Source organism: Lupinus angustifolius, chromosome LG04 (genome assembly GCF_001865875.1).
Source record: "Lupinus angustifolius cultivar Tanjil chromosome LG04, LupAngTanjil_v1.0, whole genome shotgun sequence".
Classification (NCBI taxonomy): Eukaryota; Viridiplantae; Streptophyta; class Magnoliopsida; order Fabales; family Fabaceae; genus Lupinus; species Lupinus angustifolius.
In genome coordinates this window covers 7,733,970-8,011,713 of record NC_032012.1, presented here as the reverse complement: position 1 = coordinate 8,011,713, position 277,744 = coordinate 7,733,970, and the positions used below count along the sequence as shown (strand labels likewise).

The window sequence follows — 277,744 nt, the reverse complement described above, 5'->3', positions numbered from 1 at the left end:
CAAAGAGGTCTTTCAAAATATTGTGGATATTGACCTATATGCTTACCTGAAGAGCTTGCTTGCCAGAAGTTCGGAAATGTGTTTGTATCTGCCTAGCCATTGTAGCTTCAAGCTTAGAACTAACTGATTTTTCTAGTTGATGCAGTCCCTTCTCTCCTACTCCCTTCTGCATAATTTATAGCATAACCTGAGTCAGAAATATTGAAACAAAATATGCCTTCCCTGTAGCAGCGCGTACATAACAAACAAACCTTAGTCCCACAAGGTGGGGTGCACTAAATGAGTAAATGGATTGAATGACGCCAAAATTCTCTATTATAGAACAAAAAACTCAAGTATCATGTTACCATATAGAACAAAAAATCATGCCTGTTTGTTAACCATAATTGGCACACATATTTCTGATATAAAACATTTAAGTTTGCCATGACTTTTTATATATTAGAAGTTTGTCATGAGTCATGGTACCCAACTACTTTATATAGTACTCTTTGAAGGATCATAATTTGTCATGTGATGGCACCATTTGGAATGAGGGTTCCTCCGAGCAAATTAACACCCAAAAAAAAGCTAAAAACTAACCACGCTTCAACTCTGTTTGAACAGTAGAACTTTCAAATTTTGAATTTAATCTAACCTGGAATGATTCCACGATAGCAGATGATACTGTTTTCTCTACAATTTGACTAACTGAAGAAGCAACAGTTGATCCAATTGAAGATATTTCCTTCTTAATGATTTTCTCGAGTACAGTAGTCATATCCTTGTTTACATAATTGGAAATCAAGTTTGTTATTTGCTGTGTACAGTCTTGCTCTAACTTCTCTTGCTTTGAATTTTCTTCTTGCACGCGAGCCCACAAAGCATCGCTGTTAGCCTTAACAACTTTCTCCATGCTCCGACCTAAGGATCCTTCTAATCTTCTACTTTCCTTGGTAACTGGGACAGAAACCATCACAGTCATCTGCTTCTGCATTTCTTTCTGCATGCTTAATAACTGCAAAAAAAAGGAAATTAAAGAAGAGATAAAAAAAAACAAAAATATATATAAAAAAAGAACGTAATTGAATGACGTGAGTATAGAAGAGTAAGAAAACCAGATAACTCAACAAAAGATGCCTTCTTAGGAAAGACTAGTTTTCGTAAGAGTTATTCTGGATGGATGCAGGGAAAGTGGCATCATGATAAGACTAAACGTTAAAAAAAAAATATCAACCTCATGGCACTATTAAATAATGTAACCATAAAACCATGGTGTCGATACATAAGAGAAATGTTGCTTATCTATGTTTCAGAATAACAGAAAAGGAATAAAGGCGAGAGAGATACATAAGAAAGACATGGAAGTAAAGGATCAGGTTTCATCACAGGACAGGTCTATTCCAGTTTCAAGCTGCGTATGCAACACATTGTATTTTTACCTCCAAATGAAAAAAATCTAGACACTCTATCGGCACTACATACCTATAGAAACTTCCATAAAGTTTTTCAGAGAAACAAGCCTTCTGCCTCAAATTTGATCATAATGAAGATATTAAATAAAAACCAATTTTAACAAGGTTACTTAGCAGCAAACTCTTCATCTAGATAACAAAAAATTATGTTCTACTTGTAGCATGTCGAACCCATAATACAATACAAAAATACACATCAAGACAGAAAAGAATAGCACTACCAGAATCAGGGGTTATTTTATAAATGTTAAATATATGCAAGGTACACAACATGTTAAAATGAAGCCGACAAAAAGAGAACTTCAAATGTAAATTAATAACCTGGCTCAGCATCTCATGCATAGTGGATAACTGGGGTAAAGCAGCTTCCTTGGACAAGCCACCTGAAATGCCACCTTGGTTGTTTGACGAATCGGTTGAGTCAAAAGGACTGGTAGAAGATCTACCAGGCACTTGAAAACCATTGCCTTTCTGTCTTTTACCTTTCAAGGCAGGTAGTGGAGACTGAAAATTAACAGCCACAATTTCTGATTCACTAATGCTTACAGGCGCATCCTTACTCGTGTCCTGAACTTCTTCCTCAATAGCGTTAGATCTTTGATCAGGAACATCAATAGTCTTAATATTATCAGCATGGCGAACCTCATCGGTGGTATAGGCCTCTCTGGCCATCTGAATGCCAAGATCAGATGCCTGAGAATAGAATAGCTTATCTTTCTTCTCAGCGACATCAGTATTAGAGTCCCTGTCTCTGTCATACTCATTATTCTCTTGATTGGAACCTGTCTCGCCTACAACTTTAACCTCTACTTCAGAGTTTTCTGAATCACCATGAGCAGCCACATCTTGAGCATTCATATCTTGAGAAATTTGGGGATTCTCAGAAGATAAACTAGCTTTGGAGAATATCTCAGATGGAGTTATCAAATGTGTTGGTTGTTTAAATGTTGCAGGGGAATTAGAAACCATAGAGACATCATTTTGTATAAATCCATCATTCTTCCTCAAACTGTCACCTGGTGCAGCCACATCAGTCGTATTATCTTTTTCAGACTCAACTTTCCGTTCAGCTGAAGACTCAAGATTGGTCTGCTCGCTGTTGTGATCAGCATTTGCTGAATTAGTCTCTAAATTATTCGATGAACCTTTCAAATCAGATAACTTATGGGACAATCTTGGACTCGGAGGATGGGGAGGAAGAGAAGATTGGATATGTTCAAAACCATTATGAGAAGGCAAATCATTTGGCTTAGTTTCTATATCGGAAGTAGAAGCTTCAGGCAAACCAAAAATATCTGAAGTAGACAAATTTACAGGAAGGCTTACAACAGGGGCACTTTCAGAGTTGCTAGAATGAACTTGTGGCATATTTTTGGTTTCCAGATTAGAAGATTCATACAAAGCATTAGAGGAACAAGATAGATTGAGTTCTGGTTTTTCTAGGTCGGCATTGTCCAGGGGTGGAGGCAAACATTGTGACAAATTGAGTGCATATTGTTGAATAGCTTGTGTTTGAACACAATATATCTGTACAATATTCTCTCCATCCGGTAAACTGTCACTTGTACCAGTAAGACTTAATATAGGCATTGTGACTGTGAACTCGGAAATGTAATCCATGCGAGTGGCAGTAGGATTTGATCCATACTCTATGTGCACAGAATATATTGTATTTTTCTTGGCATTTGCTAACAGAAACAAACCAGCATGGGGGAGTTCTACAACTTGATTAAAGAACGCATCCTCAGGGTTGGCTTCTGAAGAACTTCTTATTTCTAAAGTCTGAATTACAATTTGACTAACTGAAGAAGCAACAGTTGATCCAATTGAAGATATTTCCTTCTTAATGATTTTCTCGAGTACAGTAGTCATATCCTTGTTTACATAATTGGAAATCAAGTTTGTTATTTGCTGTGTACAGTCTTGCTCTAACTTCTCTTGCTTTGAATTTTCTTCTTGCACGCGAGCCCACAAAGCATCGCTGTTAGCCTTAACAACTTTCTCCATGCTCCGACCTAAGGATCCTTCTAATCTTCTACTTTCCTTGGTAACTGGGACAGAAACCATCACAGTCATCTGCTTCTGCATTTCTTTCTGCATGCTTAATAACTGCAAAAAAAAGGAAATTAAAGAAGAGATAAAAAAAAACAAAAATATATATAAAAAAAGAACGTAATTGAATGACGTGAGTATAGAAGAGTAAGAAAACCAGATAACTCAACAAAAGATGCCTTCTTAGGAAAGACTAGTTTTCGTAAGAGTTATTCTGGATGGATGCAGGGAAAGTGGCATCATGATAAGACTAAACGTTAAAAAAAAAATATCAACCTCATGGCACTATTAAATAATGTAACCATAAAACCATGGTGTCGATACATAAGAGAAATGTTGCTTATCTATGTTTCAGAATAACAGAAAAGGAATAAAGGCGAGAGAGATACATAAGAAAGACATGGAAGTAAAGGATCAGGTTTCATCACAGGACAGGTCTATTCCAGTTTCAAGCTGCGTATGCAACACATTGTATTTTTACCTCCAAATGAAAAAAATCTAGACACTCTATCGGCACTACATACCTATAGAAACTTCCATAAAGTTTTTCAGAGAAACAAGCCTTCTGCCTCAAATTTGATCATAATGAAGATATTAAATAAAAACCAATTTTAACAAGGTTACTTAGCAGCAAACTCTTCATCTAGATAACAAAAAATTATGTTCTACTTGTAGCATGTCGAACCCATAATACAATACAAAAATACACATCAAGACAGAAAAGAATAGCACTACCAGAATCAGGGGTTATTTTATAAATGTTAAATATATGCAAGGTACACAACATGTTAAAATGAAGCCGACAAAAAGAGAACTTCAAATGTAAATTAATAACCTGGCTCAGCATCTCATGCATAGTGGATAACTGGGGTAAAGCAGCTTCCTTGGACAAGCCACCTGAAATGCCACCTTGGTTGTTTGACGAATCGGTTGAGTCAAAAGGACTGGTAGAAGATCTACCAGGCACTTGAAAACCATTGCCTTTCTGTCTTTTACCTTTCAAGGCAGGTAGTGGAGACTGAAAATTAACAGCCACAATTTCTGATTCACTAATGCTTACAGGCGCATCCTTACTCGTGTCCTGAACTTCTTCCTCAATAGCGTTAGATCTTTGATCAGGAACATCAATAGTCTTAATATTATCAGCATGGCGAACCTCATCGGTGGTATAGGCCTCTCTGGCCATCTGAATGCCAAGATCAGATGCCTGAGAATAGAATAGCTTATCTTTCTTCTCAGCGACATCAGTATTAGAGTCCCTGTCTCTGTCATACTCATTATTCTCTTGATTGGAACCTGTCTCGCCTACAACTTTAACCTCTACTTCAGAGTTTTCTGAATCACCATGAGCAGCCACATCTTGAGCATTCATATCTTGAGAAATTTGGGGATTCTCAGAAGATAAACTAGCTTTGGAGAATATCTCAGATGGAGTTATCAAATGTGTTGGTTGTTTAAATGTTGCAGGGGAATTAGAAACCATAGAGACATCATTTTGTATAAATCCATCATTCTTCCTCAAACTGTCACCTGGTGCAGCCACATCAGTCGTATTATCTTTTTCAGACTCAACTTTCCGTTCAGCTGAAGACTCAAGATTGGTCTGCTCGCTGTTGTGATCAGCATTTGCTGAATTAGTCTCTAAATTATTCGATGAACCTTTCAAATCAGATAACTTATGGGACAATCTTGGACTCGGAGGATGGGGAGGAAGAGAAGATTGGATATGTTCAAAACCATTATGAGAAGGCAAATCATTTGGCTTAGTTTCTATATCGGAAGTAGAAGCTTCAGGCAAACCAAAAATATCTGAAGTAGACAAATTTACAGGAAGGCTTACAACAGGGGCACTTTCAGAGTTGCTAGAATGAACTTGTGGCATATTTTTGGTTTCCAGATTAGAAGATTCATACAAAGCATTAGAGGAACAAGATAGATTGAGTTCTGGTTTTTCTAGGTCGGCATTGTCCAGGGGTGGAGGCAAACATTGTGACAAATTGAGTGCATATTGTTGAATAGCTTGTGTTTGAACACAATATATCTGTACAATATTCTCTCCATCCGGTAAACTGTCACTTGTACCAGTAAGACTTAATATAGGCATTGTGACTGTGAACTCGGAAATGTAATCCATGCGAGTGGCAGTAGGATTTGATCCATACTCTATGTGCACAGAATATATTGTATTTTTCTTGGCATTTGCTAACAGAAACAAACCAGCATGGGGGAGTTCTACAACTTGATTAAAGAACGCATCCTCAGGGTTGGCTTCTGAAGAACTTCTTATTTCTAAAGTCTGAATACAACTCCATGACTCGGAATCACTAGGCAATAACCAGCCTTCCTCATTGTCAGAGACCCATATCTTCACTTCCTGATTTAGTGGGCCCTGCAGTAAAGGAAAATACATAAAAAGAGATTAGTTTATGAATGGCACAAAGGGGTCATGGATACCACTTTGAGCAGACATGACTAATGGTCAAGCTGCATAAAATATAGTCCAAAAGCAAATCATATACCGTGTTTCCAATAATGAGAAGGACTAGGAGCATGTACCGCTGTGATAAGAACGATGTGATCAGCGCGGTGAGGAGCAGTCAAGAATGTAACGAAATTAACAGGTTTGCCATCATGTGGTCTGATAACAGCAAGTGGCGTTGCATTACGTTCTTCCCATATCTTCACCTGTTGACAAAACTAGTTTAGAAGTAGAACAGAATGAACATAAATCTTTTCTTCATATTAAAAACTCCAAGATGTAATACAAAGACTTGAACCATTGCCCCCCTCCAACCATATATAAAATATGGAGTCAAGAACATATTAATTGTTTCACAGATAACACTAGTGTAAAATTGGAAGACAAAAAATATACAAAGCAACAGATCAAGGCAATGAGAGAGTCAAATGCAGACCGTGCCATCTTCTGACGCTGAAGCTAATCGACTCTTCATCCATTGGCACATTGACAACTCAGTGACATTTCCGTCATGTTTACCAACAAGGTGCACCCCATCAATCAACTTATCGATGGAACATTTAAGAGGCTCCTCTGCAGAAAAAGTTTCACCTTTTCCAGCTTTCATAGTGTCAACTTTGAGGATACGATTTCCAATAGCAACCAATAAAATCTCCTGTTGGTCAATTCGAAACTGGTAAGCTAAGAGTTTATAGGGGTTAACGCAAATTGAAAGATAATAAACTTAAGGAAAGTTGCTCTTACTTGCTTATGGGGATGCCAGCATACTCGCGGATGAACTGGTTCACTCTCTCCTAATATTTGAATGGCTGTAATAACTTTTCCACCAATTTGAGGCTTATCTTCATCATCAGGGTCCTCATTGATCTTCCATACAAAAATTCTCCCATCAGTGCTGGCACTGTGAACACACAAGAAAATTCAAGATGGAAAATAATTAATAAACATAAGTGTACCACAAGAAAAAAGTTAAATAAGAAATAAAAATTGGATATTTACCTAGCCAACAGGTGAAGATCTTCAGCAAAGAAGGCCATGTCTGTTACTTTCTGATAAAAAAGGGTGATATATATAAATGTAATGGGGATATAGATTGGAAATTGAATGAAGGGAAGAAAATATCAAATCTAGAACGTGAATAACGGTAGACTCATACGAGGTAGAGCAAGCTTTGCATGTATAAAGGAAGTTGCGATTATAAGATATGAGCAACGTGGAGAACAGCTACCAAGATAAACCATATGGCGGTTAAAAAAAAGTTTAAACAGTCACATATTACTCTAAAATTTTAGGATCGTGGTATCAATAACTAAATAAACCATACCAATTAAAGGAAAGGACAAACTAAATGTGAAGGAAAGAACAACAGAAACAAGTCAAATACAATCGCTTCCAAACATCAATAAACAATCATAGCATCATTTGTCTATACTATATCTTAACTTACTGCAGCCAACTACTGAAACTCAGGATGATAAACTTAAATTGAGATGAGGCAAAGGTATGAAACAGAATAAACAAACATAACCTAATAGTCCCATATTATTTTACCCTTTTCCTTGGTGCAAATTCCTCATGAATTTATACGGAAAAGGGTAAAATCCTGTGCCTTTCTTATGGTCTCATGGCAACAGACAACAACGGCAGCGTGTGTGAGTAGTGATTAGTGCGAAAATAATACAATTGTGTCGTAGGAAACTGAAGTCCATATCACACTGGAACTGGAAGTATTGCCTCACACAAGCAGAGGGTACTAAAACACATCAAGCTGACACAATGTTAATGGAAAATGTCAAACATTAAAATGAGTTATATAACTACCCTAGCACCCTTAATCACCAAGGCAATGAATCAACCACTCATGGCACCAAGAAGCCATGCCTGACTAAACAAGCAAATTTCTATACAGAAAAAATGATCCTCCACCTAGACTACTACATTCTAGCCATTACTGCAAAGTGCAAAGGCATGAAAATTGATTTCACAGTCAAATGCAGGCCAAAAGCAACACAACAAAAGAAAACACTAGTGTGAAAAAAAGCCCACCTGAGTATGACCTCTCAGCAAATATCTCAATGCAGTATTAATATTCAGCACCCGGATAGCGCCAAGTTTGAGTCCATAGCAAATATAAGTCCTATTCACCGCAATTTGGCGACCAAGCATGAGGCCAGGGTCAGATGCATATTTGGTGATAGGAGTGACTTCAAGCTGAGGCTGCACCTCACTTGGCAGCTTAAAATCAATGTCATAAACTACATTCTCTCCAATCAAACGCCGCCCCCTCGGGAACTTGGTGCTCAGTATCCTAGCTGGTGCAGCCGAAGTCAAGGGCAACACTGCAGGGCTTGTAGGTACTGAAAATTCATTTGATGAAGGTGCTGCTTGATACATAACAGGTGAATCAGGATTGGAGGGAGGGTTTTGGGTGTTCATCATGGCCATGAGCCTTGCACTACTTGTAGTGTTGGGGTTTGGGGATGAAGAGGGTTGAAAGATTGGTCTTTGTGTTGCATTCATTTCATGAAGGTGCTGTTGCTGAAGGTTTGGATAAGGAAAATAGTGAGGGTTTTGAAAAGGGTATGTGGCAGTGGGTGGAGGGTAAGAAGAAGAAGGGATTGGAAATGAAGAAGGTGGAGGAGTGGAAGGAGAAGGAGAAGGGAATGAAGGGGAAGTATTCAAATTTGTTGAATTTGAAGGTAAAGGGTTATTTGTTGTTGTTGTTGTTGGATTGAAAACCTTATTCAAATCAAAATGGGGTTTTTGTGTTTGTAAATATTGTTGGTGTTGATTTGGATTTCCTTGAAAAGCCATAAACTTTGATGCAGAATCACATGCAAAATTGAAACTTTGGAATCAATAATCAGAAAGATGAAGATGGGGTGGTACTAAATAAGAGATTCAGTTTATGCTGATTTTATGAGATCTGAAAAATTGAATTTTTAGTGTTGAACTGCTACTTCGTAGTTCGTACTATGTTCTTTCTTTCATCTTAGTGTGTTTGGCAATCCCAGAAAAATATAAAATTATTAAAAAATTGTAAACATAATAATTATTACTGGTTTTCCCCTTCTCTTGGTATCCTCTGTTAGGACAGTAATATAAAAGAGACAGTTAGTGAAAATTCATGTAAAAATAAGGGTTATTCAGCAATTGAGGATTTTTGCATATTTTCCCAAATGATGGGAACTTTTAGAGTGATGGACATATCATAAACCCTACAACATAGTAGAATATGGATTTCCTAAATAAGAAAGAAAAAATATCATTTACTCTTATATGTGAATAATAGATGATATATGTACTGCATAGAAAGTTTTATCATGACCATGTATATTAATTTCAAACTCTTGGTGTACAAAGTTTTATAAAAATAAGCTCCTTTAGAACCTTTATTTACTAAATCATATGATATAGGGTATATATAAATGGAAAAAGTTCATTATTTGTAATTCTGTAATCTTTTCATATTCATTAACAATAGAATATAAATAATATTAATATCAGTATTTGGGCTATACAATCACTCACAGATTGAATATAAATTGTTATTTCCTTTGTTTTAAAACTCTCATTTTTAAAAATAAAATAGTTTAATTAAACTTAAGACTATAATTTCTTAAAAATAGAACATATTACATAGAATTTAAGATAATACATTTACACAACATATTAACTTATTTATTATTAATATCACTGTTATTGTTATCAATTGTCATTATTATTTAAGATAAAAGAATTAAGATAGAGTTCCCCAACCTAATTACAAATTTAATGTTTAGAGATCCAATTATAAATTTTACAAGTTCAGGGACTCAATTACAAATTTGTAAAGTTTGGGAACCTGTATAAAAATTCCAAAATGGTTCAAGGAACTGGAGAATGATTTGACCATAGTTAAATTCAGGCAATGAAAAAAGGTCACACCTTACATTTCAACCATAGAAAAATTCTATTATAAACAAGAAGAGTGAAACAAATATGAATTAGTTATACACACAATAAATACAGACAAATAATCAGTTTGAGTAAAAAAAAAATACAAATTCAAGATCATACAGAAAACATTATACAATTATCTGTTTTTCTTTATCAATGAACATAGATGGTATATATCTTCAAATCCAGACCCAAACAACATTGAAGCAAATAGTTTGCAATATCTTCACTTCAACTGCAACAGCCTCCACCTGCAGCAGCAGGGCCATCCCTACCTCCTGATGGTCCTGGAATTCCACCATATCCTACTTTTATTCCATAAGACTGCAACCATATAAAATTTATCAGTCAATGGCTTAAAAGTTGATCCTTGAATAATGAATACACTGAAATAATATATCCCACATATCCTCTATATTCTTATATAATGTGACATTTCCATTTTCATATAAGTGATAAAAACAGATTAGGTGAAGTATGACACAAAGCTAAAAAGAAAGAAAGAAACCTCATTGGATACATCAAAAACTCCATCCTGAATCTTTTTGTATATGGTTGCAGCTGTTTTTATGAATGCCTGCAAAAGGGTAGCATTATGTTAAACTTCCATATAGATAATACTCCAAGATTTCAACCTAAGAACCTAGAAAAGTTGGGAATTTGCTACGTATAGAGGGAGTGGGAGTGGGAGAATAGATGAATAAAATTGAAGGTAATTTTATATGATGTGGCTTGTGACCTCTTCAACATTCTGAGCAGTTTTAGCTGAGGCCTCCATGAAGATCAAGCCATGCTCCTTTGCAAACTGCTCGCCTTCCTCCGTGCTTACAGCACGTCTGTGAGCAAGATCACACTTGTTGCCAATCAGCATAATTGTCATATTTGCATTTGCATGTTGCCTTGCATCTTCCAACCAGCTGGCCAAGTGATTAAATGTCTCCCTCCTATTTGTAAACACAGGTCAGCATAATTCCCATTGCCTTGTATTAAATAAACACCATAATTCTCATAAACACACATAAGCCAAAAAAAATTACACATTATTCTGTAGCCCCCCAAACAGAATAGGAACAAAACATGCATCTCATAAGCCAAAAAACTCATAAAATGATGTTTTCTATCAATATCCTTTTCGACATATCAATATTCATTATATAGAAGAGCAAGACATACCTTCCCTAAAAAATTCAAGAAGTAATTCATTTGACATACCAAAATTTAAGATTTACTTATATTGTGTTAAACAACTTATTTATAGAAATAACAAATTCACTTGGATTGAAATGATCTACAAAACATGTTTGAAGTGATGAAATAGAGTGATAGACTACTCTTATAATGTTATATACAGTATGATTTGTAAATAAGATGGAATCTTCAAAAGAAATTTTCTTTAAAAATGAAATTGAATATTTTTTATTAGGATTTCAAACAGAATACAAGTTCAAATTTGAGGATACCTGGTTATATCATAGACAAGTAGTGCACCAGCAGCCCCTCTGTAGTAAGACCTTGTAATAGATCTGAAGGATTCTTGACCAGCCTGAAATATTACAAGGAAATCCGTGACTTACTATTTGGAACTTCACAATTCATATAACCCAAGCTTAATAAGAAAAAATTCCATCCCCGAAAAATCTAGATAATAAATCCAAGCTGAACATGTAAAAATGAAACCCAAATTTTAAACTAGCTAGATTGTTACAATGGGTAATCCAAAACTGTGATTTATAGACAATAGTGACTAGCCATCTGAAAAGAAAAAACGTGTCTTATGGAGTCACCAAAGCCCATATCTTAATTCTTCACCCACCATCCTCTCTAGAAGCTAAATGTTTTGACTCCATGTCTCCTAACCACTTGAGAAAAACTATCCAACCTCTCCAAAGCCAAAAAATATACTCATGCATATATTCATTTTTCGGACAAATTCATGAATACAACACGGCTATATAACCACAACTGGTTAATTTTTCAACAATGGTTTGAGTCTACACTGAGCTTGGCATGAAATTCTTCGGAACAAAGTGATATCAAGTTATAGCGGCAATTATGATAAGGCAAAGGCATCAGCATTTGCCCTATTACCCCAATATGAATCCTACCAGCATAACTCTGAAAATCAGCCAGTGATTCAACATAGGAAAGTAGTATGGTATTATATTATCAGATTCAACCATATAAAATACTTCAGGGTGGATATACAACCTAAACTCCTAAAGGGTGAAAGTGAATCCAAAATATCCTCATTTAAAATGATCACCACAACTAATAACCAGTTCTTAGAAATAAAAGACAACAAAATATGTTAAACAGATATCTAGATTTGAATTAGCTGGGTTTATGACCAAGTCTAGGATAGGGTAAACAAACCGTATCCCATATTTGCAACTTGATAGGCTTATTATCAATAGTGATCATCCTTGCCCCGAATTCAACACCAATGGTCAAGTCATGGACGGGTTGAAAGCGCTTGTCAGTGAATTGAAGTAGAAGACATGACTTTCCAACTCCTACATAAGAAAAAGCAACAAGACTCAATCCTCTCCGAATAGCATGGTTGAATTATAGTTCTAAAACTAATAGTTTAACTCAATTGGCAAACAACTTTTCCCCTTCATTTCCACTCAAATCATGGCTTAAACATAAAACCCAAAATCATGTACACAACCCGTAATCATGTGCAAACTATATTACAAACATGCTATTAGCCTATTAGACTACATGTATTAAGAAAAGATAAGTCATGATGAAGAATCTATTATAACTACAATGTTTTCCCCAAAAAATAAAACCTAATACCAATTCAATTAAAATCATTCTTCAAACATTCTCAACAAAAAACTAAACAACAAAATACAAATCCAATCAGAACCGAAGCTGGGCAAGCTCCATAGGAATCAAGGGACAAATTTGCAGAATTATTCATATATCTAGTAATAATTGTGAGGAATCAATGAAGATTAACAAAACCCAAATAACAAAAAAAATGCAAATTGTTGAAATTACCGGTGTCTCCGATGATGATGTATTTGAAGAGGTAAGCATATGACATTGTATATGAATTTTGGTTGATATGGGCACGGTCCAAACGATGTAAAGTTAAAATCTTTTGAATCAGTTATGAGAATTGTTATGATGAAGAAATAGTGAAGGAAATCTATAGAAAGAGAAAATGGAAATGAATGATTAAACTATAAACACTTCTTTCCAGCGAGGACAATACCGTTCTCACTCTCTTCTCTATTTCCTAACTATGTACCATACCGACATGCATAAAGCCCATACCCCACGTCATTCTAAGGACGGGACCTACATGGACTCAAACGCAAATCGATTTGATATTCGTTTAAAACTCGGTTAAAAATTAAGTTTATTAAATAAACAAATCAAACTTAAGGCAGATACAATTTGTTTCATTAATTTTATGATATGGTTCGATATATATTTATATATAAATTAATTTTGTTGTGCTTATTATTATATGATGAATCATGTATTATATTATATTTATTATTATTATATATACCAGCGTGTCGGAAAACACAAAAGTGACTGCTGACTGACACTTTTACTTTTTAGTATTGAATATTTCTTCTAGAGAATTGTATTATTTTTTTTGTATAAGATATTATAATTTTTTGATAAAAATGAATTGTGATATTATTCAAAAAATGTATTGGTAATTTGATATATTTAGTGGATGTAACTTCCTCTAACCTTCATTTATATTTTTTATTGTATGAAAAATATTATAATAATTATTAATTATAAGAGCAAAATAGGTAAATGAAAACTATACCATATAAATAGTTATAATATGTTTTGGTATATGTAGGATAGAATAGATAAAAATGTTATGTGTGTATATTTAATTTTTTGTAATACTTTTTAAAAATAAATTAAGTTGGGATAAACTTTAACATTACGTTTCTACATAAACATACATACAAAGTTTAGGTACTTATTGGCGGTTAATTTATAGGCTTTTACATTGAAATAGTCACTATATTACCCAAAAAAGTATCAACTCCTTGTACCTTATTTTTGTTTAACCTTGTACATTTCTTATGTTATACAAAGATTTCTTTTGTTCAAATCAAGGGTGGGATCAAACCAGATTAAATGTTAGATTTTTAGGAGGGACACTTACATATCCTGAAAGAGATTAATTATATACTTAAAGTGATGAAGGATACTCTTGGTAGTACCAAAAAATCAAGGGTGGTGCCTCGAGTGGAATTTCTTTGGTAAACTGATTATTGAACTAGTAATCTTAGAGATTTAATGATACAAAGGTGATGAGAGAACACCCATAGTGGTTCTGATTTAGCCAGGTAATAACATAATCTTCAACTACAATTAACTAACTTAGAGAAATGTGATGAAATTGTATGATCATATCCATATATGAATTCAACTGCATTTATGCAATGACCTCTTTGATAATGATAAATACAACTCTTTTTAAGAGAAACAGAAAGTACAAAAGATCATACATTGCTTACATTTTATGACACATGTAAAAATAAATAAGAATTGAGATTACAAATTACACATATAGCAATGCTGAGATTTTCTCTGAATTCTTCAAAGATTATTGTTACTATTATCATCTCTCTATATGCATAGCCATGTTTTCATTTACTACTTCTTACCCTTTGTATGATTTTCTTTCTTAGGATCCAAGTTACTTTCTTCTTTGGTTCCTCTAATAACCATCTTTGTTTCTAACTCCAATGCCAACTTTTCCTCTGATCTTTTAGTTTTGTGTGTACCCTTTTCTCTACTTTCATTAAGAGAGGTTCTTCTTGTGAGTACTTTTCCTTCTCTATTGAGTTCTTCTTTGTCTATGCCCGAAGATTGCTTACCATGACTATCTCTTGTTGCTGGTCTCTTTTTAACTAGCTCATGTGGTTTTTGCAGCTTGCAACTAGTGGTTGTTACCTTAGAGCCTTTCTCTTGTTCAAAGTAGAGGAGCTGCACCACTGTTCTTAATGGAAGAAGATCATTTTTTACTGCATGTGCACGCGCTTCTGCCGACAGTCTTCGGCAGTCTAGAATATGACACAAGCGCTTCTTGTCAGCCTTGCTAAGGTCAGGATGCACCTGTTTATGCATTAGGCTTAAACCACATCATGAAACATGTAATGTAAAAAACTAAAATAGCTTAGGAATAGAAGTTGACCCCTAAAGTGCTTATAATGTAGTTTAGGTAATTTTATTGTGTGTTTTGATGTGAACACTGTTTGAAGTTTATTATGTTAGAATCTCAAGGTACTCAAGAAGTGCTGAGATTCTTATGTTTAATGTACATTTGTCCGGTTTCCGAGATAGAGACTAATGAAAATTTCAACAAGTTTAGATTTTCATAAACTGCCACTCCAAAAGTTTAAATTGTTTGGTGAAGACAACTCTAAACCATTTGATCAAAGAGACTCCGATATTATATCATGACTCGAACCATCTCTCCGAAGATATTGAGCTTTTAAGTAAGGGCTTATGAATGATTTTCATATTTCTAACATAAGCAAAGTTTAAGACAATGCATGTATTGTATAATTCACCTTAAGATAGATGTTAATTGCCTGGTACAGATCATCATGCTCTAATCGACCGATTGCTGGTACAGTTTCCGAAAGAGCTACAAACTTTGACACTGGCATGTTATCATCCCTTGCAACCACTTGAAGATAGGAATCAATGAGCTTGCCAACATTTGTAATTGATCTTAAAAAGTTCCTGTTATCCACGGCACCGGAGAACATCCTTTTCCAAAGCTTCAAGAAACTTTCCAATACAGCTACAACTAACTCTACATAAAAATTCTGGTCATAAAGCAAGTCACTCACTGTTGCCTCATCAAACTGTATGCTGGCTCTCTTTATTAGTTCACTTTTCGTCACCGGAGAGACTCCAAGATGGCTTGAAATGCCGAGAAGTCTTAACAAGAAGCCAACTGAAACTGACCCTCTGTCTTCAGGAATCATGCTTACAATTGTTTCAAGAATTTTTCTATTTTTCTCAGATTCTTCTGTTTGTGATGATGCTAAAGTGCCCGAACTTTTAACCATTGTGATGCCAGGTAGCATCTTATAGGTATAGACATGCAAAGCTTCACCAATAAGCTGTGATGGAAGCACATATGTTGATCTAATAGCCATTATGATGCACCGGAAAAGATCGATGTTAAGATCACACACATCCTCAGTCCACCAATCCTTTGGCACAGAATGACACTGTTTTCTGCTATAACCAGGCCTAGTGTAGGTGTAGGACCATCTAACCTGCACCGAAAAAATATACTATAATCAAAATTATGAAAATATCCTAAAGTAATAATCTTTGAAATTTGTGGAAGTTTGATATAGTCTCGAGTTCTTGACCTGTGATGGGGGTGTAATAACTTTCTCAACAATTGAATCAATGCACTTTCTTGTTATGCCAAGATTCTCAGACCATTCTGGTAACTTAACAGTTGTCTGCAGTGTCACAATGGAGTCCTTCCAACCTTCAAGAATGCATGAACTGAAGAAAGCCTCGAGTTTCCCTACAAAGTTTCCTTTCTCAGTGAACTCATTCATTTGGAGGAACTTAGCGGCACAGAGCGCGGATACAATGTTATGAGCACTAATGTTGATTGAAAATCCATAGCAGAACTTTGCACAGAGTTCAAAAGCATCTGCCCCTCCAGGCAAATCATCAAGCTCTATAGAAACATTCTCAGAATCATTTGAATCATAGCACAACTTTTGTAGAAGGCCACATTTTCGATTAAGCGGAGACTGCAGCTAACAAAGCAGAATTATAGATGAACCAAGATTTATTTTTTTATTTTATTTTAAGATACATTGCACTCAATATAATTCCAATACCTTGTGTAGCAGATAAGTAGTAACATTGTTTTTTATCACAAGGTCTACAGGTAAATCTGAAACCATAGTTCTGCATTTATGATAGTACTGTTAATTTGTGATACATATAATATGGGGAAATTAAGCTGTATACTGTTTTTTGACCAATGAATCCATATGAATACCTGGTAGCTTGTTCAGTGAAGAAAGTATCTGGCCTTGTACCAAGTTTCATGAACTTCATATCTTTTGTTGTAATCTTTAACCCACTGATCAAGAAAAGCTTCTACTTCAAAGCCTGCATAATTTCTTAAGACTGCAACTTCAATGATACTACAGATACTATAAAGTCAAGGCTTTCATTCTATGTACCCTATTACAGGTAAATCAAAAGGGTTATCCAGATATTGATGAGCATACTCAGATTAATTATAGCATGGTGTTGGACCCGTCCGTGACCGTGAAGCCTCCAACCATCGGAAAGTCCCATTGTTACCGGGTATGGGAAGAGTGAAGAGTCATAAATAAGACAACAAATCTTGAACTAAAACCTTAAGGCAATGGTTTCACGTGTCTTTACACTTATAAACTCTTCAACTCATTCTTTCATATCTAATGTGAGACTTCAAACTCTCGAATATACCAAATACATGGTTCATGACCATGCGCAACACAAAAAATGGCTGCAATAACATAATCTTCAAGAAAAGAAAAATAGAGGGGGAGGAAAAGAAATCACAACACCATGTCATGTCCTCTTCATGCTTATTATAGTTATATGAAAAATTCCAGTAAATAAAGGAGAAAATAGGAACATAAATCTGCAACAAAGCCATACCTTTACTCTCTAGAACATAGGATCCTGAAACCTTATTGATTTGCATATAACTCTGAAAGCCTTTTAAATTCATAGGAGAAAAGAAAAACAATAAATTCGAGTTTCTGCCATCATGCACTGAGAAAGAATCTGCAGAATAGTAACTAACTGCTTAGAGAGTAATGCTAAATGCCATGCAATAATGTAAATTTGTCTCTACTCTAGTACCTTTTGGAAGTTAGTTCAAACTTCAAAGATGACTTAAGTTGGTGAAGCTAATTGAAATTATGTGAATGCAGCTTTATATCACTAGCTTATATCAGAACTAATGAGTGATGATACAATACTCATATATTGGTTTGTTACAATTTTTGAGAAAGTAAAACAAAAGTTAGAAAAGGACAATGGAACTGAAAATGGAGAATGCTAATATCAATATCCTTATACCATATTTTATCAAAAACAATATATCCTTAACTAAGAAATTTTCTGGTCATAAGCTTTTTTACTATACTCTATTGTCAATAAATATATTTCTTTTATGGATAAAGCAGAAGAATGAGTTGAACAGGACATACACTTTTGCATGGATTAGCATCTTTTTGCTACTCCCAATTTCTTCAATGTTGTTTGGCCAAAAACAAAAAAAATAAAAACATCAAAAACTGCTCTAAAGTATATTGCATCAAACAGCAAATAGTTGCATACTTAAACATACAAGATCTACCTTGACTAATGTGTTTGGATAAAGAATAGATTGTGAAGAACATATATTATGTGTTTGGAAGTTGAAAATTAACAATTAGATAAGACAGAAAAAACTATTGGAGCTTTTATAATAACTCACAGTTGGACGAAATATGTTGGTAATGAAAGACACATAAACCCAACTTTAGTGGCTGCTTGAGAAAAATAAGGCTTCAGAACCCTTTTCCAAGTGTGTTTTATGGTTCCCTAGCCTTCCCTTTCACTCTATTCTACTCAGAAACCAACTCACGAACAGATTTTAATATATGGTGTCAAATTCTTATAATCTTATGCATTTTTTTGTTATCCATTTTTTCATAAGATACTTATAATTCCATATATATAAGGATAAGGATAAGGATAAGGATACATGAATTTGTTAAGGAAATGATATGGAAATCTGAGAGAAATGCACTAAGCAAACAACTAGTTTGTGACCAAAAGCTTCCTAATGAAGGCAAATATCATTAAAAAGTTTGTGAGGTTACTTTGTTTAGTCACTTTCTCTGTGTTCAATGAACTTTGATATATAAACTTTTTTCAATTGAAACTTATAATTAGCCAACAGTGTTCCTATCCTGAAGTATAGAGTATAGTCTTCTCAAGCATCACACACTCCATCAAAAACAGGAAAAATGGAGGCCAACTTTTTCACCCTTCTTCCTTTGTTTCTCTTTTCCTTCCCAATTTTATTCATGTAATTATTGACATAGCTCCACATTAGTCTCATAAAAGCAACATATTAGAAATGTTGTATATAAGAATAGTTTCAAACCTATTATGTACCATTCATTTGCTGAAATCTGACATGCAGCTTGGTCTGTGCTTTCACAGACAAATATAGATGATAAAGCAAAAAACAGTGCTTGTGGCACATGATCTATTGTTTTCAATAAGACATAAGAAAAGCCCTTCATGGTTTTTCTCCAAAATAAGATAGATAGCATCACAGGCCTTACAAGGCACTTTTTTCTCATAGGCAACTACTCTCACAGATCCCAATACCATGATCATAACCAAAATTTGGAAAGTGTATAGTTAATATCAGCTAGCTTTGTCTATAGAGAATCATTAACATCCCTATTTAATTCTTGGATAGCATTAACTAAGGTATTTAGCCAATGAAATGAACACACTCTTCAAGATTTGATAAAGTTCTATACTAGTTACCCTTATCTCAAAGGTGTTAGTTATTATTTTCCCTTTGTCACTTTTCTCTTGGATTTTTTATAAGCAGAACCTTCAATATGCTCCTTTTCTCACAATTGTTTTTTATATATCTGACAAAAAGTGCTATTCATCTTTTATAACAGAATGAAAAAAGCACTTTAAGCTTTAATTAGTTGTAGAGTGGTAAGTCAAAAAGACTACTTTACTCAAATTTATCCCTAGTCTATAGTCCCTAGTTTTCTCCCTATGCTAGTAGAATTAGGCCTTTCATCAAAGATCAAACACCTAAGAAATGCATTGGAAATTTCTAAAGAGTTTAAAAAGGTAAACTAAGTAGAAAACATACCAGTGAAATATTATTGATGCTACTTAGGAAGCAGAAAAGTATTCACAAGTGAAAAAAGCTGCTTAGTTTTGAAGTAACTGTACAAACTGAAAAAAGTGGATGAAGCAGAAGCACCAAAGTTTCAAGTGAAGCCAGATATATGGTGGCCTAAAATCAGATGCATGCATATATATGCATCAACATTTGAAGCTGGAAAATGAATACTTTAGTAGTTTCATGCAAAAAAATTCTCTGAGTTGTAAAGTTCTTGTTGGGATTAGTCAACATAGTAATGTATTAGAAACATGCTATGATAAACTTGTTTGAATAATAAAGTCTTTTGTACAATCACATTTGGACATCATTTGATGTCCCTTTATGTTTCTTATACTTTTGAAACACATGTATATAAGAAATAAAAAGTAACAGATAAAAAATTTATAATAAAGGAATGCTAATGAGTGCTCTAAGAGCAAATTTAAGAAATCCAAGATAGAAATATTATATTGGAAAATTGTGTATTCAAATGTGCTTAGAATTTAAAAAACCATTATTTGAAATACAAAGTTTCTTATTTTTCAACATGTGCCTTATGATACACATTACCAAAACTGTTATATATCTTATCAAATAAGATGTTGAAATTCTGATATTAAACTTACTGAGACTATACTTTGAACAGAAAATATAATGTAACAGAAGATGAAAAATGAAAAAGGAGTGTTCACCCCAACAACTTGAAATTTGATGTTGTAGGATTAAATCACAAAAAGCTTGCAATGCAAGTGAGTTTTGGCATTGTAGTGGTCCTATAGTAATTGAAAAGAAGCTAGTGTGTGGGGCTAAATCTCATGTACAGATACACTGTGCATTGGTCATCATGGTTCCCCCCACTAAACTTTGGGATATTCTTATTCTATTTAGCCCTATGGTTGCCCAAGTTTCCTTCCCTATGCCGTTTGTTACATAACCCTGATGTGATTTTTCTGTCTTCTAACTATAAGACATGTCAAAGTTGATGAAACTACCACTTTTGTATTTGATTTTACATGTGTGAAGTAACTCATTCCTTCCCACTTTTGTATTCGTTGACAAAAGTTATCCGGGTTAGTTTCTTAAATCTTATTTACAATATTCACTTTAATCTCTGTTGCGGACTAAAGTGAATAACTTTTGTCAATTGTATGGATGATTGTGTAATTTCGATAATATCATTTGTGAAAATAACGATCATATGCAGAGGAAGAGGATAATAGTAGTAGTTTATTCTATAAAAATTCATTCATGGCACTTATGTTTTTAGAGAAATAATTCAAGATGTCATATTGGAGCTTTAATCCTTGCTTTTCTGATAAAAAGTTATACTCATGCATAAGGTATGTAGACAAGGGACCCCCTACAATCCCTTCAGCTGAAAGAGGATATTCTAACTATTAACTAAAGAGACTTTTGTACTAAGCAACAAGAAGGTGTGTAAAAGAATAGTTTGTTTTTTATGTCAATCTTTGATAGCTAGAACAAAATGTATATACATAAGCTTAGACCAATTTCCTTGACTACTTTTTTGGTATAAGTTCATCTCAAATGATGTTGTGACAAGAATATGATGAAGGTGAAGATGAGCATCATGATCTTAATAACATGATCATGATGATCAATTTCTTTTGAGCTTTATAAATGAGATCTTATTATTATTATGCAGTGTCAAGTTAATCTTTGAACTGACCATGTGCCTTTTTCATGAAGATAGTTAATCATTCTTCTGTGAATCCAAATATTTAACCAATTTGTTTATTCTGCATGCAGCACTTTAATTTTATATACAACAATGAAGTCTTAATCTCACTTAGTGAAGGGGCTACAACACTTTAATTTTATATGTAAGGAAATATTTTCATATATAATTTGATTCAGAATCATATTAAGTTATGACATATTGACATAGAAGCATTATATTAATTTTCAGGAGATGAGTCATATACTCATTACTTGAGTACTCAATTCATTAGTTTATTTGTGGCTTTATGGTCAGAAAGCAGCAGAATATATTCCTCAAAACTGGTTTTAAAATTTGTCTATTATCATATATAATCTGCATTGAGTTTGAGGCAGTGGATTTATCTCTAGAGTGCAGAGTCTGGACATACTGTAAACTCACTCAAATGTCTAAAGTATAATTATCCTATGTTGGACTGAAAACAATACATTATAATAATATAACAATAATCAAATCTAAGTTTCACTAATTAAAACGACACACGATTTTTAATTAACCTTATCTTTGTTGTTAACCTACCTACTTAGTGTGCTGAATTAATTTCAAATTAGTTGAGGGGTTTCTGATACTTAGTTATGGATCATTATCATCTTAGGTGTTTGATCATGAAAAGAAAATAACTTGTAAGTTCATACGAGTTCATCTAAGTCTGAGTTTGTATATGATTTGACACGACTCTACCACTTAAATGCCAAAAAAAAACATAAGAGGTTCATGCTCAAATTTCCTTTTTGTTTTGTGCACAATGGTGCTCAAATTGATCTGCATGTCAAACCCCATTTCCAAAAAAATCATGTAGAAAATAATGTTTTCTAGAAATTTTATGATTCATGCTCTTTCCTCTTTCATTGAGCAAGTGACTGGAATACAGTTTGAATAAGGCTTACAACATTTGGAACCTTGGATTTGTTTGAATAATGTTATATCTGAATTAAGCTTCTAAACATAACTGGAGCAGACCCCTCACATAAATGCCAGACAGGGTTACAAACAAATAAACTAAAAAACCCTTCACTAGTAAGGGTTAGAAACCATTGGTAAATTTGCTGAACATATGCAATCATCAACAGCTTACATCTTCTACAAGATCCTATAAAGTTAATTTGGCATGATGCTTCTTATTTCCAGAATGCGTGTACAGCAACATAATTAACTGGCAGCATTTCAATTTGATTTCAACTCCCTATGATTTTAAGAACTACCACAAATCTATTCCATAATCCCGTGATCTGCAGGGGTTCAAATAGTCAGCCAAACAAATCATCATCATCGTCTCCATCAACATTGCTTGGCTTACTATCCGGTTTTCCACTTAATGCATTCCCTTCTCCATCCTCCTTAGCCAGAGGAGCCCGTTCACCGGTACTGACTGGTGAATATGCCCAGGAAGATCCGACTTTGACAGGTACAGATTCTCCATAAAGGTCATCATAAATCCCAGTTTTCGGTTGGGTTTTGACCTTTTTTAAGACTTCTTGTAGTTTATCGGTCACACCTCTATGGGGAAAATCTGACTCCTTAACAGTGGGCTGCTCTTTTCCTTTTGGTATAACAGTAATTTGTACAAGAGACTCATATTTACCGACAAGACTTCCTTCTTTAACACCGACTGGACCAGGTTCTGTTTCTACGTCAGCACCATCTGAAATTCCAACAACCTCAACTAACTCTCCCCCAACTTGATCCTTGAAGGCAACTCTTGCCTTCCTAATTCTCTTAGCAGCTCTTTCTGAATGGTTATCCTTATCTTTGCCACTTTCTGAGCTACCAGACTCACTAGATTTGGAGACTAGATCAGACTTGTTGATGCCATAACGATTTAGAAGTGTATTATAAGCAACAACAGCTTCTTCATCAGATGGGTCAGGGGGTGGTGGGAAATTTATCCCCGTGGGCAGCGAAGGACGAGGGAAAAGAGCAGCCTCGTTCTTTCTTAATACGTATGATCTTGTTGATGCAGCAAACCGCAAAGATTGCCCCACTTCAAGCTCAACTGGTGAATCCTTAGTCAACCGCTCATTTGCAACAAATGTACCATGTGCAGATCCCAAATCAATTACGTATACACTGTAAAAAAATCATTAGTGACAGTAAATCACAATTCCCAAGGGGGTTACCAAGTTCCAGAAGACAAACAAAATAACAAGACATATCCATCTATGCACTCCAGGACATAGCATGTCTCTGTCATTCAATCATGAAAGATAATTGGTTATTTACTCATTTTTCCGTCAAAGTCCCCTTGTGCCTAGTTGAATCATCGATGTCTAATTTTCATATTAGAAATTATATTTATTTTTAATATCTAAAAAACGCATATGAAGCTCCTGAGTTATCTGGGAATCATCTTTATCAGAGGATGATTAACAGAAACTAACACATTGGAATATATTCATTTTTAGGCAAGTTAATCAGAGAATAAAGTTCATGCAAAAATTTCAGTATAATTATATAGAAAGCAGTGAATCCATTCTAGTAATATCAAAGATGATAGGGATTAGGGAAAAGTATTAACCTCCCGTTCTTGTGAGGAATGACAGCAGCATGTTGACGAGAGACAGATTGATGATCAAGCACAAAATCACATGTCTGGACTTGCCTCCCAAAGAGATTCCTCCGTCTGTCCAGATTAATCCGATCCAACACCACGCCATCCTTCAAAACTTCCAAGTAAAAAACACCAAGCCGTGGTTCAATAGCCCAATCCGGCGGGTGCCATGTTGATTGCCCTCCTCCAACCTGTGTTGCAGGCTGATTCTGCCCCAACAACGGGGCCGCTTCCACTCCTACCGCTTTCTGAGAAGCATGTTGCTGCGGCGGTTGTAAGGATTGGTGGAGAGAATTTGGAGATTGTGGCGGCCAAGCAGAGGCATTACCAACTAGTTTACTAGAGGGATGTGGACCACTAGTAGTTCTTGAAGATGAATTGACAGAAGACACAGAGAACGGTTCCAAAGTCTGAGCTTTCTTAAACCTATCAAGACCCGATGATGCTCTTCCATACATTCTCTCTTCAAATAGCCCTACTGAATGAGCCCCCTCTTACAGTATGAGCTCACTAACAAGTTGAATCACAATGCCACCATCACATCAAAAGAAACAACTAAACAAGCAATGTTCACAAAACCCTTTTGTTCCAAACAAAGATCATGCACAAAATCACTCTGTGAAGAAACCCTAAAATTTCAGGTCCAAAAAAAACACTAATATGGCTTGTAAATAAAGGGACCAATATATCACAACAGAGATTTATTCAAAACAAAATAAAAAGCACATGATAATTAGAAAACAAATGGGTAATCAAAAATAAAAAAACACATGATTCATTCTACCCTAGAAAAATAACATGGTATCAAATTGGGGACAAATCTAGTGGGGAATATAGATATAACCGAAACAGTTTAAAGTAAAATTGAAGTGCAGTTAGCAAGTGATGATTAGAAAATGAGACAAATTTAATTTGATTGATAGAGTTATTGGTAGAAATCGGAAGTTAGGGAATCGAACCAGTTAGGGTTTTGGAACGCTGCGTCTTTGAGAAGCGAAGAGAGGTAGAGAGAGAAAGCTGCAAATTTTATTATCTTTGATTAATATAATATTTACATGTGTGTATTACTAATTTCTCCCTCAGTTTAAAACGTATTTCCAATCTTATCCGTCCATGGGATAAAAATTAAAAAACCTTTTTGGAGAGTATCACAATTTTCTATAATTTTAATATCTAACATATGAGGTAATAATTTCTTATTTTGTTATTAAGATATTGGTTTAGTTGTGTACGATTTTATAATATTGGTAGGATTACTAAATTGTTAAAGGTTCAATCATTTGAAATAATATTTGAAGAAGTGATAATCATGCAACACAAAAAGATTTGCTACCTAAAAAAGATGAGATGATACTCTATTATCATTGATTATTAAAAATATATATTATTTTTTGCATTAATAATAAGTGATATAATGGCTATTTTAAAAAACTTTATACTATATATATATATATTAAATTGGGTATCTATTTTATTTACCTTTTTCATTACTCTCTTTATATTATATTGATTCTTTTTAATGATATAAAGGGAAGGATTATAATTATATACCAAGATATTAAATTCAGTATCTAATTGATTGATTTATTATGTTTAGTTTTTAACTTATGAAATTATTCTTTAGTGATATTGAAAACTTCAGCAAAAATTTTGAAAATGTGGAACCACAAAAATTATTAATTAAAATTATATTTTATATTATGATACATAATGTTAAGTCCTCTGTATCATAATTCATACCTAATTTCCTTTTATAACCATTAGATTAATTTAAAATATTGAAAACGTAATAAGAAAAAATAAAATTAAAATGACAAGTCAACCCCTTTATCGCGTTCTATCGTAACTTCTACCTGCCATCATCTTTGCCACCACTAGCTCCACCACCAATTTTGATGTCATATCTAAACCTTACCGCCGCCACTAGCTCCACCACCAACTTTGATGTCATATCTAAACCTCACCACCATAGCCGCCCACTAAATTTTCTTAAGGCGGTAGAACATACTTTCAAAGTTTTGAACTTAGTCGGACTCGCACTTTATGCTCTACCAACTGAACTGACTCTTAGGAACAAACTTTACATAATCGGTCTCGAACCAGAATAGTACAGGGATGCTATGTTAGATAATTATTATGAATATGTTGGATTCCATTGTTACAACTTTTAAAAATTAGAAGCAATATTTTGTTGCCATTCAATGATAACAAGTATTGATGCAAAATTTGGACTGTGCCACAGTCAAAGGAGTCCATTTACAAAGGTTTGGTTTGAAGAACATATTTTGGTAGGAACCAAGCAACCAAAGATTAGAATAAAAGCAATATCCACCAAGTTCTGAAGCATGTTCAACTAACATTCAATGAAGTTAGGATTAGCATGCAAACCAACCCTTATAATCATATCTGATGCATCATATGTTCTATTCCAGGCCCATGATTCTGATGGAATATCAGCTACTTCTGATACCTTTTGTGCAAGGTCAAAACCAGGATTATTTATATGCTATTTTGGTAAAAGCTCCTTTTCAGCTATACTGAAGGTTAACTTTAAACGTCCTTGTATCTTTTGGAGGATGTTCTTTGTAATCCTTTTCTGAAGTTTTGTGCTTTTCAGCCATTCAACTCCGAAGAATACCTGCACTTTACATCCTTTTGCTTTCGGGGGTAAATCTTCAACTTGGTAGCGGAGGTGTATCTGCGTTATAAAGGGTTCTCTTATTCGGTGGTGCAGGATTTGAGAACAAATACAAGGATGACAAGAGCATGTAAATTATAGAAATAAAAAGATGTGATAAATTCACTCACATTGAAATAGTCACCAAGAGGAACTCCATGAAGGTTCATAACCTCTTCCAAAAGCCAACCCTTTCCGTTCAGAAGGGGAGATCTTTGCTGTGTACTTGTCATTTCGCCTCTATATTGTGAAATATGCTTCTCAAATATGTAATACACTGCCCTCTCGGAGATATCACTGTTCTCTGATACCCAAGGGGTATAAGAATAATTATGACAACCAGATTTTTCCATGACCTGACGGTCCAATTCCCCACCGCTAAATATCTCCATGAAGAAATTGGCCTACATTAATTAAAGAAAAAGAACTATTAACAAGTAGGAAAAGGAACCAAATATTTGCGGTTATGGAAATAATGCACAACATGAACAGACTTGTAGATTTGTGTGTTAAGAGAGATAGAAAGATTACGGGGATGGGAAGAGTATATGAATAAATCTCTGACATGCTAACATCATCCAGGCCGAGAAATGACCCACTATCATCAGTAATAAGACTTTTGGATTCATCGGAATCTTCTTCAACGAGCTGGACCTTCTGTTCAGGACTCAAGGATCTAGCCTTCCAGAGAGCCATGATAGTCCTATATCAGCACATAAATAGTTTCTGAGTAACATATGGATATATCTTTTTAGAAGTACGAATATATATCGTTTCATACCACACCAGCACAAGAAATGGCTACTAAGACTAGGGAAATAATTTAGGCAACCACAAAATATTCAGACAAAAACCTGTGTGGAAAGTAGTGGCAGCTAAACAACTATGGTTCTGTGAAAAATGAAAATTAAGGGGAAGGGACGATTATGAATTGCCAATGACTCAATGGTGACACCTTTAACATAATGGATCATTGGAACATCCTCAAAGGACTAAATTTAAATCACACAAGAAAACATATCAAACAAAACGAAAGTTAACTGACGTTGCTATAGACAGAGAATAGGAAAGACAAGAAGATTTCCACAAAAGTTGTGGTTAAGAACATATAGAAATATGTCTGTCAAATATCTTAAAATGCCCTTAGTTTACCTTTGTGCAACATTATAAGACACAAAAGACTGGAAATGGAACTTTAGTCTGCCTTGTTCGTCTTGAGTTTTTGCGCCATGCCTTGCATCCACACCTCTTCCTGGCCGAAGAGTTATGACAATTATTGGACTTCCCATTGATGAAAATGTAGGAGGAACAACCTGGATGTCTTCAATATCCTCCCAAAGCAAAAAGAAATGTGTCTTGTTTCCAAACAAATTTGCATGAAATCCAATTATTCTTGCAGATAGAAACAAGCGGCCCTGCAGAGAAACAACGGCAACTTGATGAGATAATACTAAAGAAGCATGTATCAGTTAACACCAAGATAGAGCATTTGATCATGACTTTAAAGTTCACATATCAGACTATGAATACCTGCATGGGCATTTTTCTTTTCAAGTGACATGTAAAGTCATTGATGAGAAATTCCTCAGATGGAAGCCCAAAGAGTTTCTGAAAGGCTGAATTTGTTTGAGGAGACCGCAAATTGATCTACAAGTTTTTCAAATACAAAATAAGCCAGAAAGATGGGTGACAAAACAGGAGTAAAACACAAAAAAAGATGAAACTGTGTTTTACATACCTTCTTCCCCACCTCTTTCTCCATTTTACTCAAATAGTGTTTTGCAACATTGACGCCTCTGGTATTGTCCAAGAAAATTCTTAGGTGTAGCTTAGTCTGACAAGCCATGGCAAGCTTTCCTTCAAGAGGAACCCATATATCAGCAAGATCAGAGATGTTCACTTTTAGAAAATTGATTTCAGCATGTCCTAGAGATACTGCTTCATCGAAAGGTCCATCGTAATCATAAACTTCCACATCCAACACAGAAGGAGGATCATCCATTGCATCAAATTCAAATATTTCTGCAAAGATAGACAATGTTCTTAGCAAAATAAATCAATTAATCGCACAACAATCCAGGTCACATGTCGCGGAAACGAGCTCCGTATTAGATCACCAAATTCAGAGGTTTCAATTTATGCTATAAGCACAGAAAATGATTTACAAAATGATATTCACCATTCCATAAAGGATCAGATTTCTGGAACTTGATTGAGCTGGTTCTTGTTTTCCCATTGCAAGTAAACACCACATATGGATCAGAGAATCCAGTGGAATTAACAGAAGCTAAATTGTTTCCTTCAATTAAAGCAACAGTTAGCAACCACCCATCTCCTTGTGCTTTAATTCCATGATCACTACCTAATATTTGAAAGCCACAAAAGATCTAAATAAGTAAAGTTTTTTTAGAACAAATTAAGCACATAAGCACCAAACATTTAAGAGACGTGAGGGAAACAAACTTGTGACCACTTCTTTAAAGCAACACCAGGTTGATATAAAGGAAACCCAGTTTGATGAAAAGAAAGTATCTGAATTTGTTCAGTGTGAAATTACCCCTTTTAGCCCTGGCCTGAAAGAAGCGTGAGATTAAACCCAGCATGCGTTCAGCTTGAAGAACCAGGACAGCACAAACAACAAGTTCACCAATTGAATCTGGCAAGTCAATCCCAGCAAACTCGAGTCCTCGAATTGAGCCAGGTGCAGCCAGCCAAATGTGGACAAGCACATACAAACCAATGAAAACTGTTGAGACTACTGTGAAGTTAGCAAAATACTGAACTGCCAGCTTCCAATCTGACTGGGGCTCGGCGTGTAACAATGCCAAAGCTTGTTCCTTAGTGGAATTAAGGTCCTTTGTATCAACAAGTTTCACACTCTCAGATAACAAAGTGGCATATTGATCAAAGCTATCCTTCATACCTTGCCGCGCCCCATTTTCTATCATTCCTTTCATCATGGTGCTCTGTAAAAAATTCATTCGCCATGAAATAACCAGATGTGAACACTGTTCTCCTGATGGAAGCTCTGGTCCAGGTGTGATCATGAAAAGTATTTCTGTCCTGAAGGTGTTTCCATAAATAACATCAGGAGTGCTGACACTGGCTAGAATAGCAAAGTTCTTCCCATCAGCTTTTACGTAGGTGTTTTCCTCATAGGCTTTAAGGGCCTTAATTAATTTAGTGGCAGCCTTGGTGCATGTAATTAATCTCTTTAAACTCTCCCCACCGTTCTCAAACTTCCAAGGTCCTATTTCCAGTTCCGTAGTACCTTGTACTTCTGCTAGTGACTTGAGAAAATTTGAGTCAGGTGAAAATAGGAAAATGTTCAACTCTTCTGGTGCAATAAGATAATGTTGATCTAGAAGCACCCCTCCTGGTAAATTGCTAGGAACTTCACTGCCTTGATCTGCAGACTGAATTTTTCTAATGGCTTCTTCAAAAGTTTCATTAGAGGACTGATCCTCAATCTCAACCTCACTAATTTCCTCTTTATTAATTTCAGATTGGTCTAAGTCATTGCCTCTACGGGATGGGGTGGACAATATATCAGAACCTTTATTAAATATTTGAGCAATTCTGTTTGTGAGCCTTTTTTGTGCACCACCTTTCTCATCCTTAGAAGATGGAGTTTCTTCCGTTGCAGGAGAAGAAGAGCCTGACCGAGTACTAGACCACGAAAGTGATTCATTACTTGTATGTGTATGTTTTTTTGGATGTAATAATTGATCGCCAATACCATTAGAATCCACAGACCCACTCTTCTCTAAAAAATATATGCTCAAACTAACCTCACCTGCCAAGAAAAACAAAATAAATGCCATAACTTCAGCAGCAAAATCACATATATTCATGTTCACTGTTAGTGAGCATGTTATTTCCAAGAAGACTAAACGCAAATAGCCCTTTGAGATGTAATATCCAAAGTCTCAAATCAGACATGATGCTATACACACCATGTTATCAGTCATATAATTAAGGATAAGACGCCTCTAAGACGAGCCTAAGTATAAACCGAGAATGTAACAATTATATTCATCATCAATTAGTTAAAGTGCATCAAGATCATAACACATTAAATTATCTAAAGATGGATATCCAACTACTTTCTCACATTACACCCAAGTTCATTACATAGAGCCTTTTTCTATAATAAAATACCTAATCAATATAACATCAGCATAATTTTCACTACAAAACACAAACAAACTGACAAGGAAGAAGTAAAAGGAACAATAAATAAAACTTTGCCACACAAATACTAGGTAAGCACTAAACAATTACATAAATACATGAAAGTTAAGCTTAGTAGCATAAACACACCAGATTCCTTGTTCTTAAACTTCTTGCTTTTGGTTTGCAAAGCATACCAAGCAGTGCCAATGGATTTGGTCTCTTTATCAAAAACAAGTGACATGGGGACCTCAAATTGACCCACTAATTCATCAAATAGCTTATCTTCATCCATGACTGTAACAACAAGCTCTTCATTAGGATCATCTACACTAAAACTAAACTCTTCATCCCATTTTGGATTCAAACACTTCTTGATCACTTTTGTCCTGAACCTCTGCTTCCCAATCTGTAACCTCACATATGGGTCACTGAATCCATTATGATCCATTGGTGGCAAATTCTTTGCCTCAATCACACGAACCACAACCTTCATTATCAGAAACTGGAGCAAAAAAATTGAACTTTTTTCTCACCCCAGAATTATTTTCAAAAGGGTAATGCAGTATGCATAAAGAGGGGAAAATGGGTATGAAAAATTTTATAGGACTCTGAAAAAATAGCAAAAAAATTTGATCTAAGCGAAAAAAATAAAAACAATCTTCACTATGCTAGAACAAGTTGTGGAAGTCGCTGACCTAAGCCAAAAATGAAGTCAAAATTGAATTTTTATTTGTGGGTACAAAATTGATCATGAACAGTTGAAACAATGGATAAAGAAGCAGAATTTTTTTGTCCACAAGTGAGGCAAGAAGAAGAACTTGAGAAATGGGATAATCAGACAGATATTGATGAAATAAGAGTCAAAGTAATTCAATAAATCATTGATTTTGAGGGTACAAAAGAGAATTTGAATATAAGTAATAAATGGAAATTTTGGGTATGGAAAAATGGAAAAGGATGTGCAATTAAAAAAATAAGTAAAGTTTGTAAATTGGAAAAGTAAATTTACTTTTTTTCTTCTTCTTAATTTTGACTACCACAATTCCAAGCAATCATCTTTATTCTACTATTTTACTTTACCTTAATTAATTTACTTTTATTGTTTATCTTTTTTTATTAATAGTTCAATTTCTGGAAATAATATTTATTAGAAGTTATAGTCGTAACTAGAAAGAAATTATTTTCTTGATATTAAAAAATCTTCTTTATCATTTTCTTATTAACCATTTATTTTCTATTGTAGTTTGTATTCTTCTAATTTTCTAAACTTTTTATTCTTTTTGTGTGTCCAGACGTTTATATTATGACTGATATTAAATTTGAATGCCGACTTTTTTCATGACATTCATGAACTTATTATTATTGTAGGTCTATTAGTTTTATTTTTTAAAATAAGCAATAGGTTTCATCCTTCTACTAGTTGGATATTAAGAAAGTAAAATAAAATTGAGATTTTATTATTTTTCCATTTCAAAAGAACTTATATTTGGGATTTTTTTCCCGTTATATTAATTTTTATTTTCGTTTTTCTTCATATGTATTTTTAAATATTCGATACGAAAATTTAGTCAATAGATATTTAATAATTTATTAAAAATACATTTTTTTAATGAAAATGGTCTTTTAACCGTAAATATGCTAAATACCTTATGTTAAAGTGCCAGCATCTAAGTGCAAAAAATGATATTTTTTTTATATAAAGTACAACACTCAGTAGAGTAATCCACAAGATTATATAAAGGCATGCTTCTATGCAAATGGCACCATAAGGGTCCAATTTTGAGGCAAGTTACAATTTTTTTTATGTGAAGGCATTACTATTTAATTTATTTCAATATAACAATGCTTCTCATATTGGCTGTTCTGTATAAGCAAAGGTTTAAGTTTGAGATTGGTGTCAGGATCATTTTTTTTTATCTAAATTGTACTTTTTTTTCTCCTTGGTCTGAAAATTCAGTAAAAGTTGTTTTTTTCTTCTCCAAATTATGCTAACGAATTTTTAAAAATACAAAAGCAGTGAATAAAACAAATTATGGAAGCTATGATATACATTTGAATTGTCTTAATTTAGATGGAATTTTCTATCCATATGTTGTCTCTTTTATTTCATGAATGATGTTGTATTGCATGTCACACTTTGATGTTTATCATATCAAGAATTTCAGGAAAGGGGTCCAGTCAACCTTAATTGAAAATGAGTGATTATTGTGAAATTATTATACGTATGAATGTAACATTTGCTTAATGTTTTCGGGATGTGTGATTATATATCCCAACAAGCATAACTCTCAGAAATCGAATTTTTCACCTTTTAATCGATGTCACCTGCTTAATTTGTTGGTTATTTTCTTTGACAATCTTGACTTGCCAATGTCCCTGTCCAAGTCAACATTTGAGTTATGCAACTATAATGATGAAACCACACATGAAGTATCTAATTGTGGAATGTCCTTTAACAACATTGAAATGGCTATTGCCTTCTTTGAAAAGGAGTTTACACCTCCAACTTTGAAAGGATGCACAAAATCAAACTCACTTGAACTATATAGTGATGTTGTGATAGTGTTTTTTTTTTCAACCTCATGTACCCTCCACAAGAAGCAATCAGGTTTGAATTGAAAATATCCACAACAAAATAGAGATAACTTTCTGAGTATAGAATTTAAGACAGGAGATTGAAAATGAGCAAATTTCATATTAAGATCCATTGAAGTATAAAAGTGTAGGTGAGATTTGATCAAATGTATTATGATCTTAGAGAAGCTAAATCTCAATTCTTACCCATGTATCCAAGATGGTCTTTTTCCTTTCTTCCTATTGGTTAATATATGAAATTTGGAGTTTTGGACATTCTGTCCTCAACATGAGCAAAAATCCTTTATATATTTGTTTCACTGGCAAATATTAGTCCCTGAACCCTAAATACTAATAAAGACCCAAAAGATTCCAAGAAAATAGTTACTATAATAGCCAAACAGGTATCACAAGAAAGTTTACAAGATAAAATACAACATCCTATCACCCAAAAGTAATAAGAAAAACAATACAACAAGACCAATATTTGTATATAAAAAAAACAGCTCTAGATAGAAATCAGGGCTCTAGATTCTAAGGAATCTTCAACCATTTTGGTCTTTACCTTAAAGTTACTCTATTTCTGCCTCTTGTAAATTTTACCCAAAAAGGACTTCAATACAGCTTGAACTGCTTTGCTAGGATGAGCTTCAATGGAGGTTACAAGCTTCTCATAGCTCTTGCTCTCATACTCCGCAAATACACCCTATCATTTCCGATAGTCAGTAAATAATCCGAATTAAATTGACAATATTATCATGATGAGTATATGCTTTGTATTTGTTTGCATGATTTTTCTCACAATGTGTGGAAATGTCATTTTATTTTAGCATCTTAATTTTTTTCTCTACTTTTTGTTCCGCTAATAGGCCATCTTGGTATGTTGATATTGCAAAGAATCATCATAAGGGTTGTGTTTTCGAATAAATTATTAATGAGAGCTGGATATAAATGAGCTTCAAACCTGAAGATTAAGCTCGTCATACAGCGCCTTCACTTTAGCAACATTTGCTGGATCAGGTTTCCCATAGTTATCCTGAAAACCACGAAACCAAATGAGTAAGTAACTTATCTGAGTTTAATCATAGGAGAAAGACACTAAAGAAGATATAGGAAACAATAACATGAGTACTTACATATAAAACTTTCTTTTGTTCATCATTGCTAAGTTCCAATGCTTTCACGACCAACCAAGAGCACTTAAAATCTTCAATATCTGTACCTATCTGGTTTCATAGATAACTAGAATGAGATAAAAAACCAAAAGTATGCTTACAGTAAGTCAGTAACCATTATCTACTTAGTATGCTCACCTTTCCAATTGTTTCAGGAGCACCAAAGCAATCCAAATAATCATCCTAAAATGAAAGAGGGAAATCAACAACAAAAGATAGGTTACAGTACAGCTTTTGAAAGAAAAATCAAGCTGATAGTGACATCTAGCATTCTGGAGTCTATGCGGTCCTAAAGAAAGACGAGGAAAAAGCTAAGCGAACAAAAGATTACCTGTACTTGAAAGTATGTTCCCATATCAACAAGAATGTTTTTCACATCAACATGGTTATCAAGATTTTCACCCACCATGAGTAACGCACATGCCACCTATGAAAAGTAGATAATAAGAAGTAAATAACAGATCATATATTCAAGTATCAATCTTCTAAACATAAAGGTGATGATGAGATAGCATTACTGAAGCAGAATCGCATAGAAAGTATACATATAACATCTTTTTAGTTAAGATTCATTAGAAACATATGATACTTGCTATTAAAAGAAAGGAACGATAAAGGGGGGAAATGTGCCTTCAAACTGAAGAACACATTACATGTGTTCCATTAACTCTTTTCTTGTTGCACCAGAAAATATATGATTCTAGCATCATAAAATATAGTGACTAAAGAACTGATTGTCATTAATATCTCACAGAAAAAGGAGAAGGGAAGAAACCTAAATTACAGAGGCAAGACAAAATGTGAGAAGATACTACACTTACTGGGAGGTAAAACGAATAATAAGCGGTCTTGTACTGAACAATACGGCGGTGCCTGAAGGACATGTCAATATGTTAGTTATTGATATTGGTTTCCAAGACCAGAAAAATACAATGAACAAGCAATTGAAGCGGTATATATAAAATTGCATTGAAACTTGGCATATTGCTAGCTAGCTAGAGAGGAAGGAACTGGTGACATACATATTTCACATATATTCTTCAGCATGCCAACCCAAAAAGAACTCGGCATAGTTCATTTGGAAATATCAAGGGGCGCTGACACAAAAAATTGCCGTGATATACCAGAATCACAGGGCATCCCTCATTTTCTGGCATAAAGATTGGCAGGTATGTATCTTATGGGGGAAAACCTAACCCTCTAGTCTCTTCTGATGTTCCAGCAAATTTTTAACATACTGTTGATGATATTGCTATCTAGCAGAAAAAGTTTCTGCACATTTATTGATTTATTATAGTCATATCACATTCACAAATGACCCAGCATTTTATGATTGTCTGAAAAGAGGTTCATCAATAATAGCTTCTGGTAAATTGTTTTCTTTTTCGACCTCAATACTCACAGTGATAATGTGTATTTAGACAGGTCTTTTTCTCCTTCCAGTGTAGTGATCAGATCTATCATCTGCCCTGAAGCAGTCTGAAACTCAACCTAATAAATACAACATGGTCAAGTTTTAGCATATTAGCAAGATGAAATCCACTTAATTCAAACCTTGATATTTGTACAACCTCATTAAACAGATCAAGAAGATCAGCATAATATGGCTTTCCCCTGAAGTGTTTCTTAAGGATACGAGGAATATGGTTTCGTAGCAGCACCCCGTCATTTGCTGCAATCATTCCAACCTTCATCATACAGTAGGTAGAGGTTATTTATTTGATCACAGCAGCATTAAAATGATAAGATGATGACACGTGTTTACTTCTGCTTCATACCTTGGGCACTCTAAACCAGCATGGCTGACCACGCCGTGTGTGAGAGTTATCCATAATGTCATCAAGAACTAGGAAATATGCCTGAAGCTGTAAAGTTCATCAACAGAAGATTGTAAAATTCCTCAATAACAACACAGCAAACTTTTGAAGTGAATAGAACTAGTCTCATCCTTCAAATTAGAAAGGTTAAGGCTTTTTATTGGCATACCCATTCAATACACCAACCAAGAGCACTAGCAAGAAAAATTTCATCATCATTTAATTCATGTCCATCTTTCAACAATCTGTAGCTGTCAATAACTGACAGTCCACGGTTTAGCTTTCCTGCAATGGAAGTTATAATCCATCTTTTAGTCAATAAGCTTTATCTCTTTTTTTAATAGAAAGCTTTGTCTCTTTTTAAAATGCTTTCTGAATAACTCTCCTTGCTTTCCTAGAGAGGAGTATTTAGAACTTAGAATAAGATTGAATACATAACACGGTAAGTGACAGAACACAAGCTTAAAATAAATTCTCAAGCCCCACCTCCAGGCACATTGTAGTCCAGCATCTGTAATAAGATATACAAAACAAAGTAAGTGGCAGAACAAAATACATGTGTATAGTCCAATGAAATGACAACCAGATGTGCATGACTTCATGTGTGCAGTGCAGACAAGTGCACACATGTGCAATGCACACACCTCAGGAAAGTGGTAGTAATGTGATTAATAACTCATGAGAATAAAAATGAGCATTGAAGATCAGAAGTTCAGAACTGTGTGAAAGTTTCCACAAGAAACAAAACTATTTGTTGAGCATGCTGCGTAGATTGCACAAAACTTTACTCAATAGTTGGAATAAGTTTTGATCAGTAGTGCAAAAAAGTTACGGGTCAATATTTTCGCAGACTCACTGTACATCGGTTTCCTTTCAAAGTCCCTAACATAATTTAGATAGGATGCTTAAATTCAGAACAAATGCCAGATGAGCCCTCGAATAACTAAACATAAATTTAATTATTATATTTCAGTGATTATTACAAATTAAACATTGTCTTTGCAAGGGTAAAGATAAGAATTTCACACTGCAGCAATATCATGGGCCTATTTGTTTAAGCGTTTTTTTGACTTGAAAACAAAAATCACTTCGGAGATTGACATGCTTGTTTGATTGACCTTTTACAAAAAAAAATGATTACCTGAATAAAAATAAAGAAAATAAAAACTGGAATTAAGGTTTCAGGAAAAGGTGGATTTTTCAGTTTTGAAAGTACGAGAGTTACATGATTCTGTCATGACTTATGATGCATACAGAATGACATAAACATTGAGAGATGAGAATGAAACAATATATGATTTTGTTTATACAAACACATAGAGAGCATTGATGAAAAGTTAAAAGAGAAATGAGGAATGGATACCCGATCGAGCCATTGACGAGAATCAAGGGAGAATTCAAAAGCTGGATCATGAAGGAGCTCAGATTTGAGAACGGAATAGACATTCAAGAAAGTAGACCTGAGATCTGCCATTGATATAAAAATGCGCAGAGAAAGAGAGAGAGATGAGAATGAACGTTAACAACACAAACAAATATGGTTCTTTATGTATTATATATATATAGAGAGAGAGAGGGGGGAAAGAGAATGAAGGGTACAGGAGGGATATCTGCTTACTACTACTCTCTCTCTCTCTACAAGGACCCCAACATTATTTTTGTCTTTCACACTAGTATTTTTTTTTGTTTCCAACATGTATTGTCGCACCGGAGTCGATCCGATCTGAGTCGGGACCATCCACAGATACGTGAGACTAACTCTCTTAGCTGCATTTTGTCTTTATCACTCGGGTATTTGATATGATTAATAACATACATATTACTCGTGCACTTGTATATTATTAATCCCATTATTTGCCTATTAAGATAGATAAGAAAAAAATGACAATTTCAATTTTATAATGAAAATAGAAACTAGAATATGCTACTATGTGATTTTTTAAAAAAAATATATAGAAAATGATGGTTTTTTCAATTTCAAATTTGATCTTTTTAATGAAAATAGAGAAATCAAAACGTGATACGAGTCTTTTTTATTAAAATATTTAAAATATATAAAAAAAACTTCAATTTCAAACTTGATTTTTTTAATTATTATTATATTCCTTGCATTTTAGATTTTTTTATTAATTATAACAGATATATTATTGTATGACATGAGGAAATGGAATAGTATTTGAAATTCAAGTTATATTTGAACAATTGTCACACATATAGACTTTGTAGAAGAAAATGAGATGAAAGAAGATAAAAAGAAAGAGTATGAGAAGAAAGAAAGAAATGAGAAAATGAGTTTACTGTAAGAGTTGTTTGGTAGGAAATAAATATAAAAGAATTAGAAAGGAGATAAAATGTATTTTTACGAAAAAAACAATTTTACCCTTCAAATAATAATGAGTATATGATAAAGTTGAGGGTATTGTTGTAAATGCCAAAAAAACCTTTTTCATTGACCATTTTTTCTCACATTAGAGAAGAAACTAAAAGTTGGTGGGTCTCACCACTTTTATTTTCTTTCTCTCCATATTCTCTCCTACCAAGTGAGGGAAAGTTACTTAATTTGAATTGTACAATCCACAAAACCAACACCAATATTTAAAAAACCACGACATACAAATAAATAAAAGTTACTTAATTTGAATTGTACAATCCACAAAATAAATAGTACATAAATTATACAATGAGCAATCCAAGGAAAAAAAAACAATGCTAATTTGATGAAAGTGTTGTTGAAATTTGATGGGTAAAATGTAAAATGAAATTTCAAATTGATTAGGAAAAATAAGCAACCAAGCAAAAAACTGTTTTTCATGAATAAAATATGAGTTTATATGTATCTTTTAATCGACTAAAGATGAGTTTATAATTTAAGCGAGTTATCAAACTTACTTGTATTGCAACTTTGAGCTCATTTTAAAAAAACAAGTAAAAATTACAAATTTTCATCTATACAAAATAAATACATATTGTACATATAATTTCCACAAGTTTGGACCAAAGTTAAAGAGCCATGTTCACTTTCCATGTTAGTTGAGAAAGATATGACACGAGAAACAAAAGTTATGAACAATTCATCCCTATAGTGTCAAATATAACATTCTAAACTTGACATGTAACCCCTTTCTAGTACCCATAACCTTAGAGATAGGCTTTGTTGTTTGTGGTCATATATGTATAATGAATATTTAATCATATGTAACAAAATTTTAAGAATTTAATACATGTGAATAAAGTATCTTCTTGTATAAATTTTCGGGAAAAAAAACTTATCTTTCTTTATGCTTATAATCTCAACTTAATTTCGTTTTATAAAGGAAAAAAGTTGTAAGCAGAGTGAGTAGCTGCAACATGAGTTCGCAACCTCTCTCTGCTCATAATTTCAAACAACTTTTCCATTCTGTTGAAGCTTTTCTCTTCGATTGTGATGGTACGTAACTATTTACTTCAAAATTCTCATTTTATTATCATCATCTTCAATTCAATCAACTTTTCTACATGAAATTGATTCATAGGTGTGATTTGGAAGGGTGATGAACTTATTGAAGGTGTTTCCCAAACTCTTCAAATGCTTCGTTCTAATGGTAAGAAACTCGTCTTTGTTACCAACAATTCCTCCAAGTCTAGGGCTCAATACGCTCTCAAGTTCCAATCTTTAGGAATCCCTGTTTCACAGGTCAATAACCTCAATTTCAATTTGCTTTTCTATTCTTTTTATTTTTTACTTTGTGAATTATATATATATATATATACCCTTTTGTGTTATTTGCAGGATGAGATATTCTCTTCATCTTTTGCAGCTGCTATGTACTTGAAAGTGAACAATTTTCCACCACAAAACAAGGTACTTGATTTTATGTCAAAATGCCCTGTAACTAAATGATCTAATGTATATGATTGTTGGGAAATAGGAGTCTAATACAACCCAATTGTGATGGACGCCTTTTATAGATGTGAGCGGAAGAGTGCACAAAATTAGTGAAGAAGAATAGAAAATAGAGCATGTTGATAGGACTTGGAAATCGAGGCTCACTTGTCATTATTTGTGTCAAAGGAAATAATTAAATAAAGCGGACATCGAATTTAACATGGTAAACTCCGTTTAACAATGAGGGAAAAATCGTGAGACAATATCCAAAAATAATCTACTATATCAAAGGGATTGCTGAATGAATAGATTCTATAAGGTAAAAATTACAATCCCGTTACCCCATTGAATGATTAAAATTACAATCCCGTTACTTTTATATGCTGCTACAATCTATAGATTCTATAAGGTAAACTGTCTAATGTGTTTCATGCATGTTTCATGAATCATGAGTGAGTGGAAGTAGTTAGTCCACTTAGTTGTGCTCTATTCTTACAGAATTCAATAGACAATGATGGATTGCTGAATGAATATTTTTATGGTACTTTTTCCTTAATTCAATAGTAATCTCAACTATTGATTAAGAGTACTATCCTCCTTCAACTTATATTCTTTTATGCTTTCTACTCATATGTGATGATATATATATATATATAGAGATATAGATATATGTTGATATTAGCTGTACTAACAATACTATAAATCTCATTTTTCTTCTCTTAGAGTGTCCTATCTGTTAATTGCTGAAGCTTATAGGTTGATTTCAATTTCAAAGAATAATTTCATATGTATTTCTACATGTATAATTTGTTATATTATCCTCCAGTTTTTATTATTTTCATTGTATATACCATTTACAATCTCGTGCAAAGCACAAGTGATTACACTAGTGATTAGTAAACGTCGAATCAGTATATAATGTCTGCTATATTAGTCCTTGAAATTGAATGATAACAGTTATGTTTTGAAGTCTCTAAAAGTTCCTTTTGTCATTCAAAGTAATCCATCGTGCTCATCATTTGAGGACATATTTGAATAACATAATACACATTCAAGGTTGGAAATAATTTCCATCATTCAGAGACTAGTAAGAAGGACATTGTGTTAAGATCTAATTTGACCATTTACTCATTATCATATTGGACATGATAAATGTTATGCTGTGTCATGACTTGGTCATTACATTTTTAGTTGCCAGTGGTCTAATTTTCAATTTCCTTTTGTACTTATGTTCTTCTTCTCAATGTTCAGGTTTATGTAATTGGTGGGGAAGGTATATTGGAGGAGTTGCAACTTGCTGGCTTCACAGGTGTGGGTGGTCCAGTAAGTTTTTTCCTCCTTTTCTTCATTCTTAATTGAAATTGTTGTTCATATTGTCCACTGAGCTATATGGGAGCCTTGTCCTATTGTCTATCAAATTAGATTTTCAGGTTTGTTATCTTTTGCTAGCAAATTTTGTTGTTTTGATGATTATTCACCTTCATTGAGTAGGAATCATTTTGGGGTTAGCATCATGTTTCCGTGCATGTCTTGTTTCAAAGGAAACCCTTACACTAACAGTTTAACTCAAGTCATAACTCATTTTCTTAATGGCCATGCATGTTCCACACAACACAGATGGATTAGAATTACAAGATTGTCACTGGAGTTATCCTAACATAAACGTCCAACGATTGCAGGGAGATGCGAATAAAACAATAGACTTCAAGCAGAACAAGTTTTTTGAACATGATAAGAGTGTAATTAACCTTGTCCATTGTTACTTTGAGTATCTTCATTGAGATCAGTGCCTTGAAGTTAACTGATGAGGTCACTCTCGCAGGTTGGAGCTGTAGTGGTTGGTCTAGATCCAAACATTAACTATTATAAACTTCAGTAAGAAAATCCTTTCCCTTATGCTTTTCTTCAGCACTTTACCTTCTGCTTTATGTTGCTGCAGACTTGTGCCTCCAAATTTCAAGTTCAAAACCTTCAATGATTTATAAATATATGGAGTCCAAAAGAGTATTGATACTAAAGAAAATATATTCCAGTAGCTAGCATGATCTGAAGTATCCATATTGTATATTATTTCGAGCAAGCTGAGAAAATGATCATAGTTTGGTCTCATATGTCCGTCAACGTATAAATCTTCTTTCAAGTATTTGTTTCCATATATATTCTTATGGAATACTCTAGTGAATAGTCAAATGTTCCCCCATTGTTACACAATAGGTGGATATGAACTATGAAGAGTCATATATTTATATAAGCCAACATCCTCTCGAATTATAGTGAAGACAAATAGCTGTTTTGATAATTCCATCCACATTTATGCAATTACTTGCTTTCACTTGTTTGACATGATGCTATTTTAAATTCCATCTAATAGGTATGGAACCCTTTGCATACGGGAAAATCCAGGATGCCTTTTCATTGCCACCAACCGTGACTCAGTTGGAAATATGACTTCTTTGCAAGAATGGCCTGGTCCTTTCTACAATTCCATTCTATTCTTAAACAGTTAAATCACATGCAACATGATTGTATAGCCTTATAATGAATAAAATCCGGTTTTCAGGCGCGGGGTGTATGGTTGCTGCCATATGTGGGTCAACCCAAAAGGAGCCTATTGTAGTTGGGAAACCATCAACTTTCATGATGGACTTTTTACTTAAGAAGTAAGAGAATTAAATGGATAAATATTTTTATTTTCTCTGCAACGACTTTTGAGTTTTATTTTATATTTATTCTCAGTATATAACTCAATCTTTTAAGCAGATTCAATGTGAGTTGCTCCAAGATGTGCATGGTGGGTGATAGACTAGATACTGATATATTGTTTGGACAGAATGCTGGCTGCAAAACTCTTCTTGTATTTTCAGGTAAAGGTCTTTTATTCCACTGTTTACCTTATCTTACTACACAGGTCATTCATAAGATGTTGAGATTACTTTGATGTGTGAACAGGTGTTACAACTCAGTCAGCTCTAGAAGACCCTTCTAATAATATTCAACCAGACTACTATACAAGCAAAATTTCTGATATTCTTGACTTAACAGAAGCATAAATTTGGTAACTTCCCAATTCAGACATTCCTTTCAGGCCCATTGAGACTATAATAGTTGTTCTCCAATGTGGACTACAATCATTTTTATAGGATGTTGTAATGTTTTTACAAAAACTTGCATTCCATAAAATTACTCTGTAGTTGGAGTTTTCTGTAACATTAGTCATAAGGAGGATTGAAGTTATTCTTTCTACCATTCCATGATGGTACCACTATTACATAAAGGAGGCAATGTAAGTTGTGTTGTTAGCTTAAAGAATTGCTTACAATACATGGACCAGTTTCTGTGTGATATAGGCCCAATATACAATTGGATGCTGTGATTAGTCTCTGGTTAAAGACTCTTACAATTTTCTCATAATTTGTCCCAATTGAGGAATATTCTCATGATATAATAACTAATTTTCATATGGTTTGTACAATACAATTAATTACCTAGTTGACATGGTGTCACCATATTGTACATAGTAAAAAATAATTAGCTTATTGATATTTGATAACTAAACATTGCAAAACCTGCATGAATCTTCTATTACTCCCTAGCTGTTAAAATCACATAATTTCAATGTAGTAATCCACATCAAAGTTGGTTCAAAATTTCTTTTTTCTTCCTTACCAGACAGTTTACAAGTCAAATAGGATGGAGATAATGATAAGTGTGAGAAAAAGGACATCAAAGAATAAAGGTATGGACTATGTAGCCATGCCAAATCTATGACTTGTTCCTTGTTCACAATCAAAATTTTATTCAACCACTTTTACCAAAGCCAAAAAATTTACACTTTCTTTAGTGGTACTATGGTAAAGATTTTGACATAAAAAGAAGCTAAAAAGTGAAGCAAAAGTGAAGCTAGAAGCCAAATCTCACATCAAAGCTTTCTCAAAAGCTTTTTTTCCCCTGCTAGGTGAGGTTATCAACCTCTGAAGCTTCAGACTCTCCCTCTTGAAGGAATATATTCCCTTGTACCAGTAAAACAAAAACAGATTCAAATTTTGTAGAGACCCAAAGTGAGCAACAAAATATAAATTTATGTAAATAATGTTTAGGGTAAGGGTTGCTTGCCGTATGACATAGAAATACGAGTTCAAATCCTGAAAACATCATTTTTACTTATAAAAATAAACTATGTATATATACTCTTCACATACCTCACTAAGTGGAAGTCTCATATACCGAGTTATACCATTTTTTAATGTTTAGGGACCAGAGCCTCACACGTCAAAATATAATTTCACTGCTTCTAACTACTATTGGTTGTTGTGATATTTATATCATGAATATTTAATCATATAGTAACAGTAGTAGTGAGTTTAATATGAAAGAATGGGAGAGGACCACTGCATAAAACTGCTAGTTTTGATTCCAAAAAACAATTAGAGATGCATGTGGGTATGAGTGTAATTAAGTAGCTCAAACCTCTATGCATGAAACTGTGTAGATCTACTTTCCTCTTATCTTAATACACATAATTTGCCCTTTGAATTCTTTAAGCCTTTGTTTACTGTTCCTATATCGTTGAATGTGCTTCATTGTCTCAAGTGATAAGTGGCATCATATGCAAAAGCTTGCAAGCTCAACTTGCATGAGTTTAGAAGGCCACAATATTATTCTTAAAAGCTCAAAAAGGGTTTTTTTTATCACTTATTATTATTAATTAGCATGATGTCTCTCATGCATTGTACCAAAACTTTAAAATCTGTGTCCTTTTTCTAAGATTGTGGTCCATTTTCTTAAGGGCTGATTATCAATTCTCATCATTTGACAGATATCCTAGGTGTTTAATTTATATATGTAGGTTCAAGACACACAAGTCATAAATCATAATAATCCTTGTATCATGAAAATAAGTTATCTCCTTCGGCCAGTAAAAGTATGACATATCTACTGTTTTGTTTAGTTTTAGAAATATTTTTATAAAAAATGATTAAACATGACACCTGTTATGATTTTAGTGGCCGTAGGAAATAATTTATCTTCTAATATCAGGAGATATTTTATTCTCAAAAGTTAAATTAATAATGTTCTCTCTTATTGGACAGATAATTGAAGTTCCCCACCCCTTTTAAATTAAGATGTTACTTTTAAAGTCAAAATGATTCTTACTACAAAATTCACTATATTCACAAATAAATCATTATAATAAAATTCTTGTTAAGCTTGTATTATTACATTCTTGAATAATAGGTTATAGATAAGTTATTATAGCTTAATAATATAACTTTGAATGTGAAATAGATAAAGGAATACCAATAAAAAATTAAAAGTAAAATATAAATACCAAACAGATTAGTGCCACTTTTAAAAGAAATAATTCTCAAAGTATTGAGAAAAAACTCATTATACAAAAGCAAAAGGTATTTTTGTATTTTTTTAGTATTACCAATGATATCTTCTCACATTTTTTGGTAAGAAACTAATACATTTTGGGGTTCGTAGCTGCCCTTCCAATAAGTGTCACTCTCAAGAATCGAACCTTTGATCTTGAGGATCCAGTAAAACCTTACATTACTAGATCGTGTTAGTAGAATGTACTTTTGTATTTGATAAAAGATAACTTAGTTTGGTTCTACTCACTCTCAAGACATCAAATGCATGAAACCCAGGAAAAAAGGCAAAGAAAAATGTTATCATCCTTCAACATTTTCTGATAATGAAAAGAGGCTGTATATAAAATGATAAATTTGACCCAAAAAAACTTTCCTTTGTATTTGAAAAGGGTGGGGGCCTATAAAGAGAAGAAAACAACTAGATAAACAAAGTGTCAATTTTAGAGGACAAAAGAAGAGTGAAGTGGCCAACTTTAATTGCTTTTAGTTTTGGGACCAAAGTTGAGTACTATATTTCTGAGTCAAATCCAAAACCACTAGTCCTAATGTTAATCCTTTAAGTTGAAGGTCACAACCCTTCATTTCATTGCTCCATGTGGCTATTGCTACATGACCCTAGACAATGACAAGAAGCAAGAAAGTTGTCCATAACACATGAGCAATCAAACAAAACTTTTTTGTAAAATAAAGTCATAATCCAAAGTTGATTTATTGTCGTTTATAAGACACTTGGATTCTGAATTAGGTATTAGCTAGTATGATTAGTTGTTCATATGACAAACATAATCCAAAGTCATAATCCAAAGTTGTAAAAAAATGTGATTGTGGAATATGTTAGGGTTAGTTATGTGGATACTTTCTAGAACCAAGATTAAGAATTTGGGATGGATTACAATTGAGATAGTTTTCACTTTTCACCATGTACCAAAAACAATAATATTCACCTGTTGCTTTTTATTATCAAAAAAGCAATTATCAACATTACTTATTTTCTAAAAAAAGTCGATAAATAAAAACAAATCTGATTTTGTAAGATACACTTAAAAGGAATTAGGTAGTATTTTCTATTTTCATTCAAGAAAATTAGAAAAACTGCTTTTACCTTTGACTCCTCTCTCTCTCTCTCTTCATTTCTCTCTCTTCATCTCTCTCTCTCTGCATAGTCCAACACCACAAGCAGAGGCATAGTCACTGTAACTCTCTCCTTCTCTCTCTCTCTCTCTCTCTCTCTCTCTCTCACAGTCCAAACCACCATATACCATTACCAGGATCTCTCTATCTGCAGTGCTTCTCTCTCTCTCTCTCTCTCTCTCTCTCTCTCTCTCCTTGAGTTGTGGAACTGATCATTCTTCAAATTAGGTATATTTTGGGTTCATCTTACTTTCTCTTTTAAGCTTTTACATTTCTTCTAATGCCTCCTTAACCTTCCAAGTTTTAATTTTTCGCATCTGGGTCTCTATCTTCTTTTTGATCTGCTTTAGATTCAACTCATAACCATAATTCCTTCATCAAGATTCATTTTTTGTTCAATTCAATCATCACCACTTTCATGTACCTTGTTACCATATTTTTTTTCCATTTCATATCCCCAAATTGCCCTTGTCTCTCTTCAACACCTGCATTTTTTACTCATACCATGGTCTTCTATTGGTCCTCCAAGTCCAACCCCTTTTTTCTGTTTTGTGAAATTTAATTAATTTTTGTTGATTTTTTTAATTTAAAGAGAGAAAAAATTGATTTTTATGTTGCTGGTTACTCATCACTGTTGAGCTTTACTATTTTGATCATGGTATACATGCAAATCCACTTTTTAGGGATATATGTTACTTCATTTACTAACTGGGCCTTAGGTTCTGTTACTTTTGTTGTTCATGAATTTTAATGTGTGGATTTCACTATGAAGGAGTCTAAGGTCTTGGTTATAGCTATTTTTCTTATTATACTTTAACTATGTTAGGATGCACATGTGTTCATTTTTATGTATTAGTGGTAGGAACTGTTTCATTGATTACTGGATCTTTTGCCTCTTGTTGAATATGAGCTTATTGTTTTATATTTGACAATTTTACGGATGCTCAAGTTTTTCTCCTTTAATAGATTGGTAGATTACTTTCGACTCACATATTTTCTTAAACAAAGCATGTTTTTTATGTTGTATAGTGTAGTGAAATTGATGACAAGTTCTTTGTTGATGTTGATGCATTTGATAGGTTGTTTCTTATTTTTGAAGACATAATAAATGGATGCTCAGCCATGGATTTTTCCAATCTGATCTCAATTTAAACTCTTTAGCATATCCGATGGACTCGAAGACTAGTGCTAGAGCTCTTCCAAAACAGCAGCAGAAGACGGCTGGGATTGAACCCCTTGAGGCAAAAGGCATCAGGCATCCTTCAGTGCTGGTTTTGAAGGCAGGTAGACCTGAGCCCGATGCCTGTGAAGATAAATCGAAGACTGTGCAAAATTCGTCAAGGCAGAATACTGTGGAAATTCCTGACATCAACAAGTTAGAAATTTCAGCCCAAAAGGGGTCTGCTTCCTCATCCGTCCTCGACAAAGAAGTGGTTCGAACTGTCATCGAGAACACAGGCTCACAGGAAAAATCTATTGACCAGGACAAAAAGACACTGGGATATGGAAGCGTGAAGAATAGTTCTGTTTCCGCTAAAGTTAGTGATGGGGCCAGCAGTCTTGCAAAGACAAGTGGAAGTGCTAAGATCAGTGACCGAGCTGATTTTGTTGAGAGTGGCAAGAGCAGTATTTGCAGAGGAAGTACAAGCAGTGATGTGAGTGATGAGAGTACATGTAGTAGCTTTAGTAGCAGCATAAACAAGCCTCACAAGGCAAATGACATGAGATGGGAAGCTATCCAAGTTGTTCGAACAAGAGATGGGATGCTGGGTTTAGGTCACTTTAGACTGCTGAAGAGGTTGGGCTGTGGAGATATCGGCAGTGTATATCTCTCTGAGTTGAGTGGAACTAAATGTTACTTTGCAATAAAGGTGATGGACAAAGGGTCCCTAGCAAGTCGCAAAAAGCTACTTCGTGCTCAGACAGAAAGAGAAATTCTGCAGTTACTTGACCACCCCTTTCTTCCAACTTTGTATACCCATTTTGAGACAGAGAAATTCTCATGCTTGGTAATGGAATTCTGCCCTGGTGGAGACCTCCATACTCTTAGGCAGAAGCAATCAGGGAAGCATTTTCCCGAGCAGGCAGTGAAGTATGTCTGAATTAAAACTCAACTTTAGTTCATTCATGCTGGTTATTATTATATTTCTGTGATTTTCCCTCATTAGTACTCCCCTCCCTTGATTTACATCAGTTCCAATTTAATTCTCTGTCACATGAAAGTAAGTGATTCTACAGTTTAAATTTTCGAAGTTTCATATATTGCTTAAAAAAGTGTTTTTGAATTTATTGCGGCATGATGCAGCCACATTATTTTGATTCATTGTCTCACCGCAATTGTAGGGTGATGCGATTGCGACGGTTACCGCAACCGCAATATTGCACCCGCATCAGGTGATGCGGTCCACAATTTGATACAATGAAATAGAATATCTAAAAAAATGTTGCAATGTACCCTGCATATCCTATAATGATATTTGGAAAAATTCTATATTGGATTCATGTACACTCGGTGGAAATCTTCGATCTAGAGATGTTTGAGAACTTAGTTATCTGGCTTTCATCATTAACTGCTCTAATTGCTGTATTTTATCAAAATAACTGGATTCTAATGCTTGGATTACTTCATGCAGATCTTGTTTACAATTATGCAGACATCTAAAACTAATTAGTAATTACTTAATCATATATAATGAACATTGACTTTTAAGCCTGGGATCCTCCCATGTCATTCATGCATGAAGAGTTCAGGTGAAGCTTAGACATGGGCTTCTTTTATCCGGTTTGCATTTGTGCATGTCTAACTATTCATTTGTTAATCATGCCTCTGGTTGCTTATTTGTGGAAAGATAGGTCAAGTGGAATCCTTCATTGTCATTAGTATTGAAACAGCTCTAGAGTAGCTGTTGTTTCTTTTATTGATATAATTCCCTCAGTGCAGACGACTTTTGATCAAGCACAAATTCCTCAAACTCTTCTATTTCTGATAAAATCTGTCAGCTGGAGTTAGATGTCTGATACTCCTTAAGCCCAGTCATGATTTCTTTTCGCGTTTTTTCATTTCTTTGGATTTTCCATAATTTTATCATGATGTTAATTCGGTTTGATAGTAACAACCGCTAATTTACTTGTAATTTGCAGGTTTTATGTGGCAGAGGTCCTACTGGCTATGGAGTACCTCCACATGCTTGGAATTGTCTACCGTGATCTGAAGCCCGAAAATGTCCTTGTTAGAGATGATGGACATATTATGCTCTCTGACTTTGACCTTTCCCTCCGTTGTGCGGTTAGCCCAACCCTGGTAAAAAGCACAGCCATGGATTCAGAGACTTTAAGAAAGAATACAGCATATTGTGCCCAGCCTGCATGTATTCAGCCACCTTCCTGTATCCAGCCATCGTGTGTTGCTCCTACCACATGCTTTTCACCACGTCTCTTCTCTAGCAAATCAAAGAAAGACCGCAAGCCCAAAAATGAAATCGGCAACCAAGTGAGTCCATTACCTGAGCTCGTCGCTGAGCCTACCGATGCTCGGTCAATGTCATTTGTTGGAACTCATGAATACTTGGCACCTGAGATCATTAAGGGTGAAGGTCATGGGAGTGCAGTTGATTGGTGGACGTTTGGAATCTTTCTATATGAGCTGTTGTTCGGTAAGACTCCTTTTAAAGGATCTGGAAACCGAGCAACGTTGTTCAATGTTGTAGGTCAGCCGCTGCGATTTCCAGAAGCACCTGTTGTCAGTTTTGCAGCAAGGGATCTTATAAGGGGGTTGCTTGTAAAGGAACCTCAGCACAGATTGGCATATAAAAGAGGTGCTACTGAAATTAAGCAACATCCCTTTTTTGAAGGTGTGAATTGGGCATTGATCCGTTGTGCTACGCCACCCGAGATCCCAAAGCATGTAGAGTTTGAGAAGATACCTTCCGCAGCATCACCAGCTGTTGAAAAAGCTGTTAATCCTAAGTCGATAGCTAAGAATCAGAAAGGTTCTGATAATTATCTGGAGTTTGATTTCTTCTAGTGATAGATAATATTGATTGAAATGCAAATGGTTTCTATTAGTGGGAAGGAACTGTTTTTTCAATGTTTGAGGAACAGATATGATGAGGAATTGTATGGTTGTTTTTGTTGCCTTTCAAATTTGTTGTATTGCATAGTTTAATGCATGGCTTCTCTGTCATCTATCTCAAAGGCTTAAAAGAACATTTTTCCAATGCATTAGGAATTTGAGTTGGCTAATGGTGGTGATGATGCTCTTAAGGACTCAGTGATAAGTATGAAATTTTGGAAACTGAAGCACATGTGCATCCAGCATAGTACACTGTCTGTAGACTTAAGAATCAACAAATTTGAATATTTTTATTTTCTTTGATGGCACTGTCATCATGTCATGATTAAAAAACACAATTACCTATGCCAGTATTTCTCTGGTAACATGCATGATGACACTGCCATGCTCTTAAACAAAAGAGTACACTAAGTCCAAAATCAACTAAAAATGCAAAATGGTTAGTTTTGTCTTTTTCATGATGGCAAAATGGTTAATGATATTCCTCTTTCCATGAGCATTGCCCTTGAAAGCTGGGTTACTTATGGTTTGCATGAGTTGCATCAGAGTGGTGGACCTGGTTTCTACAATGTGACAAGTAATAGTTGTTGCACACCTGGAATGTTATACTTAGTTGAACATTTTGTGTCCTCTCTTCACAAAAAAAGAAAAGTTCCAACTAGAGACTAATGCAATGCAACAAGGCATTGCAACCTTAATTAGCACATTTTTTTACAGTAAAGGTCTCAACCCAAATAAGACATTCCCCAATGAGAGTAGATTTTAAGATAAGTGGACATTCAGTTTAAGAATAATGTCATTACAAGCATTATTTCATTTTGGTGGTCTTGTTTGTCTGTATGTTTAGTTTTATTTATGATTAATGCATTGTATGGTGAAATTTATCATGTTGACCTGTATATGCCAAGTTTTAAGAACTGATTTATCATTGATTTATAATCCTAAATTTTGCATACAACACTTTAAAATGTACATTATTTGATAATACACTTATCAAAGGCATGTGCATATGGTTATGACTAAGACAATTAGCATATAGGCATAAAGCAAGGCTTCTTATTATACATATTCAATCTACTCTATCTTCACAAATAATGTAGGTATTATTTTCACCAATCATCATTACAGAAAGGAAAATATTTCTTAACTCACATGGAAATGTGAATGAATTGGATTACAAATGAACTACCCTGATATTAAATTCAAGTTTGCACCAATAAATGAGATTACTTCTATTTGTACTAATCAGATGCAATATTTAGTCTAGGATCTTTGGACAGGCTTATATTAAAATCAATCTCACACCAATGAATGAAATTACTCTAGAAGTGGCACTAAATTGGTTTTCCTTGTAGAACTTTGATGTTATTTTTTCACAGTGAATCTATACAATTACAGGTTTACACCAACAACAAAACTTTCTGGCAGTGATAATTTGTAGTCATAGTTAAATACATAAGTTAGTGTTATGCCTTTTGAGAATCAAATATGATATGGCAGTGATAATTTACATGGTATGCAGTATTGGTTTAGCTACACCATATGTTGTTTGTCGTTACTTTTTATGTTATTATTACAAAACTTCCTTTATGATGAACCCGATATGTGGCAAGTTGAATTCAATACGCAGTACGTAAGGCAAATGAGTTAACCATATAAATGTCGTATACATGTTACTTACAAAGACCTGTTATCTATACTATAGAAGCAAAAAGTGACAATGTTTTATAGGTAATCAAATACATATGATTCGTTTAGCATTGTATGCATGTAAATAATGAAACCTGATAAACTGCTATATCTAAATGATTTCCCTCAAATGTGGTAAAACTATAAGCTTTTCTGTTAAGGGCCAAGAGAAAATCAACTCAAGAAACCTGGATGTTGAAAATGAGCATAAGCTCAATATTTTCTGATAGATGAAAACTTTGACATGTTTTTCAGTGCATAAATGATCATGTAGTGCAAGGAGCATTCCAAAATGCATATAGCCAATACAATATGGTTTTGTTTGAGACTTAGATTTCATTTTCATATGCGCAAAGAGATCGGTCTTGGAGAATTCTCCGAGTGATCCAAACTGGATTCCATATTTTGTTCTTCATGATGCCATCTCTTTAATTCACCTTCAACTGCAAGTTTTGCAGAATCTGCCATTTCTGCATTCCTTAAAGCCATATCTGTTGCAGCTTTGATTTCTTCAATTGCTTTTAAGTTAGCTTCTACCTTTTTGTCTACTTCAATTTTCCTTGTGTTGATTGCTTCCACCTGAATTATTGCAGCTGCTTCTGCCCTTTCAATCATATCTTCAGATTCCTTTATCTTTTCACTCAGAGCTGCAAACTCTTGAACTGTCAAAATGATCTTGCCATTGGTCTCAGCATTTGTGACTCTCCCTTGCATGTCATTCAAAATCTTCATCTCCTCAATTGCTCTTTTTTCTTCAGCTTTTGCTTCTTCAGCTTGCTTCAGGACAAGCTCTAGTTTTTTCTCCAACTCTTCAGCCACGGCGCGGGATTTTTCAGCCTCTTGCTTCAGCTCTTCAGCTTTTGTTTTCATCTCTTCTGCTTCTCCTTTTGCATTTTCTGTCTCCAGTGATAGCTGCTCCATTTTCATATTTGTCTCCTCATTTAAATTTTCAGCTTCCTCTACAAAACCACTCTCAGCTTCGGGTCCTGCACCTTCTTTGGTACTTTGTAGTTCATCTGTTAGGATAGCAGCAAGAGCTTCTGCTGCTTTCTCTTTCTCCATTGCTTCCTTTTGCTCAATCTTCACTTGTTCTAATTCTGTTCTAAGGGAATCCACTAGGTTTCTCAGTGAACTTTCTTCCGAAGCAACTTCCTGCAGTATCTTTGTGGCTTCTTTGATCTCCAAAGTTATTGCTCTCACAGAATTCATCTCAGAAGCATGAGCCTGTTTCATCTGCTCTTGAAGATCCTGAATTTCTGCACTTGTTTCAGCAAGTTTGGCCTCTAGACTTTGAGTTAGTTCCGGGTCGTATTCAGTCTTTAAAGCCGCCAATTTCATCTGCGCTTCTTCCTTGGCACCTTGGTAATAACTTAGTTGTGCTTCTCTATCTCCCATGACCTTTGCCTGTTCTTCTTGTGCTTGCTCAGATGCAAGCTTCATTTGCTCAATTGATGCTTTCATGGTTGCAATTTCCTTTGAGAGTTCATTGATCTTTTCTAAATTCATTTTCGCTGAACGCTGAGCTTCTCCTGCTGCTTGGAATGCAGCCAATTTTGCCTCCAAAGCTGCATCAAAATCCTGCCTGATCTTGTTTAGTTCTTGCTTCGAAGCATCGAGTTCGGTAACAGTTGTCGTGTACTCCTTTCTTGCATGCTCTAGTTCTTCTTTCCAAGATTGATATCCTATGGCTCTTTGGGACAGTGCCATTTCAAGTTCTTTTCCTTGGCTCTTCACTGCTTCAGCTGCTTCCATTGCTGATTTCTTAGATTCTCTCACACTGGTGAGCTTCTTTGTCAATTCACTAAGTGTCACATTAGCCTTATCAAGCTCAGAATGCGCTTTAGATTTTGTAGTCTCAGATTTTTCCAGCAGCTTCTTTATCTTGTTTAATTCTCTTTGAGCCAAGAGAAGCTGTGTCTCCTTTTCCAGTACATTCTACAACTTACAAAAATTAGTAATTCCGGAACACAGCTACATCAAAAAATGACATTATTGTCGAATCCCAAAAAATTGCAAATAAAAAGGCCAATCGAAGTTACTAGTAATGTGGCGTGGATACAAGTATGTCGTTCATTTCGGAACGCAGTTCATCACCCTTTATATTATTATTATTATCATTGCCAAATTTTCCTTAAGGTGAATGTGGTACACAACAAATCTGTTATGTAGTATGCAAAGTTAATAAGTGAACCTAGTAACTATGGGTCCAATTACAATTAGATGCTAAAAAAGTGTGCAAATATGATGTGATGCATGTATAAATTTGTGTTAGTAGCATTGTTGAATTTGTTGAAGTTGTGCATGCCATGCCATAACAAAGAGAACTCATGTATTTGGCAATCATATGGGTCATGCAAAGTATAAAAAAATGGGAATTTTCTTAAACTATGTTCTGAAACCTGATCCTAGGATTTTTTTTTGATGAAAAGTTACATTTGATGCTTACCTCTGATGATTTTCTCTTGATAGAATTAGAACGTTTTTCCTTGGAGACAGCAACTTCACCAAATAAACTAACAGCAGCTTTGACAGATTGAAATGGTGCTCTTGTGTCAATCTCTCCAATCTCCCTTGGAGAGATTATATCCTTTGGTTGATCCCTGATTCTGAAGCTCATTATATTCTCCCTTTTTTACTTGAAAAAGCCTTAATCTGCATGATAAATAACTAAGCATTCTGAAGACAACTTTTTATATATGAAACTATACAATAAAAATGTTGGACCAGACTACGACCGGGGGATCCGTGGGTAACAGACCCAACGGATATCTGCACGGGTCTGGGTCCGTGAAAATGAAGCAACGGGGCAGGTCTAGGTAATGCACTACCCGGACCCATCCAACCCCATTGCTATCCCTGCTCCAACCATCGGGGAGTTCCATTGTTACCGAGGTATGGGAGGAGTGGAAAGCTAGTTTTCAGTGCATAAATGATCATGTAGTGCAAGGAGCATTCCAAAATGCATATAGCCAATACAATATGGTTTTGTTTGAGACTTAGATTTCATTTTCATATGCGCAAAGAGATCGGTCTTGGAGAATTCTCCGAGTGATCCAAACTGGATTCCATATTTTGTTCTTCATGATGCCATCTCTTTAATTCACCTTCAACTGCAAGTTTTGCAGAATCTGCCATTTCTGCATTCCTTAAAGCCATATCTGTTGCAGCTTTGATTTCTTCAATTGCTTTTAAGTTAGCTTCTACCTTTTTGTCTACTTCAATTTTCCTTGTGTTGATTGCTTCCACCTGAATTATTGCAGCTGCTTCTGCCCTTTCAATCATATCTTCAGATTCCTTTATCTTTTCACTCAGAGCTGCAAACTCTTGAACTGTCAAAATGATCTTGCCATTGGTCTCAGCATTTGTGACTCTCCCTTGCATGTCATTCAAAATCTTCATCTCCTCAATTGCTCTTTTTTCTTCAGCTTTTGCTTCTTCAGCTTGCTTCAGGACAAGCTCTAGTTTTTTCTCCAACTCTTCAGCCACGGCGCGGGATTTTTCAGCCTCTTGCTTCAGCTCTTCAGCTTTTGTTTTCATCTCTTCTGCTTCTCCTTTTGCATTTTCTGTCTCCAGTGATAGCTGCTCCATTTTCATATTTGTCTCCTCATTTAAATTTTCAGCTTCCTCTACAAAACCACTCTCAGCTTCGGGTCCTGCACCTTCTTTGGTACTTTGTAGTTCATCTGTTAGGATAGCAGCAAGAGCTTCTGCTGCTTTCTCTTTCTCCATTGCTTCCTTTTGCTCAATCTTCACTTGTTCTAATTCTGTTCTAAGGGAATCCACTAGGTTTCTCAGTGAACTTTCTTCCGAAGCAACTTCCTGCAGTATCTTTGTGGCTTCTTTGATCTCCAAAGTTATTGCTCTCACAGAATTCATCTCAGAAGCATGAGCCTGTTTCATCTGCTCTTGAAGATCCTGAATTTCTGCACTTGTTTCAGCAAGTTTGGCCTCTAGACTTTGAGTTAGTTCCGGGTCGTATTCAGTCTTTAAAGCCGCCAATTTCATCTGCGCTTCTTCCTTGGCACCTTGGTAATAACTTAGTTGTGCTTCTCTATCTCCCATGACCTTTGCCTGTTCTTCTTGTGCTTGCTCAGATGCAAGCTTCATTTGCTCAATTGATGCTTTCATGGTTGCAATTTCCTTTGAGAGTTCATTGATCTTTTCTAAATTCATTTTCGCTGAACGCTGAGCTTCTCCTGCTGCTTGGAATGCAGCCAATTTTGCCTCCAAAGCTGCATCAAAATCCTGCCTGATCTTGTTTAGTTCTTGCTTCGAAGCATCGAGTTCGGTAACAGTTGTCGTGTACTCCTTTCTTGCATGCTCTAGTTCTTCTTTCCAAGATTGATATCCTATGGCTCTTTGGGACAGTGCCATTTCAAGTTCTTTTCCTTGGCTCTTCACTGCTTCAGCTGCTTCCATTGCTGATTTCTTAGATTCTCTCACACTGGTGAGCTTCTTTGTCAATTCACTAAGTGTCACATTAGCCTTATCAAGCTCAGAATGCGCTTTAGATTTTGTAGTCTCAGATTTTTCCAGCAGCTTCTTTATCTTGTTTAATTCTCTTTGAGCCAAGAGAAGCTGTGTCTCCTTTTCCAGTACATTCTACAACTTACAAAAATTAGTAATTCCGGAACACAGCTACATCAAAAAATGACATTATTGTCGAATCCCAAAAAATTGCAAATAAAAAGGCCAATCGAAGTTACTAGTAATGTGGCGTGGATACAAGTATGTCGTTCATTTCGGAACGCAGTTCATCACCCTTTATATTATTATTATTATCATTGCCAAATTTTCCTTAAGGTGAATGTGGTACACAACAAATCTGTTATGTAGTATGCAAAGTTAATAAGTGAACCTAGTAACTATGGGTCCAATTACAATTAGATGCTAAAAAAGTGTGCAAATATGATGTGATGCATGTATAAATTTGTGTTAGTAGCATTGTTGAATTTGTTGAAGTTGTGCATGCCATGCCATAACAAAGAGAACTCATGTATTTGGCAATCATATGGGTCATGCAAAGTATAAAAAAATGGGAATTTTCTTAAACTATGTTCTGAAACCTGATCCTAGGATTTTTTTTTGATGAAAAGTTACATTTGATGCTTACCTCTGATGATTTTCTCTTGATAGAATTAGAACGTTTTTCCTTGGAGACAGCAACTTCACCAAATAAACTAACAGCAGCTTTGACAGATTGAAATGGTGCTCTTGTGTCAATCTCTCCAATCTCCCTTGGAGAGATTATATCCTTTGGTTGATCCCTGATTCTGAAGCTCATTATATTCTCCCTTTTTTACTTGAAAAAGCCTTAATCTGCATGATAAATAACTAAGCATTCTGAAGACAACTTTTTATATATGAAACTATACAATAAAAATGTTGGACCAGACTACGACCGGGGGATCCGTGGGTAACAGACCCAACGGATATCTGCACGGGTCTGGGTCCGTGAAAATGAAGCAACGGGGCAGGTCTAGGTAATGCACTACCCGGACCCATCCAACCCCATTGCTATCCCTGCTCCAACCATCGGGGAGTTCCATTGTTACCGAGGTATGGGAGGAGTGGAAAGCTAGAAGTGAGACACCATGTCTTGAACCAAAACCTTAAGACATTAGTTCCAATGTGGGACTTCACACTTCAATAAGCCCAACAAAAAAAATACATAGCAATAAGCTCATAATGTGATTTTTGCACTACATTTAACATATGCTGCATTAGACATGCAATAATGATGTTTACCTTAATGTTTGATGATGTTACAAGAAAGGCCCTGAAATGCTATATCCTTAAGTAAATGAAACAAATATGAAGCCTGAAGAGTTCTTGTTTTACTTGATCAGATAGAACCTTAATAAATAAATGGTGTTTGAACTCAAAAAGAATCAAGATGAAAATATATGTTCCTTTTAAGTCCAACTCTTATTTACCCTTCTTGACCATTGAAAAGTCCTAAAATATAGCTTGCTAAATTTGGTTTAATGTAGAATTAGCTATATACTATTTTGAGCTTGAGGATCTGAGAGGTTTATGGTGGTGCTAATAGTAAATGTCATTCATATAAGGTTGTCAAATACATAAATAGCTTTTCCTCTCTGGACCATAGTTACAAGGTAAGGTTTGACAATTATCTTGTTATTATAGGATTTGTTTTTCTTTAAAGTGTATATGATATGATAGATTCAATACATAGTTAATAATAAAAACTAGATAACTATGCTATAGAGTATAGACATTTCACAAAAAAATGTAACTTACCAAAGGGTCAACATGGTACATATGAACCTCATTTGCCACCATATCCTATATGGTATGTTGATGCATCATGATGAAAGGTGGCAACTTATTCCTATTTTTAGGATTCTAAATTTGGGGTATGTCCTAATTTTGAGTGACCCTTATAGATCTTTACCTATTATACTTTTAATGCAAGTAAATGGACAACAGTAATTGGTTTAATCTAATTGAAACAATTACTCATTTAATGCTTTAACCACCAGTGTGGTTGAAGAGGTTTTTGTCTTGAAAAATGATAGAAACTATTGTTCAGCTCAAACATGATTAGATTAGAATTCAGAACTTTCTAATGGATTAATATGCTCAAATTATTGATCTCATTAGATAAAATGATTATATATATATATAAGGCTAATTTTCTAGCATTGATGTCACACAAGGTAAACAAATGCAACACACCATAAAGACCAATGAAGCTATAAACAACAACTTCATTTGGAATATGAAGATCTACTTAGGAATCAATGAAAAGTAAAACTCAACTACACATAACATTGTGTCAACTATGATCTTGTTGCAATTTGTGCACTACTTTGAGGGAGTGTGATCAGCTTGACTATCAACTCTACCTCCCCGGACTCAACTCCGCGAAGCCGTAACCAAACATTCTGCACAACTTCGCCATTTACGCAATTGATGCTGCTTTCGCGGACTAGACAATTGTCACTTTCCGGAATGACCTTCCTTAATGTAGTTTCACCAGAGGAGACTCTTAAAATATCCCTTAATCTTGCTGCTGAAACCAATGGTTGAAGGTTTAGGAAAGCATTTCCCATCTTATCATCTGCCTTCAAAAGATCTTTATCAAATACTTCCTACACAACAATCAATTCAGTTAATAAATAGTATCTTCAACTAATGTTATAAAAAATTCACAAGAAGAACTATTTATGTAATTCATAATCAACATATAATCTAAATAACTAAACTACATACTAGTTCAATAAGTGCTTATTATATGATAGCTAATGAGCTTCCTATAAGCTCATTTTATCTTATTTCATAAGCTTTTTTAGTGAAATTAGCTAAAGCTATTATTCACAAAGCACAAGGTTCAGCCAAAAATAACAAAATGACAGAAAAGTTGAGATTAGAAACACATCATGCTAAAGCTGCAAAACCAAGGTCCCTGCTTGAATCAGAAGTTGATCAATTATTCATGTGGGGGATAGTTATGAGACAAAGAATGTGACCTGACTCACAAAGTTGTCAGCTACCTACAGATAGAAGATAGAACATGTGAGTTACTTGTACCCTTATGGATTATTATTTTGCTTTTCTTTTTAGGCCATCTTAAGAGGGGTTTTTTTCCCATTCAATCAAGAAATTATTGAAATGTCTGAAATCTGAGGTTTCAATTAGTTCAATATATTCAAGAACAAAGTACAAAAACAAACCATTAGAAGTTTGGAACTGCATGCAAAGTTTGAAATTTTACAAATTCCAACATTAGGAAACTCACCAAATTCAGAACTACCAAGGGTTCTGTTGGTGTGAAATTCATCTCCTCATTCCAAACAGGATTCAAACAGCTATTAATGACTTTGGTTTTTGCTGTCTGGTACAAGTTTAATGCATTATTTCAACACTTATACAATGTTGATGTCAAGATTCAAGAGAAGTAAGGTACAAAATGAAATTGAAATATAAAAATCATAGTTACCTGATTTCCTACTTTGAGCCCAACATAAGGATCACTGCTCTTGAAATCTCTGATAACTAACCTCTTCCCTTGTACAACTGTGACTTTAAGCAATCCCAATTGTTCATCCATTATGCAGATAAAAATACTACAAATCTACAACACCAAATATGCAGATAAAAATACCAGAAAAACAAAGCAATGAAGAGAGTAGGAAACTAAGACTAAGAAAAGAGGATAATGGAATAAACCATGAGCAATAGAAATGTTTATATGTATAGAGATAACTAAAGTGAATTACTTTGTGGTTATGTTGTTTAGAATGAGGAAAGAGCAATGAACATCAACTACTACATGTGAAGAGGAATATCTTAAGTTGCATTGTTTTATAAAGACAAAGACATCATGCAACAGACACGTGTCAGTGAAGAGAATCATTGTTCATTATACATGATGACATTGACCATTCTTGGTCTTTGTTTTACCACTAATAATAATCCACTATTCATATTCCATATCATTATCAAAGTGTGTCAGCTTTTTCTGACTCACTTCAAATATTAACTTAATAGACTCAATATTTAAATATTCTGATTTGTAACCACTAAAATATGTCAAAATTGAGTTGTAATAAAATATAATTAATTTGATTTATATTTAATATATTCTTAGCGATTACGTTTTTTCATTTTTTTAAGAAATCAGTTTAAGGTTGTTACTTTATAATAAAAAAAGGTTAGTTAGTTTGAAAAACAGCAAATCATGTATATTATTTTTGACCACGTGCTTTTACTTCCCTTCATGATCATGGCCTATTGTTTTGCCTATAATTTTATTTAAACTCTTAAAGTAGTACTCTTTTTGGTATAATTAAAAATATCTCTTTATCTTTGAATAAATAATTAATTATTTTTAATGTGTGTGATGTAAGATAGAGCAAGTAATTAAAATTTGGAATTTGGGTTCAAAAGTTTCCACATTCATATTCTTGGGTTTTATTATGTTGTTTTTCTTCATTTCTTTGTCACTTACTTAACACAAAAATAATTGAAGCTTGAATAATGTGAGATAATTCGTATAGATGTATTGTATGTCTTGGAAACAATTCAAACAACTCACTTAAACATATTATACTTTAGGTCTATGAGAATATAAACCATATTTTTTTTGGTAAGATGTCATTAGTCTATAAACTATCTTCTTAAGCTAATTTTAGTTAATTATAGAGTTATTTTCTAGTGAGTCGCTTCACTAATTATATACAATATACTTTTAAGTGGTTGAGTAATTATTTTAGTCTCTAGCTAATACCTTCTTAGATTAATTGTCATTTATTAAACGATTGAAGTGTGTACACGGATTCTTTCAAATATATATATATTTTTCCAACAAAGTAGTAAGTTTATTTAAAAGGAATATAATCAAAATGGCATATCATGGCAATGACAAAATTCTAAACACTTGAGGACACATGGGACGTGACTATGGTTAATGAGTTCACAAGGGTATCTTTCTAATATAATAATCTTACATAAAAAAAAATGTATACATTGACATTATAAAAAATTTATATTTATTTTTAATCATTATTAATTCTTCAAAAAAGTAATACAAATAAATAATAAATAATACACTAACTGTGTATAAATGAATATTTATATCGGCAGATATTACATTCCTAATCTTATCAAGACTGCAGGTGTGTACACTGGGACTGGCTTTATTGCTTTTGACATCATTGGTTTAAATGAGTTAAGAAAAGTTACGAAATAGATTCAGCAACAGAAAAAGTGGTCAAAAGCGTATGCAAAAAGAATGTGCAAGTAATAATATTGTTCAGAAATATATAGTTTTTTCTATTGTGGATCCTGGAAATATTTTAACTTGCTCGAGAATCTGTATGTAGATCTTAACACACTCATAAGAAAAACATGCTATCTTTTTATTATATAATAACAGCATTTAGAACTTGTTTTTTCTGTAAATAAATCGATCAAATCCTTCTCTCATATTCCCCATTAATGAAGCCTCATACTAGGTTTATAATATGAAAAATGATAATTCCTTTTATAAAATTAGCATATAAATCTCCCTTCCCTATACACTTATGATGCGTACAAAGTGATACTTATCAATTATTAGTATACAAGTGATATCACCTTATGTTGGAAGCAATGTCATACCAATATCTAAGGGCATCAACAATTACAATCAATATTTCCATTCTTATTTGGATCTCACACATTATTTTATAATTTATTACAACTCTCCATGAAATAAGATATGTTTTTCCCCACAATAGCAAACATCAATCTTATTCTTATTTGGTCCACAATATCTACCTTTTTCCTCACTTTCCCTTGCATAAAACAACCAAGAATAATTCTTATTTAAGAACAAACAACATAAGATAAGAATGACACAGTAAAGAACAAAACAAAAATGTTCTTATTTCATCAATAACAACCACATGGTTGTTGTAATAGAGTTAAGCCAACCCTACCCCACAAATGGATTGTGGATCTTATTTCAGTCCATAAAATCAAAAACCGCAGGTTTATAATGTACAACACAACATGATGGTGTTGATGGTAAGGTCATAAGGTATAAAAACAGATACAAACAGAGATACAAATACAATCATCCCCCACATATAGCTCTACATATTTCATCAGTCAACAAAAATTAATTATTTTGGAAGGATGAACCAGTCCTCATGAATCATATGCTAAACCTATCATTTAGCATAACAACCCTAAATCACTTTTTGCTAAAAGCGGATTATTTTGCATTCTACAGGCTACAAGACATGCAAAGCACATTTATAAGTGTATCAATGAATGGCACTGATACCTTTACTTGCACTGAAAGATACTAAAATGCTGCCACAGCACCACTTATGTTGAAATCTTCAGAAATTTGTGATACATCAGCCAAATTGCTCACTTTTTTTTCCCTGAGGGAAGATTCCATTTGATCTGCATCAACCATTCTCAGTGATTAGCTTATATATGGTTAATATATTTTTTTCAAACAAAAAAAGTAAATAGAATCGGCACTACAATTCTTCAAGGTCGAGTTATTTACCAGCGGCTCATCGTCAGAAACCTCAGCAATTCTGGCACTATCAGGACTTGTTAACTCTTTAAGATATTTTTTCACTTTTCTAGGACTACTTTCATCATCACTGTTACTTTGATTCCCTTCAGAACCTGATTCTTCTCCATTAACATTTTCTCTCGAAGACCCACCTGATTCATCATCACTGTCACTTTGAACTCCTTGTGGGACACTCTCACTTTCTTCAGAATGACTCATACCATAATCATGCTTCTCTTCATCTGATTCCTGCCTATACCTCAAGCTCGTCTTCTTCTTAGCCCCCTTTCCTCGTGAAACTGATTTTGCTTTCTTGTTATATATCTTCTCCTTGGTTATGATTTTATCAGGCTCTCCACCCTGTTCCCCTTCAGAACCATCTACAATAGAAAGCCAATTAAAAACTACAGTCTCACGTAATAATGAAGCAGACAAAAATGAAGCAAGTAATGAGGAACAACAAAAATATCACTAGAATCAATTATATTGATGAGACTTTAGGAATAATATTCACACACAATTTAGCAAATGAAAGAACTAAATAAAAGTGATTTGCGAAAAAATTCGAAAAAATCAGAATCTTTTCCCAAGCTTAAATGATTTAGCAAATGAAAGAACTGAATAAAAGTTGAGAAATTTTCAGTTGAGGATGGATTTATTCATGGATCTAAACTATTAATATGTTACTGTAAAAAGAAGCACATGGCCAGGTTCACAGTTCCTGAAACATTAAATCTAGTATACAAATTTGCTTGATACACACAACCAACCATTATCACATGCCATCATTCGGAAAACATAAATGATAATCATTTGTATTTTAAGATGATTACCTGAGTTCATCTCAGCATCAGATATCATGGTCTCTTTCTCTTCACGGTCTGATATGCCAGAACTCTCTTCGACATCCTCTTGATGGAAAATACTTTTTGATGCACCTTTTGGTCCATTTTTAATATGCTTATTAGGAGATTTTTTACCATTAACTCTACATCACAAAATGGTACAAGTTATTAGGACTGAACATAGAACAAATTTATGAATGCACCATAAGGATCTCATATTTTTCCACTAACATTTTTCTTGTCCTTTTACTCGCTGAACCACTTGAACCTTTCTGTTTCTTCCCAGTAGACCTACAAAACAAGAAAATCAACCCACAAAAAGAAGGCGCATTCAGAATGGAATGCAACATCATGTCAATTAAGCTAGCGGAAATACACCTCACATATCACTTAAACAAATGAAAATGTATCCAACGTTTCCAAAGATATTGAGATTTTTTTAATATATACATATATAGTGAAACATATATATCCAAATACAAATAAAATAAAAACTAAATTGTAAAGAGAATACTTACGCTTCACGGGGAGAGAGTGTTTTTGTCAGTTTTATCTTCTGTTTAAGATAATGTAAAAAAATAAGAATCAAACATCAATGATGATACTTGACATCTTTTAGTAGAGATAGAAAAAGTAGAGCTGCTTCTGAAAAATAAAGAACACTAATGAAGAATCAAAGACCTTAGTAGGTTTATGGCTGCTGTCAATAAGCTCCCAGCGCTCCTTCTCCAAACGGAGTGTCTCAACTTCTCCATCATCATAAAATATCTTCCATGAGACATGCCACAGTAAAATTGTATTAGAAGGGAAATAGTTATCTAGAATAATAAATTAACATCAATTCAGAGTGTGAGCTTACCACATGCTTCCTTTTTACAGGATCATAAGACTTAACAGTGCCTTCATAAAATCTGCAGAGCATCAATATAGCAACATGAGAACTTCAAAGAAGGCATACAGAAAGTACACTACAGTGTAGAAAGTCAGATGCTAATGATTAATCCAGTAGTAGACAGATATTAACATCAGTTAATCGATGCAATGCTTCTAGAACTTTTCTCTTTAGATTTATCATAAGCACTTACTGCTTATCCAAAGGCCACCAAACTTTAACTCTGCAGCCAATTAGATCTTCAGCATCATTTTCACCTTCCTTTGCTGTGCACTATAGATAGTATATAAAAGGAAACTCAAATCAAATTATTATCCAAGGGACTTTCTGGAACACAAACATTGCAACATATTGAATTCTTTTTTGGGTGTTTGAGAGGAGGTGAAATATCCACTACAACATTGATTATAAAAGGTGCAGACAGATTTACCTTCACCAATCCCCCAATACTTTTTCTTTTTGCCTTTTTAGTAGACCCCGTGGATGACTTGAAATTGCCACTTTGAGTATTATCAGTTCGATTTAAATTATCAGGACTCTGCAACTGAGGCAGTAAATAAGCACAAGTCTACAGCATTGATTAATTCTACTCTAAGATCCTATGATAGTAATCTACTGGACAGTAAGATTCACCTGCAGATCATGCTCATCAGATTTGTCAGCCTCATCATTGCGATTGATTTCAGAGACCTTAGCTTTTGGTTTTAATGAGTGGTCATTGCCTCTGACTATTTTTCTCGGCATAGCTTTGATATCTGTATCCAGGTTAATTTCTGCATCCACCAGTGATTTCACTCCAGAGGATTCTTCCCCAGAAAATCTTTGAGAATCCTTTGAAGTACTACTTAATCTAAATTTTCCACGAGTAACATCAGATCGCTTACGTTTAGGCACTGGAGAGGGTGTTTCTTCACCACCTCTTCTGTTTTTATTTGCTGCACACACTGGATCCTTTTGCAGCTTCTTACTCAATGAATGATTGTGACCATTACTTGATTCAAAATTAGTTGACACCCCCAGATTATCCATATTAATTTCTCTGACCATATTTAAGATGTCAATATCATTTTCAGTCTGTCTTGTTTCAGCTGGTACAGACTTGTTCTTTTTCACTTTTTTGCCCTTGGTTCCCTGAGATTTTATGTTCTTTATAATTTTTCCCAAGGGCATTTCATTTTCACTGTCCTTTAAAGCATCATCCTCAGCTAATTGAGATGGAACCTGAAATATGGAAGAAACATTATCACACGGATCAAGATTTATGATGCACCAAAAGTGGCTATTTGACTTTATCCATTGCATCAGACGTACCATTTCTAATTTAAGTGATTCAAGGTGAGCTAAGACACTTTCATCAGCCAACCAGGTTTTCCCCTCTCTTACCTGCCGGATGAAATAAATAGAATTAATAAGGATTTCCTAATTAGATGTGATACAGGATCTTACAAATCTTAAAAATATGTTTCAATAAAGATGAAAAAAAATCCATCTCAACTCTATGTTCAGATTAAATCCTAAACAAAACCAACCCAATCACATATAGTCAAACAATAAGAAGCAATCACAATTTAAGCGTAGGGGAATGTCTTCCTGTAACTAAATTACGCAAATGGCTATATTAGAGCTATAGCATCGAAACAAATTAATCAATTAAAAGGGTCGGCAAACATATGTTGAGCCAAAGTAACAACAAATTCTATAACTTAAAACAGAGACATCCACAATGTTCAAATAAAATTAAAATCTAATAAAAGTAATATGATGGAAGCAATAGCAATGCTACAAATTGATAATGAAAGGTATCTTAAGAATTAGCAACTATTTCGAAGGCATATTTCCCTGTTGTGAAGGAAGCTTGGCATACTAGAAGGAGACTTAAGGGTATGACAAGAAAGGAGAATACCACAGTGTCATTGTCCTTCTCACATGCTTTGTATAGTATCGGAGGTAGGGAAACTGAAGAAGACAATCCTTGCAAATCAATGTCCTTCTGTACTAGTCGCTTGGTGATTGCTAACCCGAAGTCACATATGGCATGAGAATTCTGGTCATTCATTGATCACAAATGTAAGATTACAGTCTTTTATCATTTTGACATTATCAAAATTTATCTGTCACAAATAAGTAAATAAAATTGTCCTCAACCTTTGTCTTTGATGCATCAACTATATCTTCAGAGTGCTTGATACTTTGAAAGATAATGGTGATGGTAGACAGGACTTCTTTTTCTTTGGTAGTGTCTACTTCTGAGTTGGCATCTTCATCTTTATGCAGTAGCAGCGATAATATCAAGTGCAACTGCCTAAAAACTCAGGACAAAATGAAAATTCCACAAGAATGAGAGTTGTCAACATTCCTTACTAGAAGAAGTGAATCAATAGTTATCAGCACAAGATGCACTCCACATTCATATTAAAAAACATCACCTATTCGTAACATGTGTGGAGTACAATAAATCAGTAAAACATATACATTCAAGTGTTACTGCCAAACAAAAAATCTATATGAACATAAAGACCCTAATTGTTTTTGGGCAGGAAGATCGCCTAGGCTTTAACAAGAAACCCTTAGAAACAAAAGTCTGTATTACACATACATAGATATGTGGACTTCAAAGTTACTCCAAAGTAAGACTCTATATAAGCTTTCCATACACGGTGCAGCTCAGCATACATAAAAGCAATCTAAAAAAAGCATGCGGCACACAATATGTCCTCTGCCATGCCGACAACCATTGGTAAGAATTATGCATGCTAATATAAACTATAAAATCCCCGGATGGTTAAAATAACAAACTGAAGCCCCCTCCCCCCCGCCCCTCTTGTTTACTGTTATGTCTCTTTTCAACCCATTTTAGAAGAATATGTAAATAAGCAACAAGCATACAGCTGTCTTGTATGGGTAAACATATAGTACCTGTATACATCATTGTATGCTTTAACATCCTTGCATTCATCAATATTAGGACATGATATGTTAGCAAGTGCATGAACTAGGTATGGAAGGATGTGTTCAGGGTAAGCGGTCAAGGAATTTGCATCTAATCGCACAGAAAGGTGTCGTTCCTTTACTTGTTGATGCATTTGAACAATTTCAGTTAGGTTCTGCTTATCCTACATTAACAACACAAGTCATCATAAAGAAACACAATTGATGTCAAAGGTAGAAAATTGTGCAATTCCAAAAAGGTTTAAACAGATAATTTATAAGTTACCTCAGCAAATTCCTCCGGCTTGGACTCAAATATGTTGAATACAAAAGCACAAGCATACTTGGCATCCAAAAGGCCTTCTTTTATATATTGATGAACTTTGTTCAAGAAAACCTTCTTAGCTTGAGGGAAGCTAATCTATAGGCCCAAAAGAAGACAATGACAAGCAGTTATTTTTACATTGAAATGAAAACTTTGACAAATTAATAACTGCTAACACATTTGAAAAGAGTAGTCTTCATACTAATGTGGTAAAAAAAATCAAGTGCTCAAGAAGAAATTAAGTAAACAAAAGGAGGAGCCTACCTCTGGTGTCCTTAAAGCTAAGTGGAAAATATCAGCAGGTATCTTATGATCCCAGAGCCTTGACAAACGAAGAACTGCCTTCGCAGAAGCAAGCCTCAAATGGGCCTTATCAACCAAACTACAAGAGGGGATAAATGAGTACATATGATTTGAAACCACAAATCCAATTTGACATGAAAAGGAGAAAAAGTGATAATTTCCAGATAAACTAATTAAAAACTGTAGTTATGTAAAGCCGGCATACCTTGACTGTAGGTCCTTTGATATTTCACCATAAGATAGCATGTTTCGAAGGATATCCAGAAGACCATCAATACTAGGACGAATATGAGCATCTTTGATTGGCATGTAGCTCTTCACCAAGGTTTTAATGCCATATATCTGCAGCAAAGAAAGAAAGAAAGAGATGGAGCACAAAAATAGAGAATAAATAGCACTTTACAAGGTGCTATCTATCTAAACAAATAGAATAGACTATTCTTTCTACCTACCTTTAACATACAAATATCACTTTTATCATCCCAAGATGCTCTTGTTTGATCTTCTTTCTGGAGCAAAGAAACAAGCATGTAAATAAATAAAAATTACTTGCTTATCTCATAAACGAGCAAGTCGTTAAAGGAACTTGAGAGTTGAGAGGCTTACACTATCACTTTTAAGAATCTTGTTTATTATAAATCCTTCAATCTCACTTTCTCTAGTTTCAAAAACAGGCATTGAAGTCTGTGCAATACACCCTAGAGACTGCAGTACTGCAGGCAGGTGGATTTTCTCCTCCAGCATATCTACAAGCCTCTGCATATAAGGTGAGAACATCAGCATAAAAATATTTGAGAAAACTATACTATACGAATTAATAGTATAAAACCTTGTATAGAACAGAGAGAGACTTGAGGCCATCATCCTTTGTTATTGCAGCCAGTGCATGCACAGCATACTTGGCATGTGTCCGGCTGCCTTCTAAACAAAACCTCTCCAACATAAGGTCAACAGAACTGCATAAACTAGGAGATAATAAGAATACTATACAAGGAAATGGATGTTCAAGAGTTAACAAATTTAATAGTGGCACCTTGATGTAACTGAAAGTTGTTCACGGATAGTACTACCAGCCTTTGCTAAAACATTCAAAACACCCTCTTTAATCATATCATTGTTATCCATTAGGAAATTCACCAACTCCTCCTCACTGCCAATAAGAAGAAATGGACAGAAACGAGCAATTATCTGCATTAATGACAAGTGAAGTTCACCAGAAAGTTAGAAAAGGTGGTCCAATGTCTGTAATTTTCATGTCCTAGAGGACCAAAACAAATGAAAATATACAACAACCAATGCTAAGTCTACATGGATCAACGACACCATAATGATCTATCATAAATCAAGTTCATTAACAAAGCATGCAACAACATGATAAAATTGCAAAAGCATATGAAACCATTAAGAAGACTCCATGACATGGTATCAATGCCTTGGACCATATTAGAGACAGAGTTGAAGAGAATAGTAGAGATAGAGATGAAGAGATTAGTCAAGTTTCAAGAGGGTGTAGTAGAATAAAGGGCTAAAATGTTAATCACTGTAATTCTGTTACAATGTATTTGTGTTAGTATATGTTAGTGTAGGAGATTAGTTAGTTAAAATAATAGCTTCCTTGAGAAGTTATCTCACCTTCTATAAATAGAGGTGTTCCTAATGTAATTCTAACTAACTAATTCATTCAATAAAAATATCAAAAAGAGCAGTTACTCTCTTCCTCTCTTTCTCTCTATTCTTCATCTTCCTCTATCTTCTCTCTGATTTGTTCTCTTACAGACCAAAGCATAGTCCTCACCACCACATACTCTAAATTAAATTAAATTTCAACCCAGAGCACTGGTGGAACTGTGCTTGCTACACACATTGAACTTAAAAAAGGTTTTCACAGAACATGAGTTAGAAATACCAACAAAATCATCCATTGGCTTTCTCCTAATAACTTATTTTTTTGGGAATAATTATTATTCTACAGACATTCCCCTGAAGCCCGAAGATACAAATTAATCAAAAGGAAGTGAAGACAAGAGAATGCTTAGCAATTAGGAACCCTCCTGCTTTTCTTTGGAAAGAACTTAAAACTGGATATTGTCCATTTTAGACAATACATAATACAAATGTTAAGGAACCAAGCAGGATAATGCAATACTATTGAAATGTCATGTTCTTACCACCAATATATTCATGCAAGATTGCAGGCGCTGGTAATCCTCTGCAGATTTATGTACAACAATCTCTGAAAGAACAGCTTTTACATGTTCCTTGTTGAAAAGCAATAGGGCGCACTTGACATAAAAGGTATTGAGAAACTCATAGAGCTGATGTTTCTCACCAAGTGTTTTAAGCAAATCATCCTGAAGACAAAAAAGTAAACAAATAACCAAACAGTAAATAGCAAACTACAAAATATAGTCCCACTCTTTCCTTACTTTCAAAGAAACATAAGAGTTAATCTGAATCATAACAAGACTGTATACTTTAGATTACCCAATACTACATATAGACTCCTCAACAATAATAACAAAGCCTTAGTCCCACTAGGTGGGGTCGGCTACATGAATCGAATGACAACATAATGTGCTATCATAAATTGTGTCCATTGACAAAACATTGATTTCTAAACACTTCCTAATTGTTTCACTTATGGTTTGTCTTGGCCTCCCTCTCCTCTAGAAATTGGATTAATATCTATTTGATCCACTCTCCTTACCGGAGCTTGTAATGGTCTCCTCCACACATGTCCAAACCACCTAAGGTGCGATTCTACCATCTTTTCTACGATAGGAGCTATCGCAACTTTCTCCATAATGCATTCACTCCTAATTCTATTTTGTCTAGTGTGTCCACTCGTCCAATCAACGCAACATTTTCATATCTGCTTGAGTTTATTCTCTTGTTGACATTTTACGCCAAACGTTCAGTCCCATATAACATTATGAGTCTTATAGTTGTGCAGTAAAATTTCCCTAAAGCTTTATTGGTTCATTCTATTGATAGTTTGATACCTTGGAAAAAGTTAATTTGGCAACAGCAAAGCAAATCCAGAGACACGTTGGAGTATGGTGTACTATGCTAATGTAGGTTAGAAAGGTATATTCAAGGTTCAATTACTTATATAGAATGTTCTAGATTCTATGCATAAATAATTGACACTGTAGCTACTGTGGTTCAGTTAATTCAGTCAGCAAACCAGATTTTCAGATTTTATCTTTCTCCCATTTTCTCAGATTCTCACATTTTCTAGATCCCTAGAACTCTGAAACATATGTATAACATATTAGCAACAAATTATTAAGATTAGTAATACATCATAGAGGAATTGACTTGAGTACCAACAAAGATTTAGTTCCCATATTTTCAAGCCAAAGATTAATTCCCAGCATTTTGTAACAATGATTACCCAAATAAGTGTACTCAAAATTCAAAACCATGTCTATCAGTTTCTGAATATATTACCCGGCATAAACGAGTTTCATGAAAGGAAGTATTCGGATCAACAAGATTCGTCAAACTTTTCCAGATAGTATCATCTTTTAATTGATCAAGGATCTGGAAACTCTCCTCAGCCTTTGTTGGGTCAGCAAATGACCGGGACATTACTCGTAAACAGAACGCGATCTTTTTTTGGATTTCAGGATTGTCTTTATCCTGCAATAAAATGAGATTGATACCTTTTTCTCATGCAATTTACTTTGAAAAGTTCATCTTTATATCTTCCATGGTCACATACCTGACTCATCTGCCTCAGAGCCATATACTTTTGCATCTCTTGCTGTAACCTGCAACAAAGTCATCCCATGAAAACTGAAAAAACAGAGATGCCAGGAGGTGTATAAGCCATAACAAAAGTCAACCAAGCTTACCTTTGTTTTTGTTCCATTATCTTTTCAAGAGCCTTGAACTCCACTTTATCAAAGCCAGAGAAAATATCAACCCAATGTTTAACCATATAATTGACTGAAAACTCTGATGGAAATAGTGACCCACATAGAACAGATTCAATTATATCTGGTCTGCAGAATGAAGTGAATACAATGTCAATAATAAGAAAAGACCCGAGGGAAAAAAAGAATATAAGTACTCAAACGAAATCATTATTCTATTCCTAAAACAATCTTCACCGTTAAGACGACCAACTATTTCCACAATGTACCGGTGAAGTATAGGAAAAGTGGAAGGAGTTACAGAAGCAACAAAAAACACACAAAAAAGAAGCAAAAGGCAACAAGCTTAGTACAGCAAGGATCTTTCAGAAACACAGATTTTATAAATGAATCCCTATGTAGCTTCAAAAGGATTGTGTTTGTTTAGTGATAATAGAAGCAATTTCTTACACAGAGCTTTCAATTTACAACAATATTATAATATTCATAACAATACTAATTATCTGTAAATAAATTATCAGTCCTTATTTTATCATCGCAAATCAACAAAGTTTTGTGTCTTCTCTTCAAATAATACATGGAAAACAAAAATAAAAAAAATCCATAACCTAGAAATAAAGACCATGATGTAAATAATGGTAAATATGATGACATAATGTCTACTCATGCAGCATCAGTTTTTCACCTGAAATCTTTGTCATAGAAACATCTAAGGATCTTCCGAGGAATCCAGTCATATTCATTGGGTTTAACTGTATCCGAGCTATTCTCACAAAAAGCTCTATATATCTCAGCTAACCGCTCCATGGTATACTTTTTAACAAGCAGCTGGAAATGCAGAGCAAAACACCGACTTGAGATACAGAGAGTTGAAATCATGAGTTAAGAAAAAATATAATTCAGAATTTGGTTGTATACATACAGATTTGTCATGAAGCCGTTCTGCAACATTTTTCACAGTTTCAAGAGGAACTGCATTTAAGGAATGACATGCTACATCACAGATAACAGCCACAACTTGCTTTCGAACATTTTCATCAGAATCCAGAAGCCGGTCACAGAGGGCAGCTAAAATATTGTCCCCAAACAAAATTAGGAGATATAGTAAAAATATAAAAGCTGGGACTGAATGTGTGCATGTGTTTAATACTTCGATTCACTTACAAATGATTTGAGGAGCTTCAGCCATAAAAGGATTTGATAGTAGACCGCTCTTTACATGATCAAGGACCGACATGCGAACCTGGAGATCTCTATCGGTGAACTTCTTTAAAAATTCTGAAAATATAGTCTGGGACACTTTGGGAATGGAAAATCCAGGAAGAGAAATTATATCGCCAACCAAGTTCACTGCTTTCAAACGTGTTTCCAGCTGGTCAGCCTGCAAGTTCCAAATTACAAATGAGAAATGAGAATCCAGTGATCAACATTGAATGATAATCAAGAGTACAATTTTCTAAACAATAGATCTGAATCCTCCTAACTGATTACCATAATAATTCTCCTAATTACGAAATAAAGTATTGAATGCCTTCTATATTCCTAAAACATTGAATGTATTTACTTTTTCAATTAGTACTTTCTTTATTTATAATAAGAAGATTTTTTAAGAGGATATAGCGAAACTCCTTTTTTTTGTACTACCAAGGATATCTCCTCACCCTATGGGTAAGGAACTAATCTCTTTCGGGGTGTGTAGCTGCCCCTCCCAACAAGTGTCACTCCTAGGAATCGAACCTTTAACACTTTGGTCTTTCTTGGGATCCAGCGGGGCCTTACACCACTAGGCCATCACATTGTTGGTATTGCGAAACTCCTTTGCTAAACTTGTAAAATGAGTTTGATGTGGAATAAAAAAATACCAAAGTGACTCTTTGTAACTATGATATTAGAACTTCATAAATTCTAGAGGTCAGAAACTCCACAAAGAATAAAAGAAAATTTACACATTGAAACATCTTTTTTTGCAGCAACAAGTTCAACTTAATGGGAATAAATAATACTCATAGAAACCACATAGAGCATCAGGAAAGGCAAAAAATCACTAATCACCAGTAGCTCTCCTGTGACATAAGGGAGAACTCCAGATAAGACCTGAGGAGCACAGGAATAGAGATCGTAGATAACTTCATGGTAAATAACTTGACTGTCCACTGGCTTGCTATCTCCTGACATTAACGATAACAAGAATTGTTTAATGTCGGGCTCAATTTTTCCTATGCATTGATGTATGACATTCATACAAAGCTTCCTCGCAGCTGCAGTAACATCCTGGAATCAAAAATTACAGACACCATGTTTCTTGTATAACATTAGAGATAAGATAACACCATAATAAGAAGAAGAATCATTCTCCAAGAGAATCAGTTATCTAACTATAACAAGAAATTTGCAAGTACTTACTCGTTTCTCACGACCTAACATAGACAGCAGAATAGATAAAAGATCCTCACGAACATCGTCACCCTCTTCTAAGAGAACCACCATTATAGTTTGCATGGATGACAGGACACTTTCTGGATGATCATCTCTGAGCATGAAACAAAATTGACAAGCACCAGTCATTAATCCAAAGAAAAATTTCAATCGAAGAATGGACTGTAAAAAATTTGACATTCAAGGAAATGACTACGAGATATCTGCCTAACTCTCAACTCAGTGACTAACGGGTCAATGTGTTTACCAATAAAAAACAAAAAACAAAAAACAAACTAAGAGTTGAATCATATAGAACTACTACTTACATGATTAATGCTTCAAAAGTGGTATCACACACAAGTACTACTTAATACATGTGATTGATAAATCAAAATTAGACACTACAAACAACTGGCAAAATAATAAGGAAATAATTTTGAAGTGGTCAATCGATCAAGAGGCCATCAACCTGAGCACACAAAACCTTGTGCTATGCCTAGCACAGTTGCATGTACTATAATATGCCGATCATCACACAGTATCCAAAATGTAATTAAAAAAAAGGACAAAATAGGTAGGAAAGATAGAATGAGAGAGCGGTTTCACTGTTTTTACAGAATTACAGCACTACCCTCTCTATTCTAAGTACATAAAGATGTATAGTTTCTGTTTATCTAATTATTTTTAATTCATTTTATAATATTATGTATCCAGCAAAAAGAATATAGTCTCCGAACCCAATACTACTTACAAACCAATGAAATATAAAGTTTGTAATCTTGGAAGCAAATAGCAGCAGCTCTTAGAGAAACAATATTACTCATAACATGAGCACAAGCCTACACTAACGAACTAAAATATTTTATAATAAACTAACCGTGCAACAGTGAAGAAAGTATGGAACATGTCATTCACCATTTCATCACATTCAAGATCCAACATTACAACACAAGATCTATATTTTGCAAGAGTCTCCAGTATAGCAACTCTCTGGCCAAAGGATGGACTACCGGTATCACTCAGACCACTAAAAGTGCTCACAATCAACTGAAAGATGTCCTGCAAAGCGATCGAAAAACTATCAGTATGAAGGACATTATGTTACCAACTGAATTTCTCTTTTGGTTTGGATGAAAATAAAATGAATTTCTTTTACCATTTAAGCTATAAATAAGGAGACAAGTTAAGTTATATAATCAGACAACTTGAGCAAATAAAGGCACCTTTAGAACATCATCACTGTAAGGCGCTTCAGGTGCAGTTATCCGAGTTATCTCACAAAGAGATGTTGCAACTAGAAGTTTGACATCCCCGTCTTCATGCTTCACCAATTCTGGCTTAACAATTGTGTCAAAAAACGGTTTCATTGAAGTCAATATTGAAGCTTCTGGCGATTGATACAACTCGCCAAGGCATGCTGTTGCTTGCTGCAGACAAAGAAACATTTTATGTGTGTGTACGATGGATGACTAAATTAGCAGTAGCCAATAAAAAATCACATTGCACTTTAAATGAAAATTTGTATGCTGTAGTGTAAAGCAGTAGCATAAATATAAAGAAATGGCTATTTAACATTAAACAACATTATAGCACACATTTGGCTTCAAGCATTATATTCTAGTGTCAACTTGTTTTTCGTTATTTAGCCATACCACATTCATTTTGCAGCAGGAAAACCTATAACCGGGAAATCCTATGTACTACTGTAAAGTCCATTCTTGTCAACCCCTAATAGTGAGTTTGGGCAGAAAGAAAGAATTTTCAACAAAAGCTTAAACAAAATTAGTACCTTTTGTTATGCTGACTATTAGATAGTCCACTCATAATTAAAAGACCCAGCAGCTATAAAGCAAACAACTGTTGTAATACTATATTAGTATGTCCACTTAACCAACTTAAACAGTAGTATGTTAACCTTAAACAAAGCCCTCATTCACAATCCAATATATGTTTCTCAACTTGCTCCCCTCGTAATGCTGGTTGCTTAATCAACAATTGTCTAATTATAGACTTGCGTCACAAGTATAAAACCAGTTCATCAAGGCATCCTCAACAGGGTCCGCAATTTTTTTCCCAAGAGGATAAGCATTAAGGCTGAAAGAAATAGAGATGTAAAAACCACCCTAAGAGAAAATGGCATTTATTATTTCATCGCATGGATATCATGCTTGATCAAGAAACCAGGTAATATGCTTGGTATAGTATAACTAGGTAGTCAATCCCGGACAGCAAAGCATACTGGTCACCCTCCAAAACAATATATCGGAATAGCGGCTACAACGCCATTTAGGAATTTAAATAATTTATAATACAAGTATATAAATGTTGAAAAATAATAATAATAATAAAGTACACAGAATTAAAGACATTCATGATTAATAATTTAAAGAGTTTCTTAAAAGTAATTAAGTAAAAAGTGTTTGCAAGAGGTTGAAGAAACAAAAACAGAGAAGATGAAAACCCAATGAACATTTATATATAGTTTCGGAAGAACCCATAATATATGAAGTTTTAAAAAGTGCATCACATACGACAAAAGTGATAGCAAGACGCATGTAACAAAACCAACTGCGTAAAATGCACAAGACAAAATCAAAACGCAAACATAAAAAGACAAAACACACCACAGCCCATTAATAACACTATAAAAGTAATATAAAACAAATCATTTAAAGTGAATTTAATATAAAAACATGGAAGGCCATTTCATGCTAGGTTGCGCGGGACCCAATTCGGTGGCGCAATAGCTTAAGGTTTTTGAATGGGTCGAGGAGCTGCGCTTTCATGCCGTCGCGGAAGAATCTTGCTGTGAAACCTCATATGGCAGCTGCAATAATGGCCCGCAGCGGCCAGTGGATAAATGCAACACTCCTATAATAGTGTTCAGTGACCCCCAAAACACACTGTGATCCTGAGATCATCAGCTATAGTGGTGTGATTGACGACCATATCCGTAGTATACATCAACACCATTTGATTTTAAGAGCAATGCAAAAAAGCTGACCAAGCATTCAGCAGGTACGATCCCAAATCTTCCTATTTAAGTTTTTCGGAATACAACTTTGTTTGTCAACTAATCTTACAATACAACTAAAGTAATCAACCTTTTCAACCTTAAATGCATTTTGAAATTGAAAGGGGAGCTTAATTCATCTACACATGCCACTTTCACAGGTAAGTAATAATGCCATAATATGTGACTCAACAAATTCTAGGGTTCGTTAAAGTGAGGTATTCAGTCATTCAATAATCACCCAATAGAATAAAAGCAAGCAGCTGCAGCTACTAATTTCTCCCTCACTACTTTTAATTCCACTATCCACTCCCTTCTCTCCATTCTCATGCACAGTAGCATACCCTTTTTCCACTCAGTTTTCTCCATATCGAAAACAAAGACATTATATTGAGTTTAACTACAACTCAAGTCACAAAATAACACTAACATGACACAGTATTCAAACTAAAGCATCTTCACGACAAATTCCTTCACAAATGAACCTAACTATAAAGATTCTTCACAAACTTGGTTCAAATTAGCTACAGTTTCACATCAAACAGAGTAATTCTGCTAGTTTTTTTTTTCTCCATTCAAACCTCGAATTCTCAATTACAAACCACAAAGACTCAGAAGCCCGGAACAAATGCCCATAAACCCTACTAGAATACCTAATTGACACATTTTCAGCTAAATTTACTTATTGCGTGAGACAAATCAGCTTAAAATAGAAAAATTAACGTCGTTTAACTAAAACAAACAAAACTAAAAATGCAGAAAAAAAGTTGAAATTATTGAAAAAGGCAAACAAACCGTTAAGATGCTGATGAGTTCATCTTTGGAAGATGGAAGAGTATCGAGCTTGGATCCTAGCTCATGGAGTTGAAGGTAAGGTTCCTGAGCCATGTTGAGAGAAAACGAAACGGTGCCGTTTTCAGTGTTGCGCGTGCATGAGTTCCTAACAGATTTGGTTTTGAGTTGAAATGAAGTGAAAGTGAACAAGTAAGAAAAGAAAAAGAGATGAGAGATTTTGGTTTTCTAACACCGAAAACTCACGTGCTCACTTTTGTTTTTTTGCAGCCATGTCCACTCCTATTTTCTATTCTTTCCCTTTTGGATTTCACGTTTCTTCCATTTTGCACCCTTCTCACTCTGAATCACGATCTCTCCGGTAATAAAGAGTCAAGTTCTTGTTTTTAGCCGAAGATAAAAATATTATACAATTATATTTAAAGGATAAAAGTGTTTTATCAGTATGTTTTTCCATGTTGGGTGAAAGCATAATGCAGAGACAAATATTAGGTTTCAGCATTTTTTTAAATGAGATATAAACATAATGGCTCTTTAGAATTAGTTTGGAGTTAAATTTTTCACAATTGTTGTTAAGTACAGTTACTATTTGCTACATTCCATTTCCAACACAAGAAGAATTTCATGTTAATTTTGTGTTGATGAAGTGCAACCATGACCCTAACTTATAAGCTTTCATTATATAAGTTAGGAGTATAAAACAACACGGAGAAAGATTCTCTCCATTAATAGAGAAACAAATATCACATAATAACACACAAAAGACAATATATAATAACATTTTTATCCTTTTATTTACCATAAAATTACATTTTTATCAAATAAAAACAATCATTTACCCACTTGTTTATCCAATTCAATTAGCTAGTTTATCACTCATAAGTTTTCAACCCTTAACTTTAAACTTTTAAGTGAAGTGCTGACTTTTAGCATTTTGCTTAAATTTTAGCCTCTAATTGACATTTTAATTAATTGTGTCAAACATAGCTTATTTGTATTTGGCAAGTAATGGAAATAAGTTATCACCAAGTCAGCAAGCTTAGTTGACTACAAACTCCATACTCATGTTTGGTTACATGAAATTTATATAAAAACTTCAAGTTTTTAATCTTTAGTTTTGATAAGTCACTTGAAGTGAGTTATGTTTCATTATTTTGTCTTCAACATGAACTTAACTCTAAATTTGAAGACTAACATGATTATAAATATGGAAAATGCTAATTTTTTAACCTAAATTTGGTCTTAGACTCAATTAAATTTAATGTATATTATTTTCAGATAAAATGTTCTTAATATTACATATTATTATTGATATGTAGCTTCACATATGAAATGATGATATATATAAATATTTTATTAATCATTTATATATACAATATATAATAAAAATTATGTTATGAGTGATATATGAAATGATATACACATTGCAATAAATCATTTGTATGATAATGTCTTCAATAACTAGCAAAAATAATTTAAAATATATGACTAAAAATATGAAATTATGTTAATAAATAAGTTTTTACAACAAAATGCATTATTTATTTTAAATCAAATAGATTTTATTATTTTTTACATAATTGAATATATACGTATAAACATGACTAATGAATAATCATAGGATAGGTCTAGTTAGACCATGATTGTTTTTTACACTATCTTAAATACTGTTTCTATCTAATATTTTAATATGAACTTAGCCACAGACTTAATAATCATATCTCGATCCTGTGATAATCAAATCGGATGAGCGAGTAAGATTGACATTGATCACTCATTCTCTTTTTTATCCCACTTCACTATTTTCAACCGCTTGGTCAAGTAATTTTAATAAACACATTAGTAATTTATTAATGATTAACAATCATGGTTCCCTATGCCTTATTTTTCTGTTTTATGTTTCTTAACATTATAGATGAACTATCCTCCTGAAACTAAAGGCTAAAGTATTTATTTTGTATTTTATCCTATTTTTATGTTTTAATTTAAAAAATAAAACATCAAATTACTTTTTTATTTTATTTCCAGGCTTCAATTTAGTCTTGTAATAAGATAAAGCGTTAATTTAACTCATTGTTTTTTAATGTTTGTTAATTTCGTCACTATAACGTTTATTAGATATTATCCAAAAGATATATGACTAAGTATACATTTTATGTTGATAGATAAACAAATTAAAATATATAATATGATATAAATATATGACTAATTAATTAATAGTTTATTCTACTAGATGACCAAATTAAAACCTAAAAATAAAATAAATGATCCAAATTTAGCCTAAAATCAATAATATTGAGGTGGTGAAGCAATTATGAATTCAGTGTATCATCATTATAGTATAATGGTTCATACTTTCAACCCATAGACAAATATTAAGTAAGTGAATGTTTAGTTATTAGTGATACTCTTTAGAAAAAATAGAAATAAAAAGTGAATAATATCGATGATGTATAAATCTTTATAGTAACAATACATAAACATTACACTTTTTAATTAATTAATTTCCTTTTTTACATATTATATTTTCTTTTTTCCAAGTATGATATTTTGGACTGGATCACGTATATTACCAACGAAGAGTTTGTCTAGTAGTATAAAGTTCTATTAGATATGAGGGAATGATGACGATATTTGTTGGAAGATGCAATTACATACCCCATAAAAACTTAGTTTCTTATCCAATAAAGTGAGAATACACCTTTGGTAATACAAAAAAAATAATATCACATGTATATGATTTTCCTTCCTATGTATTTTCTTTAAAGTTTTGGCAAATTCTTGCATAATTTTCTTCTATAATATGAATTTTCCTCTAAAAATAAAATAATACAATATAATATACATGAATTTGCTTTATCCATTCCATGTAGATGTCAGACTTGCTAACATAAATTAGACTATTGTATGAATTTTTAATTATGATGATTTATTAATTTATAATGATTTTAAAAGTATGATATATATTAACCATCAACATGACTCAATACAATTTGATAGATTATTAGTTTTCTTAAATATCATATTAAATGTTCGATCTTTATCAAGGAACAAGGATCCTCTCCATTAATGGAGAGATACATGATTGTTTTAGTCACATTTTTAATGATAAAAAGGTAATATTATGGTAAAGTTGTTATTACATGTTGCATTTTGTCTGTTAATATGTGTTATTTGTTTCTCCATTAATTGAGAATATCTTTATTCTTTATCAAAGTGTATAGAAAAAACTTAATTGATAGAAGTAAAACTTATTTCACTAATTCCATCACTCAAAAGAAAATATTTTCGCCTAAACAAAAAAATATGTTAACAAATTGTAATATACATGCATCTTAAAGTATTGTCTAACGATTTTCCATTTCCATAAATAATCAAGTTTTAATTTCACTTAAAAATTAAAACTTTTTAAAAACTTAGCAATGAACTTTGCATCTATTATTAAAAGTTGTAACTTTTAAACTTAGCAATGGTAAAAAAAACTCAATATATATACAAAAAAACAAACAAACTTTTATGTGCAACAAACATCTAACTATTTTTATGGTACTAGGGATTTTCTCATCCTGTTGGATAAGAAATTAATTTCTTTTGAATTTCGTTACTACATTTTTCAACAAGTATTACTCACATGAATGATTTTGCTCCTTTTAGATATAATGATACTAATCTAAACTACTAGATCAACACATTCTTGGTAAATATTTAACTATTATTTTTAATTCAACATATATCCTTATTGGATTAGTCAAACCTAAAAAATGAGCACGTTTATTTCCCTTTCATTTGTAGATGAATGCATGCATGCACCTTTTTTCTTATCTTCCTTATTTTTGGGTAATAATTGCACCCACCTTGCTCATTTCTTTTACTTGATTATTACTATAACCATTCCCTAACTACCAAATCAAAATGATCTGAGACTTAAGACCAATCAAAATGATGTGAGAATTTAGTGTTGCCAAAACTGCTTCCTTAGGGAATAACATTATGATGACAATAACTTATTATGTGAATTAAATTCTCATACATCCAATCCAACCCAAATAGAACAATAATGTTTTTCAGTGAATTTCAATTTAGATTATTATTCCTTAACTGAAAATTAATGGTTCTCATTCTCACCATTATTCTATTAAATGACTCTCTCTTTTTTTGGTGCCAAATCTGCATCAAAAAAATCTGTATATCTACTCTTCAAATTCCTTATTAAAGAATGAAACACATTGTTACATATAGAACATAGAAGAGTGGGAAGAGATTTGTGTATAAGATAGAATAATGTCTGATTTGAGGAACAAAACTTTGGCAACATTGCTTATGGGATTACTTATAATATCATCTGTTGTGATATTCCCTTATTTTATGAGCCCAGAACCACCCATTTTCTTGCTTCTATGCTTATGCATTATCCCTATGTTTGTCTTATTGTATTTCATTTTTCTTGCAGTTTTCTTTTGGTGAAAACAATGATCCTGCATTCCAATCATAGAGGCTGAGCAAGAAATCATGTTTTGTATGGAATTAACAAATAATACAGATAGGGTTTTTCTGATCTCTTTTTTCCACCTTTATCTTATATATTTATGTGATATTCATATATCTGTTTATTTAATAGGTAGGATATTTTGTTTTATTTATCCATGTTTCATTGGTTAATAAAAAATGTGAATAGATATGTGAGAGTGTAAATGTAGATAGTTTTCTCTTTAATTTATTTAATTCTTATAACCCCTTTCAATTATTTTTTAAAAGTAAATCTCCATATAAACTTAACAATGAAAATGGAGGAGAAAATATATATACGTAAAATAGATTATTTTTATCAGTCTTCATCATCTATGTTTTAATTTTGTTTCAGTAAGAGATTCTTATCCTTTGTTTTTTTATTGCACATATTCACATACTATACTCACTCTTCAAGAGGTAGACCAGAAAAACTAGACCTAGCCATTTTAGACCAATTTCTAAAATCATGGATATAAAAAGAGATGAAAACAAAAAGCATGTTGTAACGGAAAAACATTAATTTGAAGGGCTGATTTGAATTATTTGATTTATATTAGTAAGATTTTGAGTAATAGGAAAAGCCTATGAATATACTGACGATTAGGGGTAAGCAAACTGGTTCCAACGAGTTAAGGCCTCTCCTTACCCGACCTTAAATATTAGTCGGGTCACTTTTTTGAACCCGGTCTTAGACCTGGAGCTAATCCGACCCTAAATAATAACCGGGTCAGCCTTTAAACCCGACCCGACTCTAGATCCGATTAAATATAATGCATACTCATTTTAGTTAAAGACTTCTCAATATTATTTATTATTATGACTATTTAGTTTGATATATAAAATGTTATATGTATATATATATTATTAATCATGTATATATTATGTAAAAATTAAAGAATAAACGACATTTTCGATGAAAATGATATCATTACTCTATATACATGTGAGTAGAAACACATACAAACATGATGAGTGAGTTACCATGGAGTCATGTTTGGTCCCTACTCGACCCTAAATATTGGCCGAGCCTATTTTTTTAACCCAAACCTGGTCCTAGACCCGACCATATTCGGACCCGATCATGATCGGGCCGTGCCAGGTGAACAGGTAGGGTCGGGTCCTGCTCACCTCTAATACCAACTATAACAAAGATCTCTTGAAAAAACAAAAGCATAAATGTTTTTTGCAATTGGTGGGTGCAATTGTAACTTAAAAATTGAATGCATGAATTTGTAACATCAAAAACATTTTGATAAGTGCATGATGTATTAAAAGACTTTGTTAGGGCGGGGAAATATAGTTTATTAATTAAATAGATAAAGCGATTACAAGAGATAATTATATAACTAAGATAAAAATACAATGAGATAAATTCAAACTAAATCCTATAACAAGATTATGTTCTATCACCATCTTGAAACTTGTTAAATGTAAGTAGAGAACCATAACTATCATGTTCAATGTAAGTAGAGAACCATGTCCATGACCAGATTTTTGAATAAGATTAAAAAAACCCATTAGAATTAAATGTGTAATCATTGATAAGCTTATCATAAACCCATAAATAATAATTTTAACTAATTTTTGTGTTATTAATGAAGCACTAATTTTAAAGAGTATTCGAAAAGTATAAAATGATGAAACACTTTACATGAGTCTCTATCATGCTCACACCCCAAACCATAAAACCACACTTCCCTTGTGCATTCCTTGTGTCTAAACCAATTCACCATCTTCCCTTCTCTTTATATAACCATGTATAGAGTGCTTTTTCCTATACTCAAACTCAACTTCAACCACTTATCTTGTACCTTTCATTTCTTTCTCTACTAAACAACAATGTCATTGGATGAGTATGGTCCAACAATTTGCATGGAAGGGGATGATGATGATGGTGGTTATGACTATGCTCCTGCAGCATAAACTCTAACATGTTTTGGTCACTAGTTAATACAACTACACAGCTAAGAGTGATTAACATAGATATCTGGTTCACTTTGTAGTTTGTTGTACCCAATGGAAAATGATTAAGCTAGTTTCAACTTAGAAAAAACTATAGGATAATTAACGGATAGAGATCACTTATTTCAAAGGATATCTCATTCCATGTTTCGAGCCATTGAGAATGTTATTTTCTGTTTTTAAAAATTTGACAATATATGATTGACTCGAGACAAGAAATGAGACACAACCGGGGATAGGTGATCATCTCTGTCCTATGTAATACTTTCATGCTTTTGTAGACATTCACCATGAGTCAAATGAGATATGGTTAACTATGTATTAATGAAAAATGTAGTTGACTAATTTATGTCACCCACCATGACTTGCTTCATCATTTGGGGACTAATGATGTCATTGCTTGTCTTCTTCTTCAAATAAAACAACCAAGATGTCATAAATTACTTTATTTCACTTCACCTTTAGCATGCACTTTTCATGAGTTTTATGTCATTTTTCTTTGGGCTAATTGAAAAACTAAAATGATGATGATTTTGATGTTTATATATTGACTCATAACCTTTTCTTATTAGGATATGTCGGCTTAGATAGACCAAACCAATAACCACTTAAGCCCAAATACATTTTTTGATATTGCAAACAATTGAAATGTTTTGATTCTGAATGGAGGATACGAGAGCTAAATTACTAGACTTTTCTTGTGTTCTACCCTTTTCATAATCTCCTCACCCTTCCTTGCAAGTTTTGTTGATAGGAACTTGGATTAAAACACCACCAATCAACTTCTAACTAATTATAAATCACATTGAAAGAGAAACAAAATTAAGTATTGGTGAATTCTTTTAGATTTGAAAACCAACTTTAAATTTGAACAAGTGATGTAAATATTTCTAAACATTTAAAAAAAAGAGTTTAAAATTTATACACTGATAGTGTAAAATTTTTTATATTACTTTTGTTTGAGAGTCAATGATGGTTAACAAATCAAATCAATGATGGATAAATTGCTGATAGTGTAAAAAACCCTTACACTGTCAATATATATTAAATCCTTAAAAAAATACCAATAAGGGAATGGTCAAATTTAAACTTTTAAAAAGTGAAGGAAAAACTATTTAATAAATAAATGAAGAATTTATAAGATACATTATAAAAATATAATTATGCCCCTCTCAATAATATCATTATCAAGAATCTAAAAATCTAATTCTTCACGTCTTAGTCTATCCGAAGATCCAATAGAATTTTATATTGGATACATGTATTTGTTAATTTTTAGTTTTATTTATATTGGTGAGAATATTCTAGCTAAATCTATGATTACTATACCAAAAGTATCAATTAAAATTTTACTGGGTAAACAATAAAGGAAAAATATTTCTTGAACGAAAAAATGAAATTTTGGAAATAAGATGAAAGAAAATAATGTATATTGTATTGTATGTAGGCTTGTAGCATTAGATTCTGAGACAATAAGAAGATGCTGCTGAGATCATTGCCAAAGCTCTCACTTCTCTTCTCTTCAACAACAAAGAATCCTTTTCATCTTCCAAAAACTCACCGTTTCATATCTTCATGGAAAACAACAATAAAAGCACCACCTTCACCAGGTACTCAATCCAATTTCTTAACCTTTTTCTACATGCCCTTTATTCTACTATGTCCTTTTTCTACGATTCATGAACACCTTGTTTCAAATTTTGTGTCTTTTTGTTTTTGGGTATCGTTTTTAACTCTCAAAATTAACCCTTTTTCATTTGCTCCTATATGGGTCTGCATTTTCTGTATAGATAGATATCCCAAAAAATAGAGTGGAACTGAAAAATAAGAAAATAAAATGGAGATTGAAGTTAAATTTAGTTTGAAATGAGTAATTCATGCATCCATATGGTAAAACTAGGCTATAATTCTTTGTTGATCAATTAAGAAAATTGAGCTATGAGGACTTTTTAGCCTTTGTATACACTTGATATTTCCCCTTTTATTGGGAATGGTTAACAATTCTGTTCAGTTTTGTTTTGTTTACAACTAGTAATATTAAACTAGTCTTTTGTATGGTCTTATGTTTCTTTTTTTCCATTTTTTTCTTGATAGTCAAGATTGGAGTGAAAACCCGAGTTCCTATTCGTTCCATATCAACCTCAAAATTTTCGCAGCTGAGTGCGGAGGAAATGACTGCAGGAGATCAAGTTCAACAGGTTAAACTACTAACATCAACCAATGATGACCATGGTGGTGTTATTGTGGAAATGGATCAGCCTATGGATTCTACAACATTTGTTTCAATCCTCAGAGCTTCAATTTCACACTGGAAGCAGCTGGTAGTCTTTTTGTATCACTTACTTATTGTAATTAATATCATCCTATTCGATTTTATTTATTTCATGGAAGCATACGAGAAAAAATGTATATCAGGCACAAGGTTTTTCCATTTAAAACTATGCATGATTTGATATGTACTATATTTGTTTCTTGCAATGCTTGTCAGGAAGCATAACAACCACACAAATTGAGTTCTTTGTTGTTATAACATACACAGATATTAGTAGTATCATTTTGATGGATGCATATTGGTGTAACTCTTGACCAGACACATATAGTACTTACCCATGTATAGTTTATGCATTGGTTTAGGTATTCTTTGTTCTTCATTTTACAAATGTGACAGTCAGAAGACAATAATATACAAGCAGATAAATCTGGTCACCCCCTGTTTCTCAGTGTCATATGGCAATAACGGTTATTCTTCACCGATGAATTCACACGCATAAATGTAGTTCTAAATTTTTTAAGTCTAGGTGACTATAGTTTCTTCTCTGTCATTCCCATTCAGTTTTGGCAATGTGGAAGTTTTCTGAGTAAAAGATGTCATTATATTAGATTACCCTCGTAATTTTAGTTTAGCAATTATGACCAACTGGAACAATGCAAACTTGAATCCTGATTAACTTTTCTTATTTAAACAAGGGCTATAAGCACATTTCCAATCTATTGTAGTTTGTAGTTTATAAAAGTGGTTCTGTTTCAGATGAATTTTTAAGGAAGTGTTAAAAACAAGTTAATAAACTTATCATTTATGTGCAACAAAACTTGGGTCATAGTAGAGAATCTAGAACCTGTCTTACTTTAATCCTCAATGCATGTATTGGGAATCTAGAGTCTTTCACTTTCTCTGTTTAGGTTAATGAATCATCATTTTCGTGCAGGGCAAGAAGGGCGTTTGGATAAAATTGCCTATTCATCTCGTCAGTCTTGTTGAAGCCCTAGTGAAGGTGACTTTGTTGCTTACCATGTTGATAATGGTTACACTTGAGAAGATTGGCTATGAAAATTGGATTTCTGTTAATAGCATTATTATGTATCAACTTTATGCACTAAACATTTTTCATGACACTTCTATGCAGGAAGGTTTTTGGTACCATCACGCAGAACCAAAATATTTAATGCTTGTATATTGGATTCCTGAAACTCCAAATACTATTCCCGCAAATGCCACACACAGGGTGGGTGTTGGCGCATTTGTCATAAATGAAAAACAAGAGGTGTTTCTCGCAGGCCATTCCCACGTCTTGATAAAATGATAATCTCATCAATTAATATGAAAAAGAACCTGTATATGTTGCACTGCATTCCAAAGAGTAACTCGTATATTTTTCATCATTTACCTTGCTTCTCATTCATTATAGAAATAACATTGATGAATGACCTCTACTTTCGTTGTTTATTTCAACTCATATCTTCATTATCTCCCCCATTGATCCCACCTATTTTAATTCCTACCAGTTTCTGTCTGATTCATTAACAGTATTCTCATTGGAAAAAGAGTAATGTGTCACTACAAAAAAATCCTTCAGAATTTAGTTCTTTAGTACCTTGATATAACATCTCATTTTGTAGTTATTCAATGATCTTAGGTTCTAGTTGTTCAAGAAAACAGTGGACACTTTCAGGGGACCGGAGTCTGGAAATTCCCTACTGGAGTTGTTGATCCGGTAAATGTGTTGATATCTTTCTCGTTGTAGTATAACAAGCTATGCTGCAGGCACATAATCTACTCTTTTAACCTATACAGGGAGAAGATATTTGTGTAGCGGCAGTAAGAGAGGTCAAAGAAGAAACTGGAGTAAGTAACCTTGTTTTGTACCAATTTAATGTAGGATAGTACTGAAATCGGCAATTTCGTCAAGTGTCAACTGAACTTACCCTTATTCTAAGTTTGCTAATACTGGATTCTCACAATTTTCAGGTTGATTCAGAATTTTTGGAAGTATTAGCATTCAGGTAGCATGTTTACATGAAAATATATGATGAATTCATATGCTTGACCAGAGGTTCTAATAGTTGAACATGGAGACTTTAAAATGGAGGTAGAAGGTTCAAATCTCATTGGTATCTAATGTAGGTCTTAAGTGTCAATCAAAATTGTTCAAACTTGCCTATGTTGACAGATCCCTTTTTACCGTTATAACGATCCACGGGAGAATGTGTGCTTGGGATATGAATATATTTCTCTTTTTATTGTTACTGGTTAATAAATTTGGAGCTCTTTTTCCTTTCAAGTATCATGGTTCCTGTCATCTGGATAGATTACAATTTACATGACTAAGCATTCTTTTTTTCTTTCGGCTGCATGTTTGATTAATAGACAAAGTCATATTTCATTCTTCGAGAAGTCGGATCTATTCTTCGTGTGCATGTTGCAGCCCCTTTCTTCCGACATCCAACTGCAGAAATTAGAGATAGAGGCTGCACAGGTACTTAAACTGGTTTGATTTCCACATGCCATTTAAAATGTTGAATGCTTATATATAGGATCTAAAAATATCATCATTTCTCTTACACCTAGCACTGTTATGCAATCATTTAATATTTTGAGGATGTTAAATAAATGTAAAATCATTATAGCAAAAAGCAGATACCAATTCTTCATGTTATTTTCTGATGCAGTGGATGCCATTTGAGGAATATGCAGCGCAGCCATTCGCGCAAAAGCATGGTCTTTTGAGGTACATAAATGATATATGTTTGGCAAAGATTGGTGGAGGATATTCTGGATATGCTCCTGTATCTACATCATCAAATTTCTCAGACCAGAAGAGTTATTTGTATTTGGATGTTGAGGCCTTGAAGAGATCCAAGTTATAAGTTATAAGGAACCTTAAAAGGTTACACTACTAGAAAAGATATTCAATCATAGTTACTTTGTATTATTTGATTCATCATGTGAACAATGCAGGTCTTACCATAAGATGAATGAACATAATTCATAATAATTGAATAACTAGGCTTTGTCACTTTAAGAGAATTGTAGTGATAATCAAATTTAGTTTCAATTAATCATGGTTTCAGATGAGTTATACAAATGCCATTTTCTGTTAATACATACCATTTTTTTGTACCACCAAGGGTATCATTCTCCCTTTTTGGTAAGAAATTAATCTCTTTCGGGGTGTGTGATTATCCCTTCCAACAAATGTTGCTCTTAGGAATTGAATTCTTGACTTTTTTTGGATCTATTTTTATAATTATGCACTGTTTTTTTTTTGGGGAAATAAAAAAACTCCCAATAACATATGTATCTCTCATTCTTTGTATTATTACTATGAAGCACGAATACAGATATGTGTGTCGGATACGATATGTATCTGATATGTCGACACACATTTTTTCTAAAATACAGGATACGATATGTTCAGAAATACGCGTATAAAATAATAAAAACACGTAAAATATGATAAAATTATAAGTGTAAATCAAAATATACAAAGTAAAAATATAATGGAAATTGAAAATGGTTGTCCTCCATAACAAATCTATCTTATCCTATTTTAATGAAAACAAATCTATTTTATCCTATTTTATTAAAAACGAATTTATATATCCTATATTTTACTGAAAACGAATCCATATATCATATATTTTATTGAAAACGAATCGGATATGTGTCTTGATATTTTTTTTTATTTTTTTTTATTTTTTAGATACTCTACGGATATGTATCCTTCGCGAATCCAAGCATATCCGTGTCAGACACCAACACATAAGGATGTTTGACGAATCCGTACTTCATTTCAGATATTAGGACAACTTGCTTGAAAGTCAAAAGGCTTTTACCTCATTTGCTCCATCATGCAACTTAGTCTTTGATGTTTAAATGTGAATATGTGATACAGATCCAACGTTAAAAAGATAATACCTACACTAAATTATGCATTACTAATATAAGAATTTTATATTTTATTATTGCATAATTCACTATTTATATTTAATCATCATCAATTCTTTAGAAAAAATGTAATATAAATAAATAACGAATGATGCAATCATTTTAGATAAATCTTTATAACAAGAGTACATACATATTATATTTCACTAATAATAGGATAACTTTATTTATCCACTTGTTGAATAATACTTTTATATCAGCACCCTCAAACAAATCTTCTAGAGTAATACTTTTTTAATTAATGAGTGTGAGTTTCGATGCAACAATGAAGTTAATATTTAGTGACCAAAATGTCTGAAGTTCAAATCCTAAAAATAATAGTTTAACTTTTACTTACGGATAAATTAAGATTACATATATCTATTATTCCTACAATCTATATGTTGAGAATCTCGTGCATTATATCATTTATATTAGAATACTAATTTGACTAATAACAAGAATGAATGATCATTTATTGGGAGATGGTGGAGATCCAAAATAAGTTGGACTTTTATGTGGCTGCCTTCACATTGAGTTGAAGAGTCAATAGAAAAAGCCACAAAACAAAGTCTTATCCTTCAATGAGAAGAAAAGTAATCCACAACCCATAGGAATCTTGTAATGATTTTGGTTCAGTTTTTTACTTAGTTACTGTTAATTTACACATGAATCTAGCCCAACATAGTGGCCACTAGCCAAGACCTTTCAGGACCATATGTTCATTCCATTGACCAAAGACAATCACTAGTATGATTATGAAAGGTTCACCTTTGAGCATTTGTATTACTTTTGTATTAAACATCGACAATAAATCATACAATGATAATGTATAAAACTCATATGCATATAGGTGTATGCAACAAAATATATATAAGCTTTATTTGACACAACTTTACTAGTTGAATGTTGAAAAAGTAAAAGCTAAAAACTATGGTAGATAAGTGAATTGATTGGATAGGAGTGTTTAATAAAACTAACTAATCAACTAGTTGATGTTCATATTTTGTTTCAGTGGCACACTTCACACCAAGTCACACTCCTCTATAGATAGCTATATATATAGTTTCACTATTAAGCTTATTAAATACTTAAGCAATGGAGTAGTTTGAGGTATTCTATCCCCATATAGCTGTTGGAAATGAAGAGTATGGTAAATTAATTGGACAAAATCAAATATCCAGCAATAAGGCGTTGATCTAGTGGTATAAGGCGTCACTAGATCTCTAGGATGATCAAAAGGTCAAGAGTTCGATTTCTAAGAGCGACACTTGTTGGCAATCATGAACCCCGAAAGAGATTAGTTCCTTAACATAAGAGGATGAGATAACCCTTAGTAGTATAAAAAAAATCAAATATTCCATTTCATGTTTCATTCTATTTGTGCAAATTTATGATTCCTGAGAGCGACACTTGTTAGAATGAGCAATCAAGAACCCGAAAGAGGTTAATTTATTACTTTAAGATGATGAGATAATCCTTAGTAGTACAAAAAAAAACAGATATTCCATTTCATGTGTCATTCTATTTGTGGCAAATTTATGATTGGTGAATAAATTATTTTCTTCTAAATTCTCAAATAAGTTTTTTTTATGTTTTCATCAATCACAAAATTGTGGTTTATAAAATGAAATCAAACAATAGGTTTGATCCCTTAATTAATAATAAGAGTTGTATCTGAAATGAAAAAACATGTATTGCTTTCAAAGCAACTTTTGAAAGACTTTAATGATCATCCAATAGCTTAACACATTAAATTATAAAATTTGTACACTTAAAGCTAAAAGCTATACACAATTTAAATGCTATAATGATATTTTTTTTTCTAAACCACAAGTCTCATTCACTAATTGGATACAATTTTTCGTCCTAAGATGAACCATTATTCAAAAATCTCCTTACAAAACACACATGCATTCCCAAAGACTAAAAGTTGATAACTTTATTTAAGTTGGAACAACTTTTCACCCATTAATCTAGGTGCTTGTTGGTTGCTAATTAATAATATCTTTAAAGCAAGTGAGAACATTATTAACAATTTCCCAAAACCTTAATGGGTTGGGTGAAGCAAAAATGAATGATTTTATATATCCATACCTCATATAACAGTATGTTAAAAAGTAAGTACAAAATCTGTGTGCATTATTAACAAATCACCATGCAAAATGTTCACATTCAATTCCCAAAACAAAATTACAAACAACACACTAGTGTACTATATAATCAAACACAAACATATATATTAGTATAACTATATAATTATATATCAAATCTGAAACAAATGGCATATATATATATATATAAACCTGCTATCTATTTCTTGTAGAAGAAGGTGATCCACTAGTACCAGATCCATACATGTGTCCTTGATGGTGATTCCCCATAGTCATCATGATAGGGTATGATATCATACTACCTTGACCTTGACCATAACTTCCACCACCTTCACTTTGCTCCCTCCCACTCCCACCCATCAAGCCACTCTTGTCCCCTTCCATATCCCTATACTTTTGCAAGTATCCCTTCAGTGGGTCCACATACCCTTCAAAACCAAGGGTAGTCATGGCCCACAACAAATCATCACCATTGATTGTCTTTCTCTTCTCTTTCTGACACTTATCTGAAGCTTCTCCTGTTATGAAGCTAATGAACTCTGATACACATTCTTGCACTGTTTCTTTTGCTTCCTTTGAGATCTTTGCGTTGGCTGGTAAGGACTTCTTCATGATCCTGCTAACGTTGGCTATTGGAAGGTACCTATCTTGTTCTCTGCACCCTCTCAATTCATTGCTTCCACTTCTATTATTACCTGAAACTTTACCTCCTCCTGATTCATTGTCTGAGTCACCCATAGAGCCTCAAGAGTGATATATATATATACCTTATTATATATATATATGCTTAGACTTGTATCAATGTACTTATGATATATCATAAACTATGAACACTAATAATTCATCACTAGCTAGTGAAAAGAGTACATATATAATGAATAAGGTTAGTGAGTAGTAATCTGTTTCTTCCAAGTTACCTTAAACTTTGTAATAAAAAACTAGATTCTGGGTATTCTTGGATTCAACAAGACATGAAGTGATAGTTTTGTTTGGTTTTTTTTGTTAGTAACAAGTGAGTATAATATATATATAGTGAGTGATTAGAGTTAAAGAGGGGATTAGGGTTTAAGAATAATGGAGAAAAGTGATGAGGAAGGTAGGAAAATGGCAGGTAGGAGTGGAGAAGTGGGTAAGTGGGGTTTGGGTGTTTATCATTAATATTGTATTCATGATTTTGATTGGAGAATTAGGTTAATTAAGAAGGTTTGAATTGTTTTCAGGTTTAACTTTGTTAAACTATTATTTAAAAAATTGATCTTCTATAGTGGTGTAAGACTCTACTAGATCTCTAAGATGACCAAAATGTTAATGATTTGATCCTTGAGAATAACATTTGTTGGGAGAGACAGTCACTCACCCCAAAAATGATTATAATTCTGAAGATACCATTAATAGTACAAAAAAAATTGCTTATTGCTTGATGCATGTGTATACATTATGTCTCATATATTATATATGGGTTTGATCGTAGAATTAGGTTAATTAAAAAGGTTTGAATTGTTTGAGGTTTAATTTTGTTTAATTATTAATTTGACCTATGCTTAGGAGACAAGTGGGAAGTTTAGGATCATTGGCGTGTGTAATAGGTTATTGACGTGTGTGCTAGCTTGATGTAAAACGTATAAATTTATAATATAATCAATCAATCGTTTGTGACTAATTAACAATACTTTGTCTTTGAATCATAATGAATTTTGTTTCTAGAGACAAAGTTTTTTCATACGTATAATAAGAATTAAACCTATAACATTATACTTAAAAAAATCTGACTCATTGTTTTATCTAACTTATGTGGAAAAAAATAAAAAATAAAAAATAAATTGCATGTGATCAAAGCAGATGTAGTTTATTTATCATGTTATAAATTATTCTAAAATATCTAAATAAAATTAATGTTATACTAAGTTCACTTTTCTAAAAAAATATATAATACTATTATACCAAGTTTGATAGGGTATCAATAACCTTTTAAAAAAACAAAGGTATATGGAAGGAATTTCTCTGAAAATATATTAAAATCAAATTCATCATTAGAGTTTGATTCATCATTATTAGTAGTATAAAATATAGTTATTATCACTTAATCATATCTTATTAATTATCAAGTGAAATTAACGATTTCACCCCAAAAAAATGTAATTAACTATAACAAATTATAAAAATTAATTATAATTAAATAAATCTCCTTAGTGTGGGGAGTAATAAGGTGGTCGATGGTGAAGAGGGCGATCATAAGGAATGGAGTGTAGGATGTTGTGGGTTCGAATCCCACCATCAACAAAAATGGGAGTTTATAAGGGTGGTTTGATGGATAGGGTGTAGGAGGTTGAGGTGGAGTCTCACCCTCATTAGTGTGATCTTTAGGGGGTTAAATATATATATATATATGCCCTGTGATGTAAATGTTTTAATAATAAAAATGGTATATGTGGCAGCTTATGAACCATGATTATGAGCTTTGACTCTCGTCATGATTACGATATATGTATAATTTTTGTTGATGATTCATTAGACAAATCCTATGACACTATATATGAATGTATTGATTCATTAATTTGGATGGTCCTAGTGTCAAAACATGACTCGTAGTTACAACCACATATTCAACCATCCTCATCCATCTCTCAAATTGATCATCATCTATGGGTCCATATTATTATTTTTTAAGGTAAGTGTAGTTGATGACAGCTTATTTAATTAGAGTACTTGATTAGACATTGATTTATAATTAGTTAGATGCTAATTGGTGGTGTTTTAATGTTCCATTACAAATCAACTATTGCCTTAGTTTCTCATCAACTAAATTTTTTAAATGATATTATTGCACACCAAATAGAAATGAAAAAGATAAATATTTGATGATAACAAGTGAAGGATCCAATGGTTAGAGGAGTTATTGAAATCAAATTTAAAATGGATGAGTTCTTTTAGTCGGGTAGAGATTTTGAGTCCAATGGACAATTTAGCCTAGCTTGTGATTACAACAATTTGAATGAGTTTGTATATTAATTCATTATGTTTATTGTTAATGGTTTACTGTGATTCTTTTGACTAAACATTCTTTTAGATCAGTTAATTTATGCTCATTACCTGTGGGTAGTAGACTTACACTTGGAGACCAGTGTTTTTATTGTATGATGATTATACGAAGATCATATGTTTTCAACGTTGTCTCATTTCCTATCTCAAAAAGTAATAAAAAATAACACTATAATTTGTTTGATACATAGAGTAAGATAATGTTCGAGATAGATGATCTCTATCCATTATATGGAGCATATTCAGTTTGACGTTGAGTTCTGCTGTGACAACATTGGTTAATTGTAATTGGGTATATAATGAAAAGAAATAAAAATTTGTTCTTTTTCCCATTTAAAAAAGTTCACTTTGAGACATATTGCATAATATAAGGTCTTCATATTTGTGGAAGCCAAATATAATATTGGAGTATTGGACCTAGTTTAATTTACTATCTTATCTTGTACAAGTTCTCATGTTAGATTGCCAAACTCCACAGAACATATATTATTACTTTGTAGAAAATGTTAGATTGTTTTAGGCAAATGGGGAAGTTTACCTAAAACAAAACAAACAAACAAATGATTTTCTGCCACTCAAAACTAAATCTCTATGTTTAATCTTCATAACTCGTTTGGTATTACTAAAGGTTTAAAAGTTGTAAAAAATATTATGATTTATTGTGGTGTGGTCATTATGGATTATTAGAAATGAAGTCATATTTGGGGAGAAGGAAATGAGCTATATTCAGTTAATGAACTTGATTTATTCAAAAAATTATATTCATCTAACTTCTTAAAAAGATCAATATTTGATCTTCTCTTTATATTAGGAGAGCACCCCTTAAGGTTTGTTTGAAAGTTAGATTTTGGAGGAGAACGAAGGCTCGAGAGCCATCTCACAAGTGTATTTCATGGCTCACAAATCTTCCATTTTCTTTCTCCTCTAAAATCCAACTCTCAAACTAACCCTTATACTCCGAGTAATACAATTTTTTCTTATAAAAAAAAGCTTCATTCTCCCTTTTTTGAGGATGGGAAGTTGGGGTTGGGAATGACTATAGGAAAGTAGTTGGAGAAGAATAGTGGTTGCTGATGAAAGATATAGTTGGGACAGGCTTGAAAAAAAATAAACCCCACACACACACATATATATATCTATATGTAAAAGATGTGTCTTATTTTTTTCGAGAGTTATTAGAAAATTTGGGTTTAACTATGTTGCAAAAGCTTATCCATTTCTAAATTATTATAAATACTTCTAACAGCAGTATGAGACTTTGATATAATTTATTTGATAAAAAATGAGCAAAATGCCAATAATTGTCCGGTTCTATCCCAAACAGTTCAAGTTCTAACAACTCTCCAAGATCGACTAATATCCGGATTCAACTAGACATTTTAAATATCGATAACCTCTCATCGACCCATAAAAACAACATGCATATAATTATTAATGTTGGAGAAAAAATGAACGCCTGAAATTCAATAAAGTCTTTAGTTCACATCACCATTTTTTTCTAATTTCCCCCCTTTTACCTGTATAGTCTAGTTTTGTTCCAACTAATAATAATGTAACTTGTAGTTTCTCTAATAACTTGGCTTATCTTATAACATATAGTTGGATTGTCAAAAAGCTTATGATATCACATATTGATCATAGGAAATTTGTAACTTCCACGCATAGATATGTGATTAATTCATAACATGTATTAAAATCAAAGATACAAAAGTCAAGAAAACGTTAACCTATAAAGGCAAAATTGTAATTTGAGAAAAAGGGTTGTCTTATAAAGTGTGTATGTATATATAGCTAATGCCTTTCTCTTGAGTTAGCTAGTTTCAATACATGTCACGTAAATAAGCCAAAGTTGATAAACAAACACAACACAACACAAAACAAAACACAAGAAGTAGTGCAAAGAAAATGAGGTATTTTCATAGCTTCAAAACCCTTTTCTGCTTTGTTTTTTTGCTTGAATCTTTAGTGGTTGGACAATACAATCACAACCCTTTGTTGGAGTTACCAAGCAGAGATGAAGTGGTAGAAATGGCTGGTTATGGAGAGGAGAAGCTATCTACTGTTCTTGTAACAGGGTCAGTTAATTGTGAGGTCACTACTTTCCATAGTGGAGGAGCTATTCAACCTCGTGCATGGCCAATACAAGGTATATATTTGAGTTATATTTTTTTGGAACTACCGAGGGTATTTGCTCACCCTTTTTGGGTAAGGAACTAATCCCTTTCGGGGTGTGTGTTTGTCACTCCCAATAAGTGTTGCTCACAGTAATCGAACTCTTGACCTTTTGGTCATCCCGGGAATCTAACAGACCTTACACTACTAGACTAACACCTTGTTGGTATATTTGAGTTATATTTGATGAACTAGTACGTGACTTTAATCTAGTTTGTTTAGGTACTGTGTAAATATTGGAGATTATATAAGTTTTCTGATTCTCCATAGCAGGACATGGTTTTCAAGAAGAAGAAAACAATGTGATATCAACCAGTGTCACTAATGATATGTTATCCCATAATATCATGGATAATTACACATTCCTGAACACATAAAATATGGGTTATTACAGCTATTAAAATAATAAAGATTCATGATCAAGTTCATGCAAGACACATGCACCCATCTAACATTTAAGGTGGCATCAAAGGTATATATGTAGCAAATATATAATCAGGTGACTGATCCAGAAAACATAGGGACAAAATATATAGAAAAACACATGCAGCAAATACTTTTCCCATATTCTTTTTTATAAAATATACATGCATATATAACTAATTTTATAAAATATATTGAAAGGAGGGTGTGTGGATATGATATAAAAGTTCAAACTCTTCTTCAATTTTTAAATTCAGTGAAATTTCATATGCCTGCAAATTTGCTTAATTATTATATTTATGCAGGAGTTTTGGTTTCTGTCAACTGCCACAGTCATTCAACCAAGAGGAGAAGCAAATCAATGGTAGCACAAGGTGTTACTGATGAATTTGGAGATTTCATTGTGGACATCCCTTCCCACCTTCATGCTATTCCAAACTTGGAGAAAATATGCAGAGTGAAAATTCTTCGGATTCCAAAGGGATCGCTGTGTCAGCAAGCTCATGTCAAGCGACAAAAGGGACTCAGGCTGGAATCCTTTGGAAATGGTATCCGCACTTACAGTGCTGGAAACATACGGTTCAAGCATTCAATGTAGATCGGGTAATGGAATAGAGAAGAAGAGATTAGACACCAAGTTCATAAGAATATATAGATTTCATAGTTATATTAGTAAGTGGACCATGGCTCATTTAGATGGCGCTTTTAGTCACACCACATCATTGAGTTGCATGGGTTGTAAACCCCCTCCAAAAAAATACAGAACTATGATTGGTTTGTATAATATGAATGATACAGAAGAGTTGTATGAGATTGTTAGATATGTGATGTGCACATATAAAATACTACTAGCAATTGGTTATATAGAAAGCTAAGAATAATCCCAAAAAATTTCAATGAAGATTATCATAGACAAGATTCACCAAGAACAGAATTGAGATATTGAGAAAGAAAAGAGCAAAGTGTATCGACTAATTGAATAGAAACTGAACAGAACAAGGAGAGATATCCTCCAAGGTTTTCCCCTTTTTTCAAAATACAATCTTTATGCATTGTGCCAAAGACTAACTCATTGAAGCAACCTACAGAAAAACTAATATTGATACTTGAAAGTTGCTACTAAGTTGACTCAATAGATATCTATAGAGCAGCACAACTACAGAAACTTGAATGGCATATCCCAAGAATAACAGTGAGAAAGTCATGGCTTTTCCACATTTTTCTGGTTAGTTTCAGAGGCAATATATTTTGCAACATCGGCACAGCAAGTAAGCTTATCTGCTTTGTCGTCAGGAATTTCAACTGAAAACTCTTCTTCAAGAGCCATAATGAGTTCGACCCGGTCCAAGCTGTCCAGGTTCAAGTCCTTTTGAAAATCAGCTGTTTCAGTAACCTACACATAGAACTGTAGAAGTAAGGACATCTTTCTCCCAGTGTTACACCTTAACACAAATGAAAATCAACTAACATTTGAATTCATATATGAATAGTTAAGAGGAAAAAAACACAGAAATGAATTGTCCAACACTAAAAAATAGACATATAAAAATGAAAAATCTCATATTGATCATTAGATTGATACCTTTGAGGCATCAACTTTGTCATATTTCTTGGCCAATGCAATTACTTGGTCCAGTATCAGATCAGAACTAGCACTTGTTGATGAGCACCAACATCTCAATTCCCTATGCACACTCTTATTTGCAGCAAAGAACCATCTTTCAGTACAAGTCCTCAAATTCAAATGAGACAATATAGTTTTCCTTAAGCTTTGCATATTCAAGAAATCTGCAAATTATCTCAATAAAAACAACAACCAAACCTTAATCTCACTAGGTGAAAATCACCCGAAAAGAAAAAAGTAACGGGTTCGTTTCAGAGCATATAAAATGTATCATCAGAACAATGTCCTGATTGCCTAATACTTTCTCACAATAAGTTATTCAAAGAAGTTGAAGCTAAGATTCAACTTTAAGATATGGTCTATATATATAGTCTATAAGCAATAGGAACCAAGTTAAAAATATAAGTGGACATAATTAAGACAAGAAATGAGTAAAATGGAAACACTACTTCAAGTAAGTAAGGTAAGAACCTACAAAAGATGTTGTCTTGTATGTGAAATGTGATATATAATGTTTCAATATTGTGAATAAGAATAGTTGCATTAACAAAGGGAATTGGTAAAACAGAAGAGATATAGTATGCATAGCATGAAATAGGAACATACAATTAATGGAAGAAGTAGGGTACTGAAGAGATTTGATGGAGCTCCTAGGAATTGGTAAGTTACACACAAACAAATGAACCAGTTGGCTAGGTGTTTGATATAATGCCTAGCCTATGAGTAGCAGAGAGTTAAAAATCCCTCAAAGCCACTTCTTTTTTTTCTACCTCACTCTTAATGGGTCTCCACTAGGTTTATTTATTTGTCCCCCAACTAATATCACTTACAAGAATTGAAACCTTGCACTTGTATGAAGATAAAGGAATATATTTTCAAAAAAATTGTTCAAAAATAAAATGTGGGACCCATAAAGCATATCTCATTCAAATTTTGGTATTGATTTAGTTATTAAAAACAATAATTTATTAAAAACATATACTTAGTATATTAAGAGTGTAATATCTATACACTAATAGTGTAAAATTTTTTACACAGTCAATACATTATCTATCATATATTTATACTACTTTTATTTAAGAGTCAACGGTGATTAAAAATAAATGGTAAATGATATAATAATAGTGTAAAACACTTATATTGTTAATGCATACATCATTTTCTCATATATTAATCACTCAAAAATTATAATTTTGAAGGAGAAATGCCTAAAAAGGTATAAAATTTTCAATTTCTTAACCAGACAATGGACACATTTGCAATCCAACACTGTGAAAACAAAATTTTTTTGTCTCTCACTCATATTCTCGCATTTGAGACAATCATAACATCCATAAACATATGGAACTAATTCTCCAAACAAATATTTTTCCATCTATAAGATTCGAACCCGAGACAAAAAAATCAAACATATACTACTCTTGAACCAACATCTCTTGATACATATACCATTGTGAAAACAGATTAAGAACACAAATGTACGACCTACATTAACTAATACAATAAAATTTGAAGAAAAATAGAGACCATCATTCTAAATTATTTTGATTTGTCCGGTTTATTCTAACCACTCAGAAGAAGAAAAAAACATGAGAATGAGAAGTGAATTGAGAAATGCAAAGACAAAATAAAATGAGAAGTGACATTTGTTGAGAGGACACCCTTCAATTCCAAAAAAATTTTTATAGATAAAAAATATTATATTGGTACTACAAAAAAAACAAAAATGGTGACATAAACATCAGTTATCATTGTTCAAAGTGCAAGGTAACCTTGTGAATCAATAAAATGATGACGTCACCACCATTCCCCACTCTCCACTACACTTCACTGTACCCCATAAAGTTTCCAACTTTCATCTCATTTTTCTATTTCACCAACTGGGTTTCTCTCTCTCTCTCTCTCCATTTTTCTCTGTAACAAACCATGGGGAATGTTAATGACAGAGAAGAAGATTTCAATGTTACTCCTCCTACACAACCTCAACAAAATGAAGAACAAGAAGAATGTGAGAGTGTTGTGCTTTCTGAGTTGATGGGTCAAGATCCACCACCTAGCCCTAGAGCTACCCATTCTCCATTCATCTTCACCCCTCAAGTAATTTCTATTTCTCTTTCACATTTTTACAATTCAATTGTAAATGGGTTTTCTCTATTTTCATTGTTTTCACTACCCATTGTAAAAAGTTTCTTTTTTTTTTGTTTCCCCCTTTTTTCATGAATGATGTGCCTAAATTAATAACCAAAAGTCAAACCAAATATTCACTTAGATTTTGTTCTGGATTACACAAGTCTTAGCACCTATGAGGTTACACTGCATTCAATTTGGAATCTGAATCTGTGGGCTCAGGCTCCGATTTTTAATTTTTCTTGAGAAGTTTTTGGACCAAAGCTGTTTAATGCACAAGTTACACTGCATTCATTTTTAGCTTGCCTTTTTATCTTGAGGTCATGGCTTCAAATCTTAGAAACAACTGATTCGCGTAGGAGGATAAGACTGTGTACATCTACCGTCCCCTGCAGTTCTATCACTTGCATGCTTTCAAATTGTGATGTGAATGGGAACCTAATTTAGTGTTGTTATAATAGGGAAGCAAGTTGCTTCTTGTATTAGTATTATTTGAAAGGAACTATATTAGCATCTTTCTAGATTCTTGTCTAAATCTAGAGTCTATCATAGTAGATGTGATGTGCCTATTATTTGGTCTCTATTATGCTTGATTCTGAGTTTTGTAACTTTGTTTATGTCATTGGCTGTGGAATCTTTATTTTGATCACTTTTCAGTCATTCCATTTTCTTTGCCCTGTGTTTTAGGTACCAGTGGTTCCACTACAAAGACCTGATGAGATGCATGTTCCAAGTCCTTCCTGGATGCAAACTAGTTCAGGGTATGAAGATATGTACAATGAACTAGGAATTCCAACAATGATTACTTGGAGTTATGGAGGGAAAGAAGTAGCTGTGGAGGGATCATGGGATCATTGGAAAACAAGGTTAGTGTCTTCTTTATTTGTCTTCAAAGCTTGATATAATTGTTGTATAGATTGTAATACTCTTGTTCATCAGAATACTCTTGCAAAGATCGGGGAAGGACTTCACAATAATGAAGGTACTGCCATCTGGTGTTTACCAGTTCAGATTCATCATTGATGGACAGTGGAGGTACGCACCTGACTTGCCCTGGGCCCAAGACGAGGCTGGGAATGCTTACAACATTCTGGACCTACAGGTACCCTTTATGGTTGACATATTCTTATGTTATCAAAATTGATATATATATGTTGGCGATTATATGCATCTCTAAACTTTATTTAAGTTGGGGAAAAAAGATGATGCTGTCAATAGCTAACTTATTTTTTCCCAGAAGTATTAATTTTGCAACTTGATAAGGGCCTTGTGCACAAAATGAACCATGTATGACTCAATTGTAAAGGATCTTATTCCTTTGTAGTTTGTAGCAACTTGGGATTGATTTTTCACTTATCTCCTTTTTCGGTATCAAATTCTTTTTTTTTTTGCTTTACTCTCTTTTCCTCAGTGTAACTTTTTTTTGCTTGATCGTGCTTCTTCATACTAATATATTAAATCGTAATATTTGTCTATCTAACCTGTGCATAGTGGGAACATCTCCTTTTCTAGATGTCACTGGTATACAACTGGGCTCACTGGAATGAGGGTATATTGTTGATACAAGTATTAGACTAAATTTTGCTTATATTCGGATGTCTGTTTATTTTCCATTTATACATAACAATCACTGTATTTGCATGGAACTCATTACAAATTCGAGTTCCGATCTCTCTAGGCTCAAATGCGGTGCAGACTTGATGGGTCACAGTTTCCTTGGGGTAAGGGGATTTCAGTTTAAGATGAAAAATAAGTGCTTGAAGAAAATTATATACTTAAATGTTTATGCTGCTGCGCAAACAGTATTCTTTAGCTGAGAGAGGAGTAGAATATGGTTAGTTGTCCAATATACATGTGACTTTGTAAGTGTTTTAATTTTTGGATTTTCACTCTTATTGTGCATGAATTTGACTTTGTAGCACTTGGTACAGAATAGTTATCCAGTTTTTCATCAATTAATTTCCATCTAGCTTCATATATATGAAGTTTCTCCTGGTACTCTAGTAAAACATATATGATCTGTAAAACTCGCAATTCATGGACATGGAAAGGGAGAATTATTGTGAAGTTGATTTCATTGCATATCTAAAAGTAATGTATGCGTTATCTTTTGCTCCGCTAGAAGGCGTTGACATCTAAATTGGCACTAAGGATTTTATATATTATATGCAGGATTCTGTTCCTGAAGATATTGGAAGCATTTCTAGTTTTGAACCTCCTAAATCACCAGAGTCTAGTTATAACAACCTACAACTCAGTTCTGAAGATTATGCAAAGGAGCCACCATTGGTTCCTCCATACTTGCAAATGACACTTCTTAATGTTCCTTCAACAAATATGGAAATCCAGCCTCCTATATCAAGACCACAGCATGTAATGCTCAATCATCTCTACATGCAGAAAGAAAAGGGTAGCCCTTCAGTCGTTGCACTCGGTACAACGCATCGGTTCTTAGCCAAATACGTCACTGTGGTGCTGTACAAGTCTTTGCAGAGGTAAACATAAATGACATGGACCGTGTAACATTCAATGCCTTTTTATTAGTTAATGTAGCTTCAAGTAGTAGAGTTAAAAGAAAGACCTTAAGGATCATTGCATGAAAGTCAAGATTCTGTTATATATAATGTAATTGCTTGATGGCCATTCCTCTGACTGTAGTCTCAATTCCTAAATCATTTGATGATGTAATTCTCTAGGAATATTAATTGAGCCACTAGAATTAGGGGGGGGGGAGGCTATTCACTTGCCGGCAATGTATTCGGACTTAAGCACATGAGTAGAGTTCAACCCAAAAAGACCAGTTTATTAGGGTGGGACTGTGAGAGAGCCTCATGACTTAAGTACCATATTAAGTTTGTTATGCTACTCAATTTGAGATTCCTAACATTGCCACCCTTTAAGGGCTGACGTCCACGGTGACTTTCACTCTATCAACATTAACCTGATGGTAGTTTTTTTTTTTGTGGTTTCATTCACCTGTCAGTATTCGATAGTATACCTTAGTGCAACCTATAGGTAGTCTTTTTTGTCGCACAACTCTCAATGAAAACACCAGTTGTTAGGATTTAAGCACATAAGGATAGTCCAACCTAGTTTATTAGATGGGACAGTCTCATGATTTAAGTATCACGTTGAGTTTGATATGTTATGCAATGGGAAACTCGTAACATAATAGTTATTTGCATAGCTTACAACTTTTTGCATCATGTATGTTGTAATGGCTATTCATGGAAAGCTTAAATATAAAAAAGAAGTTAGGTTCATATTTTCAAAGATGCTTAAATTACACTATTTTCTTTTCTATACTGAAAGATGCTTTGACATATGCTTGGAATTCAAGTATGTGTCAAGTGTATGTGTGAAAAGTCTAGTATTGGAAAAGAATGGATAGAGTGAGGACTAGACACATAAATCTATTAGCTTCTTTATGTTGAAGTGAAAATTTTCCTGTAAATATTTTTCATAACATCAAGTACTTATAGGTACTTATACATACCCTGAAAGGGATTAGTTCCTTATCCAAAAAGTGAGCAGATATCACAAAAAAAAACACTTATAGGTACAGAAATTGTAGGCATACATTGATTGTACATTTCAACACTTACTAGCATAAGTTTTGTAGCCACCCTTTGGCATGAAAATACATTTAATCCTCATAAACATAAGAAATAGTCACCACTATTTTAGGACCAGCTCTAACCTCAGCACAGAAAATTGCTTCAGCTTATGAGCTACTAAAATGTAAAAGCAGTACAAATTACTGGTCATACAACAGATCAAGCATTTGGATTCTGATCACTGAAAATCTGAGTAGCATAGGCATAATCAAAGTAGTTTCTTGATGTCAGTTTTATTATCATGTCCCTTGTTTTCTTTTTACTATGACTTGATCATTTCCAAACTCTGTTTCCATTGATTCTACTCCTACACATACAATTTGTAAGTCACATTAATTAGCATGACATTATTAAATTGCTCACCAATTATTAATTATAGATTAAGTGCCATGCAATAATAAAAATGGACTCAATATAAAGATAAAAATTTAGACATTATGTAAGATCAATGCAAAAGCAAATGTTATAATGGTGAAGTAGCACTATATAACGACTTTGCTTAAGGAATCAAGCACAGTGTATTAAACAAAGTAAAGCATTCGATGCTTTATAAACATAAAGATAATTTAATTTTTAACCTCTCTTATCATTTTTCTCTATGTGATTATGAGATAGACATAAGGATCATGAATGGAACTTCACATATCTTATATAGAGAAAAAAATACACATAAGATCCTAATCCTTTCTTAATACTCAATAACAATAAATATATATATATATATAGTTTTAATGCAACTTAATAAGTGACTAATTTCTTATTATCGAAATTAAGACCACACTCTCAAAGCAATTAAACACACAGAGACAAAGAAGTAAACAAACCTCAAACGTTAAAAATACAAACAAACATGTCTGTCATTATGAAATTTGATGCTATGATTAATGAAATATCTTTAAAAACAAACATATATCACTTAATAAATTAGTTGAATTAAATATGTTATGACAAATTTTATGGCACACATTTTTCAATAACATCCAAAGAAATTTAATCCAATATCATAGGATCTAATATTATATTCTGTGGGGGTCTTACTTACACATGTATGGTCGGCATGTGGTAGTGCATGATCATAATTGCTCATTACCAAATTCATAAAACACATAAATACAAATATAATTAAAAATGATGATGATAAATAGTTTAAGTCAAAAATTATTTGATATTTAATTAATCAATATAAATGCTTATATAGGGATTCATGAACATGCATAGAGTCAATAAGGTGAGGTGTTCCATTCAAAGCCAGCCCATGTGTGGATAGATGCTTTGGGTTGAAAACTTGAAATTGTATAGTTTTCAATAAGGACAAAAAGATATATGCATCGTTAGTATATGAGTTTTACACATTATTGTTGTATTAGTCATTTAATTATCATTGACTTTTTAAAAAATGTAGTTTAAATGAATAGTAGATAATATAATAACATCTAAATCTTTACACCGATAATGCATAGATATTAAAATCTTTCTATAAATCCTTTAGCACACTATTATTGAAGCACACACCACCCACCATTTCCTATTTTCCTACTTGCTTCTTACTCCACCTTCATGAAACTACAACCTTGTATCACTATGTGTTAGTATTTAATTGGTTGGTGTGTTGTGCTCATTCCTTCTTAAGTTTCCTCTCCATTCTTTCTCTTGTTACTTTCTCATCACTCTTGTTCTCATTTTCTTTCACTCTCATCTAAGCCTTATATCTAAGCTCTGATTTGTGACCATGGCTGAAAAGGTAGGTGTATGCATGTTAATATTTGTTGTCTTTGAATCATATCTCACTTACTCATATAAAAAACTAAAATATACATAACCCTTTTGGATAAATGTTTAATTTTTATGATCCTTGTTTAGTTTACAACATGAAAAATATGATTTTCATTTTTATCTTAGCTTCTTCTTGTTGAAAATTTCTAACATACCCATAATGATGCTGATCATTTTAGGTGACATTCATGAAGCTCAAGGTTGACCTTGAATGTGGAAAATGCTGCAAGAAGGTTAAGAAACTTCTCAGCAAGTACCCTCGTGAGTCCTTAACCACTTTCTTATTATTATTATTATTACAATCATAGTTAAAACTTTGGATATATTATTCTATACCAAAAATGAAAGGATATAAAATTGAGTTAATTTTTTATGTTGAAATTTTGTGAACAAGAGAAATTCGAGACCAAAAATTCGACGAGAAGCAAAATATTGTGACCATCACTGTGGTTTGTTGTAGTCCTGAGAAGATTAGAGATAAGCTTTGTTGCAAAAGTGGAGGCTCAATCAAGAGCATTGAAATTGTAGAACCACCTAAGCCCGAGAAGAAGAAAGAAGAAGAGAAGCCCAAGCCCAAGCCCGTTGAGTCCGAAAAGAAAACGGAGGCGGAGAAGCCGAAATCAGAAGCTCCTAAGAAGGATAGCGCCAAGCCCAAAGAAAAGCCCGTTGAGTCCGAAAAGAAAACGGAGGCGGAGAAGCCGAAATCAGAAGCTCCTAAGAAGGACGGTGATAAGCCCAAAGAAAAGCCCGCTGAGCCCAAGCCCGCACTCGCTCCGATGCCAAGGATTTTCGATCATGTCTCAGCATACCCACAATTCCCACCACCGATGGCGGTTCCGGTTGGGATGTACTGTGTGCCAGCCTATGAAGGCAGGCCCGTTGGGCCCTACGGCAATGAATATGGTGGGCCAGCACCATGCTATGATGGGTATTATGGAAGGCCCGTTTATGATAGTTATGGTGGTGGTGGTGGTGGAGCCTATTATTCAAGTCGTCGTGATCAATATTTGAGTGAAGAAAATGAGCAAGGGTGCACAATAATGTGATCACTATGTTCCAACCAAATTCATTTGATATGTAAATGGTGTCATTCAAATCAACCTCATCATGATCCAAGGGGAACTATTTCATTGCTTTTGTTATTGAAATTTATTATGAAGAAGAAAAAATCAAAGGGTTACAATTATTGGGTTTAATGTTCCTATGATGTTTTTCCAAGGCCACTATGATGTTTTGTTTTATTGTTGATTAAGTTAATTGATAAAGTTTCTTGTAAAAATTGGAAGCAATATTTTAAATTGCACGTTTGGTTCACTTAAAGATGAAAAGTAGCACTCTTTTGAACTTTTTTTGTCATCTTAACATGACACTTTTCATAATTTTGCGTGTATTGATTATTTTTTATTTTACAAAATATCATTATTAATTGACTAAAAGAGGAAGAGAATAAGTCCACAAAATTATTAATAAATTTAATATTATTAATTATATTAAACCACTTCCGTAATTCATAAAAGTACAAAAGGGAATATTAAATTGATAATCTCAAAGGAAATTGTTTCTATGGGGACTTGGGATGATGTGTGCATTACCTATTAAGCAAAACTAATAAAATACTTTCACCAAATTAAAAGTAGTTATTGTATGAATTTTGTTAAACTTTTCTATGGTCACTTTAATTACAATGTGCCACCTCTTTTTTTTAATTTGATTTTGTTGAAACTACTTAACTTTCCAACCAACATTTTTATTAGGTCAATGAGGGCTCATAATTTCTTTACCCAACAAAGTTATTTTCTTATAATTAAAAATATTATATTATTTATAAGTAATGAATTAATCTTTTTCAAATATATAATTCTTCCGTTCAACATGTATCGTTCTTTGAAATATTTTATGGATGTTAGAGTTGTTTAGCTTGTATGATTCTATTATGGGAATATTGTGTGTATATTGATGATGTTTTAGTATGACAAATTTGAATAAGTGTTACCCACTCATGCTTTAGTGGTTATTGATCAAATATTCAAATGACCTCATTAGACAATGTCAAGTTGACAACTATGTTCCTTTTTCATGATTGCCATAACAATATAATTGCCATTATTCAGTTAAATTAGATCATAGCAATAAGGACTCAGTTTAATTTTTCAGTGTTATGAAATTTGGTTTATTTAGGATGGTTTAATTAATTGGTCTCAATATATAAAATAATTATACTGGTCATATAATTCTATCGATTAAAATTGATCAAACTGATCATATCACAATTAAATCGTACTAGTTATACTGGTTAATTTCATTTATATTTATTTTTTAATGAAATCATTTACGAAAATGTTAGTATGAATGGTCAAACATATAACTACTATATTTTTTTTATACTTTTAAAACATGGTCTACCATAAAGTGATAATTTTTTTGCTTTAACAAATATTATAATTATTTTTTATTATTTTTTTAAGTATGTATATCTAACTCCATTAATATACAGTTTAATCAATAAACAATAAGTTGAATCAATATATAATTATATCATTACCTGATCAATATAATAACCGTTATCATATTAATAACAATGATTTAAATGTTAAGTTTTCTTATGGCAGAAAGGGATTTGGAGAATGGAAGTAAAAATATATAAAAGTTGCTTTCAACTAAACATTATGTTTAGTCCACGTTATTAGTTATATTAGAAAAAATGATGCATTTCAACCAACCATTCATGGTTAGCTACCAAACTTTATGAAATTTGGTTTATATATTCTTTCTTAATTTTTTTGGTACTGTGTCAAATGTATCTTCCTAACCTATAAGTAAGAAATTTTGGGTATGTGATTGCCTATTTAACAAGTATCGTTTTCAAAAATCGATCACTTTAACATTTTGATAATTCTAAAGATCTAACAGAATCATTCTTCCTTAATTAGAGGCCAACTTTTATATTTTTCTTAGATATCTGAATATGTTTCAACAAAAAAGATAGCATTTTGATAAATGGGTTAAGAAAAATGGGGTAGTTGAATTAGTTGTATGAATTATACATGATGATGAGGCCAATTATATGATTATTATTAATATAAATAATGATAGTGGTTGCAGCCACCATAAGGAAACAAAACTCAATTATATGGGTCATCTAACTTCTTAACATCATCATTGGAAAATTCTATGAAGTCACCAATGCCACCAAATTTTTGTCATCTTTTTCTACATGCATCACAATATCACATGCTTTTGTTAAATAAATTAATTAATGTTGTATTTATTTAATGAAATTTCTTGTGCTCTGCGTCATAAACAGCTAAGCCTACGTATGCATAGTCAAGAATTGTGTCGGCACCTTTCTTTTAAGATTCATCTGTCCTGAATCGTGTCTTATTTTATGTCAAAAATCAATTAAAATGTGGTTTTTTGTTATTTTTTGTTTTTAGAATTTTTCTTTTATTCATGTGACAAAATATGATATATTTGAGACAGAGAATGAGACAAAGTTGGAGACATGTGATCCTTATCCATAGTACTACATGCCTTATATTTAACTTTTTCTAATAAATATAATTAATGTATTTATTTATATTAAAATTTATGTAATGTTCTATTATTTTTTTCCTTTATCTTTCTAGAATAATTTGGTCATTTGTTTTTATTTACTATACCTTTTAAATTTTAATAGTTAGATATTTCTAAAAATGTATAATAAGTATTAATACTATTTCAATTTTCTAAAGAGACTGATAATTTAGTATATTTTTTAGATAAATACTAAAATATGAACTAAATTAGTAGTATAATTACTGAATTATTCTCTTCCTTTGTTCTTTTCTCACTACTCCCTTACATCAAGAAAACACTTAATAACAAATATAATAAGTGTTTCTATTATAAAATTTATTGTATGTTATGGTAACATATCCTTTATCTTTTATTAATTTTTATAAGGTTAATGTTTATTAATATTTATTAATGCTATCTTTAACTGTTAAATTAAATAATAAATAAAAAAATAATAATTTTGAAACACCATAGACAAATAAAAATAGATAAAATATTCTACTTTATTCTCTCTTGTGTTAATTATAAGACGCTTTTAAGATTTTAATTTTAATCATTTTTATAAAGTTTATTAAAAACTATGTATATTAATTGAATTTATTATCAAAAGATCCTTATATAAATTGATTGGAAAAATAAAATCATTAATTAATTTAGTGCAAATATAAAACGAACGAGACCTTATTAATAAATAATACATTTGGATACTACATGTAATTAATGTCAAATATAATGATACTAAAAATATTATCTATGTGAAATTATCCAAAAAGGTCTTAAAAAGGAAAATATTATTATTTTAGATGTCATCAAGTTAATAGGTTTGTTCACTAGTCAATTCTAACACATAGGATCACAAATAAATTAAAATAATGTTATAAAGTACCACATCTCTACACATATTCTATATGACAATATTTATGCTCCAACACTTACCCAACTCATTTTTAATATTTAGTAAGCACTCTAAATTGATTTGTATGCTTGTCTTAATTTTTTAATTAAACCTTTAAAAGTGTAAAAAAATTAATTAAGAGATAAACTAAAATGTGAGAATAACATGAGATAAACTCACATCACTTAATTTTGAAGTTGTTAATTTAATAAGTTTAAACTAGATGTTATTTGTAATCATACACATGTTTATTATAAATTTATTGTATGTTATACTAACATGTCATTTATAATTTTTATAATGATATATTAGATAAGCGTAAGTAGTATTCTCTTGAAGTTTTAAATAAATAATAAGTAAAAACAAAAAAATGTGTTGATAAATAGAAATATTATATTTCAATCCTTTCTAGATCCTTTTTATGAAGATTTTAAAAGTTTTATGTAAATCAATTCAATTTCTCACGAAAATATTATTACATTAATTGATTAAAAAGAGGGAAAATATTAATTAGTTGAGTGGAAAGATAAAACGAATGAGCCTCATTAACTAATAGAAAATTTGGAAATTACATTTAATCATTGAAAATTTAATGATACTAATAATATTAATTATTATTTCCCTTAATTCATCTATGAATATGTAAAGAGATGTTAGAAATAGAATGAGGTGTATCATTTTAGATGTTTAGTGGTGTAATGTCCTGTTGTATTCCTAGAAAAACCAAAACTACGATAATTCGATTTTTGGAAGTAACACTTATTAGGATGACAGTCATTCACTCCAAAAGAGATTTTTAAAAACGTAAAAGATACCATTGGAAGTATCAATTTTTTTATTGGCTTAGACACTTAGTTTACATATCTCAGACAAATTGCTCATAGTGCTCGAAGTTTGCGATGAGAGATTGCAAGACTTGTCATGGAAGTGGAATACTTCACCATACTTCACATCTTTTTATGATAAAAGCATAAAAGTTGATAAAACAATCAATTTATGGTGATTTTTTTCAAAACGATTAATAGAACATCCATAATAAAACAAAACATTGTTCTTATGAATCATCTTATATACCAAAATTTATGAAAGGCAAAGGAAAATGCATTAAATTATCAAAAGAACATAGGTACATTGTTCCCTGAACTGAAACAACACTGGTTAAGAGGCTTTTACTGGAACAACTGAACCATGGAGCTCAAAGCATAAGTTTAAGTTTTTGAGTTGAACCCCAAGATTGCAGCCATGACTTGGCTTCTACATCGGTTGTCACAAGCCACCCAGCATTATCAGAAGCCTCATGAAATGGTGCATTGAGTTCCTTCAAATGTAATTCAAATACAGTAGCTAAACCTTTATCAGACTTGTGATTCCCAATCCCAGTATTAATTCCAACTAGAGGTGGAAGTTCTTCCCCTGATTCCACAGCTTTAGACAAATCATTTATCCAAACATGTAAAGCAATTCTAGCAGCTCCATGTGAGAGTCTCTTTATATACAAAGACCATTGCCTTTCTGATCTAGATTGTATAGTTCTATATATCCTAAGTGTCAGCCCAAGATGCAACAGATCACATGCTCTATCAGACATATTCAAGTTAACACAAAGATCAATTAGAGAGTTGCATAGAGATTTCTTTACATCGGCATCGACTGAATTAAGAAGTTGTGATGCTTCCTTTCTAAGATATCCGGCACCCTTTCGCTTTTCCACCAAAAATCTTACCACAGACCCAAGCCTTGGATTAGCCTTCTGAACACAATTTGTTATCTTACCGAGTCCTTCTTTCGGTGTTTGAGTCATAACGTACAGAAGACAACCGCAGAAGCGATCATCGGGAATGAAGCCTGAAACCATGAGTTGATTGAATATCTTCACAACATCATCAGTTCGCTTGGCCTTTCCGTAGCAATGGATAAGTGATGTCATAACAAAAATATTAGGCTCAAATCCATGGGCGATCATTTCATTCAACATTGCTTCTGCCTCTGAAACTTTCACAGCGCGGGAGTACATGTTAATCATCGATGAGAATGAAATGATGTCAGGCTGACAAGTCCTACAATTTTTCATGTCTTCAAAAATTTCAACAGCTTCATCTATGTAGCCAACATCAGCACACATATCTAATAGCATGTTATAGAGAAATGCATTCAAATCCATTCCCTTGTCCTTCATTTCATTATAAATACCGAGAGCATCTTCACCAAATCGCGCTCTAGAATAAGCTTGTAAAAGAGCTGCATAGGTTGCCCAATTTGGTGAAAATCCGTTATTTATCATATCTTCATATATAGCTTTGGATTCCCAGGACCACTTAGCTCTCCCCATGGCATACAACAAAGTGTTATAGGTTACCATATTCGGTTTCACACCATGAAGCTTCATATCTTTGTAAACACTCAAGCATCCATCATAATTCGCTGACATCCCAAACATCTTAATCAATGCTGAGAACGCGACAGTCTCAATGTGCCAGTTCTCTCTTTTGGCACGATCATACAGCTTCAACGCCACATCACTATTACCAGTACGTGCATAAGCATAAATCATAGCCGAGGATAGGTTTTCATCCGGTTCAATACCAAGGCGTGGCATCTTCTCAAACAACGCCACAGCCTTAAGTGACAAAGAACACATTGCAGCACAGCTAATAAGAGTTGAAAATGTAATGACATTAGGTTTTACTCCTCTCTGAAGCATTTCATCAAACAGTTTCTCAGCACTTTCAAAATCCTTACTTTCCCTAAACAGCTTAAGGGTCACATTGTAAAGAACAACGCGTCTCGCAGGTTCGATCTTGTGCTGAAAGTATTCAAGAGCAAGCAATGCAGTTTCAGGATTCACCATGTTATCTAGAATAAACACAGCATCTCGTACTAAAATTTTGTCCCCTAAAAGATTCAAAATTTCAGAGACATGTTGCGTACTTGGGTTACAAGAATCCAATGACTTTGCCACTTTGAGAAGAGAAAGCCTTGAATTCTCATGAACTTCCTTGGCTCTAATTCTTTTGGGATTGACCCAGATGTTAGTTTTTGATAAAGATGAGGACTTTGCATCTGGGTCTTGTAAATTTGCGTCTTCTGAAAAATGGGCATGTTCTGTTAACGAGGCGTGTTGAGATAAGACTTTGTAATTTGGAAGTTTGAGATTGCGTGAAGTGGAAGAGATAGAGATGAAGAAAGAACGATGATCATGGAAGATAAGGGAAGGGGAAGTGCAAAGATTGTAAGCATGAGCCATTCTATCTCTCACAATGTGATAGTGTGTGAGGCACAAAGTAGCACTACTTTAATTCACAACTAGGGGTGAGGAACTCAACTAAGGTCTTATTGCACCACAAATGAAAGAAACTTAGGATGATACACAAGGAAAGCATTATTCTTTTATTTACTAGGTCATTATTTCTACTTGTACCCAGATAGAATATGTATCAAGAAGGCCTTGGTCTAGTGATGTAAGGTCCACTAGATCTCCAGGATCAAATAATGGATTCCTGAGAGCGACACTTGTTGGGAGGAGCAGTCACGGACTCCAAAAGAGATTAGTTCCGTGCCCAAAACATATTAGGAGATACTCTTGTTAGTACAAAAAAGAAAATAGCATATGTTATATTTTTCATTGAGTGAAATCTTCCGGTGTTTAGTGTTAAATATGATTTTCCCTCATCATTAATTAAGAACATTTAGGCTTACTTGGAGACAAACAAGAAAGTGATAAATTTCATCCCAGACAAATTAACAAGGCAAGTACGTTAAACTAGACATACAAGCCAGCTATGAAGTATTAAGCATGATTTTTCCCTCAGCCATTTAGAGTGTTTTCCACATTAAACATTATACTTCAATTCCTCTATTCTCAGCTCTAATCTAGTTGCATGAGACTGTTTAAATAACTCGGGTAATCAACATAACAGTCGACTAATACAATTTTTTTGAAAAGGAATATGAAAATGCATGGAAATTACATGGTAAGTACAAAATTATCAATGATGAAGAGCCATTGCAGGAACACCTAAATCCATAGAGCTCGAAGCAGAAATTGGTTCGGTTGAACTCCTAGACTCCAGCCATGACTTGGCTGCAGCCTTTGTCATTAAAAACCAACCAGCCTGCTCCGGAGCCTCATGGAATGGAGCATTGAGTTCCTTTAAGTATGATTCAAGCACACTAGCCAAACCCTTGTCTGAATACTTGTGTTTCCCCTGCCCAGTATTAATTCCAAGTAGAGGTGGAAGGTCCTCCCCTGATGCCAAAGCCTTCGACAAGTCACCTATCCAAACCTGTAATGCGGTGAGAGCAGCTCCAAGTGAGAGTTTCTTTAGATGCAAAAACCACTGAGTCTGAGATTTGGATTGTATATCTGTATATATCTCAAGCATCAGACCCAAGTCCAGAAGGTCTTGTGCTTTTTTGGGTGCATTCAGGTTGACACAAAGATCAATAAGACAATTGCAAAAGGGCTGCTTTACTTCAGCATCGACTGAACTGAAAAGTTCCGATGCTTCCTTTCTAAAATCTCCATCACCCTCTCGCTCCTCCACCAAGTCTCGTACCATAGAGCCAAGCTTTGAATTAGCCTTTTCGATGCAATCAATTAGCTTAAACAGCTCTTCTTTTGGTGTTTGAGCCATAACAGTCAGAAGACAACACCAAAAGCGATCATCCGGAGTGGTGCCCAAATTCAAGACTTGCTTAAAAATCTTCACAACATTATCAGTTTGCTTGGCTTTTCCATAGCACTGGACAAGTGATGTTAGAACAAAAAGATTAGGCTCAAATCCAGATTCTATCATTTCATTCAACACAGCTTCAGCCTCCGAAACTTTCCCACTGCAGGAGTATATTGTAATCAAAGATGAGAATGTCCAACTATCAGGCTGACAGGTCCCAGCATTTTTCATGTCTTCATAAATTTCAATTGCTTCATCAGTGCAGCCTACATCACCACACATAGATAAAAGTACATTATAAAGAACAGTACTCATTTCCATTCCATTCTCCTTCATTTCCTTATAAACACCGAGAGCATCTTCCTTAAATTGTGCTGCGACATAGACTCGTAAAAGAGCTGCATAGGTTATCAAATCCGGTGAAATTCCATTATCTGTCATTTCTTTATATATAACCTTCGCTTGATGCGCCCTCTTAGCTCTCAACATGGCATTCAACAGAGTGTTATACATCGCCACATTAGGCTTCACACCAAGGGCCTTCATGTCTTCATAGACACTTAAGCATCCATCATAATTTCTTGACATCCCATACATTCTTATCAATGTCGAGAACGTTACCGTATCAAGACGCCATTTCTCCGCTTTAGCGCGTTCATAAAGCTTCAAAGCCATCTCAACATTGTTAACACGTGCATAAGTATAGACCATAGCTGAACACGTGATGTCATCCGGTTCGCAACCATAGCGGGGCATCTTCTCGAACCACTCCACAGCCTTACCGGGTGCACCACACATCCTTGCACAGTTAATTATAGTCGAAAACGTAATATTATCAGGCTTGGCCCCTCTCTGAAGCATTTCATCAAACAGCTTCCCTGCTCCTTCAATATCCTTACATTTCCTAAACACCTTGAGTGTCACATTGTAAAGAATCACTTCTTTGTCTTTACTTGGATTAATATTGTTCAAAAAGAGATTAAGAACAATAGGTGCATTGTTTGAATTCACCATCTTATTGAGAATAAACACAGCATCTCGTTCTAAAAATTTGTCCCCTAAAGCATTCTTCAGAATGATAGAGACTTCATTCTCAGTTCGACAAGAGTCTAAAGATTCAGTTACTTTAACAAGAGGGTTGTTGTTATACCTGGAAGAAGACGATTTCTTAAGGAGCTGTTTGACCCTGGGGCTTTTGGGATTGACCCAGATTTTGTTTTTGGATAAAGATAACGAATTTGCATCTGGGTCATGAGAATTTGCATGGGTTATGGAATGAGACGTTGGCGTTGGAGAAGGGTAGTTTGGGAATTTGAAGTTGCGAGAAGAAGAAGAGAGAGAAGTGGGTTTGCGACCATTGAAGAAGAGAGAAGGATGTGAAGAGAAAAGACGATAAGCCATTTTCGTTGTATCTGTTATGATTCAGCAACTGTGATGTTTTATGCTACTGCAATTGTTGTTGGAGTCTCTTACATTCAAACACTATCCATATTCATGTTCAATCATTCTACATCAAGAACAACAAAATATACAATTTAAGCTCCTTCACTTTCTCACTATTTCACTTTTACCCTTTTGTTTTTGTTTTGTTGGTAGAGTCAAGGGTTTATATCTTTATTGCTGTGTGATTGTCTTTTCCAACGAGCGTTATTCCAAATAATTGAATCTTTGACCTTATACGATTCTTGATGCTCAATGATCAAGTGATATCTTACTCTACCAGACAACATATTATTGAAAAGTTGATAATCTCATGTATTATACCCTTACTAACAAATACAATTTATATTATCTACCTCACTACTACCACATGAAAATTAAATAGAAAAGGCTAAATTGTACATTTATCATCCTCTATACATGGTGCATTTGATATAGGAGTAGAGTCTCTACTAGAGTTATGAAGACTCCTTAGGTATCATACTTGATTGTTCCACTATAATACTCATGCATAGTTATTAAGTGTTTGGAAGGGTATGACTTTTCGTATCACAACTGTTCATCTTAATGCTATAACATTGGATAGTAAATATCCACTTTGCATTTTCCAAGTGTTTGTAATATGTATTTGAAGGATAACTTCAACAGGTTGGTGAAGATAAGACTAAAGTAGATCTTGATTTTGTTTGAACTTTGAAGGTACTCAATGCATTACATTGGTAGTAGACTCATTATGCCACTATCTATAAATTTGTTTGAATGTTTTATTAGCAGATTAATCAAACAAATGATATAGATTTGGATCTAGTATCTGTACTTTTCTTCACTTGAATATAGTAATTGTGTGTGATACAATATTACGTACGACAAGTGTTGTTTTGATAGCAAAACATGTATTGCTAGTAATGTTGTTTCTGCCAGGTTTTATATACTCAAGTGTGACACATGGAAAGCACATTTTAACTTTTAAGCACAGTCATATGTTGAACACAGCGCTGAGTTTACAATTACAGTCTCAAACATTGTACTTTGTTTAGATTAAAATCAGTTTTTCTCTTTTGTTATCCGATTTGGTTGGTATTTAGAGTTCAAAAGCTCTTAAAATGGGGAAAACGTGATTCTTTCGCTGCAGAAAGAACACCTAAATGGGCACATGCCAAGTGTGCTTTTGAGTAATAAGAAGGATGCAAACAATAACAATTAATGGGTTATTGCATCAATCATACATGTGATTAATGTTTTTAATTCGTAAAAGTTTAATCCCTTCGTGTGATTTTGTTGCTGTAGAGCTATATGCAGTGGTGTGAGTGAAGAAAGTGCAGTGATGGTTATGAAGTAAAAGCAATATTAGTCCCACATTGGTGAAGCTTGGAAAGAGCAAGGGAGAGATACAATATAAAAAGCAAGATCGACATCTATAATTTTCATACCTTTCTCGGCCTTTTGGCTAAGATCAAGTGTAGTATCTGTTCTTATCAGTTTAATATCTGATATGTGGGCCAATGGCCCACACGATATTAAATTACTTTTTTAAAGGGGAGAGTCCATCACAGTAGCTTGCTATTGGGTCTCTCATGTGTCGCCCAAGCGTTGCACTATAGCTTGGGCTTGGCGCACCCTCCAATTTTAGTTGAAATATTAAAAAAGGAAATTCAAATTTCTGCCAGTGTGAAATTTTTGTTTATCAAAAGTTTCTTGTAACCAAGAAAATGTCACATATTAAACATTTTAATGTTCAGTGTAGACAACACATCTTGAGAGTAAATTCGATTCAAAGAAAGATACCGATATTGTTAAATGAACACTGATAGTAAAGGAGCTGAAACACTGAATTTTCTACTATACTGGGGATGTTGTTACTCGAAAACTAATATAACGAGTTGCTCAATTGATGATAAGAGAGCTTAAATTGCAACATCCTACGATTTAATGGTTCTATATAGTTGGCAAGAACAGCTATTCTAGTTTCGATTTGTCACTTGTTTGCTCCACTTAGCAGCAGTTTCAATTGTTCTGTAGTAACCACACACTTCACATTCTTTGTCCTCACCCTTTTGTTGTCAGTTGTTAGCTTAACAGATTGCCACAGGAATGGTGCAAGGTGGTGAACCTCCTCATTCTGTACCTTCCAAGTGAGCACTATGTAACTTGTACATGAAGCATGGTTCATGTTTTCAACTAACGGAGTTATGGTTTGCTTCTTGACAAGTCATACAGTTCTCCATTATGGATGATCCAATAGAGCAAAGTTTCTCTCAACTGCAACTATTATATAAAGCTTTGGTCAATTTTAAGTTGAGGGAAATTTGAACGTGCAAGCCATATCAATACTCTCATTTTTATATGGCTTAAACCTTAAATATGTATTTCATTGAAAGTTAACTTTTAGTCCCAACATAAATATTTAGGCACAGAAAAGTGATGAACATTGACAAGACCAAGTCCAATGCTATGAACCAAGTGTAGTATTACTCTTAAATTATTCCAGCCTTCAATTGTCTAGAGCGTGGGAAACAAACTATATCAACACCATAAGTAGTGTAAGTGAGTATAAAAATGTCTTACTTTAATGTAAAAGAAATGTGCCATTGTGAATATGAGTATACAAATATCTTTTGCAAACAATAAAATTGAAAAGAAACAAGTGCAGACATCACTGAGGTTGACCTTTTTATCAACATAATGGTTGACATTTTTGCTGTTACTTTTTTATTATGTAGGGTTAAATTTGAGTATATGCTTTTGACAAAAAGAATATAAAATGAAGGCTAAATGGGGTTCTGACTTTTTTAAGCACAATATTTTAGAAGAGATGGAGTTCAAGCCTGCAAAGCCTATATGTTTGTGATGGCTTGCACGTTCAAATTTCCTCAAACTTGAAACTTTACCAAAACTTCTATATATAATGGTGAGGTTTGAGAGTTTTTGTTCATTCCATCATCCACAATGGGAAACTGCATTTGTCACTCACAACAGAATATAGATGGAAGAGTAATAGAGATTGATCAAAGAGAAATGGATGTTGATGGAAGTTACATAGTAATAAGTAGGAAGCTGCATAATGGGGAGGTTTACAACCTTGAACCACCATTGCTGAGGCAATCTGTAAAGGCAACAAGTGACAACAGAAACCTGAAGACAAGGAGTTTGAAGATTGTGATGACTATGGAACAGTTGAAACTGTTGTTAAGTGGATCAAACAAGTTACATATCAAGACAAAAGTTGCACATATCAGAAGGAAATGGTTACCTTCTTTACCAACTATTCTTGAGGAGCAGAATGATTAAATGGTAGAGTTGTTTCAGTTTAAGCTCTACATACTGTCATACATCAGTTGAGAAACTAATTTTATATAGTTATTGAGAAATTTCCTGAAAGACTCTAGGAATTGTTCACCTGCTCATTTTGTGACAGCAGGGAGAAGAAGAAAAGATGAAAGAAGGTCTCACAATTGCAAATTTGCAGATTTTTTAGTTTCTTAGCCAATACCGTAGGCGAAAAGATCCTTTCCAGAATTGGAGAGAGAAGTTATTGTTTTACTTTTGTTTTTAAGGATAAAAATGTCATCTCATTGTAAATATTTACCAAGTTAATATATGCTTATTGTTCATATTTCTTGGACTAACCAATGAAAATATGATATTTGTCAATTTCAATGCTAAAAATTATATTTCTGGTAAAAAAAATTCATCCTTGCTATAAATTAGTGTTGAATCAGCTTGAGCTCACTGTTTTCAGATGTATTCTTTAAAAATTATAATCAACACTGGTAGATATCCTTCATACTCAATGATACAACTTAAGCAAGTGTAGTATTTTCTATGACCATCTTCGCTAATATACATAATTTGGACATGTAATTCAATTATTTTCCAAGTATTTGTAACATTTTATTTCCCTGCTGATGCACTTGGCTGACTTGGCTTATAATCAGTAACTTGCCTTAGTGGAACTTTCTTCACTAAATTTGTTTTGCATTTGCAAGATGTCAGAAGATGCTATTGATAAATAAACTGTCTTCAACTCTCTAAATAAAGAATATCAACGTCTAAAATAAAAAACTCAATAAATTGAAACTTCGGTTAAGAAGATGCTATTAATAAATAAACTGTCTTCAACTTTCACTGAGCATTATTACCATAAAAACTTGAGTTAAGAGACATTAAATAGAAATTTCTCTTTTGGTATAACACCCACATAATAAATGCAGTTAATGTTGCTTATATCTATAACAAGAAATCTTTTTTTCTTCTAATTATTATCCTAAACCTTTGTTTTGATTGTCATTAGTAGTCTACATCAGATTTGTTCATTTTCTACATACTTAACAAATCTGTGTAATTTTATGAACTATAATGTTGGAAATTAGAGTTTTTGAATAAGCATGGACATAAATTAAGAAGTGAATTATACAAGTGGAATCTTAAATCACTATGTTAAGAAATGTATAGTATCTTATAGTTTCACACCTAAATCTATGAGACACTAGAAGGAGGACCACTCTAAAGTCTGCACAAAAGCACAATCTCTCCTACTTTCTATTTGTCTAAAGAAAGATTAGAACAAGCCAAAGCATTCTTCAATGAAGGATTTGAAGAAATTGGCAAGTAACATGTGTAAATCAGCCAACCAGTGAGATACCCTTGGCTTCAATAGAACAATCTAATCCCACCATTTCAATATACAAACAACAACAGAAACTTTAATCTTGTAATGAGTTTTTCACTTACCATCTTACTGATCTTCATCCATGGAAGGAAACAAGTTTGAACAGATTGATTCCATGTTCATAATCCTACCATTCAATCTTGACCTATACTTCCTCAATGGTGCATTTGGAGCTTTAATTTCCTCAAACTCATTTGAGGAATCTACATCAATGGGAATATGAAAAGCAGCAAAAGTTTTCTTCTTTGGTGTACTATACTCAAAATGCAATCTTTTAGCAATTTCAGCCTGCAACAACAAAACAAACCAATAGTTACCAAATTAGAAACACTGGTTGAAATATAAATACAAATCACAATAAACAACAACAATACTCTAATACTCACTGCTTCTTTAATAATCTTAGAGACATGAAAAAGCTGCTCCAAATCTTCATGCTCAACACCACACAATACCTTTATCTGCAATTAAACCAAAAATAAATAGCACAAATTTCAGAAACTTCAAAATACCCATTACACAATAAATAAGTAAACAAACAATAAAAACCATTGTTGGTGAAAAATTAAGGTTGAAATTGTTATACTCACCAGTATATCAAAAGGAAGGGCTTCAAGGGAAGACCTTTCAGAAATGGAACTGAATGTGCCACTGCACACTCTCTTCAATGAACTATTCATTGGATTTGAAGCTTCCACATTGTTGGAAACCACAACCCTTTTTCTTCCCAATGCACGTGCATAACAATTATCAAACCCTAATGCCATGTCTTCGCTAAACCCAAAATACCAGCAAACTCAAAAACAATCAGAGCTTTCAACACTTTTTTCTTCAATCTGCAAAAACCACAGAATGAATCAAATTTTTAACAATTTTTTAAAAAAGGAAACTTTGAAGGGGGATATCATGAAATAATAGAAATTGAGACAGAAAAACAAACCTATATTTACGATACTTTCTGTTTTGGGGTATGTTTGTTGCAGAGAGAAAACCAGAAAATGAAAATGGTAACAGAATCCAAATTGGTTCTAAGATTTTAATGTGCTTTATATATGAAGGTGAGATAAAAGTTTATAATTTGAAATTAGTAATTGTTACCCGAACGAAGATTAAGCAGTAACAAAAAAAAAACGGTTTGAGGAAAGTACTGAAAAATTGGAGAAAAAATATCTTGTCTTACTTTCTCTCTCTTCTAAGAAATGGCGGTTAAATAATGGAGAAAGAGAGAACCAAAAACTAGCCGTTGGAGGGACGCACGTGTGGCGTGACGTGGTGTTTGGTCGGTTGCTTATGGAACACACGTGCTCTAAGGGCTAGTTATTTTATAAGAAGTAGTGTATAACATGAACAGATCTTTCTATTTAATGCATTCTTATTAATATTTGTATTAAAATGATATTATAGTAATTCAACTGATAATTTATTAATTAAATTATATAGTGGTATATATATATTATACTAATGTTAACTTGAAAAAATAATTTATTTTTATTTTCATTAAAAAAATAAATTTAAATAAAAATTAGTCGGTTCAACCAGTACGGTTTAATGAGAATCGGTCAATATGACCAGTTTTAATTGAATTTGACTAGTATAATTGTATAATTAGTACAACTGTTGTATCGTATCTATATTCGAACCCGTTTATCAATTGAACTGATCAGTACAAACCAATTTTTACAATACTAATTAATATATTTAGTTAATCACATTTTACATGTAATATAAAAATGTTATTTTTTTTCATTTTTTTGTTGCAATTAGAAGGGAGCTTTTGTTGAATGAAAAGCTAAAAAGAACTCCATCAAGGAATTTAAAACTTTGACTTATGTTTAGTTGTTGATTGACTTTATATCCTCTTTTATATCTTTCATTTGATTGAATATTACCTCTTACCTCGAAATGAGTTACAATTTTCATCTCCACTATGAGATTGAAGGATAAGCCTTACCTCAAAGTGAGAGACACATCATGAATGCCTTTACAATCTAAAGTCACAAGCATGGTTTTTATTTTGTTGAAGAACATTAATTAAAAATCTCATGTCAAATAATTGTATCTCTTATAAATTTGAATATCACCCTTCTTATAAAAAAAATGACATTCTAATTTTAACTTCATTTAATGGATTTTAACTATGCTTGCATTTCCCTTTATTTTATTCCATAAATTCTACTAACTATGCAATTGTTATAAAAGTAGCACTGCGTGCACACATATATTTTCCAACAGTTTGTGTCACTCCATGTGTCATGGACTTATGGCTGGTCAGAAAAAATATTTAAATTAAAATTTAATTACCGGGTATTTTTTTAACCAATCATAAGCTCATAGTACATAGAGTGATACAAACTGTAGAACAACATATGTGCTCTCCTCTAAGGTTAGGTTTTCAAGTAAATATTAAATTAATATAACTATTCCACCAAAATTGACTCAACCTTATTTTTCTTCTCTAAATAATGATTTAAGGGCCTAAAACTCATGTGGGGGTACCTTAAATCTAAAGGAAGAACAAAACTTATCTAAATGACTCTTAATTGTGCATTGAATAATCTATGATATCTTCTTTTTACCCATGACCATAAAGAAGAATAAGAAGTTATGCCTTTCCTCTAGTGGAGACTAAATCTTCATTACAATTTTCCAATTAAAAAGCACCCACTTCCAAAAAGTACACACCGCAAACCGACCAATCAGGAATTTGACAAAGAATCTATGCCAAAGACATAATATCAACTTGTTTTAATTACTAATATGCCATTTAATATTGGCCCAAAGAACAATTATTGAAAGCCTTATCCCTTGCCGTCCATAAGAACCTTCAGTGTCACTAATTATAATGCAAATGAAATTATGTTAATATATAAATCTTCTTTCTTATCTCATTTGAAAGGTGGTCTTTTACTTAGATTATCAATTATTGTTGTATATAGATTTTTAAGTAGATTGAGCAGTGAAATAATTAACATACCCATTTCTTTTAGTTAAAGTATCAAGTGAATTTCACAAATTCTGTCACAATCTTGGGTTATGGATTTTGATTATTCAATTGTTTTGAATATAAAACAATATATAATTTGATGTAGTTTACTAATTATAATTCATGATACATGGTTTGTACTATACTTTGTATGACTTTAGAGCATGTTACCAATAAAAGACATAAGTCATATATTCATCAGGTAATATATAAATTTCTTAAAATTATATACTTTCTATTGTAAGTAAACTTAGTTACCCAATTAACAAGAGTACACTTTAGGAACATATATGTCTTTTAAAAAGTGTGATATAATTAAAAAAAGACATGCTATATTATTCGGTGAGATGTAATTGACTTGAGACATGAAGAGAAAATTTTTTTGAAGATGTGAGACTTGTTCTTTATCAAATAAGTGGCAGGTGGGCCAAGAAAACTTTGAAAGTCATCTAAGACCATCCTTTCCAGTATAGAATCTATTCATATATACAACACTTTTTATGAACTCACATATATAACACTAAACTCTTTGAACAAGAAATAACCATATTCTTTCCATCTTCCTTTTTTCCATTCCCTTTTGGAGTAAAAGTACTAATTGAAGAGGCCATGGATGTATCACAAAAGCTTCTAAAATATAGATACTATATCATCATAGCAATAGCAGTTTCACTAACATTGTCTTTGGTGTTATATGCAGCCCCTAGAATTCTAACCATTCTGGCCTATTTTTGGCCCTTGTTTGCTTCCACTACTGTTTTCTTGGTTGCAATTATAGCCTTTGGAGGTGTTTCAATATTCTCAACAGAAGAAGTTCATGATGAAAAAGTTGGTGAAGGACTCTTGGATTATGTAGCAGGGAAGCCAGAACAATACTGAAGAAGAAGAAGAAGATCAAAACTATGATCAATGGTATCATGTTCTGTATGATCAAAATCATGCTCAAAAGAGATTTGTATCAATCAAATGTGTATAAGAAATTTCACGGCAATATATACAAAAATCAATAATAAAGTTTAGAACTTTCTGCAGTTTGATCTATTTGGTTTTTGGATAATATAAACCATGAACTTATATAGTATGAGGTTGCCACACAACTCAATTCAGAGTCATTACTTTTTTGAAGAATCAATGATGAATAAACATGAATGATGAATGATATAATAAAAAATTCATAGATTGTACATTTCTTCTTCTTATTATTATAGTATTTACCTTATCAAGACTGGTAGAAAACCTGATTATATTAAAATTTTACTTCCCCTTGAACACTTTATGGACTTGAGTCTTAGTTTATTTACTACCCCCTACTTCTGGGTCGCATAAAGTTCGAAACTTTGAGTGATTTCAAGACTCCTTTCAAGTTGAACAATGCCCTTGTGGAGATTGGAAGTGTTATATCACATATGAGGGTGATGCTGAAGAGGGTTCATCAGAACCAGAGTTGGTGAAGACATAGAAACCATCATCTGGAGCATTGATCACCCCCTATGTTGGAATGGTGTTTAAGAGTGATGATGATGCTTTTGAGTATTATAGCAATTTTGCTTTTGAGTGTTAAAGGGTACCAGTTCGCGAAAGAGCCACGAATTAGTACGGGAGAACCAATTCAATGTGGGCAACTGCCTTTCTTGGAAAGGGATGTGAGGAACTTTGTTCAAAACCATAAGAAGGTTGTTCAAGAGAATGAGGCCTTGCTAAGTGAGAAAAGAGAAAATGATGTATTGGAACTTCTTGAGGCATGCAAAGCCATGAAAGAAGCAGATGGTGGCTTTGTTTATGATTTTAGTGTGGATGAGAATGATAAGGTTGAAAATGTAGCTTGGTCATATGGTGACTCCATAAATGCAAATGCTATGTTTGCTGATGTAGTTTATTTTGACATTACTTATCAATCAATTGTTGGAAAGTAAGTCTACATCGCTAACCTTGGGAATGATTTAAATACTTGTTGGGCTACTCCTCTCATTGCTAATTGGTTTTCAGATGGAACCTTAGCATGGTATCAGAGTCAGAGTTCAACTTTTTTTTTTGGTTTCATGAGCCAAAATATGCCCTTCAGTTATAGGTCAAAGGTAACTCTTCATCTGGTCCAACAAGCTTATATGGAGGGTGCATCTTGAAAAGTGAGTCTCGCATCGAACCTTAACATCAATCACTTATGAATTGCTTTTTGGAGCATGGTTTGACATTGATAGCTATGGTAGAACCAACTTTTTTGGACCCTTCAGTTATAGGTCAAAGGTAACTCTTCGTCTGGTCCAACAGACTTATATGGAGGGGGCATGTTGGAAAGTGAGTCTCACATCGAACCTTAACATCAATCACTTATGGATTGCTTTTTGAAGCATGGTTTGGCATTGATAGCTATGGTAGAATCAACTTTTTTGGTTGCATTTTATTGCAGGATGAAACACCTCAATCCTTTTCATGGGCTATTCAGGTTTAATACTAGCATCCTCTATATAAGATTTTACTCATACCTTAATAAATGTCCTCTTATGAGAATACAGAGGCATTTGAAATTTGGTGGAGCCACATGGTTTCTGTGTTTGGACTTAGTTCAGATAAACATATTGATTTTCTTCCCTCTTGTGGATATTAATGCAGGTTGGTATTTCTACAAAATTTCAACATCAAGCATGTCATGAAACTCAATATATACATCCGAAAACGAGCATGCCAATTGAAGATCAAGCACGGAGCACTCTCACGCTGTTCGCTTTTAATGCTTTTCAGCAGGAACTTTTGCTTACAACGCAATATGCTATAACTGAAATGGCCAATGGATCATATATTGTGCAGCACTTCAAAAGGATGGATGCAGAACGGCTCGTAATATGGTCGGCTGAAGAGGAACAGATACACTGCTCGTGCAAGGAATTTGAATCATCAGGAAAATTATGCAGACACGCTCTTCGCGTATTTGTAGCGAAGAATTACTTTCATCTGCCTGAAAAGTTCTATTTAAGTAGATGGAGACAGGAATGCTCTTTACTCATTGCTGACCAGAATAATCAAAGAATTGCTAGGGAGTTGTTCCAAGAATATCAGTCCATGACTGAAACTTTGTTTTCGGAATCATCAATTACAAAGGAGCGATCTGACTATGTTTGTAGAGAACTGACAAAGGAACTTATAGGATTCTTAATGAGGTTAGAAATCTCCCTGAGAGTGATGGAGTATGCATTAACATTACTCGTTCGCCGACAAGTTAATAAGAAGTGTCCTGCTGTATAGATGTTATGAAATGCAAGTTTGCAACCACTGAACTCATCATATGATAATAGAATGGAAAGAAATGACAAAGTAAATAGTGCCTTTTGAATGTTCCTCCATCTAGAGACAGAGTCCTTGTCCATGATACTTGGTCACAAGATATTTGAAAATAAAAGGTTGCTAATGAATACCTTCTTAGCCACACTAGTGTAGAAGATGACAGAAAAGGGGAACATAATGTTCCAATGATCTATGACTAAGTGAATATATTTGTATAATAGAGAAAGATAGAAACTTTTCTATGTAGACATTGTTTATTTATTACTACTACTTTAGCATAAATTAAAAGAAGCTTCTTCCTGAGTTTTGCAATGCGTGTCCTACTTGTCCTTCAATTATGGATGTTGTCAATGCATCCCCTCATTAGAAGCAACACAACCATAAAACCAAACATTTGACCCTTAAGTCCTTGTTTCATGCTCAATGATTGGTTAGCTAACCTACCTTTCTTGTCTTTAGAAATTTAACACAATGAAAGCATCCAAGGAAAATGTCTTTCTTGTATGAAAAGTCTATATACAGCTATGTGAATCCTTTTTCTATTTATTTTGACTTTTGACATAATAACCAATAACCCTTAAGAGTCTATTTGTGAGCTCAGTTTTGGAAAGAAAAGAAATGGAAAACTTGACAACTACCAAATACACGAGATAACTTTGAAGTCTTCCTTTTCTTTTACTCCAAAACTCAACACAGAACAAATCCTAAGCATTTTTATTATTGACTTATTTCCATGAAGTTTTGTATGACTGGGCATACCCTGCGTCAACAAGAACAAGCTAGCCACATAAACATTGCTTTCAGTGGCAAACTATCAATAATAATCAATGTCATGCAACTCTGCTTTATATGGAAACTTTACTATCTATGATACATATAGAAGAACAATTACAAGTACAAGCACACTCATATATGATACCACAACGATAAGGGTAACCCATGTATGAGATTTGGGTAGGATAAATGTATATTAACTTATTCGATAACCTTTAAGTTACAGGGTAGCAATCTTATCCTTGCGCCGAGACTCGTACACACAACCATCATAAAATACAAAACTTAAAATACATTTACTAGCATATATCATATAGGCATATAATTTGTTAAAACTCGTTTAATATTGGTCAGGCCACAAGAATGCTCCCATTGCAAAAGCTCTCTTTTCATCAAGGGTACCCTTGAAACTTAATCCATATTCCTGAAGAAGCAACTCCACCTTCCAATCCTCCATTCTCTCATAGTCATCTTTGGTGTAACGTGGATAGTGAAGAGGCATTTGAAAACCTGAAGAAGGGTACTCAACCTTTTCTACTTCTCCATTTGAATCACTAACAATCTGGTTGCACTGTTTTTCTATGTTGTCCTTGTCTATGGTGTGGCCCAAAACATGGCATGCTGAATTAAGAACCAATCTAGGAGCCATATTAAAGGTGGAAAGTTTACTTATATTTGAACCAAATACATAACATATAGAACCACTATATATATATATATATGAGTAAATTAACTAAGCAAATTAGAAATCCGTGAAAGACAAGGAATTGCATAATGCATACATTAATTAAGGAAATTAACAATCCCCTACGATATGTATATGAATTTAATATGTGTATATTTTATATATGAGTGTTACTTGTGGTGAAAGGTATCCTATAGTATATATAATATGTGGTTGGTTGGATTGTTCCTTGGAGTGTTTTTATTCACATTTTCAATACTATATCATATAAATGACTGAGCTGTCATTTGCGTGTATAAGTGTTGAGATGAAACCTATGCCATGACCCTTCATACTAACTACATTATATATGACAATCACTCTAGGATGACTATTTTGTCTTGAAGGATTTAGTGGATGGTTAATATATTTCGGGGACCAACTTAATGATAACAATAAGACAATTGCTAATTATAAAAATAATAATTTGAGGGTATCATAATAAAGTCATAGTTTTTCCATAGTTTACCCATATCTCATGAACATAAATATGAAGTGTGACTTATTGTTTAAGCAAAAAAACAATTACATTTTGTTTGCATTTGGTCCTGGCTCATACTAAGTGAGGTCAAAGAGAATGACAGAATAGGAAAACATGGATACATATGGTATGAATGTTATAATAGAGCTAAGTAGGAAATGACACATACAGCACCTTAATATAATGGAAATCACATCTCCTAATCCAGTTAAAAATTGTCATGTAATTAAAAAGAATAATTATAAAAATATAAAATTAACTTTGCATGTTATTTATTGAAATGTGATTAAGTTTGAGACATGAAGATATGAACTTTTTGGGACAGTTGATGCTTGTTCCATATGAATATTCTCCTCTCACAATAACATTGGAACCCCCTCTATGCCCCTCTTCTCTCTCTCTCTGTTTTTCTCTTGAATTTCCACGTTCATCACATATTCACATGGCAGTGCAACTTGTGAGAACTCAACACTTGTGCAGCTCCTCATACCACTAACCCTTTCTCATATATTCTCTCTCTCTCTTCATTACCCTTTTCCCCTCTCCTTATAAAGTTCTCTTTTTTAACCTCTATTTCTCTCTCCCACCCCATTCCATTCAACCCCCACTTCCTACAACTTCGTTTTTGTTTCATACTAACAACTTGTTCTGTTTCACCCCACAAAAACTGTTTTTTTAATACTTTTAGGTGGAGGCATAAGGGCATAGTTAATCTTTTACTTCACTTTTAGCCTTTTGGAACATACTTTATCTCCTTTCAATTCTTCGCCATTTTACCTTATTACGCTTATCTGGGGTTGTTCTATGTGTTGGGTATGTTTTGGACTTTTGGGGTTTTATTTCAATGATTCAAGTTTGGGAACTGTGTTTTTGTATTAGGGTTTCCCTTATCCCAATCTGGGGTTTGAGGAACAACCCATCATTGATTTTGTTTTGTTGATGTTGTAAAAAGGGGATTTTTTTTTTACTATTGTTGCTGCTGGTGAAAATGTCTGAGGATATTGCACCTGTTTTTGTGGACTGGGAAGAGCAAGTGATATGTCCTGAGCGTGGGAACCGTGCAACTCATTTTTACTTGAAAGATGCATTTGGGAATTCGGTGCTTGCTGTTGTTGGGACTGAGAGAAGTGTGAGGCACATGATGTATATTGTACCTGACAATTTTATGAAGGTTTATGGATCCAATGAGTCTATCAATGCATTTAAATGGAGGGCGAGGAGGGAGGTTGTCAACTGGCTCACTTGTTTGATTTCGCAGAATCATTCACAACGTGCGGGTAAGTTGGTTTCAGTTTTTGCAGTTTGATGTGCTTCAAGTTTGGAATGCTTTGTGTTTTAGAAATATGAATAATTATGGATTCATTTGCTGAATCGGATTACACGATCCACGGTTTTTGGCTCCTCGAATTGTATCATTCAAAATAATTGTAGTGGTATTAGCATTGGTTGTTGTTGCTGTGCTTGTTGGTATTGTTGGTTGGTCACCAAGCATTGTCAAAATCAGAGTCAGTGCAGTGTGACTTATTGTGGTTAATCATCTAAGTGCCTTCCTATGAGTTAAATTCAAGCATTTTTGTCAAGTCTGTAGTGTATAAGTTCACATAGTTTGTCATTTTTGTCTAAGAACTATTTTTTTCTATGATTCTTGAATCTTGACTGCGTACCTGAAAGTTGTGCCATGTGTATTTTTTATTTTTGAGGTGCTTTCTTTGTACTTTCACATTGACCACTCACAATGAGGGATAAAAAATTCAGAACTTTGTCATGGTTGGATTGGATAGAGCAAATTGGTGCAGCTACCACAAATGTTTTATTTATGATTTTTAACTGCAACTGTATGGCATTTATATGCTATCTACTTAAATTTAAGAATGTAGTTATGCGTATTAATAATTTGCATGTTAGCATTGGTTCTTTGGTAATTTTATTTGTGTGAAGTGAATAAATGTGAAAGTGGTCATGATTAGTTTTGTTATTCCCATTTTTGCACTTCATTTTATATGCAATATATTAAACCTTGCATTTTTTTTAGTAATCAATTATTCATTACTTTTCCTTTATTAGTGCGCTAGCCACATACAATTTCAAAGAAGCAAAGGCATCTAGCTTGAATTGAAAACAAAAGCCGGTAAAAAGAACTTGTTAAACAAATTATCTTGTGACACTTCCTGGGAGGGGCAACCACGTACCCCATAAGGAATTAGTTCCTTACCCATAGAGTGAGGGATATCCTTGCTTATACAAAAAAAATTATCTAGTGACACTTCTATGGTTTAGGCTTTTGGGGGTAAATATACGTAGAAGGACCTAGGTGAGGAAGGTAGATAGGTGTCTAGTGGAGGATCAAACTTTTGGCACAGTCATAACACATCAATCTAAAAGTGAGGCTGGTGCTAGTTGAGCAACCACTTAACAACTAACATGTAATTTGGTGCGATTTAATTTGTTTTCTGAACTGTTTCAAAGTAACACATCATTGACTAACAAAAAAGTGTACAAGTGTTAAAATTGTAGTTTCCATGTGCCAAAAGTCTTCTATTTTGTTCAGAAAGGGAGTAGGAAGTTATACCGAGTTATCGTCAACTTTTGCAAGTAAATATATGAAATTGCAGATTTTGGGCAGATATTATGGTGAGGAACTTTTTTAGTCATGCAAGCACCTCAGCATGAAGAAGCATCTACAGTGATGAATGGATCATTGCTTTTTTCCTTTCTATGGCAATTTTAATGTGAATTCCTATTAAGTATTTATGTAATTGGCACAAGAGTATAGTGACTAGTGGGAGAGTTTAGATAGGACCCATATTCTTTGGGATGAGATTCATAATAAATTAACAAGCCTAGTGCAAATAGGGTTACATATCGAGGTAGTATTAATAGGATTAGGGTTCTAGGGTTAAGAAACTACCCAGGTCTACAATGTTTATCATATGATAAATGAATACAAGTCCCGAGGACTATTTATGATAGGCTTATTAGTTAATTACTATGTCCATCCCAAAGAATACAAGTCCTTCCTAAATTTTGCATAATGTTCACTATAGTTCATGTTTCATGTACATGAATACTTAATGGGAATACATGTTGAAGGGGGGAAATGATTCATTCACGACTTCGGTTGCGAGTTGCTTTCGTGTCATAAAAATTCCGCACTACAATATAAGAATTACTATCTAAAATATGCAACTTGATATAGTTACGTATAAAGCTACTTTCTACCCCTTTCTAAACAAAATACAAGACATTTTGCTGTGTGGAAAACACTATTCTTTCACTTGCGTGTTTTTTTGTTAGCCAAATGTGTGTTACTTTGAAATGGTTGTGAAAGCAAATTAAATTTCACTAAATTATATGTTTTGTGGTTCTCATCCGACACCCTCACATTTTGACTGAGGTGTTATGATTGTGTCAAAATTTTGATCCTCCACTAGACACCTATCTACTTTCCTCACCTGGGTATTCCTGCCTACATTTACCCCCAAAACCATAGAAGTGTCACAAAATAATTTGTTTGGCAAGTTCTTTTTACAAGCTTTTGTTTTCATTTTATGCTATATGTCTTTGCTTCTTTGAAATCGCATGTGGCTGGTGCATTGATAAAGGATGACAAGCGCTGAGCTAAAGATGTTTATTTGGTATCCTATGGTCATATTTGTGCTCCATAGAGAAATGGGTACTGTTTGATTAGTTTCCATCTGCGTTTGGTTGCGTGATCTGTTCTCTTTTACATTCATAAGTTCTGAATTCATATCTGTCATTCTTCATTCCACTCTATTTTGTTTAAGACTAAATGTTAAGCTTTAACATGGTGCTATCATGTTACACCAATTGTTTAACAACTTGCCATTGAACATGGTGCTTTTGTTTAAGATTTGCTGGTTTTTTCTTGATGAATCCATTTTTCATCATGTGGTCTTCTAGATATTTTTATTGTTTGTCTTGCCCCATATTTTACTACGACTTGATCTATCAATCCTCTTTGCACAGTTTCTTTTCCTCTAGATGTGGATAGTATTCTGAGCAACCCCCATATTTCTGTCACAGGTGTTCAGCTGAATGATTCAGAACAAGCTGCAGAATCTCTCGAGCTATTAAAAGCTGGAATCCATGCTAAGAAAAAGCTTTTGCCTGATAAATTGGTATAAGAATGCCAACTAATTAAGTTCATGTCTCTTTATTCTCCATTTTATCTTTATTTGATTAGTTCCCCTGCATACATTTCTAAACTGCAGATTTCAAGGAAATTGGAACTTCAAAGGTCAAATATTGAGTGGTTGGGCATTGCTTGGTTTTGTCATAAACAGCTGAAGCACTACCCAGGGTTTTGCAGAAATAGGACAATCATAAATGTAAGAGAATTATATGATTTTTCATTATATATAAATTATTTCCGATATTCTTGATATCATAGGCATTTTCTTCTGATTTCTAGGTTCATTCGTTTGTATATATCATGGCTCAAGAAGAAAGAAACTATCTTGGTTATGTGGAAGATATGTATGAAAACAAGAAGAGCCAGAAAAAGGTGAAGGTACGGTGGTTTCACCATGGTCAGGAAGTTAAGCATGTGATTCCAGAGCTGAATCCACAAGAGGGAGAAGTTTTCATCACGCCTCATGTTCAGGTGATCAGTGCAGAGTGTGTCAGCGGTCCTGCAACAGTTTTGAATCCCAAGCATTATGAGAAATACCTGGCTGATGTGCCACACATCTCTTTATCTGAGGTCCATGTATGCTCTAGGCAGTTCAAAAACAACAAGCTTAAACCCTTCTCACTTACTAAGTTGCGTGGATATAGTAACCAACCTGTGCCTTCTTGTTTGTATAGTCCTATTTTGTCCAAGAGAAAGACCAATTGTCTTAAATCAAACATGGAAGATGATGAGGACTTCACTCAAGATGATCCTTTAATGTCCAGCAGTAAGAGGAAGAGGAGTTCTAAGGGGAATCAAGTGCTTGAAAATGGTTCTTATGATCTGAAAAACTCTGCTCCTTTGAATGAGATGACAAAATGTGAACCGAAATACCCAAGTTTGAAATTGAAACTATCAAAAACAACAATGGGTATTAAGGTTATTGGACCCAAGCCTCAGTGTGAACTGTCTTTTATGGTAGATGAAAAAGTAGAGGTTCTCTGTCAAGATAGTAGCATTAGAGGATGCTGGTTTCGGTGTAAAATCTTGACTGCAACTCAGAAGCGACTGAAGGTCCAATATGATGACGTGCTGGATGTAGATGGACCCGAGAAGCTAGAGGTATGCAATGGCTTTATTTCTTTTCCCCGACTCCAGAGACACAGTCACACACATTCACACTCCTCTTGGCTGGTTAATTTTCTAATCTGGTAGAAATAATGAATTACTGATCCTGGTGATTTTTGGGCTTAGAAGTCTGAGCATCTCACTGGCTGAGCTCATTAATTTCATGAATTTATGTGGAGATCGGAAAAGTGTACAATTTTTAGCACAACTGTTAACATGTGTAGGAATGGATCCCTGCATCTAAAGTGGCAGCTCCTGACAAACTGGGTATGCGATGTTCAGGCCGATTAGCAGTACGACCATGCCCTCCTGAAAATACTACAGATGATACTTTTGAGATTGGAGCAGCAGTGGATGCCTGGTGGAGTGATGGATGGTGGGAAGGTGTTGTAACTGCTGTCAATTTTTGTGGAGTTGGAATCCTGCAGGTTTATTCTCCTGGTAGGATATAATATTCATGTAATTTTTTCAAAACTATTTTGTGCATAGTTCACTGTTCATGGATAAACAGTCCATGAGTTTACGAATTATGTTTTGTTTGCGTTAGGCATCTGATGGTTGTTATATGGTAATATTATTTTTCTCTAGGTGAAGACAAGTTCCTAACAGTTGAGAAGAGGAACGTTCGGATTTCGCGAGATTGGGTTGGTAAGAAGTGGGTTGACATACCGGGAAAGCCTAACATTTGCAGCTATATATCTCTAAATGTCAGTTCCAGCATCAGACTGACAGCTGATTCTGCAGTGGTAGATGGATCCATATCTGATTTAGAAAGTAAACCATCATCAGTTCCCAAAGTTGAAGTTGCTCAAAAGATTGAGCCTGAATTGTCTGTTTCGGAAGCACCTGATGACCCGGTAGAAACTATGAAGGGAATGACCTTGAGGAAGCCACTCCATGCCATTCATGAAGGCATAGATTATAACTGTGATGGTGGCTGTGATGGTGACGACGACATTGTTGATGCTGATATGAAGCTACTCTGTGCCATTGATGTAGACAAGGATAATAACTCTGGTGGTGGCAGTGCAAGTGACACTGGCATTGATGATGGTCGTGGTGGTGATGACGCTCAAGAGACAAGTGAGGGAATTTTGAAGGAGGAAAATTTTGATTCTGCTGAACCAAAACTTGATGCAGCAGAAGCAATACAGGTTGCATGATTATATGGTAGAGCTAAATGAAGAATTTTTTGGTCTCCAACTGATATTACCTGAAGGTGGATTCACCTTGTATATAAAACGAAATGAAGCCGGGGAGTAATAGTATATGCAGAGGATAATGATTGTCAGGTACTGAAGTTTCTGATTTAAGGATAATGGTGGTGTATAGCCTATGCTTTTAGGTAGAGTCGTTCATTAGATCAAACATCATAGACGATTATTATATATTTTAGCCACATGTTTAAGGCATGTGGTTGTTAAGATGCACATATCAATTGCAACTGCATACCACATATTTAGCCTTGAGCAGCAAAGTTTGTAGTTGTAGATTTTATGTTCTTTTAACCATGAATCTTTCAAGGTTTCATCTAGGAAATTTTACGATATCTTGTTCGCATCTTATGATTGTAACTGAGTCTTGAGATTCGTCTATTTCAAATTACTAGCGGAATTTAAATGATTATGTAACATCCACAGGCTCTACTAGATGAGAGCCTCGTGCATTGGACATTCCTTTTAATTTAAATGATTATGTACATCTTTCTACGAGACATTATTGGATAGGCATTTCGTACCATATCATTTTTTGGGCACACCTATTTAATTACTGACAGCTTAAATCCACTGCTGACTGGTGCTTTCTTGACATGATTCCACAACTTTGGACATGTTTAATAGTGATGAAGTGTTTATAGTAGGAACTCTTCAACCAGATAGCAGTCTTTTTTTGTTAGCAGGTAAAAATTCTAGTGGTCTTCATAAATTGTTTCCTGAAAGGTGCATAAGATTACCAACTAAAGTGCCTTCTATAGTTTGTACCCTTCCAAATCCTTGGCATCAATTTTTCTTGCTTTGTTGTATTCTACCTTAGAGTTTTTCATTTGGCCTTTTCTAAGTTGTGTAGAAATTACTGAAGCATTGTTTAGATACTCTTAGTGGTTAGTTATGTATGCTTGCCCCCAAGGGAAGGATATCATGCTAGCAGCAGAGTTATTTGGCAATAAAAAGTGGCATAACTTTTATTGGGAGATGGATTGAAGAGAAGTTGAGCCCCTATGAAATGGATTTTCTTGATGATTAGTTAATCACATATGTAGTGGTGATTACTGACACTGGGGGATAAGCTCATGAAAGTGTGATTCAGTAGTCCATTTCAAGGTTTCACCCATTCTATGGCCAAGTATAAATGAATGCATCATCTGTCATGACTCAAGTACATGAAAAAAATTCAATCCAAAAGACAGGTCTATTTGATAGTAGCTTATGTACTAAATTGAGCCTTTATTCACTTAATATGAGACTCATAAATAAAGGACTATTTCCATGAAAGATGATTTGAGTAGTATACTTTTTATACTTCATATTTATTGTAGGAAAGTGCAACCAATAAATATCAAGAATACTGCTACCTAAAAGAAAACAACTTGGGTACAGTAGCAACTCTAAATGGAAAAGTTTGAACAAATTTTCACAGTTTGCACAGTAAATAACCTAAATTTTTAAAAATTTCTATAACATCTGATAGCAAAAGCCTGCTACGAGTCTTCAATTTCCCTATGAAATCCTAGTACACAACAGACCATATTTCTCCTTCCAGGACAACAATATGCAACCTGATTCGCGGAGCTTGGTGAGGGGAAGGGCATGGCGAATGTTCTATAATCTGTAATACTGATTATCTAACTCTACTCATTACTAAAGCTTATACAGTGCTTCAAAATTTCTAGAAATGTAGCCTACAGAATAAAATCATACAACATCTATTTATTTCTCTATCATGGGAGACTACATTCTTAAATATCAAACCAGAAGACGCACCATACATATCTCAAGGGGAACCAATTCCCTTTTTTATGAGCATATCATAGACCCTATCGATTTTGATGGTATCCATCTTGAATAATCGATGAGCATCCGATTTTGTAGAGACAGTGCCGCTAAGTATTTCTACAGACAGTCGCTCTTGCATCTTCAAATATACCGCTGGAGGCAACCTTAGCTCACAGCATAAACGTTTCTCCTGCCAAGTAAATTCAAGATTATCATTTTAGAAAAGAAATACAGAAATGATGAACTAGTTAAAAATGCAAATTTGGTTAAGACAACACATAACATATTATAAAACAAAACATTACTTTTCATTCTATAAATAGGGAAATGATCGATTTACATCGGTGTAAAACCTAACATTCACACCGCCCAATAACTTACCATGGAATGATTTTTATTGATTGCTAAGTTTCTGTAATCTCACTCCCACCCCAACATGAAAAACAAACGAACACATTGTAACATCAGAATCACAATTCCTACCATCATCAAGGGATGTACTTCAAAAAAATATTACATGGATTTCATTAGTCATCCAGATTTACCACTGATGTCAAAAACAATCTTCCTCAACCACACACAAGCACAATGGCTGTCACCAAGAACCTAGATAATGAAATTCATAACACTTGGAGCAAGCCTATTGTTAATAATACCGAACCAATAGCATGGAGCAATGACTTATAAATGAAACTTAATTACAGAATCACCTACGTTAAGAAAGGTCAAAACTAATAGATAGCTGGTAGAAATGGAGAGAGACAACATGCTTACAGGTTCAGAAAGCAAATCTGCCCCATAGTATCCTGTTACATCCATTTCATTGACAGAGCTTGAGGTAGCAGGCCCTGCTGCTCTTGTATTCAAATCTTTGCCAGCAGAGTCTGGAGACATTAGTGCATTGGGAACCCCCTGAGTGATTGGGCCAACCTGAGCAGTTTCTTTAGCCCTACGGGCAGTTTCTTGTGCTACCCTTCTTCTCTTTTGTACCAGATATCTATCTGCTTCAGCTGCATTGCGGCAACCAGCAGCCTGAGCTTCCTGAAGTATCATGTATTACAAATGTAAGAGTTAATGTCATTTGTTTGATTTCTGCATGGACTATGCCTATTGCATAATCAATACCGGCATTATCATCACAAATATAAATCTACACAGACTTGAAATGTGAGTACTAGGATTGGTAACTGGGATGCTTCAATCTAGGTACTTGTAGGACACCTCTAAAACAGTATAACCAGACTTCACAGTAAAATTTGATAATCCATACAAGGAGTAACATGCCCGTATCTAGAAGTTTGCACCTACACTCAAACAAAGGATAACATTCTAGAATATGATGATCACAAAACTGTTCTAAACAACCTTCAATTTTACAAAGAGAGTAAAAAGGTAAATGTACATAATAACTTAGTCGACCAATGTCTCAAACCTTAAGCTCTTGGAGTCTTTTAAGAGTTCTATGCTCAAAGATAACTGTTCTGAGCAATTCCTCATGCTCTTCTTTGGAATGAAAGCGCATGAATATGTCACATTTCCGACATATTGCCTTCTCCTCGGGTGTTAAATCCCTCTCAAATGGATTTGGGTATAACAAATTTCTATCAAGTATGAAATCCTTTCTACGCTTTCTTTCATCAAGCCTGCAACATATAACAATTCAAAAATGGGAGTGTGAGCAATAGTCTGTTAAGACAACCCTAATAACATCAACGCTGTTAATGGTTAAGTATATATGATCCATGGAAAGAATATTATATTAAAAAGATTGTTTACCTTTTTCCATAGATACGCAATACACGTAGTTTCAGCTCTCGATCTTCCTCTGTGTCAGTAGTTTCTGATTTAAGGATAATGGTGGTGTATAGCCTATGCTTTTAGGTAGAGTCGTTCATTAGATCAAACATCATAGACGATTATTATATATTTTAGCCACATGTTTAAGGCATGTGGTTGTTAAGATGCACATATCAATTGCAACTGCATACCACATATTTAGCCTTGAGCAGCAAAGTTTGTAGTTGTAGATTTTATGTTCTTTTAACCATGAATCTTTCAAGGTTTCATCTAGGAAATTTTACGATATCTTGTTCGCATCTTATGATTGTAACTGAGTCTTGAGATTCGTCTATTTCAAATTACTAGCGGAATTTAAATGATTATGTAACATCCACAGGCTCTACTAGATGAGAGCCTCGTGCATTGGACATTCCTTTTAATTTAAATGATTATGTACATCTTTCTACGAGACATTATTGGATAGGCATTTCGTACCATATCATTTTTTGGGCACACCTATTTAATTACTGACAGCTTAAATCCACTGCTGACTGGTGCTTTCTTGACATGATTCCACAACTTTGGACATGTTTAATAGTGATGAAGTGTTTATAGTAGGAACTCTTCAACCAGATAGCAGTCTTTTTTTGTTAGCAGGTAAAAATTCTAGTGGTCTTCATAAATTGTTTCCTGAAAGGTGCATAAGATTACCAACTAAAGTGCCTTCTATAGTTTGTACCCTTCCAAATCCTTGGCATCAATTTTTCTTGCTTTGTTGTATTCTACCTTAGAGTTTTTCATTTGGCCTTTTCTAAGTTGTGTAGAAATTACTGAAGCATTGTTTAGATACTCTTAGTGGTTAGTTATGTATGCTTGCCCCCAAGGGAAGGATATCATGCTAGCAGCAGAGTTATTTGGCAATAAAAAGTGGCATAACTTTTATTGGGAGATGGATTGAAGAGAAGTTGAGCCCCTATGAAATGGATTTTCTTGATGATTAGTTAATCACATATGTAGTGGTGATTACTGACACTGGGGGATAAGCTCATGAAAGTGTGATTCAGTAGTCCATTTCAAGGTTTCACCCATTCTATGGCCAAGTATAAATGAATGCATCATCTGTCATGACTCAAGTACATGAAAAAAATTCAATCCAAAAGACAGGTCTATTTGATAGTAGCTTATGTACTAAATTGAGCCTTTATTCACTTAATATGAGACTCATAAATAAAGGACTATTTCCATGAAAGATGATTTGAGTAGTATACTTTTTATACTTCATATTTATTGTAGGAAAGTGCAACCAATAAATATCAAGAATACTGCTACCTAAAAGAAAACAACTTGGGTACAGTAGCAACTCTAAATGGAAAAGTTTGAACAAATTTTCACAGTTTGCACAGTAAATAACCTAAATTTTTAAAAATTTCTATAACATCTGATAGCAAAAGCCTGCTACGAGTCTTCAATTTCCCTATGAAATCCTAGTACACAACAGACCATATTTCTCCTTCCAGGACAACAATATGCAACCTGATTCGCGGAGCTTGGTGAGGGGAAGGGCATGGCGAATGTTCTATAATCTGTAATACTGATTATCTAACTCTACTCATTACTAAAGCTTATACAGTGCTTCAAAATTTCTAGAAATGTAGCCTACAGAATAAAATCATACAACATCTATTTATTTCTCTATCATGGGAGACTACATTCTTAAATATCAAACCAGAAGACGCACCATACATATCTCAAGGGGAACCAATTCCCTTTTTTATGAGCATATCATAGACCCTATCGATTTTGATGGTATCCATCTTGAATAATCGATGAGCATCCGATTTTGTAGAGACAGTGCCGCTAAGTATTTCTACAGACAGTCGCTCTTGCATCTTCAAATATACCGCTGGAGGCAACCTTAGCTCACAGCATAAACGTTTCTCCTGCCAAGTAAATTCAAGATTATCATTTTAGAAAAGAAATACAGAAATGATGAACTAGTTAAAAATGCAAATTTGGTTAAGACAACACATAACATATTATAAAACAAAACATTACTTTTCATTCTATAAATAGGGAAATGATCGATTTACATCGGTGTAAAACCTAACATTCACACCGCCCAATAACTTACCATGGAATGATTTTTATTGATTGCTAAGTTTCTGTAATCTCACTCCCACCCCAACATGAAAAACAAACGAACACATTGTAACATCAGAATCACAATTCCTACCATCATCAAGGGATGTACTTCAAAAAAATATTACATGGATTTCATTAGTCATCCAGATTTACCACTGATGTCAAAAACAATCTTCCTCAACCACACACAAGCACAATGGCTGTCACCAAGAACCTAGATAATGAAATTCATAACACTTGGAGCAAGCCTATTGTTAATAATACCGAACCAATAGCATGGAGCAATGACTTATAAATGAAACTTAATTACAGAATCACCTACGTTAAGAAAGGTCAAAACTAATAGATAGCTGGTAGAAATGGAGAGAGACAACATGCTTACAGGTTCAGAAAGCAAATCTGCCCCATAGTATCCTGTTACATCCATTTCATTGACAGAGCTTGAGGTAGCAGGCCCTGCTGCTCTTGTATTCAAATCTTTGCCAGCAGAGTCTGGAGACATTAGTGCATTGGGAACCCCCTGAGTGATTGGGCCAACCTGAGCAGTTTCTTTAGCCCTACGGGCAGTTTCTTGTGCTACCCTTCTTCTCTTTTGTACCAGATATCTATCTGCTTCAGCTGCATTGCGGCAACCAGCAGCCTGAGCTTCCTGAAGTATCATGTATTACAAATGTAAGAGTTAATGTCATTTGTTTGATTTCTGCATGGACTATGCCTATTGCATAATCAATACCGGCATTATCATCACAAATATAAATCTACACAGACTTGAAATGTGAGTACTAGGATTGGTAACTGGGATGCTTCAATCTAGGTACTTGTAGGACACCTCTAAAACAGTATAACCAGACTTCACAGTAAAATTTGATAATCCATACAAGGAGTAACATGCCCGTATCTAGAAGTTTGCACCTACACTCAAACAAAGGATAACATTCTAGAATATGATGATCACAAAACTGTTCTAAACAACCTTCAATTTTACAAAGAGAGTAAAAAGGTAAATGTACATAATAACTTAGTCGACCAATGTCTCAAACCTTAAGCTCTTGGAGTCTTTTAAGAGTTCTATGCTCAAAGATAACTGTTCTGAGCAATTCCTCATGCTCTTCTTTGGAATGAAAGCGCATGAATATGTCACATTTCCGACATATTGCCTTCTCCTCGGGTGTTAAATCCCTCTCAAATGGATTTGGGTATAACAAATTTCTATCAAGTATGAAATCCTTTCTACGCTTTCTTTCATCAAGCCTGCAACATATAACAATTCAAAAATGGGAGTGTGAGCAATAGTCTGTTAAGACAACCCTAATAACATCAACGCTGTTAATGGTTAAGTATATATGATCCATGGAAAGAATATTATATTAAAAAGATTGTTTACCTTTTTCCATAGATACGCAATACACGTAGTTTCAGCTCTCGATCTTCCTCTGTGTCAGTGTCCTTAAATTCCATTTCAGCAAGTAGTTGTTCAGCGTCATTATCATATTCAGGATCAAATTCCTGTCTTTTTTGGTTATAACCACTTGATTCTACTAAAGAAGGACCTTCATTTCCTGAGGAGCTTGGCTTCTTTCCTCCAAAATTCCTGTCTACTTGAGGATCTGCCAGTGAAAAAGGAACTAAGAAGTTCAATACAGAAACTAAAATGTGACGTTTATTTATTCAGAATATACATGGCGGACAGGTAAGCATATGGCAGGGAGAAAAAGATCAATTTTCAAGAGTTTCATGCAAGAAGCTGCTCCTATAACCCTAGTATCAAGTATAACTGTAGAAGAATAGTCACTGCATTTCCTCAAAAGTTAACTTATAGCTAAGTTTGTCAAATCATTACAAAACAGACACATGCGATAGTCTTCCTTCTCCTTTTTCTTATAGGAATATGAGTAAAAGGTATTATTCCAAAATGTTGTTCGTTTTGTTAAATTTTCTATGGAAGTGAAACTCCAAAGGTTATAATTTATTTAATATCAATTGAGGTAATGTAAAGATGAAGACCTTCCAATTTAATGACTCCAGGACCATCTTTTACCCGGGCTGAATTGGATGCCTTCTGGTTACCAGCAGAACCAGATTCCGACTCTGAAATAGATAAACAAGATAAAGATGCAAAGATAAACACAAGCAAATTGGTGTAGAGATGGTTCCTACAAACTTGTTTTGTTTTACCTGAGTTTAAACTTGAAAGCAAACGACTAGAGGAACCACCTTTATGTGAATCTTCAACTCTGGATCAATGAATTGACATAAGAAAATATGATATGGAAAATGCAAGAGATAATACACATAAAATGATAGCCTTACTTGACTCTAGATGGAGAAAAAGGTGATTCTTCCTTTAAACCAAGATCTCCCATGGAAATTCCTGCTCCATTCACAAGTGACTAATGATTTCTTTTTATTTTTTTAAATGTCACCAAGACACAAAACACACTAATCATGCAAACAAACAGAGCCACACATGATCATAAATTTATTCATCTTTTGCGAAAATTACTTAAAGCAATTACTATCAGCATGTACATCTATATTAAGACAATCTTTGGAAGGGATTCATACTTATTTATGAGATACAGATACAGTATGAACTTATATCAAACGCTTAATGTCATCCAAAATAAGTGATAAATGAGGCATACCTAATTTATAACAGCATACCAAGTAAGTGAAATAAAATAAAACATTGTACCAAAAAAACTTTAGAAACTAATTCATGTGACGTTGTATATGGTGACAAACCTTTCTTGTCCTCGGCCTGCCCTTTTGCCATGGCAAGAAGTTCTTCTCTGTTTTTCTTAACAACATGAGACATGTCCTAGAGGATAAGAAAGGTCAAGGTCAGAATTTAAAAACCTACAAGAACAACAACCAAGCCTTAATCCCACTAGGTGAGATCAGCTACATAGATCAAATGACGTAATAATGCTCTATCATAATACATATTCATTGACAAAACATTGATCTCTAAATCTTTCCTGATCATTTCACTTATGGTTTTTCTTGGCCCCCCTCGCCTTTAGAAATTGGACTAACCTCCATCTCGTTTACTCCCTTTACTGGAGCTTCTAATGAAGCAATGATTTAAAGAAAAGGAACCTTAAGACCTTGGGTTTTTGTAGAGCGTGATCATACGGATTTATTGACACAAATTTCATGTTGTTTAGATAACTATGGAAGGAGAATTTGAATCACAGTATACGCAGTTCAAGGTTCATCAAAGTAAATAATTTTGACTAAAATTTGCACGAAAAATTGATGGTTTTATGGGCTTGTGATTTAAACATGTTAGAAGCATTTATTACAGTTTCAATTGATGCCTATCATACCGGAAGAGGGAAGAACGGGGAGTTCAAGTACACATTCTTATAGTGTTCTATGCATGATTCTTTGTTCTTTGTCCCAACATGCTCAGCAACTTCTGTCCAATTTCCCAAGCCATACATTTCAATCCCCTGGAACCAAAAGTTTATAGTGAGAAAGATCACATATCAAGAAGAAACAATGTGGTTTATAGTTTAGAACTACTAGTCACCACTATTCTAGCAAATAAATTTGAAGACATTACCTCTAAAAGCAGAATTTCATCATCTGCATTCCACTCTGGGCAAATAAAAGGGAAAGACAAATTATCCTGTCAAAATGGAATCATATTAAAAAACAGTGCAGAGGAATACAGCGAGTAACGATTATAACAACAATGTTGACAAAACTACCATAATCTGATTTGCTCAACAATGGTTTAAAACAGATTCAGTATAACATAAAATCTTCAAAATATGAGTTAGATATTCCACATACAGCAAAACAGTTTCAGAATAAAATTCCATTGAACTTGACTGAATAAAACTGTAATTGTGCTGACACTGCTCAACTAGCAGGAAAGCTAACACAGGCTTTCTAGCTAACACAAATTTTAGAATTAGTAAGTCATTAAAAGAAAATATTTGAAATAGTGTCATCACTGACCATAACCCTGTAAGGGTGATTGCTTTTGTGAGGTATCATCTCAGCTCCAACAGAAAAGCACTCTATACATAGGTCGAAATCTGGGCACATGGCACACTTAATACGGATTTTTCCTGTAATATCTTTATTACAATAATTGCAGTGATACAAAGCCCTTTTCCCTTCACTTGCTCCTTGGCCTGGCTCACATGAAAACGAGTAAAATTATTTGATCAAAATTTATCCATGAATCAGTAGAGGCAACTAAATCTCTAAATAACTATCAATGCTGCAGTATTTAGTTTTCTATTGAAAAAATTGGACAAGTCCGTCCGTAAAATTGCAACAAAACTATGCCATTCTTCTTCTTTCCTTTATATTGGCACTAATATCTTCAGTGAAACATTAATCATTGAATTGCAGAGGAGGGTTGTATCAAAGATTGTTTTTGGTGGATTTCACAACATAATTCAAAGGTTACCACAAGAGCTAGTGTATGAATACAAATCATTGATTTGTTGTGTGTACACGTGGACAGCTATGCTTATTTCAGTTTAGTAAACTAGAATTATTTTATATTTAATGAGTTATCTTATAACATCCACAGTCACATTAAAAAAAGCAACAGTGGAGATAATAAAAGTATATTACTACACTTCTAATTACATAATTACATAACGTATGACTAACGAATGCTTGGTGCACAACACATCACGTCATTTGCACCAGAGTTAGGAAGCAAGTGGCAGAAAACTAGTAAGCATATTGCGAAAATGGTGCATAAGATGCATGTGTGAACATGCATGTAAACACTATTCTTATAGAAATGACCTTATTCAAATAGTACAAGTACCTGCTGCTCCAGATTCTAAATTTTCTCCACTAGCAGCATTCTTTTTTCTTCTTGACCTACACAGCCAATAAAAATAAGCACAATAACACACACAACAACAATCATGAATATAATTCAACGACGCCATAATGATCTATCATAAATGATGTTCATTAACAAAGCACGATAAAATATATGGCGAACAAAAAACTTAGTTGAGCATCAAAGAGCAAAATTAGCATGGCATCAGTGATAAACATTGAGGGAAACAAATTATGGAAAATTCAATTAACAATTAGCTAGAAACACGCACGCATTGTTAACAAAGGAGTTAGATATTGAGAAGTAACAGTAATTAAGAAAGTGTAGGAAGAAAAAATAAATGAAACCTTTGATTGGGGTCTTCATCGGCAGGGTGAAAATTCCCGCGAGAACGACCCATTGATTCTATGCGCGAACTCCTCAGTAGAATTTGAGTTTCTTGAAACAATCAAGAAAAAAGAAGAAAAGGGGAAGGAAAATTTTATTTTTTTTATTTTTTATTAAAAAGAAGAACCCTAGAATTTAGGGCAGGGATGAAAGTGATTTGGTATTGCAATTGGGTGTGAGTATTTGGTGTGGATGGTGATAGTAATTTCTTAATTGCCAAAAGCCACTGTGACATTTTTCTTGTGGATAATAAAGTATATCTCATATATGATGATATATAGATTATTTCCTTAAATTCATTTAATGTTTGATATGTATTTTAAAATAAAAACATCTTGAAAAAAAATGAAAATATGTCAATTATCAAATAATGAATAAATTTAAAGATATAAATTATCTGATAAGTATATTCTTATTTTGTGTTTTGTTTTTAAATAAATTTATTTATGAGCATGCAATAAAAGGTACACCTATGTTATCCCATATTTTGTGTCATTTCATGTCTTATGGACATGTGATCAGTCAGAAAAAATATATTTAAGTTAAAATTTAATTGTGAAATATTTATTTAACTAAACATAAATTCATGGTACATGAAGTGGCAAAAAATGTGAGACAATGATATACTTTTGTTTATGACTATACATATGAAGGAGTTACTTTTGTCTATATTTTTAACGTTGACATGGATGTGGCAAGTGTATCTGCTGTTTTTTTTTGTCTAGTAATTCCTAGGTGAGGATTATTTTATTCGGAAACCAAGTGTTTTAATTTTGAGGAAATAGTTCATGCACGGATACAATTTAAGTTTTATATACCTCATTAAATTATTAATTATTTATATTTTATAAATTATTAATTATTTATATTTTATAAATTATTAACTGTTCAAAAATAGATATAATGAATTATACATGATATATTAATCGTATACAAATCTTTACTGGGATGTATGAATATTATATTATTTAATTTTATGTTATTTGGTAAATGTTACTAATTTAATAGCAAAATCATAATATAATATATGGAGGTTTACATGATATCATAATGAATTGTACATAATATATTAATTGTATACAAATCTTTACATTGATAAATATTATATTATTTAATTTTATGTTATTTGGTAAACATTACTCATTTAATAGCAAAATCATAATATAATATATGGAGGCTTACATGATATCATGATCAAATATTTCCTTTTAATATAAAAAGTATTTATGTCCAATTTTTTTAACAAATTTATATGTTCCATTCTAGTATTCTCTTCTTGACATAGTCAAACATTTCATTAACGATCAAAGACCGAACATCCCATAATACTTTATGATGAGATTCGGTCAACCGGACAATACAGAAAAGTACACTATTGACCAGACACAACCCTATGAGCTAGTGTTTGGACCATATCTCTACCATTCACATGTCACATTGCCAATACAGGATTGTCATGCCGCCTGCAACGCAGATATTTGTCACACGTCACATGTCACCTACAACTCTCGCCTAACTTCATGTTGTACGACAAGGACATGCCTAGGTTACAACTATTGAACTTACTGCCGGTTATAAGTCAATTATTCATAAAGTACGACCGCACTATAGCTGTCTGACACGAGTAAAAGCATCCCCTATTTGTCCAAGGTAGGCCGACAAGCCCAAGCGATCAGCCATGCCAATAGCATATGTCAGAGAATATTTCATACATCCTTCCACTATAAATAGGGAACTCACCCACATAAGGAAATATCTATATTCTATATCTTGAACTCTCACTATTGCATTTTATTCTCTCTAATTTCTCATCTCATTCATATACTTACTTGAGCGTCGAAACACTTTTTCATGTACCTCTACTAACGTGTCCAAACTCAATTTAGACGACTTTAGAAAGATCTCTTACTCTGCTAGTTGCCCGACCATTCACCCAGCACCATACAAAAGTACAATATCATCTAGTCATAAAACGTCTTTTAATATTGGATTTAATTAATATAATATGATATAACAAGTTGAAAATAATTTAATTAAGAAATGAACGCACATATAAAATAGGAAATCATTAGAATATTACATGCCACCAATATTTATTAGGATAAGGAAACAATAGATGTCTAGTGAGTCAAACCCTTCTCTACTAGAAAGGTCAATTAGTTAAAAATACATAAAAAATTAAAAGAATGATACTTTTATTCCTTAACTTATATTGTTATTACATTTTTACTTTAAAAATACACTAAGGCTGTTTTGGTACTAAAGAAAATGGAAGAAATGAAAAGGAGTGGAAGGAAAAAATGATGAAAAATAACTTTTACCTTGTTTGGTTCACAGAGCAAAAGAAGAGGAGAGAGAAAAAATGTGGGGCCATGCTAAACCCCCAATGTGAGTGGAAAAGTGGAGGGAAAACATATTTTTTATGGAAATACTACAATACCCTCATTTGTCTAATCATTTTCCTCTCTTCACTTATTTTATCTTTCTTCCTTACAAAAATAAGCATCAATCTCATTTTATATATAATTAATGTGTAATGTTGCAAGTGAGAATCATATGGAATGGTGTATATTTCACATGTTTGGTTAATAGTTATGTTTCATTTTATTTTGCAGGTGAAAATCACATGGAGTGGTTAATATTTTGTACATCATAATTTATATATAATTAAGGTACAATGTTGAGCTATGTAAATTGGAGATGACTAAATATTTTTTTGTTATGAATGTCATATATTTTATGTTTATTGATATTATGTCAAGTGTGTTTAATATTTCTATTTTATTGCATGATTTTTAAAATAGATACTCAAAATTCATTACAAATGTTTCAAATAGATCGACTATGCCTTCCTTGAATGGAATATATGATATAATAATTTTATCTAAGTTAAGATAATTGAAAGTGTACAAAAAGTTGAACAATTACGACAATACATGCTAAAAACAAAGTAGTAAAAATAATAACATTTTAAATGTGGCCTTTTTATTTAGGAGTGGTTATGTAATTTGACACAATTATTTTTCTTTCCTTTCACTTTTTATACAACCAAACAACAGAAGAGAAAAGTTATAATTTTTTTTCCTTCCTTTTTCTTCTAAACGAAACAACTTTTCCTCTCACTTTTTATTTATTTTCATTCCTTCAACTTTCTTTCTTTCCTTCCATTTTCTCCTGCAAACCAAACATAATGTAAAAGTCTAACGGTTCTGTCTAGTGGTACAAATTTATAGTCACCGGAAGATGGAATTAATTTAAAGATGATTTTTAGAAATGAAATGGAAAAACAGAGAAACTATTAATACATAATACTTACTTTTCTATGGATGTCATATCAATAATGAATGAAACACTTCTACTTAATTAAAATGACATATAAGAAGACAACAAAGTCATTTTACAACTAACTAACAAATTTAATATATTACTCACTATTCATTTATATTATTTATTTTTAATTTTTAATAATCAAAATAACAATTAAACATAAATAATATATAAGCTGATACACTATACATTCTTTTCTCATCAATTATTGATCATACAATAAATTTCCATTTCCATTGGGATATGATTCCAAAATAGTAATAATATAAAAAATATTTTCTCTTCCAAAAATAGGAAGAAGCAAATCAAAAGTGAAGAGCGCCCAAGTGATGGAAAATTTGAATTAACGACAGCGGCAAAAACATCCTTAATCATCGGCCACGTGTCCCATCCCTAATCTTATGTAATTGTTGTTGTTTCTCTTCTTCCTCATTTCAATTCAACTCACTCACACTTTCTCTCTCTTCTTTCTCTCTCTTCTTTCTCTCTCTTCTCTTCTCTGATTACGATGAAGGCTTCTTCAAGGTACAGTTCTTACGACACTCGATCTTCAACCACTTCCTCTCACTTCTCCGATCCTTCTTCTTCCTCTGAATTCAACCACACTTCCAAATCCTCACGCGCCGTCGTGAAATCATCCAAACCTTCGAACATAGCTCCAAGTACTATGCTGAAGAAGCTTATGTTGGAGAAGAAACCTAAGTCTGGGACTAAGTTATTCATCCCTTGTGATTTCATTGCGCAAGATTTGAAGAAGGATGCGAAGAGAGTCAATGCTTTCTCTGCTCTTCATAACAAGCTCTTTGGAAATGGAACTGTGAAGGAGAAGAAAGAGGTGATGGTGGTGAAGAAGAAGAATAAGGCGTTGACGGAGGTGAAGGAGAATACGAGAACGCTGGCTATGGTGTTAAGGAGTGAGAGGGAGCTTCTTACTATGAACAAGGATCAGGAGGTGGAGATTTCTCAACTTAAGCTCATGCTCGAGGAGAAAAATCAAGAAGTAAGTGTTTTTCATGATTATTATATATATAAACGAATGAGTACTTATATAACAAGCATTTCGATCAAGCTTGTGTAGAATCTCGCCGTAGGTGATTTGGACTTGTGCAAAATAGACATATGGAAGCTCGGGTACTAAGAGTAGATTAGATTAGATGAGATAGTTTAATAGAGTGATATTAAGTTCAAGATATATATATTATAAAAAACGATTAAGAAATATTTAGATATTAATGATTTATTTTAGACATGATTTAGGATAGTGTATTTTGATAGTGTTTGATCTATGTAGCTAACCCTTCATACACCAACAAAGCGTTGGTCTAGTGGTGTAAGGTCCTACTGGATCTCCAAGGTCGAAGATTTGAATCCTGGGAGGACACTTGTTGGAAGGGGTAGTCACCAATCTCGAAAGGGGTTGGTTCCTTACCCAAAAAGGTGAGAAGATACCCTTAATAGTATAAAAAAACCTTTCGTACGAACAGCTTGATTGGTGTTGAATTGTTGTTGTTGATTGTTCATGTTTCCCTTGGGAAGATGGGACTTTCCATGAGTGCTCCCAGTGGATGAGACATTACTAGTGGATCAAGTTAGCTTTATGAAGAACAACTCAGGATCATATTGCAATTGAGTGACATGATTGAATTTTGAATATTGCAGGTGGAGAAGCTGAAGGACTTGTGCTTGAAGCAAAGAGAAGAAATCAGGTCATTGAAGAGTGCAGTATTGTTCCCAGATGTCATGAGTTCTCAACTTCAAGAACTTCTAGAGAAGCAAGGCTCAGAGCTGAAGCAGGCAAAACAGGTAATTCCAGTTCTACAACATCAGGTTACTTCTCTCACTGATCAGCTTCAAAGCCTTGCAGAAGATCTTGCAGAGGTATAACTTGGTATCCTTGTATAAGCATACATATGGCAACTATATGTGATTATATGTTTTCTTTATTTTAAAACTAGAGATGATTATTCAAGGATGTAATATGATTAATGTCATGTCATATCATACAAACAGAAATTTGAGGCAGAATTAATTGAAGATGCTAAATTATGTGACAATGATTTTGGATGCTGAGTTGATTGGATTTTAAACAAAGGTGCCTGTGACAGAGGCATTACCAAAAGATGTACAACACAATAAAACATAGCAAAAACTGAAAGGAGACTGAAAGGCAAAGATGCGAAAAATAACAAAACTAGAATGGATGCCATGACCCATGGCTCTGATAAGAAATAGGGAATTAGAGAGACAATTATAAACTTGCAATGTAATTGTTGTGATGTGATACAATTGAGAATGGACAAAGCAATACTTGTGTCTTAACTTCATGTGTTTATGTTTTATTTTCTGGATGATATTGACAGGTCAAGGCCGATAAGTATTCAACCAAAACAGGCTTCCAAGGTTATGGAAGTTCCCCAAGGACACCAACACATGCCTGTGAAGATGCTTCCAACTCTTGGGTAAGCTTGCAATCAGAACTATAATATAATTGAAACATATAATTATCATTTTGAACCTTTTACTATAGAGCCATGCAAAATGCCCTGAAATTTTCTTATGTGACTATCATCTCATAAATATTTAGTTAATCAGCCCAACAAATCATGCAGGAATTCAGCTCTGAGGACTCTTCTGATGACCTACTACTCAAGGATCTAAATCCTTGCTTAACACCCTACAAAGCCAAGTCAAGATCAAGGGTAACAACCTCTCCAGCATTGTTTTGCAAAACTAAAGTTTTAAAGTACCTATAATTGAGGCTACAATGTTGTGATTTTGGTTATCTATGCAAAGCGTCACGATTGCAATCACATCGGCCACATGTTTTCGCATCTAACCAAAACCCATTTCCTGCAGGAATCTGAGGGTATGGGCTCTGGCTCTCTGCATGGTGTAAGCTTATCTGGGGATGATGCTAAACCATATTCTGAGATGGATTTCAGCTCTTATGATAGCAAATTTTCCAGAAGTTCTGACTGTTGGGAGAACTCCAACAAAAGAAGTGTCACAGCCAAAGCAGGACGAAGATCTGATGAGAGCAAACTAGCCTATGGAGGTAGAAGGAACCATAAACTTGGATAAAGAATAAACTCAGTTCATGTTCCTTGTTGAGATTTCTCATCTCTTTTCTTCCTTGTTGCCATCTTTCAGTTTTGTTAGCATGCATATGTCTATTTCAGTTTCCAAGAGTTGGATATTGCCTCTTAAAAACATGTAACAGTAATTTATTCCTCCTTGTTGTATATGGTGCGCATGAGCACTAAATAAGGTGTTGTCTAAATCGTCATTTCCCTAAATATTTGGCTAGAATCACCTTGTTCCTCCCTAAGATCAAGACAAAAATACATAGAGGCTATTCTATTAGATAAGTACTTGAGTATGTCCAATGAAAATAGCTCCACTTTCTTGTAAGCCTGTCTATTTATTACAACTTGGATAAGCCTAAAAAATCTTATAAACTTGCATATGATAACTAAGTATTTAAGCCAACGTGTCTTAAATCAATCAAACTATTACCATCATTATTATGATCTTTTAAACAAAGAGCATTTGGTCTGGTTGAATTTTTGTGGGATACTGAGCTTGTGCCTAGTAGCATTTATTGAGGCTGTGGGGTTTAGCTATATCATCAGATAAAGCCATAAAGTAACAAGAGTACAAGAATGTACCAACAACTAGGGAAATTAAGAATGTTAACCCTGTTTGGGCGTTCATCATACAGCCACAAAGAATCACATTTAATTAGTCTATACTGAAAATCTAAAACATGCTTATATCACCACCATTCTAAACCCACAAGAGACCGTTTGTGGGTTGAGGTTTGAAGCGAATGAAGGGAAATATAAGACTTCAAAGTTATCTGACAAGTTATTTCATGACTCAGAGAGATAAATTGCTAAAATGCTATAATTCCTATAAATAAGAATCAACAGTTGAGAGAAAATAAATGGCATCCCAGCAAATCAGCCACACTTCCAGGAAAATGAAGGAAATGGATATCAATGAAATAAACACAAGAAATAATAGGAAAAATTACTTTCATTTCCCAGTTGCTTCATTCAACTGTAAATATTGATAGTGTGAAGTGTATAAAACTAACACATATCTATCACTATATAGGCAAACAGCAGCAATGGAGATATATTTTATTGAGAACCTAGCTCTTACAAATAATTGCGAGCCCAAAGCAACAACTACACAAGAGTCGAGATTTGAGTATTTGTGTTATTTTTCCAATCTAAAGGGTTATTAAGAGCATATATACCTAAACAAATGTCCACTGCCAAAATTGGATGAATTCAAAGATGCAAACTTATCCACAAGGAGTCCAAGAGAAGATTCCAACCGGTACCACAAAGTTACCTTAAGAAGCACTTCGGGAAGTTCTTTTTCAACAACCATGTTCTGTAAAGGGAAGCAAAATTGCAAAATTCTGTTGTGATTTTCTCACCAATTCTGCAGCTGAGAAGTAATGCTTTTTTCAACAGGATGGTATTGTGTGTGCATGAATCTCTGGGCTTTCTCAGAACCAGGCTGCTCAAGCCACTTGTCATATAAGTCTCTTACTGTGGGATTATTGAATGGTTCTGCTTCCGAAACCTAGCACATACAGAAATGTAATCACTCCCCACTCAAGATAATTTCTAAACAGTTGAAAGGAGAAAAACAGATAGTATGATCTGATAAGATATTCAAATTTCAGATATTGAACAATTTCAAGCAAGAACCAATTAATTATTTGTACATTTAAAATCAAAATCGATTTTAATCTTCTACAGTCTCCACAACCATATCACTCAAGCATTGTTTTCAATATCCAGAAGTTCACCCAACAGTGACAATAATGAGGATAATAATCACCCACAATAGATTGGCAGTGCAGAGAAAGGAGGGACCAAAGTAAAACATTATACATTGGTTGTCCTACAGGAATCTTGGTTACGAGTAGAGGTTGAGATCGACATATTCACGTATAGACAAACCAAGACATCCTTTTCAGTCTAACTTGTAAAGAGAATGCTACTAGATCTATCAGCCAGTCTGAGAAAGCACTTACATTTTCCATGTAAACTGTTTCTAATAACTGACTCAATTCTTTAGGAGACTGCCCTGTCTTTGGTTTAATCTGACCTCCACCATTCAAACAACCTGCTTACAAGAGTATGAAAGAAAGATATTGAAAACAAACAAAATCCTGCACAAGTGAAAGTTCAGATAAAAGAGAGACAAAGTACCTGAAGGGCATGCCATGATTTCCAGGAAATGATAATCACATTTACCGGTTTTAAGCTTTCTGACTACATTTTGCAAGTTCCGGAAACCGTAACAGAGAGCGAATCTCAACACTGTCTTTTCCTCCACCTGCATAGACAATGCTGCATGTCATAATCTATAAGGTGCAACAAGCAAGCACACTAATATCCTCAATTATGTCATGAACTACATGACAGCATGCAAGGAGGGTGGAATCAATAATTATGGCTTCAGATACTTATAAGAATGATGACAAGAAATCAAGAGAGAAATTTATTTTTTCATATAAATAAAATAAGAAAATAACTACATGTAACTGTCCTAGGAAACTGTTGGAAAATTGAGTCATCTAGAAATAGATCTTGAAAAATCTATACAAACTCAAACACTTCCATAGTTAGATTTTTGCAAATCCTGAATTCTGTTAAGCACAGAAATTACACAATTTTTTACAAGAACTTGCCTCCAGAGTAACTTCCTGAAAATCCGAATTCCTAATATTCCTGAAGTTCAAAGGGCCATCAATCTGCCTTCCAAAAAGTGTTTTAGCAGCATATCGGAAAATTGTTTCTGCATAACCTCCAGAGCTTCCACGGACACCATAAAGGTAACCTTCTTCATTAATATTTGTCAACCTGAAAGAAGCAATCATGTTTAAGTATCAGTTTAATGTACACATGAAATTAAACTGCGGAAGCACTTTCTAATTTCTCACAGTCTATCCAAAGGGTCTTCTTCTAAGCTTTTAAAATCAACATCTTTTAACTGTAAAATTGAAACCAAAAATATATTAATTCACAAACTAGCTAAAAACATGAATGAATTCACAAAAATGAGTTTGTGTACGGAAACCACTAACCTGAATCAATTCCAAGACCTCACCAGTTGTCAACACTGAATCTACCTCGGAGATCATATTAGCATCACTCCCATGGTCATCATCATGAGACCCTAGTTGGAAAACAAAATCATCCCTAGCAGCCTCGAGCTTTTTATCATAACAAGGCATCACAGTGACATGGTAAACTTCTTCTGGCCTGTCAAACAACAACCCAAACATTTATGCATATAACCGGGGAACTTGGCTTCTTGCCACTTTCAGCATGCCAAAAAACTAGCACAACTAACAATTAAGTCATCCTAAATTATAATAAAGAGAAAAATGACCCCCGCAACAAAACCTGACTCCCATATCTTGACATAAATAGTGCTTAATGATTGTGCCAGATGTTTGCTGGGGACTTTTTACTTTCGAGATGTTAGGTAGAACAAAGGATCCAAGTTGCTTTTCTGCATAGCATACCCAACCTGAAAAAAAGATGTTCACATCAATAACCAGAGCTGGTCAGCATTTCCCCGATTGCTTGCCACCTCACAAAAAGCTTCTCTACTCACTGCAAAGTAAATATTTCTGCTCCCCCTTCCCTATATCTCTTTCTTACTCTCAAAACACAATGCCACAAAGCACTGACAAGTGACAGAGGGCAGTCCATACAACACCCTGAAATTCTAGTTAGATTTCCTACTTCCAAAGTCAGAACCAAAAATATAAGTTTGAAATATCGAATAATTCTTTTAACAATTTCTAGGAAACAAAAAAATATGTCAAATAGACCCCCATAGTATTTTTTATGTATTTGTTGATAAGTTAATATGTTGTTATTTTTAACACATGTGTGCACTATGTCGTGTTCTCACATTTTGGGCGATGCTTTGTCACTATGCAAGTGCCAAGTCAAGTAAATCTATGTGTTTCACAGACACAATATGATTGTAGTAGTAGTGAAAACTATTATAGCTGAACTATTATGTACCTGGGCATGCTGAAGCAATCATAGGTAGGCTTGACTTACTCCTCTCATCATCAACCAATTGATTCTGTCTATACCTTGTTATGAATTCCATACAAGATTCAACAAGAGTTAGGTCTCTGCTGCAACTCGTATCAAAAATTGCCTTCACTCCTAGTGATTTAAAAAATCTTGTCAGTTTTTTGAAAACCTGAAATAGCAAAATGGTTATGTCAAACCATGAGTACAAGAAAGTTCAAATTTATAGCAACAAGAAATTTATTAAAAAAAGTAACAATGAACAAAAGCAACATCCAGTGTCACCTGAAGCGGAGAAATGTCAAAATGAACTGCAAGTGAAGCCCTTGACTGGGGAGAAAGAGACACGATAACAGCCTTTCCTTTATTAACATTGGACAGAAACTCATCCAAACTTTGCTTCTCGAGCATAACTGTCTCCGCAGATGTTACACACCCACTGCATTATTATACAAACTTTTTATATTTCCATATAGAATTCATGTATTGACATTATAAACCAAACCAATGCAGGAATACAGTGTATTTAGCTGGACTGTAATTACAGAATTTTTAGCAGTAAATTTCTACCCCCACAAATTTTTTGGGAAAGGCTTGTCTTCTTAGCCTCAGTACGGAATTCTGATCATGGGGTTTTTTCGGGTGTTTTAGGTTGGAAATGCAAATAGACTGGATTGCTCTTTTTATTAACTTTTCTTTATCAGAATCCTATTCGCTGTTGGATCCTCCTCTTATATTATTCTTTTCGTTTATCGAAAAATGCCAAAAATACTGAACCAAATCAACAAAAATATATTCCAAGTTTTAAGCAATCTGCCTTTCTGTTAGCAATCTCTTATGAAATATTTGCATCTTGAACTGAAACAATTCGACCATCTAAAAATTTCTCAGTCCCAATAGTGTAGTTATAAAGATTACCCCCTCCATTTCAAAACGCCGTAGATTTAATAAAAGAATTCATTCAAAATAGAACATATTATGTTTCTGATAGAGTGCAAAAAAGGAGGCTGGGTACACTAACAAGGTTTAAGAAAAATTATAAAACAGTATTCCATTCAACCCTCTTCGCTTAATTTCAACCTTCTATTTTCCACATACTATAACTAGTTCCAATAATAACCTAAGCAAGTGTTTCCTCAAAAACCAATCCCTCCCCCATTAAACTTTAAACCATGTTAGCATACACTGTACACTAACCTGCATGCCAAGCAATCCTTGAGAGAAATTTTCACTGGTTCTGACTGTACTTGCTTTTTGGCAATTGAAACCTGCAGTTACAACAATTAAAATGAAAAAAAAAATACCCAAAAGAGAAATCAATACAAATTTCCTCTGCATTCAACACCACCGTCATAAAGTTCAAAACTAAAAAAACAACAAAATAAAGGAAGATAGAAAGTGTGATATTTGAATTAATGGAAATTGTTAAAATGGTAGGAGGCATGAACTAATTTCTTGATGAAACAAACAAGAAAGATGAGAAATAAAGCTTAAAGAATTAATATTTGTCATTACAAAATTGAATGGATTGAGATTACCAAGATTAGAGGTTTATATACAATAACTAAAAACAGAATCTGTTAACCACGTAATCGATTAATTCTATTGATTATCGTACACAAACTAACTTAAAACAAACTACCAGGTTAATCGATTAACTTAATCGATTAACTTATTCAATTAACTGCGCTGTTAATGGATTAACTCTTATTAATCTAATCAATTAATTGTTGATGAATTAACTCTGACAGAATTTGGCATATTCTAATAGAAATACCTGAGGTTTGTTATCGGATTTGGTAGTAATTGTTTTGGATCCCTTTAGGGATACTATGCATGCTTGAGATGGAGCTATGTAATCATTGAGGTCCCCAATACGAAGTGCTGCTGAAAATTTCTCTGACATATCTTTTCTCTATTCAGTTGTGATGAACGATTTGTTGTCTTGAGAAAACAGCAATACCTAGTAACTTATCTTATGATAGAGGGATAAAGGGTATCTCAAAAGTGTAAAAAGTTTGGGTTTTGGATAGAGTCACAAAATTGGAGAATAGTAGGTCAAAGCAAGTTATGAAAAAGAAGAAGATGTTCGTGTTATCTGGTTTGTTCAATGCTGCTAGCGTCCAATGACATGTGTAATTCTGGTTTGTCTAATGCTGTTGTCGATAAATAAAAAAAGTAACGCACTAATTCATGGAGACAAATAAAAAAATAATTAACATGGTAGAAATCACATGTTATCTGTCCATGTCATGAACAAGAACATTAGAAATCCTTAGAGACAATATTTCAAATGAAGGTTAATTAATCCAAATTCTAGAATAGATGAAGGCCAAAAGAAACTATATGCAAAATTGTTAAGAAATATTTATATATTAATAATTTGTTAATAAATATGATAGACTAATATAATATTGTTTGATTTATCTACTCAACCTTATTACCAAGTTATGGTATAATTTATTTAGTTAATAGGAAAAAGATTTGTAGAGTGATATTTGAAATTGATATAACAAACTTTTTGTCAAATAAAATAAAAATGGTAGATTAGGTTGTTAACTACTTCTACCAATTGAGTTGGATAATGACTTTGCTCAAATATATTGTTTTAAGGATGTAATATGTATACACTAATAGTGTAAGTGTTTTTTGTTCTGTCAGTAAATTATTCACCATAATTAATTATAATTAATTGTGAATAATAGACTGACAATGTAAAAAATTTTAAAGTGCATAAATTTTAAACCCTTGGTTTAAATAGTTGAACACCACAACTATTCACTTTTTGATTTGTAGCTCATGAAAATATAAGCAATAACATGGTATTTGAGTTATTCTCTATGTTGTGGTAAACCATGATTATTCTAGAAAAACAATAGAAAGAAATATCATTCACAACTACATATATTATTACATTGGCCAAGAAACTTTGAGGTTTTGTGACATGTTATTTAACATGAAACAATGTTAATTGGTAACCTACCAAGATGTACTCTTGTTTTTGTTAGCACCATGCAAACGAAAGAGATTGAAAGCAGAAATACAAGAGAGGATCACCATACTAATGCTAACTACAAAAGCACAAGCTATTCCTTCTCCAACTTGGTTGCAAAATTTGCCATACATGTCACATATCTTCATCCATTGAAGTTCTGGCTGGCCTAGCTTTGCAATCACTGATGATTGCCCTGCAGCTGCTACTGCAGACACTGTTATATATGCCATTATCTGCATATATAGAAAAGTTTTAGAGCATTATGGTATTGTTCGATCCATGTAACCGACCTCGCCTAGTGGGATAAAGGCTTGGTTGATGATTTTGTTGGTTTTGATAAGCTTGTTATTAGATATAGTAGAATAGAGGTTAGAGGCTGTGTTACAGTTAGTTGGATATTGGTTCATATTTGCTTTCAATTATATTCCTCCTTTTGGATTTTGCTATGTTTTGCAACACTTATGAAATGAGACAAAAAGAGTTTGCAGAAAGGATATAGCTATTGTAATATGCTTTTTTTCATAAGCCATTCTTATAAACTCAGATAAGCTATTCCAAAGGCCAATTGTGATATTGCTGTGCAGTAACTTTTCTTTGAGATTGATAAATTTAAAAACTAAAATGAATATAGAAACTTTACACATCTACCATTCCCCATTGTTTTATTTTTGCTTTGGTCATTCCCAACAACAAATTAATGTTTCAACAACCAAGAGGGTCCCAACAATGGTGTTAAGTATGGCCTATGGTGAATGGCTCTCCACTCCTAACAATTATCGGGTATAGTTCCATAAGTGTTTGTTTGCGAGTTGTTTTCTGAACGGGAAGGAAGAAGGGAAATGGAAGGTTTGAATGTTATCTTATAAGTATATTTTATGGCTCTCAAGTCTTTCATTACAGTTCAAAAACCAATTCGTAAACAAATTCTAAATACTACCCTCTCTTATGATGGTTTTGCCTTAACTAATTAAATATAGGTTCATATTTCACTTGGGTGATTTCATACTTTCATCTTTGGGCAATTGCTAATTTGTCACACTCATAAAGAAAACAATCAAAATGTCAATAAATTGAAGTAAATGGTTAAGAAATGCAGTGTCATTTGGATATAACTAAAACAATAATAGCAGGGACAGGTTCTGTCCTTTTTTATGTACTTTTGAAATGATAGAATAAATGTACTTAATATCAAATCCAATATTCAAAAATTGATTTTTCAAATCACAAAACTCAAAGACAAACAAACAATTATACCTGGTCACCACAAAAAATGGCCCAAGCCAAGGGCTTCCTGAAGAGTACATTTCCCTTAACCATACTTACAACACAACGCAATCCTTGGATCAATGAGTAGACAGAAGCTAAACCATTAGTAATTACAAGGAATCTGCAAAGTTTTTAGACAACAAAATTAGAACAAAACATGCAATGTTTTAGTAATGAAAAGACAAGATTTTACCAACAAGGCGTTGGTATCCCCAGAGAGACCAAAGAGTTAAGGATTCGACTCCTCGAAACAATACTTTTTGGAAGGGACAATCACGCGTACCAAAAAAAAACAAGATTTTGAGAGCATAGAGAGATTACACTAATGTTTTCATGTCAGTAAATTTAGCTTTCTTCTGAAATGAGAAAATCTCTCTGACTTGAGAATCAGTTCCTATAAGCACAGCTGCAAGAACTCCAAGAGCAAGGATCACACACCTTAACACCAACTCAGTTATCCTAATCCTTCTATCCAATACTTTTGTGTTATGGTACACTGGAACAGTTCCAGGACTAATACCTACACCCAAATAATTCATTTTTGCACCACTAAAACAAAAACAAAAAAGAAGTTAGCACAAGAAGAAAACTAAACAAGTGAGCACTAATGAATAATAATGAACACCAATAGTGGCCTCTTCACTAGTTTTATAGACACAAGTTTTTTACCACTTTGAATTTTCCAAAATAGTGATGGTGGAGCTTAATGTGTCATAGAGTGACAAGTGGTCAAAGCTTGAGGCTGCAAATGGGGTCATTAAATGCCTCTGCTCTCACATCTGGTTCGGCATTTAAGGATATGTAAATGAAAAGAAAAGTAAAAAATATGTATTCACCGATAATATAAGAGTTTTATATATAATTATTTTATCATCTATTATTCATATTTAATCATTATAATACAAATGAATGGTAGACTGTGATAATATATACTAAAAAGATGTGATTTTTAGTGCTCCTTATTTTTTCTAAGGGGAGGAACAGTTTCATGTCCCCATAAACGATTTGATAATGTGAGTAAGAAATTTTGTACTACCATGTTTCTGAGCTAATAATTAAATTAATGTTTGTCTCAGTACAGTGCCTTAATTTATATTTTGGACTCTTTTTAATGGGTAATTTTACAAAAGTACATATTAAAATTTCTCATGTGTACCAAAATTACCATTCATTAATGGAACTAAACTATTTTGTCTTTTGTTTTTCACTCACTATGAGTAATCCTTAAAATCAATGATAGAGATTTGTCTATAGCATGAAGTAGTTGTTGTTATAGGACCATGTAAGTAATGCAAAAAGAGTAATTTAGTAATATTGAAGAAGTAGGTTTATGATAAACACAATATTTTTAAGAGAGAGAAAATATATACACCTGAAAGTGTAAAATTTTTATATATTGTTAGTTCATTATTCTTTTTAACGATGATTGACTTTTCAAGAAAGAAATAATATAAATAAATGATGCATTGATTGTGTATAAATGTTTATATTGATGGTGCAAAAATCTATGTGCAGTCAATACATCATTAACATATCCCCTATGTATAAATCTTTAAATATAATATTATAGAATTTAAAATCTATACGGTGTAAATTTTTTTACAATATTAATACATTATTTATCATTGATTTGTAATACTTTGTTTGAAAATTAATAGTAATTAACATACTAATGATGAAGATTTGCTAATAGTGTAAAAAAATACTTAAAATACTTATATTGTCATTATATTAAATCTTATTTTTTACTTGCTTAAATATTAGGATACTCATTGGTATGAGTTTTTTTTTTTTACTTTTTCCTAACTTTTATTATAAGATGTACTTAGCTCTAGTCTTTTGAGGAAGGTGTGGTTCAATTAATGATGTTTCACTTCTTTTGTCTAAACTAAACCCAAAAAATAATAAAGGAAGAGCTAGGTCTAGTTTGTACCATTTATTTTGGAGTTTGGGAAAAGATTAGGTATCATGTGAAAAAACTTACCTTTGGTAGAAATGTGCATAAAAAAGAAGAAAGATGATATTCACTTGTTTGGCCTTAGTATAGAAATTTGGTTGTTGAAAATTTAAGGAAAAGAAAAAGTGATGAAGAAATCATTAATAATATGGTGGCCTATGTGTAATAGAAGGGTTTTGTGGATATCCACAAATCTCATCTTACCCAAATGTGAATGTATTTTCCTCATAAATAAAGAATTGAGAATTGAGAATGCAAATAATGCCAAGCATATAAATCAATATAAATCTAGTTCTATTGTCCCACCATATATCAACTACTTCATTCCACTCACAAGTAACTCAATTAACTCAATGGAGTAAATCAACTAACAAAGTTTGGGGTAAGAGGGTGGGGAAGGTGTAGAAAGTGGAGGGCCCTTGGGATGAGAATTAAGTTGAAAAAGATAGAAAGTGTATCTCATTCACATTCAAATATCATCACTCATAATTACCTTTCTCACATATCTTCCATGCACTCATATCATACCACTGATTTTTGAGGAGAAAATTAGTGGTGATGAAGACCTCGTTCCATGATTTTTTAGCTCTTAATAAGGTATAATGTCACATGTTAAAATCTCATCAAACTTTTAGGGACGAATATAGAGCTTTCAGGATCATAGCATAAGAATTGATGTTAGCTAAAAGAATGACATTGAAACTATTTAAAATAAAAGAGAAAGGTTAGGAACTAGATTAACATATAAAGATGTATATGGAAGATATTATTATATTGTTATTGTATAAGGAAACAATTATATCGTTATTTGGATTACTTATAGAATAGAATTCTACCTCATTCTATGGGAGAAAAGAAAAATAATGATCTTAAATGGTACTTTATTTTATTTTATCCTATTCGAAATAATTCAAACAATGCAATGTAGTATCAATATAATCAATTTTGCTCTATTTTATCCATTTAATTTCTATCAACCTAGCCATAAGGATCAAATAATTCTGTGGCGTGGATCAAATTAGTTCTCTCATGGCTGATAAAACAAGAAGTTCTCTTATGTTTCTTGATCAGAAAAAGAAGTAATTTTATGTTTTTTTTAATCATATTAGTTTTCTTACAGAATGATTTTTTGACGTCAAGTTTCATGTTTCGCTGTACAAATAAATCAAGTTTACAGATAAGGCGTTAATCTAATAATGTAAGGTCTAAAAATAAATTAGTTTTTTATTAGAGAAATATCTTTACTAGTACAAAAAAATCAAGTTTGAGCAGCCCAGTTTTGTTTCCATTCAGGAATTCAGAGATGATTCATTTTCCAAGTCAATAATTGGAATGACTAACAAAAAAAAAAGTTATTCTTTTAATCTGTTGTTATTCTTTTTCATGTAAATATCAAATTTTATTTCTGCCCCAATAAAAGAAATGCTAGATCAATGTTATGAGTTGGGTTAGGTAAATCATAAAGCTAGCTTAAACAAAAGGCTTAACATGTTGAGAACACACTATACAAACCTAAACACTGAAAAAGCATATATATTACAACCAAGCTTTACATGCTTTCCAAGAAAAAGTGCTTCCATGTGTAAAACCTACTCTTAATGAGGTCCTCATGCTCTTGTAACCATGCCTGCTACATGTGCAAAGTGCAAACACCCCTTAACACTTTCATAGCTCCTTGTCCCTCTTATTTGTTCACATGCACCCTTGAGCTCTTAGATCAAATGTCATGGAATTGATGCAATGATTGAATATGATAACACTTTATGAGAATATATATATATATACATCATATTATGTAGAGTTATAATAACATCCTTCAGGTGCAAGTAACAGTGCTTCAGTATCAGAAGGGACTCAAATGTCTTAATACATGTTTGAGTTGTTTCATATTCTATATAACAGAAATAGAACTATTATCATGTTTTAGTTTAATTTGTTTATTTTTTCATTTGTTGGACTTCATTTTATTGATTTGGTGCTATCTTTTAAAGGTTGGTATATAAGGAGTTTGATGTGATAAGAAAAGTTTTTCTATGCATAAAATGCAGTATAACTACACTTCCATTTTTAAGGAGTTAAACTCCTTTTTTTCCTTCATAGAGGAACATGATATTTTAATCAAACTAAAGAAAAATCTGAATGCTAACAAAAATAAATTCAAATGCATAGATATCACAATCATTTTCTAAGAAATATAAAACTTCCTTATTAACGTAGCCTGAGAATTTCTGTAGAACATAATTCTAAGGATTTTTCATTTCTTGTATGAAAACTCATTTATACTTTAACATGAGAAGTTTAGCTTGCTGCACTCATAATCTCCTATATCCCTTTTTTCTCTCTCTCTATTTTGAGTTTAAACTCCTATTCACTTTTGAACGAATGAACATCATCTGTCTCATTTTTTGTGTCTTAATCCAATTAAACTCCCAATTTTTTTATATTACTTGATAAAATTTGATTGATTTGGGACATGGAAAAGAGAGAAATTTTGGGATATGAAATCCTTGTTACTTTTTAACGACCTGTTTTTGCAGGAAACCCGGGCAAAAAGCGGCACTAGTTTATATTTAATGAGGCACTCATCCTAATATATCATGTTGTAAGTAGAGGAACAATATAATATGATATAATATTAGAACTGAAGTGCTTGGATTTTATGAAATTATCCCATGCTCAGACATACACAAACGACAATTTGGATGGATTGAATTTTGAAGTCATGTTCATTGTTATATTTTTATATAAATTTTGTTGCATGAAAACCATTTACTTGTTCACAGAGATTTGTTCTTGCACATGTTTTCCACATTCATCATTCCCTGAGATATATCATTACCTATCAAGATTACTTATATAGATGATTGATACAAAGCTGTAAAGGACCGATGCTAACTAATAATAGTAATACACATAAAACACCACAAATAGATTATAGACCAAAACCAGAAAGGCAACCTATATTCCACCTAGAAAACCAAACAAAACGGTTCATATAATTTTCTCAGTCTTACCAAAATCGTTCATAGATTTTTCACTTACATAGGAAACAGTCTCATCGACTTGCATATAATCTATTCTCTTTAGACCCAACTTAGTGAGAGTCCCGTGTACTAGTGGGTCGTAATTTTTTACCAAATTTTCTAAACAGCCCTAATGTTCATGCTATTTCAAACCTTATCATCTAACCTTTTCATAATATTAGCTAGTAATCACAGATAGCTAAGCTGATGATATGGTAACATAGTCACCATAGAGAGGACTTAATTTGTGTTACAGTCACTACTAGGTGTTATGTGACACATCTTAAGCTACATTAATAATAATGATACATTATTAGACATTTAAGTCTATATAGATTGTTTTACAAGTGAAGAGAAGTGTCAACATCAGAGTGATCAGAGCCACAGTCCCAATCATAAGCATTCTTCTTCCATGAACCCTGCATGGACTGGTTATGTGTATAATCTGTGGGGAACAAGTTCATTGAGACTTGACTCACTTGAGTATTCTGCACAGTACTTTTATGGTGGTCCTCCTCAGAAGTTGTTGGCCAAAGAGAAAGAGAAACATGTTGGGGTCGTGACCTTGATGGCATGATCAATTCAGGTTTAGAAAACAACCTTATTGACTCATAAGCACTTCTCATATTGGAACTGAATTGTTTAGGCTCAGTGTACATTTTCAAAAGCTCTCTCTCCTCTCTCATTTCTTTCACTCTTTCCAACTGTCTAAACCTCTCTTGAAGAAGTGCAATGGAAGATTGAACAGAAGTGGAATCATGGCTTTCCCTACCCATGTTGTTTTTTTTGAGTAATATGTTATGTGATAGAAGTTGTAGTATCTTTGTAAACCTTAGGAAGCATGAATTGAAATGATGTACGTGTGTGTATATATATAGGGTGATGGCAAGGTTAAGATTTTACTACTTTATAATATAAAATTATAATATGATGTATATTATAGTTTAAGTCCATCTATAAAATTCTAAATGAATTAAAAAAAAGGTGTGAGAATCGGAAGATAGGTTGCAAAATCCAAAAAGAAAATGTTGATTGGCTATGTTGTAAAGAAGTTGATAGAGTGAGTATGTGGGGGAAGGAGGCACAAATATATCTCTCCCTTTTTACGGTATAAAGAGGGAAAAGCAGAAAAAGACTTACACAATAGTCCAAGGGAAGTAGCATATGGAAGGGTGTGTTTGGAGGAATAATAAGTTGAGTGATGCCCTGCCAACATGTCCCTAAACTCCTCTTCACCTTTGGAGATGGTGGACTCTTTTTAATGGCTTTGTTTACAATTTGGATGTCAAATTATCTATTCTTTCCCTTTTGGTTTAGTTTTTTCTTTTTTGAAAAAGTGAGTTATTTCGGCCGATTCACGAGGATTAAAGTGGAACTCGTTATTAAAAGAGTGTTATTCGTTAAGGGTTAGTTTAAGAGTTAAATTTTGAAGGTGAAAAAATGGAAATGAAAGACTTATGAGTCATGAAATACACTTATGAGATGACTTACAAGTCTTCTTTTTCTCTTCATTCCTTTCCAAAATCTAACTCTCGAACAAACTCTAAGTGATCTTCTCATTAACAATAGAATTGCACACCCTTGTGGAGCATGGTCTAATTCTTACTAAACGACTCAACATTGTTAAAATTTTACGAGTTTACATTAAGGTATATGATTTGTTATTCATGGTATGATTATTAATAATATTTAATAATGATGAATGATATAATATAAGATATTAAAAAAGATGATAACTTTTTGATTTAGTTGTTTGGTAATAGTAAATATGGTCCTAACTTTTTCTTTTTGTTGGGAGAAGGAGAAGTTGAGGAATTGGGGGCAGTGCAAGAGGAAGAAGACAAGGCTTAGAAGGAGGAATAATCTTGGGAGATCATCATGCTTTGATTGAAAATTTATGTATGACAAAGACAAACATACCAACATTCTTTTCTCTCTCTATGAAACTTGTTTGTCTCCATGTGTTTGGATGTGAATGGCATGCATAAATGAAAGCTGCAAATATCACTAATGCTTGGATTGGATGCTTCTTTTATGCATCAAAATTTAGCCCCCGCTCCTCCATTATTTTCTTTACATCTTCCAAGTTTGAAACATAGATTGGACTGATTGATAATTATATTAGACTCATTGATAGACAAGGCGTGCATTAGAAAATTTTATTATAATAAATTTCATTTGGTTATTAAGGTATAGATAAAGCAAGATGTTGGTGGAAGGATATGAAGAATGAAGGCCAAATTAGGAACATACAAGCATAAAAAGTTGATGAACCAAAAAAGGTTAAGGGACTAGATTTCACATTAATGTTGCAGTGAGTAGTTAGTTAGTGCTACACTATGTCCAATAAAGAAAAAGTTGTTTGTGCAGCTGAGTTTGAAGAGACATAGCAAATTCAAAAAAGAGGTTAGGTGACTTCAAATCAAAAAAGGTAATAACTCATATCAACAAAATGCCTAATGAGTAATGACATTTTCATACTAGGAGTCAAAGAACATGTAATTGATGCACATTGACACCATATTGTTGGGGTGATATGAAATTAATAAACAAAATGAATGATATAATCAAGCATATATATGCAGCCTTAAACTCATAAACGAATAAATTATATCTGAACTATGAAATTAATAATGGAAAATAAACTTTAGATTCACACATTTATAAGTTTTCTCTTCAGAGCTCATATGATCAGATAATAATTTTAGATTTCAAGTTTCATGGGACTAATATTAATCATGAACACATTTCCAACTTAAGTAATTCTTAATATAGCACGCTCTATTATAGACATAAGACATTCAACTCATTTAGTATGCATAAGATTTATCTATGATAAAAGTATACTTATCTTTAAAAATTACTTTTATACGTATTATATAATAATTTATCAAAAAGGGGCTATTGTTTAAAAATAAATGAAAAAAAATAAGACTAGGGAATAATTCATGATTAGTACGATGGGATAACAGTGTATAAGCCTTATTTTCAGTATTTGATCCTACTTGCCCATAATGAAAGGAATGATTATTAAAATTGTGTTGTACTCTGAGTGTTTGGTTTAGATTATCTTTTAGAAAAAAATAGTTGTTTCAAAGGAGAAAGTATTTGACAATAACATAAGTAGTTTTCTATGACTATTTTTGGGTGAAAAACATTGAATTTTCAAGTTACATCTTTGGGCATTAAAATTATCTCATAAATTTAATAATCTGATCCCTTTTCAAGAGCTGTTATACAAAACAAGTAGTAAAGGAAAAGCTGGTTAATTTCTCAACCTTTTGAATGTTCAAGGATTACTATATATTTCACATTATATGTGAACATTTTCTTACCAGGTTAAGGTTTTACTAGTTCAAATGTTGAACTAGTCGGTAGTTGTTGGAATTTATTGAAAAAATGATATTTTGAAGTGAAATGAAAAAACTTATTAGTCCTACTTTGCTTGGAAGAGAAAAGTTAAAAGACTTTATAAGAGCAAAGATTTGAACACAAATATTTATACTTAATGTCCTCCAACTTAACCAACTACATTGAAACATTTCTTTGTACATAACTTTATGATTTACTTGGATTTTTACATTGTTTAGTTGTTTTACAGAAACTTATTTTTACAATATAGCGAAAAAATAATTTCTAGAAATTTATTTGGCATGACAAGAAATTCTAAAATTCATTTATTCATATAGTTGGGAAGTCAATTTAAGTTATACAGTACAGACTCTTCTATGCTCATTTTATTTTTATTCTTACTTACATTGGGAAAAGTTAAATTAGGAAATCACTTTCAGCAAAATCAATTATCAAGTTCTCAATATAACTATAAAAAACTTTTGTTAAGAATCGATTTTGACCAAATTCTCACTGAAAGTAAAAAAGTTAAAACTAATGGGCCATTGAAAAGTTGCTACATGACAACAAAGTGAATTTTGGTTGGCCCAATGGATTTCTTGATTTTTTTTCTTTCTTTCTATATTGACATAAATTTCCCACTTTCTTCTATTTATTTTATAAATTATTTAAAACTTAGTTGTAAGATGAATGAAATTTTTGATACATCACTTAATATACTATGCTGGTTGTAACCCATTAACGTTTAAGAACCACCAAACATAGACAAATGAGTTTTATGCCCACAATCACAACTTATGTTTCCGACAACTAGTTGTTACTTTATGATGAAATGGCAAAATCACCAAAAAGTAATTCAAAGAAAAGTTACCACTAAATGTTTTAGAAATCAAAACTAAATTAATGATAATGATACATTTAACTATTTCAATTGATTCATCAATTGAACTAGTGGTCCAATCCTATATTATTAAATCATTGCCGAAAACAAAAGGAACATAATCTTCGGGAAGGACCTTATCATTGGACCCAAAAAAAGAAAATGAGATGGTAATGCTTTTCTCATTCATTTATGACAAAAGAAGTAAACTATCAATTTTACTAAAAAATGGAATTTTTTTACACATCTTTGTGTATGGAGATAAGGTTAATACTTAATACTCCCCATCTAATAAAATAGTAAAAAACTTCAACAAAAAATTGATGAAGAAAAAATGTCCCTCTTTCTCTTTTGTGAGATGTTGTTTAGTGTTGCTTTTACTATTTGTCCCAAGAGATAAAGAGTTGCTTAGTGGGCTGAGTTATTGATTGTCATTTTTCAGAGGCAACGCAGCTTATATTAATTGCTTTAATGTCGTGGGGATAACCCCTTTATTTATAAACTGCGTAAATTATTAAATACGATTAAATTATATGTTGTTGTAAACCGTTTACAACACATTTAGTAATATTAATGTTGGAAAACATTTTGTTTAAAACTTAGATTAGTGTACTTGTCAATTTATCCACTGTAATTGTAATAGAGTATAAAGTGTATTATAGTGTGAGGAGATTGATTATCCATTCAAATCAATGAGGGGTTGCACACATATTAAAATTTGTTCAATATGAAGAACAATTTGTTTTTATAATTTTTCTATTTAATTAAATGATATACTTTAATTGATCGATAACATAAATAGGGATATGAATCGGGATAAAAAATCTTCATTCAAATAAGGAAAATAAGATTGGTAAGCAAGGATGGAGGAAGAGGGCAACTAAAACACATAAACACATTAAAGGATAAGACATAGACAAAGGGTTTTATTATTTGTGTTGACAAATTTTAATATGGTAACAATATCTTATTGGTTTAAGGAGATATTAATAATTTCAAAAGATATTTTATTCAGATTGTAATATAACTTGTTATTCTTTCACAGTTTCAAAGTTTATCCTAACGTGCACCCTTGTTAGTCACATACAGTGAGAGTCAACTTAGGAGTTATTCGTTATTATCTTTTATTATTTAGCCACTAAATAGAGTAAGCACGTGATAAAAACTGTACCTAGTAGATATATTCAATGAGAGAATCAAAGAAACTAACGGTACGTCAAACTCAGTTTAAAATTATATTTGACAAATTAATGTTTTCATGGAATTGTTATCCACCTATATTAAAATTACTATTCTTGTGAATATGAGGATCAAGAACAAATTTCCTCTAAAATAAGTTTTTATCTAAAGTGATAAAGTGAAAATGAACTTATATTACTAAAATTTAATAAGTTGAAATCTTTACATGCTAGATTAAATCAAGGACATACTCAAATAAGCTTAATTTTTTTTAGAAAAAATATAATATATACCCAAACTCTAATTATTATGAATCCTAACTTAGAGTGATGACTTAGCTCAAAGCAGCTTCGGGGAAATGGGAAATGTTAGTAGATAGCCAACTTTTGAATGTGGATCTGTGTCAAATAACAGTCCCCGGGGCTGGATAAATTTTCAATAATACCATGGGTTATCACTCTATGTCAATTTAATAATACAAAATAAAATATCTCCTTAAATCTACTTAAGGTTTGACATGGGTTATATTTTTCTTCTTCAAGAAGTTTTTATTTTAAAATATATTATAAAATAAACAATCAAACACATGTCAAACGCTAAGTGAATTTAAGAAGATAAATTTTCTCATAGAGAAAATATGTTATTATGGACAACCTAATCAAACCATGGAATATCTATCCATAAGTAGTACAAATATTTACACATGATTAGATTAAATATTTGTATATTCAAAATAATATTTATCATTCATTTGATTTTTTTAAAAAAAAACCAATAATAATTAAAAATAAATAATAGATAATATATTAGTAGTGTATAAAATTCTTAAATTATAATTGTATTAATTTTTTTCTCATTCTTAAATTAATTTGCAGTTATCAATATTAATGGAGATCTATTATATATGTTTCTTATCTTTAAGGTTATTTAGATAGTTTAAAAAACTATTAATTGTGTAAATATTTTATATAATTGACTAACATAACTTCATTTAATGTATAAAGGTAATTAAATTTAAAAAAATGAAAAAATAATGTGTGAAAATAAGAACAATAGTTAGAAAATAAAGTATAAAGATTAGAAATTTTGAAACAATATGAAGGAAAAATTAAAAAATATGTAAGCCAGTGTAGTATTCCTTTTGTCTTCTAGAATCCATCTTCAAAACATGTTGCATAATGCTTCGTTCAACTATGACGATATATTGTTAGAAAGTGCATCAAGAATATTTATTGATGATTCAAGAAGTCCAAAGTTTATTGGAATGTTCACTACTTGAGCAAGAAATCAATATAAAAGTATAAAACTAATGTTGAGAAAATAAAGCATTGTATTTTTGAAAGTTAAATGATTTTTTATACTGTATCACATTGATATGTAATTCATTTATCATTGCCCTTATAATATAAATTTTTAGGATGACAAAAAATATTAAAGGTTCAATATTTGGGAGCAACACTTATTAGGAGCGGCAAAAAATATATCTGGTAATACCAAAAAATTCTTACACTAATAGTGTATAAATACACATAATAGAAAAGAGAATATGCCCTAAAATACCATAATATGTAAGATCTTGGAATATTGGAATTTTACTGTAATGACAACTTCTTTATTTTGCCTAAAATGAATTCCATGGGCCAGTCCTTCTAACCTCTTGTTTTTTCACAGTTCAGAGTACTTTTGAAGGAGAAAAATTATTAAAACATTTTTGCTTTCAACATTATTAAAAATTATTAAAACATTTTTTTGGGAGGAATTATTAAGGAGGACGATAACTAAGAGTTATTTTTCCTTTTATTAAAATCCTCTGATCCCATTCCCTTATTTGAAACTGGCATAATGTTACTCCCAATTATACCCTCGAGTTTATGTTTTTCATTTGAAAATTAATATATGCTTGTATAAAATAACCTATATATTCTTCCGTATCACAAGAGAAATAAATGTGTTATAAAGTGATACTACTATTTTCCTTATTATTAGACGAATAACATATGTATACTAGGTGTTGTTATTAGCACTCTCAAATACCTATTTATGTTTATTATGAATCAATCATAATTTTATAAAAATAAAGTTTGAAGTATGAATAGCGACATTTGAACCACAAAACCGAGTGATATTGTTGCATGCATCATGCATGTCCCACTTAGGGTCATGATGTAATTATAATTGATTCATAGTGGCAACTCATAAATACCATACTTTACTTGATTATTATATAGACCATACGATATAATGATATATAATAAGAGCACCGTATTATTCGCTGATTACTAGCCCATTGTTTTTGTACTATAGACACAACTAATCCCTTTCTCTCTCTCTTCTGCAAAACCACTATCTTATTTCTCAACAATCTTTTGCAATACAACAGCATAACTTAACCTCGTACCTGGCCATGTATCTGTTCTTTGCAACAAAAGGTACGTTCTGTCCTTACACTTATGGTTATCACACGTGGGTTTTCTTTCTATCTTTGCTGGACTTATGTTATGTGTTGGATTGAGGCCTTAGTTTTATGAGATTAAATCTGGGTTTGTGTTACAATCTGCTAAAACATATGTTTCTGTCTTCAAAATTCAAATTTTCCGGGTTTTGATCTCATCTCTTTGTTATGGAGTTTGCCTGTTTTGTTCTATACAATAAAGAAAATTTTATCTAATTTTTTTACTGTTTATTACTTAACACTTGTTACTTTTTGTTTTGAAACTAATTTTTTTCTCTCTCCTAAAAGGTGAAGAGTTTATAATTTTGGAATATGTGGTTGAATTATTTCCTCAAATCTAACAATAAATCATTTCTTTTTTGTTTGTTATTAGTCTAGTTAATTTCTTAAAGAGCAAATGATTTTCACTATTGACAGAAGAAATACTGTTACTTTAAAAGTATATAGTTTGTACCTAGGATATTGTGATCGGTTAAAAATATATATTTAAATCAAAATTTAATTATTAAGTATTTTTTTAATCACTCATAGTTTATGTCACAAATTATGACAAAAGATGTGTTTCATTAACTTTGTAGGTCTTGGTCTTGCTGTAAAGTGAATTACGTGTTAGCCTATGTGCTAAAAGTAATTTCTGAGCATAAGGAATAAAGTTTTGTTTTTGCTCCTTACTTTATTATCTGTGCTTTTCTGATCTCTCATTACTTCATGTACTATTACCAATTTTACACTTTTACCTGTGGATGATTTTATAAAAGTCAGTGATGATTTAAATCCGAGATATGTGCAAGTTAATTTTTTGGGTCATTAAAGTTATGATAGCAACACTTCCCTATTCCTAGAAAGAAATCCCAATTGAAGTGCAAATATGTATGCCCTTCTTTTTCCCTTTCTTTTGTCCCTTGTTGCGTGTGACTCACATTTATTTTACATCTCATAATTCTAGTGAAACTGAGTAGGATTCTTCAATTGCTTTGTGGATTAGAACTTCTAAAATAGGACCAAAAGAACTTGTTTGTACACTTCCATATAATTTTCTGGTGGTGATTTATTGCATGTATGCTGTAATTGTACATCATAAGTCATAAAAAAACAACCAGATCTTTATCTTGCTATTTGATTTTGAGTTTGAGACTCTGCCATAGTGATGAATCCCATGCTTACTTTCATTTTTAGTGTGCTAATTCAGCCTTCAGGGTTGGTGCTAGTGGATCCTAATATGATTCGAAATTTTGATCCAATTCCCAAGTTTGAATTTGCTTTTCTTTTGTACATCTTGATTTTATCAGTTCTTGCTTTGTCAATCTGTTAAAAATTGAAAATTTATTTCCGGCATGAATAATGTAGCTTATTATGCAGGTTGTGGCTCTTTAATACAATTGTGAAAGGTTGTTGACAACAAATTTGCTGATATTGTAAGCATCTAGCAGCTTATCAATGTGAAGATTGACAATTCAGCAAAACAGTATTATTGAGCTTTATGCATTTAAAGGTGACTTGGAACACTTGGGAAGCATTTTTACAAATACAAACCTCTCTATCGAGTAAATAATTTCTTCTTAGATGCAAACCTCTAAGAAACACGCAACTTCGCCCGATGTCTATTTATACCACCAGCCTGTGCAAGGAATTGATCCTTACACAAGTTACCAAATACTACAAAGCAATTCATGCCATGATATCCATGATAGTAGCAGCAGCCAAGGAACCACTGCTTCTTTTGAGACCATCAAGGATCAGTACTTTACCCTCGATTCGTCTCCAGCAATCATTGGTCTCATAGGTTGTGATTCTCCGTCCTATGCTAGTGTATCATCCGATACGAGCCACTTTTCTCCACAAGGTTCTCAATCATACAATTCAGATCAGCAACAGTCTTCTAACAACAACTATGGATCACCAATAAGTGTGTACTCTAGTGCTGATGATGACTATGAATTGAAGCACAAACTTAGAGAACTCGAGATTTCATTGTTGGGGCCTGAATCAGATATTGTCGAAAGTTGTCAATGTTGCTTCAAGGGTGACCACCAAGGTGGATCTCCAATAGATAAATATAATTGGACTCATATTGTAGAAATGATTCCTAAGTTAGACTTGAAAGAAGTCCTGGTTCTATGTGCACGAGCCGTGTCGGACGAAGATTTTCAAACAGTGATAGGGTGGATGGATAATGTGTTAGTGAAGATGGTATCTGTTGCTGGTGAACCGGTCCAGAGGTTAGGTGCTTACATGTTGGAGGGTCTTAGAGCAAGGTTGGAATCATCAGGGAGCCTAATCTACAAAGCCTTGAAGTGTGAACAACCAACAAGCAAAGATTTAATGACTTACATGCATGTCCTGTATCAGATTTGTCCATATTGGAAGTTTGCCTACATATCCACCAATGTTGTCATTGGAGAAGCAATGCAAAATGAACCGAGAATACATATAATTGACTTCCAAACTGCACAGGGCACACAATGGATGTTACTTATGCAAGCTTTTGCATGTAGGCCTGGTGGTCCTCCATTCATTCGCGTAACCGGTGTTGATGATTCCCAATCATTTCATGCTAGGGGTGGAGGACTAGATATTGTAGGGAAACGGCTCTCGGATTATGCCAAATCTTGTGGAGTGCCATTTGAGTTCCATAGTGCTGCAATGTGTGGCAGTGAGGTTGAACTAAAAAACCTTGTAATTCGACCTGGGGAAGCACTGGCTGTAAACTTCCCTTATGTTTTGCACCACATGCCGGACGAAAGTGTGAGCACGGAGAACCATAGAGACAGGCTGTTGAGATTGGTGAAGAGCTTGTCACCGAAGGTTGTGACGCTTGTTGAGCAAGAATCCAACACCAACACTTCTCCCTTTTTCCAAAGGTTTGTTGAGACCCTGGATTATTACACTGCTATGTTCGAATCAATAGACGTGGCGCGTCCTAGAGATGATAAGCAAAGGATCAGTGCAGAACAACACTGCGTGGCTCGGGACATCGTCAACATGATAGCTTGTGAGGGTGCTGAGAGGGTGGAAAGGCATGAACCTTTAGGAAAGTGGAGATCAAGATTTTCAATGGCTGGATTTGCACCATATCCATTGAGTTCATCCGTAACGGGTGCAGTCAGAAATATGTTGAATGAATTCAATGAAAATTATAGGGTTGCACATACAGATGGTGCTCTTTATCTTGGTTGGAAGAATAGACCTATGTCCAACTCTTCTGCTTGGAGATGTTACTGACTCGTTGTATTAGGTATATGTATAATTCAACCCTTAGCCATAGTTCAGTGATATCCTTCAGTTTCTGAATAGAACTTGAGAGTTAGCTTTGTTGTAACATGTATGTTGGGTTATGCAGCTGAATCTCTAAACCTGATGTACATGTCAATACTAAAATGACAGAGACAGAATCCTAAAACATAGTTCTTTGTGTGCCCTCTTTACTTTAGTATTCTCTATAGTTTCATATTGTAATTAATGTGAGATGAACAAGTTATTCATATTTTTTTACTGGTTTAATTCCTTTTTATTTTGAGCTTGTAGTGTAAGATTATGTTGAAAAATTACTTTGAGCTAAGGCATTGGTCTAGTACTAGCCTTTATATTTTAATTATTAATACTTGTGTAAATATGTGTATATAAATGGGACTGGTAAATAACAAAGTAAACTTTCACTCACACGTAATACTCCTACTCTTATGGAAAATAATATATTCTCTTATTAAATTTTTATATTAATCTCTTACCTATGAAAAATGATATATGTTACAAAGTGGTACTTTATTTATTAATAATTGGATTATAAGTGATATATATTAATTTCTTATAAATATAAGTATTAGTAAGAGGATATGACAGTTTGTAAATAACATGGCTTAACCTCGTGCATGAAGTCATTACAAAACAAATAATTCATCTCAATTTCATGCATTATAGTAGTATAAAAATAATAATTAGTTGGACAAAAAATCTATAAAAAATAAACCAATTCCAATAGTTAAGACTAGTATTAGCAATTAGGGTCACATTTAGTGTGCCCATGTAATGTCCACTTAAATTAGAGTGTGCATGTGTATGTCCATTTTTAAATAGGGTATGAAATATCATGTCTTGTCCGCCTTAAAGGTATGGTGAGTTTGCGGGCCGCCCTAAATAAAATTGCAATATATACACAAATATATAAATATATATACATTAGTCGTACAAAATAAAAAATACACAAATTCCATACAAATATACAAATGTATTTATCATAATAAATAATCTTTAAAATAGAACAATATATATAATACATAATATTATATACATCATTTGCATACAAAACACAAAATAAATGGTACATATAAATGTATATAATATACAAAATACAAATGTATATATAATAAGAAAATTTTAGTACTTTGTTATATTTGATATACAAATTCATATAATAAATAAAACACATTTGTCAAAATATATATTTTTGCATATTTGATGATCAATATTTTCTACAATAATATGTTGCAGGCCTAATAAATATGTGCGGGCCTCATGGGCTTAGTAATATCACAACCAAAAAACCCAATGTCCACACTACCAAATTGAGTATAAATAAGCGAGCAAAGTTAAACCTAATCCTCACTTTCTCATTTCTCAGCAGCTTCTCTCTCTTCAAACATCATAGGATTCACAATCAATACCATAATGCTTTATTTCTTTTTTCTCTTTTTAAATAATCTTCTTCTTCCATTCATTTAGTTTTACTCTGTTCTGTAATTTAAGCCAGTGATGATATCAGTCATAAAACACACCATCTTTCGGGACTGAATGGCTTTTTTGCCTTGCTGATACATTCTGCAATTCTGAGGCTTTTTCCTTATTTTAACCTTTTTTTATGATGTGGGGTTTGCGAAAAATCCTAACTTTATTTGGGGGTAGACATGATTACTGTGTTTGCATAATCCCAAGTTAACATCATATAAAAATTGTAACCAACGTTGATGGTTCTTCCATTTGGGAGTGTTCCTCCGTTTGTTCTTGTCTCATATTCCATTGCCTTGTGGAGCAGCGTTGCTGCTTTTACTTCTTGGGACTTGCCATGAGACTAACATTTTTTCAAATCTTACTTTGCTTTATTGTTTTATGTTTTACTCTTTTGGTTTGTTATATAGAAAAAACTATGTTATGTGTTCATATTTGCCAATGCTGAAATCAGTTAATAAACACACCATCTTTCGGGACTGAATGGCATTTTTAATGCCTTGCTGTTAATTCTGCAATTCTGAGGCTCTATATATATATATATATATTATGTTTTATGTGATTTTCATTTGAAATAATCAGATTTAGTTTTCACTCTGGTTCACATTGCACATTTAGATTTATGTGACGTTCATGGTTATAATCTCTCACCTTTATTTTGCTGTAAGATTGGAGATGATAAATTCAAAAATCAGACTTGAAGAAATTCTGTTGTCGATCAAAGAAGGAAAAGAATGAAGTCATCAAACACAGAATAAGAATGAAGCAGAGCATGAGATACTTATCATTAACTATTAGTTATACTGTCATTTATAATTATCATTAACTATTTAAAAAATAATACAATTGAAATGGTAAATGATATATTAATTTGTCTAAATCTTTATAGTGAAAGTGTATAAATATTACATTCTTCATTATAACCCGGTCTATTTTTTAATTTCTATATTTGAAAGTTGATTGCAAGGTTTTTTTTAACAACCACACATTAATTATATTAATATATTTCTGCCCATCCCCTATTTGCTTGATATCTCCGATTCACCTTTAAAGTCATAGTATCTTTCTAAAATGATCCAACTTATAATTATCTAAGTGTTCATTATATTTACTCATCCTCTAAATTATCAAAACAAAATTGTGCTCCTTGAGTCTTGGAACTCAAGTGATGGTAATAGAATCTTGTTTGGTTCCAACTCCCATAACCTGGAAAGCGCATTTGTTATTCCACGTGTATGTCATCACTTTTAATTAGTTGAAAAAATTATGTAATTTAAAATTATAATTATTAAATATTTTTTTGATCTCATGACACAAAAGAGTAGAATTTCATATGTGGACCCCACCTTATACTAGGGGCATTGCCATTTAAAAAGCAAGAGTGGAATAGAAGCAAATACCAAGTATTAGAATTTAGAAGTAAAAAAATAATATTAAAAGTACACTAGGTTACCATTAAAATATAAAATAACTTCAGATTTATTTATCATAATAAATAGCAAATGAAATAATATACTAGATTATGTTAGAACTTATACAAAGTCTAATAGACTAATACCATCAACTCTTTTGTTTTTTATATAAAGTTTGAGAAAGTTGAAAACGACGTGCTCAACATGGCCCAAACATGCCTCGTGACTCGTGTCGTCCCTTGTTTTTAATCAACTATTTAACAATAAGACAAAAATAATATATTTTGTGTTAGTTGTTTATTCAAATTTTATGTGAAGTGAAAATAAAAACTTGGCAAATGAACAATCACCATCTTCTATCCTTCGTGTAACTTTCTTATACACTACTACCCAAGAAACATAGACATTCACACTATAGTTTAAAATCTATGTAATAACATTATAAACTTTTTTATATGGTTGATATATCATCTATTATTAATTTTGTAATATTTTTATTTGAAAGTTAATATTATGTAACATATGAATGGTGGGGATTTGCTGACAATGCAAATTTTTTTTACATTTATCAATGTATACATATTAAAGTCATATATATATGAGTGAGGATCCACTTATCCTAAGTTTTGTAAATTTACTTCTCATCCAAATCATTAATTATATGGACATCTAATAGTTTAGATCTACTCACTAATTAAAATCATTATATTTTCCTAAAAATGATGGTTAGGATAAAAATTAAGTTTAAAATATCACTAATTGAAATCAATGGATCTATCTTTTATATATATATATATATATATGACTTTAAATCTACCCACATATAATTAGCCTAAAGTTTTTTACAATATCAAATTTAATATATGAATAATAAATAATTTACTTAATTATAAATCTTATATATATTATAAAAAATACAACGGTAAGTTTAACAATTTTATATACCATCGTTATATCATTTCTGATTAATATTTAATAACTTTTTATATAAAAATATATAAGTAATATAAATAAAAGTTTAAAATTTGTGCATATCTAGTGTAAATTTTGTTACATTATCAACACATTATTCATAGTCGATAATTTATATTACTTTTGTTTGAGTCAATAATAAATATAAATGATGAATCATTTGCTAAAAGTATAAAATACACTTACATTGTCTTAGCAAAATTAAAAATATATTAATCTATATATCCTTAAGTAATTTTTTTTCCTCCCTACATATCGATTGCTGTGTGACACACAGCTTTCGTTGATTATATATTTATCTGTTTCTTTCATAAGAAGCAGCCAAGCCAAAAATAAAAGGGGGCCTCTCGCCCTCTTTGCTTATTATGCATTCTCTCTGATTTTAGATTCCATCAATTTCTCATTTGGGTTCTCTTCATTTGGTAATTTTTATCTTCCGATGTTTTTCTTTTCATCTCAAATGAAGTTTGAGTTAAAGTTGGATTCTTTATGCAATTTTAGATTATGGGTTGTTGTTCTAATAAGAATTCTTAGATTCAATCATGTATAATTATGTTTTATCTGATGTTTGGAACATCCTAATTTTCTGCAAAATTGTCTGAAAATAGATTTAGTTTTCTGCATCTTTTTTCCCACCGTGGCTGAGTCAGCATTACATGTTATGCGTGTGATGGTTCTTATGTCGTGTAATTTTATGTTGTCTCTGAGTTAGGAAATAAATACGTTTTGTTATTATAGTTGTTTCTACTTTTGGTGTGCGTTTCAATGGTTTTTTAAGGAGAATTATGCATTTTAAAGATTTTTTTGATATAAATTGTGGTTTGAAATAGAATTGATTGGACTATTGGGAAGTGCAGGATGGAAATGGACTCCAGCAAACTTTTTATTGGAGGGATTTCCTGGGACACAAATGAAGACCGACTCAGACAGTATTTCCAGAATTTTGGAGATGTTGTGGAAGCTATGATAATGAAGGATCGGACCACGGGACGTGCCCGTGGTTTCGGGTTTATTGTTTTTGCTGATCCTTCTGTTGCTGAGAGAGTTGTTTTGGAAAAGCATGTCATAGATGGAAGAACTGTAAGTTTTTCATATTGGTTCATATGTTTCTGCAACATATCCATTGCCAGTGCTGAAATCAGTTAATAAACACGCAAACTTTGGGGACTGAATGGCATTTTTAATGCCTTGCTGTTAATTCTGCAATTCTGAGGCTCTATATATATATATATATATTATGTTTTATGTGATTTTCATTTGAAATAATCAGATTTAGTTTTCACTCTGGTTCACATTGCACATTTAGATTTATGTGACGTTCATGGTTATAATCTCTCACCTTTATTTTGCTGTAAGATTGGAGATGATAAATTCAAAAATCAGACTTGAAGAAATTCTGTTGTCGATCAAAGAAGGAAAAGAATGAAGTCATCAAACACAGAATAAGAATGAAGCAGAGCATGAGATACTTATCATTAACTATTAGTTATACTGTCATTTATAATTATCATTAACTATTTAAAAAATAATACAATTGAAATGGTAAATGATATATTAATTTGTCTAAATCTTTATAGTGAAAGTGTATAAATATTACATTCTTCATTATAACCCGGTCTATTTTTTAATTTCTATATTTGAAAGTTGATTGCAAGGTTTTTTTTAACAACCACACATTAATTATATTAATATATTTCTGCCCATCCCCTATTTGCTTGATATCTCCGATTCACCTTTAAAGTCATAGTATCTTTCTAAAATGATCCAACTTATAATTATCTAAGTGTTCATTATATTTACTCATCCTCTAAATTATCAAAACAAAATTGTGCTCCTTGAGTCTTGGAACTCAAGTGATGGTAATAGAATCTTGTTTGGTTCCAACTCCCATAACCTGGAAAGCGCATTTGTTATTCCACGTGTATGTCATCACTTTTAATTAGTTGAAAAAATTATGTAATTTAAAATTATAATTATTAAATATTTTTTTGATCTCATGACACAAAAGAGTAGAATTTCATATGTGGACCCCACCTTATACTAGGGGCATTGCCATTTAAAAAGCAAGAGTGGAATAGAAGCAAATACCAAGTATTAGAATTTAGAAGTAAAAAAATAATATTAAAAGTACACTAGGTTACCATTAAAATATAAAATAACTTCAGATTTATTTATCATAATAAATAGCAAATGAAATAATATACTAGATTATGTTAGAACTTATACAAAGTCTAATAGACTAATACCATCAACTCTTTTGTTTTTTATATAAAGTTTGAGAAAGTTGAAAACGACGTGCTCAACATGGCCCAAACATGCCTCGTGACTCGTGTCGTCCCTTGTTTTTAATCAACTATTTAACAATAAGACAAAAATAATATATTTTGTGTTAGTTGTTTATTCAAATTTTATGTGAAGTGAAAATAAAAACTTGGCAAATGAACAATCACCATCTTCTATCCTTCGTGTAACTTTCTTATACACTACTACCCAAGAAACATAGACATTCACACTATAGTTTAAAATCTATGTAATAACATTATAAACTTTTTTATATGGTTGATATATCATCTATTATTAATTTTGTAATATTTTTATTTGAAAGTTAATATTATGTAACATATGAATGGTGGGGATTTGCTGACAATGCAAATTTTTTTTACATTTATCAATGTATACATATTAAAGTCATATATATATGAGTGAGGATCCACTTATCCTAAGTTTTGTAAATTTACTTCTCATCCAAATCATTAATTATATGGACATCTAATAGTTTAGATCTACTCACTAATTAAAATCATTATATTTTCCTAAAAATGATGGTTAGGATAAAAATTAAGTTTAAAATATCACTAATTGAAATCAATGGATCTATCTTTTATATATATATATATATATATGACTTTAAATCTACCCACATATAATTAGCCTAAAGTTTTTTACAATATCAAATTTAATATATGAATAATAAATAATTTACTTAATTATAAATCTTATATATATTATAAAAAATACAACGGTAAGTTTAACAATTTTATATACCATCGTTATATCATTTCTGATTAATATTTAATAACTTTTTATATAAAAATATATAAGTAATATAAATAAAAGTTTAAAATTTGTGCATATCTAGTGTAAATTTTGTTACATTATCAACACATTATTCATAGTCGATAATTTATATTACTTTTGTTTGAGTCAATAATAAATATAAATGATGAATCATTTGCTAAAAGTATAAAATACACTTACATTGTCTTAGCAAAATTAAAAATATATTAATCTATATATCCTTAAGTAATTTTTTTTCCTCCCTACATATCGATTGCTGTGTGACACACAGCTTTCGTTGATTATATATTTATCTGTTTCTTTCATAAGAAGCAGCCAAGCCAAAAATAAAAGGGGGCCTCTCGCCCTCTTTGCTTATTATGCATTCTCTCTGATTTTAGATTCCATCAATTTCTCATTTGGGTTCTCTTCATTTGGTAATTTTTATCTTCCGATGTTTTTCTTTTCATCTCAAATGAAGTTTGAGTTAAAGTTGGATTCTTTATGCAATTTTAGATTATGGGTTGTTGTTCTAATAAGAATTCTTAGATTCAATCATGTATAATTATGTTTTATCTGATGTTTGGAACATCCTAATTTTCTGCAAAATTGTCTGAAAATAGATTTAGTTTTCTGCATCTTTTTTCCCACCGTGGCTGAGTCAGCATTACATGTTATGCGTGTGATGGTTCTTATGTCGTGTAATTTTATGTTGTCTCTGAGTTAGGAAATAAATACGTTTTGTTATTATAGTTGTTTCTACTTTTGGTGTGCGTTTCAATGGTTTTTTAAGGAGAATTATGCATTTTAAAGATTTTTTTGATATAAATTGTGGTTTGAAATAGAATTGATTGGACTATTGGGAAGTGCAGGATGGAAATGGACTCCAGCAAACTTTTTATTGGAGGGATTTCCTGGGACACAAATGAAGACCGACTCAGACAGTATTTCCAGAATTTTGGAGATGTTGTGGAAGCTATGATAATGAAGGATCGGACCACGGGACGTGCCCGTGGTTTCGGGTTTATTGTTTTTGCTGATCCTTCTGTTGCTGAGAGAGTTGTTTTGGAAAAGCATGTCATAGATGGAAGAACTGTAAGTTTTTCATATTGGTTCATATGTTTCTGCAACATATCCATGTTGGAACCTCACAAATGTATCAGTTTCTATTGAGAATTTTACAAAATGAATCAAGTTGCACCCTTTCGCAACAAAAGATATATAGCATTTGTTGCAATATTTTGCTCTATTATGATGCAACTTCAGTTTTAGAATGGAAAAAAAAAGAAACTCTAAGTTCTAATAGTTACTATATTGATCTGGAAATATATAAATTTGATATGGTTGAAGTTTGGGTCTGCATACATGATACAATTTGAGCATTAAGTATTTGAATGATACTCAATAGTATGAGTTCATGGTGATGCAAATACAAATGATTTGAATCACTAAAGCAATTCCAAAGGGTAGTTGGCGTGATGGACATGGCTAGACAAATATGTTAGAGGCAATTGATTGATGCCAGTCGATATTATTATGTTAGTATTAACATATCATGCTTTGAAGAATACAATATCATAGTTACCAGATCCAGTGCAGTAAAAAACTTTGTCCACTACAGTAGCTCTTCCAATGGAATTGTTTTCGGGTAAAAATAGTGGGATTAGTAAATTCGAGGAAAGAAGATGGTCAAGTCATTTAAAAAAGTATTTATTTCCCTTTCAGCTCAGTGCTGACATCGACAACTGAGTTCTGCCAGCTTGTTTTATGGGGGTAGATATTTTAATAAGAAAATGAAACACAGAAGACCGTATCAATTGAATCTTGATACTCAGATTGTCTAAGTTGTTAAAGAAATCATTAAACACATATTTGCATCATAGGCCTATAGCATCTGTTTTGCCCCATTTATTTTTCTTTTAGTATAAGGTTTTAAATTCAAGTTTATCTACATGTGTTCCACACACAGGTTGAAGCAAAAAAGGCCGTCCCTAGAGATGATCAGAATCTTCTGAACAGAACAAACAATAGCAGTCATGGGTCTCCTGGTCCTACTCCTACCCGCTCAAAGAAGATATTTGTTGGAGGTCTAGCATCTACAATTACTGAGAGTGACTTTAAGAAATACTTCGATCAATTTGGAACAATTACAGATGTTGTCGTGATGTATGACCATAGCACTCAAAGGCCTAGAGGTTTTGGATTCATCACCTTTAGTTCTGAGGATGGAGTTGAGAAGGTGCTCCAAAAAACTTTTCATGAGCTGCATGGTAAAATGGTTGAGGTTAAGAGGGCTGTTCCAAAGGAATTCTCTCCAGGTCCAAGTAGAGCTCAGTTAGGTGGATATAACTATGGTCCAAGTAGAGTTAGTAGCTTTGCTAATTGTCTTGTTCAGGGATATAATCCAAGTCTGGTTGGAGGGAATGGATTTAGAATAGACGATAGATTAAGTCCTGTTACGGTTGGTCGCTATGCATATCCTTTTCTGAGTCCTAGTTATGGGTCAGAACTCAACTTTGAGCCACCGTTGAGCCAAAATGCAAACTTTGCTTCCACCCTTCTCTTAGGACGTGCATTGAACCCTTCGTATAGTGGAAGTCCTAGCAGGTACAGTAATTCAATGGGGTTTGCTGGTGTAAGTGCATGCAACAATTCAACCATAAGTTCAACAAATCAGAACTTTTGGGGGAATGGGAATTTTAACTATGCTACAAACCCTAGCAATTCTGATTCCTATATCGGCTATGGAAGCGATAATTCAAACATGGGTTCTTTTGGTCATATTGGACCACTTTGGAGTTCCTCCATCGGTGCTGATCAAGTTGGAACCAATGGATCTGGTTATGGTAAGAGCAGTCCTAGTTATAGCTCCGGAGATGTGATTTTAGGATCAAAAGCAGTAGGTTATGGAAAAAGTCGAGAAAACTTCGCTGCACCAGCCTCATCGTATGCTCTATCAAACGGAAGGTGTGATGAGGCATACAAATACAAAGATACTTATGAAGGTGGATCATTCTATGGGGTCCATACTTGGGGATTATCACCTTCAGAACTAGACGATGCTGGCTCTCTTGGTTTTGGCCTTGAAAATGTTGTTTCAGATTTAATGAGCCGAAGATCTGGTGGCCACATTGAGGCTCATGCTGTTGCCAATAGACAACCAGATAGAGGTTAGTTTGTGTTACTCTTTTATTATAATTTGGAAATTAATAAAAAACTCACTAGCTGAATTAGTTCATGTTTAGAATTCAAATTTGATTTAAGTCTCAGAAAACCACTACCATAATTTGATTTAACCATGTCAGGATTATAACTTGAATTATTTGTGAGTAGTGTGATAAATAAAATACAAGATATAACTTACCATATAAACTACAAGACATTATGCAGTCTAGTCATCTACACTCATGACAAATCAAATTGTAATCGATTGTGTTTGTGTTACCATATAACTTACCATATGTTCTTTTATTCGAGTCACGGCATTATCAGAATACGAGGCTTATATGTATTGATATGCTTTTAAACATGTTATGCTTCAGGAATTGCTGCCTAGCAAAGTTATCGGCGGGTTCTCAGATGTCTTAGTAAAGCATGTCTGCTGCAGAAGGCAAAAGATTGTGGAAAGCATGATTTTTATTGTTCTGATATGCTTTAGTAGTGCTTCAAGAATTTCACTAGAGCTAGTTGGTTTGGCTGTGTTGAATAGAGAGAGTACTTACAAAGGCTTTCCAATTAAAGGGTTGAGAGCTTGTGTTAAACATAGACTTTGTATGTCAGAATTTTCATCATGCACATCTTAAGTGACATGAATACACAAAACAAAAAAACCTTCCATTTCCTTATTTTTTCCCATTTTCAAACTATTCTATTTTTCTTTTTTGTTAATGTCATTTTTCATATTGTTAAGAAATACATTGTTTATTTCTGTGATATTATTGTCAATGAATTTTCATCTGAATTCTATAAAATAATAGCTGACTCATGTACAAAGTATAATTTTTTTCTTGTACCATTTTCAGCTTTGTTTATGAATTTTATATGATTGATGTCATGTTTATAAGTTGGAGGTTGTTTAAATGATAAAATGAAATTGAACTTTTTACAACCCCAAAATTCTTTACCATATTAGGGTGTGGCCAATGAAATAGAAAACATCTCTATTCCACCATTTTATTATGTTTCATTCCTCATCATTTATTATTTTTAAAACAGTCATTAAAATTACTTACCATTACTACCATTTTAGAAAATTAACCATGAAATAGTACTTGGATATGGGGTAAATTTGAAGAAAATTTTGGCAACCATAAAATATATGGATATTTTAAAAACGTATATTTCGGAACCTATAGTATGTAACGTCAAGATGGCCGAGTTGGTCTAAGGCGCCAGTTTCAGGTACTGGTCCGAAAGGGCATGGGTTCGAATCCCATTCTTGACAAACCATTTTATTTAATAATTTAAATCTTTTGTTCTTTCTATTTTTTTCCTTCAAAGCATTTGATTCCTAAGCTTTTTTGTTCATGAAAAAATTATAACAATTGACATACAGTTTTGTAGTTTTAAAAGGAATATACAGTTTAATTGTTGTTGTGGGGATGTATCTCCATAAGTCTAATTTTATTAGTCACTTTCCCAAACCTCCTGTACTTATTGTATTTTTGGGATGAAGTTAAAAATGGAACAAAAAGAAATCATAGATTAGTTCCAATGTTCCATCTACAAAAATTTCCAACATACTAAGCTAGGTTTTATTATGTTAGAAAAATAAGTTGATTATGACTCAAATTTCCATTAACCAAGGTTGGATTTAGGGAGAAGCAAACATGGGTGTTGGATCCACTCGGTTAACATGAAAGGAAAGTATGGATTTTATATTCTTACAATCTTAATCATAAAACTGCAACCTTAAAAACCAGACAAAGAAGTTATGTAAAAGCAAACGAAAATCAGTTTCAAAGTGCCAAAGAAATTGTGGCTGAACAATTTCAATTTCAAAGTGCCAAAGAAGTTGGGTTTTAACAATTTCTAACACCTGTCAACTGAATTTATCAAACTCATGCGTTACTTAGTTTACTGTTTATCTGAAATTTGATAAAAGACTTGTAAAGATTACCCAATCTTTTATAGATTTTAATTAACATCTTGCTGTTTTATACAAAGAAAACGTTTGAAACTTTGAATATCATAACCGACAAGGTCCTGGGAGAGAAATCTAGATGTTATGAAATTTGAGTATACTTTAATAGAAAATAGATAATGGAAATTTCATCCCTTTTGGATGTTATAACAATTTTCTATTACATCCTTGCAAAGATATCATGATGCCATAACAATAGCAGGATATCACACTAGACATATTTTCATTCCCTCCCTTTGAAGAGATGCCTATATTCTAACCTATGAGAAACCAGACGTTGAAAATGCAACAGAAATTCTTAGCATCCAAGAAAAGAAATTAAGCCAAATGTGATGTGATAATATGACGCTAATAGTAATTAAATACTGTATGGCACGAACCAATTAGATTAAATAATAGAACAAACAATCACAATAAACTGGCGACAGTAAACATTACATGACAACCAAAGGTTGTATAATACAATTCCAAATGGCTGCAAACAACAGGAAAAGGCAACTACTACAACGATCAAATTCCAAGACAGAACTTCACAAATCCTTAGTTATATTTGCCCACATGACATATTCATCAAACTAACAGCTTCACTACTGTTTTTAATAAAAGAACTGACTAACAAAACACTATTAGCACCACCCCAGAACATCAAAGACCTCAAGCACGCTCACCACGAATCCTCCTTGCGAGCTGAATATCCTTTGGCATGATAGTAACACGCTTGGCATGGATGGCACACAAGTTGGTGTCTTCAAAAAGTCCAACAAGGTAAGCCTCTGCAGCTTCTTGCAGTGCAAGAACAGCATGACTCTGGAAACGCAGATCAGTCTGCCACCAAAATCCAATACTGGATCATTAGCTATGATACAATCAATAGATAATGATATTGTAAACAACAAAAACAACACAGTACCTTGAAGTCCTGAGCTATTTCACGAACCAGCCTCTGGAAAGGGAGTTTCCTGATCAGAAGCTCAGTACTTTTCTGGTATTTCCTAATCTCACTGTTTCCATCACAAGTCAAATTATTAGATAGCAGACCCATCAATAAGTAACTAAACAGTGCAAACCACCATATTACACACTCAAATTATAAGTAATCATCACTTCAGCCATGAATTTAGTAACATTTCAAATTCAATCAGCAAATTAAGAACTTTATTAGTGCCTAAATTTGTACGTATAAATCAATGTATTCCATGAATTTATATTAGTTATATAGGGACCTGTTTAATAGAGAAAACTAATTTCAGTACAAATACGATGATTAATACTTACAATGTTGAGTACAAAAATCAATGTTTAGTAAAATCAAGCATACCAACTAAGGGATCAATGTAATGACACAAACAATACTAACCGAAGAGCAACAGTTCCAGGACGATAACGGTGAGGCTTCTTCACACCACCAGTAGTTGGTGCAGACTTACGTGCAGCCTGCAAGTGAAAGGTTCACACAATAAACAGTTAGCCAAAAATACAATCTTCAATAATAAGAACAACAATGCTGATTACAAAAAACAGACCTTGGTTGCAAGTTGCTTCCTTGGAGCCTTTCCACCAGTTGACTTACGTGCAGTTTGCTTTGTACGTGCCATCTACCATAATATAAAACAAAATAACCTTAGAAAACTCAAATTCTCAAAATTAAAACGAGAAAGTAAATACAAACGAAAAATCAATCAAAATTGTGCTCGGTTTCACAAACCCGGAATATTGAAAATATGGAAGATTAGTACGATAAATACGACGGTAAACCCGATCTATAACCCAGTTCAATAATATGCACTAATTGAAAATATTGAAACCCTAGAAAATAATAATTGAAAATACCTATGCTACGGTGACAAAACTATAATCTTCGATCCAGAGGGAATCATAGGGATTCAATATAAATCAAATGATAGCAGAAGAAGAAGCAGGAGATCAATTAAACCCTAAGTTTGAAACATTGCAAGACTCAATGAATGCAAATTTGAAAAGAAGACACGACGGAAAAGATGAAAGAGAGAAAAATAATTACACAAACGAATAAAAAAACACAAACCCTAGATTTTGTGAAACTGATAAGACGCTAAATTACCTCGAACGATTTTGTTCTCTTCCTCTGAAACTCGTGAGCTGAATTGAAAAATCTGTTCAAGTTTTGAACAGTTCAGAGATGAGAGGCTATATATAGAGCGTGTTGGTGTTAATGATCAAACGGCTATAAATCACTGTCTACGTGTTTTATCCGTTGGGATCGAACGGTATCCAAATTGTTAAGATGTGTTTTCTAATTTGAATAAACGGCTAAGATAACATGTGGGACAGTGAGCACGGATTGTGAAGTCTAATTGCTCGCTTCCCATTGGTTATTAGTAAAATAGTGTTGGAATAATGTATTGGAGTAAATACTAAAACCACCTTTTATTACCCTTATGAAGTAAATATATCATTATTCTTCAGTATCATGCATGATATTTAGGACTATAACTATAAGGTGATCGGGACATGATATTTAATTTTTTATTTTATTTAAAATGGTTATGTTCATGTCCGCTCTAATTTAGGCGGTTATTTTGTCGGCATGGATCCTCGACATTATTTACTAATACTAATTATCAACTTCACCCTTTTCTCATTGGGCCTCATCTTCAGCCCATCATACGATCCTTCAAGCTCAAGGCATGAGATAGAAGCTCCATCTTATCATTTTCTCCTCAGTCCTCATATTCTTCTTACCGTGATCTTGTTCTTATATTCTCAAGTAGTTTTATAACATATTAACACCTTTTTTAATTCAAGTTTTCTCAGCAACAATTAAACTGATATTTAATGAAATGAATTGATGAAAATGTTGGAGGAGGTTAGTCCAAAACAATACCCATCAACGAAAGATTTCTTTGAAATCCAAGGTAAGAGTTAGATATTTTCAGTTTACCTTCCATCACACACGTGTAATAAACTTGTAAATAGAGATGACAAAAATATTTGCATTGTGAGTATCCATTGAAATATTCGCAATGGGTACACGTAAAAATAGTTTATGGGTGGAGTGAGTATCATGATACTACCCTGTGGATACTCGCATATTTATAAATTTATATTTTGATTAAATAATTTATATATATTACATTTTCATTATTATTTTATACTTATATATTATTTATTTTTGTATTATTTTATAATGAATTTTAGTGCTAAATTTAACATGTACATAAATTTAATTATTCATGTAATAATTATTTTATATGTATTGATTATTATAAAATATATAAATATATATTGAAACTTAAAAATTCATGGAGTACACACAAATACATGTTACTCGTGTGGGTACCCATAAATAATATAAGTATGAGTACAAGAAAACAATACATATTTCCGTGCCTACTAGATGTCATCCTACTTGTAAGTTTTGCTTAAGTAATACTTTTTTAAATGTTACTAATGGACAATTACCTATGGCCACTTGTGTTGTGTCTTGACCAAGATATAAGCTCGAGGTCTTCCTTTCATTATTCAAACTTTTTATGCTAAAAACAATTTGGAATATTAAAAAATACCACCATGTAGTGATGACAATTTAAAGGCTCTCTTTTGTGTCAAGAATTTTATTTTAATAGATAAGAGTATAGAAATCGTAAATCTTAGACTACATCTTTATACTTTTTTTTATTAATATACTCTTATAAATTATCAAACTTATATTTATCTAGAGAAGATCAAACCTGTGTTTTGTGTAACATAGTTGACCTACTAAATGGAGCAGGAGCAGCCACAACAATATTAGAAATGGCCTAAGTAATAATTACAATCTTAGAGTTGACTCCAACCCAAACTTTTGAAGGATGATAAAGCTCTATGTAATCCATTACATAAACAATCACCCAAACAAATTTAAGATAAAAAGTGGATACTTTAAGTTGGCTTGAGTTTGAGTCTTGAATATAAAATAGGTTAAAATATATTTTTTATACCAAACAAAAATAAGAAATTTGGGTTTTTTTTGTACAAAATTTTGGGTCTTTTTTTTGTACAAAAATTTGGGTTTTTCAACTGCCAACCTTAAAGAGAACTTGCTATGCACAACACACATGGCACTAGTTTGGTTTAACGGGTCAACAAAATTCTTATCCCCCACTCATGACTCAACCATCAAAATTCAAAATCAACTTTCCAACTTCTGAAATCATTTCAAATCTGAAAAGAAAATAATTATTTTAAGGTGTATGCATATATACCAACTAAGGGTGGAAACAGGTCATGTCACCTATCAGGGGCCTATTACCTGGCCTATAATGGGTTAAGTCAAGCCAGACTTTTTTCACGAATAGATCAGGCTAAGACTTCCTAAAAAGCATATTTAGCTTAACAGATTAGGCTTTAGGCCACCTAAAAGGCCTATAAAACCTAACAAGTCAACCTATTTAGTTATATTATATAAGAATGTTGAAATTATATTATTTTAATATAAGCAATATTATTATATATGTGTAATACTAATATAAAAATGTGTATAAAAGTATAATTTAATTATTAGAATTAGATGGGTCTAACTAAAAATAAGTCTATAAGCCCATTAAAATGTAGACATGGTAGCCTATTTTATGAGCATATAGTATAATATGCCTTTAAACAGACTAACAGGCCAGGTCAGGCTTTTAAACAGGTCAGACCTAGGCTTCGAAATTTTTTTTAAACAGGCTAACAGGTCAGACACAAGCTCCTATGTACTATATAGGCTGTGCCTATTTAAGGCAAAGTCTGGTCTGGCCTATTTCCACCCTTAATACCAACTAAAACTACACCTTATAAATTGCAAACAACTAACTTAATACTTTTTTCTTTGTTCACAGGATTTTATTATTGCATACAAGATATGATATAGTCATGTCTGAATATGATATAGTCTAGTATGAAAGCAGGTGCATCCTTATCTGGCTAGGTGTTCTTATGGGTTTAGTTATATAAATATTATCCACTAAAATGTGTATACATTTAGTTTGCTGTATAGTTCAATTCTATCTTTTTATAATGTTTTCTCTTCTCTCACTCTTTACACTGATGACAACCTCTAGGGGATGTCTTTGTTTTAAGGATCGTTTAGCTTGATACTTTAGGACTTTTGGAGTTCAAATTCAGTTTTGTGAAATTAGGGTAATATTAGGGTTGGTTTTGTGCGTGAGGCAGGTTGTATGAGTTGTAGGTTAAGGTTGAAGGTGGAAAAGAATGGAAGGGGATAAGCGCCACAAGCATGAAAGCTTGATAAGCTATGAGGTTCGCCATAAGCAAGGAAGCTTGATAAGAATTTGTTAATGGTGGTCACGGCCGTTTAGGAGAAGTGCTCTTAACTAAAACAATTCAAATTTACTCAAAATTCAACTTAACTTTTATTAATGATTTGATCAAACTATAAATAGGCAAAGTTGCCTTGGCTGAATAGATAAGATAGAAGATAGAAATCAAATTATCTTCTAGTAAACATAAAAATAAAATCCTAAGTAATATCAATTGGTTGAGCTGAATTGCTTGTTTGACTTAGTCTTGAGTGTAATTCGGTTTTGGTGGATGGTTGGCCGAATTTGTTGAGGAGAAGGAAGAGACTTGATCAATTTGACTTCATCTTGAGGAACTAATCATATTTAATTTGAATCCAATCTGATTTGTTGTTGGTTGGAGATGAGATTAGGGTTCCCTATTTTATAGCCTTGTGCACCTTAAAAGATTGAGCTTCCTATCTTCTTTCCTTGTTTCTAGCCGTGTGCATATTTGGGAGATTGATTAATCTCTCTTTAATCTTCATATAATCTTCTTTTTATCTCCAAGTTTGAAAACGTGTGTCATATACCCTTCAATTCAAATTCCTAAGTAAACTACTTGGTCATGAATATGAACCAATGTTACAAATAATTCCCAACCCATATTACATGAATTAAATACTAAAAATACTTGAATGAAAATAAACCTAAGACTATATGAGAATGCAATATCATTTATTTGAATAATGAAAATAAAATAAAACTAAGTAGAAATTGACCTAAGGACATAAATGTCCTCCTCACATACCCTTTTCTGGGTCAATTGTGTCCTTTGAGACTTTAAGGATCTCTGTCTTGGCTTTGGCCCTAGTTGTAGGACCATCATGACTTATCTTACCCTTGGAATCAAAGGCTACCCTAGGAGGGTTGACATCATACACCTTGTTTATTTATATCTCTTACTTTATTTATCATCTCTTTTCCTCATACATTTATAGAACCTGAGGTGGGAGAGGGCAGCATTATCTCTAATTCATAAAGTTATAGTAAATCACATATGACAAAAATAAATTACTTACTAAGATAAAATTTATCATCAAATTACTTATCATCCACATTATTTAAGATAATATTATGAATCATTAGAATAACATCTGATAAAATTACTTACCAATTGTAAGAGTAATTTTTTGGTATAAACAATATTTTTTGTTATTTAAAAAAAAATGAGTATTCTTCTCAACAATTATCACTTATAAGTATCTAACATTCCACATTTTGGTTCATCCCATAATCTTATTAGTGATCAGTTGTGAGACTAATTCTTTTAGTAGCATTTTTTTTATCCACCACAAGATTCGAACCTGAGACCTTACTTAAGGAGAATTAAACATGTACTACTTGAACCAACACCCCGTTTGATCATAATTTGTTGTGCTTATATTAAGATTTAACTAATTTTTGAGGAGTAAAGATTTTTCGAATATTAAAGAGTTTTATTCCTTATTTATACATCAACCACTCCACAAACTCTTATAATAACCCTTTCCCCTCTCTTGTTTTGCCACAACCCAACGTGCTCTACACTTCATTCAACTCACCCTCTCTTCTTTACAGCCACCATAAACACAAACAACACCATCTCAAATTACCAACAACCCTTTTTTGGATCAAAGTAAAGGTGTTAAATTATTATGATGGTTATGTTAAGGTTTGTGTTGGCAATCTCTATATTAAGTTCTCTTCTTTTGACAACCTCAGCACAAACATGCACACAACAAACCTTAACAACAAACAAGGTTTTCACAACATGTCTTGATCTTCCTTACTTAACATCTTATCTTCACTGGTCTTATGATCAAGCCACAGGGAAACTTGACATAGCATTCAGACACACAGGAATCACCTCAATAGATAAATGGGTTGCATGGGCCATAAATCCCAACAATGATCTCAATTCAGCTATGCCTGGAGCACAAGCACTTGTGGCTATTCTACAATCTAGTGGTGCACCAAAAGCTTATACTTCTTCTATATCTGATTATGGCACTAATTTGGTAGAGGGAAATATTAGTTATCCTATTACTGGTTTGACTTCTACATATCAGAACAATGAATTAACCATTTATGCAACTCTTACTCTTCCTAGTGGTACAACCTCTTTGGTGCACCTTTGGCAAGATGGTCCTGTATCTGGTTCAACCCCTCAATCACATGCAATGGGTAATTCTAATACTCAAGCTAAGGAAACTTTGGATCTTGTTTCTGGTGCTAGTCAAGGAGGAGGATCAAGTGGTAATGCAGTTAGAAGAAGAAGAAACGTAAGTAGCTCACTTTCATAGTCTTGTTATATTCTCATTATTATGGTTTCTCTAGCATTAAAGTTCTTTCTGTCAGAGTTTTGGGAAACTTTTTAATTTCTGTTATGCTTCCATCTACCATATTCTTCATTCAAGCTTTTGAAAATATAAAGAAAAACTTAAAGAAAACTAAGCTATTCTTTTCAGTGAAAATTTGATGATAGATAGTTGAGTTCCACATGAAGAAGGCTTTCTTGAGGGACAATAAAACAGAACTCATTTTGGTCATCTTTACTTCTCAAAAAGATTAATTTTCAGGCTCCCCTATGTGCTAGGATCACTCTTAATGAACAGAAGAATTAAGCTTTATCAAACATGTTAGCTTCTTTAAAAACAGAATAGAGAAATTGATCCAAGAATGTTAATTTTTCAGACCCATGGAGTGTTAAATGCAGTGAGCTGGGGGTTATTGTTGCCCTTGGGTGCCATAATAGCAAGGTACATGAAAGTGTTTCAGTTTGCAGACCCTGCTTGGTTTTACCTTCATGTCACTTGCCAAACCTCTGCCTACATAGTTGGTGTTGCTGGATGGGGAACCGGTCTCAAACTCGGCAGCGACTCAGTTGGTGTTAAGTATGACACGCATAGAACACTTGGTATCATCATCTTCTGCTTTGGAACCCTTCAGGTATAACATTAAATGTCCATTGTTTGTTTAGGAAAAAAACAATATTTGTAGACTATAAGTAATTAACTAGGCATGTTATTTGAACATCAAAGTTTTGAACATCATGTTTGACACTAAGTACATCTTCTTATCTTCATATGCATAGCAAGTTTTAAAAATAAGGAACACTATATGATATGTTTATTTTGATCTTCAAGAAAAATCACCCTTGATTAATATTCCCTACCTTCACCATATAACATACTTTGTTCATCAATTATTTATTTTAGAAGTAGTGTACAAAATTTGGTGGTTGAATAGCATAACTTTCTTTATGATGTACCTATTCTGAATGTTATATGTAATGGGAATAATGGAAACTTCTGCTATTGGATACAGGTTTTTGCTCTGCTATTGAGGCCTAACAAGGATCACAAAATCAGAATCTACTGGAACATCTACCACTACTTGATCGGATACTCCACCATAATCATAAGCATCATCAACATCTTTAAAGGATTCGAGGCGTTGGAGGTTTCAGTTCAGGACCGCTACAACGGCTGGAAACATGCATACATTGGCATCATTGCATCATTGGGTGGCATTGCCCTCATTTTAGAAGCTTACACATGGGTCATTGTGTTGAGAAGGAGGAGATCAGAGAGAAAGACAGCACATGGAGTTAATGGAACAAATGGTGTTAATGGATATGGTTCTAGGACACAGCAGGTGTAGGGTGGGTACCCTATAACATAGTGGAATTTTGGGGTACTGAATCCTTTATATACGAGTGTTGTTTTTTACCCTTTTCTGTATATTTTTGTTCACATATGTTGACTTTGTTTAGGATGCTCTCAGATGCTTAGGGTCTGGTTTTGAGATTATTCTTTCATAGGATAGTGAATTCCTGGAGTGTGGTTTTCTCCATGCTATTCCAGATTATACTCTCCATGGTTTCTTTACATATTGTATTTATTGTTTGCTTTTATCTTCTCTTTCTCAACACTTTAGAATTCCAAATTCAAGTTTTCTTTCTTTGGCTAATGGCTAAAAGCCAGAATTTTCACCATAGAATTTGGTTTAACTTTTTGAAAAAGGTACTAAAAACTAAGAAATTATATCAAACAAGTTTTTTTCCTGGAAGTTGGAATTATAAGTGTTTTAGGTAGAACATTTAGCCACTTTTAGGTGGAATATTGACCCACCCTCTTTTGAAATGGTCAGAACAAAGGAGATACTCATTCCAAGAGATCTCACACCTAAAACAGAAAAGGTGTAGTAGATATGGTATTCAATCACATTATGTATTTAGTATAATAGATTTCATTGCAAGTTCTGGTTTTACATGGAAAAACAAGTTATTAATCCTTTTTGGTAGAGGCATAAGTCAACTTGTCAAGCCACATTGGAAACTTTTTAAGCTTGTGCTTGATTATACACCAGTAATGTCAAGAGTCAAAATCTAATCACAACACTTATTACAATCTTACTTCTACAATTAACCTTCTTTTTTTTTTCTTCCTTACCTGATTTACATCACCAAGAGGGACACCGAAACTACCTAACAGTGTCCCATTTTCTGTCCCGAGCAAATCAAAATTTTTTACTTTTTATTTTAAATTTGCTTTGTTCATGTGACAACATGACAGAGAATGAGACAACAACTTTGGAACCACAACAAGAGTCATTTCTTACAAAAACTTGAAAGCTGATACCACAAACAATTTTCCCAAGTAAAAGATCCACAACCACAAAAGAAGATTCCATCACATAAATATGATTTTATTAGTCTTATTATAATTTTATTTCCAATGGCATATTCCAAACTCTACAAAGTTGATGACACAATACACAAAAGCAACACAATTACAATATCAAAATCATTAAGCAAGTTCAAATGAAGTAAGCTTCTTGAAATGCAACCACGGCTTCTCATACACGACGGCTTGGTAATTTTTGGAACTGGCCACCAGGACGAGGCGGTAGTTAGTGCCGGAAACCACCTGAGACTCACCCTTCACAACGCTCTCAAGCTTCAATTTCTCACCAGATTGCTTGTTATGCTCGGTCACGGCGAAATCAGCGATCTCCTTCACGTGAGGGTCGTTGATGTTCTTGATTGGGGTCCAACCGCCGGCGAGAGCGGCGGCGGATATGGTGGAGAGAGAAAGTAAGAGGAGGGAAAGGAGAATAACGCAGTGAGATTTCATTGTCGGTGGTTATTGAAGGTTATGGTCTGTGGTGGTGGTGGTTGGAATTTATAGGCAGGAGAAGACTGAGAGCACGTAGAACTGCTTTCTAGAGAAGTATTCCCTCTAATTTCAAAATTGGATTGACCAGATTTGACTCGATTGATTTAAACCTAAGATCGGTTATTCGAATGATTTTCTTGAGTAAATCAAAAAATATTTTTTAAAAATCAATTAAAATGATATCATTTTATAATAAAAATCAATTATTTTTAACTTATATATAATTATGTTTGCTATTAGTTAACTTATATGGTAAAACGTTACCGTATTTAATTGAATTTTAACTTTATTTTTTGTTTATTATTTGATAATGTTTTTTGTTGATTATTTAATTAAGTATGATAATGTTTTTAAATTTAAAGTATGATATTATTAACTAATATTAAAAAAATTTAAAATTTTAATGTAACCCAAATTAATAGGTGTGACCCACTAGTCTAAGAATGACTCATGGTTTGTAGTAGTCATAATCGAGGGGTAAATAGAACATAATTAGTGATTGATAGTAGTCTAATAATATTGCCATTGTCCATTGAGTAAATATTATTTCCATTAATGAAGAAATAAGTATTATACAATAACACTTAAAGGATAATATATAATTAATGACCACAAAAAAAAATATATATAATTAGACTTTTATCATTTAATTTATTATAAAATCACATTTTTTGACGTAACAATCATTTATATCTTCCTTCCTAAGGAGTTATTTCTCCTAAATTTGCTGCTGATTTTGTGATGTAGCCACTTGCACACGTTTTACCATTAGACTGAACCCATCCGCGTAATACATCTCCATCAACTCATTGCTCTTATCCTTTTCTTATATTAAAATAAAAGAATGAGAAAATAAGGGATTAATTATGTAGTTTCACTAAAATTCAGGGGTGTCAATATAATTTATTCTTAAATAAAAGTTTGTTAATTTTAGATTTTTATTTCTTAAATAATAGTCTTTGTATAATAAAAAATTTATATTTATGCCCAATCATAACAAAACAAAAATATAAATAATATATTTTTAAAAATTTTAATTAATAAATTATGTTTTTGGTGTGTAACAAAATTTAAGAAATTTAACAAAACAGAAATAACGTTTGAGATGAAAATAAAACTCTTAATTTATGAGATTGTGTAATAAATTATGAGAATGTTTAATATTTGTATATAGTAAGTTAAATACATTTTGATAAGTGGATTGAATAAATATATCTTATTCTATTTTTTTCCATTTATGAAAAGCAATGAAAAAATAAGAGAAAAATATATGATGGATAGAATATTAGTTTTATAATTGTCAGTATATTATTCATCATTTATATTGAATCATATATTCTGAGATTGTGTAATAAATTATGAGAATGTTTAATATTTGTATATAGTAAGTTAAATACATTTTGATAAGTGGATTGAATAAATATATCTTATTCTAATTTTTTCCATTTATGAAAAGCAATGAAAAAATAAGAGAAAAATATATGATGAATAGAATATTAGTTTTATAATTGTCAGTATATTATTCATCATTTATATTGAATCATTATTGGTTATTCAAAACAAATATTCTCATTTAGATTAAACCATTATTAGTGTCTTACTTGTGACCGTTCACTCTTCTCATACCCTGATAACAAGTGTGGATAAATCTTCTCATTTATATTGCTATGTCCCTATGAACTGTGTGCTGTAGCCAACAAAAAGGCAATTACATCTGTTTCCACCCATTGGAAGGTTTATTACTTCGGTTACTCTGTTCCTTTATAAATGTCTAGTTTGACCCATATGAACAAAACATTAAATTTTTAAATTAAATTATTATTTTTCTTACTAAATCATTCTCAATTTCTTATATAATTAGATGACCTTATTCATGTTTCATAATATATTTAAATTTAAGAAAATTAAATTTATCCATTAAAGTCAATGGATTTAAATGAATATAATTCATTGAATAATTTTAGCGACGAATGCATTTGAATTCATCCATTATATTTATTGTATAAATATTTAATTCATCTAAAAAACAAACATTCACAATTTTTCGCTTTTCAATTTTGATTAATATCTCAACTTTCATTTTCTTTTTAGTATTTCTCACTTTCACTTTGAGTTTTTATTAAATTGAAGCAAATTGTAGGACATATAAATGTAATTAATATTAAAATTTTGTTCTTAAATACATAATATAATATATATATATATATATATATATATGTGGTTAAAGTTTACACATAAAACAATAAATATTGCATGTAGAATATTGAGAAAAAAAACTAAATGTTCAAAATTACCTTTTTAAAAAAATATTTCTTAAATATAAAAAACATCTTTTTCTTAAAAAATGATATTTGAAAGTGCCTTTTTCTATTAAAAAAAGTGACCTTAAAAAATATTTTTTTTAAATGCATCTTGAAAAGTCATTCTAAAAATACTTTATTGAAAGATTAATTGTTAAAAGAATGAGTTTGTTTTTAATTCTAATTAAAAAATCAAATTCATTAAATATTCACATGAAATGAAAATTAATTTGGTAATACAAAAAAACTAAGAATAATTGAATATGGTCATATAAATTCTAAAAAAAAAATACCACTTACGAATAAAGGAGGGGAGTAATAACTAGTATGATGGTTTCCAATGTTGCATTTCAATGTTTTTATTTTATTTTAATATAATAATAGAAAACATAGTAAATAGAGGTTGGGTAATTTAATTTCATGTTATAAAATATTAGTTAATTATGATTAAAAATTTTGAACATCAAATAAAGAAATGTAGATGAAATAGAAAGTTCTCCGCAAATAAATTTGTATTGGAATGTATTTCATAAAGTTATCTCATAAATTTGTTGACGATGAAATTAAAATTAGGCTTTGATATTTTAACTCCTATGCTTAAAATTTGGTTGAAATTCAAAGACCAATTTCATCATATCATCATCATCATATAATAATAGCAAAACATAGTAAATAGAGGTTGATTAATTTAATTTCATGCTATAAAATATTAGTTTAATTCTGCTTAAAAATGTTGAACATCAAACAAAAGAAATGAAGATGAAATAGAAAGTTCTCCACGAATAAATTTGTATTCAAATGCATTTCATAAACTTATCTCACATGGTTCGGATTTGATGATAAAATTAAAATTGGGCTTTGATATTTTAGCTCACATATGTTTAAATTTTAGTTGAAATTCAACCACCAATTTCATAGTATTATGATATTCACGTCCAACTACAAATTAGGGGGTAAACAGTTTCAATTTAAATCTCAAAACTGATAGAATCAAACCAAACGGTAAAATGTATGTTTGATTTGGTTTTACGACTCCATTCGATTGTTTTTTAAGGAACCATTTATGTTCAGTTTATGATTTTAGAAATTTAAGAACTATTATAACTGAACCGCATATTAAAGAAACTATGGAATGATATTTTATTGTTGCTTAAATTCTTCAACCAATTTTGTGACTTAAATTATAAGTTTTGTATGCATTGTAGTGTTATATATGTTACTAAATTGTTATTGTGTTAATATTATATATGTTATTGCTTACTAATTTGTTTTCCATTGTCTTGATGATTTGAAACATACATTCCAACTTTGTAATATTGAGTTTGAAATTAACATATATCATATATTGATATACATGTATTGTTATATTTATACTACTTAATAAAGGGAAAACATAAAATAACTATAAAATTATATATGTGATAATTCATTTTTTCTCCATAAATTATATAATTGTTATATATGTTATTAATAAATAATTATGAGTTTTAATTTTTTTACTCATATATATATATATAATTCATAATTTTTTATAATAATAGTAGTAGTGATTTTCTTTTTATGCACAAATAATATTTCTTGTAATACATTTTGAATTTTTAATTGATGCAATATTTTTTATAAAAAATAATAGGAAAAACCGTAGAACTGAACCGAACCATTCAAGAGCGGTTCAGTTCAATTCTGATAGTTAAATTTGTGGTTAATTGAACTGAATTGAACCATATATTTATATTCGATCATTGAAATGTATAAAAAACCAAACCGAAACGAACTTTTATCCCTCTACTAAAATTAATGAAGTTCAATTTCTAGCTCACCACTCAATTACAATTCTAACTTGTATAAAAAATCGTGCATATCATTCTTATCTTATTTTACCTCTTTTTTACAATGATTATATACTGAATCATGTTCCAAGGAATTGCTTATCCTTCTTAAAAAAATTAAAATATGTGCATACCAATTGATATTCTCTTTCATAAATTTAAAACTCTCTTAATTATTAAACCATTGGCATAATTCTTAGAATATAGGCATATAATAAACAATTTAGAAGGATACGAGTTATAAAAAAAAGCTTATTGGTATGTTTATAAATGAAACTATTAGCTACTATAATGAATCCGTATTATAGCTATTAGGTAGTGTAAGTTATTGGTAAAAAATTGTGTAGATATATATAATATGTAATATTTAAAGACAAATTCATTTATCTTTTTATTTTATTATTTAGAATTAAATTTTTAATGTATTATAAATTTTTTATTGATTGTTTACTTATTTCTATTACATCTTCGCACAAGTTTCTTTGGTTCCACATAATTTCACCATTAGATTGTATTTAATGAAAAGGATGTGGACGACTTTTTTTGGGTACATGGATGTAAACACTTTAATGAAAAGGATAAAATAACAAAGGAAAAAGTTGATATCAATTCTCACTCAATAAGGTTCTATTAAAATTTAAAACTTAAAAAAAAAATACCAAAATTTTGTTACATGGATGTGAATACTATTTTTCGATGTAGATGAAATTTTGTAAATTTTATTTATTTTTAAAGTATAAGATTCAATATAACTATATAAGTATATTTGGTAAATTTAGAATAAATTGTAAACATAACTTTTATTTATGAAAATTAAGTAAAAATGACACTTCTTTTATGATGGATTGTTTTTTGGATTACTTATTTTTTCCAACCAATTTCAATTTAGCGTTTTACCCTCAAATTCTAATAGAATAGTCTGCTTTTATCATTTTTTGTATTGTTCATTGTATGAATAGTCTGCTTTTTAACTTGTGTCTATATTTGTGATGTTTGTTCTTAATTATTAATATTGGTTTTATTTTGATATTTTTTTAGCCTTTGTGATAAGATATTAAAATATACAAACTAAACAAATTAACTTATATTTATTTTTAAGTTAAAATATCCAAACATGAACATATTACAATATGAATAGAGTGAACATTCAATTTTGTCTGACAAAAAAAGGCAACAAAAATATAATTTTTAAAGTGTTCTTGATAATATGATACAAAATGAAAATACATAATAAAACTATATCAATGCTATAAATTTTTCAATCAAATTTGATTTCATAATGATAATAGTAAAGGAAATATTTTATTTTGAAAAAATAATTTGAGGTATAAGATAAATTCAGATTCCCCTCTTAGAAAGAAATTATTCAAAGGACTTAGTGGTCATTTAATGGTCTGACACAACCTCAAAGTCAATCTCTTACTCAGTTTTTTTTATTTACAAATAAAAAAAAGTATTTAAAATCACTTAATTGACTCAATCGTTGTGAAATATTATTTGCTTGTCAATTTACATTTTATTTTTAAATTAAAAAATAAAAAGGTTTTAAGTGACTTACTTGACACTTATTAGCCTAGTAATTAAAGATTCCAGATTTTAAAAATAAACTTAATTTTATGTTTTAATTATATAAAAATAAAAAAATTGTAGCAATTTTTTGCAACTTAATAACAATCAAATAATTATCTTTACTGTCTTGTATGTTTTTTTATGGTACATGTTGAAAATTAAAAAAAAGAAGGAAAAACAAAGCAAAAAACGAAGAGAATCTAAATCATGACACATGTATGTAATGCAATAGTTTTTAGGATTTTAAAATGACTATGAAATTTATACTTAATTTTTTAAAGTCAAAATAATAGGAGTATCATAATAATATTTTACCACTATACAATTTTTAAGAGTTCTTTCTAAAAATTATTCAAGTAATCTAACACTTAATATTTAAATTTTAAATAGATTCAATGAATTACACATTCGATTGTAAATAAAATTAAATTATTTAAATAAATTAGAAGTGCTAATAAGAATAATATCTTTTTATTTTCAATCTGTATCAAATCACATGATATAAATAGAGGTCTCGAAAAAGATACTAATTAGGGTCCTCCTCATGCCGCATGTCTGCATACTGACACGCCTCTGATTGCTTGGGAGGACGTATTTCCTGGTATGTTTTTTTTTTTGTCTTTTATGCTTCTTAGTAACATACAACTAATAAATGATTTTTAATAACAATAAAAAAATTATAAATATAATATTAAATCACCAAAATTGTAAATTTGTATTTTAGTGATAAAATTAATAATACATTCATAAGTCATTTTTACTTTATATCTTACTTAATGAATAAAAAACTTTAAGCAAATTAATTATTTCTTACGACTAGAATTAATTACTTTTTGCTATATTGGTCATAGACCTGAATTTCACTTTCTTAAAGTTGGAAAGCAGTTAATAAATTAATAATCATCCAATTACACCTTATGATAAATATAAAAAACCTTTAAGCATAAAAGAATCAATTTTTAATTAATTTTTACCTCTTTAAATTAAACATCAATCTTGACTCAACAAACAAATTTTTTAACTAAAAAATTACACAATCTTAATTCAATAATAATCATAGAAATATGTGTTCGAAAAATCTTTAATGTAGACTTTAATGGTGACTAAACCATAACTAAAATGGATACCTACCTTAATTATTCTGAGAATATGATAGATGAACTTTAGAAGTTCTTAGTCTTGTATTAATCAACTCTATGTTCTTTGTCCTTATATACAAATAAATGTTCACAGTACAACATATAGGTTATTTGACTTTCTATTTGTAAACTATTTTTAGTCTTAGTTTCTCCTCTAATAGAATGAAGAGATTGACTTTGCATCTTATGTTATATCATGTTGTGTTATCTATAATGGAGAACCAAAACTCATTGTTTAAAAGAAGTGTATATACTTTTTTATAAATAGTGATGTTACTTGATTTTCTTATGTCTATATCCATTTACTTTACTTGAATTAGATCATTTTAGTTTAATGACTTAAATAATAATGACTCTAAATATATTTAAACATTATACCCAAAATTTATTATAATTTACAAGAGCAAGAACTTTTATTGTCACACATAACAAAAAGAGAATTTTTATTAATAAATAAAATAATAATCAAATAACTTTGAGTATAATGATGATTTTCTATTTTTGACCATAAAAATATCATAAAAATATGGTGACATATTCAAACCATCATGTAGATAAATTTAGAAAAAATCGGGTGCAACAAACGAAAATTAAAAAGATAATCACTACCAAATATACAATAAAAACTTCAAAAGAATACTCTTTATTCAAAATTTAACAAATTTATAATTGCAGTCATCTTTATCATCACCTTTGCACACAATACATCCCATAATTTCCAAAAGCCATGCGGGCCCCACCATGGATTGTTTCAGAAAAAGCCGAAAATAACAGCAGATAAATCGTAACCGTCCAATAATCTCGCATGGCCGCACGATCTTCAGCTAGCGTTGTCGCATGCGAGTTTCATGTGTCCTTCACCACACGCTAACACTGCCCACACCAGATAACTAGATAAGTATTCCTATTCCCTATCCCTACTCCTTCGTAATAAATAAAATACATTTAATAAAAATTGAAATTACTTATTATCTTTATATACTAAGATAAAATTATAATAATATTATAATATTTATAATTTAATATAAAAGCATAACATTACATTTATGACTCATTCATGGATGATGATGAAAATCCTAACAGAACACACTTAGAGCAGAAAATTCAAACGCCACCGTTTTAGCTTAACTTGACTCGCCGGAAAATCCTAACAACTTTTGCTTCTTTTCACTACTTTAAGCGCCGTTTATTTCATAATCGCTTTTCTCTCAGGTCGCCACTGATATGCTTTCTCCGGCGCGGCGGAGCTGGCTTTCCTGAATGTCTGTGATCGAAACAACCAACGTTGATTTTTTCAATCAATGCAATCACTCCTCAAAGCACATATTCGACGATTGTGTTCCCATTATCGACGACTGCGCCGTTGATTTCCAATTCCGGATGAAGAAAGACGAACCGAAAGCCGTGAATTCCACCTCCAACGCCGCAGTGATGTCCACCGAAGTCATCGATAGGGTTTCCAACGCGCGATCGGCGCCGTTAAATGTTTGCGCCGCTTCAAACTCCGAGTCGACTCGGTATAACTCGCGGTTACAGTTCTTCGTCAGAATGATTTCCAACACCGTTGTGATGCATGCGTGTCCGCAAGATAGTGTGAGATCGGTGCATGAGCGAATCGAAATGATTACTGGAATTCCGATTACGGAGCAGTGTTTTATATACAGAGGGAAACATCTTCGGTGGGAGCAGACTCTGTACGAATGCGCGATTGAAAGCGACGCGAGTGTTCAAATGGTTGGTCGTATGAGAAGTACGCTGCACCCGCGAGGTTGGCAAATAATGGAGGAAATGGTTTCAATGATTTTGCGTCTCTGCAGAGGAGAAATAATTCATTATTCTCTCCAAATCATCAAGGATTTGATGACTACTTATTTGAACCCGACTTGGAAGAAAATTAAGGACTATACGAAATTCGACAGCGAATATGCTACTTCGTATTTCAACATTTTCTTATCATCCAATGCTCATGGGCTTTTGGTTATGCTCTATATTTCATCCGGTCGAAGTTACAAGCAACTCGCAGATTTGGCTATTAAGCATTTCATGAGTTCATGTCAAACTATCATAAATAGAGCATTGCAATGTCAGCGTGCTCGTTTGGTCTTGGAATTCTGTAAGGTTCTCAAGAGAGTAGGGAGTGATGATCCTTTGTACATGTTCAGTCGAAATACTTTCATATCATTGTTGGAGACTGCTAAAGTTTCATATTGTTCTGTGAATGGTAAAGGGAATCTCTTGCTTCAAGATATTTCGCCCTTTGTTCGTGAGCTTGCGGATAAATTGTTGAGGGATTTGGATTTGAGTAAGGTAGTCCCCCTCTGTTTGGGGCCGTTGATCAATGATGTGAGGGATTTTTCTGCATTCTTGGTCCCTATGAGGAAGGGAATCAACGAGCTGCAAACATCGAAGGATTCAAGCAAAATCAAAGAGCTGCATACTTTGAAGGGTTCTATAATTGATGATGAGAATCTCCATGAAGAGCTATTGCGTGCATCACTAGAGGCTGATAACCTTCATCTCATATTTATTCAGCTGTTGAGAAAAATGGGCGAGTGCCTTCACAACATGGAGGGATGCTTGGCTAACAAGGAAATCGGGGCAGGGGATTTTGTCTCTCCAGCATGGTCTCAGTATCTTTCCATCTTGAAGGAACTGTATCAAATCACTAAGCTCTATGATGGTACTGAAGATATGTTTTGGAGAGTACTGATGCCGCGAAGACGCATGGTGTGTCTACTAATTGTTAAATTTGCTAAGAGAACGGATGACCATCGTTGGATTCTTGATCACAAAGCTGTGACCGATTTTGAGTCTCGGAGGCATCTGGTGTTGATGCTTTTCCCCGGTGTAAGAGAAGACTTTGTGGAGCTGCATGAGATGCTTATTGACAGGTCTAAGTTATTTGCCGAGTCTTTTAACTACATAAAACAAGCAGAGGCTGCATCTCTTCGTGCTGGCCTATTTATGGAATTCAAAAACGAGGAAGCTACCGGACCAGGCGTACTGAGGGAGTGGTTTTATTTGGTTTGTCATGCAATATTTAATCCGCAAAATGTTCTCTTTTTGGCATGCCCAAATGACAGAAGGAGATTTTTCCCTAATCCTGGTAAGATAATCTGGAAAACTTAATGGATTTTCCCTTCAGGTGTTTATCAAGCATTGGTAGTATTTCCAAATCTCAAATGTTTGACAACATCTTATGTTGTTCATGTGTCCTTCCAAAAGAAATACTGATATGAAAACAATCATTGAATGTTCACTGTGTGATATTTCTTAGGATAATAAAACCCATTGCTTTTCTCCCATCAGTAGTCAACTAGTCATGAAATGTGCATTTTGTAACATGTCAAGTCATTAGCATTTTGTGAATTTGTCACTAAACTCGAGTTTCCATTTGTTATCATTAGGGATTATGATTGCTTAGTCCATGCTGAGTATTTATGTCACTTGTTGTACATGCTACACACCCCATTAGGCGGGAGCTTCGTGGTCCGCCCTTTTGTTTCCTATGTCAGTAGATATTATTAAAATCAGTCCTGCACAATCAACCTTATTTTATTTTCCGTCTACTTGTCTGCAGCATCCAAGGTAGATCCTATGCACCTAGAGTACTTCAAGTTCTCTGGTCGTGTTATTGCATTAGCTCTGAAGCATAGAGTGCAAGTGGGTATTGTTTTAGATCGTGTGTTTGTCGTGCAATTGATGGGAAGGCGTATTACTTTAGAAGATATACAGGATGCAGATCCTTACTTTTATAGTAGTTGCAAGCAAATATTGGAGATGGATGCTGATTTCATTGATTCGGATGCATTAGGACTAACCTTTGCTACAGAGGTGGAGGAATTAGGACACAGGAAAGTGGTTGAGCTTTGCCGTGGAGGGGAACGCCGTGCAGTGAATAGTAAGAACAGGGAGAAGTATGTTAATCTTCTTATACAGAGCCGTTTTGGAATGTCCGTATTTCAGCAGGTATTTTATTTTGCCAAGGGTTTTGCTGATATACTCTCCGACTCAAAGCTCCGGCAGTTCTTCTTTCAAAGTTTAGAGCTCAAAGATCTTGATTGGATGCTGCATGGGAGTGAAAAAACCATCTCTGTTGAGGATTGGAAGGCTCATACAGAGTATAATGGCTATAAAGAGAGTGACCATCAGATATCTTGGTTTTGGGAGGTATGTTGGATACTAGTTTTATGGAATTACAATATTTTTACTAGTTTTGGGAGGTATGTTGGATGCTGATTTTGTCATCCCTCTATTTCTTTGTCTTTCTATTTCCGTTTCTTTATTTCATTTTCCTTAGTGAATTTAACTTTTTTTACCCTTTCCCCATTCAAAGAATATGCGAATTTGATTTGGTTTCTATAGGCAGGAATGCCTTTGTCTAACCTGGCAAAAGGGTTTCCGTGGCCTTGATGCTTCTTGGAAAGCATCACTGTCTTTGCTACTTATGAAGTATTCCATTTCCACAAAGGAAATATTTTCCTGGTTACAACTTCAAACCTCTATTGAAATCCACTTCTTCCCTAAACCTTGACAACTATCATGCTAGAATTCTCTTCTGTGTTTGTTTAATTTATTCCTTTCATCTCGCCTTGGTCGGTTCTACCTTAGTTGTGCTACTTGTAATAGATATTTCCCCCTTAAGTCCATTTATGCCTCTAAATAGAATGTTTTTGTTACCCAAGCTTGTATTCATAATTATGATTCTTTGTTTACAAAAAAGGAATGCTAAAGTGTTATGGATGTCTAACTTTATGAGTCATTCCGTTTTCATATTAGCGAATTTATCCAAAGTAGTAGTTTCACCTTTTGTTGAGATGTAATATGTCAGAACCATTCTTTCCTGAAAAAACTGTTGAAGATCTCTTTTTCTCTAAAATTAGGTTGGTTATTGCAGCTTTTGAAGTAATTCTTTCTTGAATGTTTTTCAAGCAATTCAGACATTTGCTAGGAGATGCTTCTCAATTTTTTATTTTTTAATATTATTATATTCTGTTAAAAAAACTGTGCAGATTGTTGGGAGAATGTCAGCAGAACAAAGGAATATTCTCCTCTTCTTTTGGACATCTGTGAAACATTTACCAGTTGAAGGTTTCCGTGGTTTGGCCTCTCGTCTATACATCTATAAGTCCCTGGAACCTGATGATCACCTTCCTTCGTCTCACACATGCTTTTATAGGCTGTGTTTCCCAGCATATTCATCTAAGGCTATCATGCGAGATCGGTTTGGAATCATCACTCAAGAACACATTGGTTGCAGTTTTGGTACCTGGTGAATAGACCATGCAATCTGGCTAATGGTTTTGACTGCACATAACATCGGTACTCAGTTCTGTACAGATTATAGGATCGTTATATCTATTCTCAAATTGGATTCTCCACTTGATCATCTGTCACATGTTTATATGGTGTCAAGTGTCCAATAAAACAGGATTGAAGGAAAGGATATTTGATGATGTTTGGTGGTCATTCTTGTAAATAGGTGTCGGTTCATCCTGCCATGAGTACGTTTGAACAATCATGCTCAACTTTTTTGGTACAACTCAGAGCAACTTGAACTCTTTATAATCTCCTAAGAATTAGTATTTTATCATTTTGATTATTTATCTATTGTGTTAGGGTGTCCTACCTTCTCTTCCTCCACCTCAAGAGAGGGGGGCTTTGAACTTTCAGGTGAAAGGATAAACTTTTTATCAGTGATGTTTAGAAAATTATTAGATGTGATGAAAAGCAATATTTGTGACAACGTCCTTCGTATGTGAAGTTGTGTCTTACTCGTTTGTTACGTACAAGTTTTCACTTAATAATGGTAGATCTATTTTCTATTAGAAGGAAATGTAGTGCAGTGTTAAACATCAAAATATATTTCTACTTTTTTAGTAACAGCAATGTTTTCTATACACCTAGAATGAATACCTTTTTATTTAGGGAAAAGAGAAAAAGAAATTGATAGTGAGATATTGATAGAAGGGATCTTCTACAAAAAAACATTGTTGTTTTAACCATGATTCATTTCCCCCTCACCTTTATTTGTTACTAGTTATCCTCCAATTTCCTGCAATGATTTTTGGATTATCAGATTCTTGGAAGCAGAAAATTCTCTTATTTTATTTTCTTTTTTTGTTAAATCCCCATGTAGCCTACTAATTCATGTTCAAGCAGAAATATATGAAGGACTAGTTTATGTGGAAAGAGCAGATAAACAACATGGAATTTCTTTGTGTAAAAACAAGATAATTAAGTAAATATCATTTATTCAAACCTAGAGAAACAAAACACACCATGACAAACTCATTTATCTCTCTAGGAACCAATACCCAATCCACAAACTGCAGCTTCTATAGCTCACTTTAATACATTACACAACCCCATAGAATTTCTTTCTAATATCCACCACCAGTTGGCATGTATTCTGATGTGGAGCCAAGTTCTGTGCTTATATGTGGCTATATCCCCCATATTCAAAGGCTTATCATAATAATAATAATAATAGTAATAATAATAAAATAAACATAGAAATAGAGCAGAAAAGCTTTTCAACCTTGACAGTACAACATGCAAAAGGGTAGACCTGATCAGCTGATCCCAACAACTATGTGGTGATCTTATATTCCATTCATATAGGTCTAAGCCTCAGTCTTCTCAGCAGGAACTTCAACAGTGGCTTCCACTGCTGGCTCGGTTGGTTTGTTTTCCTCCACTGCTGTTTCTGGTGCTGATTCTGTTTCACTAGTTGCTTTAGCCTCCTCAACTTTTGCCTCTTCTTTCACTTCTTCAGTTTTTTCCTCTGTTGCCTCTGTTAACTCTGGTGCTGGATTTTCTGCCTCAGGCTTAGCTTCCTCTGTTGTCTCAATTGTTACATCCTTGTTTTCAACTTGATCTTCAGTTTCTGGAGCAGCTGGTGCTTCTGTTGTTGCTGCTGTTGCTTCTACCTTTGGTTCTTCAATGGTTTCTACCTTCGGTTCTTCGGTGGCTGGTTGCTCTTGGGCAGCAACCTCAGCTTCTGGTTGTTCTGAGGCAGGAACCTCAGTCGATGGTTGTTCTGGGATTGGTTCCTGGGTCTTTGCTACCTCAGTTGTTTCATTTTCTTGAACTGTTGTTGGTACTTGCTGTGCAACCTGCAAGTGCAAGATCCATTTTCATTTAACAATAGTAAATAAGTTAATGGAAGAGATAAATGAAAAATCAAATAATGTGTTATGACTTATGGTATTGATCAATGATCTTTACTTTGGATGTTACTGTGATTACAAAACATAGAAAACAAGATGTACATGGAATGTTAATAGCAACCCAATTCTACAAAATACAAACTGATGAATATTCAATTCTTTATATTGATTTATGTATGCAATCTAAGCATAAGAGAAGTATAACAACACAAAAAATAAAAAGAAAGTAGTGATTTGTATATGTTGATTATTAGTAGGAGTATAAGATGTGATGTGCTTATAATATTGCAAGAGATCTATGAGTACTACTATCCCAAAAGCAATATATAACTTGATCATGTAAAAGTTGGAACAAAGAGGAACTTTATGTTTGAGTTATACCTCAACAGTGGCCATTTGGAAAGAAGAGAAGGGATTGGAATAGAGCTTAAAGAAAAAAGGTTGAAAAGTGTATGAATGAGCAAAGAAGGGAAAGAGAAAGAGTGTTTGTGAGTGAAGTGCGAAGTTGATGAAAGGTAGAGAGGCTTATATAGAGTCTTCAATAGTAGAAATGTCCAACATAGTGTGTGTCATCACTTCAACGAATCTTTTACAACCCATGTCACTCACAACAATTATGTCCACTTGTAAATGTTTTATTTTTCCTTTTCTTTATTTTCATTTTTTTGTATAATGCAAGTTTATAAAAATATGAATTGAATTAAACTCATTTATAGATATTGTCAAAAAAAAAAATATATATATATATATATAGACGGTTGTTAGTTGTTACCAATATAAATGTGCAATACAGTGCGACCCTTCTATAGTAGATATAATAAATTAGCATATTTATTTACAGAAAAACAAATTACTGTATTTAACTTATTTTTCAATATATATTTAATTAAAGGATGCAATAGGTTGGTTTTTGAGTCCTTTCTAGGTTAATAAAACTTAATGGAATATTCCGGAATTAAAAATAAAAATAACTATTATTGTAGGAATCTAATGCTTAAAGTTATTGAGCCAATCGGGTGAACAATGATATAATTCTTGTTTTTTTGTTTATAATAAAGAGAAAAATATCATCTCATTATAAATAAAAAGATAAAAATACGATATAGTTTTCTAGCCTCGTTGGACTTAGTACTGATCCTATCATCAATCTGGTGTATGGTCCTATCGGATGAAACTAGGGTTAGGTTTACTCATTCTACAAAAATAAGAAAATAGAGGTGACAATAATATGGGTTAGAGCAATAATAGTATATGCATGTTATTTAATAATTTTAAACAATAAAGAATACACTTATAATTAATTAAATAATATATAAACAAAAAAATTAATTTATAATAAAGAGTTGTGATATTCTTCGATCATTGCAGCAACTTATTCAGGAAATCGAAGCTTGGCTATTGTTTAATATGTAAACAAACAACTTTTTTGTTTGAGATGTTTGGTACTCCAATCATGCACATTATTAAATTTTTATTAATCCAAGTGGAGTTGGAAAGACTTGTTTATAAGAAAATAAATTTCTCCCCAACACCTATTCTTCTCATTAAATTCATTACTATTTAGAACCATATATATTTATTGATATACAAATAAACAATTTGATGATAAAAACACGAGAAAAAAATATATTGTAAGAGTTTTATATACAATTAGTCTATCATTTATTTTTAATCATTATTCATTCTTTAAAACGATATAATGTCTATGTATAAATTTTTACACTCACATAGATAATATACTCTAAAAACATTCTTAAAACCTAGGTAAGTATGACCAGCATGTTTTTCCTACAGAGTGGGGTTTAATGTGTTTGAATGATTATCATGCATTCATGTTCAGAGGTTTCTTTTTACTTAGGTTGTTGTAAGTTGTAACACGTTCAAAAGGTGTTTTACACTCTGGACTGAATGGAATCGAATCGATCATATGTATTAATATCAATAAATTCAGGACCATCAAATTTCATGAAATTATAATCTATGTGTTGTATTGTATGAGAAAAAATGAGTCATCACACAGTTACTTCAATAAATTAGATAAACCAATTACTTTATGGTTAATAGGTGGGTTACCGATTCAAGAATCTTGTTTTCTAATGTTAATACTAGTTATATGAATAAAATGTTATACTAATCTAAAAATCTTCCTAGCCATAAAAAATACATGTTATTTGAAATGATACATAAACTTCATGTTGGTAAAAGATAGTACATATCACATTTATATGATTAGGAGAATTTTTAAATCTATTTTCCAGTATATTTTTCTAAATGAAAAGGTGAACTTGTGTTTGCCAAAATTAATGTTTTTGAGAATAGTTTTGTTAACGGAAAAATATTATTTGCATGCTTAAAGTATGTTATATAGATAATTTTATGATAATATAATTATTATAGTCGCATATTATACATATTCTAAACAAGTGTCTAATTATGGTGACAAATAAACATTTTTTTATTATCTAATTGGTAATTAAATTAGATCAAGGAAACAAAGGACCTAGGCCGGTGGCTGCTGTGGGATCCAGACATCATCATCACCGTCCAAATGAAATATTGGAGCCACATCAAACAAAATAGGAGAATATAAAGTGAGTTTTTTTTTGGAGAATAATGATTTTAAATTTGCTTTAAAATTTAACTCGTAAACAAATTTTAAAGTTAAAAGATTATTATCCTTCCATGTCCTACACTCATGACTGGGCCACAATTCCACTAGTTCGATTTGCTACATCATAATATAATATATATAGAAAATGAGTTATTTCATAATTTTTAAATATTATGTTAAAATTAATTTAAAAATTGGACCCTTAACATTCATCTCATAATTTCTACCCTCTAGTAGTAAAGATGTTCTTAAGTCTTAATACTATGCATATAATCATATTCCTCTTACATTAATTTTGTAACAAAATATGTGTTATTGTTATACTTTATATATTACCAACTTTGGACTAACTTTTTTTTAGAGGTCATTACAAACTACAAAGTTGGTAAGATATAAATGCTGATTATTTATCACAAATTTTCCTCTTGCATCTCTCACCTTCTTTTTAAGCATTATTTTGGATTTTACCAATTTGGCCATTTCACATTTTCACATGCTAAATTACCCTTTGTATTTCATTGGATCCTTATACGTCTTATCATTCCTTTGGCTAAGCCACTATCATTTTGTCTATGAAATTATAAAACTTTGTTATGAATCTTCATGATCGTGCTCATCTAAAGTATGAAGATATTCTTTAAAAAGTTGTATTGTTTAGTAAAACATTTTGTATTTTATAAGTGAAGTTCTTGTTATATATTCTAACACCTTAGTAATAATATTAAGAATCTTTTCTAACAAAATATTTTTCATATACATAAACATCTAGACTAAATACAAGACTATATATAACCCGAGTATTTTTAAGGGGAATCCCAGTTTCTTTAATTTCATGGTTTTTGATCCATTCTCTAAAATACATTTTGCTAGGTTTAAAATTCTTATATTATTTCGAACTTGTAAGTAAGCTAAAATGTCTTCTTCTCTAATTGCGTGTCACAATTATCTGTTCTATCTATCGCACGTCTCTTTGATTTCCAGCTTTCTCTATTTAAGTGCCTTATTTCTTTAAAACTCTAATCCTAGATGATATATAATGTCTATCAATAATGTATACAAACTTAGTGAAAACAATAACCAAATATAAAAAAATCACACAATTAATTAGTCAGATGCAAGAAATCGTGTGCATCAACAATTTAGAATTTTATGTATTGTCAGTTTATCATGTAACATTCATTTTTAATTATTGTTAATTCTTTAAAAAAATCAATAAATATCAAATGATTATGTATAAGTCTTTATACTAATATTGTATTGATATTACACTCTTATTTATATCATTGTTTCAAACTTGATTCAATTAAAATAATAAATATAAGCGTTTGTGGATGAAAAATGAAATTTTAATAGTAAACCCATAAAATATAATTTGGAAGGATTATAGTAAAAAATATAATTAAAAAAGTTTGAAGTTCTTAAGATACTTATGATGATATGTGAAAAAGTTGGAGGCGGTGGAAAGACCCCACTTTATGGGACCTCACACCTCAAGAATGAAAGATTGGTATATGTGATTTGATTTGGTGCCGTGAACCTTAGCTTCACTCCTAACTAATAATATAATGCCATGCATGTTCATGCTTACTAGGATCACACCTTTCAATTATTTGCTTCATGTCTGGCCTGAACCTTGATTGCATCATATTGGACTGTGAGTATTGGGTATTCTAAGTATAAATGAAGAAGTCATACATTGGGCAAAAATGAATGGGTTAAATGACATATAAGTGGGTGAACTCATAGATCTAATGACTTGATCAGATATAAGGATAGCAAACATGAAAAGGATTTACAAAACATGAGAGAAAATGATATTCTAAGAAATAGAGAAAAAATAATAAGAGCAAGTGAATTAAAATCCAAAACTATGTTATTTCTATCTAATTGAGGAATAAGAGATGGGAAATAAGAAGATAAGGACAAATAAGATTTATCTTGGACACTAAATATTAGTGGGTCTATTGTGAGTTAATCTCTTAATTTTTGAGATGGAGGAAATTCGGAGATCATACGCAATGGTGAATTACACTAACATTTTGAACGGCTGCAGACCATTTTTTCATTTTTTCACAAATTTATATAATTTCAGTAAGTTAACTTGGATTTTATTTTATCCCAATAACTCTAAATGTTTTATTTTGGTTTAGTTTTAGAGTTGAATTTTAGAGGGAAAAAAAGATAAAGCTTAATAGCTATGAAATACACTCTTGAGATAACTCTTAAGTCTTCCATTCCCCTCTAAAACACAACTCCTAAATTAATCCTATCGAGACTTTATAAACTATTCACACTCTCTCATACTAGTGGTGACATATACTTCATGCCTACCAAATTCATATTTTTACTATGTTAATTATTCAAATTTTATATAATTATAATATATTTTTTGTATTAAGTATACTTTATATTATATTTTTATTGGAGATATTTTATATTATAATTTTTTGTTTTATAATAACTAGTTGGCGATAGGCACGAAAGAGACACTTTGCGTCTCTCAATCCATATTTTTACTTTATAATAGAATATTTTTTGTTTTGAATGTACTTTAATTTATATTGTAATTTTTATTGAGTATATTTTATATAATACTTTTTGTCTTTAGTCAATTGTCAAATAAAGATGAGAAAATAGTTAATATATTTGTGGTGATTACATATGGTTATATAATTTTTTGTTCCTAAAAAGTAAAGTGTTAAGAACAAAATTAGAAAATAAAAATTACATCTCAAATAGTAACACTATATACCAACGGGCGTTGGTTTAAGTGGTACATGCTAGAAAAAAAAGAAAGATAGTAACACCATATTTTCCATTATATATATTACATGTTTCGCATATATTCTCAACCTACCCCACATAAATTTTAAAAACTGATTCTTATATAAGAAGCAGTTTTTAACTCACCCCTTCAGAATCTTAAAAAGTAGGGCGCTGTTTTTTTTGGGGTACTTAGTAGGGCGCTATTTAAGAATCATACATATAATTCTTAATATTTCATTTTTATTTAAAATAGGTTTTGATTTATTTTTGGTTTAATGAATATTCTTTCACTCTATCATAAAAAATTAGATAACCATTTCCCTCAATATTTGTAGCTATTAACAAAAAACAGAGACATTGGGTTCAGGTTCCCTATCACTAAAACACAAACAGCTTATTTGGTTATAGATCTAATCTTAAAGAATTAAGAACTCGAGTGTTATTTGTTGTGAGTACTCTTATGCATGAAAAAATGGTTTTATTATTTTTAGCCTTTAAGATATAGAAAAGTTCAATTTTTTTTTTGAAATGGATTCCTCTCATGTGAATGTGATTTGAATTTTCTTAAATTATTTAATTTAAAAATAAATAAAAATCTGGATTATTAAAAATTTACTTTTGCTATATATTATGATATTGATTTAATAAGGCGTTGATCTAATGGTATAAAACTTTACTGGATTCGAAGATCGAAAGTTCGATTCTTGAAATTGACACTTATTAAAAGAGACATACACAACCTAAAAGAGATTAATTCTTTAATCATAAAATTAAAAAAATACTTTTAGTAGTACAAAAAAAACACTAATCTATCCATGAGAGAAGTTGATTCTAGAGCAAGAGGCCAAACAGAGACAAAGTGAATCATTCCAACTTTGAAGACGTGGACCAACAATTGTCCATCACATGTGGGGCCCTATACTCGTGATCTGGTCTAGCAAAGATTCCTTTGATGAATCATTTTTCATATATTCTAATCTCCTTTCTTCCAATTAAGGACTAACAATTTGTGATATGATAACATCTATATTATGATAGCACAATGCATCATAATGGTACTACCAGCGTGTATACACGTAATAATGAGTTCGGATACTTTCTATTAACAGAGAGACAAATATACTTAAAACAAGAGAAAAAATATAATATAATTTAACATTTTTATCCTTAAAATATAATTATATAATATTTTTACCCTTATGTATAAATACAAAAATAACCACTTATCTCTCTATTGAGGATACAACTCACTAATAATATATATAAAGTATCAATCATCACATTATCACATATGTGTGGTGGTAGAAGTGGCACATCAAAAACCCAAATTGCATCTATGAAAAAAAAAATTAGATGGGTTGAGTTTCAGTGAGAACATTTATAGATTATCTATTAACGAGGTCCTCACATCCAAATTACAAACTCATAATTTTATAAGAATCTATTTCTTTCTAATTGGACCAACATTTGTTCACTTGATATTTGTCCCATTGAATTTAGCTAATTCAGTAGCTCATTTCAATGACTATATATCTATTGTCCCATAAGTAGTGTTATTTGTTATTGTGACATCAATTGTGATTAATCAAAAATTATTAATTTGTTAATTTAAATATATTTTCAACTAATAAAAAATAAATGGTACATATAATAGTATAACTTATGAAATAAAAGATGTTCATCTCATTTCAATTGGACACAAAATATGTGCTCAATTTTATTTTAGTATTTCAATAAACATTTTATTTTTCCAAGAATAAGCTAAGTTGGTAGAATTGCAAGACATGAAATTGGAGTGTTTGGATTGAAGTATTTTTTTTTGCTATTAGTTAAAAGAGTTTAATATCTATGCATTAATAAGATAAAAGTTTTTTAAACTTTCAACCCATCATCTATTATTCATGCATTAATTATTATTGACTACTATATAAAAATAATATATTAATGATGGTTAATGTACTGAGTTTATAAAGAACTTTTACATCACATTGCATAAATTTTAAATTCTACCCAAAAACTAAGCAGCTTTGTTTTTTCTAAATATTTTTTAAGATTAACTTCGATTTATTATATCATTGTTTTTTATTTAAATTTATTATTTTCCGAAGAAAGAGGATACAAATGGTGGACTCATGGGCTAACCCAGTCCACTATGAGTTGAACTAGTCTAACAACAGAATGTTTTCAAACATTCATTCCGCTTAATCCATTTTATCAACTTTAAAAAAGGAGGCAAGTAGTGTTATTTATTTATTTAAATTATTTTACTTCTTTATCAATTACTTTTTATTAGTATTAATTTCTAATCCTTTACATCCTAATTATTCCTTTGAAATTAAATGTATGTTTATGTTGTTGTTAAAGAAAACCAACGTTTTTATTTGTTGTTCAGTTGGATTTTTCGGAGTGTTCTTGCTTTGTTGGAGTTAACTCGATTAGTTAGTCGATAACTTCTCTTAATACTTCTGAAGCGAATAAGAATCCTCTCCATTAATAGATTAATAGAGAGGAATGTACATGATGATATGTTAAGTAGCTATAAAGTCGTCAACCCTTCTTAGAATAGGAAGAGTTAGTCTCACTATATTATGGATGTCTCAGCTCAAATAAGATTACTTTATATTGAGGATACATGTAGTTAAACGATAGAGTAAAATCACTAACCCTTATATTTACTTATTTTATTCTCCCAAATCTGCAATTCACATTCCTATGTGATAAGATGGCCTAACTTTTAATTGTCATGATAAATATTAATGACTTTTTTAGTGAAAGTTAAGCAGTGTCATTAATCTTTATTAGAGGAAAGAGTTTACATGCATGTCAATTGTGAATTTTTATGCATGTTAAGTAATGACAGAAAATGTCAAAGTTTATATGTATATATTAAGTATATACATATATACATTTATATCTTTCCTATATTAATTTATTATGTGCATGTATTTAAAAATACATCATATGATTCACGCGAAAAAATTCTTATCCCATAATCAACATACATGAAAGATTATTGCTGATAGCATGGAACACTGAGATACCTAGCTTTGAGGATGAACCATGTATCATTCCTTTTCTTTATCATCAAATGTTCTTAAACCTTGCCTTTAGTGTAAATCACGTTTTTCCATCTTGGGCATAATATTTAGTTTCTTCTCTCTTTTGGTTATGCTGAATTGAATTGTATTTTTCCATGTTGAAATCTTGAAATTATTGCCATCTTCCATGGCTCCTTTTTCTTTAACTGGTCCTACAAATTGCAATTCAATAACATCATTTTCTCCTCTATTATTTTATGTTACCTATAATTCTAGCAATATTTCTCTCCCTAGAAAGCTACATAGAAATGTTAATGTACATAGCAATTCTCTTTCTCCATTTTCATACCAATCATCATTTCATAGAAACTTATGTTCTATGAGAAAGAGAGGCATATCCCTCATTGCCTTTGATGCTAAGAACTCAGAATCAGGGAGTGAAGATAATAAAACCATGGATGCATTTAAGAAATTGTACTCTACCTTCATGAACAAAAACACAGATGAGTTTTCTAACATACCTGCTGATGAATGCAGAGGTGTGTGCAATTTTCTCTCATTCTTCCAAGGAAAAATGGTACATTTTCTTCCCTTTTAGATGGTCTTAATTTCCATTTGACTATAGTTATAGAGGGAAATACTTTCTAAAGGTTTGGATAGACATATTAAAATAATGGTTATTAAGGACTTTATTTCAACTCTTAAATAATTTATACTCTTACTAAGGACCTGGTTTCAATTCTTAAATAATTTATACATATTAAAATAATTGGTTAATAAATCTAAGTACTCTTCCTTTCTTTATCCTTATTAAGGATTTGATTTCAACTCTTAAATAATTTATATTTTATAAAATATTAAATTAAATCTTGGTTAAAAAAAATTGATTGATTGATCGTGAGATGAGATAAAATGGACACAAAAAATAGAGTATCTTCACCTCATACATAAAGCTTACAGAAAACTACATAACTTATAAGCATTTATATTATAAAAAAAATACTAATTAACAGTATGTTCTTCATTGTTAGAGGTACGATCCAGTAAGTGATTCAGTTTTCTATTAAGCCTTCATGCAATAATAGAGCCTATATATTAAGAACAGGTTCCAAAAAATTCATGCCACATGTATCAACTCAACCATATTCTACCAGGTACTAAAAAAACAAATTATTTTATGTTTTTTTTTTAATTAGTTGACACTTTTTTATTGAATTAAGACACAATGAGATACCAAATATAGGACATGTAATCTCTATTTATATATATATATATTAAGGAGTGTATTTTATAGTTTATCTTTGAAACAATACCTAAATATGGGAGATTATGTTGCACTTCTATATGCATAAGATATCAAACCCATATTGTCTTATATGCTACATTCTCTTGCATTGCAGCAAGTGTTGAAAGTGTTCTCTAATCTGATAAAAATGCTTAGAAGAAACATTCGGTTTGAGGTGAAACATACTGTAGAAGATGGCATGGATGTTGGTGTCCATTGGAAATTCGGTATATTTTCTTGATCTCTGCGACCCATAATCAGAATAATAATGGAAACTTATGCTATATCATGTTAGAGTTAGTTACTTGTGTAAGAAGCTATCTTTATAATTTCTTCCATACAGAATGGAACAAGATACATGTTCCCTTAGGGAAGGGTTGGAGCTTCCACTTATACCAAACATATAGGGGAAAGGCAGTAATAAGGTATGCTTAAACTTTTCCATAAAATAATTTGGTTATAATTAAAAATAATATTATCGAATAAGCTAAGATAACATTAGAGGAAGATATAAAGGGATGATAACACATTTTATTTATCGAAAATTATACTAACAAACTTAATTACACCTACCATTCCTCTTGTCGTTGAAATTACAACCACTTCGGATGTGAATTTACTATCCCTTTATTTACCATTAAGATTTCTTAGTTTATAGCTCGCCACCTATGTCTAATTCAGGAATTTTGAGATGCTAATGGAACCACTGCACCACTTGGAACCCTTTAAACTTGTAAGCAATATCAGTTTCTTTCCATTATTGGAATATTTGTTTAACTATCACAAAGCCATTAAGAACATGCTTGTGTATGTCTCACTTTTCTTTTTCTCTTGTTTGTGTCTCTTCTGATGCAGAAAATGATCACAAGCCTCACCAAGTTGGTCGAGATTATAAGTTTATATGAGGTTTCAGAATCTGGGATTAAGGCAAAATGGAAGTTATGCATAGTTCTAGCTGTGTTATCCCTAGCTTCCTTGTTATTATTCATGAAAATAGTTTCATAGTCATACAAAGGAGTGTCATAAAATAATGCCACGGTGAATATCTTATTTATATGAATATTAGTAGCAAATAGCAGGTATAGTATAGACCCCTCAAAATGATGATATAGGACTAACAAGATAAGAACAATAGTCTTTTACTTCTCTAATGAGAGATAATAGGTGCATTTCAATGTATCTGATGTACAGACAAATATCATAGAATGTTGGACTGAACCTTGATAACAAATATGACTTGTAACACAAATTGGACTTATACTGACTTTATGATTCGAGTGAGTAATAGGGAAGTGCCGTAAAAAAGTAAAGGAAAAATACATTTTTATTCTTAAAATTTAAATGAAAAACCTACTTTCCTCTCTATTACTTAAAAGGAGTCTTACTCTTGTGATTCACTAATTATCTCTATCACTTGGATGCTAGACTCACTCGGTTAGCTTCAAAGTTGAAACCTTCATGTCTTTGGGGCAATTGAATCATGTGAGCTTTAACATTTTTAATGTTGCGTGTGTAGATAAAATTTATTTGATTAACCTTTATTTCTTATCATAACTCATAAGATGTTGTAATTTGGTGTGCAAGCAAACATGCATGAGATATGTAAAGTGAAACATGTATACAATATGTGGTTGTAGCCTTTAGGTAAAGTTGGTAAAATGGACCAATCCGAGAAATGAGTGTGTTTAGGCATCAAAAGTCCTTTCAAATACACATTAGATCATGTTCGGCTCAATTTCATACGCATGTACTCGACCACACCATGGGCCGACAAATCAAATTGTTCGATGCACAATATAAAAGTCTCATCATTAGGGTCAAGTGTTTTCTTTTGACAAGGTAGTTAAAAGAAATCAAGTGTACAAAATATGCATTTAAGAGTGAGTTTGAGTGTTGAATTTTAAAGGGAAAAGAAATGTATAAGAGTCATTTCACAAATATTTTTCATGACTCTCAAACCTTTATTTTCTCTTAATCCCCTGTAAAAGTCAACTCTCAAACTAACCCTAACTAAACTGAACCAAACAAAAAAACCATTTTTTTCAATAAGGTGATTCTTTAAGTAATCATTTTTTATACGATTTGGTTTAAGTTTAAAATTATATTAAGGATTAATAATTTTTGATATAACTAAGGTTTCCCTTCATCTTATAGGTAAGGAACTAATCTCATTTTTTGTAATGTATGACTCCTTTTTCCAACAAATATCAATATCTCAATAATCAAAATTTTAACATTTTAGTCTATCTAGAAATCTGATGAGATTTTATACTATTAGACTAATGCATTATTAGTAATTAAGGAATAATTTTGAACCTTAAAGCTAATAAAACTCATTTTAAATTTAAATCTTCATTGGAATTAATATATTAATGATTTTTCAAATAATTATTCTTGAATAACGTCTAAGCAATGTAAAAAATTAATAGTAAAACATTGTCTTTATTAAATATAAATATATCATTTCTCAATATAAATTTTTTTGATGACTTATTAATAAAATTGATCCATAAAAATATCACTATTAATCTATAGCACGTAAGATCATGAGCTTAATTCCTATTATCTAATATAAGTATATGTATTTCATAACCCAACTTACCCAAAATCTTTACACTAAATAAACATTTCTGAGTTAAACGCTTACATTTTTGGACACGTTAAAGGTTCTCCTCGAATCTTGGTCTTGGTGCAACAAAGTGAGTGTCCTTCACGATCTCTCTCTCTCTCTCTCTCTCTCTCTTATTCCATATTTTCTGGTTGGAATTTTCTCTATTCGGATCACCACATGACCGTTTCTTTCACTCTTCATTCAAAGAAAAGATTAACACCTCTCTCTCTCTCTCTCTCTCTCTATCTTTGTTTTTCTTGCTGCAAGAGTTATCTCATTCATTTTATTTTTCTATTCCATGTAGTTTTTACCTTTCTGTGATTCTTTGACTCACTCCTTCTTTTCTTCCTCTTCTTCCAAAACAAAACATATTTTTCTGAACCCAAGGTGCATTTTTTTCTTCATTCTCATTGTGGGGAAGATTCTACCAAGTGGGTCTTTTTCTTTTTGGTGCTCTTTTTCTTTGAGCTTTATTGTGTCAAAAACTTTGTCTTTTTCTCTTTGTTCATGGCCTGTTGATGTCTTTCGCCATTGGGGTGGTCTCAAATTCAAAAAGAATGGGTTTTGATGATGAAGAAGGTGCAGCAGCAACAGAGGGTTCAGAAACACACCATGCTGGAAAAACTGCTACTGATGAAGAAAGTGGTGATGAAGGAGGAAAAGGAACGCTGAGCAGGTACAAGAGTGAGAGTTCCATTGCTGCAACCGAAGATGAAGATGATGATGAGGATAGGAAAATTGAATTGGGTCCTCAGTGCACATTAAAGGAACAGCTTGAAAAAGATAAGGTTTATGTTTGTTTTTAGTTTTCCTTTGTTATTCACAAAGATCCATGCTTTTTCCCTTCACAATTCTGTTTCATTAATGTGTGTGTAATGTTTTGGTTTTGTTTCTTAGGATGATGAGAGCTTGAGGAGGTGGAAGGAGCAGCTTCTTGGAAGTGTTGACATTAATGCTGTTGGAGGTAATTACTTGTTATTCAAATTGGTGCTTTTGGTTTTCAATTTCTGTTTTTTTATTTTATCTTATCTTATTCTGTGTATGTAGTTTTGTGATATGTGGTTGTTTCAATGCATTATATATGTAGTGTGTTATTCAATGATTTTGAATGAGAGTCATAAAACATTATCTGAAATACAGCAGTGTCATTTTGCCCCACAGAAATTGATAGTATTGCCAATGTGTCGTTTTTTAGGACAAGTATGTTATTTCAAATTTTCATTTGTAATGTTTGACACTGTTAATATTTTTAATATGTTATCTATAGTTTTCTGTTAATTTGAAATGTAACAATACCCCAATGTTGCTTGATTTTCCTATTAATTCTGCAGTTTTGATGGTTGACTGATATGTGATAAAATCTGAACCAAAAAAATATTCATAATATTGTTTCTGTTTCATAGTTACATAGTATGTGGCACCCGGGTTCTATGCAGTTCGTCAATTTCTATAATGTTATTACACGACTTTCTTTATGACGAATTCGGTAAGTTATACACAGAATGCGCTAAACGGAATTGGATACGCATTATGTAGGCCTAACTAGGGAACCATGTACTTAAACTATTTTCATTTTGTGAATGTCAAGTAGCAATTGAACAAGTAAATCACATAGAGATGATCCTTTCTTCTCTGCCTTATAACTTGCTCTCATTTCTCATTCTTGTTATCTGAATAATTTAGAAACTCTGGAGCCAGAAGTGAAGATCCTGAGCCTTGCAATAAAATCTGCTGGTAGAGATGATATTTTCCTTCCGATACCCGAGGGAGGAAATCCGAAGGGTCTGTGGTTTACTTTGAAAGAAGGTAGCCGTTACAGGCTTATGTTCACTTTCCAGGTTAGCAACAACATTGTTTCAGGTCTCAAATACACTAATAATGTGTGGAAAACTGGTATCAAGGGTGAGTCCTATTAACTTTCTCTCAGTGAAATTGTGGCAAACATATACATAATTTTTCTATAAAACTTATCTCAATGTTGAACCTTAACACAGTTGATAGCAGTAAAGAAATGATTGGAACCTTCAGCCCTCAAGCAGAGTCTTACACACATGAGATGCCTGAAGAGGTAACACCATCTGGGATGTTTGCTAGAGGAACATATTCAGCTAGAAGTAAGGTAATGACTAGTATTTATCGTATGTACCGTATACCGAATTTATCGCACTACATACAGACCAAGTTCATTATAAAGAATATTTCATAAAACTAATGTAAAAAGTGACGGGTTTCACACCCGAAAAACCACATACATATAGTCGTACCATGTACCAAATAGTGTAACATTATTTAAGCTACTTCTTCTGGTTCTAATATTTAGCAACATATAACTTGATTTAGTTACACTATGGTTATACAATCTTTTTATATTGTCATCTAATATTAAGTTAACCCAAACTCTGATAAGTTGGACAATGCAGCACATTTAATATTAGATGCAAGTGCAAAAGTTTTTTACATGCACAATGCATCAAAATTTAAATTCAGCTACCTACAATGTATAGGATAAGAAAAAGTTAGTAAATCCCAAACTCTTATCTGCTTCCACAGTGATATTATGACTAGTTTCAAAATCAAGTGAACAAGAATTAATGCTTCTTTTGCATCTCAGCCCCCAGTAATAAATGTTATAATAAATTTGGTGCCAGAATTCATGTGCATACCCTTCAAAAACTTTTTCAAAGTTCAAATTTCTGGGTCAGTTTTTTTTGTTTTGTCACTAGTCATTAATTATTTGATGTAGAAACTTAGGATAAACCTCTGTTGTCCGAAAACAATGTACTACTTCATGTGCTGCTGCATGTGACTGATTAGAAAAATGAATAATTATTAAAATTTTAATTTAAATATATTTTTTAAGCCAATCATATTTACTGACACATGGAGTGGAACACATTGTGAGACAACGATCCGAGAAACTTATGATGTAATGCATGTAACCACTGCTTGACATGCTGCTATGTTGTGTTTCAGTTTGTTGATGATGACAACAAGTGCTACTTAGAGATCAACTACACTTTTGATATCAGGAAGGATTGGCAATAGTTTAATCCTTAATATTTGTTCTTATTTTCTGCTGAAATCTCCTTCAGTGTTTGTTTACTTGCTTATTTTCCATTGTTTTATTTATTTTTCAACAATGATGAGAGGATTTGGAGGATGGAACTGGTATTCATTTAATTACTACTTCACTTCCTTTTCTATGTGATTTTTTTAGGAAAATAAAATTGTTTCTATTTATTCATCCTCTTATAAAACCATGACAACAGTATTACTTACTAATTTTATAACTCTATCCTTGAAGATAATATATGAAAATAATGATTATAATTATATTATAGAGAGATAAATGGTAAATTAATAGTAAGCTGAGTGTAAAGCATAATTATTATATTTCTTAATCATGTGGGATACAACTATAAAAACATGTGAGATTTTTATTTACAGGCTGAGTGAAAAAAAATATAAGTAAGTTTGATATCATTTATTAAGTTATTAGGTCTTGAGTCCATTGAAATAAACTTCCATTAGGTAATGGAATAATATGAAGAGATAATTTTATATATATATTTTATTTATTTCATTAAGTAAATTAAATAACATTTGGACTGTTTAATTTTTTATATATCACATGTCATAATCTAGGTCTAATACTAGAAAAGTTTCCAGTCGAATATCTAACAAAACAAAGAAGCCCATAATAAAAGTTTTGTAGCAAACCAAGTCATCCTCTTTTATCTTGTTAAATTTAATATTTATGTACCGTAAGATATTTTTATACACCAATATATCATATATCAATTATTTGTATTAGTTTTATTTAAGAGTTAATGATAATTAACATATAAAATATGTATTTACAATGTAAAAAACCTAAATAAATAAATAAATATTAATCTCTAATTTCTTTATATATTTTATTAACCCACCTTGTTCATAGTTTGTGAATTGACATCTTTATATATTTATCTCATATGCTTGCATATAAACGGTAAAGCCCAACCAACAAACTCTTGTTGCCAAAGAAGACCAAGGTATTAGAGGACTGATAACATAATAATAGTTTATTGAAAGCCCATCTATCACACAACACCATCAAAGCCCATCTGTCACTCTACACCATCAAAGCCCATCTGTAACACAACACCATCAAAGCCCATCTATCACACAACACCATCAAAGCCCATCTGTCACACAACACCATCAAAGCCCATCTATCACACAGCACCATCAAAGCCCATCTGTCACACAACACCATCAAAGCCCATCTATCACACAGCACCATCAAAGCCCATCTGTCACACAACACCATCAAAGCCCATCTATCACAGCACCATCAAAGCCCATCTATCACAACACCATCAAAGCCCATCTGTAACACAACACCATCAAAGCCCATATACTCTAGAAAATAAACATGATTTTAGTCGCGAATTATTTATATGTTAAAGTATTCAATTAAATTATGATTATCATTAGTGACGGCAATAAACAAGAAATAGAGAGAAGAAAATGAAAATGACTTCTACACATATCATCAAGTATTTCCGATAGTTGCAGAAGTGTGTGTGAAACGTAAATTTGTGTGTTTTTTCCTTTTTTTCATGATCACAATTGAAATGTAAGAATTATATAATTGAATATAAAATGACAAGAAACCTAGTAGGTTATTAGCCTACTTTTTGGTACTATCAAATATATCAACTCACCTTTTTGGGGAAGAAATTAACATCTTCAAGATTTGTGGCGGTTTGTGGCGGTTTGTGGCCATCACTCCCAACAAGTTTGCTTTTAGAAATCAAACCCACAATCTTAGAGATTCAATAGAGTTTTATATCACTAAATTAACATTTTGTTGATTATTAAGGTACTCTAAAACATTAGCTATCTAACAACTATAGTTTTTTTTTTAAAAATAGTTAGAGTGTGAAGCTTTTTCTATATATACACATTGCATGTGAAGCTTTTCAATTAAATATATATATATGCACCCTCGACTTCCGCGTGGTGCGCGAGTTCTGACTTTTACTTTTAGTTTATTTAGTTTAATATTACCTCGTTCAAATCCTTTTTATTAGAAATTTTCCTAGTTAAGGTTGAAAAATTTATTAAATTTGTCAACAATTTATTATATTTATAAAAAATGTTCTTAAAATACCTTATTTTTTCACTCAAATTGTTTAACTAAATAGAATTATTTTTGTAATATAAACAATTATTGTATATACATTTTTTTAGAAAGAATGAAAGACCCTATTAATAAGATGGAAGCATAATATTAATTTTATTAAGAAAGTTTTTATTGAGTTCATATATATAGTAATATTTTTGAAATTCTTACCATGTAGAGTTATTTATTTGTTAATTTTAATTTTGAAATTAGAAATATTTAAATTTAGTTGGAGAGATTAGACTATTATTTATTGAGTTGAGATTCACTTACTCTAAGAGTAAGTTTTTTAAATTAACGCTCTATCATGACCATTAATTTTAGGAAAATCAAATGTTTTACATCTATTCACTAATTCAAATTATTGGATTTATCTAGAATTGATTGCTATGATGAGAAGTAAGTTTGAGAGTAGGTGTATTTTTCCTCTTATTTATTTAGAATGAATAAGAAGAGAATGAATTTTGAAAATGAATATAGTGCAAGATTCAAAGTATTTAATGAATATAGTATTATTTATTATACTGCCATTAATAAATTTAATATGAATATAAATAAATTGTTCAACGTACATCCACATATGTTTCATTTACAGGTCAAATGATATTTAGTACAAAAAAGATAGACAAGTAAAGTGACATTTGTTATCGATCACTTTAAGCAAAATCTTGATGTGAAATATAAAACTCCTGAACTATTACGTTTTTAGTTCTTCAAATTGATACTAAGCAAAAATCTACATACAGAAAACAACTATTTATTCATAAAATGACTCATTTAAAATTTATACATCATATTTTTAATTAAAAACTTGAGGTAATTAATATAAGTCTTTTATTTATAAACTATTTTATTCTTCTCATCAGAAAATTATTCTAAAGTGTCCAAATCTGATATTTCATAAACTTTTTCACATGGCATTAAGCCCATTATTATAAACCATATATAGTTTGACTAATATAAATATGAGTTTAATATATATATCCAACTATCAAAATAAAGATTTATATATATTCCACACATTATCTACTATTTATTTGTATTATTTTTACTTAAGAACCATGATTAAAAATAAATACTAAATGATATAATAATAAAAGTAACAAAATATTTCTCTATGAGTTCATACATTTTTTCTTTTGTATAAATATATCATTGTCTCACATAATATGAAGAACAAAGGAGAGGAGGAGAAGTAAGAAAGAATCATATGGATATGGAGGGAGAATTCAAGAACTTCATTATGATATGGATCATAGCTGCAGCAACAATGTGTTATTGCCACACAATTGGCAAGTTCATCCCTCATGGCAAAGCAAGACTTGTAGCTATCTTTCCACCCATACTCATTCTCCTTCTTCTACCTCTAAGGTTAATCTCCATTTACCTTGGAGGTCCTACTTCTTTTTTCCTAGGTTGGCTTTCCACTTTCAAACTCATCCTCTTTGCCCTTGGCAAGGGCCCCCTCTCCTCCAACCCTCCCCTCCCTTTGTCCCTTTTTCTTCCCCTTTCACTACTACCCATCAAATTATTCCAAACCCAACACCAACCCAATCTTTCCAAGACACAAAATAGTCACATCAATCTCACATCGGGTAAGCTTCTGGAAAAGACAGATATAGACAACCTTACTCCCGACAACAAAGATGTTTCTAGAAACACAGAAAATAGTCAAATTACGGAAAAAGGCCAGAAATCAACCATCAACTACGCTTATGTCACAATGGTTTTTGTACTTGCCCTTTTGATTCCTCTATATCCAATGAAAGAAATTTTGCACCCAAAGTTCATATTATTCTTATACTGCCTCTACATGTATATTGGTCTAGAATTGATTTTTGGAATGATTGCTCTATTAGCTCGAAAAGTTCATGGACTAGAGCTTGAACCACAGTTCAACGAGCCCTATCTATGCACTTCTTTGCAAGATTTTTGGGGAAGAAGGTGGAACCTTATGGTGACCCGTATTCTGCACCCTACCATATACGAGCCCGTGGTGAATGCATCTTCACGTGCCATTGGGAGAAAATGGGCTTCAGTACTTGCTATAGTTGCTACTTTTACTGTGTCAGGGTTGATGCATGAACTAGTTTACTATTACATCAAAAGAGAGAAACGAACGTGGGGAACGTGGGAACCATCATGGGATTCTATGTGTTTTTTTCTACTACATGGGGTGTGTTTGGCCATTGAAGTTGCATTTAAGAAGGCACTTAAAGGGAAGTGGCAGTTGCCGAGGTTGGTGTCGTGGCCGCTCACGGTGGCGTTCATGTTCTACACGGCGTTGTGGCTGTTTGTGCCGGCGCTTGTGCGGTGTCATGTTTATGAAAAAGGAGTTAGAGAGTTGAATGTTATTGCTGAGTTGGGGAAGGATTTTTATGGTCTTTTGAGATCTTTATGTTTTCATGACTAGTGGAAATATAAATGGTAAGGTTACCTTCATTAGACTAATCAATGATAATAAACTCCACCGACTCATTTTCGAACAAAGATCTTATATCCCAAAAATTTCATATTTTAATATTTTCAATTAATTACATTCCAAAAATAATATAAAATTGTTAGTTTATAAGTATTTTCATAGTTTTGAAATGGGGTCAAACAAAATATTCCATCCTATGGTAATTTCACTTATCATTGATCATATATTCAATCCTATACTAGAAATTATTTTGTTACTGTATATGCCTTGCAGAATAAAAAAATTGCATCCTTCCATGTATGAGGAATGCAACCATATATTAAACAAATGAAACTCATCTCAAGTAATGAAGATGATAAATAATTTTTTCCTTTATATTTTAAGGACAAAAGTGTAATGTCATTTTAAATAAAAATAATATAAATATCAAAGTATATTACTTTTTCTTTAGTTTTACGAGAAACTTCTCTCTCACACATGTTATACAGCAATATGGAGTGGAAGGCAAGCCAAGTCTTGCTTGTGCTCTTATTGCCATTCACGTTCTGTCAATGGAAATAGGTTGACAAGTTGGTTCCTTACAAAGGCAGAAAATGTCCAATTAAGAAAATTGCAAATGTGGATTTGTTGACCGAATATATGGCTACAAAAGTCCATAGGTAAGGTTTTATTTTTATAAAAAAAAGTCAAAAGTTTGGTGATAAGGAGTTAAAGTATAATAAAATTGGGCAGAGATCCTCTTCACCGTCCAATATTAGAATACAAGGGAAAGGTTGTTATAATTTTTAATATTATTTTATTAAAAAATAATTAAAATTTTGATTGTTAATTATTTTTCATATCACATGTCATTAATATTGAAGAGAATCTCTATTCTATCAAAATATATTGAGAAACTAATCTCACTACAAGTTTAAGATGACAAATAGTCATGGTGTATTTCATTTATGGTGAAAAATAGATAATTCCAGTCCAGATACTTGGTAAAGATGACAAAAAATTGGAAGTTTACATTGCAACTTGATGTCGTTCAACTATTTCTACAGCCATGCACCACCTGTGTCCACGTTCCCGAAGGCACCCCTCTTTTTCAAGAGGACTCGTGGCATGTCAAGCCCTGATAAGGTTTTTCGTTTTGTATCAAATTAAACCATATGCTCCACCGCTTGTGTGGGCCCCCATCAATTCATTTGAGTTTCATTCTTGCGAACCTACTCCCCATGCAGGATACTTAACGCGTTAGCTACGGCATTGCACGGGTCGATACACACAATGTCTAGTATCCATCGTTTACGGCTAGGACTACCCCTCACCATTGTTTCTTCATCTCATTTAGGATTAGTTTGCGAGTTGGGTTTCAGAGGAAAAATAATGAAAATGGAAAAATAATCCTTTGTATCTTTCTCTTCATTATCCTCCAAAAATCAACTCATAATCGGCGAGTTTTACACTAAGGTCAAGTGCCAAAGAAAACAAGTTCTCCCTTCAACGTAAAATAATCAATACAATGTTCATGTTGTCGTTGATCCAGTGGCAATTTAGTGTAATAAACTTTGCGGCGATTAATTGGTTTTTTGAAACAACTTATACAAACTAATCATCTAAAATAAGTTCTCAGAGCACGTTATCATTAGTAGTAGTTTATCTTAATGTTTAATCACTCCAAAAAAGATAATCATGACCCCCATGAGAGCCACCTTTATTTAAGCATTTGTCCTTCATTAAGAGCAGAGTAAATTACACCAAAAACCACATAACAATTCACATACTTGGAAAAGAGTCCTGCTAAAAGAGTCCCGTTTGCTGATTTTACAGTGTCGGCGAAGTACCCACGGCGCCTGATACTTCCATTAGGGAGCTGGTGGAACAATCTTGCCAGAGCAGTTACCGAACCCAATGGTGTAACCATTTCCCTGTAAAGCAAGAATTTTAGATGATGTTCTTTAAGTTTTACATGTTGTAAGTATGCTTAAAGTATTATAACGTTGTTCGATCCAAATAACTGACCCCACCTAATGGAGTAAAGATTTGATTGTTGTTGTATGTTGTAAGTATGCTTAAAAAGGAATGAAACATGATCAAGAATTGTGGTCTATTCTATAAAACTTCACACCATCTAAAAAAGTGACTAACATGGCTGTGTTATAAACAAATAAAGCATATCATTTGCAGAAATTTCAGTTTTCTAGTTAAAGGAATGATGGTCAGAAGACTCAACTATAGTTCAAAAAGAAAAGGATAACCCTACACATTGAGGTCATTCATTTGAAAGACAGTCTTGCTCAGTAACCGTGGAGCCCAATTTTCAAGAATTTGATGTCAAAATAACATTCTTAAGAAGCAAGGTAACGATACTAATATTAATAAAATCCTTACAGCTGTGAGAAGTATGCACAATGAACCAAACTTGGCAAGAAAGAAATAATTGAAATTTAAATGGTTCCCTGGGAATTCAGGTCTAGCAGCACAATTTTTTATGCAAGGAGTTCATATGAGAAAGTAAATTAGCAGTGATTTTGTTAAAAGGTTTACTTTCTGATTTCTGTTTGCCCCATAGGCTAGTGGTTTAATAAATTTGAAATTAGTTCAAAAAGATGGTAAAGTATCTTAACACAATAAATGATAAACTAATAAATTGCTCATATAAAAAAATCAAAAAGGCAATAGCAGTTTGAACACAGTGTGGTATGGAAGAATTTAATTGCTTGCTACCTTGCAATATCCAGTCAAGGTGACTTCATCTCCATCTTCAAGAAATTTACGATCTAATCCATTCAATGACAGGGAGTTTTGTCCATTCCAAGTTAACTCGAGCAAGCATCCACGTGCCTCTGGTTCCTGCAGCGAAAAACATGTTTTGACTGAAACTTGTTGACCAGGTGATAAGGAAACAATGTTGAAATGTTTATTGCAATTACCATGTCTTACAATTACTGTATAGTTATTAGGACATATTATTTCTTATCTTATTTTTGCTATCTTTTAGGTAATATAAATTATTATAAAGAGAGATGTTCATTAGTCACAATTCAGCCTTTTCTATTCAAGATGTTATTAGATCTTATTCCAATGCTGGGTCATTCACAGATGTCGTATTCTGCAAACTTCACACTCTAGGCGTCCATTGCTGAGCGTGAAGGGGTATGTTATGTGTTTAAGTCCCATATCAATTGATTATATGAGTAACGAAGAACTTATAATGACTTGGGCAACCCTCATCTATGAGCTAGTATTTCAGTTGGAGTTAGGCTGAGTTATTTTACAAAACAATTCCGTGAAAGAAAAGGCAGAGATCAAGAAGTTAAAATATTGAATCTTACAGGACCACTAATTGTCCCAGTTCCAAGGAGATCGCCTGGCCTTAGGTTGCAACCATTGATCGTGTGGTGAGCAAGCTGTTGAGTCAATGTCCAATATCTACAAAGAGAACAAGAATAAGTGGTTAAATGTCATATCTTTAACAGTTTCAAAGTATTGACTTTATTACATATAAGGCAAGGGCTAAGCATTTATCAAATGGCAAGACTTAAGAGAGCTACTTGTGCACAGTTTACCAAGGAGAGTATATCACCACACCGAAGTCAAATTATGCACAAATAGTACGAACAAATATTAGGTCAGTCACTTCACTTAAATCAGCATAGCCATAGCAAATGCCTTCAAGGCAACATGACTGATTTTAAAAAAAGTAAGTCCTTGTGGCAAGAAAGTAAATAAATAAACTGAATTATCACTACTTATTGAATAGAATTTCCTTACAAGTGCTTTAGACTACTCCGTGTCACCACACTTGAATTTTCATGTTCGGCAGGTTTAATATGAACCTTGCAGCAAGAAAACAGTTTCATGATTAACTTAATAATTCAAAAGGCTAATTTATCATCTTGGGAAAAGAAATCACAAAGAAAACGAAAAGAACCTTCTTCAAATAGTACATAGGTCATGAAGAAATACCATCAATCAGGCAAACAAAAGGAAGAAATACTATCGACTACATGCATAAAAGGTTCTCTGAAATACCTCTAGTGAAATATCATAGTTTTTGGATTCTTTTTCAGTCAAATAAGGAAGTGGAGGAGGATCCTGCATTTTATGGATAGATTAGATAGCATGTCAGGGTTGTAACGCTTCCAGGGTCTATAAGGTTCCTGCAATGTCTATCTCCAAAGAAAGGAACCAGCTACCTGTTTTGGGGCTTCACAAGCAAAAGGTTCTAACGCTTCCAGGGTCACAATCCAAGGTGATATTGTTGTTCCTATATGATTTTAATTACACATCATAAAGGAAGGTTAACTCTAGAATAGCATATATAAGGTGATAGTTTCATTTACAACATTTAGCACATGCAACCATCCATGTCAAATATACTGCACGAGCCCAAATCCCAAATCCCCACCTTCCCAATAAAAGTTAATGATATGAAGTAATTAAATGAAACTTCTTACCAAAATTCTTGCCAAGAAAAGGGCCAAGAGGAATATATTCCCAGGCTTGAATATCTCGAGCTGCCAAATAAAATTCAGTAAAACATTAACTATACAGTGCAGAGACATAAAAAAGAGATATTGAAATGGACAATTACCACTCCAGTCATTCAGTAGAACCAGCCCAAAGATATGATCTTCTGCATTGTTAATATCCACAGGTTTTCCCAATTCATTTCCAGGCCCAACAACAGTAGCCTGTAATCAAACTAAGAATTTAAGCTAAAAGGAAAAGAAATAAAAAGTAATGCAGTACCATGATAACTCAACTACAAGTAAAACGAAGTAAGTGACAGAATATCTATCTCGAGTTTTATAATTTTAAAATGAAATTCTATATGCATTTTAGTGTGTAGAATGGTCAAAGAAGATTATGTAGACAAGGAGCTAACCATTTCCAACTCAAAGTCTAGCTTCAAAGAAGGACCGAAGTAGGGTGGAGAACCGCCACTTGGATGAGCTTGACCTCTAAATAAGCACAAAGTGGCATAACATTGTGAGATAGAATGCAGAGTAGTTATATGGATAATGTCCACATAAAGCCATATCCTTCTACAGTACTTAGACATGCATTACAAACCTTTTTCTATGTTAAGCAACAAAACTTTGAAGGAATAATCTTCATGAGTTCATAAACATAAGAATTAAAAAGATACATAGTTTAAAGAGTTGCTTAAGTACATAAACTTGTGAATAGAACAATTGAAGGTTCACAACCAAACTCTAACCTTGGGCGAATAATATCTGTTCCAGAAATAACAACAGAAGATGCCCGTCCATGATATGCAATAGGCAGGTGATACCTAGGAAAACAAGTTTACAATTTTTTAGTTAGAAAGAAACTTTACTCTTCAGTTAATTTGTAAAGCCTTTGAAGTCAACTAACCAGTTTTCTAGAACGGGATTCTGTGGCCCACGAAATATTAGCCCACAATTTTTAGTGTGATGCAGAGATGAAAAGAAATCGGTGTAGTCTCCAACAACAACAGGAAGAAGCAACTCTACACTGCTCTGGAAACATAGACGCCAACAATATCACTAAAAGAAGCAAAAACCATGACCATGTAAATTAATAAGGGAATGACAAGGTTCAATACCACAGGCAGAAGTGACTTCTGTCTCAAAGCTGCATTGTCCCTCAAAGTTGGCTCGGTTGCTGCATCATTAAAAAAATTCATTTGCTCAAACTCAAATACATCTATAAAATATGATCGTGATGAGTTTTACATAACCTTCGAAACAAGGACCAGTAATTGCAGCTCATACAAAATTTAACATGCATATACATAGATATATACTGTACAAGTACAACCTTCGGCGGCTGCGGGAAAAAGGTAAATAATTAAACAAATAAACAGAGTGAAGTAAAGTTGTACCTGATAAGAGCTTTTGAATAGTAGCACGAGCTTCCTTCCAGACTGGCCTTCCAAGCGATATAAACTTGTTTAGATTAGGCTATTATAATCATAACACAAGAATCACTTAGTCCAGAGGCTCCAAAACTAACAAGAAACATAGTAAGAGCTTATATTTTCTTTTCCTATGCAAGATCACATTGAAATCTAACTAATCCAATTCGAGGTGTATCCAAGGGGACAAAGCTCTTCCGGATTTTTTCTATTCACCAACTCGAATCTAAGACTCTGCTGAAAGCAAATTCCTTGCCACTTGAACTAAGAAATGTTTTTATCTAAAAATAAACAATAAATTTTTGGCAAGCAGCTCTTTAAGCGGCATAATCTCCGGGGTAGGTAGAAAGTGATGATCCGAATAATTAGGTGCACTCTTTTCCTTTCTTTCATTCTTTTCTATCAGGGAACAAAAAGAGCGTGACAAGTTGATAAATTAAGATACAACAATAACACGCCCTTACTCCAGTAGTGGGATCGGATTGAACAACACCATAATACTTTATAAATCATAAATTGATAAATTAAGGGGAAAAAAGGTTGCCCGGTGCACGAGGCACCACTTAGTGGAGTCCGAAGACAGTAGATGTATGCAACCTTACTTCAGACCTCAACAAGTAGAGAGACTGTTTCCCGGATTTAAACACGTGGTTAATGGTCACTAAACGACGATCTTACCGTTGCATCAAAATCAGCCTCTAAGTTGATAAATTAAGATACCATATCAAAATAGTAAATAGATAAAGTAACAGCATGTAAAGTTGAAAAACAAAAAGAACCCAAATAGTAACCCAAGTTGGTTGAATCAGTGAGAAGCATTTACAAGTAAAAAATAAAAGTAAGAAGAAGATGGAAAGAAGTGTAGAAAAAACCTGATTGAAGACATTGGAGTTTTTGAGGAGAGGACCATCGAAAAGACCAGCAGAAGAGATTTGAGAAAGGTCCAAGACGAAGTCACCGATGGCTACACCAGGGCGAGGAGATGAAGAAGGTTGAGGTTTGAAAACACCGTAAGGAAGGTTCTGGATTGGGAAGTGAGACTCATCGTCAACTTCAATGAAGGACTTAAGCGCCATGGAAGCTGAACTCAACCACGGTACAAAGAACAAAGAGACAAGGAAATAGTGACTCAGATAAGTGCACAATATATAACTTATATTTTTTAAGAAATTAATCATTAAAAAGAATAATAAATGATAAATTGATAGTATATAAAAAAATTTAAGATGTAATGCATACATTTCTTTTTAAATATAAAAATAGTTAAGTTTGTGGGTATTGGTTATCAAGAACTTAATACTTATTAGTAGTGGCAACATTTTGAAAACAATTTTAAATTAATACTTTTTTATTTTAAGTATATAACAACCATACTTTTTTACTTTTTTCAATATGTAACAGCCTTAAATATTGAGTAAGTTATATCATCCTACTTACAAAAAAATTATATATTGCAATATAAATTAATTATTAATTAATAAAATGATTTAATAAGAATATATATAATTTTGATGAATGATAAGTTTGGCTGTAAATGGTGTGGTTGTTGGGAAGTGTGATGAAGAGGATATTGAGGGGGTTAGCTGCTTTAGATTGCCACCAACCCTTCAAAACTTTAGCTCCTTGCCACGATTTAATACAATTATGTACTATTGTCTTATTAAAAAATTTACCTTACCAACAACCTTCTCCGACAAAACTTGAACTCGAATAATTATTTTTTGTTCTAAAATAATGGTGTTTCTGAGTTTCTCTATCATTAACTAATAAAATTATAATAAATATAATAATTTTTGTTTTTATAATTTTTAAATATTATTTTCTGATTGGATAGGAACATGAATGAGGAAATGAACGAGACAATCCCCATTCACCAAACTGAGTTGGGTTCACAATGTTAAAGAAATTAAATAATTACTCATATTCTATTTTTGTAATTTAGTTGAAAACAATATTATAAAAATTGGTTCATATCGATTAGTTCAACCAATAAATCAATCCCAATATTAATAGGTATAATAATTATACCGATCATATAATTATATCGATCAAAATTAGTCATATTGGTTAGTTTCCAATTGTACTGTCATACCGGCCGATTTTTATTTAAAAATAATTTTTTAATGAAAATAAAGAATTATTGATTTTTTAACTTTAATGTTAATATATTATGGGAATAGAGTATCTCCTTGTATAAGGAGATAAGTTATCTCCTTATACAAGGAGATACATTATTCTCATATATTATATATCTATATCTAACTTCATCGGGTATACAGTTTAATTAGTGAATCATTGGTTGGACCGCTAAATTATTATACATGTACATTGACTGATTTCATGAACGATATAGTATTAATAACACTGGTTAAAAACTAAATATTAATAAATTTATTTCATTTGGAGAATGTAGAAAATAAGTTTTTTATAGACTAGAGTAAATTGTAAATTACAAAAAAAAATTACATTTGTTTATGTTATCAGTAATTTTGTTGTTTTTTATATTATTTTTAAAGTAGATGTTTTCAAGAGAGAATATATATACTGACAGCATATATACATCATCATTGTATTACCCACTGTATTCATGCAAATTATCATTAGCTCTCTAAAAAAGAATACAAATAATGGTAGATGATGTATTCACTGTGTATAAACTTTTACACAGACACTATATAGATATTTTACTATCTTTTTTTAATATTTATCATTATACATTTTTACTATAACTTTCAATACTTTATGATAAATACTATAAAATATTAAAATAAAAGATAGTATAAAAATCAATATCAATATTTAAAAATAATATAAAATATGAATAAAAAAATAGTTATTAAAGTAAACTTGAATTAGACCATCCACAAAATAAATAATGCATCAATGATAAAATAAACAATGAAATGAGAAGTCAATCAAAAAAATTAATATGTAATAAAACAATTAAGAGTAAAATGAGAAATGAAATTAATTAAAAAAAAACTCACCATAAAAAATAAGTCATTTTTACTACTTTTCATAAATAATATATGAGTTTATAATTTAAGTAGGTTGCTAAACTTTTTTTGTGATGCAACTTGAGTATGTATTTTTTAAATATGCAAAAACTACAAATTTCCATTTATATCAAACAAACATTTATTGTGGTTGGCAACTTGGCATTCGGGCCTCGAAATTTTTTTTAAGTCATAACGAATCATTTTATTAGTAATTTTTCACAAACAAATATGGTCACTTTGATTAATCCTTTAAACATGGTAGATAAAAAATATTCCTTATGAGACATGTAGAAATACTAATTATATCTATAAGAGGAATACAAATAAAAAAACATTTTAAATTTGTAAGTATGTTATACTAGTCATTAATTTTTAATTCCAATGGTACATTTCAACACTTTAGTAAATAATTATTTATCATGTTCTGAAATAGTAACAACATGTAAAATTCCAAAGCTATTTATTTTAATTATTTTATTTATCATCTTCTCCTAGTGAAATAATGTCAAATATCAAAACCTTATTAATTTACATTTAAAATATAATTTGGTAAAAATGTCGTTGATCTTATTTTTTATCAATGTAATATTAGTATAGTATAATATTGGTCAATCTATGCAACAATTAAAGACAGAACCATTGCATGACCATACAAACAAAACTAGGATTAAGGGATGATATATGTGTGTGTGTATTGTAAAACAAGGTTTCACAAAAAAAAATGATTTGGCATATGTTAATCTATAATATTTTAGGTTCAAAATACAAACTATTATTTATTTTCTATTTATCAGTTTTTTTGGTAAACAAACATGTCAAGATCCAAGGAAAGAAAAATTAGTCTTGATCATGAGAGAATGATCATGTTCACTAGAAAATCAACACATTAATTAACTTTCTTATAAACATGGTCTATCCTAACATAGATAAAATCATGCTACTTATCAACCCCTAATCATTCTACATTTACTCTGCTTATCATTTTCAACACATAAAATCATGCCCAAGTTAACACTTTATTATACATTTGAAATTCAAAATATTATTTATTCATCTTGTTAAAAGTCAATAAAATATTTTTATAAATTGTTGAATAATTCTGAAACGAAACATGAAAACAATGATTTCTAAAAACGGAATGTAATATTTTTGGGAATGATCAAGGTGAGCTTAACATATTAATAGAAATATATTATTTTTATATACCCAAAAGAAATACATTCTTTTTAAAAAACATTATCATATTATTATGAAAGATATTATGAGTATACCTGTGTGTTTGCTAATATTACTTCTATTAAAGACAAACTAGTATATAGTACAAATGCATAAAATATTAAGATCGGATAATTTGAAATGATAAAATTGAATGAAATAAACAACATTTTTTATGTTCAATCTTATTATTAATAATAATTGAGAAGTTGTGAGGAATGAAAATTTTACCTGTAAAAAATTCAACATGAACAAATTGCAAGTAAGTTAAATAAAATATTAACATGTTATAAAGATTAAAATGATTGGCTAAATAAAAAATGTTGAAAATTTTTTAGCCCGTTAGAATGTTCAATAATATTTCAGTCTCAAATTTAATGAAATTGGAGAAATAAATGTAGGAATATAAGGGTGGGAAGATGGAAGTAAAGATGAAAAATATATGGATAAAATTAATTCAATTAATAAAATATGTGTCAATTATAAAAAAAATTAAATTAATAAGTATTGTAGAGACTCAACCAGTGTTGTTAAAACCGTACCGGTTATCAAACCGGTCAGGGTACTGGTATAGTGGTACAGTGGTTCAACCAGTGGTTTAGTAATTAAACCGCATGCCAGTTAAACCGGACATACTACTTATATTTATATATATATAAACCTAACAAAAAAATTCCAAATAGGTAGATACTTAAATTTATAATCCATATTTATAATCTATTCAAAATTCACATAAATAAACAACTTTAAGTCTTTAACAAATTCAAAGTCTAAATTAAAAACATATATCAATCCAAAAGTATTACTTAACAACCGCAAAATATAAATAAATGACAGTTCACAACTCACTCTACAAAACAAATAAATTTGGAGTTTTAACATTTAACACCAATCAGTCAAAGTTGTCTCATATGAATATTATATTTTTCTACCAAATCTTATCTTCAGACAGTACTCCAAAATTATACAAATGTATGTTAGGAACCAAAAGGTGTAATCTAAATATGTTTTGGAAGTATGTGCCTTAAAGGGTTGAAGAATGGTTGGAAATGTGGGTCACCTTGTAATGGATTTTTAAGTTTTTAAGTTTTTTTTTAAAAAAAAATATGTGTATAAACCGGCCGGTTTAGTAAAATACCGGCCTGTTCACCGGTTTTGACCGATTTTGACTGGTTTAATACTTGGCCGGTTCAACACCTGTACCATACCGGTTAGGGTCCCGATTCACCGATTTTCCGGTTGAACCGGCCGGTACGAAATGGTTTTATAACTATGGATTCAACTATAAATCATTGTTTGACTTTTCAAATTGATATTATATTTTAGATTCTTCTATAATATCTAATGACAATTGAAGTTTTTAATTCTCATTTTTTATTTAAATGATTTCCGTTTCAAATTGCTATAAAACTAAATGGTTCCTAAAATGAAGATATGTAGTAAATTAAATTAATACATATAAATATATAATCAACAATTTAGTAAATATTACACGACTCTAATAAAAATTATCTATATTGTATATATAAAGTCAAAACATGGTGTAACTACCATTATAATATAATTTATATATCCATATTTTGCCCTTCAATTTTTAATTTAAAAAACTATACAACCACATATAAACACCTCAAATGCATTAATTAAGTTGCATATTCTAATAAAGACAAAAAATATAATACTTTAAAATAAGAATGTGGCTGCTCAGACACTCGATAGACACGAAGTGTCTGTCGCACACTAGTACTATATATAAAGACAAAACATGATATAACTTCCACCAAGGTATAATTTCCACTTCCTATTTTGCCCTTCACATTATTTAATTTTTATAAAAAACCCATATAATCCTAATTAACAATCACCAACATATTAATTAACCACATCTCTCACCTTAATAATAACTACTTTAAACTTCCAAACATATATAATGATTATTAGACACACAAAATGAGAAATTCGCCTAAGTTTTATGTATATCATATTAACTATCACATTTTATATTCTAAATTTTCACTCTCTATTAAGTTTATATACACGGAGTACAGTTCAACATGTTAGTTATAATAATGTAATAAGTTATATTATACATATCGTCACTATAAATTTAGCAATATGTAGTGTTAACGTAATAACAACAGCCTAATAAAGAGTTTACATTCTAGTCGAAAAATAATATCAATTTCAACCACCAATTGATATTAATTGTTTTTTAGGTTATGGAGATCGAAAATTTGTTTTCTAGTTGATTGTAACTTAATCTTTATGATCTAATTTTATACTATGTTTATTTATTACATTCTATTGAATTAATATATAATGTGGTTAAATAGTTTTCAGTTACAAATATAATATAAATTTTATCCACTAATTGGTATTAATTGTTTTTTCAATTGTGGAGATCGAAAATTTGCTTTCTAATTGATTATTATGTACTATTTATTAAAATGACAATATATTAATGCACCAACAACTTATACTAATTTATTTAATAATTATAACGAAATAGTTACAAAAAAATTAATGTATTCATATTCAGAAAATATCACGATAAACTCTAAGATAATGATATTTTATAAAAATAAGTAGTTAAGTATCATTACTATAAAACCATAAATAAATTGTAGCATGAGATATAGTTCAATGAATATGCAATGAGTGAAAATGTTATTTTCTCAACAAAAAATGAATATACGATAACAAAGAGGTTCTGTGAGTATGAACAAAGTTAAAATCTTATTTTTTTAAAATACATATTTTCTCATAATGAAAATACACCTATCACAAATAATAATAATATAATTTAATTGATAATTCGATGTGTACAATAGTGTTAAGAGGAAACGAAATGTATGTCAAAATGATTTTTCTCAAAATGAAAATACACCAAGCAGAAATAATAATATTATAACTTAATTGATGGTTCAATATGTACAACAATCTTGAGGAAAAATGAAACGCATATAAAAAAATTGAACCTATAATAGTATAATATCAATGAGATTTAGTGAACATGCAAAGAGTTGAAATATTATGTTTTTAAATTTAATCTATAATATTTGTTCAGTGGAAATAAAAAGGCGTAAATGTAAGTTACCTTTAATATTTAGTTTACATGTGGCAAAAAATGAAGATATTCATTGTTGTAATATCATCAACTCATTCTAATAATAATATAGGAGAGTATAAGTAGAAACAAAATTAAGTAGAGTGATCTCTAAGATTGGAGCATGAGATATACTTTATTTATGTTTATATTGGAAACAAGTATACTTAAAAAATTGGTGAATCAATTTAATAAATATTAAGAAAAATTAATACTCTATAGAAACACAATTAAAAGTTCATTATAAAATAGCTCGGATATTCTAACCTATCTACCATATACAAAATGCTTACAATAAACAAAACTTAACAAGTTACTCTATTTCTTACATTTTAATTATAGTTTTATTATTATTTTTGTTTAGTTTTCGAGGTTGTTTGTCATTCTAGGAAATAAAAATTTATTAACTATTTTTTTCTCGCTTAATATTTTGTCTTATGCTGAGATATATTAATTACTCAAACCACTTCTACTAAATTTAGTCAATATTTTATGTTATAGCTAACATCTTAAATTTAATATATTAATATTTATACATTACCTTAAACAACCTAGAACTAAACTATGCCATGGGAAATAATAATTTTCTATAAAAATGATATTTTTTGATAAATAACAATAAAAAATGGATATTATTTGAAAGAAATAAAGAAGGGGAATAGCAAGTAAAGATGATAGTTCGTGGATACGCATAAAAATATTAACAACTGATAGGAGTGAGCATGAGTCGAGTTGGGCTAAGTAAGATTTATCCCCCGTCTACCTCTAAATGTTGATCTGATTATTTTTTTGAACTTGGAACTAGACCAGAAACTAACTCGATCCTAAATGTTGATTGGATCGGCCTTTTAACTCTAGTATAGACGCGATTAAATATGTTGCATACCCCTTTAGATAAAATATTCTCAATATTATTTATTATTATAAATATATAATTTGACACGTAAAATGAAACATGTATATATATTGTTAATCATGTATATATAATGAAAAAATTAGAGAATTAATGTTATTTTGGACTAAAAAATGTCATTATTTTATACATAAGAATAGAGACACATACAAACATGATGAGTGAGTAACTACGAGAGAAGTCTAAGCCTAGTCATGTTTATCCTTATCCAAACCTAAATATTGGTGGGGTCTAAAATTTTAAATCTAAACTTGACCATATACCCGTTGATGTCCGAACCTATTCGAGTCAAATCATTATTAGGCCAAGCTAGGTGAGCAGGTAGAGTCATGTCCTTCTCATTCCTAACAAGTAACAATTAGTACCTATAATAATAGTTTATGAGTGAGAATATAGAGAAAAGTTCACAAAACCGCCTTAAACTTTAACTCTTGATGAAATTGATCTCTACATACATATAAATTACTAACAATGAAATTGGAATTAACACATTAGATTATGTAAGGTTGACTGGTGTGAGGAAATGCAAACAACCTAAATGGTGAAAAGGTCAAATGGTGTATAACCAACGAGTGTTCTAGGTCCCAAACCTGAATATTTAGCATATTATAAATGTGTTTATTACTTAATAGTCCAAAGTCTCTCAAGAAATCCAAAAAGTTGAATATCAGAATTATATAAATGATAATACTGCATCAACATATATCAACCAAAAATGAAGAAAGTCACTCCAAGCACATAATTTGGTAATTGTAAGAGTAACTATTCATTTTAATTCTTCATATTTTTCGATCTCACCAGTTTAGTCATTCAAAAAAGAAAAGACCTAAAATGGTCAGCAAAAATTTCAAATTTGGGTCAAATTTGTCCTTTTAGCATGTTTTACAACACTTGGTATAGACTAATTTGATCCAAAAAAGCTAATTTGACTCACATTTGAAATTTTTGAAGACTATTTTATGTCTTTTCTTTTTTTAAGGACTAAACTAGTAAGATCAAAAAAAATATAAGGACCAAAATAAGTATTTACTCTAATTATAAAAAGAATTTGCAGCAACACTCCCTAATATATAGAAACCAAACTTGACGTTACATTAATTGACAATAATGGGTTGTAGGAAAACAATAGAATATATTAATTCCAATTTCATTGTTAATAATTTAAAACTTTATGTATGTAGAGACCAATTTCAGTAATAGTTAAAGTTTAACGAGTAATTAAGAAGAAAAAATAGTTTACGGTGTCTACTTACATAATACATAAAGTTTAAAGGGTTTGTGAATTTTCCCAAAAATATATATTATAATATGTGTCATGCCGGTACCCATATTTATAAAATTAATTTTAAATTAAATATTATAATTATTATCATTTTAAGATTATATATCACCTATTTTATTATTATTTCATAATAAATTTTAGTTATTATAGTATAATTATAAATTTACTCATTATGCACTCGCAGATACTCGAATGACTGTCCATTACTTACATGATAACCCATAAATAATATGGGTATGAGCATGTAAGCACTTCACATGCTCATCCTATTTCTCATTCCTAATATGAAGAACCCATTTGACCTACTTAGAAAAGATTCTTATTCAAATACTTTAATAATAAAAAGAGAAAATGACCAATGAATTGATAATAACAATTATATAAATGTCTTAGAGTTTGTTTGAGAGTTGGATTTTAGAGGGAAAAAAGAGAAAATAAATACTTGAGAGTCATTTCACAAGTGTATTTCATGGCTCCCAAGCCTTTCATTTCCATTCCTCCCCTTCCAAAATCAACTTCCAAACAAACCCTTATAGTGCATAAACATTAGAGAATTTTCAATGATCATTTTTATACCACTCTTATTGAAATAAAAACATTCTTTCCTCATTTGTTAATGTGAGATTCTTATTTATTAAAAACACTAATTCTATAAGAACATTCTTCTACTTATTCTTATAAGAAATATGAACCCTATAGAGAAAAAGATAGAACGAGAAATAATGTATAAATTACTACACTCAAGTAAGAATAAGAATAAAGTAAATATTATTATTAATTTGTAGTGATGTATATTAAATTATAAAATGTTATTATTAATTTCTACATATCTATCTATATTATTAATAAAGGGAAAACACAAAATAACCACATATCATGGTGTAATTTGTGTTTTCCTATTTTGCTCTCAATATCTTTTTATTTCTACAAAAAAAACCATATAATATTATTTTCTTATTTTATCCTTATTATCTTCTTATTTTAAAAGTGTATTTAAAAAATTGAATATTAGACAAATTGAATAAATTCAACAGTAAATTTAGCACACAAAATTATATTTGAATTTATAAAATACAAACTATACATTATAAATAATAGGAAATTAGGTTGACATGCACAACAGTACATGTCAACATGTATTTGATAATGAAGATTCTATTATATGCTCTAATAAAAAAATGAAAGAATAAAATAATATTATAACCTATTGTGGGTCCAATATACCATTCTCTTTTCTTGTGTGCGTTGTTATGCTTTGTTCCATTATTACCAACACAGTTACGAAAAGGGGTAAAGGCTTCACCGTTTTGGCCTCCTCTTTTCTCTTCTAATTCTTCGCACTCGCTTTCTCACTCTTCTTCATCTTCATTTCTCTCTCTCTCACATAACGTGTTCTTCGCTTAGCACCAGCACAATCAAACCAGGTTTCGTGCGTTTTACCTTCTAACTCTCACTCATTATTTGATTATAGATAATCTATTGTGTTCACTGTCGATGTTTAATTCCATTTTTTCTGCTTTCGTTTCAACTATTTATTTTGTTTTCTCTGATTTGGATTCTAAGTAAAGTAACTCGTTCTGATTTTGAATCTGTTTTTTCGGTTCCAAATGTCTTTTCATCTTCCAGATTCGTCACTGAAAAGGTTTTTAGGCTTTCTTTCTATTTTTAATGTTTAATTTAAATAAGGAAAACTTTTACTTCTGTGTATTTGTAATTTGCAGTGAAGGTATATAATATTGTTGAGAGTGAGATTTGTGGAAAATCTATTTCTGATTTGGTTTTTGTGTAATTTGTGGTTGTGCGAAGTTGAAGCACGTGGACGGTGGCATAGTAATTCAGGAATTGTTTTGTGTTGTTAATTTCTAATTCTTTCAATTCTGATTAGGGATCGATATTTTCTAAGAATGTGGCATTAATCAGCATTAGGAAGTTTTGATTTTAGTTTTGTAACATTTGATGTAGGGTTTACATACCATCCATGAGGGAGTGTTCCTGGGAAGTAGCTAACTACTTCTGCTATTCTCTGCAATTGCGACTCTCATTTGTATTTAGTCATTACATCTCCATTAATGAATTTAAGAGATGCTATCTATCCATCGATTATATCGAGAATGATAAACATGAGTCTCTATATGTATTCCTTAATCCTTATTGAAGTTTACCTTCTTTGGCTTACTGATAGACTTTTGTGCTTGGCTTTCTCTCTTTTGTCTTTATTATTTTTTATTAACAAATATACGACATATACTGATAAGTAACCCAGAAAACCAAAGCTTTTATTGGAAAACGTAAAAGTCGACCTTTTAATCTATTAAATACAACAACCAAACCTTTATCCCACTAGGTTGAGCCAGTTATAGGATTGAACGACACCATATGTTCAATCATAAGTCATGTTCATCGAAAAAACATTGATCTCTAAGTCTTTTCTAATCATTTCCCTATGGTTTTTCTTGGTCTTCCTCTACTTCTAGGAAATTGACTAACCTCTATTTGATATACTCTCCTTATGGGGTCTTCTAGCGGTCTCCTCTACACATGTCCAAACCATCTAAGGTGTGATTCTACCATCTTTTTGACAATAGGAGCTACTCGAACTTTCTCCATATTGTATTCATTTGTAAAGGCATTACTTTCTCCCTAATCTATTAAATACATCAGTTCCAATAAAGGCTTTGTTTTCTTGTGTTTCATAAGGGAAATGATTAATAAAATCTGTCGACAGCAGTGCTATTGCATGCTATAGTGGTTTAATGGAGCACATGGAGGCTCTCTACTACGCTTTTGCCCCATCGTGACTTACTTTCTGGTGTGAATCGTGACCATCTCAGCTAGTTGTTAGTGTAATAGGAATGCTGGCGGAAGATTACTGCTTGAAACCTCGGGTCTGTTTACATACTTTGAAAAAACAGTTAAAGCTATAGCATACTCTTCAACTTATTCTATTTAGTGCCCTATTTACTTGTATTTTAAAATTCTAATGTGGTGCATGCTTCTGATGTGTTGTGCTTTGTCGTATGTGGCATTGCTTTGGGAGGAAAAAAATAGGATTTATGGTTTATGGTTTACATATACTATGCGGTGAGTTTTGCCTAATTACCTATGCAATACTTATTCTAATATTACGCTACTGTTTTCTCCTCTGTAACTTAGCCCTGTCTTCTTCTTCTTCCTTTTCTTTTTCCACTCCTTTCTCTGTTGTCTGTTCTAGGTTCTTCTTCTTTTTGTACGACTGAGTGTCATTCTTCTCCTCTATTTATGTTTTTACTCACCCCTCTTTTATTTTCTCACTACTTACTTTCTTTTAAGACTTAGAGGCTTAAACTTATCGGAGTTATATTTATTTTGAATATTAATGGCAATGTATTTAGATTATTAATTATGAATGTTTTTATTTTTGTGTTTTTTTGAGCATTTATGTGTATATTAGAATTATCTATATTGTTGCCCTTTATAGTGTTTTTGGGGTTGGTTGTTGCGCTATGAAAGATTGACTACATGGGCATACACACACAAATGACATTTACTGTATGTTAGGTTATAGTTTATAATTCAGGAAGTAGTATATGAGATTAAGGACTGCCTAGTGCACGAGGCTCCCATTTAGTGGGGTAAGGGGAAGGTAGATTTATGCAGCCTTACATCCTTAAGCGGAGAGGGTTTTTTCAGGATTTGAACCTATGACCTCATGGTCACTAAGCAACAACCTTAAAGTTGCGCCAAGCTCACCCTATGAAGTAGGATATCAGATACATGGTTGATAAAGCATATGACTGATCATATTCAGAATTTAGTAAATTTGACTAAATGAAACTCAGTATTCGTACTTCATAACAATATAAAATAGTTGTTTGAATATAGGGAACAGGAATAGGGTTAGTAATGGCTAATTGACGGAAAATAATTGAGATCCTTGGCTGTGTGTGAAGATCATGTCGGTGTCCTTCGGTAGAAGAGGATGATGATGATGATTATAGCAGGAGAGAATGACTCGCTGGAATGCATATATATTGTAATTGGCCATGCATGCTATGGTTGTAGCTAAGATCTAGATCTCTGTTGGATTGAATGTAAAAGAGAAAATACTAAATTGCAAGATTCACTTAATTTACTTTCCTTGTTCAACATTCAAGTGAATTCAGTTACCTTCATATATATCATATCACTTGGCTATCCTGTGGGCATTAGCCATGCAGTGGAATCTAATTTGACTGGCCCTTTGCCATAAAGGATTACAATTTTGATTCACTGTGATTAGTGTGTTGAACTATGCTTCCTATCTAGAGAAGTATATTTATATCAGTTATTTTGCAGGTGTTTGCCAACATTCAAGCTACCCATGTGGTTTTAACATCGTCTTTCCTATTGGGTGAAATCTGATTAAAGAGCTATGCAGAGCGATACTAGTACCAGTGCCCCTCCAACTTCTGGTGGTCGGATTAGGCACCGAAAACGTTCAAATGAGGTTATTTGTTTAAAGTTTGGATTTCTTATTATAAACCTTCTTTTCATACATGTCTATCAAAAAATATTTTGTGATGGTGTGTTTCATGTTTAAATTGATTCTAGCTACACTATGGTGATCCTAAAATTTGAAGAGAACGTGATGAATTGTCAGTATATCTAATCAGCGAAAACAAACTAGTGGAAGTAATGTCAATTTTTTTTAAATAATCTAAAGTTAGTGTATTTTTTCATTAGTTTAGGTTCCTTGTTGGTGTTGTTGTCTCCTTAGATGAAATTGATGCAGTATGCTTCTGGAATTTTTTGTATATAATATGTACCATTTGAAGGGGATATATTTTATAATGTCCCTCTTTATCTCAGGTTATTCCGGAAGATAGCAAAGCAAATGGAACCCGGTTACTTGTTAATGACAAAAGCAAATACAAGTCCATGATAATTCGTGCATATTCATCCATTTGGATGATTGGTGGCTTTGTGTTAATCATCTATATGGGCCATCTCTATGTTACAGCGATGGTTGTTGTTATCCAAATCTTCATGGCAAAAGAGCTGTTCAATCTACTCAGGAGAGCTCATGAAGATAGGCAGCTGCCAGGATTTAGGCTATTAAATTGGTATCAATCTCAATTTTCTTGCCCTCAAAGCAGTGTATTTGTTTTTTTGAAGATAAGCTCGTAATCAAATGGCTAGAAACTTGTCTTGTTTATAATTATTTAATAAATTGTATATTTTATCTCACTGGCGTTTACCATTTCAGGCATTTTTTCTTCACTGCGATGTTATTTGTTTATGGACGTACTCTGAGTCCACGCCTGGTTAACACAGTTACTTCAGACATGGTTTTATATCGGCTAGTGAGCAGTCTTATAAAGTATCATATGGTTATCTGCTACTCTCTATACATTTCAGGTGATATGCATATCAGTTTTATTCTTCAGTGCTCATTTGCCTGTGCTTGTGCAATGTCTCTACCAGATGCCTGACAAATTTCATGCTATTTTTTTAAGATTGCTTTATTGGCTATTTCCACTTTTGCGAGGATGCTTATACATTGGTTATTTCCCCTTTTATTGATTGGGATCAGGATTTATGTGGTTCATCCTCACATTAAAGAAGAAGATGTACAAGTACCAATTTGGTCAGTATGCTTGGACACATATGATTTTAATTGTTGTATTTGGGCAGTCCTCCTTCGCCGTGGCAAGCATTTTTGAAGGAATTTTCTGGTAATATGACCTATTTATTATTAAAGGAAATAATGATTATCTTACTATTATGCTAAAAAATGTTCTTGACTATCTTTTGAGAATCCTCTTTAGCATGATATCATACTTCGATGGCACTATTCCTTATCCACATGGATCACTTTTTAGGGTATATTTTGCATTATTATTTGACTGGTTTTTGGTACCACAATAATCACCTCATAGAATGGTTAACTAATTATATATTTTGTCCAATGGTTTAAGCATGCTATGTATAATTCAGTGGGCTTGTTGACTAAGTCCCATTGGATCTTTCAAAAAAAGATTTTGGTGGATAAGGTCTGGGAAACACAAGGGAGTCCTAATGATAGGTGGGACAAGATGTCTAAAGGGATTAGGAAGGTAGCAAAAGAGATCCTCGTTGAATCAAACAGAAAAACAGTCACAGATAAAGAATCCTAGTGTGCTAGAGAAGGTTGGGATTAAAAGGAAGTGTTATAAAGCAGCACTTGTGTGAAAATGAGGAGAATTGGGGATACTATAAGGTAGCTAAAAAAGATAGGCCAGAGCCAAATCATTCAATAGGCTGTACCTATCTTTAGGCACCAGTGACAAAGAAAAAATATTTACAGGCTTGCTAAAGGTAGATAATGAAGGGCTCTTGCTTGGATCAAGCGAAATGCACCAAGGATGGTTATAATAAAGTCCTGGTTACGAAACAGGGTATCAAGGCACAATAAATGACGATTTCACAAGTAATTTAATGAGGGATGTGTGACATTATAGGACTCATATTCTAATCACCAGAGAGGAGAACTAAAATTATACATGCTATTGGAGAAGTCAAAAGTTTGAGGTTAAAGAAGCCCCAAAATGGTGAACATTTCAAAAGTGGTTGGACCAGATGATATACTTATAAGGTGTGGAAGTGATCAGGAGAGAAAGATATTATCTGATTCATAAAGTTGTTCAATGAGATCATGAGGTTTAATAAAATGTCAGATGAATGGAGAAGCACTTTGATCCCTTATAAGAGCAAGATAAATATGCAAAATTGTGATAAGTAGTTGGCAGAGCATGGTTTACTGAAATATGCAAGATAAGGATGCTCTAGCACACAACTTCATACCCAAAAAATTGGGTCTTCCCCTTGGCCCTTGTCTAGAACTGTCCCTAGAAGACATGGTTTACAATATAACATGAATCTGTTGTTTGACCCATGTAGTTGACTCCGCCTAGTGTGAAAGTGATTTGTTTTTGTTGACATGTTGTTTACGAAAATTTTCTCTATTTAGTATCGTCCTAACACCCAGCCACTCTTGTATTATTTTTCCCATTTAATTTTGCAAGGGTTGATTGTTGACCGCAATACATTTATTCTTTTCTCTCGATAAAATTTGTATTGTTTGCACTGACGTAAGTGGCATCATCTTGAACTGCTCAGATTTAAAGTGATTTTATATGATGCATGCTTCTTTTGTAGAATTTTTTGGTTCATATACTTAGTATGTTGTCATTGCTTTATACAAACCAAACATGTTCCAATGACCATCACTCTTTTGTGGCTTCAATACAACACTTTGTATTGACAATTGAATTGATGTTAGTGCTTTTCTTTTAACACTCATGCTTACTGTACAGGTTTCTTCTTCCAGCATCACTAATTGTAATTAATGACATCGCTGCCTATTTCTTTGGTTTCTTCTTTGGAAGAACCCCATTGATAAAGTTATCTCCAAAGAAAACTTGGGAAGGCTTTATTGGGGCATCCGTTACAACCATTATCTCTGCATTTCTGGTGAGTACAATTTATATTCAGGAATTAAGTTGTGATATTTGAAAATGTTCTATTTCTTTTTCATGGGGTGGGGTGGGGGAGCACTTTTGGCTGAAGCAGAATCAGTTCTGATGTGTAGGATTGTATAATATTCCTGTGTTATTGTAGCATTATTAAATGCCGTCTACAGCAGTACAGGCTTTACAGCCTGAATAAGCTGTGGGAAAGCTTAATCAGATATATGGTGTGATTTTTGTAATGTTTTGCAATTATGTGCTTACTGAATTGGATGGATGTTGATGTTATTGTACAAAATACTGTTTTGCAGCTTGCTAGCATCATGGGTCGGTCTCAATGGCTAACATGTCCAAGGAAGGTACTATGTAATATAACTAAGTGATATATTATAAGGCATTATTCAACAACCAAGTAACTTATGTTCATGTCTCCATGGGAATAACATGCAGGATTTGTCAAGTGGTTGGCTTGATTGTGATCCTGGTCCGCTATTTAAGCCAGACTCCTATTCCTTAACAGGGCTGGTTCCTCAGTGGGTAAGCACATGGCACTCAGCTACATTTTTAATCCTGGAACCCACAATATATGTATTTACATGTGGAACCAAGTGTGGTGTACCCAATCAATGAGGGTGCACTAGTCTAAAATTCACTAAATAAGTAATAGCTTCCCAAATTTACCAATACAATCTAGGAGCCTCAGGTAGCAAAAGCAACCTCAAGTTTGACTGAGACACAAAAAATCTGTAAAACATGTGACTGAAATTGTATCTGTACGAACCTTGGGAGAACCATACCACAAAGTTACCATTGTGGTTGGAGATCTCAAGGTCATGTAATACAACTGCAAAGACCCATGTGGGGCTCAAGTCCCACACCTTGCAGTATGATCCTAATTCCACTAGGCTCTGCAGCTCTGGCACTCATGTAGGCCGGCTTTGCAGGTAGCCCTCGACTAGTCCCGGGGTGAATGCTGCAGTGCTGGAATCACTACTTAAAGCCTTTTGTTTGCAGCGAAGAGACATTTTGGAAACTTCTAATACATAGTGATACAAACCTTGGAAGAGCGACACCACAAAAGCTACCCTTTATTGTCGGAGAGCCCAAGGCCATATAAATCCCACGCTGGAATCCCATACTTCTGATGTGGGACTCCTACTTTACAATTGGTCCTAACAGAATCAAACTCAAAAGTGGCAGAGCATCCCAAAAATTGCTAAGTTGGCCAATCACACAGTTCAGCCAATGGTTTAAATCAGCTCAGTCGATGACTTAAATCAGCCTAGTCAATGAATTGTCAATTTTCTCATGAATGTAAAGAAGGTTAAATTTGAACCATTCACTGTAATTTCCTCTCCTGAGATATAATTGCCATTTGCCATTAAATATCTGGTTAGAATTTGATTGCTACACTCCACCTCAGCTTATAAAATATGACCATAGTGTCATGAAATGCCAATCCAGATTCTCAGAATATCTGAAAATCATAACCTATCACATTGTCTCGTTCTATGCAGTTTCCTTGGAAAGAGATATCAATCCTACCAGTTCAATGGCATGTTTTATGTCTTGGTTTGTTTGCTTCAGTAATTGCGCCTTTTGGAGGCTTCTTTGCAAGTGGTTTCAAAAGGGCTTTTAAAATAAAGGTTTGCTCTCTATACTTCTGTTTTTGTTATATGCAAATGGGCAAAATATTGTCCATTTAGGCCAGATGTATAAACAGATTTGCTGTCTGCTCCCCACTTCTGCAGGATTTCGGTGATAGTATTCCAGGGCATGGTGGAATTACTGACAGAATGGACTGCCAGGTACACACTCTTGCTGTTTCAATATATGAAGATTTATTGTAAATTGGTAATATTTGACTACTTGTTACTTCTATATATCATCATTCATAATCTCGATTTAGAATTATGGTTTCTCTCCCCATGTCTCAGCCTCTACCCTCAAAGAAAGAAAAAGGAACTCCTTAGGAAAAAAATGACACTGCACTTAAGATGATGATGTCAATCAAATAATGAGATAAAGGGACATTTTTATGTTTACTTAATTTAAGTGTGTAGTTGGAAACATCCAGAGGATGTTCTATGATAAACGAACATAAACGATGGTTTCTTCATGGTCCAGTCTAGTGAGTATGGATGTCAAATGCGTACCCCTTCCTCTCTAACTTCCTCCTCCCTTAACAGTTTAAGTGATGCCGTATACTTTATGTTTGTATATTAGATCTGGTCTGTTCTTTTTTAGGCTAAAAGTGGAAGCTAAAACCATCCTAGTATCCTACTTTAAATTTTCATGCAAGATTTAACCATTTTTTCCTATTGTAGATGGTAATGGCTGTATTCGCGTATATATATCATCAGTCATTTATTGTGCCACAAAGTTTCTCAATTGAAATGATTTTAGACCAGGTAATGTGTATTTTACTTTGTACTTCTATTTAATTGATATTTAAAATAAAATAACGATTTTTTTACTCATGGTGCTACCGGCTTCTCAGATATTGATGAACCTGTCATTCGATGAACAACAAGCTCTATATAGGAGGCTTGGGGAAATGTTGCAACAGGGGGTTCAAGGACAGTCTTAGATCCACATGCTAAGGTGTATTGTCCTCTTACATTCTATTCCATGCCTTCTTCATTGACATGGGTAAGTGGAAAATATACTTAGTATCAGATACTTTGAGAAATGGATCAAAGATTCAAGAAGCTGTCAAGATGTGTATAGTGTATCCTGAACACTAATATTTTGTTCTTAGTTTCTTTGGCTTAGTATACGACTTTGCTTGAACAGCTATCACTTATTCATGTAGCCAATAACAGAAGTGAACGCATGTACTGTATTCAATTTCTTAAGGGGAGTGTTTAACATTTTTCAATTACCTTTTAATCATAAATCTTATTCTACTATCACATGTTGCAAAGGGAAGCAACTATAGCGTTTAAGCATTTACATGATAGGATACGATCTTTCCCATTCTTTGGTACTCACTTGTTACTACGATTTTGCATGTCTTCTCTTCCCTCTTGCTAAGTATGGCCTTGAGACTTAACCGAATAAAGACAGAATTCAACAATATTTCTGTAAGAGTTTAAAATCTATGCACTGACAATGTAATTTTTTTTACTGATATTTTTTAGGTAACATTACTTTTCTCTCGAGGCCTATTTTTGGGGCAAATCTTTGGGACATTTCTATAGTGAACTTCATCCTAATATTATTTTAAAACAAACAAATGACATTTTTTTTGGGTACATTTCTTTATTTTTTGGGTACATTTCTTTATTTTTTGGGTACATAGACAAACAAATGACATAATAAATGATATCAGCTACTCTCGAGATAGTACTATATACTCAATTGAGTTAGACTCTTTTATTTAAGGATTTAATATGTATACACTGACAGTGTAAGTGATTTTTACATTATCAGTAAATACTCATATGTTTGTTAATATTGACTTTCAAACAAATATTATAAATTAATAATGGATGATGTGTTGATAGTGTAAAAATTTTACACTGTCAGTACAAAGATTTTAAACTCTTTATTTAAATCAAGTATTATATATTCTATTCTAATATTATTTTAAAACAAACAAAAAAATAATATAATAAAGGATATCGTCACTCGAGATGTTGATGTTGTCATTTCTTTTTCAAAGAAAGATGTTGACACTTTAATTTCATATTCACAATTTTTACCAAAAAGTAAAAAATATAAATAATAATTGTTACTTTTACTAATAAGTGTTCTTAAAAAAGTTGCAGTGATATTCATATGCCAATGTTTTTGTTACAAAGATGAAACCACATTTGAGACATTGAAACACAGCAATCTTCATTTAATTAAAAAAATATATAGAAATAAATATTTTATATTACTTATTGGGATTTAATTATCTAGGGGAGAAAATATTCTTTTGGACAGATCTTTATTTTAAATTTTGGCTACACTCATTCACCTTCAATTAAAATCCAAAGAAAAGAAAAAACAAGTAAAGCAAGTACTATGATCTGAATGTATAAATATGACACCATTTCACTCTCCAATCATTCTTCCTTTCATGTCAACACCTTATCACCATTTCAACGACATATAGTTCCATCACTATTTTTCCTATATTCACCTTCACAATATTAATACACCCATAGACATGATCACATGTTCATAAAGTGAAGGCAATATACATCACTTTTAGACATCATGGCAAGGATTCCGGTGATGTTTAATAGGGTGGCCGCCGCGTTTGACGCTGACGTAGCACGCTGTGAGAGCAGCGGGAGCGAGCACTTGCCGGAGAGTTCGACCCATTTGTCTCATTTGGTGAAATCATTCATGGAGAAGAATGAAGATGGAGGAGAAAAAAATATTCATGGTGATGAGGATCATAAAAAAAAGTGTGATGGTGATGATGATGAAGGGGTTGAGAAATATGTGTGCTCTTATTCTGAGAAGAGGAAAATGTTGGAGGGTTTATTTGCTGGGAGTGATGTTGATGAGGATGAAAGAAAAGTGAAGGAAAAAACTACAAAAGAGGTTGAAGTAGCATGTGGAATTGTTGGGGACTATTCTTTGCATGGATTCAAACGCAGGTTGATGACTCATTTGCGTGAGAAAGGTTTTGATGCTGGTTAGTGACAATGTTACAGGATCATACAATTTTTATCATATAATTGTGTAATTAAACTTTTGCATGTCTATATACTTTTGAGTTTTGATTATGTTATGTTCAGAGATCTAAGAGTTAAGGAAATATGCATTGGTAACCATAAATTGTACATAATTCTTCACATCAAGGGGAAAATGGGTTTTTATGTTTTGATGATTATTTATGTTAGGTGTTACTGGAAGTGAAGTAATTTCTATATATTCAAATAATAAAGTTGATTTGAAAATAGCTACCTAGATTGTAGATTGAAATGGTGATTTTCTTCCCAGCATTATGTTATTTCCTTCTATCTTTTGATCTGAACTTGATTGACTAGTAGACCATGATTATGAGTTCTAGATCATGATTTGATGATAGAAAGCGTTGTGGAATTGATTAACAATAGCGCGCTTTCTATCAAATACATTGTTAAACATAACTCATTCAATAATGCGCTAATGTGCTGTTGAAATTACACACATTGACAACGCTTGCTTTAGTATGTGAGGTTGATGTTCTTCCGCCTTGTTTTCAATAGCGTCGCTGTTGAATAACCATTGTTTATTACGATATCTGATATAGTGGTGTTTCATTCAAGATGGATTGTAATTTGTTTAAGGGAATCATATCCTCACAGAACAAAATCAGTGTGAGAGATCTAGGAACCTTATTTGGAATATTTTCTTATTCTTTTCCAAAAAGCATAATGAAGTTGCATTACCTTATCTCTAAGGTAGACATAGAGTACAAGAAGTGATGTCCACTATGTTTTGTTAATATTGGCTTTTCTATGGGATAAGATATTTTGTCTCAGAAAGTGATTATGAATTGTGACCAAATTATGAACTTGTTTTGATGAAATTTTTACCTTGTTCTTTCACTCAGGGCTATGCAAATCTAAGTGGGAGAAAAGTGGAAGAATAACATCCGGTGATTATGAATACATAGATGTCATTTTTTCAGGAAAACGCTACATAGTTGAAGTTTCCCTTGCTTCAGAGTTCATAATAGCTCGTGCCACAAGCCAATATACTTCATTGCTTGATGTTTTCCCACTAATATTTGTTGGTAAAATGGAAGATCTCAATAGGGTTGTGAGGCTTATGTGCACTGCAATTAAGGGCTCAATGAAAAGAAAGGACTTGCATGTACCTCCATGGAGAAGAAATGATTACATGCAAGCCAAGTGGTTTAGTTCTTATAAGAGAACAACTAATGTTGTTGCAACAAAAAAGACATCATCAACTTTGTTTCCTAAAAGATCTATTGGATTTGAAGCAAGACAAGTAAAAGCACATTATTGCAGAGATGATTATGTGAGTAATAGTAATGGGTTCAGAATTGGCCATTTGAAAGCTGCACTTAATTCAGATGGCTTTGGTGTATAATTACACTCATATATATGATTAATCCATGCATGTTTGTAAATATTTGAGTCACTTAAGCAAAACCTACAAATGATGTGGTGTGAGTGGAAAATAATGGAAAAAGGGTTGTTTGAGAAGTTGTATTAACTTCAGTGATCTCTGTATCTCTCGGATAAGTTAAGTTTCGGGTTTTCTGCTTAGAAAAATGCTAGTAAAAAATTTAGTTATAGATTATGTTGTGTACAGAAGTGTGTTGTTGTTTCTCTTTGGAGTTGATAAGTGAATAAGTGATTGTGTGAAATGCCTTGGCCATAGAATTAGTATGAATTTAAGGCTCATTGTTGGCATTTTTTAATTTGAGATAAAAATTATTGTAAAACTCATGTATAGTAGTGAATTGGTTTCTTTGCAATGGATCTAAAGAGACTTTAAAACATCCAATTATAAATCGTGATTTATTTGATGGTTTTATTAATCAATGTTTGAAATAATTGTTGGCTTTTTATATTCAACTGAATTTGAATGTTCATCCTTACATTTATTAACTACCCATATATATATATATATATACTGCTACCCATGATCCACAAATTCAAACTAACCAATTCAAATAACTTGGACATAAAAAATCTTAAATCGAGCATAGCAAATCCAACATAAAAAGTCTTATGGAAGAAACACTTTATAAATATTACGTTAGTGCTAAGTGCTCTCCATTATCTCCAACAAAATAATATTATAACCTCTAATTAGTTATTTTTATGCAGTCAAAATTACAAAAGTAGTTAAGTTATATTTCAAGCACGCATTTGGTTTTGATCCATTTATAATATAAGAAAAACAAGAACATGGGAAGAAAAATTAAAGATTAGATTATGTTTGCATAAAAAAATAATTAGTCAAAGTATAAAATAATATTAAATTCAATAAGTAAATGTGCAACATTCATGACCTTCATTCTCATATTTTAACTAAGTTTGTGCACAATGATGTCATGCCACTAGTGTTACATGATCGAGGGAGTGTGTTACCACTTACTTCAAAAATGGAACTTGTAATTTCCGTACGGTGCAAAGCACTCTTATATTGACCGAGTATCAAAATTATTTATTTCAAATAAATAAATTATAAATATGATAGTTTATGGGTACCATAAGATTTTCTAAATGTTTTTTTCTCATGACATCTTAATTATCATACAAAATTATTTTAAGAGAGATAATTAAAAAATATAACACGCCATCATAGAAGTAAAAAATATAATATTCAATCTAATAAATGAAATTGTTAAAAGAAAAGGACAAGACATGTATTGTGTATAGAACGAAAAAGAAATGAATCAAATCATAGAAAAGATAAAAAAAATTAAATGATATTGATATTATTCATATCTGTAGCCGAATGAAAAATTAAAAATTGTTCTTTTTTTGCTGATTGCTTACTAAAATATAGTTAAAACTTACAAGTTCACATTTGGCACACAAAGTAGGTCATGAAATTTGAGGGGTGGAACTTTACTTTGAGTTTTGTTAACCTTATTGGAACTTTACTTTCAGTCTATGGTATCAATAGGGTGAGCAGGACATGGCCCTACTTGCTCACCCGATACGGCCCGATCATGGTTGGGTCCAAATAGGGTTGGGTTTGATTGGCTCTAGGATTGAGTTTGGTTTAAAAAATAGACCCAATCAATATTTAGGGTTGGATAGAGACCAAACATGACTAAATCAACATTCAGTTTCCCTTCAGAATCTTCCCTACCCATCTAGTTATTTTGTTTGCTTATGGGCCCTTCACCCCAAATCAACATTCAGTTACACTGTTTGAGTTATTTTTATTCAACAGCATAAAACCATTTGATTGATAAAGGAGTAAAGGATCATTATCAACACCACTTCTCTACTATGATCCATTATAAATGATACATAGAAAATAGACCCAATTCAATTACTTCTAAACAAATTTTCAGGGAAAAGGTAATTAAATTGTCCCAAACATAATTTTGTTAAAGAAAATGCAAGTGTCGGCACCATTAGACACAAGTTGCTGGAAATCAAAAGCAAATTGTCTGAAAAGTGACCATTCTAAAGAGACAAAAGTGTTGATCACCTGTCCTCAACCACCAAACCATGGACCATACAAAATAACAAAAAGACAATTTTGATTGATTTGGGACATGAAATAAAACAATATTAGAACAGGTGGTCACAGTTCCACGAGTAGAATCAAATTCAAAAGACTCTATTACATGGGAGAGTCTATTTAAATACCACATTGAGTTTGATAACAAAAATTTTCAATCTCAGAGAACGGTTTTCGAAATAAGCAAAAAAAAAAAAAAAGCTATTCCCCTCTTCCCCCTTCTCATCACAAACCCAACACTAGTACACTACTATATATTGAACTATTGGAGATCCAAGGAGATAAAATAAATAAATAAATAATAACACAAACTTTTTTTCTCAAAATAAGTCATAGGACTGAAGATAATTATACATTGAAATAATTAATGAGGCTTGTATACTTAATTTTTCAACAAAAGCTATGTTATAAACTGGAAACTAAGGATTAATCTTAAAAAACCCTAAATAATTGAAATGATATGTGAAGAAGAAAAAAATGAAATTTGAAAAGAAAAAATGAATGTGAGAAGCTCGGTCAGCAGATATATGGCACATTCAAGATCAAGAATAATCACAGCCGTTTATCTTCCACCAATCTCATGGGATAGACTCAAATCCAACGGGCTAATGGTAATACAAATGTTGGGTTTACCACATCAATAGTTACCATTTAGTTTTCCCCCATCAAAATATTCATTTGGTTTAATAGCTATGTGTTGTAGTATAAAGATTTATATATAGTTAGTGAATTATTCATCATTCATTTGTATTACTTTTATTTAAAGGTCAATAATAATTAAATATAAATTGTGAATGATGCAATAACAGTATAAAAATTCTTATACTTTCAGTAAATATTTTTTTTTATATTGGTTTTCTATTAAACAACAATTTTAAGCACTCCTTTAAAAATGGTATTTTTAAACACTTATTAACCCAAGACTTTATCTAAAAACAATGAATTTGTATTGGAATTTGCATTTTTAAAACATTCACTTTTTATAAAGAAAGCTTGTCCTTTTTAAAATAAAATGATATATTATTTGGCACACACTATAACACATCTATAAATAAATGTACCAAACTTCTTGCCAATATTGAAGTTTAAAAGAGAATGTCAAATATTTAGTGTGAAATGATTTATGTGTCATCCACATTTTTGTGTGTATTAACTTATGGAATCTCTCATCCAATCACTATGAAAGCAATACCTTTTGAATTAATAATAATCTCTCACAACAATTATCACTAATAAATAATAACATAACTTATTTTTTAATCTAAGTGTATTTTTATAAAAATCACTTATTTTTGGACAAACAAATTTTATGCTCCAAACAAGCATTATGCAATTTGAAAAACTATGGATTGGGGATTATTTCAGTTGCTCTGGCCATTGAGATACAAATTCAACACAATTTATTATTCCTTATTGAGACTAAATTTTCACAATTGGAGTAGAAGACTGGAATATATTCAATGTATGAAAGCATATTACTGTCAGGCATACAAAATGAACCACTTCAAAAGGAAGAGTTTAATCAATTCCAACAATGAAAGCTAAAAACAGGACATCTGCCCTCGAAAAACACAGTAACTTCGGCGCTTCTTCTGAATTGCTTTCGATGATCATTCTTTCGAGACAGCAGCCTCGGAGGAATAGTCATGCCTGAAAAGTAGTATAAGTAAGTTGATAAATGTATCATGGAAGAACAACAAACTTTATAACAGTGCTAAAATGTAGTGAAGGTATCACCACAGATGATCTACAGAATAAAGACCGGAGATACGAGTTATAAAAAAGGATGGTCCAGTGTATAGGCTCACACTACCAAAACCCAACTAAACAATAATAAATATCACTCACCGCAATTTGCGTGAGAGCTGGTATATGCCTGTCCCTGCCATTGCAACATTTACGCTAAAAAGGTTCCAATTTTTCTGCAACATAGAAAATAATCGCCATAAGTATAACTTGATAGTGCTAAATTGAATTGTACAAACCAAAAAAAGAAGCTATACTCTCATTGATACTCGGTAAGTGATCTATCAAGAAAAAAGAATTATGCAACTGCAGACCAAAATTTTGTTTGAATAGAAGATCCACAAACTATCTTAGTCCCACAAATACAACACTATTTTCTGAACTAGATTAAAGCAACCCTCTTAGAAAAATCAAACTTACTGGAGTGATTACAGTGCTGTAACGTGACCAAATTAGTCCAGTAGCTGTGACAGCTGGGTAGAAGAAAACAAGAATCAGTAATGTATAGATATAAATAAAACCCGACATATGATAACATGTGATAAAATTGCTGCCGGAATCAATTGACTTGATTACTAAGCAATCCATATACCCATCCACTTGTGCATATGTGTAACTTTTGGGGAATCAAGACATGCACATTTGTGTAAGGGTGTATATGATAAGCAAGCATAGTGAGAGAGAGAGTTCCATGACAGAAAACAGTAAATGAAGTTGGATATGCAAATGCCTACCTATCTGCTGAGGATAGGAAAGTTTTTCTGGTGGTTTCGCAAAATCGGCAATATTGGCAATGCTGATACCCCATTTAAATGTAGGTGCCCAAAAGTGAACTGCACAAAATAAATGTGTTAACTTATGCACTGATATGGGTTAGCAGCAACAATGTTAACAGTTAATAGCAACACTGGTGACTGGATCTGGAACCAAATAAGCAAAAACAATTCAAACTGGGAGGAAAATAATGCCTTTCACCTGTAAATATAATCCTTGTACTTTGGTAAGTGATGCTTAAATTCTAGTACAGAAAAATGCAAGCCCCCGAATCCGATAAAGAATATATATTATCAAATATTAATATGGCTAAGGTGCTAGGCTGCAAATCAACTGTTTTTATGTTTCCAACAGCAAATCCAAAACAAATGATCTTGCTTTTTAATTTCCTGTTTCTCTATATTATTCAAGTTTCAATGCATTCTTTAAGTCTGCTAAATTGAAGATACTCACAAATGTTGGTTGATAATATTAGTATGTTGTATAAATCTCAACACCAGAATAGAGCCTAATTAGCACAACCCAAATCTCAATAGCTACACAGAAACTTGCTTATCCAAAAGGACCCTCATTATGCAAACTTCCAAAAACTTGTTTCTAATTTTCTTCATATTTGATAAGCACCAGTTTCATGATGTAATGATAAAACCACAAGCCTCAAAGCATGCACAAATTGCAAATCCATCATGAAAAAAATTAACGAATCCCAACAAATCCAAATACCTAACTGTTGTAACCCTGCACATCCTAAAAAAGACATTTTTATTCTTCTTCAAAACATCAAATTCAAAGTCAGATTAATTTGATTAATAACAAATCAATCAGGTCACAAAATCATTCACTGCACACGATATTTCATCAAATTAACTAACAATTTCGGTGAGGGGTGAAGATCGAAAGCACCATGTCCAAAAAAGTTAGAAAAAAAGAAAAAAACGAAAAGAGAATGAACTCACTGGTTTTGGGACCAGCAGGGTGATTCCATAAAGCTTGGATCTTTGAAGCCGCCATTAACGAATGGAACGCTCTTCCCTTCGATTCTTCTCTGTAAACGTGAGAATTGAGTGCAACAAAGGGAAACTATATTATATACTTCAATCATTTACGGATAGGAGCTACTTGACCTCATCAATCAATGATATCATGACACGTGGATTTTACTAGGTCAAACCACTTTCTGTCGTTGACTAATGTTTAGTGTCGGAAATTTTTTTGTCTTTATAATCACACTAAGTACTAAGTAGCACCCTTTTGTTTGTACTACTGTTCCCACATAACAAAAATACATCTTTTGAAGCAAATTAGCATTTCATGTTAATGGCTCGAAGCTTTGTATTGTGGCTTCATGGTTTGGATGATTCTGGTCCTGCCAATGAACCCATTAGAACCTTATTCACTTCTCCTCAGTTCAGAAATACCAATTGGTCCTTCCCCTCTGCATCCAATGCCCCTGTTACATGCAACAGTAAGTTTATCAGAAGAAAAAAAATCATGTATTTAGTGGCATATATTATACAGTATTAGTCTTAGGCTGTGTTTGGAAATTTTGATCATATACTTATATATCAATTGGTGGCAGTGTCATTTTGATCTTAGAATTATCTGAGATAACAATTAGGAAACTTGATAGGATTGCAATTTGGTTTTATTTAGAGACAATGCTACGAAATTACCCTATGCTTTTTCACTGTCAAAGATGATTGCTATATTGATTTGTTTTGTTTTTGTAGATGGCCATGTTGTGCCCTCATGGTTTGACATTCATGAGATTCCTGTCACAGCTGTAAGTTTACCCTTGATCCTTATATAATTTAGGTGTCATTATAGAATGGATAATTTTCTGTATTAAAATTTGCTGAAAGCATTAGAAGTTTACATGTCATAAAACTAGTTTAAAGAAGATCCATTTTTCACTGTGTACTTCAACTAAAAGGTTAGGCATGCAGGTGGAGCAATTTGATTAGCATAATCTCTAATAGATTATTAGTCACACAACTCATCATATATAACTTGCAGTTTCCTTGGTTACTCAATTGAAAAGGAAAGTTCCTAATATGTTTCTTTGAGTGTGGTTGTTTATACTTTATCTTGTTCAGGATGAACTTATCGATCTTATCTATATCTATTCAAAACTATGTTGCATATATTTTCCAGGATTCTCCGAACGACGAGACTAGTTTGCTAAAAGCTGTTCAGAATGTGCATGCTACAATAGACAAGGAAATAGCTGCTGGCACAAACCCGAACAATGTATTTATCTGTGGAGTCAGTCAAGGAGGTTTATACTTTATCCCTTATTTCCTGTCCATATGTGTATGTGTTTATGAATGTATTTCTTTGTGCATCACTCTTCACTCGTACAAATTCCTTCGAAGAAAAACGTATATATAAACATCATGTTACCGGCGATAATGTTTTGCAGGTGCCTTGACCTTGGCCAGTGTTCTGCTGTACCCAAAAACTTTAGGTGGAGGTGCAGTCTTTAGTGGCTGGGTTCCATTTAATTCATCTACTATTATAGAACAAATTACGCCTGAGGCAAAGCGGGTACTAATCTTCAAGAATATCATTCTGTCTCGTCTTAATTTGCTCCCTTGCCTCTTCTCTTCTTTTCTCATACTTTATCTTACTTGTATTATGCCTCTTCTCTTTGTTCCACACTTTTTGTCTCTTGATTAAAATGTTTATCTGTAAGTTAATATTACCCCTCATAAAGTTTGACTTAATCACACTCAATACCTCACTTATTCTAGAAATTACATAAATTCCCCTTGAGGGTTATATTGTCATTAGATTTAGAGTAAATTACATGTATTTGGAATTCCACGTTAGTCTTCGGGACGAAAGTAGTGCCCATTTTGATCTTTCAGGGACTTAGTTTGTAGACATAATCTTTGAGGGACTAAGTTAGTTGACATCAAATCTTTCAAGGACCTGAATGACATTTTACTCTTACACTTATGATTTAACGCCTTGAAGTTTATGCTGTGATTACACTTACACCTCTTACATTAATAACCCAATATAGATAAGAGTAATTCTGATACAAGTCATGTTCAGGTTCAAGTAAAACCTAATGAGTGCTCAGCCTAATTTCCCCGAACTTTAACCTATGTCTTGGAACCAAGAGGTTTGCTACATATGTGTTAACAAAAGCACACCGACCTTACAGATTAAACCACATCTATGACTTCACACACAACTGCATGGATCTCAATTTTCATCCACTCTCAAATACAGATTTCATGTTGTTGTCCTCACTGGGTCCTGCAGTATGGTGATATAGAATTTTCCTTGGAACAATGACACTCCACAATCTGAACTTGTTTTTGTCATTAAAATCACTCTTGGTATGAAGCATGAGCCAGAAACACTAGAATTATTACTATTAGTAAATGGGGGTATCTGAGATTTTTAAGGCTACATTGTCCGCGTGCAAATACTGTTTGACTTAACTGAACTTTTGCCTATAATTATCATCCATGTTATTAATACTGATCTAGTATTTATAAACATCTGCAGACACCAATATTATGGTCCCATGGGGTGGTTGATAGAACAGTCTTGTTTGAGGTTGGACAAGCAGGTCTCTCATTCCTTCAAAAACTTGGTGTTAGCTGTGACTTTAAGGTCATATTACAAGCTTTCAGCAATTCAATAATTCATGCTTGACCCTCTTGTGTCCATCATGATACTGACATTTGTTCTAATTGCAGGCATATCCTGATCTTGCCCACTCCCTAAGCAACGAGGAGCTGCGACATCTCGAGTCATGGATCGAGGCACGCCTACGGAGTTCTTCCTAAAGGTTTCTGATAATCACAGGTCATAATTATGAGGATCAATATGCTTTGAAATATAGCTTAAAAGTATGCAGCCGGATTGGCATCAACTTCACTGATTTCAGATGATGAGTGAATCCACTAATAGTTCACTGAAATTCATGTTAACAGGTAATTCAAGGACACCCGTTAAAGAATCAAACATAGAAATATTACATTGAGAATTCTTGAATAAATTAAATGCTTTCATCTTTTTATTACAGAATGGAAGACTTGTGAACTATGAAATATATTTTTGAGAGCTTTCAAGTTTTCATTTCCCTCAACAAAAAAAATCAACTCTAATAATAAAATAATATGTTGGTAATGTTGTCCAATTGTCCCCACATTTATCTCTAGCAACAATTCCATATAGAAACGTATAATGTTTTCATATACACGTGCCCAATTCCCATTTCACCCTCTTTTTTAGGGGACCAGTTCATAGCTGGTAATATTTTATAACAATAAACCATCTTGAATTTGAGACATAGAGTTGAGGGAATCTCTTTAACTGAAAATTTTATGGCTTTTTAGCACTACAAGTTAAGGAAATCTTATGTTATGTTAAGTTGTATTAACTATAACCCATATTACAAAAATGGAGTGCCCAATTTTACATACTCTATACTAATAGTAGCGAGTTTAAGGTTCTGAATTTAATTTTCTTTTTTTTTTATTTTATGTAAAAGGATTAAGATTGACTTAAAAAAACTACTTAGCTTAATAGCATTAGCCAATCTTAAATTTCTATTATGCTTAATAAGCTTAGTCAATTATTTATATATATATATATGAAGTTTTAATATAAAAATATAATTTAATTATTAATATTATATAAATCTATTTAAAAATACATATATTAGTCTATTTAAAATTAATTTATTGGCTTGTTTAAAGGTCTTATAACATAATAGGCTGATAAGTGACGTTTGAATTTTAATGTCTTTAAACATTTAAGTAGGTGAGGCTCAACTTATTTAAAGTAAAGTTTGAATTGTTTTCACCTGCATCACTATTTTAAAAGAAATCTGAGAATGACATTAGTCTATATTTATTGGAAAGCTAAATACTTTGGCTAATCTCTATCATAAACTTCTTTGCATAGGATATATTTGAGAGGTTCATTTTGTGTTATCTAGATTTCTAAAAATATTAACTGAATTTGTTATCAAAACATTCATATGTAATTGTGTATAATTAATTAGACTGTATTGAAAAGAGAAAATGAGTTGTTATGAAAGATATTTTTGTAAAAATACCAAATTTTGGAACACTAACTTATAATAACCATGTTAGTTTATCTCCTTAAATTTTAGTAAAACACTCAAAAGTAGGATGATAAAAATATTCATCTCATTAGTACCTATAGTAACTATGCACAAAAATAGTCTCTTGGTCGAAACAAGTATCATTTTATATGCCTAGTGAGTACCCATATATTTATAAAATTTATTTTTTAATTAAATAGTTTATATATATTATACTTTTTATCATTTTATAATTATAAATTATCTATTTTATAATATATTTTATTGATTAAAACATAATGACAAATTTAACAAGTACATATTATGAAAGATACTTTTGTAAAAATACCAAATTTTAGAACACTAACTTAAAATAACCATGTTAATTTATCTCCTTAAATTTTAGTGAAACACTCAAAAGTAGGAATGACAAAAATATTCATCTAGTTAGTACCTGTAACGACTATCCACAAAAATAGTCTCTTGGTCAAAACAAGTATCATCATAATGCTTCGTGAGTACTCACATATTTATAAAATTTATTTTTTAATTAAATATTTTATATATTATACTTTTCATCATTTTATAATTATAAATTATCTATCTTATAATGTATTTTAGGGATTAAAACATAATGATAAATTTAACAAATATATAAATTTTATCAGTCATAAAATATTTATCATATATATTGATTATTACAAAATATATAATATATAGTTAAACTTAAAAACTTGTTGGGTACCCATGAATACCCGTTATCTATGTGGGTACCCTAATTACTATGGGTATGGTTATAGGAAAGCACTATCGGTGCCTTTTGTCATCTCTACCTAAAAGGCATCGAATAAGGAGAATATAATATAAGGGTGAGTATAACCCTACCTTACATGCTCATTCAATTGGTTTGTTCATGATCAGACCTAAATATGGTTGAGTCTCATCAAGTCTAGGGCCAAATACAGATTCAAAAAGTAGATGTGACAATATTTAAGGTCGAGTAGGGGACAAACATGACCCAACTTGTCTCATGATCACTTAATCATCATGTTTATATGTGTCTCTATCTATTCAATTATGTATAGAGAAATGATATCTTTTTGGTCGAAAGTATCATTGTTTATCTAATTTTTATCATACATACATGATAACAATATATATACATATTTTATATGTCAAATAATATATCTATAATAATAAATAATATTGAGAATATTTTATCTAAATTAAATAACATTATATTTTTTTGAGTCTAGAGTTCAGATTCAAAGATTGATCTACTCAACATTTACGGTTGGATTAGCTTCAAGTATAATGACGGGTCGGGGTTCAGTTCATAGTAGAGTGGGCCACATTAATAAACACTTGGACCATAGAAAAAGAGCACGAGGGACATGTGTAAGGAAAATGACAAAATAAGAAGGGTAGTTAAGTCTTTTACCAACTGGTTTCAATTTACCAATCAAGACATTAGGTTTTAGGAATACCATGGACAACCTAAGACACTGATGAAGCTGATTCCATTGATAAAGCCCATTATTGTCTTCATAATCACAATAACTAGCACCCTTTTGTTTGTACTACAATTCCCCCAAACCAAAAAGACATCTTTTGAACCAAATTTGCATTCCATGTCAATATCTCGAAGCTTTGTATTGTGGCTTCATGGTTTGGGTGATTCTGGTCCTGCCAACGAACCCATTAGAACCTTATTCACTTCTCCTCAGTTCAGAAACACCAATTGGTCCTTCCCCTCTGCACCCAATGCCCCTGTCACTTGTAACTGTAAGTTTATCAGAAGAAGAAGAAAAAACATTTATTTGGTTGCATATACAGTATTAGTCTTAGGCTGTGTTTGGAAATTTTGATTATGTACTTATATTAGGATTTAGGAATCTTAATAGGGATTGCAATTTGGTTTTCTTGTTTTTTCACTGTCAAAGATAATTTATGTATTGATTTGTTTATTTTTGTAGATGGCCATGTAATGCCATCATGGTTTGACATTCATGAGATTCCTGTCACAGCTGTAAGTTTAGGGTTTCTTCTTTTCTTTGATTGCTTTATTTTAATAGACTGTTTTTTTGGAATTTCAGTGTTGTTGTTGCAATCCTGGAAAGGCAAAATGATGATCAGTTTATCTTATAGAATGTATCAATTGAATCCACTATACCAAATAATCGATTAAAAACAGTAAAGAGAGAGAGAGAAAAACAATCCTGCAACGCGAATTTTTATCTGGGTTCGTTTGCTTGTCCACTGCAAACTACATCTAGGCCTCCCGGCTGACTTGGGAGATTTCCTTCACTATAATTGAATCAATGTATTTACATGCACATCATCCAA

At 32.4% G+C, this 277,744-nt stretch overlaps 46 protein-coding genes, 1 long non-coding RNA gene, 1 other non-coding gene and 1 pseudogene across 72 annotated transcripts in view; 24 read left to right on the top strand and 25 right to left on the bottom strand.

Moving 5' to 3' along the window:
• LOC109345478 (enhancer of mRNA-decapping protein 4-like) overlaps positions 1–9,002 on the bottom strand; it is a 12,847-nt gene extending 3,845 nt beyond the window's left edge. Inside the window, exons 1-9 of the mRNA XM_019584496.1 lie at positions 8,032–9,002; positions 6,985–7,034; positions 6,730–6,886; positions 6,422–6,640; positions 6,063–6,191; positions 4,342–5,895; positions 1,776–3,563; positions 638–997; positions 47–166 (exon numbers count right to left, since the gene is read on the bottom strand). Of these exons, the coding sequence (XP_019440041.1) occupies positions 47–166; positions 638–997; positions 1,776–3,563; positions 4,342–5,895; positions 6,063–6,191; positions 6,422–6,640; positions 6,730–6,886; positions 6,985–7,034; positions 8,032–8,799 (5,145 nt within the window). The 5' untranslated portion in view covers positions 8,800–9,002. The remainder of the gene's footprint in view (positions 1–46; positions 167–637; positions 998–1,775; positions 3,564–4,341; positions 5,896–6,062; positions 6,192–6,421; positions 6,641–6,729; positions 6,887–6,984; positions 7,035–8,031) is intronic.
• On the bottom strand, positions 10,084–13,092 carry LOC109345477 (ras-related protein RABB1c). Its single transcript, XM_019584495.1, has 6 exons — positions 12,934–13,092; positions 12,298–12,437; positions 11,385–11,467; positions 10,664–10,868; positions 10,433–10,501; positions 10,084–10,248 (listed from the first exon to the last, which is right to left on the bottom strand). Exons 1-6 carry the CDS (start codon positions 12,977–12,979, stop codon positions 10,156–10,158), a joined length of 636 nt encoding a protein of 211 aa, XP_019440040.1. The 5' UTR covers positions 12,980–13,092; the 3' UTR covers positions 10,084–10,155.
• On the bottom strand, positions 14,374–20,063 carry LOC109345476 (BTB/POZ domain-containing protein At5g47800). Of its 7 annotated transcripts, none has more exons than XM_019584488.1 (8): positions 19,859–20,063; positions 18,174–18,213; positions 17,617–17,676; positions 16,964–17,151; positions 16,800–16,869; positions 16,311–16,715; positions 15,492–16,211; positions 14,374–15,033 (listed from the first exon to the last, which is right to left on the bottom strand). In XM_019584488.1, the coding sequence occupies exons 4-8, from the start codon at positions 17,020–17,022 to the stop codon at positions 14,572–14,574; spliced, it is 1,716 nt and encodes a 571-aa protein (XP_019440033.1). In that variant the 5' UTR covers positions 17,023–17,151; positions 17,617–17,676; positions 18,174–18,213; positions 19,859–20,063; the 3' UTR covers positions 14,374–14,571. The 7 variants fall into 7 exon arrangements, with proteins under 7 accessions (XP_019440033.1, XP_019440036.1, XP_019440035.1 ...); XM_019584491.1 differs by having other exon boundaries at positions 19,905–20,063; XM_019584490.1 differs by lacking the exon at positions 19,859–20,063 and having other exon boundaries at positions 18,174–18,464.
• LOC109345471 (nuclear inhibitor of protein phosphatase 1) lies at positions 22,458–25,215 on the bottom strand. 3 transcript variants are annotated; one of them, XM_019584478.1, is made up of 3 exons: positions 25,122–25,215; positions 24,130–24,791; positions 22,458–23,681 (listed from the first exon to the last, which is right to left on the bottom strand). In XM_019584478.1, exons 2-3 carry the CDS (start codon positions 24,618–24,620, stop codon positions 22,862–22,864), a joined length of 1,311 nt encoding a protein of 436 aa, XP_019440023.1. In that variant the 5' UTR covers positions 24,621–24,791; positions 25,122–25,215; the 3' UTR covers positions 22,458–22,861. The 3 variants fall into 3 exon arrangements, with proteins under 3 accessions (XP_019440023.1, XP_019440024.1, XP_019440026.1); XM_019584479.1 differs by having other exon boundaries at positions 24,130–24,778; XM_019584481.1 differs by lacking the exon at positions 25,122–25,215 and having other exon boundaries at positions 24,130–25,068.
• LOC109345466 (C2 and GRAM domain-containing protein At1g03370-like) lies at positions 26,454–31,894 on the bottom strand. Of its 4 annotated transcripts, none has more exons than XM_019584470.1 (10): positions 31,163–31,894; positions 29,397–30,635; positions 29,019–29,201; positions 28,578–28,861; positions 28,370–28,486; positions 27,992–28,254; positions 27,371–27,542; positions 26,971–27,243; positions 26,661–26,860; positions 26,454–26,622 (listed from the first exon to the last, which is right to left on the bottom strand). In XM_019584470.1, exons 1-9 carry the CDS (start codon positions 31,506–31,508, stop codon positions 26,669–26,671), a joined length of 3,069 nt encoding a protein of 1,022 aa, XP_019440015.1. In that variant the 5' UTR covers positions 31,509–31,894; the 3' UTR covers positions 26,454–26,622; positions 26,661–26,668. The 4 variants fall into 4 exon arrangements, with proteins under 4 accessions (XP_019440015.1, XP_019440014.1, XP_019440013.1 ...); XM_019584469.1 differs by having other exon boundaries at positions 26,454–26,619; positions 26,662–26,860; XM_019584468.1 differs by having other exon boundaries at positions 26,454–26,860; positions 31,163–31,649; positions 31,711–31,894.
• Positions 33,958–38,090, bottom strand: LOC109345473 (farnesyl pyrophosphate synthase 1). The gene is made up of 12 exons (XM_019584484.1): positions 37,945–38,090; positions 37,068–37,092; positions 36,751–36,866; positions 36,543–36,629; positions 36,336–36,452; positions 36,167–36,255; positions 35,586–35,637; positions 35,096–35,191; positions 34,903–34,947; positions 34,726–34,815; positions 34,554–34,625; positions 33,958–34,295 (listed from the first exon to the last, which is right to left on the bottom strand). The coding sequence occupies exons 1-12, from the start codon at positions 38,053–38,055 to the stop codon at positions 34,167–34,169; spliced, it is 1,029 nt and encodes a 342-aa protein (XP_019440029.1). The 5' UTR covers positions 38,056–38,090; the 3' UTR covers positions 33,958–34,166.
• Positions 39,930–43,751, top strand: LOC109345474 (phosphoglycolate phosphatase 2). Its single transcript, XM_019584485.1, has 10 exons — positions 39,930–40,008; positions 40,094–40,254; positions 40,351–40,422; positions 41,698–41,769; positions 42,126–42,185; positions 42,269–42,321; positions 42,818–42,915; positions 43,007–43,106; positions 43,207–43,310; positions 43,396–43,751. Exons 1-10 carry the CDS (start codon positions 39,930–39,932, stop codon positions 43,494–43,496), a joined length of 900 nt encoding a protein of 299 aa, XP_019440030.1. The 3' UTR covers positions 43,497–43,751.
• LOC109345467 (serine/threonine-protein kinase D6PKL1-like) lies at positions 46,931–51,181 on the top strand. The gene is made up of 3 exons (XM_019584471.1): positions 46,931–47,183; positions 48,035–49,047; positions 50,097–51,181. Exons 2-3 carry the CDS (start codon positions 48,068–48,070, stop codon positions 50,977–50,979), a joined length of 1,863 nt encoding a protein of 620 aa, XP_019440016.1. The 5' UTR covers positions 46,931–47,183; positions 48,035–48,067; the 3' UTR covers positions 50,980–51,181.
• On the bottom strand, positions 52,909–55,378 carry LOC109345470 (WEB family protein At1g12150-like). Its single transcript, XM_019584477.1, has 2 exons — positions 55,163–55,378; positions 52,909–54,651 (listed from the first exon to the last, which is right to left on the bottom strand). The coding sequence occupies exons 1-2, from the start codon at positions 55,331–55,333 to the stop codon at positions 53,059–53,061; spliced, it is 1,764 nt and encodes a 587-aa protein (XP_019440022.1). The 5' UTR covers positions 55,334–55,378; the 3' UTR covers positions 52,909–53,058.
• On the bottom strand, positions 55,640–61,002 carry LOC109345468 (protein C2-DOMAIN ABA-RELATED 11). Of its 5 annotated transcripts, XM_019584474.1 has the most exons (5): positions 60,962–61,002; positions 60,683–60,799; positions 60,482–60,577; positions 59,527–59,834; positions 57,916–58,025 (listed from the first exon to the last, which is right to left on the bottom strand). In XM_019584474.1, exons 2-5 carry the CDS (start codon positions 60,791–60,793, stop codon positions 58,016–58,018), a joined length of 525 nt encoding a protein of 174 aa, XP_019440019.1. In that variant the 5' UTR covers positions 60,794–60,799; positions 60,962–61,002; the 3' UTR covers positions 57,916–58,015. The 5 variants fall into 5 exon arrangements, with proteins under 5 accessions (XP_019440017.1, XP_019440018.1, XP_019440019.1 ...); XM_019584475.1 differs by lacking the exon at positions 60,962–61,002 and having other exon boundaries at positions 60,683–60,817; XM_019584476.1 differs by lacking the exon at positions 57,916–58,025 and having other exon boundaries at positions 59,367–59,834.
• Positions 63,432–79,432, bottom strand: LOC109345465 (sister chromatid cohesion protein PDS5 homolog A-B). Its single transcript, XM_019584465.1, has 34 exons — positions 79,407–79,432; positions 79,161–79,287; positions 76,576–76,779; positions 76,230–76,411; positions 75,338–75,464; positions 74,987–75,205; positions 74,099–74,315; positions 73,857–74,002; positions 73,620–73,762; positions 72,914–73,063; positions 72,781–72,829; positions 72,507–72,698; positions 71,222–71,404; positions 70,087–70,241; positions 69,883–70,009; positions 69,660–69,809; positions 69,506–69,562; positions 69,259–69,395; positions 69,015–69,132; positions 68,712–68,846; positions 68,414–68,610; positions 67,643–67,799; positions 67,401–67,541; positions 66,809–66,880; positions 66,131–66,718; positions 65,928–66,041; positions 65,691–65,770; positions 65,465–65,516; positions 65,287–65,373; positions 65,124–65,161; positions 64,837–64,896; positions 64,594–64,748; positions 63,749–64,140; positions 63,432–63,639 (listed from the first exon to the last, which is right to left on the bottom strand). The coding sequence occupies exons 2-34, from the start codon at positions 79,251–79,253 to the stop codon at positions 63,604–63,606; spliced, it is 4,953 nt and encodes a 1,650-aa protein (XP_019440010.1). The 5' UTR covers positions 79,254–79,287; positions 79,407–79,432; the 3' UTR covers positions 63,432–63,603.
• On the top strand, positions 87,059–90,922 carry LOC109345472 (nudix hydrolase 2). Of its 2 annotated transcripts, none has more exons than XM_019584482.1 (9): positions 87,059–87,238; positions 87,723–87,949; positions 88,835–88,900; positions 89,033–89,170; positions 89,543–89,620; positions 89,701–89,751; positions 89,875–89,909; positions 90,274–90,382; positions 90,576–90,922. In XM_019584482.1, exons 1-9 carry the CDS (start codon positions 87,109–87,111, stop codon positions 90,771–90,773), a joined length of 1,032 nt encoding a protein of 343 aa, XP_019440027.1. In that variant the 5' UTR covers positions 87,059–87,108; the 3' UTR covers positions 90,774–90,922. The 2 variants fall into 2 exon arrangements, with proteins under 2 accessions (XP_019440027.1, XP_019440028.1); XM_019584483.1 differs by having other exon boundaries at positions 87,125–87,238; positions 87,728–87,949.
• Positions 94,109–94,715, bottom strand: LOC109345475 (nuclear transcription factor Y subunit B-3-like). The gene has a single exon (XM_019584486.1). It carries the CDS (start codon positions 94,683–94,685, stop codon positions 94,143–94,145), a length of 543 nt encoding a protein of 180 aa, XP_019440031.1. The 5' UTR covers positions 94,686–94,715; the 3' UTR covers positions 94,109–94,142.
• On the top strand, positions 98,777–100,512 carry LOC109345462. 2 transcript variants are annotated; one of them, XM_019584462.1, is made up of 3 exons: positions 98,777–99,132; positions 99,887–100,175; positions 100,220–100,512. In XM_019584462.1, exons 1-3 carry the CDS (start codon positions 98,892–98,894, stop codon positions 100,224–100,226), a joined length of 537 nt encoding a protein of 178 aa, XP_019440007.1. In that variant the 5' UTR covers positions 98,777–98,891; the 3' UTR covers positions 100,227–100,512. The 2 variants fall into 2 exon arrangements, with proteins under 2 accessions (XP_019440007.1, XP_019440008.1); XM_019584463.1 differs by having other exon boundaries at positions 98,785–99,132; positions 99,887–100,512.
• LOC109345464 (acyl carrier protein 3, mitochondrial) lies at positions 100,524–101,969 on the bottom strand. The gene is made up of 3 exons (XM_019584464.1): positions 101,812–101,969; positions 101,164–101,369; positions 100,524–100,974 (listed from the first exon to the last, which is right to left on the bottom strand). Exons 2-3 carry the CDS (start codon positions 101,356–101,358, stop codon positions 100,783–100,785), a joined length of 387 nt encoding a protein of 128 aa, XP_019440009.1. The 5' UTR covers positions 101,359–101,369; positions 101,812–101,969; the 3' UTR covers positions 100,524–100,782.
• On the top strand, positions 102,930–105,973 carry LOC109345461 (SNF1-related protein kinase regulatory subunit beta-2). The gene is made up of 4 exons (XM_019584461.1): positions 102,930–103,302; positions 104,020–104,198; positions 104,272–104,434; positions 105,505–105,973. Exons 1-4 carry the CDS (start codon positions 103,132–103,134, stop codon positions 105,829–105,831), a joined length of 840 nt encoding a protein of 279 aa, XP_019440006.1. The 5' UTR covers positions 102,930–103,131; the 3' UTR covers positions 105,832–105,973.
• LOC109345460 (pollen-specific leucine-rich repeat extensin-like protein 1) lies at positions 108,508–109,906 on the top strand. 2 transcript variants are annotated; one of them, XM_019584460.1, is made up of 4 exons: positions 108,508–108,690; positions 108,902–108,983; positions 109,119–109,306; positions 109,361–109,906. In XM_019584460.1, the coding sequence occupies exons 1-4, from the start codon at positions 108,679–108,681 to the stop codon at positions 109,766–109,768; spliced, it is 690 nt and encodes a 229-aa protein (XP_019440005.1). In that variant the 5' UTR covers positions 108,508–108,678; the 3' UTR covers positions 109,769–109,906. The 2 variants fall into 2 exon arrangements, with proteins under 2 accessions (XP_019440005.1, XP_019440004.1); XM_019584459.1 differs by having other exon boundaries at positions 108,511–108,690; positions 109,119–109,906.
• LOC109345459 (pentatricopeptide repeat-containing protein At4g16390, chloroplastic-like) lies at positions 114,186–116,506 on the bottom strand. The gene has a single exon (XM_019584458.1). It carries the CDS (start codon positions 116,414–116,416, stop codon positions 114,368–114,370), a length of 2,049 nt encoding a protein of 682 aa, XP_019440003.1. The 5' UTR covers positions 116,417–116,506; the 3' UTR covers positions 114,186–114,367.
• Positions 117,010–119,411, bottom strand: LOC109345458 (pentatricopeptide repeat-containing protein At4g16390, chloroplastic-like). The gene has a single exon (XM_019584457.1). It carries the CDS (start codon positions 119,244–119,246, stop codon positions 117,159–117,161), a length of 2,088 nt encoding a protein of 695 aa, XP_019440002.1. The 5' UTR covers positions 119,247–119,411; the 3' UTR covers positions 117,010–117,158.
• On the bottom strand, positions 123,682–124,780 carry LOC109344816 (F-box protein At1g61340-like). The gene is made up of 4 exons (XM_019583558.1): positions 124,760–124,780; positions 124,545–124,728; positions 124,341–124,415; positions 123,682–124,242 (listed from the first exon to the last, which is right to left on the bottom strand). The coding sequence occupies exons 2-4, from the start codon at positions 124,719–124,721 to the stop codon at positions 124,021–124,023; spliced, it is 474 nt and encodes a 157-aa protein (XP_019439103.1). The 5' UTR covers positions 124,722–124,728; positions 124,760–124,780; the 3' UTR covers positions 123,682–124,020.
• LOC109344597 lies at positions 128,452–130,155 on the top strand (annotated as a pseudogene).
• LOC109344815 lies at positions 131,061–131,653 on the bottom strand. The gene has a single exon (XM_019583557.1). It carries the CDS (start codon positions 131,637–131,639, stop codon positions 131,331–131,333), a length of 309 nt encoding a protein of 102 aa, XP_019439102.1. The 5' UTR covers positions 131,640–131,653; the 3' UTR covers positions 131,061–131,330.
• LOC109345457 lies at positions 132,591–139,167 on the top strand. The gene is made up of 6 exons (XM_019584456.1): positions 132,591–133,472; positions 136,240–136,334; positions 136,428–136,544; positions 136,628–137,449; positions 137,680–137,896; positions 138,044–139,167. The coding sequence occupies exons 1-6, from the start codon at positions 133,184–133,186 to the stop codon at positions 138,616–138,618; spliced, it is 2,115 nt and encodes a 704-aa protein (XP_019440001.1). The 5' UTR covers positions 132,591–133,183; the 3' UTR covers positions 138,619–139,167.
• Positions 140,003–142,441, bottom strand: LOC109344596 (transcriptional adapter ADA2b-like). Its single transcript, XM_019583360.1, has 5 exons — positions 142,437–142,441; positions 142,225–142,317; positions 141,881–142,091; positions 141,223–141,489; positions 140,003–140,638 (listed from the first exon to the last, which is right to left on the bottom strand). Exons 1-5 carry the CDS (start codon positions 142,439–142,441, stop codon positions 140,447–140,449), a joined length of 768 nt encoding a protein of 255 aa, XP_019438905.1. The 3' UTR covers positions 140,003–140,446.
• On the bottom strand, positions 143,532–149,733 carry LOC109345456 (transcriptional adapter ADA2b-like). 3 transcript variants are annotated; one of them, XM_019584453.1, is made up of 13 exons: positions 149,542–149,733; positions 149,174–149,229; positions 148,342–148,520; positions 147,941–148,006; positions 147,702–147,827; positions 147,115–147,190; positions 146,680–146,740; positions 146,545–146,603; positions 146,374–146,457; positions 145,754–145,949; positions 145,410–145,620; positions 144,752–145,018; positions 143,532–144,167 (listed from the first exon to the last, which is right to left on the bottom strand). In XM_019584453.1, exons 1-13 carry the CDS (start codon positions 149,592–149,594, stop codon positions 143,976–143,978), a joined length of 1,626 nt encoding a protein of 541 aa, XP_019439998.1. In that variant the 5' UTR covers positions 149,595–149,733; the 3' UTR covers positions 143,532–143,975. The 3 variants fall into 3 exon arrangements, with proteins under 3 accessions (XP_019439998.1, XP_019439997.1, XP_019439999.1); XM_019584452.1 differs by having other exon boundaries at positions 145,754–145,976; positions 149,542–149,731; XM_019584454.1 differs by lacking the exon at positions 146,374–146,457 and having other exon boundaries at positions 145,754–145,976; positions 149,542–149,732.
• On the top strand, positions 153,351–156,300 carry LOC109345453. The gene is made up of 5 exons (XM_019584450.1): positions 153,351–153,908; positions 154,568–154,786; positions 155,269–155,367; positions 155,518–155,607; positions 155,765–156,300. Exons 1-5 carry the CDS (start codon positions 153,417–153,419, stop codon positions 155,987–155,989), a joined length of 1,125 nt encoding a protein of 374 aa, XP_019439995.1. The 5' UTR covers positions 153,351–153,416; the 3' UTR covers positions 155,990–156,300.
• Positions 156,951–162,113, bottom strand: LOC109345452 (protein NAR1). Its single transcript, XM_019584449.1, has 11 exons — positions 161,768–162,113; positions 161,188–161,258; positions 160,276–160,429; positions 159,976–160,162; positions 159,343–159,469; positions 159,021–159,198; positions 158,877–158,926; positions 158,625–158,796; positions 158,143–158,269; positions 157,965–158,056; positions 156,951–157,507 (listed from the first exon to the last, which is right to left on the bottom strand). Exons 1-11 carry the CDS (start codon positions 161,894–161,896, stop codon positions 157,355–157,357), a joined length of 1,440 nt encoding a protein of 479 aa, XP_019439994.1. The 5' UTR covers positions 161,897–162,113; the 3' UTR covers positions 156,951–157,354.
• LOC109345455 (CASP-like protein 2B1) lies at positions 162,884–165,031 on the bottom strand. Its single transcript, XM_019584451.1, has 4 exons — positions 164,921–165,031; positions 164,573–164,800; positions 164,240–164,372; positions 162,884–163,218 (listed from the first exon to the last, which is right to left on the bottom strand). The coding sequence occupies exons 1-4, from the start codon at positions 165,007–165,009 to the stop codon at positions 162,970–162,972; spliced, it is 699 nt and encodes a 232-aa protein (XP_019439996.1). The 5' UTR covers positions 165,010–165,031; the 3' UTR covers positions 162,884–162,969.
• LOC109344814 lies at positions 169,443–170,064 on the bottom strand. The gene has a single exon (XM_019583556.1). It carries the CDS (start codon positions 170,005–170,007, stop codon positions 169,573–169,575), a length of 435 nt encoding a protein of 144 aa, XP_019439101.1. The 5' UTR covers positions 170,008–170,064; the 3' UTR covers positions 169,443–169,572.
• LOC109345447 (scarecrow-like protein 13) lies at positions 176,906–180,620 on the top strand. The gene is made up of 2 exons (XM_019584442.1): positions 176,906–177,070; positions 178,453–180,620. The coding sequence occupies exon 2, from the start codon at positions 178,657–178,659 to the stop codon at positions 180,313–180,315; it is 1,659 nt and encodes a 552-aa protein (XP_019439987.1). The 5' UTR covers positions 176,906–177,070; positions 178,453–178,656; the 3' UTR covers positions 180,316–180,620.
• Positions 185,058–185,625, top strand: LOC109344595 (heterogeneous nuclear ribonucleoprotein 1-like). The gene is made up of 2 exons (XM_019583359.1): positions 185,058–185,279; positions 185,506–185,625. Exons 1-2 carry the CDS (start codon positions 185,058–185,060, stop codon positions 185,623–185,625), a joined length of 342 nt encoding a protein of 113 aa, XP_019438904.1.
• Positions 187,581–189,421, top strand: LOC109344594 (heterogeneous nuclear ribonucleoprotein 1-like). Its single transcript, XM_019583358.1, has 4 exons — positions 187,581–187,693; positions 188,129–188,351; positions 189,226–189,336; positions 189,410–189,421. Exons 2-4 carry the CDS (start codon positions 188,130–188,132, stop codon positions 189,419–189,421), a joined length of 345 nt encoding a protein of 114 aa, XP_019438903.1. The 5' UTR covers positions 187,581–187,693; position 188,129.
• LOC109345449 (heterogeneous nuclear ribonucleoprotein 1-like) lies at positions 189,296–191,026 on the top strand. Of its 2 annotated transcripts, none has more exons than XM_019584446.1 (2): positions 189,296–190,420; positions 190,799–191,026. In XM_019584446.1, the coding sequence occupies exons 1-2, from the start codon at positions 189,421–189,423 to the stop codon at positions 190,810–190,812; spliced, it is 1,014 nt and encodes a 337-aa protein (XP_019439991.1). In that variant the 5' UTR covers positions 189,296–189,420; the 3' UTR covers positions 190,813–191,026. The 2 variants fall into 2 exon arrangements, with proteins under 2 accessions (XP_019439991.1, XP_019439990.1); XM_019584445.1 differs by having other exon boundaries at positions 189,296–190,426.
• TRNAL-CAG lies at positions 191,620–191,700 on the top strand. Its single transcript has one exon. It is a non-coding gene; the product is annotated as a tRNA-Leu (tRNA).
• On the bottom strand, positions 192,788–194,597 carry LOC109345450 (histone H3.3). Its single transcript, XM_019584447.1, has 5 exons — positions 194,480–194,597; positions 193,923–193,994; positions 193,757–193,833; positions 193,310–193,400; positions 192,788–193,224 (listed from the first exon to the last, which is right to left on the bottom strand). Exons 2-5 carry the CDS (start codon positions 193,992–193,994, stop codon positions 193,054–193,056), a joined length of 411 nt encoding a protein of 136 aa, XP_019439992.1. The 5' UTR covers positions 194,480–194,597; the 3' UTR covers positions 192,788–193,053.
• On the top strand, positions 199,185–201,611 carry LOC109345448 (cytochrome b561 and DOMON domain-containing protein At4g17280-like). Its single transcript, XM_019584444.1, has 3 exons — positions 199,185–199,960; positions 200,373–200,627; positions 201,006–201,611. The coding sequence occupies exons 1-3, from the start codon at positions 199,334–199,336 to the stop codon at positions 201,339–201,341; spliced, it is 1,218 nt and encodes a 405-aa protein (XP_019439989.1). The 5' UTR covers positions 199,185–199,333; the 3' UTR covers positions 201,342–201,611.
• On the bottom strand, positions 202,378–202,854 carry LOC109345451 (cysteine proteinase inhibitor 5-like). Its single transcript, XM_019584448.1, has one exon. It carries the CDS (start codon positions 202,814–202,816, stop codon positions 202,490–202,492), a length of 327 nt encoding a protein of 108 aa, XP_019439993.1. The 5' UTR covers positions 202,817–202,854; the 3' UTR covers positions 202,378–202,489.
• On the top strand, positions 210,753–215,455 carry LOC109345444 (E3 ubiquitin-protein ligase UPL5-like). Of its 3 annotated transcripts, XR_002107417.1 has the most exons (4): positions 210,753–212,801; positions 213,276–213,865; positions 214,708–215,199; positions 215,315–215,455. XR_002107417.1 is itself a non-coding variant. In XM_019584439.1 (3 exons), the coding sequence occupies exons 1-3, from the start codon at positions 210,956–210,958 to the stop codon at positions 214,969–214,971; spliced, it is 2,700 nt and encodes an 899-aa protein (XP_019439984.1). In that variant the 5' UTR covers positions 210,753–210,955; the 3' UTR covers positions 214,972–215,299. The 3 variants fall into 3 exon arrangements, 2 of the variants coding, with proteins under 2 accessions (XP_019439984.1, XP_019439985.1); XM_019584439.1 differs by lacking the exon at positions 215,315–215,455 and having other exon boundaries at positions 214,708–215,299; XM_019584440.1 differs by lacking the exons at positions 214,708–215,199; positions 215,315–215,455 and adding an exon at positions 214,061–214,698.
• Positions 215,915–217,387, bottom strand: LOC109345446 (major latex allergen Hev b 5-like). The gene is made up of 3 exons (XM_019584441.1): positions 217,249–217,387; positions 216,315–216,813; positions 215,915–216,273 (listed from the first exon to the last, which is right to left on the bottom strand). The coding sequence occupies exons 1-2, from the start codon at positions 217,261–217,263 to the stop codon at positions 216,322–216,324; spliced, it is 507 nt and encodes a 168-aa protein (XP_019439986.1). The 5' UTR covers positions 217,264–217,387; the 3' UTR covers positions 215,915–216,273; positions 216,315–216,321.
• On the top strand, positions 225,209–227,769 carry LOC109345443. 2 transcript variants are annotated; one of them, XM_019584438.1, is made up of 6 exons: positions 225,211–225,740; positions 225,774–225,859; positions 226,683–226,794; positions 226,911–226,992; positions 227,249–227,300; positions 227,423–227,769. In XM_019584438.1, exons 1-6 carry the CDS (start codon positions 225,470–225,472, stop codon positions 227,570–227,572), a joined length of 753 nt encoding a protein of 250 aa, XP_019439983.1. In that variant the 5' UTR covers positions 225,211–225,469; the 3' UTR covers positions 227,573–227,769. The 2 variants fall into 2 exon arrangements, with proteins under 2 accessions (XP_019439982.1, XP_019439983.1); XM_019584437.1 differs by having other exon boundaries at positions 225,209–225,859.
• LOC109345442 (rho GDP-dissociation inhibitor 1-like) lies at positions 229,475–232,369 on the top strand. The gene is made up of 5 exons (XM_019584436.1): positions 229,475–229,966; positions 230,076–230,142; positions 230,862–231,080; positions 231,173–231,297; positions 232,152–232,369. The coding sequence occupies exons 1-5, from the start codon at positions 229,697–229,699 to the stop codon at positions 232,221–232,223; spliced, it is 753 nt and encodes a 250-aa protein (XP_019439981.1). The 5' UTR covers positions 229,475–229,696; the 3' UTR covers positions 232,224–232,369.
• LOC109345441 (acyl-CoA--sterol O-acyltransferase 1-like) lies at positions 235,523–236,793 on the top strand. Its single transcript, XM_019584435.1, has one exon. It carries the CDS (start codon positions 235,559–235,561, stop codon positions 236,759–236,761), a length of 1,203 nt encoding a protein of 400 aa, XP_019439980.1. The 5' UTR covers positions 235,523–235,558; the 3' UTR covers positions 236,762–236,793.
• Positions 238,373–243,802, bottom strand: LOC109345439 (fumarylacetoacetase). Its single transcript, XM_019584434.1, has 14 exons — positions 243,536–243,802; positions 242,631–242,709; positions 242,352–242,410; positions 242,141–242,265; positions 241,983–242,057; positions 241,647–241,722; positions 241,353–241,452; positions 241,216–241,275; positions 240,955–241,025; positions 240,791–240,853; positions 240,530–240,594; positions 240,091–240,187; positions 239,483–239,608; positions 238,373–238,683 (listed from the first exon to the last, which is right to left on the bottom strand). The coding sequence occupies exons 1-14, from the start codon at positions 243,737–243,739 to the stop codon at positions 238,621–238,623; spliced, it is 1,263 nt and encodes a 420-aa protein (XP_019439979.1). The 5' UTR covers positions 243,740–243,802; the 3' UTR covers positions 238,373–238,620.
• LOC109345440 lies at positions 238,979–241,026 on the top strand. The gene is made up of 3 exons (XR_002107415.1): positions 238,979–238,992; positions 239,156–239,157; positions 240,915–241,026. It is a non-coding gene; the product is annotated as an uncharacterized LOC109345440 (long non-coding RNA).
• LOC109345438 (phosphatidate cytidylyltransferase 1) lies at positions 253,401–262,533 on the top strand. Its single transcript, XM_019584433.1, has 12 exons — positions 253,401–253,602; positions 256,493–256,643; positions 257,006–257,259; positions 257,403–257,554; positions 257,730–257,871; positions 259,492–259,648; positions 259,956–260,003; positions 260,095–260,181; positions 261,162–261,290; positions 261,396–261,452; positions 261,972–262,055; positions 262,145–262,533. The coding sequence occupies exons 2-12, from the start codon at positions 256,569–256,571 to the stop codon at positions 262,232–262,234; spliced, it is 1,275 nt and encodes a 424-aa protein (XP_019439978.1). The 5' UTR covers positions 253,401–253,602; positions 256,493–256,568; the 3' UTR covers positions 262,235–262,533.
• LOC109344813 lies at positions 263,721–265,836 on the top strand. The gene is made up of 2 exons (XM_019583555.1): positions 263,721–264,280; positions 265,184–265,836. The coding sequence occupies exons 1-2, from the start codon at positions 263,854–263,856 to the stop codon at positions 265,684–265,686; spliced, it is 930 nt and encodes a 309-aa protein (XP_019439100.1). The 5' UTR covers positions 263,721–263,853; the 3' UTR covers positions 265,687–265,836.
• LOC109345436 (mitochondrial pyruvate carrier 4-like) lies at positions 269,188–271,412 on the bottom strand. Its single transcript, XM_019584431.1, has 5 exons — positions 271,284–271,412; positions 270,288–270,386; positions 269,974–270,026; positions 269,656–269,729; positions 269,188–269,457 (listed from the first exon to the last, which is right to left on the bottom strand). The coding sequence occupies exons 1-5, from the start codon at positions 271,336–271,338 to the stop codon at positions 269,418–269,420; spliced, it is 321 nt and encodes a 106-aa protein (XP_019439976.1). The 5' UTR covers positions 271,339–271,412; the 3' UTR covers positions 269,188–269,417.
• LOC109345437 (probable carboxylesterase SOBER1-like) lies at positions 271,567–274,136 on the top strand. The gene is made up of 6 exons (XM_019584432.1): positions 271,567–271,792; positions 272,058–272,110; positions 272,482–272,605; positions 272,750–272,874; positions 273,850–273,957; positions 274,044–274,136. Exons 1-6 carry the CDS (start codon positions 271,639–271,641, stop codon positions 274,131–274,133), a joined length of 654 nt encoding a protein of 217 aa, XP_019439977.1. The 5' UTR covers positions 271,567–271,638; the 3' UTR covers positions 274,134–274,136.
• The window catches only part of LOC109344593 (probable carboxylesterase SOBER1-like), a 1,705-nt gene continuing 801 nt past the window's right edge, over positions 276,841–277,744 (top strand). The window contains exons 1-2 of the mRNA XM_019583356.1: positions 276,841–277,183; positions 277,375–277,549. Coding sequence (XP_019438901.1) covers positions 276,907–277,183; positions 277,375–277,549 — 452 coding nt within the window. The 5' untranslated portion in view covers positions 276,841–276,906. The remainder of the gene's footprint in view (positions 277,184–277,374; positions 277,550–277,744) is intronic.

Excerpts from the sequence above, each read along its gene's own strand:
- LOC109345477 (XM_019584495.1), bottom strand. The coding sequence starts at position 12,979 with ATGTCATATGCTTACCTCTTCAAATACATCATCATCGGAGACACCG. Across the intron at positions 10,869-11,384 it reads CTTGTCTATGATATAACCAG|GAGGGAGACATTTAATCACT; the intron begins GTATCCTCAAAT and ends GTTTACAAATAG. Across the intron at positions 10,502-10,663 it reads CTGCTCAGAATGTTGAAGAG|GCATTCATAAAAACAGCTGC; the intron begins GTCACAAGCCAC and ends ACCCTTTTGCAG.
- LOC109345476 (XM_019584488.1), bottom strand. The coding sequence starts at position 17,022 with ATGAAGTTCATGAAACTTGGTACAAGGCCAGATACTTTCTTCACTGAA. Across the intron at positions 16,870-16,963 it reads TTCACTGAACAAGCTACCAG|AACTATGGTTTCAGATTTAC; the intron begins GTATTCATATGG and ends TCATAAATGCAG. Across the intron at positions 16,716-16,799 it reads CTACTTATCTGCTACACAAG|CTGCAGTCTCCGCTTAATCG; the intron begins GTATTGGAATTA and ends CTGCTTTGTTAG.
- LOC109345471 (XM_019584478.1), bottom strand. The coding sequence starts at position 24,620 with ATGTATGGAAGAGCATCATCGGGTCTTGATAGGTTTAAGAAAGCTCAG. Across the intron at positions 23,682-24,129 it reads ATTCCTCACAAGAACGGGAG|TGTATACGTAATTGATTTGG; the intron begins GTTAATACTTTT and ends ATTTTTTTACAG.
- LOC109345466 (XM_019584467.1), bottom strand. The coding sequence starts at position 31,508 with ATGAAGGTTGTGGTTCGTGTGATTGAGGCAAAGAATTTGCCACCAATG. Across the intron at positions 30,636-31,162 it reads GTTTAAGAACAAGGAATCTG|GTGAGGTTAGTTTGAGCATA; the intron begins GTGTGTTTATGC and ends TTTTCTTGGCAG. Across the intron at positions 28,487-28,577 it reads AGAAAGAGGTGGGGAAGAAG|ATCAATTTGCGGTCTCCTCA; the intron begins GTATGTAAAACA and ends AAAAACTTGTAG.
- LOC109345473 (XM_019584484.1), bottom strand. The coding sequence starts at position 38,055 with ATGGCAGATCTCAGGTCTACTTTCTTGAATGTCTATTCCGTTCTCAAA. Across the intron at positions 36,867-37,067 it reads GGACTACAATGTGCCTGGAG|GAAAGCTAAACCGTGGACTG; the intron begins GTGGGGCTTGAG and ends CTTCCATTGCAG. Across the intron at positions 36,453-36,542 it reads GCTGGTTTAGAGTGCCCAAG|GTTGGAATGATTGCAGCAAA; the intron begins GTATGAAGCAGA and ends TGTATGATGAAG.
- LOC109345474 (XM_019584485.1), top strand. The coding sequence starts at position 39,930 with ATGAGTTCGCAACCTCTCTCTGCTCATAATTTCAAACAACTTTTCCAT. Across the intron at positions 40,423-41,697 it reads ATTTTCCACCACAAAACAAG|GTTTATGTAATTGGTGGGGA; the intron begins GTACTTGATTTT and ends CTCAATGTTCAG. Across the intron at positions 42,916-43,006 it reads TTCTTTGCAAGAATGGCCTG|GCGCGGGGTGTATGGTTGCT; the intron begins GTCCTTTCTACA and ends TCCGGTTTTCAG.
- LOC109345467 (XM_019584471.1), top strand. The coding sequence starts at position 48,068 with ATGCTCAGCCATGGATTTTTCCAATCTGATCTCAATTTAAACTCTTTA. Across the intron at positions 49,048-50,096 it reads TTTCCCGAGCAGGCAGTGAA|GTTTTATGTGGCAGAGGTCC; the intron begins GTATGTCTGAAT and ends TGTAATTTGCAG.
- LOC109345470 (XM_019584477.1), bottom strand. The coding sequence starts at position 55,333 with ATGAGCTTCAGAATCAGGGATCAACCAAAGGATATAATCTCTCCAAGG. Across the intron at positions 54,652-55,162 it reads TCAAGAGAAAATCATCAGAG|AATGTACTGGAAAAGGAGAC; the intron begins GTAAGCATCAAA and ends TGTAAGTTGTAG.
- LOC109345468 (XM_019584472.1), bottom strand. The coding sequence starts at position 58,000 with ATGAGCTTCAGAATCAGGGATCAACCAAAGGATATAATCTCTCCAAGG. Across the intron at positions 57,319-57,829 it reads TCAAGAGAAAATCATCAGAG|AATGTACTGGAAAAGGAGAC; the intron begins GTAAGCATCAAA and ends TGTAAGTTGTAG.
- LOC109345465 (XM_019584465.1), bottom strand. The coding sequence starts at position 79,253 with ATGGCTCAGGAACCTTACCTTCAACTCCATGAGCTAGGATCCAAGCTC. Across the intron at positions 76,780-79,160 it reads AACTCATCAGCATCTTAACG|CAAGCAACAGCATGCCTTGG; the intron begins GTTTGTTTGCCT and ends CTTTGTCTGCAG. Across the intron at positions 69,133-69,258 it reads TCAAAGGACCTACAGTCAAG|TTTGGTTGATAAGGCCCATT; the intron begins GTATGCCGGCTT and ends CCCCTCTTGTAG.
- LOC109345472 (XM_019584482.1), top strand. The coding sequence starts at position 87,109 with ATGCTGCTGAGATCATTGCCAAAGCTCTCACTTCTCTTCTCTTCAACA. Across the intron at positions 89,621-89,700 it reads CTACTGGAGTTGTTGATCCG|GGAGAAGATATTTGTGTAGC; the intron begins GTAAATGTGTTG and ends TAACCTATACAG. Across the intron at positions 89,752-89,874 it reads AGGTCAAAGAAGAAACTGGA|GTTGATTCAGAATTTTTGGA; the intron begins GTAAGTAACCTT and ends CACAATTTTCAG.
- LOC109345475 (XM_019584486.1), bottom strand. The coding sequence starts at position 94,685 with ATGGGTGACTCAGACAATGAATCAGGAGGAGGTAAAGTTTCAGGTAAT.
- LOC109345462 (XM_019584462.1), top strand. The coding sequence starts at position 98,892 with ATGAGGTATTTTCATAGCTTCAAAACCCTTTTCTGCTTTGTTTTTTTG. Across the intron at positions 99,133-99,886 it reads TCGTGCATGGCCAATACAAG|GAGTTTTGGTTTCTGTCAAC; the intron begins GTATATATTTGA and ends ATATTTATGCAG.
- LOC109345464 (XM_019584464.1), bottom strand. The coding sequence starts at position 101,358 with ATGCAAAGCTTAAGGAAAACTATATTGTCTCATTTGAATTTGAGGACT. Across the intron at positions 100,975-101,163 it reads ACAAAGTTGATGCCTCAAAG|GTTACTGAAACAGCTGATTT; the intron begins GTATCAATCTAA and ends TTCTATGTGTAG.
- LOC109345461 (XM_019584461.1), top strand. The coding sequence starts at position 103,132 with ATGGGGAATGTTAATGACAGAGAAGAAGATTTCAATGTTACTCCTCCT. Across the intron at positions 104,199-104,271 it reads TGGGATCATTGGAAAACAAG|AATACTCTTGCAAAGATCGG; the intron begins GTTAGTGTCTTC and ends CTTGTTCATCAG. Across the intron at positions 104,435-105,504 it reads ACAACATTCTGGACCTACAG|GATTCTGTTCCTGAAGATAT; the intron begins GTACCCTTTATG and ends TATTATATGCAG.
- LOC109345460 (XM_019584459.1), top strand. Across the intron at positions 108,984-109,118 it reads ACTTCTCAGCAAGTACCCTC|AAATTCGAGACCAAAAATTC; the intron begins GTGAGTCCTTAA and ends TGTGAACAAGAG.
- LOC109345459 (XM_019584458.1), bottom strand. The coding sequence starts at position 116,416 with ATGGCTCATGCTTACAATCTTTGCACTTCCCCTTCCCTTATCTTCCAT.
- LOC109345458 (XM_019584457.1), bottom strand. The coding sequence starts at position 119,246 with ATGGCTTATCGTCTTTTCTCTTCACATCCTTCTCTCTTCTTCAATGGT.
- LOC109344816 (XM_019583558.1), bottom strand. The coding sequence starts at position 124,721 with ATGGCATTAGGGTTTGATAATTGTTATGCACGTGCATTGGGAAGAAAA. Across the intron at positions 124,416-124,544 it reads CCCTTCCTTTTGATATACTG|ATAAAGGTATTGTGTGGTGT; the intron begins GTGAGTATAACA and ends GTTTAATTGCAG. Across the intron at positions 124,243-124,340 it reads CTAAGATTATTAAAGAAGCA|GCTGAAATTGCTAAAAGATT; the intron begins GTGAGTATTAGA and ends TTGTTGTTGCAG.
- LOC109344815 (XM_019583557.1), bottom strand. The coding sequence starts at position 131,639 with ATGGCTCCTAGATTGGTTCTTAATTCAGCATGCCATGTTTTGGGCCAC.
- LOC109345457 (XM_019584456.1), top strand. The coding sequence starts at position 133,184 with ATGTCTGAGGATATTGCACCTGTTTTTGTGGACTGGGAAGAGCAAGTG. Across the intron at positions 133,473-136,239 it reads GAATCATTCACAACGTGCGG|GTGTTCAGCTGAATGATTCA; the intron begins GTAAGTTGGTTT and ends TTTCTGTCACAG. Across the intron at positions 136,335-136,427 it reads AGCTTTTGCCTGATAAATTG|ATTTCAAGGAAATTGGAACT; the intron begins GTATAAGAATGC and ends TCTAAACTGCAG.
- LOC109344596 (XM_019583360.1), bottom strand. Across the intron at positions 142,092-142,224 it reads TTGCGTATCTATGGAAAAAG|GCTTGATGAAAGAAAGCGTA; the intron begins GTAAACAATCTT and ends TATATGTTGCAG. Across the intron at positions 140,639-141,222 it reads CAGATTTGCTTTCTGAACCT|GAGAAACGTTTATGCTGTGA; the intron begins GTAAGCATGTTG and ends TTTACTTGGCAG.
- LOC109345456 (XM_019584452.1), bottom strand. The coding sequence starts at position 149,594 with ATGGGTCGTTCTCGCGGGAATTTTCACCCTGCCGATGAAGACCCCAAT. Across the intron at positions 145,977-146,373 it reads TGGAGTCATTAAATTGGAAG|ATCCTCAAGTAGACAGGAAT; the intron begins GTCTTCATCTTT and ends TTTCACTGGCAG. Across the intron at positions 145,019-145,409 it reads AAAGACTCCAAGAGCTTAAG|GAAGCTCAGGCTGCTGGTTG; the intron begins GTTTGAGACATT and ends ATGATACTTCAG.
- LOC109345453 (XM_019584450.1), top strand. The coding sequence starts at position 153,417 with ATGAAGGCTTCTTCAAGGTACAGTTCTTACGACACTCGATCTTCAACC. Across the intron at positions 153,909-154,567 it reads TCGAGGAGAAAAATCAAGAA|GTGGAGAAGCTGAAGGACTT; the intron begins GTAAGTGTTTTT and ends TGAATATTGCAG. Across the intron at positions 155,368-155,517 it reads AAGATGCTTCCAACTCTTGG|GAATTCAGCTCTGAGGACTC; the intron begins GTAAGCTTGCAA and ends CAAATCATGCAG.
- LOC109345452 (XM_019584449.1), bottom strand. The coding sequence starts at position 161,896 with ATGTCAGAGAAATTTTCAGCAGCACTTCGTATTGGGGACCTCAATGAT. Across the intron at positions 158,797-158,876 it reads GAAGACCCTTTGGATAGACT|GTTGACAAATATTAATGAAG; the intron begins GTGAGAAATTAG and ends TGCTTCTTTCAG. Across the intron at positions 157,508-157,964 it reads AAACAGTTTACATGGAAAAT|GTTTCGGAAGCAGAACCATT; the intron begins GTAAGTGCTTTC and ends TGTATGTGCTAG.
- LOC109345455 (XM_019584451.1), bottom strand. The coding sequence starts at position 165,009 with ATGACCCCATTTGCAGCCTCAAGCTTTGACCACTTGTCACTCTATGAC. Across the intron at positions 164,801-164,920 it reads ATTTTGGAAAATTCAAAGTG|TGGTGCAAAAATGAATTATT; the intron begins GTAAAAAACTTG and ends TTTTTGTTTTAG. Across the intron at positions 164,373-164,572 it reads ACTGACATGAAAACATTAGT|ATTCCTTGTAATTACTAATG; the intron begins GTAATCTCTCTA and ends AAAACTTTGCAG.
- LOC109344814 (XM_019583556.1), bottom strand. The coding sequence starts at position 170,007 with ATGGGTAGGGAAAGCCATGATTCCACTTCTGTTCAATCTTCCATTGCA.
- LOC109345447 (XM_019584442.1), top strand. The coding sequence starts at position 178,657 with ATGCAAACCTCTAAGAAACACGCAACTTCGCCCGATGTCTATTTATAC.
- LOC109344595 (XM_019583359.1), top strand. The coding sequence starts at position 185,058 with ATGGAAATGGACTCCAGCAAACTTTTTATTGGAGGGATTTCCTGGGAC. Across the intron at positions 185,280-185,505 it reads ATGTCATAGATGGAAGAACT|ATTTATGTGACGTTCATGGT; the intron begins GTAAGTTTTTCA and ends TTGCACATTTAG.
- LOC109344594 (XM_019583358.1), top strand. The coding sequence starts at position 188,130 with ATGGAAATGGACTCCAGCAAACTTTTTATTGGAGGGATTTCCTGGGAC. Across the intron at positions 188,352-189,225 it reads ATGTCATAGATGGAAGAACT|GTTGAAGCAAAAAAGGCCGT; the intron begins GTAAGTTTTTCA and ends TTCCACACACAG.
- LOC109345449 (XM_019584445.1), top strand. The coding sequence starts at position 189,421 with ATGTATGACCATAGCACTCAAAGGCCTAGAGGTTTTGGATTCATCACC.
- LOC109345450 (XM_019584447.1), bottom strand. The coding sequence starts at position 193,994 with ATGGCACGTACAAAGCAAACTGCACGTAAGTCAACTGGTGGAAAGGCT. Across the intron at positions 193,834-193,922 it reads GGAAGCAACTTGCAACCAAG|GCTGCACGTAAGTCTGCACC; the intron begins GTCTGTTTTTTG and ends TTTCACTTGCAG. Across the intron at positions 193,401-193,756 it reads CCTGGAACTGTTGCTCTTCG|TGAGATTAGGAAATACCAGA; the intron begins GTTAGTATTGTT and ends TGATGGAAACAG.
- LOC109345448 (XM_019584444.1), top strand. The coding sequence starts at position 199,334 with ATGATGGTTATGTTAAGGTTTGTGTTGGCAATCTCTATATTAAGTTCT. Across the intron at positions 199,961-200,372 it reads CAGTTAGAAGAAGAAGAAAC|ACCCATGGAGTGTTAAATGC; the intron begins GTAAGTAGCTCA and ends TTAATTTTTCAG. Across the intron at positions 200,628-201,005 it reads TCTGCTTTGGAACCCTTCAG|GTTTTTGCTCTGCTATTGAG; the intron begins GTATAACATTAA and ends TATTGGATACAG.
- LOC109345451 (XM_019584448.1), bottom strand. The coding sequence starts at position 202,816 with ATGAAATCTCACTGCGTTATTCTCCTTTCCCTCCTCTTACTTTCTCTC.
- LOC109345444 (XM_019584439.1), top strand. The coding sequence starts at position 210,956 with ATGTCTGTGATCGAAACAACCAACGTTGATTTTTTCAATCAATGCAAT. Across the intron at positions 212,802-213,275 it reads GAGATTTTTCCCTAATCCTG|CATCCAAGGTAGATCCTATG; the intron begins GTAAGATAATCT and ends ACTTGTCTGCAG. Across the intron at positions 213,866-214,707 it reads AGATATCTTGGTTTTGGGAG|ATTGTTGGGAGAATGTCAGC; the intron begins GTATGTTGGATA and ends AAAACTGTGCAG.
- LOC109345443 (XM_019584437.1), top strand. The coding sequence starts at position 225,470 with ATGGCTCCTTTTTCTTTAACTGGTCCTACAAATTGCAATTCAATAACA. Across the intron at positions 226,993-227,248 it reads AGGGGAAAGGCAGTAATAAG|GAATTTTGAGATGCTAATGG; the intron begins GTATGCTTAAAC and ends TGTCTAATTCAG. Across the intron at positions 227,301-227,422 it reads ACTTGGAACCCTTTAAACTT|AAAATGATCACAAGCCTCAC; the intron begins GTAAGCAATATC and ends CTTCTGATGCAG.
- LOC109345442 (XM_019584436.1), top strand. The coding sequence starts at position 229,697 with ATGTCTTTCGCCATTGGGGTGGTCTCAAATTCAAAAAGAATGGGTTTT. Across the intron at positions 229,967-230,075 it reads AACAGCTTGAAAAAGATAAG|GATGATGAGAGCTTGAGGAG; the intron begins GTTTATGTTTGT and ends TTTGTTTCTTAG. Across the intron at positions 230,143-230,861 it reads TGACATTAATGCTGTTGGAG|AAACTCTGGAGCCAGAAGTG; the intron begins GTAATTACTTGT and ends TGAATAATTTAG.
- LOC109345441 (XM_019584435.1), top strand. The coding sequence starts at position 235,559 with ATGGATATGGAGGGAGAATTCAAGAACTTCATTATGATATGGATCATA.
- LOC109345439 (XM_019584434.1), bottom strand. The coding sequence starts at position 243,739 with ATGGCGCTTAAGTCCTTCATTGAAGTTGACGATGAGTCTCACTTCCCA. Across the intron at positions 242,411-242,630 it reads TATTCAAAAGCTCTTATCAG|CAACCGAGCCAACTTTGAGG; the intron begins GTACAACTTTAC and ends TTAATGATGCAG. Across the intron at positions 242,058-242,140 it reads AATCCCGTTCTAGAAAACTG|GTATCACCTGCCTATTGCAT; the intron begins GTTAGTTGACTT and ends TTGTTTTCCTAG.
- LOC109345438 (XM_019584433.1), top strand. The coding sequence starts at position 256,569 with ATGCAGAGCGATACTAGTACCAGTGCCCCTCCAACTTCTGGTGGTCGG. Across the intron at positions 257,555-257,729 it reads CTACTCTCTATACATTTCAG|GATTTATGTGGTTCATCCTC; the intron begins GTGATATGCATA and ends GATTGGGATCAG. Across the intron at positions 260,004-260,094 it reads GGCTAACATGTCCAAGGAAG|GATTTGTCAAGTGGTTGGCT; the intron begins GTACTATGTAAT and ends AATAACATGCAG.
- LOC109344813 (XM_019583555.1), top strand. The coding sequence starts at position 263,854 with ATGGCAAGGATTCCGGTGATGTTTAATAGGGTGGCCGCCGCGTTTGAC. Across the intron at positions 264,281-265,183 it reads TGAGAAAGGTTTTGATGCTG|GGCTATGCAAATCTAAGTGG; the intron begins GTTAGTGACAAT and ends TCTTTCACTCAG.
- LOC109345436 (XM_019584431.1), bottom strand. The coding sequence starts at position 271,338 with ATGGCGGCTTCAAAGATCCAAGCTTTATGGAATCACCCTGCTGGTCCC. Across the intron at positions 270,387-271,283 it reads CCCTGCTGGTCCCAAAACCA|TTCACTTTTGGGCACCTACA; the intron begins GTGAGTTCATTC and ends TATTTTGTGCAG. Across the intron at positions 269,730-269,973 it reads ACAGCACTGTAATCACTCCA|AAAAATTGGAACCTTTTTAG; the intron begins GTAAGTTTGATT and ends TCTATGTTGCAG.
- LOC109345437 (XM_019584432.1), top strand. The coding sequence starts at position 271,639 with ATGTTAATGGCTCGAAGCTTTGTATTGTGGCTTCATGGTTTGGATGAT. Across the intron at positions 272,606-272,749 it reads CTGTGGAGTCAGTCAAGGAG|GTGCCTTGACCTTGGCCAGT; the intron begins GTTTATACTTTA and ends AATGTTTTGCAG. Across the intron at positions 272,875-273,849 it reads TTACGCCTGAGGCAAAGCGG|ACACCAATATTATGGTCCCA; the intron begins GTACTAATCTTC and ends AAACATCTGCAG.